This window comes from Heptranchias perlo, chromosome 1 (genome assembly GCF_035084215.1).
Source record: "Heptranchias perlo isolate sHepPer1 chromosome 1, sHepPer1.hap1, whole genome shotgun sequence".
Lineage (NCBI taxonomy): Eukaryota > Metazoa > Chordata > Chondrichthyes > Hexanchiformes > Hexanchidae > Heptranchias > Heptranchias perlo.
In genome coordinates, this window is record NC_090325.1 from 29019609 (window position 1) to 29273430 (window position 253822).

Below are 253822 nucleotides of genomic sequence, written 5' to 3' on the forward strand. Positions count from 1 at the left end.
CACCACCATCTGCACATCCCCCTCCAAGTCACACACCATCCCGATTTTGAAATATATCGCCCGTCCTTCATCGTCGCTGGGTCAAAATCCTGGAACTCCCTTCCTAACAGCTCTGTGGGAGAACCTTCACCACATGCACTGCAGCGGTTCAAGGCGGCAGCTCACCACCACCTTCTCAAGGGCAATTAGGCATGGGCAATAAATACTGGCCTTGCCAGCGATGCCCATATCCCATGAATGAATAAAAAAGTCACAGACTGAGAAAGATTATGGGAAATTTCTTGATGCAGCGGGTTACTAGATCATGGAATGCTTTGCTAGAGGGAATGGCTGAAGCAAAAACAATTGCATCTTTTAAGAGAAAATTGGATAAACACTTGAAGCAGTGCAAGATACAGATTTACAGGGAGAGTGCAGGGCCATGGGATTAGTTTTGGATTGCTCTAGTTAAGAGATGACACAGCACATGAGGCCATTCTACCTATCGAGAATATGAATTTTTATGGTTCTATGCACCAGAGCAAAATGATTCAAGGCTGGTTAAACCATGGCTAATTTAACCAAGATTTCCCGTAACTACTGTCAATTTAATAAAAAATATCTGGACAAACCACTATTCCAGGCTATCTACTTTAACCAACAAAACATGCATTTGATTTGGGAAAAATAATCCAGTTTCCTGACAGCCCTGGCAAACCACATCCAAGTGAAACACAATTCAAAATTAAGCATCACTATGGGTTATGATTTCTTAAAGCAAGACTGCTCTAGAACACTACTGTCAAAGGATACTAAAAATTTAATGATAGCCTAGACCAATTAGACAGCCATAAGGTGATGATATACCCACTGGCACCCCAAAGTGGAGCTTATGCCATAGGTCAATGCAGGCTCAGACCTGTAATTCTCTTGGTCTCTGGCAAGCCAACAGCTGCACCTGACACCAGAACAGAAAGCAAGTCACCCAACATGCTCACACTCAACTAACCTTCAGTTAGTTACATGACCTGAAACCAGGCAAGGGGAATATAAATACAAGGATAAAAGTAACAAAAATCAAAAGGGAATGGTTATTGTTGACACTATGATTGACTTATTTCATCTTCTCCCATAAACACTGGAATGTGAATATCAACAAAAATTAAGTTAGTCATAGTCCTTTTCTAAAGACTGACCAGTCTTTTGAAGCCATGTCCTTGAAGTGTGAAGATTCTTGGTGCCTACAAAGGCTGCAGGAAGGGCACATCTTGCCACCTGCAAAGAATAAGACTAAAAATAAATACATTTTCCCCAGACAAACCCAGTGCATGAATAGTTTAATAGCATTCTACAGGGAATGTAGGAAGTAAGCCTCTAAAACAGGATTAGCTACACAACACTTCCAAAGCATTGGTTTCAAATTCAATAGCAGAATTACTCTTGGTAAATTTAAGTGACATTCAGCTTTGTTTTTTGGCAGGACCAGTGAACTAGGTTCACATTAGCAGATGATCTGCAAGTCTGGTTTCAAAGACAATGTCACCACACATTTCTCAAATTCAAAAGAATTTATGTATTACCCATATGAGTGAGCTTCACAGATTTGTTCTTATGAATATCTTATGCTATTACTTTGTGACAAATGTTACTATAACTGGATGAAGCAGACTTGATAGTTTGAATGTCTGTTTCTCACTCTAGATTGTATTTTGACTTTCTTACTGGATTCTAACATCCCTAAACAGCATCCGAGAAGTTTTTTTAAAAATTTATTCTCTGGATGTGCGAATCAGTGACAAGGTCATGTTTATTACCCATCCCTAGGAAGGCAGTGATGGAGCTTCTCTTTGAAATGATCAATAATAAAAAGGAAATTATTTAACCAACCCAGTCAAATGCTATCTGATTTATACAATGGATAAAAGGTAAGATTAAAAAAACTCAACTAATACAATTCCATATCTAGTACAACTGACAACTAAAGACAATCTATCCTGGCCTTCATTCGTTCTCCCAATTGAACACACACCATTTAGAGGCAATCCTTTACTATTAGACAAAATTTAAGATTTTGTACATCCTACCTAAAAAATACACTATAAATAATTAACCCAGCACTCCTGCAAAAATTGACTTTTAGTCACTTAACTAGGCACTGTAATATCACTGTACACATAATTCAACACAAGGTCAAAACCACAACACCACAGATTAATGTAATTCTATTGCAGATTAATACAGCACCTATATAGAATGTAGTCTGAATAAACCTGTTCAACTGAATATACAAAGCAAAATCACTGATTTAACACAGTGCCATTCTGTATAAACACTAGACACAATATCAAACAGCCAAAGAATTAAAACAGTATAGCATTTTGCTAAACCAATTGTCAAACAAATTAAATTTGGCCCAATTAAATACAAGAAAAACCTCAATGTTCTTTACAATTCTCAAGCTCTAACCACAAAATTCCAACCTTCATTAGGCCTCAACTGTCAATCTGCCAAGATCCATAATCATGTACACATAATATATAAATAAAATTGAATAAAATGAAAAGCAACCACATATCTTGTGCCAAATTAATGCAACGATAATGAATGCAACCAATCAAATCTGGAAAACAAATGCAAAAAAACTCACCATAAACAATTTGTAAAATCTATAAAGATAAATTTGATGATCAAAGATATTGCAAAGCATCTGAAGGTTTGAACGTGAAGTAATGGGAAGCATTAAGGACCTGACCTTCAACAGGACATCGTCAGTGAACCTCCTTCACAGGCACACATGGAAGTGTTAGAATTTTTTTTTAAATGCATGACAAGGTGACACAAATGCAATAATTAATCCCTCCTGCAATAAGTGCAAAACCGTTTTAAAGAATAGCTACTAAACTAACCCCCCTAAAAAAAAACAATATAACAGTTTTTGCTCAAAGTCACTCTAGGCCCCACGAGCTGGCTTTCCAAAATGGCGGCTCCGGTTCGGCTCCGAATTATTGAATTCCGCCGGCGGTTCCGGACCGTCCAACCCGGTATTTAGCTTTCGGGGATGCTTACATGAGCCCGCTGCCTGGGGAGGGATCGCGCAAAGGCGGTTGCGAGGCGGGCCGACAGCATGGTCTTGGCTTTCCTTGTTTCTCTGCGGTTCCTGCTATGAGATCTGCCGCCTCCTCCTCCGAGCGGCTCTGGAAATGGCGCCGTCTGACCGGCTGTTCTTCTCCTGAAGAGCGGAAGGTCACCAGAGCGAGGCTCCGCCCTTCACCCGGAAGGACACTCACACAGTTCATGCAATAGAATCATTGAACTTTTTAAACTGACCTTCGATTTAACGATTATTATTAACCTATTTTTGAGGGGGGGGGGGGTCGCAAACATTTCCCTGAATTAAGGAAACAATTTTTAAAAAATGACAAATATGCTATATTAAAATGCATGTACTTAATGGTGTTATATTTAACCCTTAACCTTAACCCCAACCCCTTGGTCTCTCACCTTTAAGACTCTCCTTAAAACCTACCTCTTTAACCAAAGCTTTTGGTCACCTGTCCTAATATCTCCTTATGTGGCTCGGTGTCAAGTTTTGTTTGATAACACTCCCATGAAGTGCCTTGGAACCTTTTATTATGTTAAAGGCGCTATATAAATGCAAGTTCTTCTTGTAGTCCTAAATCGGCGTTGTCAATAGCCATTATGGCGTCATTCGTGATGTTAGGTCAGTAGGGTTGCCAACCCTCCAGGACCGTCCTGGAGTCTCCAGGAATTAAATATTAATCTCCAGGGTATTGCCACGAGCAAGTATCGGTAACCCCGGAGCAAAATCCTAGGGACGTTAAAAAGAAAATTGTGTGTGATTTTTTTCCCCCATTTTCTTTTGAACACTTTTATTTAATTAGTTATAAAAATGTTGGAGATGGGATAAAAAGGCTGTCTGACTAACAGTCAAGCATCATCCAATCAGGTAATTAAGAGCCTGTTTGCTTTCCAGTTGGTGCACTGCAAGGATGGACATAGCCGTCTCTCGGAAATTCCCTCAGTGCCATTTCACTCTGCACGGAAGGATTTTCTGTACGGGCTGCTCTCCACTTCCTCGCCCATGTCTTTGGTCCGGACACGCCATCTTGCCATCCAGCGGAGGTGGGGGCCCCATTGGAGGGCTCTCTCCGCAGGAGTCCTCCCCTGCAACATTGGAGATCTGGGGTGGAGCGTGTTGCATGGAGCAGTACCGACAAATAGGCTCTTAAGTCACTTCACGGACTCCCAGGCAGCCTGTGACTTCTGCGACCAGGATGAGTCCGTGTTTTATGTATTCATGGAGTGCGAGAGGTTGCAGCCCCTCTTCCACTGTTTGAAGGGGCTGCTCCTCAACTTCTAGCTGCACTTCAGAGCCATGCTCCTGATCTTTGGTCACTCAGCGTGGAGGGGGGCGGGCAAGTCGGAGGACCTCATGGGTCTGCTGCTGGGCCTGGCCAAGGTGGCAATTCACAGGTCCAGGATGAACGTGGCCCGTGAGGTGGTCGCTCTGGCTGCCTGCCTCTCTTCAGCGTCTTGTCCGGGCCCGGGTGGCCCTGGAGAAGGAGCACGCGTTGTCAACCGGAATACTAGAGGCCTTCCGTGACCGGTGGCCACCATAGGGACTAGAGTGTATAGTTGACATCAGCAACAACATTATGATTTAATTTGATAAGTTTTCTTTCTCTTTGGTATGGTTTGGGTGTTTATTGGTTGTGCCCCTCTAAAAAGGGGGCACTTTTGTTAGATTTTTTTTGGGGGCAACTCAGTGTCTCCTAACAGGTTTATTAAAAAGAGGCAAAGACGGACATGTCAGGCAATCAATGGCGGGAGTGTGGGGCGAGGCAGTTAGAGGTAGAAGGTCATGTGATGAAACCTCCAACTATAGGTCCAACCAGAGTCGACAACCCTATAGATCAGTCGCATTGTCAATAGTCACCCCATTAACGAAATTCCTTTCAAACCATTTAAACTAAGATAATGATTCCCTTGTTACACCTGTATATGCCAGGTTGGGTCCCTATTATGCAATAAGATCACAACATAATTACGGATGAGGAAGGGTATTGGCCCCATCTTAGTTTGACCACCCAGATGCCCCGGCTACATTGTAGGTCTTCAGCCTAATTTTCATTGAAACCGGGAGCTGAAGGGATTCGCAAAATTTCACATGTTCCCCCCACCCCGAAGATTTATTGGAGTTATTAAAGAAACCCTGGTGTGACTGTTTTAAAAAATCCAAGGTCTCTCAAAATGGCTGCGGTCAGACACATGGCCGAGGACCGGCAGATTTGAAATTGCATTCTCAACAACTCGGCAGGCTTCGTGTTTCAGACAGGTTTCTTTAAACAATGCAGCTGCATTCTAGCCCTGAGGCAAGCTATCAACATGGCCGGCCAACACATCAAAATTCGAGCAGGAAGTGATTGCAGGACAAAAGGTGAACCATCAAGGTACATTCGGAACAATGGTAAAGCAGTTAGCGAACAGATCGATACAGGAACCGGCCATTATGTAAATGAGCCAGAAATTAGGTCCTTTGTCTTAAAGCAGTTATGGAACTCAGAAATACAGGAATTGGCCATTAATGTAAATGGGCCAGTGATGGGGTCCTTTGTCTTATGTTTCGTGCTTAAATCAAACAATGAAGCAAGCTGATGAGGTATGAAAAAAACCTGTTACCAAGAGGGTATAACTGGGCTGCCCAGTATCTCTTTCTCTTCTCTCTTCGCCTGGTGGCCGGGGTCCTGCTGCTCACTAGCTCAGACTTGAGAAGGAAGGCCATCCAGAAAAACCTCGCAAACGCAGCAGGAGGCCAGGCCTTTTCATCTGTTTTCACCGGTGAGCATTAATTTTCTGGCCGCCACAAGACAGCTTAGCATAGGTGTAAGGTTGGGGGTTAAAGGGGATATTGCTAAACTTGTGATTTTAGAATTTTCCCTCGATGTGTCCGTTTCTTCCACCCCCGATAAGTGTAAGACTGTATTACATCCAAAGCGTTTTCTTTCTTTTTATCTTCTGTATTATACTGTTTACCTTGTAGTTTTAGTTTTCTTATTAATAAACATTGGTTTTCCTTGTACCAATCCACTGGTCTGTTCGTCTGTCTTTGTTACCACTCGATAAGTCCTCAGCTCAGAATCAGGAAGGGGTAAGCGATTCGCAACCGCACTGCGGGCAGGGCAGCTCAGGAAAACATAACTGGCTGACCTATTATAAGCCCGAGAAACTGTAAAAGAAACCCCTTACAGAAATGGCGAGCCAGGTAGGAGCTGAGACGAAAGTGTGTAACAAGACAGACAGTGGTGCGGAGGAGGAATCCGCAATGGAGATAAGGTTGTCTGCCTATGTGTGCGGCAAGGTAAATATCGCGAAAAAGTGGGTGGGCGATATGTTAAAGGCCGAGCGTCCCATTAGATGCAGCCATCCAGTGGACAGCAAGTAGACAGTATAAGAAAGGTATTGAGAAGGCGGTCTGGCTCTTGTGTTTTAAAAAGCAGGTCTTAGTTCTAGACCGTGCTGTAGCAGCGCGAGCAGCCAAGATTAAACAGTTGACCCTAGAGCTGCAGGAAAAGACAGCAGCCGAAGAGTAAGGGGTAGCAGCGCTCCAGGCAATAAGCCAAGAAAGGGCGCAGATGGCAAGGGACCACCAGGCAAAGGTAGAGCGCCTGGAATACCAGATCGCTGAGCTCAAAAGTAGCACTAGAGGTAGAATGGAACACCTGGAATACCAGGTCAGAGAGGCGAGAGGCAGTGAGGTTAGGTTAATGGATAAGATCCACAGCCTCACGCAAGAATTAAAAGAGCAGGAGGAGAAAGTAGGCGAGGTAAAGGCAGCATATAAGCTGGCCTGCGCCCAGAGGTTTGAAGAGGGAGATCATGGCCCCTGCAGGCAAGAAATAGAACGTTTGGGCATGGTCTTAGCGAGGGCGAAGGGCATGGTATGCCTCCTTAGCCCGAAGGCGGGCCAGTCGGATTTTACCGGCAACCCAAACAGGGAAGTCCCACAGGCAGCTCCCAGAACGACACTGGTTAGGGAACCAGAGGCTTCACGGCCATCACCCATAGCCCCGAGTTTTCAGGAGGTCTGGCAGCAAGGGGGGGTGGAGGATGAAGCATTAGGGGAGACCCAGCAATTCCTGGTAGATAGACCAGGACCGGGACCAGTGTACCCCCTCCGACAACGGAGGTACGGCCCGCCCACCGATGGCGAGGACCTAGGGGCCATCCAGAACCAGTTTGTAGTGCCGCATGGCACCCCACAGCTCAGGGCCATGGTTAGCCATATCCCTAAGCTTACAGTGGAGGGAGACCCCTCTCTACACTTCCATGAGATAGAGCAGGCAGCGTGCGTTAATGACTGCGATGAAGCAGAACAAGCAAAAATGCTGCTGTTTTCTCTGGGGGGTGACCTCCTCCAAACCTTATCAGATGAGTGCAAAAGGGGGCAGAAAGATTACGAGGAGTTAAGGGATGAGATATTGGAGGCCATGGGACTAAATGATGGGAGTCCGTTCGCCCGGGTGGGAAAAACGGTACAGCTCCCTGGGGAGTCCCCACAGGCTTTCGCAGACAGGCTGTGGCCAGTCTACCGGAGCGCATGCCCGGGAATGCCAGGGCGGGCATTCCTGAACAGAGATCAATTGGCCCACTGGCTCCGCTGTCTCATGACAAACTGCCTGCCCCAAATTCGAACACGAGCTGCGGCTTGGTTTGACCCCCGTAGCCCCCAGACCACCGAGGAAACGGTGATCCGCCAGCTCACGATAGCATTTAAAAATATCAGGGGTATCGAGACGCTCCAACCCAAGGGGAAAGTTCACGAGGTTAAATCAGGGGCCCAGCATAAAAGGGAATGGCACCAGGAAGGGAATCGTCCCGCCCAGGCTAAGTTAAACTGCTATGGGTGCGGGAAGGACAGCCACTGGCGGAAAGATTGTAAAAACCCCTGGAAGGACACCAAGGGAAAGAATCCCACCGCCCCAGCCCAAAAGGCAGCGACAGGGGAGGCAGAGGCAGGAATTGCCCCCGCTGCCATGGAGTCATTTTTTGAGGCCATGCGATCTTTTATGGCCAGCCAGGGAAGAATAGCAGCCGCTACCGGTGTGGTAGCTCCCTCAGCCCCCCCTGACGATGCCCCGCTATGACCAGAGAAGAAAGCGCAGATCGGCCAGCAGGAGGTGAAATTCCTGGGCCTGACTGTCCGTGCAGGGGAAAGAGCCATAGACAAGGCTCGGAGGGGAGCGGTCCAAGAGCTACCAGTCCCCAGTACTGTGGAGGTGAAAAAGCAGGCAGCTGGGATCCAACCCGAGGTTAGAAATCCCCAGCTCCCAGCAGCTCCCAGCTCACAGGCAGCACCTGCAGGAGCAGTCACATGCGTCAGGGGAGGAGTCACCCAGGCCCCTGTCCAAACCACTCCCCCTCTCTTCTGGGACTCAGGTGGGGAGGAGGAGGAGCCCGAGGCAGGTAGCCCTGCCCCCGACCCAGGTTTTGAACCTGGAGAGGAAGACACTCAGCCACAGGCAGCAGGCAGCGAAGGGTTGCCTGTCCCCAGCTCAGACTTGAGAAGGGAGGAGCCACAGGGGAAAAGCCCCCAGCCAGCGAGGACTGCGACCCACAGCAAAGGTCCGCTCGCCAGGGTAGCCCCACCAACAGCACTTCCTAGGAGGTCCCCTCGGACACCCCAGCCTAGGAAGACATGGTCGCCGGCTCCCCAGTTTAAAAGGGCTACCTCCCGCGTTAAAGTTAATAGAATCATAGAATCATAGAAGTTTACAACATGGAAACAGGCCCTTCGGCCCAACATGTCCATGTCGCCCAGTTTATACCACTAAGCTAGTCCCAATTGCCTGCACTTGGCCCATATCCCTCTATACCCATCTTACCCATGTAACTGTCCAAATGCTTTTTAAAAGACAAAATTGTACCTGCCTCTACTACTGCCTCTGGCAGCTCGTTCCAGACACTCACCACCCTTTGAGTGAAAAAATTGCCCCTCTGGACCCTTTTGTATCTCTCCCCTCTCACCTTAAATCTATGTCCCCTCGTTATAGACTCCCCTACCTTTGGGAAAAGATTTTGACTATCTACCTTATCTATGCCCCTCATTATTTTATAGACTTGTATAAGATCACCCCTCAACCTCCTACTCTCCAGGGAAAAAAGTCCCAGTCTATCTAACCTCTCCCTATAAGTCAAACCATCAAGTCCCGGCAGCATCCTAGTAAATCTTTTCTGCACTCTTTCCAGTTTAATAATATCCTTTCTATAATAGGGTGACCAGAACTGTACACAGTATTCCAAGTGTGGCCTAACTAATGTCTTGTACAACTTCAACAAGACATCCCAACTCCTGTATTCAATGTTCTGACCAATGAAACCAAGCAAGCTGAATGCCTTCTTCACCACCCTATCCACCTGTGACTCCACTTTCAAGGAGCTATGAACCTGTACTCCGAGATCTCTTTGTTCTATAACTCTCCCCAACGCCCTACCATTAACGGAGTAGGTCCTGGCCCGATTCGATCTACCAAAATGCATCACCTCACATTTATCTAAATTAAACTCCATCTGCCATTCATCGGCCCACTGGTCCAATTTATCAAGATCCCGTTGCAATCCTAGATAACCTTCTTCACTGTCCACGATGCCACCAATCTTGGTGTCATCTGCAAACTTACTAACCATGCCTCCTAAATTCTCATCCAAATCATTAATATAAATAACAAATAACAGCGGACCCAGCACCGATCCCTGAGGCACACCGCTGGTCACAGGCCTCCAGTCTGAAAAACAACCCTCTACACCCACCCTCTGTCTTCTGTCGTCAAGCCAATGTTGTATCCAATTGGCTACCTCACCTTGGATCCCGTGAGATTTAACCTTATGTAACAACCTACCATGCGGTACCTTGTCAAAGGCTTTGATAAAGTCCATGTAGACCACGTCTACTACACAGCCCTCATCTATCTTCTTGGTTACCCCTTCAAAAAACTGAATCAAATTCGTGAGACATGATTTTCCTCTCACAAAACCATGCTGACTGTTCCTAATCAGTCCCTGCCTCTCCAAATGCCCGTAGATCCTGTCTCTCAGAATACCCTCTAACAACTTACCCACTACAGATGTCAGGCTCACCGGTCTGTAGTTCCCAGGCTTTTCCCTGCCGCCCTTCTTAAACAAAGGCACAACATTTGCTACCCTCCAATCTTCAGGCACCTCACCTGTAGCGGTGGATGATTCAAATATCTCTGCTAGGGGACCCGCAATTTCCTCCCTAACCTCCCATAACGTCCTGGGATACATTTCATCAGGTCCCGGAGATTTATCTACCTTGATGCGCGTTAAGACTTCCAGCACCTCCCTCTCTGTAATATGTACACTCCTCAAGACATCACTATTTATTTCCCCAAGTTCCCTAACATCCATGCCTTTCTCAACCGTAAATACCGATGCGAAATATTCATTTAGGATCTCACCCATCTCTTGTGGTTCCGCACATAGATGACCTTGTTGATCCTTCAGAGGCCCTACTTTCTCCCTAGTTACTCTTTTGCCTTTTATGTATTTGTAGAAGCTCTTTGGATTCTCCTTTGCCTTATCTGCCAAAGCAATCTCATGTCCCCTTTTTGCCCTCCTGATTTCTCTCTTAACTCTACTCCGGCAATCTCTATACTCTTCAAGGGATCCACTTGATCCCAGCTGCCTATGCATGTCATATGCCTCCTTCTTCTTTTTGACTAGGGCCTCAATCTCCCGAGTCATCCAAGGTTCCCTACTTCTACCAGCCTTGCCCTTTACTTTATAAGGAATGTGCTTACCCTGAACCCTGGTTAACACATTTTTGAAGGACTCCCACTTACCAGACGTCCCTTTGCCTGCCAACAGACTCTCCCAATCAACTTCTGAAAGTTCCTGTCTAATACCATCAAAATTGGCCTTTCCCCAATTTAGAATTTTAACTTTTGGGCCAGACCTATCCTTCTCCATAGCTATCTTAAAACTAATGGAATTATGATCACTGGTCCCAAAGTGATCCCTCACTAACACTTCTGTCACCTGCCCTTCCTTATTTCCCAAGAGGAGGTCAAGTTTTGCCCCCTCTCTAGTCGGGCCATCCACATCCTGAATGAGAAATTCCTCCTGAATACACTCAACAAATTTCTCTCCATCCAAGCCCCTAATGCTATGGCTGTCCCAGTCAATGTTGGGAAAGTTAAAGTCCCCTACTATTACCACCCTATTTTTCTTGCAGCTGTCTGTAATCTCCTTACATATTTGCTCCTCAATTTCCCGTTGACTATTTGGGGGTCTGTAGTACAATCCTATCAACGTGATCTCTCCCTTCTTATTTTTCAGTTCTACCCATATCGACTCCGTGGGCGAACCCTCGGATATATCCTCTCTCACTACTGCCGTGATGTTCTCCCTAATCAAGAACGCAACTCCCCCTCCTCTCTTACCTCCTGCTCTATCTTTCCTATAGCATCTGTACCCTGGAACATTGAGCTGCCAGTCCTGCCCCTCCCTTAGCCATGTTTCAGTAATAGCTATAACATCCCAGTCCCATGTACCCATCCATGCCCTGAGTTCATCTGCCTTGCCCATCAGACTTCTTGCATTGAAATAAATGCAGTTTAATCTAGACTTCCCTTGGTCTTTGCCGTGCTTTCTCAGACCATTTGTCCGGTCATGTTTTGTACACTCTCCCTTACTGCCTTTTGTTTCTGTCACCACTTTACTTCCCACTGACTTCCTGCATCGATTCCCATCCCCCTGCCACTTTAGTTTAAACCCTCCCCAACAGCACTAGCAAACACTCCCCCTAGGACATTGGTTCCAGTCCTGCCCAGATGCAGACCGTCAAATTTGTACTGGTCCCACCTCCCCCAGAACCGGTTCCAATGTCCCAGGAATTTGAATCCCTCCCTCTTGCACCATCTCTCAAGCCACGTATTCATCCTAGCTATCCTGTCATTCCTACTCTGACTAGCCCGTGGCACTGGTAGCAATCCTGAGATTACTACCTTTGAGGTCCTACTTTTTAGTTTAACTCCTAACTCCCTAAATTCAGCTTGTAGGGCCTCATCCCGTTTTTTACCTATATCATTGGTACCTATATGCACCACGACAACTGGCTGTTCACCCTCCCCCTCCAGAATGTTCTGCAGCCGCTCCGAGACATCCCTGACCCTTGCACCAGGGAGGCAACATACCATCCTGGAGTCTCGGTTGCGTCCGCAGAAACGCCTGTCTATTCCCCTTACAATCGAGTCCCCTATCACTATAGCTCTGCCACTCTTTTTCCTGCCCTCCTGTGCAGCAGAGCCAGCCACGGTGCCATGAACCTGGCCGCTGCCACCTTCCCCTGGTGAGCCATCTCCCACAACAGTATCCAAAACGGTATACCTGTTTGAGAGGGGGATGGCCACAGGGGGCCCCTGCACTACCTGCCTGCACCTCTTACTCTTCCTGGTGGTCACCCATTCACTTCCTGCCTGTACTGCCTTTACCTGCGGTGTGACCAACTTGCTAAACGTGCTATCCACGAGTTTCTCTGCATCGCGGATGCTCCACAGTGAGTCAACCCGCAGCTCCAGCTCCGAGATACGATCGGTCAGTAGCTGCAGGTGGATACACTTCCTGCACACATGGTCGGCAGGGACACTGGTAGTGTCCATGACTTCCCACATCTTGCAGGAGGGGCATATCACGGGTGCGAGGTCTGCTGCCATGATTTGCCTTAGCTTAGTTACCCCTTTTAAATTACGTTGAAATTTGAAAATGTTAACTATACCAGGGACCTACGTTCACGAAACAAAAACTACCTGCTATAAAAGCTGTTTAGTTTCCCAGCTCTTAGTTTAAACCAATGCCCTAATTTAGAGAAGTCGAAAGACAAAGGTCCTCAGCCAGCAGTCGCGGGCTGTGAGGGACCGGAAGTAAAGCTCAGTACAGCCTCGCCGCAGGGAGCAGCCTGCAGCAGTCCTGACAGAATTTGAGCTGGCCGCTCGGAGACGGGCGGCGGATGTATATAACTTTAGCAGTTAAGTTTGTAGTTTTAAGTTAAGATGTATAGGTTTATTATAAGGTGTGGAACCGTAATGTAATTTTAAGATGAAACCGTTCCAGTATTGTGTACGTGAGCCGAGGTCGAGGGACCCGCTCACACTTCACCCGAGCCAGGCAGCCTGTATGGGGCCCGGCCAGATGTTAAATTTTATCAGTTTGATTTTTCAGATGGTGACAGAACCAGACTATACACCCACGAGCTTTTGGACGGGATTGGGAGACTAAGAAGGGGTGTTTTTAACGATGTCTTAACTGGTTTTAACACGGGGTCTTCTGTCATCAACAGCTTAGATGACATCGAGCTGCAGACCCAGATTAATGGTTTAAAAACGCAATTAAAGCCGGTGTACAGGGTGGAGAACATTGGTGTCATTCAGGGGGGGTGCACACGTTCGTTTCACAGCGTTCCCGCCCTACGTCATAAAGTGGGAGCATGGTATGACGGGTACTGACCTCTCGGGGTGCCAGAGCCGGGGATCACACATAATCCTGTGTCCCCAGCACTTGAACGCCTATTCAAAACCGCAGTGCGGGTTCAGAGCTGCTGACGCGAAGCCTATAAACTGTACCATGGAAGCCATGGCACAAGGCCATGTTCCCCCACAAGTGGCGTATATAGGAGGTGGGACATATTGCGTCACCACAGCAGCGTCTCACTACCAGCATGGTCAGCACAGCTGGTGCGCGGTGAGTGACAGCAGTTTCTGCTTTAAACCCAAGGCAGAAGTTCAAGTGGCACAGATACGAATTGTCCCCATCCCTGAACCATCCACTGTTCACCTCACTGTGAAAGAGAATTTCACCAACCTCCAAAAGTATGTAGCCCACTTTGGCTACCAGATCCCCCCTCTCCCAGAACACCTCGTTAAATTATTAAAAGCAGTAGGGGTGTCCCAAAAACACTTTTACACGCTGGAACAGAAGACTGTCCAGATAGGGGCCGATATTCTGAGTATTACGACCCCACCCTGGTGGGACATCTTTGAGAATATAGAGGTCCCCTCCTGGATTCGTCTGGCATCACACGTGCTAGTAATCTGTCAGCTCGGGATCGTCCTCGACCTGGTTTGCGTCCAGTGTAGGAATAGGGGTCTCGAGGTAGTAGTTAGAACACAAAGGGTATGGAAGGACCAGTATGCTCGGGTAGACGAAACACCCGTGTGAGTTCGGGGACGCATCCCTTGCGAGTGATGGCAGCCTGTTTCATTATTTTAATAAAGATGGTCCCTTCCGTTAGTTGTTTTCAATAAAGTAAGTTTACGTTTTGATGTTATTTTGAATAAAGATTGTTCATTGTTGTGTTGTATAGTATGCGAAATACTGTTTCATCCCAAGTGGTGCAGGGGTATTTGGACCCCTCCGTGCTGGGATTGTTGTAATTCAACCTTGTTTTCTATCCGAATGCCTGCCATACACTGGGGTTCTCTCCAAGTAAGGGAATGTATGTGTCGAGGGATTAGGGATAGGTAAATAAAGGGGAAGGTTGTTTGCGACGGTCAGAAATCTTTGCTCACCTTGCATGGACACTTCAAGCAAGTTTAAGTATCCACAGGGGGGAGTGAAGGGATTCGCAAAATTTCACATGTTCCCCCCACCCCGAAGATTTATTGGAGTTATTAAAGAAACCCTGGTGTGACTGTTTTAAAAAATCCAAGGTCTCTCAAAATGGCTGCGGTCAGACACATGGCCGAGGACCGGCAGATTTGAAATTGCATTCTCAACAACTCGGCAGGCTTCGTGTTTCAGACAGGTTTCTTTAAACAATGCAGCTGCATTCTAGCCCTGAGGCAAGCTATCAACATGGCCGGCCAACACATCAAAATTCGAGCAGGAAGTGATCGCAGGACAAAAGGTGAACCATCAAGGTACATTCGGAACAATGGTAAAGCAGTTAGCGAACAGATCGATACAGGAACCGGCCATTATGTAAATGAGCCAGAAATTAGGTCCTTTGTCTTAAAGCAGTTATGGAACTCAGAAATACAGGAATTGGCCATTAATGTAAATGGGCCAGAGATGGGGTCCTTTGTCTTACATTTCGTGCTTAAATCAAACAATGAAGCAAGCTGATGAGGTATGAAAAAAACCTGTTACCAAGAGGGTATAACTGGGCTGCCCAGTATCTCTCTCTCTTCTCTCTTCGCCTGGTGGCCGGGGTCCTGCTGCTCACTAGCTCAGACTTGAGAAGGAAGGCCATCCAGAAAAACCTCGCAAACGCAGTAGGAGGCCAGGCCTTTTCATCTGTTTTCACCGGTGAGCATTAATTTTCTGGCCGCCACAAGACAGCTTAGCATAGGTGTAAGGTTGGGGGTTAAAGGGGATATTGCTAAACTTGTGATTTTAGAATTTTCCCTCGATGTGTCCGTTTCTTCCACCCCCGATAAGTGTAAGACTGTATTACATCCAAAGCGTTTTCTTTCTTTTTATCTTCTGTATTATACTGTTTACCTTGTAGTTTTAGTTTTCTTATTAATAAACATTGGTTTTCCTTGTACCAATCCACTGGTCTGTTCGTCTGTCTTTGTTACCACTCGATAAGTCCTCAGCTCAGAATCAGGAAGGGGTAAGCGATTCGCAACCGCACTGCGGGCAGGGCAGCTCAGGAAAACATAACTGGCTGACCTATTATAAGCCCGAGAAACTGTAAAAGAAACCCCTTACAGAAACGAAATACCATTCAAACCATCTAAACTAAGATAATGATTCCCTTGTTACACCTGTATATGCCAGGTTGGGTCCCTATTATGCAATAAGATCACAACATAATTACGGATGAGGAAGGGTATTGGCCCCATCTTAGTTTGACCACCCAGATGCCCCGGCTACATTGTAGGTCTTCAGCCTAATTTTCATTGAAACCGGGAGCCTAATGAGCCTTATGCACATTTACAGTACAGACTTTATGTACATGGTCAGCACACATTATGGACAGCATCAAGCCTCAGGCAAAACAATTTGCACACAGTAAGGTCCCACAAACAGCAAGTTAGGTGAAAGACCAGTCAATCTGTTTTTCATGGTTGAGGGAGCAATGTGGGCCAGAATACCAGGAAGACTTTCTGCAAATAGTAACATAGGTTCATTTCTGTACACCTAAACAGGCAGAAAAGGACTCACTTAATGTCTCATCCATCAAGGCAGTGTGCTCCCTCAGTACTATCTTAGATTATAGCTTTAAATTCCAGAGTTGGACTTGAAGCCACAACCCTTTGACTTAACAGCAAGAGAGCTACCAGCTGAGCTATGCTGGCAGTTAAAAAACAACTGTAATTGGTGGCATTAGTGCATCTGTCTAGTCTTTCCTTGGCCAGGTGGGGGCAGCATACCATCATTGAAGAGTTTAATGTAAGGAGTCTTACAACACCAAATAAAGCTGTTGGACTATAACCTTGATGTGGAGATGCCGGTGATGGACTGGGGTGGACAAATGTAAGGAATCTTACAACACCAGGTTATAGTCCAACAGTTTTATTTGAAAATCACAAGCTTTCGGAAGCTTTCTCCTTCGTCAGGTGAGTGTGGGATTCCTTGAAGGTTACAGCATATATAGTCAGAGAACAATGCCTGGTGATTACAGATAATCTTTCCAACTGCCCGTTGTCAAGGCAATCAGACAGAGAGACATTACATAGGGCCTTACAGGATGGCCTTAGCGAGGTGCTCGTCGTCATCGATGACATGTTGAAGGCTGCGGAGAACATGGCGTAGTTTCTCCGCTCCAGGGAAGTACTGGACGATGAAGGGTACTCTGTTGGTTGCGTCCCGTGTTTGTCTTCTGAGGAGGTCTATGCGATTTTTCGCTGTGGCCCGACGGAACTATCGATCGACGAGTCGAGCGTCATATCCCGTTCTTACGAGGGCGTCTTTCAGTGTCTGTAGGTGTCCATCGCGTTCCTCCTCGTCTGAGCAGATCCTGTGTATTCGTAGGGCCTGTCCATAAGGGATGGCCTCTTTGACGTGGTTAGGGTGGAAGCTGGAAAAGTGGAGCATCGTGAGGTTGTCCATGGGCTTGCGGTAGAGTGAGGTGCTGAGGTGCCCGTCTTTGATGGAGATTCGTGTGTCCAAGAAAGAAACCGATTCTGAGGAGTAGTCCATGGTGAGTTTGATGGTGGGATGGAACTTGTTGATGTTATCGTGTAGTCAGACGAGGAGCCACAGCGAAAAATCGCATAGACCTCCTCAGAAGACAAACACGGGACGCAACCAACAGAGTACCCTTCGTCATTCAGTACTTCCCCGGAGCGAAGAAACTATGCCATGTTCTCCGCAGCCTTCAACATGTCATCGATGACGACGAACACCTCGCTAAGGCCATCCCCACGCCTCCACTACTCGCCTTCAAACAGCCACCCAACCTCAAACAGACCATCGTTCGCAACAAATTACCCAGCTTTCAGGAGAACAGCGTCCACGACACCACACAACCCTGCCACAGCAACCTCTGCAAGACATGCCAGATCATCGACACAGATACCACCATCACCAGGTGCATGGTTCATACTCATGTGACTCGGCCAACGTCGTCTACCTCATACGTTGCAGGAAAGGATGCCCCGGAGCATGGTACATTGGCGAGACCATGAAGACACTGCGACAACGGATGAACAGACACCGCGCAACAATCGCCAAACAGGAGGATTCCCTCCCAGTCGGGGAACACTTCAGCAGTCAAGGACATTCAGCCACCAATCTTTGGATAAGGGTTCTCCAAGGCGGCCTTCGAGACACACGACAATGCAAAATCGTTGAGCAGAAATTGTTAGCCAAGTTCCGCACCCATGAGGATGGCCTCAACCGGGATCTTGGGTTCATGTCACGCTACACGTAACCCCACCAGCGAAAAAAAGTTATCTGTTTTTAATACAACTGGTCATTCTCTCTCTTTCTCTTCCTTTCGGATGTTTCTCTCTCTCTCTCTGTCTTTGAGTTCGGACTGTTTGTATATTCAGTAGTCCTGTATGTAATGTCTCTCTGTCTGATTGCCTTGACAACGGGCAGTTGGAAAGATTATCTGTAATCACCAGGCATTGTTCTCTGACTGTATATGCGGTAACCTTCAAGGAATCCCACACTCACCTGACGAAGGAGAAAGCCTCCGAAAGCTTGTGATTTTCAAATAAAACTGTTGGACTATAACCTGGTGTTGTAAGACTCCTTACATTTGTCCACCCCAGTCCATCACCGGCATCTCCACATCATCATTGAAGAGCTTCATTACTAATTTTTTTTTGCAAGGGTTTAATCCCTTCCCCCCTCATTTCTCCACCAATTCTATTCCCTCCTCCTCTTCTCTCCTAAAGGTATTGTATCCTTGCTGGAGTTCCATCAATGGGTGGTGGATTCCCTCTGGCGAGTCATTCAACTGGCACCAATATTCGCCAATATTCGATTACTGGGGAGAGGCAGCATCACAGCCACCGTCCATGCAAGGGCACTTCCAACTGGGATGGCTGAACAGAAATTAGGAGTGGCTGATTCCTCCCTATTGCAGGGGTACTAAGGTCAATTATAGCAGCCCATTTGCTGACTCTGCAGAGTTCAGATAACTCAGCTGAGACAGAGATTGTACCCTTCTGGTTAGCCAGCTACTTACTGTATAAAATTGCTGATCCATCATCTTGCCCTTTCTATTGTTCGTTTGTTTTCTCCCTTTCTCTGCTGTCTATATGAAATTTGTGGCCAAGAATGCTGGCAGGGCAGGCCTAGACTTTTGCCACTGCCATTTTGACCTGTACAAAGGTGAGTTGAGTAATTCCACCAATTTTCCCCAGGCCCTAAAAATCTGCAGCCCTTACAACATACCCCTGCCATAACTTCGGTAAGAGTCTGGCAAGAGTAACGGAATTTAGCTTGGGACTTTAATACATAGGTTTCCAGTCATGTGTTGGGAATTTCCACTTGGCCTTGTAAGGGATAGAGCCACTGTGCACCCCTTACAATGCCTGTGGCATAAGAAGTGAAGGGGTTGGGACTCCATTTGTTGGGGGTTCCCATCTCCCCATCCCTCAGAGGGACCTGTTGTAGGGTCAGCGGACAAACCTTGCCAAGATCGGCAGAAGTGGAATCTAGCTGGGGTTCAAGCCTGAGATCATGGTCTGGACCTCCGAAGAACAAGGTGAATTGTATTTAAAAATTAGTTCAATGTGGTCCCCTCACCAAGGGGACAGGTATCTTCAGTTTCTGATGGGGGCATTGTTTGACCACAATCTTCAGCAGGGAGGTACCCTAGATGCATCTTTAGTCCAATTCAAATGTTAATCAGTAGATCTCTGCCTGATCCTGAGAACTTTGATGGGGTCAGCAGTCGATTCCAGATGGTTGCATCTCCGCACTTACCCCAGGTATGCCCCTCCCCATGAATTTTTAGGGCCCTCTTCCCTCCTCACAGCAACTTGGAGACTTCTGATTACAAACGTATACCCAGTCCGTCTACTTTCATATTGCATTGGTGTTCCAATGTGCCCGTTTGAATTCTAATCTCCAACAGTTACAGTGAACAGTTCAGTTCCTCAATCTTCCACTAGATAGGTCCAGACGGATTGCATCCACGACTGCTCAAAGAAATTAGGAGGGAGATAGCAGAGGCACTAATAGCCATATATAAAAATTCAATAGACAAAGGAATAGTGCCAGAGGACTGATGGACAGCAAATGTAATTCCTATCTTCAAAAAGGGAGCTAGAACTAATCCAGAGTTCTATAGACCAATTAGCTTAACATCAGTGGTAGGAAAGATCTTTTCTAAAAGATCAGACAACAAAACATCTAGAAACGGAGAATATAATTAAAAATAGTCAACATGGATTTCGAAAAGGAAGATCATGTTTAACATCAAGTTACTTTGAAATTACCGCATAGAAACAGACAATTCCATCAGGGCTTCTGAGGAAATTTGCTGATCAGGACCATGAAACTGTTGTATGCAGAAGTTCAAATGCAGAGTTAACCAACACTTGTTAGTAGAGCTGCAATGGCAATTTTAGACAATAGTGTACAGTACATCCTACGGTCATGCTCCTCCAGAAATGTTGACTTTTGACACATATTTAGTGCATTTTGGAGTAGACTTTTTTTAAAAAGAAATGTTCACCTTCTCTATTTTAGAAAGGTCCCAAAGGGCTTCACATACAATTAATTACTTTCAAGGGTAGTCACTGTTGTTATGTAGATACTTGATTTTTGTTTTCCTAATGTGTACTCTAATATTTCTCCCCCAAAAAGCTGGTGAGGTTGGGGGTCAATTGAAAATTTCAGAACTGAAATTGATAGATTTTTGTTTTCATAGAACAGTTACAGCTCAGAAGGAGGCCATTTGGCCCAACGAGCCCGTGCCGGCTCTTTATAAGAGCAATCCAGTTAGTCCCATTCCCCCACTCTTTCCCAATAGCCCTGAAAATTTTTTCTCTTCAAGTATTTATCCAATTCCTTTTTGAAAGCCACGATTGAATCTGCTTCCACCACTCTTTCAAGCAGTGCATTCCAGATCATAACTACTCGCTGCGTAAAAAAGTATTTCCTCATGTTGCCTTTGGTTCTTTTGACAATCACCTTAAATCTGTGTCTTCTGGTTCTCGACCCTTCCACCAATGGGAACAGTTTCTTTTTATTTACTTTATCTAAACTCTTCATGATTTTGAACACTTTGAACAAATCTCCCCTTAACCTTCTCTGCTTTAAGGAGAACAACCCCAGCTTCTCCAGTCTGTCCACGTAACTGATGTCCATCATCCCTGAAACCATTCTAGTAAATCTTTTCTGCACTCTCTCTAAGGCCTTCACGTCCTTCCTAAAGCATGGATTTGTTAAAGGCAAATATTGTTTAACCAACTTGATAGAGTTTTTTGATGACATAACAGAGAGGGTAGATGAGGGCAATGCAGTTGATGTGGTGTTTATGGATTTTCAAAAAATGTTTGATAAAGTGCCACATGGTAGGCTTGTTATTAAGATTGCAACCCATGGAATAAACATAGGAACATAGGAACAGGAGTAGGCCATTCAGCCCCTTGTGCCTGCTCCGCCATTTGATAAGATCATGGCTGATCTGTGATCTAACTCCATATACCTGCCTTTGGCCCATATCCCTTAATACCTTTGGTTGCCAAAAAGCTATCTCTCTCACATTTAAATTTAGCAATTGAGCTAGTATCAATTGCCGTTTGCGGAAGAGAGTTCCAAACTTCTACCACCCTTTGTGTGTAGAAATGTTTTCTAATCTCGCTCCTGAAAGGTCTGGCTCTAATTTTTAGACTGTGCCCCCTACTCCTAGAAGCCCCAACCAGTGGAAATAGTTTCTCTGTATCCACCCTATCTGTTCCCCTTAATATCTTATAAACTTCGATCAGATCACCCCTTAACCTTCGAAACTCTAGAGAATACAACCCCAATTTGTGTAATCTCTCCTTGTAACTTAACCCTTGAAGTCCGGGTATCATTCTAGTAAACATATGCTGCACTCCCTCCAAGGCCAATATGTCCTTCCGAAGGTACGGTGCCCAGAACTGCTCACAGTACTCCAGGTGCGGTCTAACCAGGGTTTTGTATAGCTGCAGCATAACTTCTGCCCCCTTGTACTCTAGTCCTCTAGATATAAAGGCCAGCATTCCATTAGCCTTCTTGATTATTTTCTGCACTTGTTCGTGACACTTCAATGATCTATGTACCTCAACCCCTAAGTCCCTTTGGACATCCAGTTTTTAACTTTTTACCATTTAGAAAGTACCCTGTTCTATCCTTTTTTGATCCAAAGTGGATGACCTCACATTTGTCTACAGTGAATTCCATTTGCCACAGTTTTGCCCATTCACCTAATCTATCAATATCCCTTTGTAATTTTATGTTTTCATCTACACTGCTTACAATGCCACCAATCTTTGTGTCATCGGCAAACTTAGATATGGGACTTTCTATGTCTTCATCTAAGTCGTTAATAAATATTGTGAATAATTGAGGCCCCAAGACAGATCCCTGCGGGACTCCACTAGTCACATCCTGCCAATGTGAATACTTACCCATTATCCCTACTCTCTGTCGCCTTTCGCTCAGCCAATTTCCTAACCAAGTCCATACTTTTCCCTCGATTCCATGGGCTTCTAACTTAGCTAACAGTCTCTTTTGTGGGACCTTATCAAATGCCTTCTGGAAGTCCATATAAATAACATCCATTGACATTCCCCTGTCCACTACTTTAGTCACCTCTTCATGGATACAGAATTGGCTAAATGACAGGAAACAGAGAGTAGTGGTGAATGGTTGTTTTTCGGGCTGGAGGGAGGTGTACAGTGGTGTCCCCCAGGGGTCAGTGCTGGGACCACTGCTTTTCTTGATATATATTAATGACTTGGACTTGGGAGTACAGGGCACAATTCCAAAATTTGCAGATGACACAAAACTTAGAAGGGGAGTGAACATTGAGGAGAATAGTGATAGACTTCAAGAGGATGGACACGCTGGTGGAATGGGCGGACACGTAGCAGATGAAGCTTAATGCGGAAAAATGCGAGGTGATGCATTTCATAGAATCATAGAATCATAGAAGTTTACAACATGGAAACAGGCCCTTCGGCCCAACATGTCCATGTCGCCCAGTTTATACCACTAAGCTAGTCCCAATTGCCTGCACTTGGCCCATATCCCTCTATACCCATCTTACCCATGTAACTGTCCAAATGCTTTTTAAAAGACAAAATTGTACCCGCCTCTACTACTGCCTCTGGCAGCTCGTTCCAGACACTCACCACCCTTTGAGTGAAAAAATTGCCCCTCTGGACCCTTTTGTATCTCTCCCCTCTCACCTTAAATCTATGTCCCCTCGTTATAGACTCCCCTACCTTTGGGAAAAGATTTTGACTATCTACCTTATCTATGCCCCTCATTATTTTATAGACTTCTATAAGATCACCCATTAACCTCCTACTCTCCAGGGAAAAAAGTCCCAGTCTATCTAACCTCTCCCTATAAGTCAACAGTAGGAAAAATGAGGAGAGGCAATATAAACTAGAGGGTACAATTCTAAAAAGGGTAGAGGAACAGAGGGATCTGGGTGTATATGTGCACAAATCATTGAAGGTGGCAGGACAGGTTGAGAAAGTGGTTAAAAAAGCATACAGGATCCTGGGCTTTATAAATAGAGGCATAGAGTACAAAAGGAAGGAAGTCATGATGAACCTTTATAAAACACTGGTTCGACCACAACTGGAGTATTGTGTCCAGTTCTGGGCACTGCACTTTAGGAAGGATGTAAAGGCCTTAGAGAGGGTGCAGAGGAGATTTACTGGAATGATTCCAGGGATGAGGGACTTAAATTACATGGATAGACTGGAGAAGCTGGGATTATTCTCCTTGGAACAGAGAAGATTGAGAGGAGATTTGATCGAGGTATTCAAAATCATGAAAGGTCTAGACAGAGTAAATAGAGAGAAACTGTTCCCAGTGGTGGAAGGTCAAGAACCAGAGGACATAGATTTAAAGTGATTGGCAAAAGAACCAAAGGTGACATGAGGAAAAACTTTTTTACGCAGCGAGTGGTTGGGATCTGGAATGCACTGCTGGGGGGGTGCTGGAGGCAGATTCAATCATGGCCTTCAAAAGGGAACTGGATAAATACTTGAAACCAAAAAATGTGCAGGGCTACGGGGATAGGGCAGGGGAGTGGGACTAGCTGGATTGCTCGTGCATAGAGCCAGCATGGACTCGATGGGCCGAATGGCCTCCTTCCGTGCTGTAACCTTTCTATGATTCTAAGTGCGATGCCCAGAATTGGACACAATACTCTAGTTGTGGCCGAACCATTGTTTTATTAAGGTTCAAAATAACTTCCTTACTTTTGTACTCTATGCCTCTATTTATAAAGCCCAGGGTCCTGTATGCTTTTTTAACCGCTTTCTCAACCTGTCCTGCCACCTTCAAAGATTTGTGCACATATACCCCAGATCTCTCTGTTCCTGCACCACCTTTAGAATTTTACCATTTAGTTTATATTGTCTCTCCTCATTCTTCCTACCAAAATGTATCACTTTGCACTTCTCTGCGTTAAATTTCATCTGCCATATGTCCGCCCATTCCACCAGCCTGTCTATGTCCTCCTGAAGTCTATCACTATCCTCCTCACTGTTTACTACACTTCCAAATTTTGTGTCATCTGCAAATTTTGAAATTGTGCCCTGTACACCCAAGTCCAAGTCATTAATATATATCAAAAATGCAAGGGTTTTGCAAGGGTATTAAGGGTTATGGAATCAAGGTGGGTAGACTATTGGAGTTAAGATACATATCAGCCATGATCAAATTGAATGGTGGAACAGGCTTAAGGGGCTGAATTGCCTACTCCTGTTCCTTTGTTCCTTCCTATGTTCCTATGTATTCTACTTCATAAGACAGAATATACCCCATTTGGAAGCTGGTCAGAAAACAACTATAATGGTGAATCATGTATGTGTGATAATCCATTATTAACAAACTAATGCACTTGTTTCTTGACCCTTGTTTCAACATGCTCCTTGCTGTACAATCAATCTTTTTTGACTGTGGAAATTATTGTTGATGATATTAGTGGGCATTACCTTATTTATTTTAAACAAGTTAACACTGTTAACAAATTAAAATTCATCTACCCATTTGGTTCCGTAACCCTTAATACCCTCGCCTAACAAAAATCGATCAATCTCAGTTTTGAAATTTTCAATTGACCCCCAGCCTCAACAGCTTTTTGGGGAAGAGAGTTCCAGATTTCCACTACCCTTTGTGTGAAGAAGTGCTTCCTGACATCATCCCTGAACGGTCTAGCTCTAAATTTAAGGTTATGCCCCCTTCTTCTGGACTCTCCCACCAGAGGAAATAGTTTCTCTCTATCTACCCTATCAAATCCTTTAATCATCTTAAACACCTCAATTAGATCACCCCTTCATCTTCTTTACTTAAAGGAATACAAGCGTAGACTATGCAACCTGTCCTCATAATTTAACCCTCTTAGCCCTGGTATCATTCTGATGAATCTGCGCCTCACCCCCTTCCCCCGCCCAAGGCCAATATATCTTCCTTGTGGTGTGGTACCCAGAATTAAACGCAATACTCTAAATGGGGTCTAACCAGAGCTTTATATAACTGTAACATAACTTCCATCCCTTTGTATTCCAGCCCTATTGAGATAAAGGCCAACATTCCATTAGCCTTTTAAATTATTTTTTGTACCTGTCCACTAGCTTTTAGTGATTTCTGTATTGGACCCCTAAATCTCTCTGCTCCTCCACGTTTCCTAGCTTCTTACCATTTAGAAAATACCCTGATCTATCTTTCTTAGTTCCAAAGTGGATGACCTCACACTTTCCCATATTGAACTCCATCTGTCACAGTTTTGCCCACTCACTTAATCTATCAATGTCCTTATGCAATGTTTTGCTCCCATCAACATTATTTACTGTGCCACCTAACTTGGTATCCTGCATGTTCTCTAGAAAGTGGTTTACTAGAATTAGGAGCAATTGCCAAAGCAGGGCATGCTATCCCAGACAAGGAATGAAGATGCAATTTCAGTTCATAATAGATTCGGTCTGTCTATGGAAACTACTGTCTACTCACTAAATATGAGAGCAAGCGTTGGAAAAACCCCAAACTGTAACAGAGTGGTACAGGGAGAGGTGTACAGGTAGCAGTCAAGGTAGGATCCCAATGGCCTAGTGGATAAAGATACCCTTTGTGTCCCTGAGATAGGCAGGTGAAAAATCAGCTGGTGTTTCCATTCTTGATCCCTATCTGATAAGCCCTCCTGGAAAGTGCGTACATGAAATTCAGTGAGTGGCGAGGTTATGATGTTGGTGCATGATTCAATAGTCTACGGCCACTCACTGTCTAGTCTCACACATGGGGCTCGAATTTAGCAGGCCTGCGGGTTCCCAGCGGGTGGTCCTCCGGGAGCGTCGAAAACGCGGACGGCTAATCGTGTGCGTCCCCCACGCGATCGCGGGATAATTGGACCGATTAAGCCCTGCTTCCGGGTTCTGTGCTCCCCAGCTGCGTGCCGGCCGGCTGCGCATGCGCAGTACCGTCGACGCGATGTAGGAGCTCCAGTTAAAGGGGCAGTCTCCCAAAGCCCCTCCTGCTACAAGCAAGCGGTTTGAGACGATGGCTCAGCAAAGGGGAAAGGCTGCGCCCCGTTTTTCAGACCTAGCACTGCAGCTGATGCTGGAGGGCGTGAGGAGGAGGAGGGAAACACTCTTCCCAGAAGATGGACGCAAGTTCCCTGCCGCCGCAACCAGGAAGGCATGGGCAGAGGTGGCGGCGGAGGTGAGCAGCAGGGGCAACACCCCAAGGACTTGGGAGCAGTGCCGCAAGCGCTTCAATGACCTGACTAGGTCTGGCAAGGTGAGTACACCAACGCACCCTCCCACATCCCGTCCCCACCATCACGCCAAGCAGATCACAACCCCCTCCTGCACAGCCACCACTGCGCTCCATCAGCAATCCTCACAGCCACTCATTCACCATCCTCGCCGTGCACGCAAGTACCCACCGTCCCTGACCCCACCCGAACACTACCACACACCCCAATCCCCATGCAATGGGATGGGCACGTGGCCCACGCATCCTCCCATCCATCCGCGCCACGCTCAACCCAACCACACCGATGCTCGATGCGTCTCACGATGCAAGACGCACCCACTCACACATCTGTGTTTTGCCTTCACAGGAGAAGAGAAGCAAGAACAATAGGGAAAGGGCACGCACCGGAGGTGGGCCGCCGCAAGTGGTGGAGCTCACCGACGCAGAGGTGGAGGCGCTCGACCTCGCCCGCACGCGACATTGCCTGTCGGTGGCCGATGGCGAGTGTGTCGCTGCCGAAACGGCCGGTAAGGGAAAGCTGACACTCAACACCCATGATCGCGAGTTACCGTCTCATCACCTGCCATCAGGCGCACTGTCAAGTTGGTCCACATGCCTCAAAGTGCCCTCTGTTCTCTTGCAGGTCCGTCTGTGTGTGAAGCGCTCGAGGAGGGCGATTCCTCAGAGGACATGGCGGTCTCTGAGGGTGCATCGTCACATCAGAGCCAACCATCCACCAGCGCAGAGACACGCACCTCGGTGGGTCCCCCTCGCCAACTAGTTGGGGTAGCACTTGGTGAGTCACCGCGCACGAGTGAGCATGAGCAGACCCTGGTGGCAGGGGCAGCCGCGGAGGGTCCGCGACGGAGGGAGCACTCATCTCCAGGCTCTGCTCAGCCGGACCCAGATGCTGAACCCAGGGGGCCACCAGTGAAAAGGAGAGTCGTCGAGGGCCACCAGCTAATTGCTGAGGTACTGGCAGAGGTGCCGCGCGCATTGTCCACAATAGCGCAGGCGATGGAGGAGTCCACCTCCTGCATGTGGGCATTGGTGGCGCAGGCACAGGAGGGTACCGGCGACACAGTGTCGCAGGTAGGTGCGGGACTGTCTGCGGTGGAGGACAGGCTGGCCTCCCTCGAGCGTCACGCACAGCTCCAGATCGAGTCCATGCAGGCCCTGACAACGTCTGTACGGATTCAGGGTGAGCAACATTCCGACGCCACCAACAGGCTGAGGGATACACTAGGGGTGGCCTTGCAAGGCCTCACACATGCCATCCAAACTGCCGTCCAGCAGGGTGGAAGGGGTGATGTGGGCCGAGGCCAAGAGAGGGATGATGGTGACCGGGGACATGGAAGCGGGGACGCCTCTCAAGGCGTCCCCACGTCCCACCCGTCGCCCACCTCTCAACCAGCACCCGCAATGGTGCCTCCTCTCCAGGTGGCCGAGTCTGCCCCTGCCCCGGTGCAGGAGGAGCAGTCTGTGGAGGTGCCCTCACGGGCACCGAAACCCAGGGGCCGTCCGCCAAAAGCATCTACCCGGTCAAGGCAAGAAGACGAGCAACCTGCCACTACCTCTGCTGGAGCCACAGGGGTAGCACCACGTAGGGGTTCCCGGAAAAGAATTGCAAAGGCCTTATAATCACAAAGGGAATACACCAGGGTGTTTATTATTTTGTACTTTGTTTCTTATATAATGTCACATTCCAGATATTAAATAGTCTATTCTCACCACTCCTGCCACCTCTCGTCCATTCTTCCGCGGCTTATGCAATAGTTGCGTTCCGTGGAGGCCATCATGACGGCGAACACCTGCTGCCACCCATTGGGCACACTGCTGTGGGTGCAGGATTACTGGCAGCACTCTTCAGTGGAGGGGGCTGGTATGGCCGCTTGCATGTGCAGGTGAGGAGATGCGAGCGCCTCGCAGTGTCTGACTCTAGGAGAACCGTTGACGTATGAGTGCCTCCCTGGCCCGGCGACCATCCCGGTGAGTCGCGGCTCGGCGCATGGGTCGTCCAACATCCTCTGGCGCGTCCTCCTCCTCCACCTCCTCCTCCTCCGCCTCCTCCTCCTCCTCCTCCTCCTCCTCCTCGCCCTCGCCTTCCTCAATGTGGGTGGCGGGTGTGGATGGGGCCTCCTCCAGCGGCACCCCTCTCTGTTGGGCCATGTTGTGCAGGGCACAGCAGACAACTATGATTCGTCCCACTCTGAATGGTGTGTATTGCAGCGCTCCCCCAGAACGATCAAGGCACCTGAAGCGCATCTTGAGAAGCCCTATGGTCTGCTCAATTGTAGACCTGGTAGCAGTGTGGCTGTCATTGTACCGACGCTCCGGCTCGGTGATGGGGTTCCTCAGAGGTGTCATGAGCCACGTGTGGAGGGGATACCCCTTGTCGCCGAGGAGCCAGCCGTTGCCGGCGTTGGGTGCCTGCAGGATGGGCGGGACAGCGGACTCCCTGAGGACGAAGGCATCGTGGCAGCTGCCGGGGTATCTGGCGCACACGTGTAGCAATCTCTGGCGGTGGTCACAGATGAGCTGGGCGTTCATGGAGTGATACCCCTTCCTGTTGATGAACAGCCCTGGCTCATGCGGAGGTGCCCGTATTGCGATGTGGGTGCAGTCGATTACACCCTGCACCCGTGGGAAGCCGGCCATGGCATGGAATCCAACCGCCCTCTCCATCTGGCTGCGCTCGTCCATGGCGAAGTTGATGTAGTGGGAGGCCCTGCGGAACAACCCATCGGTGACCTGCCTTATGCACTTGTGTGCAGAGGACTGACAGACCCCGGTGATGTCCCCGGTGGCACCCTGGAAGGAACCGGATGCGAAGAAGTTGAGGGCAGTGGTGACTTTGACGGCGACAGGTAAGAAGATGCTGCTTGGTCCATCAGGGAGCAGCTCGTCGTTAAGGAGGCTGCAGATGTCGGCGACTACCTGGCGATTGACTCTGAGCCTCCGTATGCACTGCTCCTCGGAGAGGTCCATGAAGCTGAGCCTCGCTCTGTACACCCTGTGCGGAGGGTAGTGCCTCCTGCGACGCATCTCTCTCTGCGGTTGCCCTCCCTCCTGCTGTGCAGGTGGGTGTGCCGCAGCACCGTGTTGGGGGGCCCCACCTCTCCGAGGCGGACGGCGTGGACTGCGAGGCTGCTGGGGCTGGTCATCCTGTTCGTCCTCCGACGATGTCAACGCACCACCCATCTGGCAGGTGTTGGTGTGAGGGGTTGTGCAGGGTAGGTGGGTGGGTCCTCGGACTGGGGCTGCGGTTTCGTGTCGGTCTGTCCTCTGGCTTGGCGGGGGGTGGTGGAGGGCAGGGGTTGCCCTATGTGACGCGGTGGCCTCCTGCGTGGGTGAGGGCTCTCCCCCGTGGAGCGCACCTTGGCACCTGCCACAGGCTGCTGGCTGCAACACGCCTGGTTTGAAAGGTACTGTTTCCCCCAGGGTGGGAAACTGACTGCCTTGAACCTAAAATCCCACACTTCCTCTTTTGACAGCTGCTTCAGCTCATTAACTGACCACAACGAGCAAGTTAAGTACTCTCAAGTGGAACCCCGCTGGCTTTAATTGCCTGCGGGATTCCCACCAGCGGGGCTTGCGCGCGCAGCCCCGCACGTCAGCGCGGTACCCGGAAGTGGCCGGGATTTCGTCGCGATCCGGTCACGTGACCGGATATCGGGATTTTCGGGGCCAACCCGCTGGAAACCCGCCGGAAACGCGATCGCAAAATCGAGCCCCATGTGATTGACTCAATGTCCACAGGGAAACTAGGGATGGTCAATAAATACTGCCTTGCTGGTGTTGCCGGCATTCCTAAAAACACATTTTTTAAAAAGGCAAGACATAAAACATCTGATAGAGTTAGCAGAGGAGGAGGTACATGTTGAGAAAGAGGTTACAAGCAGAGATACATGTAGAGGAATATGGATAGGTATAGGCAACTCTTAAAAATATAAAATCAAAAGCAAAGTACTGCGGATGCTGGAAATCTGAAATAAAAACAGAAAATGCTGGAAAAGCTCAGCAAGTGAGGCAGGATCTGTGGAGAAAGAAACACAGTTAACGTTTCAGGTCGAAGACCTTTCGACAGGACTGGAAGATGTTAAAAAGTTAAAGCTTTTAAGCAAGTACAGAGTTAGGGGAAGGTGGGGAGGGAAGGAAAGAACAAAAGGGAAGGTTTGTGATGGGGTAGAGGGCAAGAATGATTAAATAGTAAAAGGGATGATGGTGCAAGGCAAGGACGGTGGTAATGGGACAATTTATGAAACAAAAGATCGGTCTAGAGGAGCTGTGAATGGTAACAGCAAAACCATTACTAGTAGCTGCAGTCCAATAAATAAATTAAAAAATGGGAGCAGTGGTTATGATCTGAAGTTATTGAAATCAATGTTGAGTCCAGAAGGTTGTAAAGTGCCTAAACGAAAGATGAGGTGCTGTACCTTGAGCTTCATTGGAACAGTGTAAGAGGCTGAAGACAGAGAGGTCAGAGTGGGACTGGGATGGGGAATTAAAATGGCAAGCGACCGGCAGGTCAGGGTCACGCTTGCGGACAGAGTGTAGGTGTTCAGCAAAGCGATCACCCAGTCTGCGATTGATCTCTGTAGTTTAGAGGAGACCACATTGTGTGCGACGAATACAATATACTAAATTGAAAGAAGTACAAGTAAACCGCACTTTAACCTGGAAGGAGTGTTTGGGGCCCTGGACGGTGGGAAGGGAGGAGGGGAAGGGGCAGGTGTTGCATCTCCTGCGCTCACACGGGAAGGTGCCGTGGGGAGGAGAGCGGGTGTTGGGGGTGATGGAAGAGTGGACCAGGGTGTCATAGAGGGAGTGATCCCTTCGGAATGCTGGGACCGGAGGCGAGGGGAAGGTGTGTTTGGTGGTGGGATCATGCTGGAGGTGGTGGAAATGGCGGAGGATGATACGTTGAATGTGAAGGCTGGTGGGGTGGAAGGTGAGGACAAGGGGGACATTTTCGTGGTTCTGGGGAGGAAGGGAAGGGGTGAGGGTAGAAGTGCGAGATATAGGACAGACACGGTCGAGGGCCCTGTCAACTACAGTGGAGGGGAATCCTTGGTTGAGGAAAAAGGAAGACATATCGGAAGCACTGGTGTGGAAGGTGGCATTGTCAGAACAGATGCGACAGAGACAGAGAAACTGGGAGAAGGGAATAGAGTCCTGTAGGGTGTTTTGGGGTTGTTCTCACCCTATTGATCGGTGCAAATATCTGTTCCCCGGTCTAGCCAAGGAACACTTATACCTCACGGATCGGGGGTTCAGGAAAACGGGACTTACGCTAATGCACCCGGTGATGGATCACGCAGTCGAATAGCACAGAGAACACACGAACTCGGTATTTGAATTGAATTGGAATGTTGGTTTTATTATACGTCAACACGAAGAAGATAACGACACAAACGGTCCTACACAGTACATTGAGTTACACACAGCCACTGCTTACTTTATCCCGCTAAACTAAGAGGTTGGGGGGGACCCTGGAGACACCTCTCACACACACACACGTATGGTCGAGGCTCACCAATCCTTTGCACTTGCAGGTCTGGCTGACCGGTTCTCTCACGTAGGGTTCGTTGGTTTCGCTGGAAGCTTCTCTCCTCCAAGAGACAGGCAGAACAAGAGGAGCAGAACACAAGAGCAAGCAAGAGCCAGAGAGAGCACAAGAGCAAAAGCAAGAGCAAGAGAGAGAGAGCGAGAGGGGTTTTGAGTTTCCACTTATATACCCTTCCTCTTACAATGATCTTCGTCACTTAAAATGAGGCACTTCATGTCTGTTTAAACAGTTCTTACAAAGTCCTTAAGAATCTTTGATGGCTTTTGATGGTCTCTCATCATGTTGCAATTGCTTTTCTCGATGGGCCATTGTTAATTCCGATTTGTTGATCACCTGGTATACCGGGCTCCTTTTGTATTCATCGTCCTGGATGTTGATCGGTTTTGCTTTAAAACAAAGACATGGCCCCACCATGTCTGGAGCAGTTGCCTCTTTCAATGGCCTACTGCCTTTCTGATCGTTGACCACCTGCTGTAGGTTTTGCATTAAAACAGAGACATGTCTGAAGCAGTAATTCTCCCACATTCCACTGTGTGTGTTGTTGATTCGTCTGGTGACCTCTCACCTATCCTTCCATCTTAGGATTATAGTCAATGGCCAAAGTTTTCCATACTCAGGCAAAAGGTGGAATTCCCAGAATTCTTACAGTCCTTACAGGAAGCGGGGTAGGAGGAAGTGTAATCAAGGTAGCTATGGGAGTCGGTGGGCCTATAATAGATATTGGTTGACAGCCTATCTCCAGAAATGGAGATAGAGAAGTCAAGGAAGGGAAGGGAAGAGTCAGCAATGGACCATGTGAAGGCGAGGGAAGGGTGGAAATTGGAAGCAAAGTTGATTACATTTTCCAGCTCGGGGCGAGAGCAGGGAGTGGCAGAGATATAGCCATCAATGTACCGGGAGGGGACCTGAGTATGACTGGAACAAGGAATGTTCCATGTACCCCACAAAAAGGCAGGCATGGCTGGGACCCATCGCAGGTTCCCTTGGCGACATCTTTTATTTGGAGGAAGTGAGTGGAGTCAAAGGGGAAATTGGTCAACATAAGAACAGGTTCAGCCAGGTGGAGGAGGGTGGTGATGGATGAGGCCTTATTTTTAAACAGCTGGTGTCTTGTGCAAAGATGATTTCTACTTTGTTGTTATCTCAGGCAGTGGCAAAATACATTCATGGGTCACATTGTTGCAAAATAAGAACATAGAAACAGGAATAGGTCATTCAGCCCCTTGAGCCTGTTCCACCATTCAATTAGATCTGTATCTTAACTCCATCTACCTGCCCTGGTTCCGTAACCCTTAATACCCTTGCCTAACAAAAATCTATCAATCTCAGTTTTGGAATTTTGAATTGACCCCCAGCCTCAACAACTTTTTGGGGGCGAGAGTTCCAGATTTCCACTACCCTTTGTGTGAAGAAGTGCTTTCTGACATCACCCCTGAACGGCCAGCTCTAATTTTAAGGTTATGCCCCCTTGTTCTGGACTCTCCCACCAGAGGAAATCGTTTCTCTCTATTTACCCTATAAAATCTTTTAATCATCTTAAACACCTCAATTAGATCACCCCTTAATCTTCTATACTCAAGGGAATACAAGCATAGATTTTTTTTTATGTGTGTGTGTTCAGGCCCCCTTTTATAAGAGGGGGGGGGGGTTAGGGTGTGTTTTTATTTAAAAAAAAAACAAAACCAAACAATAACAGAGTCAAATAATAATTTTATTATAATGATCAAGGAAGCACTCCAGCCCCTGCGGTGCCCACCGGTCACGGAAAGCCTCAAGATTACGGGCAGAGACCGTGTGCTCCTTCTCCAGGGTCACCCAGGCGCAGAGAATGCAGCGGTAGAGAGGCAGACAGTCGGAGCGACGTGCCGCGGGCCGCGTCTAGCCTGGATCTGTAAGAAGCATAGACTATGCAACCTGTCCTCATAATTTAATCCTTTAAGTCCCAGTATCATTCTGGTCAATCCGCGTTGCACCCCCTCCAAGGCCAATATATCCTTCCTGTGGTGCGGTGCCCAGAACTGAATTCATTATTCCAGATGGGGTGTAACCAGAGCTATGTACAGCTGTAACATAACTTCCACCACTTTTAAAGAGTATTGTCAGCTCTTCCAATGGTCTAATGGACACTGTCTAGTGTGGTACTAGGCCATATAAATCCAGAAGGTCCCAGATTTGATCACAGCCCGTTGGGCTACTCCAAATTGGTCTCAGCGCTCTGGGCTCGGGAGAGAAATATCAGCTGGAATTCCCATTCCTGATTGCCGTTCAGTAGCTCATGCTGGAAAGTGACTATTGTGTGGATGTCAAGTGAGCTAAGAATCTGGCTCATCTGTGAAGCAATCTATGGTAGAATAACTTGGTGCCACTCTAGACTCACATGTGAAGAATGGCTATGGGGAGTTGCTGTTGCCTGTGCAACTATATTCTAAAGGGGAGGAAACTGAAAAAAAAAGAGGTCAGCAACAGCCACAAACCATTTTCTTCATTACACGGGAGTGACACTATTACATTGTTGTGATGTAATGATGAGTTTTAATGTGAAGTGTTTGACAAACAATTACCCTACAGACGCTCATTGTATAGAGCGAGGAGCAAAGAATAACCACTTGGGTAGGCTGCCAGTGCGTATGGAGCCCTTCTCAAATCGAGTCAAGTCTGGAAAAAAAGAAAAACACTGAATGGAACATCATTGCCCCTTTAATTCGGAGAGCGCTAGGACCCTGCAGTGGAAATTGTTCTCAGTCAACTCGGGATAATTAGTCATGTACGTGTTCTGTCGTCAAATGTGAAACTAAACTAATCGGCGGGCAGTAAAAGGGAGAGAAAAAAAACTGCGGGGAACAGGAAATAAAAGGGTAGAAAACACTAGCTTGAGTTGTAATTGTACAAAGTTGGTCAACTTGTTACTCAGGTCCCTGCTTCACCAACTTGTGCTCCGACACCATGGACTGTGGCGTGTTAACCTCCAAATCCATCCTCATTTTCCTCAGCCTCATTTTCTGGGTGAGTTTTTTTAAAAAATAAACTTTTAAATTTTATTTATCTAAAAACTTTTCTAACAGTTTGTGCGGTAGACAAAGCTTCCCGTAAAAAAAAACGTTCTGGAAGACTATGGTGGGGCGGATTTCGTCTCCAGTTTAGTTTCTTTCCCAATCATTTACCTCGAGGAGAACCAACGCACCGCGGGTTCCATCCAGCTCTCTGCTCGCTTGCTCTTATTCAAAATCTGGTTGAACTTTGTGCTTTTTAGCATATGGAGTTGCTTACATTAAGTCGGAGATGTCCTGTTTTATTGCTAGTGGTTTGGATGATGATCTAGTTATTTGTATTCTTGGAATGAATGTTTGAATCGGTTAGCAAGTTTTTTTTTTAGTAAGGACTGCACTGTTGCACATTATACAATATGTCTTGGTAAGGTGGAGGGAGCTGTTGCTTCTAAGACTATGGTGACTAGTTGTAAAGTGAACCTTTGCTCATGTTAAGGTAACTGCATATTGGACCACAAATAAAATACTGGACATCCTGATTTTTTTTTAAAACAAGGCTGGAAACATTCAGCAGGTCAGGTAGCAGCTGTGGTGAAACTGGACAAGTCAAATGCTAGAACTGCAAATTGGAATGTCTTGTTAGTCTCTGCCTCCAGCTATGTGCACTTCATTTCAAAACTCTTTTATCTGTAATGTGGTATAAGACCATAAGTGATAGGAGTAGGCCATTTGGCCCCTTGAGCCTGCTCTGTCATTTAATGAGATCATGGCTGATCTGATTTTTACCTCTACTCCACTTTCCTGCCCTTTCCCCATTTCCTTTGACTCCCTTGCTGATCAAAAATTTGTCTGACTCAGCCTCCACAGCTTTTTGGGGTAAAAAATTCTCTTTATTCATCAATAAAGACTGGATTTACATGTAAACTTTTTCTTTAAACTACAAGGACTAGTGAATTTCCTTCTAGGTTAACTGGAAGCTAAAGACAATTTCCACAAACTTGGCTCTACCATCCAGTCCTTGTTTTGAACTGACACAGTTAACACTTTTTTTTTCTTCTGTTCTCCTATCTCCCTGATGCCATGACTCCATCATTGGATCTGTCCCAGCTATGGTCTTTTAACTGGTTTCCATAAATGAGAACTTAGTCAGAATGATGTGGCCTTGTGCAGAATTCAACACTTCACACACAATCATCATGGTCCTTTCAAACTTTACTGGCCTGTATTACATATTCTCCCCTTTCAACTTCCAGCTATCCTCCCCTTGTGCACACCCTCTAATACTAAATTACTCTGTTCTCCATTGTGGCTCTTTCATGCTAATTTGGAACTCCCTTTATGTTGCCACCTCCCCTTGACACAGCTTGTAATTCTAAAAGTACATATAAGACCATAAGAGATAGGGGCAGGAGTAGGCCATTCGGCCCCTCGAGCCTGCTCCACCATTCAATGAGATCGTGGCTGATCTGATTTTTACCTCAACTCCACTTTCCCGCCCTTTCCCCATATCCTTTGACTCCCTTGCTGATCAAAAACATATTGATACCAATATGTTAAATAAACCTGTTGCTGATTTCTTTCTCCCCAGAAAACAACAAAAAGAGAAGTTCTTCCTTTAAGTAGGCTAAATAACATGGAGGTGGAGGGCAATGATGACAGCGGCATGAGAAACTCACTTGCATTTTGGCCTCTGTCCAACCTTGAGTGTTGTAACTGGTCATGTAAAACTCCAGTTTCCTCTTGGAGAGGAGTTGGGAGTTAAAGCATGAATATTTCAACTTTTGAGTGACAATGCTGCTCTGAATTGAGCGGCCAGCAGTTGAACATGAAGCTTACTTCCTTAGAAATGACAAGGTCTAAACTATTTCTCCTGTTACACAGGAGCCTGTTGTTATCTGGTGGACCCCAGTGATGTCCTTCAGATTTTGATAAGGTTTTTAAAAACTGAAGTCGCTATCTGAATTTTTTGCTCTGGCAAAATGCCTATCTACTATCAGATTTCCAAATGTCAGTCAACAATTCAATTTAAAAACCTTGCTCACAAGGTGGTTCTCATAGCAACAGAGCAGGTTCATTACAAAGTGAATGGAGAAGGAAATAAATTTTCCACAAAGCAGGATATAGGCTCAGTGTTTCCATCAGTGCTGGCTCGAGACTATGCACACTTTGCATAAACATGGGTCGAATGAAAGATGGGTAATGATGAAGCATAGGGTGGCAACTCGAGTTGTTTCAGGTAGAGCCCTCCCCCCCCCCCCCCCCCCCCCCCCCCCCCCCCTCAACCATGGCAGGTTTGGGGGCAAAGAGAAAATAAAGCCACTTTGCTTTCACCTGGCCTCGATCCCAGTGACCTTAATAAACACAGGCATTGTAGACATGAATATGGTTTTTGTAATAATTGACAAGTGAAAAAGCCATCTTGCAGTTTAGATTGCAGACAGGGGTTAATGACCACTAACAGTGATATTACCTGCTCAACCCCATTACAAATCATTTCTTTGCTTTCAAAACCATGTGATCACTTGTTACTGAAGCTCCGCATGAGCTTTTAACAAACTGCCATTCCGTATTAGCTTGTGACTAAAAGTTTATAGCACATTTCTCAGAACCAGCGTCTGGTACGGCAGAGCACATGCCAGAACAGCAATACAGGGTCTATTAACCTCGAGGCCATAAACAAATCTCTAGTATGATGAGAATACTTAATCCTGCAGTCAAATACAGTGGCTAAGCTTCTATGGCTCCAATCTTTAATATAGGCACTTGGGAAATGTTTTTTAAAATGGTACAGTACTAAAAGCAATTGAAATTGCTCTGCATTTAGAGTGGACTGCACAGGATCGATAGGTAATGCTAATGTGTGGTCATCTTGTGGAAGTGTATACAAGAAGTCAGTGTTCTAGGTTTAAAGTTTAGCAAATGTTAAAGATAAACCACAAACACTGGATAACATGGATGGGGAGTGGCAGAAGAGGGCAGGGACATTAAAAGACACTTATTCCCATCGTTGAGAGGCCTGTTCCTCTTATTTCCCCTCACCCTTTTATATTTGTAATCTTGCTGGTCTCCATTGAACAAGGTCAACATGCAGATTGCTAGTGTTTGCATTGCTGCAACACAAGTCTGGAATGAATGGAAGATCTACAGTGTTATGTTTCTTAATGTGGTCAGTTTTCATATCCATTTTATACCAAGAGGACTGCATATCACCACCTGATCTCAACTTGTGCAAGGACCCCCTCAACAGGCTTGGGGGTCAGAGTACCAAGACTACCTTTTCATGAAATACTGGGCCTTATTACATCTAAGTATATTCAGACAACCCTCAATATACATTACAAACAGCTTACAATGGTACAGTGTCTCTAACAGTAATGAAAGGTAGTTTAAGAAGTCTTAATGGCTTTCCTCTATAGGACATTAAGCTCCACCCTTAGATTTAAATTAGTATAATCTCTGGGAGCCAAGAAACCCACATCTATTACCTCCCCTGAATCATGCACATTGCAGCTATACCCACAGTTGTTGTCAACAACAACAATTTGCATTTATATAGTGCCGTAACATAGTAAAACATCCCAAGGCGTTTCACAGGAGCATTATCTCAATTTGACACTGAGCCACATAAGGAGATATTAGGATAGATGCCAATGCTTGGTGTAGGTTTTAAAGAGAGAGAGAGAGAGATATCTTTGTTTCAATTTTCTCTTTATGTATCCATGGTTTATCATTACTGGCTAGTTTGTTCTTTTTTATGTGATACAGTTCTCCTGGACAATCTTGATCACTGTTTTAAATGTTTCCCACTGCTATTCTATTTCGTTATCAGTAAATTTTTCCAGTTTATTTTCCTTCGTTCCATTCACATCCCCTGAAAAGCAGCTTTTTTCCTTTTATTACTTTTGGTCTTTTGTCTTGTGTGTGTCCTTCTCATTCTTTATCTTAAACCTTTTATTATGTTGTGATTGCTATTGCCTAGATGTTAGCTTATGCTTGCTTCTCATCTGTTCTGGTTCATTTCCTGTTACTAGATCCAGCAGTGCTTCCTCTTTCATTGGGCCTTTTACATACTGGGTAAGAAAGGAGTCCTGCACTCCATTCCCTGTACTCCTTTATCTACCTCTTGCGAGTTTATTTGGGGGTAGTTAAAATCTCCCATGCTTATTATTCTATGTCCTTTACTCATTTCACATATTTCTTCCTCCACTCCTTTCTATTAGGTGGTCTGTTGTATACCTCTATTAGCATGTTTGATCCCATATCTTTTATTTCAATCCATACAGATTCTGTTTCTATCCTTCTGTTGGTGATGTCACTTTTTTTTCTACTGTTGCTATTTCTAATTAGTACAGCTACTCTGTGCCCCCCCGCCCCGCCTTCATTCCCTATCCTTTGATTGTTATAACCTGCAATATTTAGTTGCCAGTCCTGTTCTTTATGTAGCCAGTTTGTTATTCATACTATATCTGGTTGCTCGCTATGGGTTATTGCCTCCAGTTCCCTATTTTATTTTGGATGCTGTGTACATTACTGTACAGGTAGTTTATTTCATCTTTAATAGTTATTCCTTTTACTTTATTTTTAACAGTCCTTGTTTATACTTGTTATAACTGTATTTGCTCCTTACTGTCCCAGTACTAGTACCAGTGTCCCATGAAATGGAACTCTTCCTTCCCACACCACTCCTTTCAGCCACACATTCACCTTTCTGATCTGCCTATCCCTATGCCAATTAGTACAGGCTCAGGTAGTAATCCTGAGAGTACCACCCATGAGGTCCTGCTTTTTAATTTAGTTTCTAGCTGATATTCCCTTAGCAGGACCTCCTTGTTCTTCCTTGTGTCATTGGTGCTGACATGGACCACGCCAACTGGATTCCCCCCCCCCCCCGGTGGACTGCCTCTTGCTCCATGGTTAGCATTCTGGGCATCCTCCCTGCAGCCTTCATCCTTATCCCCATGGGTATTGACTGCCTCATACCCGTTGGATAGGACTGGTGTCTGCAGGACCTCCTTCTCTTCTAGGTTCCCACTACCCTGCTGACTAATGTCCTCCTCCCTTATGTATCTAGCTCGCACTCCAGCTAGAAGACTCTGAGCCAGAGTGTCTCAAGCGAGTGATATTTACTGCTGATGTGGCAATCTGGAACAATCTCACTGTCCTCAAACTCCCATATATTAGTCCTGAACTGCCGTTTGTTTTGTGTTTTCTGTTTTGTTTGTTTGTCTAATAGAATCACTTGATCTAGATTATATTTAGTAAATGGATTTAGCTTGATTGTAATAATTAGTAACTATTTAGTCTTTTTGTTTTAAAAGTTGATTAATTTATAGACCCTTGGTTTAAATCACTTGGCACCCCCTACCCCCTCTGCACCTAATTTCCACACTCTCTCCAAATTCTCAGTTGAAAGTCCTCACTCTGTTAGCATTTCACTCTTGGATGTTCACTCTGTGCTCAAGCTCACTTGTCAGTTATGGTTAATGCAGACACCATGTTTAAACAAGTTACTGAGAAATCCAGAGATGTGGAAGTACCAGAGGTTGGCTGTGATTTGTTAATTGGCTATTTGGAAATTGTACTTGTTTGAATTGAATCTGATTGTTGACCAAGTAGACTTGCATCTATGGGCAGAGGCCAGCTGAGTGAGTTTGGCCCAAATGAATTCAGCACTAAAGTGCAGTTGGCTTGAGTTTGGATCCATTTGAGTGTGTTGTGTAGCACTCGAATGATGGGCATTTCTAGGACAAGGACAACCACAAGTTTTTACATGTCTTCAGCTTGGGTCCACCTAAATGCCAGTGGCTGACTGTAATATCTGTACCATTTGATGAGTATGGCACTAAGGAGCCCTAGCCAAACTTGGGTCAATGGGAAAACCCCTCCTGGAATCATACTGATGCAGGAAGACACCAGTTGTTGGAGGCTCATCATTGCAGGGCAACCTTCTTGGCCCAGATGATCAGCTGCTTTATTATCTCCCTTTCACGGAAGTTCAGGAGTGGGGCTGTTCACTGATAATTCCAGTGAATCAAGTGGAACACTACTCCTCATACATGCTGTAGCCTATGCCAACCTACACAATATCCAATCTTGGACTGGTAAGTGGCGAGTAACATTTATGCCAGGAATAGCCATCACCTCCTGAGCTTCAACAGCCTCAAGTCTTTCTTTCTAGCACCCCCCCCCCCCCCCAAAAAATCATCAGTAACATTGGCCAGAAACTTATTGGACTAGCCAAATCAATACTGGCTACAAGAGCAGGGCACAAGCTGGGTACTCTAACTCACTCTCCCTGTCCCCTCAATGTCTCTCCACCATCTACAAGGCTCAATTGAGGAGCATAATGAAATACTTGCCACTTACCCGGATGGGCCCAGCCACAATGCTCAAGAAACCAGCACAAAGCAGCTTGCTTGATCAGTGCTAGTCAACTCAATATCCACTCTGACACACTAACCACAGTATATGCTATCTACAGGATGCAATGCAGCAACTCACCAAGCTTACTTTAACAGCACCTCCAAGCCCCACAACTTCACCCACTGAAGGACAGGAGCACCAATTTCATAGGAACACCATTGCCTCCAAGTCACACAACACCCTGATTGAACATATACCATCAATCCTGTAATTCCCCACCTAACTCTATTGCCACAAACTGCGATAGTTCAAAAAGGCCTACACTACCTTCTTGGGACAGCTTGGATAGGCATTAAATATAGGCCTGCCACCATCACCCACATCCCAGAAACAATCAAAAGCAAACTTCTGCAGATGCTGGAAATCTGAAATAACAGAAAATGCTGGAAATGCCCAGCAAGTCAGGCAGCATCTGTGGAGAAAGAAACAGTTAATGTTTCAGGTTGAAGACCTTTTGTCCGAACTGGAAGATGTTAATGTACAAAATCCGGGGGAGGGGGAGAAAAGAACAAAAGGGAAGGTCTATGACAGGGTAGAGGGCAAGAGTGATTAAATAACAAAAGGGATGATGGTGCAAGGCGGATGGTAATGGGACAAGTAAAGAAACACAAGATTGGTCTGGAGTAGCTGTGAATGGCAACAGCAGAACCATAATTAGCAGCTGCTGTCCAATAAATAACCTTTTTTTAAAATGGGAGCTGTGGTTATGATCTAAAGTTATTGAAATCTGTGAGTCCGAAAAGTTGTAAAGAGCTAGACAAAAATGAGGTGCTGTTCCTCGAGCTTACATTGAGCTTTGTTGGAACAATGTAAGAGGCAGAGGACAGAGGTCAGAGTGGGACGGCAAGCCAGGGTCACGCTTGTGAACTGAGCGGAGTTCTTCAGCAAAGTGATCACCCAATCTGCGTTTCCTCTCCCGATGTAGAGGAGACTGCAATGTGAGCAGCAAATACAGTATACTGAATTGAAAGAAGTACAAGTAAACTGCTGTTTCACCTGGAAGGAGTTTTTGGGACCCTGGACGGTGGGCAGGAAGGAGGTGAAAGGGCAGGTGTTGTATCTCCTCCTGTGTTCACATGGGAAGGTGCTGTAGGGAGGAGAGCGGGTGTTGGGGGGTAATGGAGGGAACGGTTCCTTCGGAATGCAGGGAGGGGACGATATGTTTGGAGGTGGGATCGTGCTGGGGGTGATGCAAATGGTGGGGGACAATATGTTGAATGTGGAGGCTGGTGGGGTGGAAGGTGAGGCCAAGGGGGACCCTTGTGGTTCTGGGAGGGAGGGGAAGGGGTGAGGGCAGAAGTGTGGAAAATGGGATGTACGTGGTCAAGGGCCCTGTCAACTACAATGGAGGGGAATCCTTAGTTGAGGAAAAAGGAAGACTTATCGGAAGCACTGGTATAGAAGATGGCATAGTCTGAACAGATGAGACGGAGAAACTGGGAGAAAGGTATAGAGTCCTTACAGGAAACTGGGTTGAAGGTAGTGTAATCAAAGTAGCTATAGGAGTTGGTGGGCTTATAGTAGATATTGGCTGACAGCCTATCTCCAGAAATGGAGATAGAGAAGTCGAGGAAGAGAAGAGTCCGAGATGGACCGTGTGAAGGCGAGGGAAGGGTGGTAATTGGAAGCAAAGTTGATTTAAATTTTCCAGTTCGGGACAAGAGCAGGAAAAGTCACCGATTGGGGGGGGGGGGGGAAACCAGAGTAGGACTGGAACAAGGAATGATCCACGTATCCCACAAAAAGGCAGGCAAAGCTGAGACCCATACGGGTTCCCATAGCGATAACTTTTATTTGGAGGCAGTGAGTGGAGTCAAAGGAGCAGTTGTTCAACCAGGCAGAGGAAGGTGGTGGTGGATGGGGTCTGGTTGGGCCTCTCGAAGGAAGAAGCAGAGGGCCTGCAGGCCATCCTGGTGGGGGGCGGGGGGGGAACGGAAATGGAGGTGTAGAGAGACTGGATGTCCATAGTGAAAAGGAGATGGTTGGGGCTGGGTAACTGCAAACAAAATGAGGATTTACTCCAGCTCAAAGTTACTGAGCTTGAATTGGAAACATTCCACACTGTAAAACGAAGGGTTCATTGACCACACCAAATCAATCCCACTTCTCCCACCAGGTTTTCATGCCTCCCTTGCACAGCAATAACTAAAGTCATTATGGTGCATTATCCCTCCTCTTCCTCTGTACAGCCTTCAGCATCACCTCTTCTTTGGTACCCACTTCTGTGGAACTACACTGGCATGGTTCCACTTTTTCTCTTATCTGAATGTAGCTACAGCACCTCTGCTAATGGTTTCTCATCCCATCACCCACTTCTATCCTTACTTCAGCTCAGTTGCTGCTGAAACCCTCGTACGTGCCTTTGTGCCTCCAGGTGCAATATGGTCAATGCTATCCTGGTCAGCCTCCCATCCTCCATAAACTTCAACTCCTCTAAGACTCTGCAGCCCATATCCTATCCTGCCCAAGTCGCTCTCACCACCCATCCATTTTGGCCTACAGTGCTGACTCAATACCCTGACACATCAAATTTAAAATTATCATCCTTCTGTTTAAATCCCTCAGCCTTGCTCCTCTGACAACCACTCCCTCCCCATCAAGTCTCTCATTCCTGACTCCATCCTCTTGTAGATCTACCTCCTTTTCCTAACCCCCCCACACACACACACCCCCTGCCAATTTTGTTTTGCCCTCCATTGGCAGCTATGCTTCAGCCACATAGGTCCCACTCTATGGACCTCCACTCCAAAATACATGCGTACCTAAATAGAGGTATTAAAAATGATGGGATTTCATACAGCAAATCAGCGGAAACTCTTTCCTCTCTCGAGTGGGTCGGTGACCAGAGGTTATACATTTTAAATAAAATTACTGGCTAAAGAACGGGAGGGTAAATCAGGAGAAATTTTCTCAGCGTTGTTAAGATCAGAACGCACTACCTGACAGGGTCATGGAAGCGCATTCCATAGTAGCTTCCAAAACGCAATTGCACATCTAATTCAAAGGTCTAATTTGCAGCATTATGACAGACAAAAAGCTGAAGTGTGGGACTAAATTGCGCAGCTTTCAAAACAGCAGGCATGAATGGCCTCCTTCTGTGCTGTAAGATTCTATGCCATACACTTTCCAATTTAGGAATACGGAGACTTAATGTAGCAGGGGAAATTGCAGATTTCTGTGGGATTAAGACCAGTCCTGGGTGAGGACTGGGCTGTCCCACAGGATAGTCCACACTGAACAGAGCTGGGATAGGGAAGAAGCAAACAAAGGGGAGTTGTACAGTGGTCTTAAAGCAAGAGATCAGTCACGCTACTGGGTGTATAATTGGTGCCAAGTAAAGTGGGATGGGGGAAATGTGTATTGAGATGGGGGTGTTTTTTCTTTGGTTCAGGGCTGTTTTCAGTCAATAGGTGACTACTCCAAGGAAGCAAGCAGTATTTGTCTCAATTCTGGATAATGACAGAACAAGTAGGCAACCTAATAATAAGTAGATGAGCATTTGTCATAGTATAATTGGGTCCAGTGTGTGTAGATATGGAAGGGGAGGGGGAGAAGCTTTGAAAACAGAAGAAATATGTTCATTTTGCTAATTGCTTTCTCTCCTATCAGCAATATCAATTTAAATGGTGGCTGCTAATGATACAAATCCACATTATGCTAGTAAGGAAAAGAGGAATGTATTCATGGCTGAATCGGGAGATAAGATCAAATTTAAACTAGTACAGCATTTTGTAGGTTAAATGAAAGTCAGGACAAAGATATAGGGAAGCTACAAAAAATTATAGCCTAAGCAAAAAAAAAAGAGGAATTAGTACATTAGCAGCATGAGGACAGTCAGGAGAGGTAGTGCCACTTGAGATGGAGGCAATCTTATAGTAGTGAGGATCTGACAACCGACACAAAGTTCTTTAATATTTTCAGAGGAGGTTAATATGGGGAGAGAACCAAACCAAACAATTAGTGGAGGTTACAAAAACGAGTTGGACAAAGCTGTGATTAAAAAAGATCATCAGGACCTTGCACTGACGGATCCTCAGAAGCTCAGGAAGAATGGGGTTCCAACTATAATTTTGAAAACACTGTGGGAAGGAAAATTGTACTGGGGATTGGAAGCTGGCAGATGTGGTTCCCTCGTCAAAACCATAGACTAATTACCCTAACTTCAGTTTTTTTTGGTACTTGGGAGAAACCAATTAATCCAGGCCTGCAGCATAAATATTTTTAAAAAGACTGGTTATGTTTGACCAATTTTAGAAGGGACAAAAAAAACTGGGAAAGTTTTTAGATTTTAAAAATAAATCCCCAAAACAACCACTTTTTTTGCATTTCAAGAGTGTGTGGTACCTCGATAGATACAGGAAAATAGCACATGGAATTGAAGTGTTTTTCACACGAATAGCAAAGGGCAAGATGTTTTCCCAACTACATAAGTGGTGCTACTCAAGGGTCTGTACTGGGGCTGCTTGTTAGACATTTAGGTGATCTGGACTTAATTGAGGGAATTGAAATGGAGGGCAGAAAGAGAATGAGAAGACGACTGCAGGGGGATCTAGATAGAATCATAAAGTTACGGCACAGAAGGAGGCCATTCGGCCCATCGTGTCCGTGCTGGCTGAAAAAAAGCTATCCAGCTTAGTCCCGCTTTCCAGCACTTGGTCTGTAGCCCTGTAGGTTACAGCACTTCAAGTGCACATCCAAGTACTTTTTAAATGAGTAGAGGGTTTTTTCCTCTACCACCCTTTCAGGCAGTGAGTTCCAGACCCCCACCACCCTCTGGGTGAAATAAATTCTCCTCAGCTCCCCTCCAATCCTTCTACCAATTACTTAAAATCTATGTCCCCTGGTCACTGACCCCCTCTGCCAAAGGAAATAGGTCCTCTCTATCTAGGCCCCTCATAATTTTAATACACCTCAATTATATCACCCTTCAGCCTCCTCCGCTCCAATGAAAACAATCCCAGCCAATCCAATCTTTCCTCATAACGAAAATCCTCTAGGCCTGGCAACATCCTCATCAATCTCCTCTGTACCCTCTCTAGTGCAATCACATATTTCCTGTAATGTGACCGGAACTCCAGCTGTGTCCTCTAGATAGGTGGCTGATGTAGTTCAATGCAACATAAAGTAGTCTACTAACTTCTTGCTCTGCAAACGTTTAGTTACTCAGTTTATTGGCCAATTCAATTTAAAGGCAAAAGTGATTATTAGGAGTACAATGCAATACATTTTTGAGGAAAATGGCGATGACAGTCTACTCAACTCACCAATATTATTAGGCAGTCAGTGACTTGTGTGCAATGTGCAGGTCAATAAGGCCATAGAGGCAAATGACACCCTTGGATATTTGCATCTTTAAAAAGGTATAGAACACAAAAGGAGACAATTAACTTGTACAACATGTTAGTCAAGGCTGCTGTTAGAATGATGCTCAGTTTGAGCATCTTGCAAGTGGAAGGGTGTGTTAAGGGGCTAGTTATAAAGTTGGGGCTTCTCTTTCCTTCCTACCCCCCCCCCCCCCCCCACCACCACCACCGAAACCACATGTCTAGAGAGCAAAGACTAAGTTACTTGAGGCCTTCATATTATGAACGGTATTGATGAAGGTATTTTCATGCTTTAAGATTTGGAATCCTGCAAAGTCATTCTTTAAAGCACAGGACTGGGATATAAGGAGTTGAAAGGAAATATAAGCGCGCACAATTATGAAACAGGTTACCAGGAGTGGTGAACAGAAAGCAAGGGGAGATCTTTTCAATTCCTTTTTTCAAAAAAGAATGGGTGAGTTCTAATTGAGGGAATACAGGGCTATTAGTTCCAGAATCAGTAAAGAAACAGCCTATCTTGCATTCATTTTTTAAAAAAGTTTTTAAAAATTCCATGTGGCCTCTGGCAATCTAGATTGCTGATGCTTGTTTTTTCACTTCTGCTCCCTGTTCATCAACAGGAAGAGACTGCTTAGGGTTTGTAAAGTCCAAACACCAAGCTGCGTTATAAATTTCTTACTGGTCTTCCTCAATGTTGTATTTCGGTCTGCTTTCAGGCCTCTGCCAATGGTGTTCCACGATAGAGCTGGTTTTGAACAGCCTGACCAAGTGCTTCTCAAAGACAATATTTGACCCTTGGCTTTGCACCTTGTAGAAAATGTCTGATCTGGGTATGGAGGATGCTGAACTCATGTCCAACCACCCTTTGGTTAAAGAAAGATGCTATTTTTAAATGAAGAAATGCACTCACTGGAGCTGCCTTTTTAAAGAATAGTCTGTCAAGAAAGTAGCTTTGTCAGAGCTTAGTTTGGGTAGGGGGGCAGTTAGAGTGGAAATGAGAGTTTTGTTGTTTTAACTGAACTTAGTTACTATCTGCTAAACTAAGTAACTGCTGACCAAAGAATTGAGATCAGTTATGGAACAGAGCGGACACACAATATGGTACAAATGTCCAATGGCACACTGATTGGAAAGAGTCTGTGAACAATGAAGTGAATTTGCAGTTTATCCATAAGCCTTGGTTGTTACTAACAGGCAGCTAAGCTCTGGCATTTGGTAAATGGGGTGTATCCCTACTTGGCGAGAGGATCCACAGATGCCGCCTGACCTGCAGCTTTCAAGCATTTTCTGTGTTTATCTCAAACGGGTGGGATTTGCAACTCTCGTTCTCTGGATTATTAGTTCATATAACCACTAATGCTAATTCTCTAGTAACCCTACGTTACTTACAAAATTGCTTTATAGAAACAATGATTGCTCCAGCAATCTTCCTGGACACTTAATGTGTCCCGTCCCCCATTCCTAATGTTTGAATCATATTGTTTTAGGGAGAAGTAGGAACGAATGCACTGAAGTGCCAGTTAAGGAAACCTTGCCTACAGGCAAACTTCCTGCCTGTCTTGGAAGGGGAGTAGAAGTATTTTTCTTGTGGGTGAACTAAATGACCTTGTCTGCTCCTGGTCACATTGTTCAGTTGGGCAATTGTAGACAAAACTACTACCTCCTGCAATGCAATGACTTGTTTGTTTTCTTTGAATTTTGCTTTTAACAAATCGTTTAATTATAATTTTGCAAACTATTTATTTTTCCTTGTTTTTTTGCAGGCTGCAGCAGGTGTGCTCACCTATGTGGGCGCCATCTTGTTATCTACCTACAAAAACTATGAACACTTCTTCGAAGACAAGTACACAGTGCTCCCAGCTGTGGTGATCATCGGTATAGCAGTTGTGATGTTTGTTATTGGACTCATTGGATGCTATGCCACTCTGACTGCATCTCGCTGTGGATTGGGATTGGTGAGTTACATTTTTAGTTTCCTACTTTGCTCATTCTTGAATTTTTGACTTGTGATGAAGGATGATTGACTGACTGGGATTTTTGTTTTAGGTAAACGAGGCTTGTTTTAGATTTCTTGAAGCTCATCTGGAGCTCACTGGCCTATTGTGTGAAGGCACTATTCTGTCTGCCTGATTTATACTAACTAGAAAGTCTGATTTCCCTGGTCAGTGATCTCAGCCAGGGCATCAGTTTGGGTTCTATAATTGGTCCTTGCTTCCAAAGTCTTCGGTTGGAGCAGAAGAGAAAATAAGGTTCCCCATTGATTGCTATCCATTGACCTCTAATATTTGTGTAAATATGTGAAGGAAAGATTAGGCTGCCTTCTACCCTAGAGTCCTACTGATCTTTGCAGAGTTAGACCTGAAGAAGGGTTGTGGCTTCAGTTTTTCATATTCATTCATGGGATCTGGGCGTCACTGGCAAGGCCAGCATTTATTGCCTGTCCCTAATTGCCCTTGAGAAGGTGGTGCTGAGCTGCCACCTTAACCGCTGCAGTCCACGTGGTGAAGGTACTCCCACAGTGCTGTTGGGTAGGGAGTTCTAGGATTTGACCCAGTGACTATACTAGATGGTACACACTGCAGCCACGGTGTGCCGGTGGTGGAGGGAGTGAATGTTTAGGGTGGTGGATGGGGTGCCAATCAAGCGGGCTGCTTTGTCCTGGGTGGTGTCGAGCTTCTTGAGTGTTGTTGGAGCTGCACTCATCCAGGCAAGTGGAGAGTATTCCATCACACTCCTGACTTGTGCCTTGTAGATGGTGGAAAGGCTTTGGGAGTCAGGAAGTGAGTCACTTGCTATAGAATACCCAGCCTCTGACCTGCTCTTGTAGCCACAGTATTTATGTGGCTGGTCCAGTTAAGTTTCTGGTTGATGGTGGGGGATTCGGCAATGGTAATGCCATTGAATGTCAAGAGGAGGTGGTTAGACTCTCTCATAGATGGTCATTGCTTGGCACTTAAGTGGCAAGTAACATTCATGCCACACATCAGCCCAAGCCTGTGTTGTCCAGGTCTTGCAGCATGCAGGCATAGACTGCTTCATTATCTGAGGGATTGCGAATGGAACTGAACACTGCAATCATCAGCAAACATCCCCATTTCTGACCTTATGATGGAGGGAAGGTTATTGATGCAGCTGGAGATGGTTGGGCCTAGGACACTGCCCTGAGGAACTCCTGCAGCAATGTCTTGGGGCTGAGATGATTGGCCTCCAACAACCACTACAGTCTTGCTTTGTGCTAAGTATGACTCCAGCCAGTGGAGAGTTTTTCTCCTGATTCCCATTGACTTCAATTTTACTAGGGCTCCTTCTTACCACACTCTGTCAAATGCTGCCTTGATGTCAAAGGCAGTCACTCTCCTCAACTCGAATTCAGTTCTTCTGTCCATATTTAGACCAAGGCTGTAATCAAAGCTGGAGCTGAGTGGCCCTGGTGGAACCCAAACTGAACATTGGTGAGTAAGTGCCACTTGATGGAAGGTGTCGTTGACAGTGCTATCACTTTGCTGACGATTGCGAGTAGGCTGATGGGGCAGTATTTGGCCAGATTGGTTTTGTCTAGCTTTTTGTGTTCAGGACATACCTGGGCAATTTTCAGTTAGTTTCCAGTGTTGTAGCTGTACTGGAACAGCTTGGCTAGAGGCGCAGCTAATTCTGGAGCACAAGTCTTCAGCACTACAGCTGGGATGTTGTCGGGGCCCATAGCCTTTGCTGTATCCAGTGCACTCAGCCGTTTTTTGATATCACATGGAGTGAATCGAATTGGCTGAAGACTGGCTTCCGTGATGGTGGGGATATCGGGAGGAGGCCGAGATGGATCATCCACTCGGCACTTCTGGTTGAAGATGGTTGCAAACACTTCATTCAGCCTTGCCTTTTGCACTCACGTGCTGGGCTCTGCCATCATTGAGGATGGGGATGTTCATGGAGCCTCCTCCCATTAGTTGTTGAATGGTGGTAGACAATTAACGACTGGATGTGGCAGGACTGCAAAGCTTGCATTTGATCCGTTGATTGTGGGATCGCTTACTTGTGTCTGTAACATGTTGCTTCTGCTGTTTAGCATGCATGTAGTCCTGCATTGTAGTTTCACCAGGCTGGCATCTCATTTTTAGGTGTGCCTGGTGCTGCTCCTGGCATGCACTTCTACACTCCTCATTTAACGAGGGTTGATCCCCTGGCTTGATGGTAATGGTAGAATGAGGGATATGCCAGGCCATGAGGTTACAGATTGTGGTGGAATACAATTCTGCTGCTGATGGCCCACAGCACCTCATGGATACCAGTTTTGAGCTGCTTGATCTGTTCTGAATCTATCCCATTTAGCATGGTGGTAGTGCCACACATGACCAGTGTGAAGACAGGACTTCGTCTCCACAAGGACTGTGTGGTGGTCACTCCTACCAATACTATCATGGACAGATGCATCTGCAACAGGTGAGGACAAGGTCAAGTTGGTTTTTCCCTTGTGTTGGTTCGCTCACCACAGGCCCAGTCTGGCAGCTATGCCCTTCAGGGCTTGTTCTGTAATGGTGCTACCGAGCCACTCTTTTTGATGGACATTGAAGTCCCCCATCCAGAGTACATTCTGTGCCCTAACTACCCTCAGTGCTTTCTCCAAGTGGTGCTCAACATGGAAGTGTACTGATTCATCAGCTAAGGGAGGGCAGCAGGAGGTAATAACTCTAGCAGAAGAATTAAAATTTCAAGGTGAGGGGGAGATGGCATAGAATGTTATTTTAATAGGTGCATTGTGGTAGAGAAAAGGAAATTTCACAACATTTCAGTGGCTCCATTGATTGGTAGATGTAGTCCATGGTGTGGTACTGGGCTTCCTTTTGAGAACTGTGAAATATTGAACTTGAGGATTGTCTATTAAATAATTAGCTAGTAAACAGCAGTGAACATGCAATCAGGAAAGGTAGATCATGTGAAGTGATATCTAGAAAGCCTTCCAATAGCTACACTTTCCAAGTTCTGCACAAAAGCTCAAACCAATGGAGATTCAAGGTAAACCTTGCAATTGAATAAGAAATTGGTGGATACTAGTTGGCTATGTCCAGGCAGAAATGGGGGAGGGAGAGTTGTTGAGTGGGGGCCACTGCTATTTCTAGCTTGTATTAATGACTTGGACCAGAAACTCATGCTGCCAAACTTGGGAGGGCAGTTGATTCTGAGATGGCAGCTCAGAATATTGAGTTTGAGAAAATATGTAAGTGGGCTGAACATTGGCAACAAATTTGAATGCAAAGTACTGCACCCAAGGAGAAAGGCAGCCCACATTTTCCACAAATGCTGTTGGAAAGGCTGAAGATGAAGCTTGTGTGCTAGGCATCTTTGGTTTTCTGCTTTCCCCTGCTGTTTTTTGGTAGACCTGGAGTTGGTGGTATAATCGTTTGCATCCCTGTTGCTTTCCCTTTTTCCTCCCTCTTCTCTCGATCAGCCTTTCCAATGGAAAGAGGAAGAACTGCACTCATCATATGTGGGTGGGTGCAGAGTCAATCAGGTGACATTACCACCGACAAGTGTCCTGCTGTTTGCATGTACATGAGATGAGGAAGAATTTCTTCACTGAGGGTTGTGAATCTTTGGAATTCTCTACCCCAGAGGGCTGTGGATGCTCATATATTCAAGGCTGAGATCGCTAGATTTTTGGACACTTGGGGATTGGGCAGGAAAGTGGAGTGGAGGTCAAAGATCAGCCATGATCTTATTGAATGGTGGAGCAGGCTCGAGGGGCCCTTGGCATACTCCTGCTCCTATTATGTTCTTACGACCTTGGGGTCCGAAAGGGTCAGGGGCATCTCCAGGGTGAGACTCTTAGCTTGCTTCACTTCTGGTACAATGGCAAAATGGAAAGCCTAGATCAACATATCCTACTACTGCAAAGCAACAATCATCAAAACCAGTAAAACAAAGAAATGTTCCTCATACTATATTAAACTTTTGGTCTGGCCACTATGTGCAGTTTTCTTCACTTGAGAGATAAGGACCCTTGAGGCAATTCAACAATAAATTGGAGAAACCTTTGGCTTTTCTGCCTCTTAAGTAGGTGCCCAAGAGATGACTTTGACAGCAAATAGTATGGCATAGGTACAGTCACTTTAAACTTTCATCATAGGCATCTATCACTTTGGCCTGGTTACAAAAGTCAGATTGTGATGCCTCCTTGCCTGAAATTGTTTTTGAGGGGCATTTCCCCATTTCAGAGGGCGAGGGGAGGGGGCGAAGGCAGAGATTTCCCTTTTGTACAAAAAGTAAGCAAACAAATGAGGCTTGCCAAATAGCCGCCTTCAGTGGGTCTGTTGACAGGTTATGCATGTCTAATACGTCACCTGTTAACGATCTGTGCTTCACTTGGAATTTTATGATTCAGTTTCCACTCAGCATTTGGTAGTAAATGCAAGGCAGGTGGTGTTCAATGACTGTTGCTAACTTCCTGGCTTTTTTGTTTTTGTTTTGTATAGTTCCTGTTCATACTCTTGATCATCTTTGCTGCAGAAGTGTCGGCCTTTGTTCTGGGATTCATCTACAGAAGACAGGTACATTTTAAACTGGCTTGGGGCAGAATATGCACATTTTTTTCCCCTCCCTTTCTCTGTCCCTAACCCCTCTTTCCCCCCACACACTTGATTTTATTCATCTTTGGGTGGAAATTTAATTCCAGAAATTGATCTTTGGATGGGGTTGATAGACAAAAACTTCAAAACAATCGAAACTTGTTGGGGTTTTTAATAATCATGACTGTTGATGTGTGTTCACTGGTGTGCCAGCAAGAGCTATAGGTACAGATGAGCAACTGCTGCGCTGCACAGACTGAACCATAGGCAGAACTGAAAAGTGATTTTCCTCCATGCATTGCAGTGAAGTTTTGAAAATTAAAACTTCGAATCATAGAATGGTTTCAGCACAGAAGGAGGCCATTCAGCCCATCGAGCCCATGCCAGCTCTCTGAGCAATCCAGTTAGTCCCATTCCCCTGCTCTTTCCTTGTCGCCCTGCAAATTTTTTTCTCCAAGTATTTATCCAATTCCTTTTTGAAAGCCACGATTGAATCTGCTTCAACCACCCTTTCAGGCAGCGCATTCCAGATCATAACTACTCGGTGTTTTTTAAAAAGTAAATTTTTCCTCGTCACCTTTTTTGGTTCTTTTGCCAATCACCTTAAATTTATGTCCTCTGGCTCTTGACCCTTCCGCCAATGGGAACAGTTTCTCTTGGACTCTTCACTATTTGGAACACTTCTTTCAAATCTTCTCTCAACCTTTTCTGCTGTAAGGAGAACAACCCCAGCTTCTCGGGTCTATCCACATAACTGAAGTCCCTCATCCCTGGAATCATTCAAGTCAATCTTTTCTGCACCCTGTAAGGCCTTCACATCCTTCCTAAAATGCAGTGCCCAGAATTGGACACAATACTCCAGTAGTGGCAGAACCAGTGTTTCATAAAGGTTCAGCATAACTTCCTTGCTTTTGTACTGTGCCTCTATTTATAAAGCCCAGGATCCTGTATGCTTTTTTAACAGCTTTCTCAACCTGTCTTGCCACCTACAAAGATTTGTGCACATATACCCCCAGGTCTCTCTGTTCCTACACCCCCCCTCCTTTAGAATTGTACCCTTTAGTTTATTTTGCCTCTCCTCATTCTTCTTGCCAAAATGATCACTTTGCACTTCTCCGTGTTAATTTTCATCTGCCATGTGTCCACCCATTCCAGCAGCCTGTCTATATCCTTCTGAAGTCTGTCACTATCCTCCTCACTGTTCACTACACTTCCAAATTTTGTCATCTGCAAACTTTGAAATTGTGTCTTGCACACCCAAGTCCAAGTCATTAATATGTATCAAAAAAAGCAGTGGTTCTAGTACTGAACCCTGGGGAATACCATTGTATACCTTCCTCCAGTTTGAAAAACAGCTGTTTGCCACTACTGTTTCCTGTCACTTGGCCAATTTCATATCCATGCTGCAACTGCCCCTTTTTCTATTCCATGGCTTCAGTTTTGCTGACAAGCCTATTATGTGGCACTTTATCAATAGCCTTTTGTTAGTCCACATACACAACATCAACTGCATTGCCCTAATCAACCCTCTGTTACCTCACCAAAAAACTCAATCAAGTTAGTTAAACATGATTTGCCTTTAACAAATCTGTGATGGCTTTCAATTATTAATCCATACTTGTCCAAGTGACTATTAATTTTCTCCCAGATTATCGTTTCGAAAAGCTTCCCCAACACCGAGGTTAAACTGACTGGCCTGTAGTTGGTTTTATCCTTACACCCTTTTTTGAACAAGGGTGTAACATTTGCAATTCTCCAGTCCTCTGGCACCACCCCCATATCTAAGGAAGATTATGGCCAGCACCTCTGCAATTTCCATTTGTACTTCCCTCAGCAACCTAGGATGCATCCCATCCAGACTAGGTGATTTATCTACTTTAAGTACAGCCAGCTTTTCTAGTATCTCTATCAAATTTTAGCCCATCCAGTATCTCAACTACCTCCTCTGTGACTTTGGCAGCATCTTCTTCCTTGGCAAAGACAGATGCAAAGTATTTATTTAGTACCTCCAGCCAGGCCCTTTACCTCCATGTGTAGATTTTTTTTGGTCCCTAATCGGCCCCACCCCTCCTTGTTATCTATTTATATAACTCTAGAAGACTTTTGGATTCCCTTTTATGTTAGCCACCTGTCTGTTCTCAGTCTCTGCCTCTCTTATTTCCTTTTTCCCTTCTCTGTACTTTCTATATTCTGTCTGATTCTCACTTGTATTATTAACCTGACATCTCATACACTCCCTTTTTCTGCATTATCTTTCTCTTTTTCATCTAGGGGGCTCTGGATGCCCTACTTTCCCCCTTGTGGGAATGTACGTAGACTGTACCTGAACCTCTGCTCTTTAAAGGCTGCCCATTGTTCGATTATGGTTTTGCCTGCCAATCTTAGATTCCAATTTACCTGGACCAGATCTGTTCTCAACCCACTGAAATTGGCCTTCCTTCAATTAAGTATATTTACTCTAGAATGCTGCTTGTCCTTATCCATAACTAATCTAAACTTTGATACTATAATCACTGACACTTGCTTCACTTGACCCACTTCATTCCACAGAACTAGATCCAGCAATGCCTCCTTCCTTGTTGGGCCAGAAACATACTGATCAAGAAAGTTCTCCTGAACACACTTCCATCTTTCTGTTTCACCACCAACACCCCCCACCCCCCCACCCCCCGATCTTTCTTTTGAATCCAGTAGGTCCCCTCTTAACATTGTTGCTAGTCACATGGTCTTTGTACCAGAATCCAATAGATACTCGCTAGAAAGATAATTAAGCTCTTCAGCATTTTCTTCCCCTCTCTAACTTCATTCACTTCCCTCATGCAGTTTTACCTTTTTTGGTTAATTTCAGGATGAAACAAATGTTTTTCCTCATCCCTTGTAAGTGGAGTTAAAATGGAAATTTCCATCTAAAATTGCAGTTGACTGTTTCAGCTTTAGCTACATTCTGCAGATGCCATTCCCAACAGGGCTGGGAGTGTAGTGCTCCACACAGCATTTGGTCTCTACATCTGCTTTCAATCTTCATCATCTGTTTTTGTACAACTCCCCAGGAGTTCAAAGTACAAGAGTAAGGAAGTCTTACTATTGTACAGGGCTTTGGTGAGACCTCACCTGGAGTACTGCGTGCAATTTTGATCCCCCTTACCTATGGAAGGATATACTCTCCTTAGAGGCAGTGCAACAAAGGTTTATTAGATTCATTCCTTGGATGAGGGTTGTCCTATGAGGTGAGGTTGAGCAGAATGGGCCTTCTCATTTAGAAGAATGAGAGGTGATCTCAGTGAAACATAAGATTCTGAGGGGGTAGATGCTGAGAAGTGGTTTCCCCTGGCTGGAGAGTCTAGATCTAGTGGGGCATAGTCTCAGGATAAGGGGTCGGCCATTTAGGACTGAGGTGAAGAGGAACTTCTTCACTCGGTTGAATTTTTGGAATTCTCTACCCCAAAGGGCTGTGGGCACTGTCATTAAGTATATTCAAGGCTGAGATAGGTAGATTTTTGGAATAGAGGGATATGGAGATCGGGCAGGAAAGTGGAGTTGAGGTCTAAGATCAGCCATGATCTTATTGAATGGTGGAGCAAGCTCGAGGGGCCGTATGGCCACCTGCTCCTATTTCTTATGTATTGATTCCGCCTGCCGACATCGCTCAAATACTGGAATAAGGAGAGAAAAAGGTGTTTGTTTTGTACTTCATTTTAGTGCTTTTGTTAAATTGAAATAAAGGTTAGAGCCCAGGTTTGTTTACTAAGCCAGTGCACTGCTTGCCTCTCAGATCAAGCAGGACAGGAAATGAAAGTGTAGTTAGTGCAAACTCAGTTTGGGCAGCTCAAAAGGCTAGTGGGTATTAGCACAAATTGAGGTTTTTGTTACCAGCTGCAATTGTGTAGTGGAGACATTAATGCTTTTGAAGTCAAAACACTGCAGTAGAATAGTGTCCATTAGAAATTGCTGACTAGCCACAGGTTTGGCTACGGCAACACTGTTTCTGCCACATGCACTAGTTGTAGTAGAAAACTACTTGCGTGCATATACACACACTATACAAGTAAATGTACTTCACGTGTACATTTACAAACATATGCCATCATTCAGTAACCAAGGAAGTAAAGCACTCTGATCAAACACTCGCACACTGATTTCTGTCTTGGCATTTCACCAACAAACACAAGGGTTAAAGTACACATGCATGTCCCATGTGAGTATTGAGCACATGCCCAAAACTACTGCTCATTCTTTGACTAATTAATGAAATTAGCAACATTTGGATTCCCAATTAGCCACATGGCTAACATTGAACAACACTACAGTAGAAGGATCTATTACTTTGCACTGTTCTTGATTCTGACATGAGGTTGGGGGGGAGGGAGTATGGTGTTGGAAGAGTGGTCCACATCTCACTTATTTACAAGTAGAAGAGAAGAAACAGATAGTGCTGAGTGTGTACTGTTTTGCTGTTTCTACAGGTACATGAAGGTGTGGATAAGTCTATGGCTAATGTCTTTGAGAAATACAATGGGAAAAATAGCGCAAGCAGGGCTGTGGACTACTTGCAGAAGCAGGTAAGACTGAAACATGCTCTTGTGGCGGTTGCTTACTCAGCTGTACAATGAGGGTGCCCCTAAAAATGTTATCTCATCGCCAAGAATGCACCACTCTACCAAGACACTAAACTGTCTAAATACAAGTCAAGCACAAGCTGATGCTGCTCTGCATTGTAACTAAATTTGTCTTCCTGAAGCTGGATTAATGGTTTAAGCTGCAACAAATCCTCAGACTCTACAAACCAGTGTTTCTAATTCCACTGGTGCTTGGGCAGTATCTCTGAGCTAGTAAAGATTTCATAGATTGGGAAGGTAGAGGGCAAGTAAGTTTCTTCCCTGCCTTCCCAACTTAGAGGGGGAGGTGGGTAAACTGTGGAAAGAAATAGCCACCTTCTCCTCCTCTGTGGCCTGCATGGCGTTTCCTCCTATTTTAGATCTGCCTGGATAATTGTCTCCAAGCACGTCCCAGATGGGACTTCATTTCCAGTATGGAGACTGGGTGGTGGGGGGGGGTTCTATTCAGTGCTCGAGTAGCCGAGAGATCATGTAGCTCCAGTCATAGTCTTAATCTAACCATATCTACACAAACCAAGTTCGAAACTGACTTTTCTCTGTGGGCAGACATTTAGCATAGGGTCTTCACCTGGTAAGAACTTGGGTACAAAGTTAAGATGTTGACTGGTATGCAATTGGGTGTTTATGCAGAGATAACTTTCAATTAAGTAGAATGAGTAATGGAAGCAGACCAGTTTATTTCCCCCACTGATTTTTTTTTTCTTCTGCACCAGCAATCCAATATGGCCCTATTTGCATACTATAGATCATCCTGTCTTGCTTCCCCCCCCTCCCCCCCAATATGGTAACCCACAGTGGGAGGGGTAGAAGAGGTTGGATGATCTGGCCTTACAAAAAATGTTACTGCACGTTCAGTAATTTGTTTTATTCATTACATGTTAAACTTTGTGTGCTGAATTGCCATACAGAGAATTCAATGTATTGTAACTTCATGCAAACACTAAACTTGTATTAAAGGGATTTTACTTAACGTCTTCTTGTCCTTGCTCTAGATGGAGTGCTGTGGCATTAAGAACTACACCTACTGGGAAAACACTGATTGGTTCATCAAAGAGAACAAGACTTTCCCCCTCAGCTGCTGCAAGTCTCAATTCTCCAACTGCACAGGAAACTCAAGCCAACCTGAGCTCCTCAACACTGAAGTAGGAGTTTTATCTTTTTTAGCCTCCTTAGATTGGCAGCAACATTAAATCTGCTTCTACAAGCAATGTAGCTGTGCTCACCAATAAATGCTTTGCTTTCTAGATGGAATTCAAGTGAAACAAACGAATGGGGGTGGGTGGAGAAATATGTAATCTGGATCTCTTGAGGAAACTAATTTTGAGGAGTAATCTCCAATCTATGTACTGCAGCATCCTGACTGTAGTCGAGCTGATTACATCTGAGATGGTGATACCAGATTCAGTGGAAGTGGCTCTTGAAACTGAAATGCTGTTCAAGTGAATCCACCCACAAGCAATGTTCAAGGAACCAAATGCATGGTCCAAGCACACCTCTGATCTGTGATCTATATTATGCAATCTCTCTCTCTCTCTCTCTCTCTCGTGCTCTCGCTCAGTGATTTGGCTTAAGTTCCATTGTTCATTTCCGGAATCCTAGCCAATCTCTTTCTGCCTAATCCCATTTCCTGTAAATATTTTCACTAGTCACTCATATTTGCTGCCATATATAACACTCCAGAATTATGGGTTGTATTGGAATCCTATTTCAGCTATGCCTTTGAAGCAAGAGCTTCCATGCAGTGTGGAATAGGCTTGATGCTCTGACTCACTCTTTCCAGTAGCTTTGGGAGAAATCTGGATAGGTTTTTTTTTTTCTCCTGGGGGCCTGTGGCATAGGAAGGAGGATTTTCTTATTAACTATTCTATGAATTTGGAATCATAACAGGGCTAAGGCCACTTAAGTGTCAAGTTATTACTTTTTTTAAGGCGGTTTGGAAGGTAGCAAATGTAACCCCGCTATTGAAGGAAGAAAGGAGGGAGAGAGAAAACAAGGAACTACAGGCCAGTTAGCCTGACTTCAGTTGATGGGGAAAATTCTGGAATCCATTATTAAGGAAGTGGTAATGGGGCATTTAGAATAACATAATACAATTAGGCAGAGTCAACATGGTTTTATGAATGGGAAATCGTGTTAGACAAATTTATTAGTTTTTTGAGGATGAGGGGGAAACCAGTGGATGTAGTATATTTGGATATCCAAAAGGCATTTAACAAGGTGCCACATAAGGTTGTTGTGCAAGATAAGGGTTCATGGGGTTGGGGGTAATAGCATGAATAGAGGATTGTTTAACGGACAGAAAACAGTAGGGATAAATGGGTCATTTTCAGGTTGGCAGGCTGTAACTAGTGGGGTGCCGCAAGGATCAGTGCTTGGGCCTCAGCTATATACAATCTATATTAATAACTTAGATGAAGGGACAGAGTGTAATGTATCCAAGTTTGCTGATGATACAAAGCAAGGTGGGAAAGTAAGCTATGAGGAAGACACAGTCTGCAAAAGGATGTAGATAGGTTAAGTGAGTGGGCAAGAAGGTGGCAGATGGAGTATAATGTGAGGTTATTCACTTTGGTGGGATGAATAGAAAAACAGGATATTTTTTAAATGTTGGTATTCGGAGAAACTTGGGTGTCCTTGTACAAGAAACACCAAGTTAGCATGCAGGTATGGAAAGCAAATGGCATGTTGACCTTTATTGCAAAGGGGTTGGAGTAAAAGAGTAAGGAAGTCTTAATATTGTGCAGGGCTTTGGTGAGACCTCACCTGGAGTACTGTGTACAGCTTTGGTCTCCTTATCTAAGGAAGGATATACTTGCCTTGGGTAGTGCCATGAAGGTTCACTAGATTAATTCCGGGATGAGAGGGTTGTCCTATGAGGAGAGGTTGAGTAGAATGGGCCTATTCTCTCGAGTTTAGAAGAATGAGAGGCGATCTCATTGGAACATATAAGATTATTAGGGGGCTTGACAGGGTAGATGCTGAGAGGTTGTTTCTTCTGGCTGGAGAATCTAGAACTAGGGGACATAGTTGCAGGATAAGGGGTCAGCCATTCAAGACTGACATGAGGAGGAATTTCTTCACTCGGAGGGTTGTGAATCTTTGGAATTCTCTACTCCAGAGGGCTATGGATGCAGAGTCGTTGAGTATATTCAAGGCTGAGAGATTTTTTTTTGACTCTATGGGGATCAGATGGGAAAGTGGAGTTGAGGTTGAAGACCAGCCATAATTTGATTGAATGGCGGAGCAGGCTTGAGGGGCCAGATGGCCTATTTTTTTATGTAGGCACATGAGACTTTCAACTTCAGTAAAATGGGCATAGTTTTTTGGATAGAAATGGATGTGAATAAGTCTGATTTGCAGACTTTTTTTCTTGGCCAGCTGAACTTCCCTTGACTTTAGGGAAATGGAACTGCACTTAAGACACTTAGTTGTACTGTCAGTATCCAAAGGCATGAAGATGCTGTCCAAAAGTTTTGAAGGTGGGGAGAGAAGTAAACTAGACAGTGGGGTTTAGGCAATGTGTTCAAGGATGGACAAAATAACAAGGATCTGAGTTTTGCAAGGTGGGCCTTAGTATGGAGCAACTTGTGTATGGGGGGGGGATTTATAGGCCAGGATAAGGATTTCAATGTCTAGGGGATGGGGAGCTAATGGAGAATGGGTGTTAGGAACCTTGCAAGTTAAAATGCAGGTCTCGCTCAAGACTAGCGAGGTGGAAAGCCACACATGGGATGCTGCTGGGAGGAGGAGAGGTGTCAATTTTGGGGTGACAAAGAAGTAAGGTAGGCTACAGGGACACTAATTTCAGCTACACAATGCATTAATTTCAGGAAACCCTCACTGTAACTTAGTGATTGATTAGCTCTGATTCTGGAAAGTGTAACTTCAATTTAACTTTTTTTTTTCCTCCTTGTAGGGATGTGAACCGAAGTTGGAGTTTGACCTACAGTCAATTTTGAGCTATACTATGCTGGTCGTCCTGGGATTTGCCATCATTCAGGTAGTGATTTTTGTTTAAACCTAGACTGGCACCCGACAGTGCTAGGATGTCCTGGGACTGTTGGGGACAATTAGGATAAAGCTTCCTGAGCAGGAGCCAGTGACTGCCAACGAACATTGGGCCAAGTAAGGGTAATTGGGATTTTGGTTGGTGGGCTCAGTCAATTGGGCTTGGAGGTTGAGGTGGAGGAAAGAGAAAGGGCTCTATTTTCAGACATCCGAGCCAGCGGGTTCGTGGCGGGTGGGGGGGGTTCTGAAAATCGGGGATTCCCGGGGCAGGTCCGGAGCCCGGCTCCAACCCGCCCACTTCCGGGTTCCCCAGTGACTCGCTTAGATGCGCGCGCAGCCCCTGCATGTGGGACTCCTGCTGGCAATTAAAGCCGGCGGGATCCCACTTAAACCAATTAATGCGATAGTTCAGGTCATTTGCAGGCCTGATTTGTAGGCTATTTTAGAAGGGGTGGGATTTTCAACTCAACTGAGTGTTTCCCGTACTGGGGGAAACACTCCTAGTTCAAATGGACATGTTGCAGCCACCAGTCTGTGGCAGCTGCAAAGGTCCCTTTGACAGGTGGGTGGGGGAGACCCTCACTCATTGCAGGAGGCCACTCTGTCACTTTGGACAAAGTTTGGCCTCCACCACCCTCCTCCTGACAATCAAATGCATAAACTTGCACACTTACCCCAGTGTCCAGACACATTTACCAACCTTGCGGACCCCCTCAGATGTACATCTTCCAGATGGGGGCCGCCTTAGCTGCAGTCATTACCTCCTCTGAGGGTGAACAGCTTCATCAGCCACACCATCCACCTCTGACACGTGGAGCTCCACAACGCAGTGCTGTGACACGTCCACCTGCACAGCAGGAGGGAGGGCAACTGCAGAGCGATGTGTCACAGAAGGCACTACTATCGCCACAGGGTGTACAGACAGAGTCTCTGCTTCCTGGACCTCACTGAGCAACAGTGCACACGGAGGCTCAGTCACTCAACGTGTAGTCATGGACATCTGCAGCCTCCTGCATGCCGAGCTGCTCCCGGCTGGCCCAAGCACCATCTTCTTACCTGTTGCTGTCAAAGTCACCACTGCCCTCAACAACTTCTCCTTCGCATCCTTCCAGGGTGCCACGGGAACATTGCTGATATCTCTGTCGTCTGCACAAAAGAGCCCTGCAAATACACCTACACCCACTCTGCAGTCACACAATGGGTGGTATCAGATGTGGGTCTTCATGGTGATCCTCAGGAATGGGCATTATTGCACAAACCAGACCAGATTCGCAAAGACGTGGCAGTAGTGGTGACAATATAATATGTGATGTGAGTTGGCCAGAAATCAAATATAAGGAAAAAAACAATGATAAACCCTTGTGCATCCCCTTCGTGCTCACGACACGTTTGCCTTACACCTCCTACTGCACATATGTGATGCATGCCCTGTGGCTGCAGCACAGGTAGTGGCTGATCGTGAAAGATGTATGAGACAGAGCCATGAGATTGTATGAGGATTGGGTTGAGTGGTAGTGGCGGGATGAGTACTGGTGAGGTGAGTAAGTGCAGGTAAGATGAGGATGAGGTTTGAGTGGGTGTGAGGGGTGATGTGACAGAGTAGTGTTGGCAGTGCAGAAGGAGATGTGGGGTGGCAGACGGAGTGTAGGGGAATGAGTAAGTGTACTCACTTCAGCTGACCTACTTAGGTCATTGAAGCGCCTCCTGCACTGTATGCAGGGGCGTGATATGTTGGTGGTGCTGGTGACCTCCTCTGCCACCTCGAGCCAGGCCTTCGTGGTGGCAGAGGCAGGCTATTCCTCCCATCTGCTGGGGAGAAGATCTCTGTCCTCCTCCTCACCCCATCCAGTGGGACCTGGAGTGAGGCATCATTAAACCTGGGAGCAGCCTTCCACCTGGGCTGCTCCATGCTGTAATTTTGGCTTTCTGCAGCATCAGTCAGTGGAGGACTGCCCCTCTTAAATAGGACTCCTCCAGCTGACGGCCTATGATGCGGCTGCGCAGTCCGCCTGCTGCACAGCTTTCCAGCATGACACCCGGAAGCCAAGGTAAGTGCCTTCAATTAGGCTGCGATTGCGTGCGGAGCAACCCAAATTCACTGGGCGTGTTACCCACGCGCCCAGTCGACCCCCCCCCCCCCCCCCCCAGCTGCCAACCTGCCTCCTTCTAAAATCGAGCCCGAAGTGTTTGCATCCCCTTCTAGCCTTAGTGGCGATAGCTAGAAGTCAGTTTTATGATCCTGGCCCCTGCATGCTAGTAAACCAGACTGTGCTTTTACAGATTGAAGATCTGCTTTCTAAATATTTTTTTCCCCTCCAGTTATTTGGAATGATCAGCGTCTGTGTGATTGGCTGCAGACAAAAACAGACAAACTACGAACCACTCCCCTCTGGATTGTATGCATGAAGGAAATCAAGTCTATGACACAACCTCCAGCTTATTTTGAGTACTGGTGCACTATGCTAACCAGTGGAAGTGTGATCAGACCCACCAAATGAATTTCAGGCTTCTCCTATACAATGGGAGTGGTCAAAACCTTTTTTTAAAGCTACCCTTGGCCTCCCTTTTTGCAAAACATTAATCTGGTTAACTTGTAACACTGGAGACTAAATTCTGTACAGATCACAATACCTGTTGCACACATTTATCTTTTTATAAACTCCCTTCTCTCCTTAATTGCTTTGCTTTTGACATGTGGCTGTCAACTTTTTTTTTGAGCTGCAGTTTTGCAACCAAAAACAGGAAGTCTAGTTACCACAAGGCACACTATTTCTGGATATGTGTGGAGATACTGCATCCAAAGCTACTGAGACTGCAATAGTGGCTTCACATCTTAACAAGTGAACTGTAAGTCCATTTTACTGAAGGCCTCCAGGGAGGAGGGAAACCTGTTCCTTGAAGGGAATTTAACCACATAACCAGGTGACTCATTTCCACTGATTTTTATTTTAACACATTGCTTTTTTTTTCCCATTACCCCTGCAAAATTGATGTGGGTCTGGCCCTTACCACCTTTTTATTAATCAATGAATTTTGTTCTGATATTTGCTGCACAGGGCTCTTGTAGCCACCCTGTTTTTTTCTTGTTTACCTTTTTAACTACTATCAAAAAAAAATGCTTTGAGACCTTTCTTTGCGTCTCCCAAGTTACTGCACATAAAAACCCCATGTGTGCTCTGCTACTAATGGCCAAATGAAAAGATGTACTAACCACTTAATTGATGTGATCCTTTTTGGGCTGTGGATACAATGAACTACTGAGGATGGGTGAGGAGTAGGTTTTTAAATGAAGCACTTAATGAGTTAAACTATAAAGAACCTAGCCAGCTTAATGTTTCTCTGCCAAATCAGTTATTGATGTCCTAGCTTTTCCAATCTGACCTTTTTTAATGTATTTATAGGCTAATTGTGTTTAATTTCAAATCTAATTAAAGTCCATATCTCTTTGTAACTAATGGTTTTAGCCAAGCAGCTACACTATAGGCAAATACTTAATGTTTTTCAGAAAAAATAGTGGAAGTATCCATAGTATTTTGGTAACCTGATTATAGGCTTTTTCTTTCTTTTCCCCCCCCCCCCTTCAAATTATTCTGGTGAAGATGCTGAATGTCAGCTGATAAATGCTGACACAAATTCTTCTGAATGGGCACAGTGGGATCTTGTGTCCTAAATCATTCAGCACTCCCTACTTAATACTGCAGTAAACAGTGTTCAGAGCTCTAATTCCAAACCAAATGTGGATAAGTATGTATTATTGATGTTCTTTTAAAAGCTCGTGACTTTGTAGCAACTGATGCTCGAGTCCAGAATTTTTAGAAAAGCTTCAAAAATCAAGTCAATAGTTTACTTCTAATTCTTAACCAGATTAGTGTGTACTTAGTCTTGGGCCAAGGTCATTGTGGAAAAACCCCATGCCAGCTGAATAGATTCTGGGTGCCATCTACTACCCTGAAACTTAATCTTTGTGCACTCCACTAAGCTAAACTCTTGGCATAATGCAAATGATGGCCTGTCGCAGCTTGGATCCTAGTTACAGCTATAAATCTCAGTCCTTCAAATCGTCTTCTCAATGGCTGATTTTACTGTTTGAAATTGATATTATACTATTGAGAAGCTGTCATCTGTCTGACTTCTGTACTGCAGCTGATGGCTAACTTGCTGTAAATCAAATGTAACAGGGTGAGCTAGGAGACTTCACTTTCTATAAGCTTTTAATACTCATGTGCAACATGTTTGTTTAAAAAAATTTATGCTGATGGTTAATAAAAATATTGTGAAACTTTGTTTTGGATTTGTGTGTTATGGCCGGTGAAACATTGTTCTAAGTGTGATTATTTCGTGCTTCTCTGAATAAATGACTTGCCCAACAGTGAAGATCCTGAATAATGCCCACTATTTCATGTCCAAGCTGAGTGTCTGCATAATGCTTGGCTGTTTTTGGTTGCGTTCCTAGAAGACTGATTAAAATGGCAAGAACTTGTAAAAGAACGGTGTATGAATATTTCTAATTCAGGATGTGGATGTTACTAATGAGGCCACATTTATTGCCTCTTCATAGTTGTGCTGAGAAGATGGTGGGCCTGCAGTTCTTGTGAGGGTGGTGATGAGTAGGAAATTCCAAGGATGCTGACCCAGTGACCATGAAGGAACAGTGATTTTGGAGTTGATGGTCCCATGACATTGCTGCTGTTGTCCTGTTTGTTGGTGGGGGTTGCAAGGGGAGAGAGATGCTGTTGAAGTAAATAAATGATTTGCTGCAGTGCATCCTGTAGATGGAATGTACTGTAGCCACAGTACACTAGTGGCTAGGGCTGGATATTGAGTCCAGGGGCAGAGATGCTGATCAAACAAATTGCTGTGTCTTGGATAATGTTGAGCTTCTTTAGAGTTGTAGTTGCACCCATCTAGGTGCATGTGCCTCTAGGGGTCTAGAGATGAGTCATTCTTAGAGTATCCACTATCTGCCTTGCTCTAATAGCCATGGTGTTTATTTGTCTGGTCCTGTTAAGCTTCTGCTCAGTGACCACCCAAATGTTGAGTGCAATATTGGTTGCATTGAAGGTTGGAGAAGTGACTGATCTGATCTTGTTGGAGATGGTATTACCTGGCACTTAAATGTTGCCTGCCACTTGTCAGCCAAGCCTAGATGTTATTCAGGTCCTGCTGCAGGTTGACATGGGATGCTTCATTACTGAGTTAGGAATGGAGGCGAACACTAGAATTATCAGCAACCAGCACAACTCCTGACCTTTTGACTAGGAAGATCACTGAAGCAGATGATTGGAGTAAGGATGCCTCCCAAAGGCACTCCTGCAGATATGTATTGTGATTGGTCTCTGCCATATGCAATGATCTTGCTGTTTATCCAGTGTGACTCCAGTTTTTGGAATGTTTTCCATGAAATTTAGTGTTTTGCTTAGGCTTCTTGATATTCAGAGCAGCTACTCTCTCCTAGCATTTAGCTCTTGTGTTCATGTCTGGACCAAGACTATGATAGAGGTCTGGAGTTAGTAGCTCTAGTGGAACATGACTTGAGTGTCTGACAAGGTGTCATGTGATGGCAAAGAATAAAGCACTACCGAATCCAATAATGGGGAATGAACCAGAACAGATAAGAGAAGTGTAGGGGAACATCTAGGCAACAGCGTTCACACCATAAGGTTTAAGATTAAGTAGGAAGAGTAAGACCGACCAAAGTAATAAATTGGGGGGGGGAGAAAAAGCTGATTTTCAGGCACTGAGAATGGAATTAGGAAAATAAACTGGTGTAAGACTGCAACTGTTAGACCATTGTGGAGAAAGGGATAGACAGAGTACTTATAGGCCAGTCAGCCTAACCTCGGTGATGGGCAAATTATTGGAAAAAAAATTGTGGGACAATATTAAGTCACTTAGAAAGGCTCAGATTAATCAAGGACAGCCAGCATAGATTTGTTAAAGGAAGGTTGTGTCTGACTAACTTGATTGAATTTTTTGAGACAGTAAAACCGAAGGTCGATGAGCATAGCACGTTTGTTGTAGTCTACATGGATTTAAGCAAGGCTTTTGACAAGGTCCCATGTGGAAGACTGGTCAGAAAAGTAAAAGTCCAAGGGAAAGTGGCAAATGGGCTCAGTGGCAGGAAGCAAAGGGCAATGGTTAACTGGTGACTGGAAGGCTGTTTGTGGTAGGGTTCTGTAGGGCTTAGTACTAGGTCCCTTGCGTCTGTGCTATACATCAATGATTTAGACTTAAATGTAGGGGTGTGGTAACAGTGTATGTTACTGGACCATTAATCCAGAGGCCGGGACTAATAATCCAGTGTCATGAGTTCAAATCCTGCCATGGCAGCTGGGCAATTTAAACTCAATTAAATAAAATCTGAAACAAAAAAAAACTATTATCAGTAATGGTGGCCATGAAACTACTGGATTGTAGTTTTAAAAACCCAACTGGTTCACTAATGTCCTTTACGGAAGGAAACCTGCTGTCCTTACTCGGTCTGGCTTGTACGTGACTCCAGACCCACAGCAATGTGGTTGATTCTTAATCGCCCTCTGAAATAGCCTGGCAAGCCACTCAGTTTTATAATCTCGCTACAAAAAGTCATCAGAATAAAATCGGTCAGACCATGAGGCACCGGACATGACAAAGGCATAATCTTATTGAATGGCGGAACAGGCTCGAGGGGCCTATTTCTTATGTTCTTAAACCAAGCCCAGTGGAGCCTGCAACGTCCTCCTCACTAACATCTGAGGACTTGTACCAAAACTGGGAGAGCTGTCCCACAGACTCGTCAAGCAATAGCCTGACGTGGCCATATTCACAGAATCATACCTTTCAGCCAACGTCCCACACTCTTCCATCACCATCCCTGGGTATGTCTTGTCCAACGGGCAGGCCAGACCCACCAGAGGTGGTGATAGTGACATACAGTCAGAAGGGAGTGGCCCTAGGAGTCCTCATCACTGACCGAGCTGGCCGAATCCTGAAGGACATAGCTACCAGATTGGGCCTGTGGTAAGTGGTGAGCGAACCAACACGAGGGGAAAAACCAACTGGACCTCGTCCTCACCAATCTACCTGTTGCAGATGCATCTTTCCATGACAGTATTGGTAGGAGTGACTACCGCACAGTCCTCATGGAGACGAAGTCCTGTCTTTGCACTGAGGACACCCCCTTCCAACGTGTTGTGTGGCACTACCACCGTGCTAAATGGGATAGATTCAGAACAGATCGAGCAGCTAAAAACTGGGCATCCATGAGGTGCTGTGGGCCATCAGCAGCAACAGAATTGTATCACGGCACAATCTGTATCCTCGTGGCCTGGTATATTCCTCACTCTACCATTACCAACAAGCCAGGAGATCAACCCTGGTTTAACGAGAAGTATAGAAGAGCATGCCAGGAGCAGCATCAGGCGTACCTAAAAATGAGGTGCCAACCTGATGAAGCGACAATACAGGACTACATGCATGCTGAACAGTGGAAGCTCCATGCTATAGGTATAAATAAATGATTCCACAACCAACGGATCAGATTAAAGCTCTGCAGTCCTGCCACATCCGCTCGTGAATGGTGGTGGACAATTAAGCAACTAACGGGAGGAGGAGGCTCCGTGAATATCCCCATCCTTAATGATGGCAGAGTCCAGCACGTGAGTGCAAAAGATAAGGCTGAAGTGCCGAGTGCATGATCCAGCTCGGCCTCCTCCCGATATCCCCACCATCACAGAAGCCAGTCTTCAGCCAATTCGATTCACTCCACGTGATATCAAGAAACGGCTGAGTGCACTGGATACAACAAAGGCTATGGGCCCCGACAACATCCTGGCTGCAGTGCTGAACACTTGTGCTCCAGAACTAGCCGCGCCTCTAGCCAAACTGTTCCAGTACAGCTACAACACTGGCATCTACCCGACAATGTGGATAATTGCCCAGGTATGTCCTGTCCACAAAAAGCAGGACAAATCCAATCCGGCCAATTACCGCCCCATCAGTCTACTCTCAATCATCAGCAAAGTGATGGAATTGTGTCGTCGACAGTGCTATCAAGTGGCACTTACTCACCAATAACCTGCTCACCGATGCTCAGTTTGGGTTCCGCCAGGACCACTCGGCTCCAGACCTCATTACAGCCTTGGTCCAAACATGGACAAAAGAGCTGAATTCCAGAAATGAGGTGAAAGTGACTGCCCTTGACATCAAGGCAGCATTTGACCGAGTGTGACACCAAGGAGCCCTAGTAAAATTGAAGTCAATGGGAATCAGGGGGAAAACTCTCCAGTGGCTGGAGTCATACCTAGTGCAATCCCGGCTAGCTCAGTCGGTAAAGCATGAGACTCTTAATGTCAGGGTCGTGGGTTCGAGCCCTACGTTGGGCGAGTATCATTTTTCTATAGACAGACTGGGACTTTATTCCCTGGAGAGTAGGAGGTTAAGGGGTGATCTTATAGAAGTCTATAAAATAATGAGGGGCATAGATAAGGTCGATAGTCAAAATCTTTTCCCAAAGGTAGGGGAGTCTATAACGAGGGGGCACAGATTTAAGGTGAGAGGGGAGAGATACAAAAGGATCCAGAGGGGCAATTTTTTCACTCAAAGGGTGGTGAGTGTCTGGAACGAGCTGCCAGAGGCAGTAGTAGAGGCGGGTACAATTTTGTCTTTTAAAAAGCATTTGGACAGTTACATGGGGAAGATGGGTATCGAGGGATATGGGCCAAGTGCAGGCAATTGGGACTAGCTTAGTGGTATAAACTGGGCGACATGGACATGTTGGGCCGAAGGGCCTGTTTCCATGTTGTAACTTCTATGATTCTATGATTCTAAAGGAAGATGGTAGTAGTTTTTGGTGCCAATCATCTCAGCCCCAGGACATTGCTGCAGGAGTTCCTCAGGGCAGTGTCCTAGGCCCAACCATCTTCAGCCGCTTCATCAATGACCTTCCCTCCATCATAAGGTCAGAAATGAGGATGTTCACTGATGATTGCACAGTGTTCAGTTCCATTCGCAACCCCTCAGATAATGAAGTAGTCCATGCCCGTATGCAGCAAGACCTGGACAACATCCAGGCTTGAGCTGATAAGTGGCAAGTAACTTTCGCACCAGAGAAGTGTCAGGCAATAACCATCTCCAATAAGAGAGGGTCTAACCACCTCCCCCCTTGACATTCAATGGCATTACCATTGCCGAATCCCCCACCATCAACATCCTGGGGGTCACCATTGACCAGAAACTTAACTGGGCCAGCCATATAAATACTGTGGCTACGAGAGCAGGTCAGAGGCTGGGTATTCTGCGGCGAGTGACTCACCTCCTGATTCCCCAAAGCCTTTTCACCATCTACAAGGCACAAGTCAGGAGTGTGATGGAATACTCTCCACTTGCCTAGATGAGTGCAGCTCCAACAACACTCAAGACCCTCGATACCCTCCAGGACAAAGCAGCCCACTTGATTGGCACCCCATCCATCACCCTAAACATTCACTCCCTTCACCACTGGCACACCGTGGCTGCAGTATGTACCATCCACAGGATGCACTGCAGCAACTCGCCAAGGCTTCTTCTACAGCCCGCGACCTCTACCACCTAGAAGGACAAGAGCAGCAGGCACATGGGAACAACACCACCTGCATGTTCCCCTCCAAGTCACACACCATCCCTACTTGGAAATACATCGCCGTTCCTTCATCGTCGCTGGGTCAAAATCCTGGAACTCCCTTCCTAACAGCACTGTGGGAAAACCTTCACCACAAGGACTGAAGCGGTTCAAGAAGGTGGCTCACCACCACCTTCTCAAGGGCAATTAGGGATGGGCAATAAATGCTGGCCTCGCCAGCGACGCCCACATTCCATGAACGAATAAAAAATTGTAGGGGGCATGATTTAAGAAGTTTGCAGATAATACAAAATTTGGCCGTGTGCTTTATAATGAGGAGGAAAGCTGTCGACTGCAGGATGATATCAATGGACTGGTCAGGTGGGCAGAAAAGTGGCAAATGGAATTCAATCCCGAGAAGTGTGAGGTAATGCATTTGGGGAGGGCGAACAAGGCAAGGGAGTACACAATAAGAGAAGTGTAGAGGAACAGAACTTAACCCTGTTGGACACCACTACCCACTTCCAACCACTCTGAAAAACTGACCTTAACTCCTAGTCTGTTATCTCCCTTGTAACTCATTTTTAATCCTGTTTCGTATCTTCCGACTAATTTCATACCCCTTAATCTTCTCTAGTAATCTTTAGCATGGTACCTTGTCAAAAGCTTTCCTAAAGTCCGGGTACAATACATCAACTATATGTCCTCCATCCGCCATGTGTGTTGCCTCTTTGAAGAACACTTAAGATGTTTTTCAAGCACAATTGTCCCTTTTGGAATCCGTGATGGCTTCTTCTAACTATTTTCTTTCTATTTAGATATGTGGTCATTTTATCCTTAATTGAAGACTAAAATTTTACCTACCACAGATATTATACTAACTGGCATGCAATTACCTGGATTAGATTTGTCTTCTTTTTCAAAAAAATAGGTACATTGTGTAACTGATTCAGACGTGATGCCAAATGGTAATCAATGTCTCATTTATTAATAGTCAAATCAAACATGTAATGGTATCAAATATTAGACAACAAAGATCATAACCATGTTACCCCGTTTGATCTCTGGGCAGAGGTTGTAATTAAGTTGGCGACCTGGTCGTTTTAAGTTTTCCGATAGTGAAGTAGACTTCTGATAGTCAGGTGTTCTTCTGACAGCCGTTTGACTTCACTGATTCCTCTGTCCGACACAAAGAGTCTGCAAAGGGATATCGACAGGTTAAGTGAGTGGGCAAAAAGGTGGCAGATGGAGTATAATGTGGGGAAATGTAAGGTTATTCACTTTGGTAGGAAGAATAGAAAAACGGAATATTTTTTAAATGGTGAGAAACTATTAAGCGTCGGTGTTCAGAGGGATTTGGGTGTCCTTGTACACAAAACACAGGAAGTTAACATGCAGGTACAGCAAGCAACTAGGAAGGCAAATGGTGTGTTGACCTTTATTGCAAGGGGATTGGAGTGCAAGAGTAAGGAAATCTTGCTGCAATTGTACAGGGCTTTGGTGAGACCACACCTGGAGTACTGTGTACAGTTTACTCCTTACCTAAGGAAGGATATACTTGCCTTAGAGGCGGTGAAACGAAGGTTCATTAGATTGATTCCTGGGATGAGAGGTTTGTCCTATGAGGGGAGATTGAGTAGAATGGGCCTATACTCTCTGGAGTTTAGAAGAATGAGAGGTGATCTCATTGAAACATATAAGATTCTGAGAGAGCTTAACAGGGTAGATGCTGAGAGGATGTTTCCCCTGGCGGGAGAGTCTAGAACTAGAGCACATAGGTTCAGGAGAAGGAGTTCGCCATTTAGGACTGGGATGAGGAGGAATTTCTTCACTCAGAGGGTCGTGAATATTTGGAATTCTCTATCCCAGAGGGCTGTGGATGCTCAGTCATTGAGTATATTTAACATTGAGATCGATAGACTTTTGGACTCTAAGGGAATCAAGGAATATGGGAATCGGGCGGGAAAGTGGAGTTGAGGTCGAAGATCAGCCATGATCTTATTGAATGACGGAGCAGGCTCGAGGAGCCGTAAGGCCTACCCCTGCTCCTATTTCTTATGTTCTTAAAAGAAGTTGGGTTTTTATTTCGCGCCTGGCAGGAACCTCAGAGCATAAACGGAACAATATTCATAAGACACTTATAGATTAACAAAATTGTTTATTAATGAATTCAAGATGGTTAGCTTGTTTTAACATTATTCATCTAACCACAAGACCCTTTGCAAGGCGACCAGTTTGTTTGACCACATTCGTCTAACTATCTCATCGTGGCCCTGGTCTTATTGCTATCTTTGAATTATTGTTCTGCTTTTTGGGTCATTGTTCCTCTTTTACCACATAGCTGCCTTACCTCACAATGAAGGTGACAAGGGTCGTTCACTAGTCAAAGGTGTAAGGAAAAATATATATGCCAATATGTCTTTTACTTAAACTGTTATTGTCCTTGAATAAACATAGAAACATAGAAAATAGGAGCAGAAGTAGGCCATTCAGCCCTTCGAGCCTGCTCCACCATTCCATCTGCTCATGGCTGATGCTCTATCTCAATACCATATTCCTGCTCTCTCCCTATACCCCTTGATGCCTTTGTGTCTGGAAATCTATCTAGCTCCTTCTTAAATATATTCAGTGACTTGGCCTCCACAGCCTTCTGTGGTAGAGAATTCCACAGGTTCACCACCCTCTGAGTGAAGAAATTTCTCCTCATCTCAGTCCTAAATGTCCTACCCTGTATCCTGAGACTGTGACCCCTTGTTCTAGACCCCCCAGCCAGAGGAAACATCCTCCCTGCAACCAGTCTGTCTAGCCCTGTCAGAATTTTATACATATTAATGAGATCTCCTCTCATTCTTCTAAATTCGAGTGATTACAGGCTGAGTGACCCAATCTCTCCTCATACGACAGTCCTGCCATCCCAGGAATCAGTCTGGTGAATCTTCGCTGCACTCCCTCTATGGCAAGTATATCCTTTCTTAGGTAAGAAGACCAAAACTGCACACAATACTCCAGGTGTGGTCTCACCAAGGCCCTGTATAACTGCAGTAAGATAATAAAGGCCATGAGGCTGTTGGTGTCAAAGTACAATAACTATATTAAGAAGTTATAACAAGTAGCAAAGATGTTTAAAATACAATAGTACAATTAAGTATGCTGGTTAGATTGATACGACCTGGCTTATTGTTCACGAAACCACAGACCCCAGAGTGCACCACTGAAAGCCTGATCTACGGACAGTCCAGCCGTGTCCCGAGAACGTTCTGGTTAGTTACCGAAAAGCACCTCACTTATATATGTTTTAAACACAATAAGCTCTATAAGCTTTCCATCAGTCATCCTCTCTGTCTAGAAAGGGGCTATCAGTCTTACTCCCTTTACTCTTTGCATTAATTCCCACAGCCTATCCTAACTCCCTTTTGCATTTCTCCAATGGAACCGCCACCTCCCTTTCCACAAGCAAACAAGCAAGGCCATCAGGATGGCCCAGGTGGTTGCTAACCAGAAGGGCTTTCTCCCTCACAAGGTCGTAAGAAGCTTGTTTGGAAACAGACAGCTGACTAATATGTATTTCACTTTAACATAGGATTTATAATAATGTAGCTTAGGTTTATAACAATATAGAAAGCTTGTATCGTGCTTTTCTTACAAAGGTTAACAGTTTACAATTCAGCAAAATAAGCCACACACTCAGCAAAATAAGCAGCACAGCCTACACAGCATGATGGTTAGTAGCATTAAGAAGAAGATGTTACTTTTTCCCTACTTCAAATATTCTTACGTTTGGCAATTCTCTCTTAAGGGGCGTAAGGAAAAATGAGGTATAGTTAATTCTTTAGAAGACCAAAGGTAGCTGCAAAGAGATATTGATAAGATGGAGGAATGGACTAAAATGTGGCAGATGGAATTCAATGTTAGTAAGCATGAGATGATACATTTTGGTAAAAACATAACAGCAGTAACTATACTCTGAATGGAAGGATGCTCTGTACTGTGGAAAAGCAGAGGGATTTGAAGGTACAGGTTCATAGGACATTAAAGGCAGCACCTCAGGTTGATAAGGCCATAAAGAAACCTAATGGAACTCTAGGTCTTGTCACAAGTTATAGAATATAAAAACGAAGAGGTAATAATGTGCCTGTGTAAAACTTTAATAAGATCTCAGAGTACTGTGTGCACTATTTGGGCTTCACACCATAGGAAGGGTAATGAGACTTTAAGAGAGGAAGCTGCTTAGTCTGAGAAAACACAATACAAATAAACACTTGAAAAATTGGGGCTTTTTTCATCAGGACAACACAGATTATGGGGCGAAATGATAGAAGTGTTTAAAAGGATGGAACAGGGCAGATAGGAGCAGATTGCTTCCAGTAGTTGAGGGGTCTCGAGTGAGGGGCCATAGATACAATATTAAATGTGAAATTTAGAACAGAGAACGAGGAACTTCTTTACACAGAGAGTTGTGAAATACACTTCCAGGGTAAGTAGTTCAGGGAGAAACTATGTCAGAGTATAGTTACTGCTGTTATGTTTTTACCAAAATGTATCATCTCATGCTTACTAACATTGAATTCCATCTGCCACATTTTAGTCCATTCCTCCATCTTATCAATATCTCTTTGCAGCTACCTTTGGTCTTCTAAAGAATTAACTAGGAGCAGGAGTACGCCTAATGGCCCCTCGAGCCTGCTCTGACATTCAATAAGATAATAGCTGATCTTTGACCTCAACTCCACTTTCCCACCCCATCCCCATTTCCCGTGATTCCCCTAGAGTCCAAAAATCTATCCATCTCAGCATTGAATATATTCAATGACTCAGCATCCACAGCTCTCTGGGGTAGAGAATTCCAAAGATTCACAACCCTCTGCGTGAAGAAATTCCTCCTCATCTCAGTCTTGAATGGCCGACCCCTTACCCAGCCACTATCCCCCCTAGTTCTAGATTCTCCAGCCAGGGTAAACAATTTCTCAGCATCTACCCTGTCAAGCCCCCTAATAATCTTATATGTTTCAATGAGATCACCTCTCATTCTTTTAAACTTCAGAGAGAATAGGCTCATTCGACTCAACCTCTCCTCACAGGACAACCCTCTCATCCCAGGAATTAATCGAGTGAACCTTCATTTTTTTTTATTCGTTCATGGGATGTGGGCGTCGCTGGCGAGGCCGGCATTTATTGCCCATCCCTAATTGCCCTTGAGAAGGTGATGGTGAGCTGCCTTCTTGAACCGCTGCAGTCCGTGTGGTGACGGTTCTCCCACAGTGCTGTTAGGAAGGAAGTTCCAGATTTTGACCTAACGACGATGAAGGAACGGCGATATATTTGCAAGTCGGGATGGTTTGTGACTTGGAGGGGAACGTGCAGGTGGTGTTGTTCCCATGTGCCTGCTGCCCTTGTCCTTCTAGGTGGTGGAAGTCGCTGGTATGGGAGGTGCTGTCGAAGAAGCCTTGGCGAGTTGCTGCAGTGCATCCTGTAGATGGTACACACTGCAGCCACTGTGCGCCAGTGGTGAAGGGAGTGAATGTTTAGGGTGGTGGATGAGATGCCAATCAAGCGGGCTGCTTTGTCCTGGATGGTATCGAGCTTCTTGAGTGTTGTTGGAGCTGCACTCATCCAGGCGAGTAGAGAGTATTCCATCACACTCCTGACTTGTGCCTTGTAGATGGTGGAAAGGCTTTGGGGAGTTCGGAGGTGAGTCACTCGCCGCAGAACACCCAGCCTCTGATCTGTTCTTGTAGCCACAGTATTTATGTGGTTGGTCCAATTACGTTTCAGGTCAATGGTGACCCCCAGGAAGTTGATGGTGGGGGATTCGGCGATGGTAATGCCATTGAATGTCAAGGGGAGGTGGTTAGACTCTCTCTTATTGGAGATGGTCATTGTCTGGCACTTGTCTGGCGCGAATGTTACTTGCCACTTATCAGCCCAAGCCTGGTTGTTGTCCAGGTCTTGCTGCAGGCGGACTCAGACTGCTTCATTATCTGAGGAGTCGCGAATGGAACTGAACACTGCGCACAGTGTCTGCAGTGTGCACCATACACAGGATGCACTGCAGAAACTCGCCAAGGCTTCTTCGACAGCACCTCCCAAACCCGCAACCTCTACCATCTAGAAGGACAAGAGCAGCAGGTACATGGGAACAACACCACCTGCACGTTCCCCTCCAAGTCACACACCATCCCGACTTGGAAATATATCGCCGTTCCTTCATCGTCGTTGGGTCAAAATCCTGGAACTCCCTTCCTAACAGCACTGTGGGAGAACCTTCACCATACGGACTGCAGCGATTCAAGAAGGCGGCTCACCACCACCTTCTCAAGGGCAATTAGGGATGGGCAATAAATGCCAGCCTCGCCAGAGATGCCCACATCCCATGAACGAATAAAAAAATCATCAGCGAACATCCTCATTTCTGACCTTATGTTGGAGGGAAGGTCATTGATGAAGCAGCTGAAGATGGTTGGGCCTAGGACACTGCCCTGAGGAACTCCTGCAGCAATGTCCTGGGGCTCAGATGATTGGCCTCCAACAACCACTACCATCTTCCTTTGTATAGGTATGACTCCAGCCACTGGTGAGTTTTCCCTCTGATTCCCATTGACTTCAATTTTACTAGGGCTCCTTGGTGCCACACTCGGTCAAATGCTGCCTTGATGTCAAGGGCAGTCACTTTCACCTCATTTCTGGAATTCAGCTCTTTTGTCCATGTTTGGACCAAGGCTGAAATGAGGTCTGGAGCCGAGTGGTGCTGGCGGAACCCAAACTGAGCATCAGTGAGCAGGTTATTGGTGAGTAAGTGCCACTTGATAGCACTGTCGACGACACCTTCCATCACTTTGCTGATGATTGAGAGTAGACTGATGGGGCGGTAATTAGCCAGATTGGATTTATGCTGCTTTTTGTGGACAGGACATACCTGGGCAATTTTCCACATTGTCGGGTAGATGCCAGAGTTTAGCTGTACTGGAAACATAGAAAGTTATGGTGCAGAAGAGGGCCATTTGGCCCATCGTGCCTTGCCGGCCGAAAAAGAGCTATCCAGCTTAATCCCACTTTCCAGCTCTTAGTCCATAGCCCTGTAGGTTACAGCACTTCAAATGCACATCCAAGTACTTTTTCAATGAGTTGAGGCTTTATGCCTCTACCACCCTTTCAGGCAGTGAGTTCTAGACCCCCACCAACCTCTGGGCGTAAATCTCCTCTGTACCCTCTCTAATAGAATCACATCTTTCCTGTAATGTGGTGACCATAGAAAAAAATAGGAATAGTTTGGCTAGAGGCACAGCTAGTTCTGGAGCACAAGTCTTCAGCACTACAGCTGGGATGTTGTCGGGGCGCGTAGCCTTTCATGTATCCAGTGCACTCAGCCGTTTCTTGATATCATGTGGAGCTAATCGAATTGGCTGAAGACTGGCTTCTGTGATGGTGGGGATCTCCGGAGGAGGCCAAGATGGATCATCCACTCAGCACTTCTGGCTGAAGATGGTTGCAAACCCTTTTGGTTGGCACTTCATTTTTAGGTGCACCTGGCACTGCTCTTCTACACTCCTCATTGAACCAGGGTTGATCCCCTGGCTTGTTGGTAATGGTAGAGTGAGGAATACGCCGGGCCATGAGGTTACAGATTGTGCTGGAATACAATTCTGCTGCTGCTGATGGCCTACAGCGCCTCCTGGATGCCCAGTTTTGAGCTGCTAGATCTGTTCTGAATCTATCCCATTTAGCACGGTGGTAGTGCCACACAACACGTTGGATGGTGTCCTCAGTGTGAAGACGGGACTGTTGTATCGCCTCCAAGACAAGTCCTTCCTAAGATAAGATCAAAAGTCTATGCAGTACTCCAGGTGAGGTCTCACTAAAGCCCTGTGCAACTGTAGTAAGACTTCCTTATTCTTGTACTCCAACCCCCTTGCAATAAAGTCCAATATGTCATTTGCTTTCCTAATTGCCTGCTGTACCTGCGTACTAACTTTTTGTGTTTCTTGTACGAGGGCACCAACATTTAATAGTTTCTCACCATTTAAAAAATATTCTGTTTTTCTATTCATCCTACCAAAGTGAATAACCTCACATTTCCCCACATTATATTCCTTCTGCCACCTTCTTGCCCACTCATTTAATCTGTCTATATCCCTTTGCAGACTCTTTGTATCCCCCTCACAGCTTACTTTCCCACCTAGCTTTGTATCGTCAGCAAATTTGGATACATTACACTCGGTCCCTTCATCTAAGTCATTAATATAGATTATAAATAGCTGAGACCCAAGCACCTATCTTTGCGGCTCCCCACTACTTATAGTCTGCCAACCTGAGATTGACCTGTTTATCCCTACTCTCTGTTTTCTGTCGTTTAACCAATCCTCTATCCATGCTAATTGGGATTAGAGTGGATTTGGGATTAGAGTGGATATTTGGATGAAGGCAAATGGGATAAAGGGCTATGGGAATAGGGCAGGAACATGTGATCAAGACTACTTGCTCTGTGGAGTGTAAACACCAATGGGACTGGCTGAGCCAAATGGCCTATTTCCATATGGAATCATACAGCACAGAAGGAGGCCATTTGTCCCATTGTGTCTATGTCTGCTCTTTGAAAGAGTTCTCCAATTAGTCCCACTCCCCCACTCTTTCCCAATAGCGCCGCAAATTTCTCCTTTACAAGTATTTATCCAATTCTCTTTTGAAAAGTTGCTATTGAATCTGCTGCCACCACCTTTTCAGGAAGTGCATCCCAGAATTTTGGGCCATTGGGAAAAGTTCACTAAATTGCTGGTTCATCAAATTACATAGAATGTAAGCACAGAAACAGGCCATTCGGCCCAACTGGTCTATGCTGGTGTTTAAGCTCCACACGAACCTCCTCCCTACTTCATCTAATCTCATCAACACATCCTTCTGTTCCTTTCTCCCTCACGTGTTTATCTAGCTTCCCCTTAAATGCATCTATGCCAGTTGCCTCAACTCACTTCGTAAAAATAATTCTCATTGCCCTCCCCTGATTTTTTTTTACCAATTATCTTAAACCTGTGTCCTCTGGTTACTGACCCTTATGCTGGTGCAGTTTCTCCTAATGTACTCTATCAAAACCCCTCAAATTTTGAACAGCTCTATGAAATCTCCCCCCTAACCTTCTCTGCTCTTGGGAGAACAATCCCAGTTTCTCTAGCCTCTCCAAATAACTGAAGTCCCACATCCCTGGCACCATTCCAGTAAATCTCTTCTGCACCCTCTCCAAGGTCTTGACATCCTTCCGAAAGTGTGGTGCCCAGAATTGGACACAATACTCCAGCTGAGGTCTAACCAGTGATTATTATAAAGGTTTGACCATCACTTCCTTGTTTTTGTACTCTATGCCTCTATTTATAATGTGGAGATGCCGGTGATGGACTGGGGTTGACAATTGTAAACAATTTTACAACACCAAGTTATAGTCCAGCAATTTTATTTTAAATTCACAAGCTTTCGGAGATTTTCTCCTTCCTCAGGCAAATGTTTGCCTGAGGAAGGAGAAAATCTCCGAAAGCTTGTGAATTTAAAATAAAATTGCTGGACTATAACTTGGTGTTGTAAAATTGTTTACAATTCTATTTATAAAGCCCAGGATCCCTTATGCTTTTATGTAACTTCTATGTATGTCAGAGTTTACAGGAAGAGTGTGGTTACAAACGTGAGACACTTTAAGCTGAGTAAAGTGATACTGCACTCAATGTTTAAACCTCAGCCCGATTGTTCTTTCCTGTGTCAAAGGTGGTCACAGTGAGCCTGTGCGTGACGTCACGGAAAAGGGGCGGGACGAGCGCAAAGGCGCCTGGGTAACCGGGCCCAAAAAGATGGCGGGAAAAGCCGGGCGGTTCCTCGGATGTTAAAGTTGATGTTTACGTTTCAAAAAAAAAACTAAAAATGGATTCCAAAAGCGCCAAGGTAAAGTGTTTTATTTTATTACACTTTGAACTTTAAATGTTAAAAAACGCACAAAATTATAAGGTTAGAATTAGATTTTGAAAAGTTTAGAACTTATTTTCGGCGGGTTTTTTTTGCGCAAATACCATGGCAACGGAAGTCCCGCCCACCTGTCTCCGGCTGATTGGTGGCGAGACGGAGCGTTTGAGAGAGACTCGTAACCTGATTGGATGGCGCGATTGTCAGTCACGATTGGTGCTCGCCGAGGTGGTGGAGGGAGTGTCAGCGGGGCGGGCCGGGTCTGGGTCAATGGTCAGCGGGGCGGGCCGGGTCTGGGTCAATGGTCAGCGGGGCGGGCCGGGTCTGGGTCAATGGTCAGCGGGGCGGGCCGGGTCTGGGTCAATGGTCAGCGGGGCAGGCCGGGTCTGGGTCAATGGTCAGCGGGGCAGGCCGGGTCTGGGTCAATGGTCAGCGGGGCAGGCCGGGTCTGGGTCAATGGTCAGCGGGGCAGGCCGGGTCTGGGTCAATGGTCAGCGGGGCAGGCCGGGTCTGGGTCAATGGTCAGCGGGGCAGGCCGGGTCTGGGTCAATGGTCAGTGGGGCAGGCCGGGTCTGGGTCAATGGGGCAGGCCGGGTCTGGGACAATGGGGCAGGCCGGGTCTGGGACAATGGGGCAGGCCGGGTCTGGGTCAATGGTCAGTGGAGCAGGCCGGGTCTGGGTCAATGGTCAGTGGGGCAGGCCGGGTCTGGGTCAATGGTCAGTGGGGCAGGCCGGGTCTGGGTCAATGGTCAGTGGGGCAGGCCGGGTCTGGGTCAATGGTCAGTGGAGCAGGCCGGGTCTGGGTCAATGGTCAATGGAGCAGGCCGGGTCTGGGTCAATGGTCAGTGGAGCGGGCCGGGTCTGGGTCAATGGTCAGTGGGGCGGGCCGGGTCTGGGTCAATGGTCAGTGGGGCAGGCCGGGTCTGGGTCAGTGGTCAGCGGAGCAGGCCGGCTCTGGGTCAGTGGTCAGCGGGGCAGGCCGGCTCTGGGTCAATGGTCAGCGGAGCAGGCCGGCTCTGGGTCAATGGTCAGCGGAGCAGGCCGGCTCTGGGTCAATGGTCAGCGGGGCAGGCCGGGTCTGGGTCAGTGGTCAGCGGAGCAGGCCGGCTCTGGGTCAATGGTCAGTGGAGCAGGCCGGCTCTGGGTCAGTGGTCAGTGGGGCAGGCCGGGTCTGGGTCAATGGTCAGTGGAGCAGGCCGGGTCTGGGTCAATGGTCAGTGGGGCAGGCCGGGTCTGGGTCAATGGTCAGTGGAGCAGGCCGGGTCTGGGTCAATGGTCAGTGGAGCAGGCCAGGTCTGGGTCAATGGTCAGTGGGGCAGGCCGGGTCTGGGTCAATGGTCAGTGGGGCAGGCCGGGTCTGGGTCAATGGTCAGTGGGGCAGGCCGGGTCTGGGTCAATGGTCAGTGGGGCAGGCCGGGTCTGGGTCAATGGTCAGTGGGGCAGGCCGGCTCTGGGTCAGTGGTCAGTGGTCAGTGGTCAGTGGAGCAGGCTGGGTCTGGGTCAATGGTCAGTGGGGCAGGCCGGGTCTGGGTCAATGGTCAGTGGGGCAGGCCGGGTCTGGGTCAATGGTCAGTGGGGCAGGCCGGGTCTGGGTCAATGGTCAGTGGGGCAGGCCGGGTCTGGGTCAGTGGGGCAGGCCGGGTCTGGGTCAATGGTCAGTGGGGCAGGCCGGCTGTGGGTCAGTGGTCAGTGGAGCAGGCCGGCTGTGGGTCAGTGGTCAGTGGAGCAGGCCGGGTCTGGGTCAATGGTCAGTGGGGCAGGCCGGGTCTGGGTCAATGGTCAGTGGAGCAGGCCGGGTCTGGGTCAATGGTCAGTGGGGCAGGCCGGCTCTGGGTCAGTGGTCAGTGGGGCAGGCCGGGTCTGGGTCAGTGGGTCCGGCCGGGTCTGGGTCAGTGGTCAGTGGTCAGTGGGTCAGGCCGGCTCTGGGTCAGTGGTCAGTGGGGTAGGCCGGCTCTGGGTCAGTGGTCAGTGGGGCAGGCCGGCTCTGGGTCAGTGGTCAGTGGTCACTGTAGCAGGCTGGCTCTGGGTCAGTGGTCAGTGGGGCAGGCCGGCTCTGGGTCAGTGGTCACTGTAGCAGGCCGGCTCTGGGTCAGTGGTCAGTGGGGCAGGCCGGCTCTGGGTCAGTGGTCAGTGGGGCAGGCCGGCTCTGGGTCAGTGGTCACTGTAGCAGGCCGGCTCTGGGTCAGTGGTCAGTGGGGCAGGCCGGCTCTGGGTCAGTGGTCAGTGGGGCAGGCCGGCTCTGGGTCAGTGGTCAGTGGGGCAGGCCGGCTCTGGGTCAGTGGAGCAGGCCGGCTCTGGCTCTGGCTCTAGGTCAGTGGTTAGTGGAGCAGGCCGGCTCTGGGTCAGTGGCCAGTGGGGCAGGCTGGCCGGCTCTGGGTCAGTGGCCAGTGGGGCAGGCCGGCCGGCTCTGGGTCAGTGGCCAGTGGGGCAGGCCGGCCGGCTCTGGGTCAGTGGCCAGTGGGGCAGGCCGGCTCTGGGTCAGTGGCCAGTGGGGCAGGCCGGCTCTGGGTCAGTGGCCAGTGGGGCAGGCCGGCTCTGGGTCAGTGGCCAGTGGGGCAGGCCGGCTCTGGGTCAGTGGCCAGTGGGGCAGGCCGGCTCTGGGTCAGTGGCCAGTGGGGCAGGCCGGCTCTGGGTCAGTGGCCAGTGGGGCAGGCCGGCTCTGGGTCAGTGGCCAGTGGGGCAGGCCGGCTCTGGGTCAGTGGCCAGTGGGGCAGGCCGGCTCTGGGTCAGTGGCCAGTGGGGCAGGCTGGCTCTGGGTCAGTGGCCAGTGGGGCAGGCCGGCTCTGGGTCAGTGGCCAGTGGGGCAGGCCGGCTCAGGGTCAGTGGCCAGTGGGGCAGGCCGGCTCTGGGTCAGTGGCCAGTCACAATCTAAAGCATTTATACTGCAACCAAAACTCGTTGCTTAGAATTTTGGGCCATTGGGAAAAATTTACTAAATTGCTGGTGTTTCGTTGAATTACATAGAATGTACAGCACAGAAACCGGCCATTCGGCCCAACTGGTCCATGCTGGTGTTTACCCTCCACACTGACGATCCGGATTCTTTCCCCTCAGTCTGGTTCAGTAAAAACTGAAGTCGAATACATTTTAAAGTTCATCACAACTTTAATAGCAGGGTTCTTAGTCTGCAGCATTGATTTGGACTCCTGATAGAGTCCCTCTATGCTGGCAGAGCAAGAACAAAAACATACAGAAATCCACACGTTTTTATACAAATCAATACGGGTTGGAACATACTTAACGAGGGTCAACACCAATCATAAGCCGGGCATAGGTTGCCATGCGAGGTTACATTATTTCCGGCCAATCATAAATCGTCCATGTGCTGATCATGCTGCTGTTAGACATCAAAGGGGATACTTCCTCACCTTCCAACTTGGAATGTTCTTCCCTGTCCCTTCTGTTCCTTATCTCCCAACCTGGAATGTCTTTCAACTTTGGCTAAGCTCGTTACCTATATTGATCTGCCATAAACATGGAGACATTCAGACCAGTCCTTGAATCACATCAAAGACTCTACATTGCTAAGACCATGCAAACCTGCTGACTACACAAACATATGGCCCAGCAGGAGGCCAGGCCACCTGTACCAATCTCAGTTACTAACTAATTAACCCTTTCTAACCATTTTGCATTCTGCTTCTTTGCCACGTAGGCATTTTAATATTTTACTGAAAACTGACCACGTAGGGATTCTCAACACGAGCCTCCTCCCTCCTTCATCTAACCTCATCAACACATCCTTCTGTTCCTTTCTCCCTCACGTGTTTATCTAGCTTCCCCTTAACTGCGTCTCTGCTAGTTGCCACTATTACCCCTTTGGCACATTCTTACCACTCTTTGTAAAGAAGTTTCTCCTGAATTCCCTATTGGATTTTTTTATGACCTCTAATTTTAGACACCCTTTCCTTTCTTCCACCCTTCCCCCCCCCCCCCCCCCCCCCCCAACATGGAAACATTTTAATCTACATTGACCCTATCAAGCCCTATTATTATCAGGTCACTCCTCAGCCTTCTCTTTTCTAGAGCCCCAGCCTGTTCACCCTGTTTCCTGATGCTGAAGAAGGCCAGTGGCCACATTGTAGCTCTTTTATCTAGAAAGACCATAAAATCAAGGTCTTAAACAACTTTGCTTCTGACCTAACCTGGAAGATCATTCTGTGCGAGAAAAAACTTCTCTAACATCAGTCTTAAATTTGCTTTTTGCTATTTTGAATCTGTGTCCGTTGTCACACTTGAATTTGAATTGCCATTCTACAGATTGGTGCACTTTAATCCCCAGCACAAAAAAAAATAAAGAATTTTGTACTTATATAATATCTTGTATGTCTCAAACATTCCAAAATAGTTCAAATGCAATGAATTACTGGGAAGTGTAGTCACTTTTTATTAGGTGAACGTGGTAGCCATTTTATGTAATGAGATGAATGAGCAATTAAATTTTTGGTGGTGTTGGAAGCTTTTTTGTAGAAGTTCTACAAATTGCTAACATGTCTGTAAAAGACACATGGTTGCCAATCATTTGTTTTTTACGTGGCCATCAGTGTCTGGGGCGTCAAATCAGCAGAAATTCGTAATATGTACATGAAGGACAGCAGTTCTGGACATACGCAGTGAGTTCCCCCGGTGCACGAGGATCCGTAGGCGGAGAGCTTGGTTGCTAGAGCAACTATAACATTTCTGCTTCAGGCATTTTAAAATTTGTTCTGGGGGTTATGGGGTTGGGCGAGGGGGAATAAAGATCATCGTGTGCATAAGTTGTATTACGACAGTATGGGACAGATTTGATGAACCAGCTGGTCATTTCCTGTCCATCATTTTCTTATATTCAAAACTGTTAATCCAGCAAAATTTATTTTGGTCATTGCAGAGAGACAGAACTGTTCTGGAGAATTTGTACTGTGGAAAGGATGGGAATGTTGGGTGCTGAGGAACAGGCCCAGAGCATTCCACAACATTTTCGGCCAGTGATAATTATGTATTTAAACTTCTACGTACGAGTGATAAGAGTTCCAGTCGACAACGCTGTTTGGAAAGAGTTCCACGGACTGGAGAAGTGTGTTGTGAAATCTTTTGCTGGTGTTCAGTATGGAAGCTTGGGACCAATATGAATGGATATTCTGATCCAATTAAATTTTTAAGTTTTTCTTTGTGGTTCAACTGCAGGTTTCCATGTGGCTATCAAAGATTTTCGGGGACCAGCAAATCCCTTTCTACGAAGTGAACCCATGGACCATGGATGTTCTGTGTCGCCTGATGGAGCGGAACGAAACTCGAAACCATGATGTCATCCAACTGATTGAGGATCTGAAACAAAAAACTGTGGAATACAAGTCTGATGGTGAGTTGGCTGCAGAATATTATTCAACTGAACTAAATTGAATGTAGAATCTGGGCGGGGGTAGAGTCAGTTAGCATTATTAGCACACTGATGTGCTGCACCATAGAATTTCAAGCTGCTGATTGCGTGCATCCGGAGATTCCTATCTTTGCTGTCGAGGAGGTTACTGAGTGGGGTTGCAACATTTGACTCTTCCCCACTTGAAACAGCATCACGCCAGGCTGTTCTTCCTTAGCTTTAGATTCTACGTATGGAACATAGTTTTCTGTTGCTAAGTCTTGGAGATGAGTTTGACAGTTTAGTATTCTCCTGCCTCTCTTCCCCCTCCCCAAGCGGAGTGTGTCTGAGTACTGGCTGATATTCAGTGTAGACTTGAAGAAAAATGGCAAAACTCTGCTGAGACTGGGCCTGTGGCTCTAAGTCGCAAGCTAGTTAGAAATTGCGCTTTAACCGTGGCATTGTATATGTGGGGGGGGGAAGCTAAATTAAGAAGTTCTGATGATAGCGGACGATAGTGCTGACTTAATAATTGTCTTTCATTTTGCTTCAGAATTGTGTCTCCTGTTTGTTCCGATGAAAGGCTGATGTTTCCTTTTTTCCTTAGGAAAAAAAATTTTTTTTGCCTTTCTTAGCGTCCCAATGCTAAGCTGTTCTGTTTCTGATGTGATTCAAACCTTGAGTCTTGCACCTGGATGGAGACTTGGATTGCCAGCACCCAGGCCAAGGCTCGTGCTGTTTGTAACTTGACATAAAAATGTGATCATTGTGCTTTGCTGTTTTGCTTTTCTTTCTCTTCAGCTGGCTACAAGCAGGAATTCATTATGGAAAGTGTGGGCTTGTCCCCCACTAGCCTCTCCAGTAATGGATCTAGCTGCTTGAAAAACCTGGTGGATAGCAGCCTCGCTTTGGACCTGAAAGATACCTCTCAAACCAGGTAACCATCCGATAGGGGTCCTAAGCAAACAGTAAGAATGTCTCACAGCCCTTCCTTAAAGTGTAAACAATTTTACAACACCAAGTTATAGTCCAACGATTTTATTTGAAATTTACAAGCTTTCGGAGGCTTCCTCCTTCCTCAGGTAAATGTCACATTTACCTGAGGAAGGAGGAAGCCTCTGAAAGCTTGTAAATTTCAAATAAAATCGTTGGACTATAACTTGGTGTTGTAAAATTGTTTACAATTGTCAACCCCAGTCCATCACCGGCATCTCCACATCATGGCTTCCTTAAAGTGGACCTGGAAGGTACCTAAAGAGGGAACAGAAAAACTTGCACAACAGGGGAAGTGAGATATAGATAAGTGGAATGCATTGATGCTGCTATGAAGTTTGTTAGTAAAGTGCTGTCTGCCTCTGGCCCCTCTCTGCATGCCATATTTATGCCATTGAACTCTTTGATGAATAACAAGTGAGAAGGGGGAAAAAATCAACATGAGCTTTGTGGTTGGGATATACATACCATGAGAGAGTTATAACTAATGTCACAATGGATGTTAATCATATCCTACAACTTGTCCCATGTTCTGTTTGTATGACATGTATGGTTATTAATTTAAATGTAAGACTTGATTTCCCCCCTCCCTCCCTTCTCCTGAAGGCGTTAGCTCTTTGCTGCAGTATGGTTCCATGAGTACTGGTCATCTTTTGGCCCACAGGGCCATTGTTCATGTGAGTATCTGCAGTCTACTCAATGGCAGGTGGCATTACTGTCGAGCCCAATTCTGTCCTTACTAAGCTTCTGCACAGATGCATTTTTGTCAGAAGGCGACACTGGCTAGTAATTGGGAGCATGAATCCTGGCAATTTTTTTCACCTTTCCACATTCGGCCGCTACTTAAATTAATACTTACAGAAAGCTTTTTTGTATATATTCTCACTTTTTTCCCTCCTTTCCTCTGCTCGTGAAGGCATTGACTTCTTGCTGTGGTACAGTTAGATGGATGCCAGGCACCCTACAATACCTCTTCGATGAGGTAATTCTTCAACTGGGGAACAGTAACAGCTGGCTATTCAACTGCAATGGCATCATAGTCTGTCCTGACCTTGCCCTCATTTGTCGACAATTCAAGTAGAATAGAACCATAGAAAAGATACAGCACAGAAGGGGGCCATTCGGCCCATCGTGTCCGCACCGGCTCGAAGAACAACCAGGTGGCCGTTCTAATCCCACCTTCCAGCACCCGGTCCGTAGCCCTGCAGCTTATAGCACTTTAGGTGCAGGTCTTATACTAGGGCTTATAGATAGCAATCGAGAGTGAATTTTCTTCTTTCGTCATCCAGCTGGGTGGGACTGTCCTCGCCTGGTTCCGTTCTTATCTATCCGGTCATAGCCAGAGAATCACCTGCAATGGCTTCTCTTCCCGCACCCCCACTGTTAACTCTGAAGTCCCCCAAGGATCTATTCTTGGCCCCCTCCATATTTCTCATCTACGTACTGCCCCTCGGTGACATCATTCGAAAACACATCAGGTTTCACATGTACGCTGACGATGCCCAGCTCTACCTCACCGCCACCACTCTCCACCCCTCCACTGTCTCTGATTTGTCACACTGCCTGTCCGACTGGATGAGCAAAAATTTCCTCCAAATAAATATTGGGCAGACCGAAACCATTGTCTTCAGTCCCCGCCACAAATTTCATTCCCTAGCCACCGACCCCATCCCTCTCCCTGGCCGCTGTCTGAGGCTGAATCAGACTATTCGCGGCCCTGGCGTCCTATTTGACCCCATGATGAGCTTCCGCCCACGTATCCGCTCCATCACGAAGGCCTCCTACTTCCTGCTCCGTAACATCGCCCGTCTCCGCCCCTACCACAGCTCATCTGCTGCTGAAACCTCATCCGAGCCTTTGTTACCTCTAGACTTGATTATTCCAATGCTCTCCTGGATGACCTCTCTCTTCTATGCTCTATAAGCTTGAGCTCATCCAAAACTCTGCTGCTGCCCATATCCTAACTCGCACCAAGTTCCGTTCACCCATTACCCCCGTGCTCGCTGACCCACATTGGCTCCCGATTTTAAAATTCTCATCCTTGTTTTCAAATCCTCCATGGCCTTGTCCCTCCCTATCACTGTAACCTCCTCCAGCCCTACAACCCTCCAAGATCTCTGAGCTCCTCCAATTCTTGCCTCTTGTGCATCCCCGATTTTAATTGCTCTACCATTGGTGGCTGTGCCTTCAGCTGCCTAGGCCCTAAACTCTAGAATTCCCTCCCTAAACTTCTCAGCCTCTCTACCTCTCTCCTCCTTTTAAGACGCTTCTCAAAACCTACCTCTTCCTGTCCTATTATCTTGTGGCTCGGTGTCAAATTTTGTTTGAAAATTGCTCCTGTGAAGTGCCTTGGGATGCTTTACTACATTTAAACTCGCTATATAAATGCAATAAAAACAGAAAATGCTGGAGAAGCTCAGCAAGTCGGGCAGCATCTGTGGAGAAAGAAACCGAGTTGACGTTTCAGGTCGAAGACCTTTTGTCAGAACATACAGAGCCAGGGAAAGGGGAGGGAGGGGAGGAAAGAACAAAACAAAAGGGAAGGTCTGTGATAGGGTAGAGGGCAAAAATGACTAAATGACTAAAGGGTGAAGGCAAGGAAAGTGATAATGGGACAGGTGAAGAAACAAAAGATTGATCTGGTGTAGTTGTAAATGGCAACAGCAGAACCATTACCAGCACTTGCTGTCTGAAAAAATGGGCATGATGTGGAGATGCCGGTGATGGACTGGGGTGTACAAATGTAAGGAATCGTACAACACCAGGTTATAGTCCAACAGTTTTATTTGAAAATCACAAGCTTTCGGAGGCTTTCTCCTTCGTCAGGTGAGTGTCGGATTCCTTGAAAATTACCGCATATATAGTCAGAGAACAATGCCTGGTGATTACAGATAATCTTTCCAACTGCCCGTTACCAAGGCCATCAAATGAATTGAATAGTGTTCAGACAGAGAAACATTAGATACCAGACTACTGAATATACAAATGGACAGAACCAAAGACAGAGAGAGAGAGAAACATCCGAAAGGAAGAGAAAGAGAGAGAATGACCAGTTGTATTAAAAACAGATAACTTTTTTTTCTCCGCTGGTGGGGTTACGTGTAGCGCGACATGAACCCAAGATCCCGGTTGAGGCCGTCCTCAAAAAAAAAAGTTATCTGTTTTTAATACAACTGGTCATTCTCTCTCTTTCTCTTCCTTTCGGATGTTTCTCTCTCTCCCTCGCTGTCTTTGGTTCTGGCCGTTTGTATATTCAGTAGTCTGGTATCTAATGCTTCTCTGTCTGAACACTATTCAATTCATTTGATGGCCTTGATAACGGGCAGTTGGAAAGATTATCTGTAATCACCAGGCATTGTTCTCTGACTATATGCGGTAATTTTCAAGGAATCCGACACTCACCTGACGAAGGAGAAAGCCTCCGAAAGCTTGTGATTTTCAAATAAAACTGTTGGACTATAACCTGGTGTTGTAAGATTCCTTACATTTGAAAAAAATGGGAGCAGTGGTTATGATCTGAAGTTATTGAAATCTGGAAGGTTGTAAAGTGCCTAAAGGAAAGATGAGGTGCTGTTCCTCGAGCTTCCGTTGAGCTTCATTGGAACAGTGTAAGAGGCCGAGGACAGAGAGCTGGGTAATAGGAGTGGGATGGGTAATTAAAACGGCAAGTGACCGGCAGGTCAGGGTCACGCTTGTGGACAGAGCTTGGGTGTTCAGCAAAGCAATCGCCCAATCTGTGTTTGGTCTCCCCAATGTAGAGGAGACCGCATCGTGAGCAGCAGATACAGTATACTAAATTGAAAGAATTACACGTAAACCACTATTTCACCTGGAAGGAGTGTTTGGGGCCCTGGACGGTGGGAAGTGAGGAGGTAAAGGGCATAAATGCAAGTTGTTGTTCCTAACTAGCACTGGCTCAGATCAATTACCTCAACATAGACTAGGGAACCTGTGCCCTTCCTGGAATGTTCAGCTGAGCCACTCACTCAGTAAGCACACCAAGGAGCCTAAATATTGACTTTAAATGTGAGCATTATTGATGTGTGAATTACATACTGATTACAGTAATGTCTCTGGAATGTTTTTTCCCTTTCAAGCGCTGTCTGTTCTTAATTATATCAACTCAGTGAAATGTGAAAAATGTTTGGAGATTGTAGCATTACATGGTATAAAGAGGCTATGGAACACATCCTGATATACCCACTTGTTCACAGCCTTGATTGTGCTTTTGTGCAGAGTTTACTCTGAATCTAGATTGTTTTAGTGCCATCTAATGGTTGAGATCTGCGTCTTTATTTTCTGTGTGCATTTTTTTTATAACTGAGAAACTAAAGTGCCTGTATTGGGCACCACCAAAGTTACTAAGAATTAAAAGGTAAAATGAATTAGAAAGTAATGATGACCTTGAGTTTCTGTTGGTATCTAAGCTGAGTTGATGAGAGATCTCTTCCACTCTCGTATTACTGAATTCATCTAATGCAGGGGTGTCCAAATTTTTGTTTTCATAGCTACATATGTATGCATCATGGAGCTTGTCGGGTGGGGGGGGGGGGTGGAATGCGGTCACATATCTAAACCTTAGATCTATATTAGCATTATTTACCATATATCTCAAGCTGTGGGTGTTAATAGATCTTGATGTCCTGATTTAGGATTTCTCCACCATTTAGGCAAAAGTGCTAAGAATGATCCTTTCAAAACCCCAGGCTCACAAAATTCAAACCAGTAAAAAGGAATAATCACAAGCAGCACTGAATTGCTTGGGTTTCAAGGATCAGATTGGCAGGAATAAGGGCTGCAGGTTGGATGCCCTGCTCTAATGCCATATGCTGCTTAGTCTGTTTTTACGAACAGTTCATGACGATGCCTGGCACTTGACTAACTTTTCTTGCCTTATTTTTCTGAATTATTAATGAGTGGACATCAATGTCTAGTTTGAAATTTTTCCCCATTTAAGTCCCCTGGTCAGTTGCCTGTTTCAGTGCCATCTCGAGTCTATGGTGCACCCGTCCTCTGGGGGTGGCATGAAGAGGTTAGAAGGGGAGTTCGTATAATCTTAGAGTGAATAAATGCCTGGTTTCAACTGTGGTACCATAGGGGGGGGGGGGGGGGAGGTACTTGAAATCATGCATTCATTCATTTTGAAAAAGACGAGGAAGTTTCCTCCCAACCTTCTAATTATAATTGTAACCGATTCGGACGTGACACCAAATGGTAATCAATGTCTCATTTATTAATAGTTAAATCAAACATATAAAATTATCAAATTTTGGACAACAAAGATCAAAACAATATTAATCCGTTTGATCTCTGGGCAGAGGTTACAATTAAGTTGGCGACCTGGTCGTTTCAAGTTTTCTCACAGTGAGGTAGTCTTCTGATAGTCAGGTGTTCTTCTGACAGCGGTGTCATCTTCAGACAGCTAGGTGTTCTTTCGACAGTCTTCGCTGATTTCTCTGCCCTGAGCTCAAAAGACTTTGGGTTTTTATGTCCCCACTGGCGGGAACCTCACACCATATATGGAACAATATTCATAAGACCCTTATAGATTAACAAAGTTGTTTTTCAAAGAATGCAAGTTGGTCAGCTTGTTTTAATGTTGCTCATCTAACCACAAGACCCTTTGCAAGGTAGTTTTTCAAGGTGGCAGTTTGTTTGACCGCATTTGTCTAGCTATCTCGTCGTGGTCCTGGCCTTATCACAATCTTTGAATTATTATTCCGCTTTTTGGGTCATTGTTCCTGTTTTACCTCATAGCTGCCTTGCCTCACAATGAGGGTAACGGGTCAGTCACTAGCTGGAGGTTAACAGTTTACAATTCAGCAAATAAATTGCGCACCCAGCCTGCAGAGCATGATGGTTAGTAGCATTAAGAAAAAGATGTCAATTTTTCTCTATTTCCAATATTCTTACATAATACTCCTAATTAGTTTCACCCTTTGTCTTAACCTTTAATTTTCCCGTGCTTTGCTTTCATTTTTTAAAAATCTGCACTTCACCCTACTGTCCCAGCCTCCTGGTATAGCTTTGCCAAGATCATCCTGTCCTAACCTCTTAGTGTGGGTTTTTGTGTGTCTTTACCTTTTCAGTAAGAGATTCAGAGAACAGCTTCATGCTCAGAAACCGGTATAATCCTTATAGTGAGAAGAGACTAACTCCTCTTCCTGGGAAAATTACTCAAAGGTCTTGTTGAGCTCCACTAGACTGGCAGCTACATTAGGAAGCACGAAAAAGAAAAGTTAGTTTGTCAGAAAAGTGCATCAGGAATTTCAGGTTGTCTGCACAAAGCATATCCATGCCAACTATTGTTGGAGTAATAAAGTTAACTGTGTGCAAATAGAATTAAAACTAATTCTGTCAAAGATTCCCATACATATAGCAGGGCTATGGGGAAAGAGCAGGGGAGTGGGACTAATTGGTAGCTCTTTCAGAGCACAGGCACGATGGGCCAAATAGCCTTTTTTTTTGTGCTGTATAATTCAATGATCAGACCTTCAAGCCCCTAGTGAGCTGTGGGGTTGGGGAGAAGGCAGGATAAGAGGTCCACATATGGACCGAAGTCTGATTTTTTTTCCCCCAATTTGTTCGTTCTGATAGTGACTGTTGCAGAGGTCTGGTTCCACCAGCACTGTCAGTCCTTCAGTTACTTACCAAAGTGTCCATTCTTCATGTGTGAACTTAACTAGTGAGTGCTGGCAAGCTGTTTGATATTGATTCATTACAGATGAATGTGATCTGTCCTCAGCTAAACCAATTCACACATAAAAATTTCCAGCAAGGATGGTGATTGGGAATCAGAAACCTGACAAACCAGAGTCTGAATCTGAGATTTTCCTGGTTTGTTTAACTGCTTTACAACATTTTCCTCTTGAATTCTTAATTTTCTCTCCCTCTCATTTTTTAGCTTTGTGCTCGCAATAAACGATTTGACCTCTGACCGTACAGCAGCCAAGAACAGAAGTCAGAGAGTTATAATCAGTGACCTGTCGAAGAAACTGACTGAGATGATCATTCTGGAAAAGTCTCTGCAAATGTGAGTGCTGAAGAGCTCGTGCTCAGTTATTTTTGTTGCCTTTTTCTCCACCCTTTCTCCTGAAGGTGCTGACTCCTTGCTAGGAACAGGTCCACGAATGTTGGTCAACCCCTGGTACCTATCTCTCCCTAGTGGCTGTTAATGTGTAAGTCTTGAGAGTGAATGTTGGCAGTCCATTTGACTTCAGGGCATCACAGCCAAGCCCAATCCTGCCCTTTGCCTAATGTTCAATCACATGCATTTCCCCTCACTTTTATTCCCTCTCTTCCTTAACCTGGTGTCAGTTGTATTGGCCCTACCGCCACACCCGTCTGAGATCAGCTAACTCAGCACAGAGAGGGAATCTCGCCTCAGACCTTCCCCAGTCTGTTTGGCTCAGCTACTTGTATATCAACCTGCTTAACCATTGGGGAGCTCCCTATTTTTTAGATTCAGTGTTATGAACTGTTAAAATTGAATTACTCACGTGAAGCTAGTTTGCACTCTGATTTTTTTTTGGCTTCATCAAGATACCGACAAAATTTATATATTAAAATTTGTCTGGATGGGAGTGGTTTAGTTTAGAAATCCATCTGTTTCCAAAATATTTGCTGTGGGTTTTTTTTAAATGTTTTTCATTTGGTCTTTGTTTAACTGAGTTCTAACTTTTTTTTCACTATTCTTGACTCCTTAATGTGAGGTTTCCTGCCTCACATTCATTATATTTCCATCCAAAATTGGCAAAATAAAATAAAAATTCTTTTGTCACTTAATCTGTTTTAAGAACTCTTAACCACAGCCCTGTTTATAGATTTTTTTAAAAAAATGTATTTGCTAACTTATGGAAGTCTGGGCTCCTTTTAAAATGCAGCTGTTGAAAGTTGTCTGTCTATGGCCTAAGTTGAAAATTTACAAAAATCAAGAGGTCTAAATATAAATGCAAGATGTTGTTGGGTGTTAAGACCTGCTTCTTTCCACCTTGCCAGTCCCTGCCCATCAAAAAAACCCACAAGATTGAGTAATCTTTGCCTCCCTGTAAATCCCTGTGTATTTAAAAATAATTAAGTTAATAGACTGCCATTTCACCTCAAGACCCGAGTTTTGAAACCATCCCTGACTGATGAGATGAAAGCTTCCGATCACTGAAGGCTGTAAAGTTCCTAAATTTTAGGTAGATTAAGTACAGAATGGGAAATAAAAAGCCATTCACTCCCATAAATCTGCTCTACCCTGAGTCTGAACGTGATTATTCTAACATTGACTTCTCACAACCTGTTGATATACTTAAAGCTGTTCATCATTCTTTCCTCTTATCTCCTTTGAAAAATATTAAAATTAACCAGTGACATCAAATATTTCTAACCTCCAATCTCTTGAGGCTTGTGAACTTTGTACTTGAATCCTCTCATCCTGCCTGAACTAAATCAGTTTTAACACTTAGGATGGTTAGTGGTTAAAATCGAGAAATTGCACTGGTGCAGTTGGGGATGCTTTTTTCTGAGGTAATTGGGTAAATGCACGGACGTTCGGTCAGGTTGTTAATCATTGTCCCTCAGCTACCTATATGCATTATCTTGACTGTTGATGTCTGGCATGACACCCAGCAATGACTTAAAAATTAAAACCATGCTTCCACATTACAGATCATAAGCAAAGCCACCAGTTTGTAGTTTTTATTGAAGAATGGATGGAATTGTGGAAAATCCCAGTATGATTCCTGGAATCCTGCATAATAAAATTTTAATTTGATTTAATCAGTCACTGTAAGCCAATGCTTCTAATTAATAAGTGGATGGAATTGGAGAATGTGATCCCCAAATCACTGGTAAAGGTTCCTGAATCACATGTAACAAAATGGAATTTGACTTATTCAGTCACTGTAAATTTAATTGGCTAATAAACTAGTTCACAAGATAGTGATTTTGGAGCAGTAATCTTGTATTCGAAAGGGAAAAGAACTTGCAGTTATCTAACACTCTCATGTCCTCACGCTGCCCCAAAGCACTTCACACAGAGAATTACATTTGAAGAACAGGGTGCTTTCTAAATGGTAAAAAGTTAAAAACAGTGGATGTCCAAAGGGACTTAGGGGTTCAGGTACATAGATCATTGAAGTGTCATGAACAGGTGCAGAAAATAATCAAGGTGGCTAATGGAATGCTGACCTTTATATCTAGAGGACTAGAGTACAAGGGGGCAGAAGTTATGCTGCAGCTATACAAAACCCTGGTTAGACTGCACCTGGAGTACTGTGAGCAGTTCTGGGCACCGCACCTTCGGAAGGACATTGGCCTTGGAGGGAGTGCAGCGTAGGTTTACTAGAATGGTACCTGGACTTCAAGGGTTAAGTTATGAGGAGAGATTACACAAATTGGGGTTGTATTCTCTAGAGTTTCGAAGGTTAAGGGGTGATCTGATCGAAGTTTATAAGATATTAAGGGGAACAGATAGGGTGGATAGAGAGAAACTATTTCCGCTGGTTGGGGATTCTAGGAGTAGGGGGCACAGTCTAAAAATTAGAGCCAGACCTTTCAGGAGCGAGATTAGAAAACATTTCTACATACAAAGGGTGGTAGAAGTTTGGAACTCTCTTCCACAAACGGCAATTGATACTAGCTCAATTGCTAAATTTAAATGTGAGATAAGATAGCTTTTTGGCAATCAAAGGTATTAAGGGATATGGGCCAAAGGCAGGTATATGGAGTTAGATCACAGATCAGCCATGATCTTATCAAATGGCGGAGCAGGCACGAGGGGCTGAATGGCCTACTCCTGTTCCTATGTTCCTAAGTACAGTCACTGTTGTTATGTAAACAAACCAGATGATGGTTTTGCTGTGTGATTTATGATGGAATCTGCACCCGATTAAATTACAGTCTTGCAATTACTCCTAGATATCCATTATTCTGTGTAAAGTATGACAGGGTAAATTGAGTGACTAACATTCTGTTTCCTCCTGTGAGATGACAGAATTATCCAGTGCTGTCACACTTAATGTGTTTGTGAGTTTTGGGGAAAAAACATTTTTTTGTTTGTTTTTTAAGCACAGAGCAACTGTGTAACTAAGTCATTGTGATATAGCAGCAGATTTTGAAGCTCACATAATAATTGTGCGTGAATTGTATTGCTACAATGATAGTTCCACTCCACCAGAGGGAGTGGTACTACTTTCTCAAGAGGCTAAGAGCCTCTCGTGGCATTGATGTGAACGATTGAGTCTATTGAGCCTTAGCAGAGCCGCTGTATCTACACTTGATCTGCAAGTGCTTAATCGCGACATAATGCAAATAGTGGAAAAATGTTTCATTTCCTTGTTCTGATATTACATGGGATTCGTACCTGTGTTTTGGGGGATAGCATTGAACAACTTGCATTTATATAGCGCCTTTAACTTAGTAAAACATCCTAAGGCGCTTCACAGGAGCGATTTATCAAAACAAAATTTAATGCCAAGCCACAAAAGGAGATATTAGGATAGGTGACCAAAAGCAAGGCCAAAGAGGTAGGTTTTAAGGAGCATATTCAAGGAGAATAGAGGTAGAGAGGCAGAGAAGTTTAGGGAGGGAATTCTAGAGCTTAGGGTCTAGGCAGCTAAAGGCACAGCTGCCAATGGTGGAGCGATGAAAACCAGCAAGAGGCAAGAATTGGAGGAGTGCAGAGATCTCGGAGGGTTGTAGGACTGGAAGAGGTTACAGTGATGGGAAGGGGCGAGACCGTGGAGGGATTTTAATACAAGGATGATAATTTTAAAACCAAGCCATTGCCAGAGCAGGAGCCAACATAGTTCAGTGAGCACAAGGGTGATGGGTGAATGGGGCTTAGTGTGAGTTAGGATATGGGCAGCGGAGTTTTGGATGAGCTCAAGTTTACGGAAGGTTCTCTGGTTCTGTCCATTTATCATTTGGGTCATTGGTTTATGGGGATAAGTCAATTTCATTTTCATTACATGAGATTTTCCTGGGGTTTTGGGCAACACATTCCACATATGTCCATTTTTCTGTTAAAATTGAAAATCACTGGTCTTGGCCATTGCTTTTTTCATCCTAATTGATTCAGTGGTTTAAGTCACTTATGTTTCTCAATTCTAATTTGAGAATAACAAAAGCAGAAAATAACCAAACATATTATTAATTGATTCTCCCGGTTTTCTCCCCATCACATTATACCAAAAAACTTCTAGTCAATCAAATTCCAGTTAAAAACATTATCGGTAGTAAGCCACTATTGACAGTTCCTCACCCACCCCACTCTACCCACAAAAGTAACATTTATAGCATAATACGCACATTTAAAAAAATTGGAAACAAAAATCTCACGTACTCATCTGATCTGCCAATTGCTTTCCTCGTGACACACCCTGCTAGGCCACAGGGATGTCATTGGGAGCGCCTTTCTCAATATTTCACTATCCAGCTGAGACCTGACTTTCTGAAGCAAAGAACTGTGCTTACAACTCCCATGAACCACTGAGCAGTCCAGCCTCTGTCACGGTGCATGCGGGGAGAGTGCAGTTGTACTGTGAGGATGATGTGACAAAACCAAGCGGCCAGACTACAACTCTCTGAAAGCATTGTTGTGTGGTCCGTGAGCTTGTCTGCAACAACGATTTCCCCTCTGCAATGTAAGTGAGATTTGTAATTTCCATTCAGTTCTCGACACAAAACTGCCCATAATTTAGCTGAAATTGGTTTTAAATTGGCAATATTTTGCAGAGAGAGACCATAAGAGTGACTGGTGTGGGAAATTGATATCTCACATTGGAGGAGTAGAAGGTGCACTGTGTTTGGGGTTAAGGTGCGTTGTTTGGATAGGAGCTGTACCTGCATGCTTCATGGTGACATAATGCAAATAGTGGGAAATGTTCCATTCGCCAGTACTGACATCACTTAGCCCGATGGTACTGAAATTTCAGCAAGTGTAATGGTTTGTCTTTATTTGAAGGGATTTACAGACAACAGACACTGAGCTCACTGCAGCAAAGGCGAAAGCAGAGTGTAAAAAACAGAATGTGGATTTCTTCATAAGAAAGATGAAAGAATGGAGTCAACTAACCCACAGTATAGAGGTCAGTGTTACAGTCACGGTTTCAAGACTGGTTGCTGCCTGACACTCCTGCCTACAGCCAGCCCTGGGATGGGCTTTGCCAGTTCTTTGGCGGGGAAGAGTTAGAGAGTCCTGCGAATGCCAGAAACTCGAGAGATCCAAAATTTTATTTTACATTTAGACCGTTGATCATGCTCTGTATCCCAGCTCAAAGACTGACTCTGATTAAAGTTTAATGCAACCAGAGTGGATTGAATTTGATGCCTTTCCAGAGTGGGGGGGGGATGGAGGCATTTTGGGGAGCATTGAAAGTGTTATAGTTGACTTCAGTTGGGAAGGGGAGAGATCAGCCAGGGCTCTTAATCCTGAGTGCTTTCCAGTGAGTCCTGCTGGAGGTGCATGAATGTGGATGTTGGATCAGGACGGGATCAACCTAGCTCGTATGCCTTCTCTTATGGTCAAATGGCCAGCTGACAGTCATTGTCCTGGATCACCTACAAAAAAAAAGGTACCAAACCCAGCCTTTTGCTACCTATTTCCAGGTCTCTGCCAATGCTGCTCCGTAAACAGCCACCGTGGGGTGCAGGAGAGCAATTTGGACTGCCTTGTATTTTTTTTCTCCTCTTCTCCCTGTGAAAGAAACCTCTGGTATTTCTCCACCATGGAAGGGCTGAGGTTAGAAACACAAGTGGGTACATCAGAATTAGGTACCCTGACCTCCATCTATTGATGCCTACTGCTAATAAATATGTGTGGACTTTGAATGAGGACAGAATTGACTTTGATGAAACATCCCCTGCCCCCCAGAATTGGATAGTAAGCTGTCAAAGCTCACTCATGAATGGGCTCTTGGGTGAGTTAGTGGAGGGTGCCTGGTTGGGTGACTTATTAAAGGATGCCTAATGCCAATGAGGCTGCAGCCCAGCAGGGAGTCTACATTACACTTTCAGAAGAAGAAGAGGGGAGAAAATTAGCTGGGGTGGGGGGAAAATTAGTCATTGATACTAGATACTAGCTGGGAGGATATTGTGAGCCTAACAGTGTGAGGGAGCTGGATTAACATCAGTGGAGGTATAGTTATTAATGTGTTGCTTTTTTTAAAAAAATAGGAAATTTAGGCAATTTTTTTTAATAAGAATTGTGGAACTGAAACCATGGCGGGTTTTAAAAAAGGACTGAATGAGTTCCTATTAGTGAAAGAAATGCAAGGCTATTAGTTACTAAATTGCAACTAAAGGGAAATATCCCTTTGGACAGAAGTACTTTGGATGTCCCACTCTGCGTCCCTGGATTTTTACTCACCCCCCACTTCCTATGATGTGGGAGATTTCTGACTTTGCTTTGTACCTTACTTACCATGTGGGAAATAGCAGGAGTGAAGACCTATCTCACAATAACATAGTCTTGTGTTCTTTTCCTGTTTTGGTAGCTCCTGTCTTAACTGCGAGACTTTGAAATTTTACTTTTAAGTTTAATCTTTGACCATCCATTTTTCTTTTAAAAGAATGATTTAAAGAAGGCTGGATTTGAGCCGTCTCTGGATCATCAGTCGATGGTGGAACTCTCCGAGGTGGGTATGAGAGTGTAAGAACGTAAGAACATAAGAAATAGGAGCAGGAGTAGGCCACACGGCCCCTCGAGGCTGCTCCGCCATTCAATCAGATCATGGCTCGAGGGGCCGTAATTGAAAGGATTAAGTCCTGACCATGCTGGTCATTGTGAGGTTTCTTTTTTTTTTTAAAGAGAGCGATTTCACCTTGGAATAATGTAATTGTGGCAAGCGAGTGCAATGAACCCTTTTGTGCGGCGGCACTGAGGGCTTCTCTCGTTGCCCAGTGTGCTAGGCACTTGGTCATCTGTTTGGGATGTGCCCTGTTAGAAGAGCCAGGACTTGCACTCTCCAGCTGTGAGATTAGACGACAAGTGCTGAGTCAATGAATTCAGCAGTAAATCTGACCAACTATTTATCGTGATTTTTCCTCTTGGACCTGAAACAGGTTGTGTGGGAGAAGGTGGTTAGGGGCCAATTTGGAGCTGAGAATGTGCCGAGTATCAGTCTGTATTATGCAGGCACTGGATCGTTTTCTCTCCCGACTGCTGATTTGGGAGTGATGTTGGGGGGTGGGGATGAGTGAAGTGGAAGAAGCTTATGCCAATCTGGAGGAGAGTGGAAATCATTGAGACTGATCGTTCTGTATTTGCTTTCTAGCGACTGGAAATTGTGAAGAAGGAAGTAGCGTCTTTGAATGCAAAACTGAAATCCTACCTTGACTTGACGCCCGTAAGTGCATTGCATTGTGTCTGTTTCAGGATAGACATGACAACAGGGAAGGCAACTCGAGGAGAAGACATCTTAGATGTTAGTGGTTGACTAGATGATTTTCTCTGGCGTTACATATGGGAGGTCAAGACCAACTACAGTCTTCGGGTCAAACAGTGTTAGAGGGAGGAAGAGTAATTGGACCTAGACTGAGGGATGGATGTGACAATGGAGCCAAGAGGAGGTCAGGCGCAGAAGGTAGAGTGCGGTGAGGGAGGGGAAAGGTAGAGCAGAGTTGGAAAGGGAAATGGGGAGAAAGTTAGAGGAGAGATACAGGCCAGGAGGATGAAGAGGGAAAGTAGAACACCTTAGTATCCAAAATTAATCTATTCAGACATGTTTGGCAAAGTTAGCTCTTTTCAGTTTAGGTGGTAATGTAATGGTTAGCAAGTGTATGCTCATTGTTTAAGTCCATTGAATGGTGTTCGTATAAAGACACAGAAACTCTGATCAGGTATCAGTTTAACCCCTATATTGGAACAATTGGAATTTCCTCTGTTGGGCTGGTTTCACAAGTATTGTTTTGGATTTCTCCTACACCAGTGTTAAACTCGCAGCCCCAGGGTTACAGGTTGTTTAAAAATGAGTGAAAATGTGATTTTTGTGCCTTTTTTCATACTGATGGATATGGACAATCTATAGGAAATTATTTTGGATTCTACAGATATATATATATTAGATCGTAATTTTTTTTTGAGGCACCCTTCCCACCCCTTCTTGTAGCCTGCTCCTAGGGTTTCACGAGTGCTGTTCTTGGCCATTCACACGAGACGTGCACGAATACCGTGATCAAAACTATCTGATATAAACAAAACATGAAATACTATGGACGCTGGAAATCTGAAACAGCAAAGGCTCAGCAGGTCAGGCAGCATCTGTGGAGAAATGGGAGTTGATATTTCATGTCTGGGACCCTTCCTCAGGACTCAAACCTGAAACTTTGAATTCTGTTTCTCCTGAGCTGCTGAGTATTGGCAGCTTTTTCTGTTTTTGTTTACTGTGCCTGATAACCCTCTTTCAAATCTTCCTCCTCTCTTCTAGAGAGACATGTGGCTTTCTTTGTGCTTCCTTGTGTACCATAGGCAAGATTAGGAACTAAATGGAGGAGAGGGTTGAAAACCTGTTTCAAATTCAAATTCTTTCCCTAATGAATCATCATCTCCAGTGCAACTTCTTTACTATTAAGTACGGTGTGACTTACAATGCATGTTTCTGTGTGATAGTAACTTTTTTCTGGGGGGTGGGTGTTAAACTTGTTTTTTGCAGAATCTGTATGCTGCCAAAGTGAAAATTGAGGAAACAAAACTGGAGCTGGTAAGTGTTTATCTGAACTAAGACAGAGATACATTTAAGGGAAAGCTCGGTAAGTACACGAGGGAGAAAGGAATACAACGATATGGTGATAGGGTTAGATGAAGTAGGGTGGGAGGAAGCTCAAGTGGAGCATAAACACTGGTACAGACTAGTTGGGCTGAATGGCCTGTTTCTGTGCGGTAATTTCTATGTAAGACTTTTACTTAATATATTTTTGTTTAGTAATAAATATATATTATCATTTTAATTTTAAATACTGTTCATCAAGTATGAGCAGGTTCCAGACTCCAGAAGCAACACTTTGTTACAGATGCAAAACAATCTTAAAAATGCTGGGTGCTATTCCTCCACACCGTCTCGTCTCCTACTACTGCTCCTTTCCTCTTCCCCATACACACTCCCTCATCCCCCACTAAGTCTCTAACCCTGCTGCAGTCTAAAACCAACAAGGAAATTTCCTGATTAAAAAATAATTAAAATCTGATTGACCTGAGCCTGTGCTCACAAAATATAAAAAAAAGAGAATGTGAGGTTAACTTATTAGTTATTTACAAACCTTTTATTTTTCTTCAAAGATATGATGTGCCTTTCCTTTTTAAACTTGTTTCCTGCCTTGTTCAATTTGGTCCCAACCCTCAACCCCTGGTAAAAAATCATCTCTGGTCAAGAAACTTGGAGACAGGCTGCTCCCAAATTTCTGTCAATGCTACCCTGAAAATGGTCACTGAGATGTGCAGGACCATCTGCAATGCCACCCTCTTCCCAACCCCCCCCCAATATATTTTTATTGGGTGATAAAACTGACATTCCAACAATAAAGGACTTGTTTGTACTCCTTTCTCAGTTCTCCTCCACGAACATTGTATCCAGAACAACTCAAAGTCACAAGAGTTGTACTTTTCCAATTTTATCATTACATATTTCTGCAATGTGCTCATTATTTAGTTTATTCCTCTCTCTGTGGACGTGTCTGGTCTTTTGATCTTTGGCCTCCCCACAGGTAAGATTGGTAAACTCAGCATGTGGGATATTACAGTCACAAGCCGGTGTTGCAGACTTGCGCTCTACACTGTTTTGTGTGTGTGTCTATTACGTATTTTTGTGTGTTGTTTCCTGTTGTTGGCATCACTGTAGCAAAGTGTAGGTGGATTTTGTCTTAAAGAGGATCTTTTTCATCACTTTGTGGTACAGGATCATACAGCCCAAAAGGTCCCAAGTTCCGTACCTTTTTGCCTGTGCTCAGTAAACTGATTTTAGCTGGAATAGCACTTAAAACACTACAATTGGCCTTAGATCCCCTGATCCAGGGACGTAAAAAATCAGTGTCTGATTGCTATCCAGACTGTACGCATGTGTCGATATAAGGTGCGGGATTGGCTGAGATATTCTTCACGATGTAAGAGTCTGTTGACATCCACTGTCTAGGCCAGATGTTTTCAAACTTGTGTGTGAGGGTCTCTGCAAATATTAACACACCTCTGGGGTTCATATCCTAACTTCCAAAAGGTGGTGTCAGCAAACCAAACGAAAACAATTCTGTCATTGCAGAAAATGTTATTTTTTTAGTACGCTGCAGCAGAAATATAATGTGCTAGCAAATCAACATATTCAGAAAAATACAGAAATTTGATCGTGCAAACTTGGGTTTGGGATCCCATTTTGAAAATGAAAGATCTAGATTCACCTATAAACAAGTTGAATGCAGCCAGTAGCCAAGGTACATAACAACATAAGAAATAGAGGCAGGAGAAGACCACATGGCTCCTCGAGCCTGCTCCGCCATTCATTGAAACATAGAAACATAGAAAATAGGAGCGAGTATGGGCCTGCTCCGCCATTCAAAATGATCATGGCTGATCGTCTAACTCAGTACCCTGTTCCCGCTTTTTCCCCATATCCTTTGATCCCTTTACCATTAAGAAATATATCTATCTCCTTCTTGAATACATTTAATGACTTGACCTCCACTGCCTTCTGTGGTAGAGAATTCCACAGGTTCACCACCCTCTGAGTGAAGAAATTTCTCCTCATCTCAGTCCTAAATCTCCTACCCTGTATCCTGAGACTGTGACCCCTGGTTCTGGACTCCCCATCGGGAACATCCTCCCTGCATCTAGTCTGTCTAGTCCTGTTAGAATTTTATATGTTTCGATGAGATCACCTCTCATTCTTCTAAACTCTAGTGAATATAGGCCTAGTCGACCCAATCTCTCCTCATATGTCAGTCCTGCCACCCCAGGTATCAGTCTGGTAAACCTTTGTTGCATTCCCTCCATGGCAAGGACATCCTTCCTCAGATAAGGAGACCAAAACTGCACACAATACTCCAGATGTAGTCTCACCAAGGCCCTGTATAACTGCAGTAAGACATCCCTGCTCCTGTACTCAAATCCTCTTGCAACGAAGGCCAACATACCATTCGCCTTCCTAACTGCTTGCTGCTCCTGAATGCTCGCTTTCAGCGACTGGTGTACAAGGACACCCAGGTCTTGTTGCACTTCCCCTTTTCCCATTCTATCACCATTCAGATAATAATCTGCCTTTCTGTTTTTACAACCAAAGTGGATAACCTCACATTTAACCACGTTATACTGCATTGGCCATGTTCTTGCCCACTCACCCAACTTGTCTGAATCACATTGGAGCCTCTTTGCATCCTCCTCACAGCTCACATTCCACCCCAGCTTTGTGTCGTCTGCAAACTTGGAAATGTTACATTTAGTTCCCTCATCCAAGTCATTGATATATATTGTGAATAGCTGGGGCCCAAGCACTGATCCCTGCGGTACCCTACTAGTCACTGCCTGCCACCCGGAAAAAGACCTGTTTATTCCTACTCTCTGTTTCCTGTCTGTCAACCAATTCTCACTAGTTGGTGGCCTTTAGAATACACCCAGTAGTGTAATGGCACCTCTATTGTTTCTTTACTCTAACCAAATAGATTCTGTCCTCGACCCCTCCAGGACATCCTCTCTCTCCAGCACTGCAATATTCTCCTTAATCAATACTGCCACCACCCCCCTCCCCTCCTTTCTTTCCTTCCCTATCTTACCTGAACATCTTGTATCCAGGAATATTTAGTACCCAATCCTGCCCTTTTTTGAGTCAGGTCTCTGTTATTGCCACAATATCATATTCCCATGTGGCTATTTGCGCCTGCAGCTCACCAACCTTGTTTACCATGCTTCGTCCGTTTACACACATGCACGCTAAACCAATCTTAGACTTTCTTGTACTCTTAGTTTGATCCCACCTAATACCGTACTATTTCTTATTCCAGTGCTGTCTTTCTCTCCCGATCCTTTGTGCAACTTGTTTCTCCTTTCCATTGCTACATCCTGTGTCCATCCCCCTGCCAAATTAGTTTAAACCCCCACAGCACTAGCGAACCTCCCCACGAGGACATTGGTCCCAGCTCCTTTTGAGGTGCAACTCGTCTGGCTTGTACAGGTTCCACCTCCCCCAGAACTGTTAATTAGTCATTGGGAGCTGCGTAAGTGTGACTCAGGAATGACTCTCTGCGTCTGTTTTTATTTAATTGAGCAGTTCCTGGTAGATTTTATTTGTTCCGTGATAAACAACTGCAAAAAACTGCAGAGGGCTCTGCAAAAAGACATGGCAATTTTTAAAATATTAGCTTTTTAAAAAATAAATTTAATTCTCTTCCAGAAAAAAGTTGATCATCTTCTTTCTGAGAAGATGGAGGATCTGGAGTGCATGGTGCCTGAAGTGAATCTGCTCAAATGAACTGCAAACTGACAGTGGATCAAATCCCTCTTCTAACATGGAGCATCTATGAGCTTCACGCTGCTTCTGTGTGTCTAACTTTGACTAGCAGTCTAAAACAATGGAGTATATATTTTTTTAAAGTTTGCAATGTTAACAAAAGATCCTAACAAGCTTGACTTTGGATCAGTGATGTTTATATAAAGTACAGCTGGAATTGTCCTTTTGTGAGTGAATGGTATTTGGATGACATTTAAGTGTGCCAAAGCTTCATTAATAGCTCATCAACTGTTGAATCTCTTGGAAAAAATGTTATCTTGCTGTAGCTATTGTTGTGCCAGCCTCTATGGTGTCAAGGGGTTTCCATAATAGTTTATTTCCTGTTATCGCAGTAGTTCTCCATTCAAACTACTATGGTTAGTGAACCCAGTAAGATTGCAGACAGTGATCATGTGGTCTGAGATTTAAATTTTCTTAACTTTTGGAAGAGCCAACATTTCATGTTTGAGTTCCTAATGGGAGTGCATTTCACTTCTCCATCTCCCCATCTTCTCATTTGCCTTCAAATTTTCTCCTCGTTTTCTACCCAGCCTGAAGGATTGGGTATGGTCCCCACATATCTTACGAAGAAGTGCTGGACGATTGTTTTATGACGGGGAGGGGGCACCACAGCCAAGCTTGATTCTGTCTTCCCACTCAACTCTTCCAGCAGCAGTCACCCTCTACTAAACAGGAAGAGGAAATCAATTTTTTCCCTTAGTCTAGGGACATTGGCTAATTACAGTGCCCCCACTATTACCCTAGCTCAGATCAGCTGACTCAGAATGTTGATCGAACTTGGTACCTTCCTGATTTTTATGCTCAATCCTATGCTGCATTGGGTGGTTACTTATGGAGCTACTGGGGAAAGTATCCTCTCTTTCATGTCTATATGTGTGGAGAACTTGCCATGTTTCTGTCTGCATACTGGTATGAATGACTTGTTTTAGATTTCTTGTATCTATACAATGTCTATTATGGCCCCAAAGCCTGCTCACAATGTTCCTTAACAGAACATAAAGATTGTGTGGTAAAGGAATGCTGTATGCAGCATTGTGCAAAAGTAAATAAATCTGACTGCAATGGATAACTGTTTTATGGCAGAATTTGAATGAGTATTTACTCTCTTGTGTTTTGAAGCTGTGCTTTTACCATAGGATGTATGAATATAAGAATGAGAAATTACCATTCAATTCATTGAAGCTCATCTTGCGTACCTTAACTCTACTGTTCCACTTGACAGATTGTTCCAAACATTTGAGTAAAGTCCTCCTCAATTATTTTTTCTAACCTAACAAAGAAAAAAGATGACTTATAGCTTTGCCTAGTCTGTTCTGGAGATTGGATTGCTTGTTGGGACCAAGCTGTTTATAATGGGATCTGAACTAACATTTAATATTGTCTTGATCAGACGCATGTACAATAGGTGAGGGAGTGGAAGTGAACCTGCTACAACTTTAGGATTTGCAAAGGATGCAGTGATTTAAATGCCTTCCATCCCAATCAGTGTTTCACCCTACTTTCCACAAGAATATGAATCCAAAAGTGTTAGCAGTAATGAGCTTTCTTAGTCCCCTGATAGTCACTGCCTTAACCAGCTGAACTAACTGGGCCATACAGACCTAGCTTCCAGTTTCAAACCCTGGTTTGTGCTAGTTTAGCTGATCTAAGTCAGATCGAGGGTAAGGTTCTACATTTGGCCTTAGTGACTCTTGATTAGGAAGGAGAAAAATCCAATCTGAAAATGCACCTAATAGACTTCTGGTTATGATAGAATTGGGGTTGGCTATATCCCCCTATGGCAATAGGCTGTCGATAATTACTGTTAAGGCTCCATGTGATGAATGGCTACTTGTGTGAGATACTACATGGTGCTCAGTGCCTATAGAACTGTACAGCAACAAGGAGTCAATGTCTACAGGAGAGGAGGAAGGAAGGAAGGGGAGACAATTAGTTGTGCACATTTTAGAAGTGTCAATTTAAAGCTGTACATACACAGTGTGAGCAATAACGGGCTAACCTCTGCATAGCCTGAACGCCTGCATTAAGGTAGTTTGATGGTGTACACGGAGCATTGAATGAGGAATGATGCCTGTTGTTCCCTGCATTTCAGTTCACGATGAAGCAGTCACTGATTGGAGGCAAGATTCTCTCTTAGAGGGGGAGAAGGCCTTTACATCTGCTTGATCATAATTTTTTTTATTTGTTCATGGGATGTGGGCGTCCCTGGTGAGGCCAGCATTTATTGCCCATCCCAAATTGCCCTTGCGAAGGTGGTGTGAGCCGCCTTCTTGAACCGCTGCATTACTTTTGGTGAAGGTTCTCCCACAGTGCTGTTAGGAAGGGAGTTCCAGGATTTTGACCCAGCGACGATGCTTCCAAGTCGGAAATATTCCACAGAAGGAAGATTTGACTTTGTGACTCTAAATCATACTTTAATTTATTTAGAATTGCTGCAACACCACCCATTGTTGTCATAAATTTAGAATACTGCCAATAATCGAGTGACTTTGATCATGAAAGAAGTTCAACACAAAAGATCAGTTTTGGTACTATGTCCCACAGTCTTAAAGCATAGATCAGTGTAATCAAAGGACTAGTATGAAATACCAGTAGGTGTATAATAGTAGGTGTATAATTAGGGTTATGAGTTTGTGTTTCCTCTTTAATTGGTGCTGTTGGTAGAAATACTAATATTGCAGTCTGCCAAATGGAAGGGGGAAAAACCTTCTAATTTCCATGTGGTTAGGCTAATGAGACTGCAACTTAGTCTGACAGCTTCCCAGGAAATGCAGTGACACATAATAGCCTCCCTGTGGCATTTGTCACTACCTGACCTGGAGAGAAAAACAAAGCTGGCTAAGGAATCAATTTACTGAAACTCATAATTTAAAAATATTACCCAGTCTGTTGATGTGAATACACAAAATGTTTGCTTTCAGTTGCCGCTAACTGGTTGCTTTAAAATATAAAATAAAAGGATAGCTGAGAGGTACTTTAAGTACAGTAAGTGTACATGTATCTCCCGTCATGTTTGGGTTAGGTAGAATATATTTTACCTAAGTAGCCACGCCGTTTTGAAAATTTAACTAACTTGGCTTAAATCCCACCCCCCCATCCCCAAGATTAACTATTACCCCATCGGAATCAATACCTCCATCTGAGAGATCTGTGATCTTTCCTTCCCTTGTGAAACAGGAACTGCAGGTGTCAGCAGGCTTAATGTGTAAATTAATAATACAGTACTGTATTTTGTAACGCTACCATGAGTCTGAATGTTGACACTAATATGATTGAAACCTGATAAACGTAGTTCTATTTTACCGTGGAATGTTGTGCTTGGATTGGATTTCTGTAATTTACTAAGGATAAAAATAAACCAATATTGCAAATCTTAGTCCTGCAGCTATTTGAATAATTTGTTCAGCGATTTCAGTCTAAACACAAAAATGTGTTTTGCTTCACTGTTATGGGTGAAGTTTGTTAAGGGGGTGATTGTGGGGTTTTTTTGCGCGGGGTGGGGGGGGGGGGCACAAAAAATGGTTGGGGGTATTTGCAGCAAACTAAGGAGGGAGAGCTGGAGTGTGTGAGAGAGGGGAAATGTTGTGAGGTGGGGTACATTAAAATATGCACTTGAAGCAGGGCCGGGGTGGACTGTGGCTGCACATTCCTTCACAAAAGGAAAAAACAAATCTCAACTTGAACAAAACCACCTTTTACAAGTGAGGAAGTGAATTTTCATTATTTAATTTCTGCCCTTTCCACCTGGTGAAGATAACTTTAAAAAAAATACTTATTAGTAAAATAGGTTATAATTATTAATTGCCAAACAAAAGATTATGGAATTTGTTTAAATTAAAGGGAGAGGCTTTCTGTCTATTGATGAAATCACTTTATAACAAAAATCAGTCCTGGATTTAATTGGAAATACTTTTTTTTTTGCGGGAGGATTTTTAATTAAAATGTTTCAGTCTTAAAATGGTGGAAGTGGGTCTGGGGTTCGAAGGGCCGGAGCTGGGATGTCGCCATGGTAACGGTCAGGAAGAAGAATTGGTTCCGGGTCAGAAACGGGTGACCTTTTGCTTCTGGAGCGGAGAAGCCGGTGAAGCGTCCGCCATTTTGTGAGAAGCTGCACACGGAGGAGGCAGAGCCCGAGCCGTGACCATGCTGTCGGTCCGCCTACCCACGGCCTTCACGCGAACTCTGCTCAGACATTGCGCTCGTGTAAGCGATCCCGAGAATTAAATTACTTCTTCGAGGGACCCGGAAGCTCGAGTGCAGTAAAATCATATTCCATTCCGAGCCGGAGCCGGAGCCTCCGCCATTTTGGAGACGCAGCTGTCGGTGACTTTGAAGACAGGCCGCAGCCGCTGTTATTTGGGGATTAGTTTTATTGATTTTTTTTGTTCCGCGGAATGACCGCCCTTCCCCCGCGATGAGGGAGCGCGCGCAACGCCGGTGAATCCGCAGTGCGCAGGACCGGAAGTGAGCGGGCTTGTTTTGGGAGACGCAAGATACAGAGCTCGAGACGGTAAGAAACCGGAGAAAGAAAGAAATGGAGAGGGACACACAGGGAGTGAGGGAGAGGAGAGGGACACACAGGGAGTGAGGGAGAGGAGAGGGACACACGGGGAGTGAGGGAGAGGAGAGGGACACACAGGGAGTGAGGGAGAGGGAGGAGAGGGACACACAGGGAGTGAGGGAGAGGAGAGGGACGCACAGGGAGTGAGGGAGAGGAGAGGGACACACAGGGAGTGAGGGAGAGGAGAGGGACACACAGGGAGTGAGGGAGAGGAGAGGGACACACGGGGAGTGAGGGAGAGGAGAGGGACACACGGGGAGTGAGGGAGAGGAGAGGGACACACGGGGAGTGAGGGAGAGGAGAGGGACGCACAGGGAGTGAGGGAGAGGAGAGGGACGCACAGGGAGTGAGGGAGAGGAGAGGGACACACAGGGAGTGAGGGAGAGGAGAGGGACACACAGGGAGTGAGGGAGAGGAGAGGGACACACAGGGAGTGAGGGAGAGGAGAGGGACACACAGGGAGTGAGGGAGAGGAGAGGGACACACAGGGAGTGAGGGAGAGGAGAGGGACACACAGGGAGTGAGGGAGAGGAGAGGGACACACTGGGAGTGAGGGAGAGGAGAGGGACACACTGGGAGTGAGGGAGAGGAGAGGGACACACAGGGAGTGAGGGAGAGGAGAGGGACACACAGGGAGTGAGGGAGAGGGAGGAGAGGGACACACAGGGAGTGAGGGAGAGGAGAGGGACACACAGGGAGTGAGGGAGAGGAGAGGGACACACAGGGAGTGAGGGAGAGGAGAGGGACACACAGGGAGTGAGGGAGAGGAGAGGGACACACAGGGAGTGAGGGAGAGGAGAGGGACACACGGAGTGAGGGAGAGGAGAGGGACACACGGAGTGAGGGAGAGGAGAGGGACACACAGGGAGTGAGGGAGAGGAGAGGGACACACAGGGAGTGAGGGAGAGGAGAGGGACACACGGAGTGAGGGAGAGGAGAGGGACACACAGGGAGTGAGGGAGAGGAGAGGGACACACTGGGAGTGAGGGAGAGGAGAGGGACACACTGGGAGTGAGGGAGAGGAGAGGGACACACAGGGAGTGAGGGAGAGGGAGGAGAGGGACACACGGGGGGGGGAGGGGGAGAGGGACACACAGGGAGTGAGGGAGAGGAGAGGGACACACACGGAGTGAGGGAGAGGAGAGGGACACACAGGGAGTGAGGGAGAGGAGAGGGACACACAGGGAGTGAGGGAGAGGAGAGGGACACACAGGGAGTGAGGGAGAGGAGAGGGACACACGGAGTGAGGGAGAGGAGAGGGACACACAGGGAGTGAGGGAGAGGAGAGGGACACACAGGGAGTGAGGGAGAGGAGAGGGACACACTGGGAGTGAGGGAGAGGAGAGGGACACACTGGGAGTGAGGGAGAGGAGAGGGACACACAGGGAGTGAGGGAGAGGGAGGAGAGGGACACACAGGGAGTGAGGGAGAGGAGAGGGACACACAGGGAGTGAGGGAGAGGAGAGGGACACACAGGGAGTGAGGGAGAGGAGAGGGACACACAGGGAGTGAGGGAGAGGAGAGGGACACACAGGGAGTGAGGGAGAGGAGAGGGACACACAGGGAGTGAGGGAGAGGAGAGGGACACACGGAGTGAGGGAGAGGAGAGGGACACACAGGGAGTGAGGGAGAGGAGAGGGACACACAGGGAGTGAGGGAGAGGAGAGGGACACACAGGGAGTGAGGGAGAGGAGAGGGACACACTGGGAGTGAGGGAGAGGAGAGGGACACACAGGGAGTGAGGGAGAGGGAGGAGAGGGACACACGGGGGGGGGAGGGGGAGAGGGACACACAGGGAGTGAGGGAGAGCAGAGGGACACACACGGAGTGAGGGAGAGGAGAGGGACACACAGGGAGTGAGGGAGAGGAGAGGGACACACAGGGAGTGAGGGAGAGGAGAGGGACACACAGGGAGTGAGGGAGAGGGAGGAGAGGGACACACGGGGGGGGGAGGGGGAGAGGGACACACAGGGAGTGAGGGAGAGCAGAGGGACACACACGGAGTGAGGGAGAGGAGAGGGACACACAGGGAGTGAGGGAGAGGAGAGGGACACACAGGGAGTGAGGGAGAGGAGAGGGACACACAGGGAGTGAGGGAGAGGAGAGGGACACACAGGGAGTGAGGGAGAGGAGAGGGACACAGGGAGTGAGGGAGAGGAGAGGGACACACAGGGAGTGAGGGAGAGGAGAGGGACACACTGGGAGTGAGGGAGAGGAGAGGGACACACAGGGAGTGAGGGAGAGGAGAGGGACACACTGGGAGTGAGGGAGAGGAGAGGGACACACTGGGAGTGAGGGAGAGGAGAGGGACACACAGGGAGTGAGGGAGAGGGAGGAGAGGGACACACAGGGAGTGAGGGAGAGGAGAGGGACACACAGGGAGTGAGGGAGAGGAGAGGGACACACAGGGAGTGAGGGAGAGGAGAGGGACACACAGGGAGTGAGGGAGAGGAGAGGGACACACAGGGAGTGAGGGAGAGGAGAGGGACACACAGGGAGTGAGGGAGAGGAGAGGGACACACAGGGAGTGAGGGAGAGGAGAGGGACACACAGGGAGTGAGGGAGAGGAGAGGGACACACAGGGAGTGAGGGAGAGGAGAGGGACACACAGGGAGTGAGGGAGAGGAGAGGGACACACTGGGAGTGAGGGAGAGGAGAGGGACACACAGGGAGTGAGGGAGAGGGAGGAGAGGGACACACGGGGGGGGGAGGGGGAGAGGGACACACACGGAGTGAGGGAGAGGAGAGGGACACACACGGAGTGAGGGAGAGGAGAGGGACACACAGGGAGTGAGGGAGAGGAGAGGGACACACAGGGAGTGAGGGAGAGGAGAGGGACACACGGAGTGAGGGAGAGGGGAGAGGGACACACAGGGAGGGAGGAGAGGGACACGGGGGGAGGAGAGGGGAGAGGGACACGGGGGGAGGAGAGGGGAGAGGGACACACAGAGTGAGGGAGAGGAGAGGGACACACAGGGAGTGAGGGAGGGGCGAGGGACACACAGGGAGTGAGGGAGAGGAGAGGGACACGGAGGGAGGAGAGGGACACGGGGGGGGGAGAGGGACACACAGGGAGTGAGGGAGAGGAGAGGGACACACAGGGAGTGAGGGAGAGGAGAGGGACACACAGGGAGGAGAGGGACACACAGGGAGGAGAGGGACACGGGGGGAGGAGAGGGGAGAGGGACACGGGGGGAGGAGAGGGGAGAGGGACACACAGGGAGTGAGGGAGAGGGACACGGGGGGAGGAGAGGGGAGAGGGACACACAGGGAGTGAGGGAGAGGGAGGAGAGGGGAGAGGGACACACAGGGAGTGAGGGAGAGGGAGGAGAGGGACACACGGGGGGGAGGGGAGAGGGACACACAGGGAGTGAGGGAGAGGGACACACTGGGAGGGAGAGGGAGGAGAGGGACACACAGGGAGTGAGGGAGAGGGAGGAGAGGGGAGAGGGACACACGGAGTGAGGGAGAGAGAGGAGAGGGACACACTGGGAGGGAGAGGGAGGAGAGGGACACACAGGGAGTGAGGGAGAGGGACACAGGGAGAGAGGGACACACAGGGAGAGGGAGGAGAGGGACACACGGAGGGAGGAGAGGGACACACAGGGAGTGAGGGAGAGGGACACAGGGAGTGAGAGAGGAGAGGGACACGGGGGGGAGGAGAGGGGAGAGGGACACACAGGGAGTGAGGGAGAGGGAGGAGAGGGGAGAGGGACACACAGGGAGTGAGGGAGAGGGAGGAGAGGGACACGGGGAGGAGAGGGGACAGGGACACACGGAGTGAGGGAGGGGGGGGAGAGGGACACACAGGGAGTGAGGGAGGGGGAGGAGAGGGACACGGGGGGAGAGAGAGAGGAGAGGGACACACGGAGTGAGGGAGAGGGACACGGGGGGGGAGGAGAGGGGAGAGGGACACACAGGGAGTGAGGGAGAGGGACACGGGGGGAGGAGAGGGGAGAGGGACACAGGGAGAGAGAGGAGAGGGACACGGGGGGGGTGGGAGGAGAGGGGAGAGGGACACACAGGGAGTGAGGGAGAGGGAGGAGAGGGACACGGGGGGGAAGGAGAGGGGAGAGGGGCACACAGGGAGTGAGGGAGGGGGAGGAGAGGGACACGGGGGGAGAGAGAGAGGAGAGGGACACACAGGGAGTGAGGGAGAGGGACACGGGGGGAGGAGAGGGACACACGGAGAGAGAGAGGAGAGGGACACACGGAGAGAGAGAGGAGAGGGACACACAGGGAGAGGGAGGAGAGGGAGAGGGACACACAGGGAGTGAGGGAGAGGGAGGAGAGGGACACGGGGGGAGGAGAGGGGAGAGGGACACGGGGGGAGGAGAGGGGAGAGGGACACGGGGGGAGGAGAGGGGAGAGGGACACGGGGAGGGAGGAGAGGGACACATGGAGTGAGGGAGAGGGACACACAGGGAGTGAGGGAGGAGAGGGACACACAGGGGGAGAGAGAGAGAGGAGAGGGACACACGGAGTGAGGGAGTGGGAGGAGAGGGACACGGGGGGAGAGAGAGAGGAGAGGGACACACGGAGTGAGGGAGAGGGAGGAGAGGGACACGGGGGGGGGAGGAGAGGGGAGAGGGACACACGGAGTGAGGGAGAGGGACACGGGGGGAGGAGAGGGGAGAGGGACACGGAGAGAGAGGAGAGGGACACGGGGGGGGGAGGAGAGGGGAGAGGGACACACAGGGAGTGAGGGTGAGGGAGGAGAGGGACACGGGGGGGGAGGAGAGGGGAGAGGGACACACAGGGAGTGAGGGAGGGGGAGGAGAGGGACACGGGGGGAGAGAGAGAGGAGAGGGACACACAGGGAGTGAGGGAGAGGGACACGGGGGGAGGAGAGGGACACACGGAGAGAGAGAGGAGAGGGACACACAGGGAGAGGGAGGAGAGGGAGAGGGACACACGGTGTGAGGGAGAGGGAGGAGAGGGACACGGGGGGAGGAGAGGGGAGAGGGACACGGGGGGAGGAGAGGGGAGAGGGACACAGGGAGGGAGGAGAGGGACACACGGAGTGAGGGAGAGGGGAGAGGGACACACAGGGAGTGAGGGAGAGGGAGGAGAGGGACACACAGAGAGAGAGAGAGAGGAGAGGGACACACAGGGAGGAGGGAGGAGAGGGGAGAGGGACACACAGGGAGTGAGGGAGAGGGAGGAGAGGGACACACAGGGAGAGAGGAGAGGGACACACAGGGAGTGAGGGAGAGGGAGGAGAGGGACACGGGGGGAGGAGAGGGACACACAGGGAGTGAGGGAGAGGGTGGAGAGGGACACTGAGAGAGAGAGGAGAGGGACACACAGGGAGTGAGGGAGAGGGACACGGGGGGGGGGGAGAGAGAGAGGGGAGGACACACAGGGAGTGAGGGAGAGAGAGGAGGGAGAGGGACACGGAGAGGAGGGAGAGGGACACGGAGAGGAGGGAGAGGGACACGGAGAGGAGGGACAGGGACACAGGGAGAGGGAGGAGAGGGACACACAGGGAGTGAGGGAGAGAGAGAGGAGGACACACGGGGAGAGGGACACACAGGGAGAGAGAGAGGAGGACACACGGGGGAGGGGAGAGAGAGAGGGGAGGACACACAGGGAGTGAGGGGGAGAGAGAGAGGGGAGGACACACAGGGAGTGAGGGAGAGAGAGGAGAGGGACACACAGTGAGTGAGGGAGAGGGAGGAGAGGGACACACAGGGAGTGAGGGAGAGAGGAGGGACACACGGGGGAGGGAGAGGGACACACAGGGAGTGAGGGAGAGAGGAGAGGGACACACAGGGAGTGAGGGAGAGGGGAGGACACACAGGGAGTGAGAGGAGAGGGACACACAGGGAGTGAGGGAGAGAGGAGTGGGACACAGGGAGTGAGGGAGAGAGAGGAGAGGGACACACGGGGTGGGGGAGAGAGGGGAGGACACACGGAGTGAGAGGAGAGGGACACACACGGAGTGAGAGGAGAGGGACACACAGGGAGTGAGAGGAGAGGGACACACAGGGAGAGAGAGGAGAGGGACACAGGGTGTGAGGGAGAGAGAGGAGAGGGACACACAGGGAGAGAGAGGAGAGGGACACACGGAGTGAAGGAGGGAGAGAGAGGAGAGGGACACACGGAGTGAGGGAGAGAGGAGGGGCACACGGGGGGGGGGGAGAGAGGGGAGGACACACAGGGAGTGAGAGGAGAGGGACACACAGGGAGTGAGGGAGAGAGGAGAGGGACACACAGGGAGTGAGGGAGAGAGGAGAGGGACACACAGGGAGTGAGGGAGAGAGGAGAGGGACACACAGGGAGTGAGGGAGAGAGGAGAGGGACACACAGGGAGTGAGGGAGAGAGAGGAGAGGGACACACGGGGGGAGAGAGAGGAGAGGGACACACAGGGAGAGAGAGGAGAGGGACACACAGGGAGAGAGAGGAGAGGGACACACAGGGAGAGAGAGGAGAGGGACACACGGAGAGAGAGGAGAGGGACACACAGGGAGTGAGGGAGAGGGAGGAGAGGGACACGGGGGGAGGAGAGGGGAGAGGGACACGGGGGGAGGAGAGGGGAGAGGGACACGGGGGGAGGAGAGGGGAGAGGGACACGGGGGGAGGAGAGGGGAGAGGGACACGGGGAGGGAGGAGAGGGACACATGGAGTGAGGGAGAGGGACACACAGGGAGTGAGGGAGGAGAGGGACACACAGGGAGAGAGAGAGAGAGGAGAGGGACACACGGAGTGAGGGAGTGGGAGGAGAGGGACACGGGGGGAGAGAGAGAGGAGAGGGACACGGGGGGGGGAGGAGAGGGGAGAGGGACACACGGAGTGAGGGAGAGGGACACGGGGGGAGGAGAGGGGAGAGGGACACGGAGAGAGAGGAGAGGGACACGGGGGGGGGAGGAGAGGGGAGAGGGACACACAGGGAGTGAGGGAGAGGGAGGAGAGGGACACGGGGGGGGAGGAGAGGGGAGAGGGACACACAGGGAGTGAGGGAGGGGGAGGAGAGGGACACGGGGGGAGAGAGAGAGGAGAGGGACACACAGGGAGTGAGGGAGAGGGACACGGGGGGAGGAGAGGGACACACGGAGAGAGAGAGGAGAGGGACACACAGGGAGAGGGAGGAGAGGGAGAGGGACACACGGAGTGAGGGAGAGGGAGGAGAGGGACACGGGGGGAGGAGAGGGGAGAGGGACACGGGGGGAGGAGAGGGGAGAGGGACACGGGGGGAGGAGAGGGGAGAGGGACACAGGGAGGGAGGAGAGGGACACACGGAGTGAGGGAGAGGGGAGAGGGACACACAGGGAGTGAGGGAGAGGGGAGAGGGACACACAGGGAGTGAGGGAGAGGGAGGAGAGGGACACACGGAGTGAGGGAGAGGGGAGAGGGACACACAGGGAGTGAGGGAGAGGGAGGAGAGGGACACACAGAGAGAGAGAGAGAGGAGAGGGACACACAGGGAGGAGGGAGGAGAGGGGAGAGGGACACACAGGGAGTGAGGGAGAGGGAGGAGAGGGACACACAGGGAGAGAGGAGAGGGACACACAGGGAGTGAGGGAGAGGGAGGAGAGGGACACGGGGGGAGGAGAGGGACACACAGGGAGTGAGGGAGAGGGTGGAGAGGGACACTGAGAGAGAGAGGAGAGGGACACACAGGGAGTGAGGGAGAGGGACACGGGGGGGGGGGAGAGAGAGAGGGGAGGACACACAGGGAGTGAGGGAGAGAGAGGAGGGAGAGGGACACGGAGAGGAGGGAGAGGGACACGGAGAGGAGGGACAGGGACACAGGGAGAGGGAGGAGAGGGACACACAGGGAGTGAGGGAGAGAGAGAGGAGGACACACGGGGAGAGGGACACACAGGGAGAGAGAGAGGAGGACACACGGGGGAGGGGAGAGAGAGAGGGGAGGACACACAGGGAGTGAGGGGGAGAGAGAGAGGGGAGGACACACAGGGAGTGAGGGAGAGAGAGGAGAGGGACACACAGTGAGTGAGGGAGAGGGAGGAGAGGGACACACAGGGAGTGAGGGAGAGAGGAGGGACACACGGGGGAGGGAGAGGGACACACAGGGATTGAGGGAGAGAGGAGAGGGACACACAGGGAGTGAGGGAGAGGGGAGGACACACAGGGAGTGAGAGGAGAGGGACACACAGGGAGTGAGGGAGAGAGGAGTGGGACACAGGGAGTGAGGGAGAGAGAGGAGAGGGACACACGGGGTGGGGGAGAGAGGGGAGGACACACGGAGTGAGAGGAGAGGGACACACAGGGAGTGAGAGGAGAGGGACACACAGGGAGAGAGAGGAGAGGGACACAGGGTGTGAGGGAGAGAGAGGAGAGGGACACACAGGGAGAGAGAGGAGAGGGACACACGGAGTGAAGGAGGGAGAGAGAGGAGAGGGACACACGGAGTGAGGGAGAGAGGAGGGGCACACGGGGGGGGGGGGAGAGAGGGGAGGACACACAGGGAGTGAGAGGAGAGGGACACACAGGGAGTGAGGGAGAGAGGAGAGGGACACACAGGGAGTGAGGGAGAGAGGAGAGGGACACACAGGGAGTGAGGGAGAGAGGAGAGGGACACACAGGGAGTGAGGGAGAGAGAGGAGAGGGACACACGGGGGGAGAGAGAGGAGAGGGACACACAGGGAGAGAGAGGAGAGGGACACACAGGGAGAGAGAGGAGAGGGACACACAGGGAGAGAGAGGAGAGGGACACACAGGGAGAGAGAGGAGAGGGACACACAGGGAGAGAGAGGAGAGGGACACACGGAGAGAGAGGAGAGGGACACACAGGGAGTGAGGGAGAGAGAGGAGAGGGACACACAGGGAGAGAGAGGAGAGAGACACACAGGGAGAGAGGAGAGGGACACACAGGGAGTGAGGGAGAGAGAGGAGAGGGACACAGGGAGAGAGAGAGGAGAGGGACACACAGGGAGTGAGGGAGAGAGAGGAGAGGGACACACAGGGAGTGAGGGAGAGAGAGGAGAGGGACACACAGGGAGTGAGGGAGAGAGAGGAGAGGGACACACAGGGAGTGAGGGAGAGAGAGGAGAGGGACACACGGAGTGAGGGAGAGAGAGGAGAGGGACACGGAGTGAGGGAGAGAGAGGAGAGGGACACACGGAGTGAGGGAGAGAGAGGAGAGGGACACACAGGGAGTGAGAGAGAGGAGAGGGACACACGGAGTGAGGGAGAGAGAGGAGAGGGACACACAGGGAGTGAGAGAGAGGAGAGGGACACACAGGGAGTGAGAGAGAGGAGAGGGACACACAGGGAGTGAGGGAGAGAGAGGAGAGGGACACAGGGAGTGAGGGAGAGAGAGGAGAGGGACACAGGGAGTGAGGGAGAGAGAGAGGGACACACGGAGTGAGGGAGAGAGAGGAGAGGGACACACGGAGTGAGGGAGAGAGAGGAGAGGGACACACGGAGTGAGGGAGAGAGAGGAGAGGGACACACGGAGTGAGGGAGAGAGAGGAGAGGGACACACGGAGTGAGGGAGAGAGAGGAGAGGGACACACAGGGAGTGAGGGAGAGAGAGGAGAGGGACACACGGAGTGAGGGAGAGAGAGTAGAGGGACACACGGAGTGAGGGAGAGAGAGGAGAGGGACACACGGAGTGAGAGAGAGGAGAGGGACACACGGAGTGAGGGAGCGAGAGGAGAGGGACACACAGGGAGTGAGGGAGAGAGAGGAGAGGGACACACAGGGAGTGAGGGAGAGAGAGGAGAGGGACACACAGGGAGTGAGGGAGAGAGAGGAGAGGGACACAGGGAGTGAGGGAGAGAGAGGAGAGGGACACACGGAGTGAGGGAGAGAGGGACACACGGAGTGAGGGAGAGAGGGACACACGGAGTGAGGGAGAGAGGGACACACGGAGTGAGGGAGAGAGGGACACACGGAGTGAGGGAGAGAGGGACACACGGAGTGAGGGAGAGAGGGACACACGGAGCGAGGGACACACGGAGAGAGGGACACACGGAGAGAGGGACACACGGAGTGAGGGAGAGAGGGACACACGGAGTGAGGGAGAGAGGGACACACGGAGTGAGGGAGAGAGGGACACACGGAGTGAGGGAGAGAGGGACACACGGAGTGAGGGAGAGAGGGACACACGGAGTGAGGGAGAGAGGGACACACGGAGTGAGGGAGGAGAGGGACACACGGAGTGAGGGAGGAGAGGGACACAGGGAGTGAGAGGGAGGAGAGGGACACAGGGAGTGAGAGGGAGGAGAGGGACACAGGGAGTGAGAGGGAGGAGAGGGACACAGGGAGTGAGAGGGAGGAGAGGGACACACGGAGTGAGGGAGAGAGAGGAGAGGGACACACGGAGTGAGGGAGAGAGAGGAGAGGGACACACGGAGTGAGGAGAGGAGAGGGACACACAGGGAGTGAGGGAGCGAGAGGAGAGGGACACACAGGGAGTGAGGGAGAGAGAGGAGAGGGACACACAGGGAGTGAGGGAGAGAGAGGAGAGGGACACACAGGGAGTGAGGGAGAGAGGGACACACGGAGTGAGGGAGAGAGGGACACACGGAGTGAGGGAGAGAGGGACACACGGAGTGAGGGAGAGAGGGACACACGGAGTGAGGGAGAGAGGGACACACGGAGTGAGGGAGAGAGGGACACACGGAGTGAGGGAGAGAGGGACACACGGAGTGAGGGAGAGAGGGACACACGGAGTGAGGGAGAGAGGGACACACGGAGTGAGGGAGAGAGGGACACACGGAGTGAGGGAGAGAGGGACACACGGAGTGAGAGGGAGAGAGGGACACAGGGAGTGAGAGGGAGGAGAGGGACACACAGGGAGTGAGGGAGAGAGAGGAGAGGGACACACGGAGTGAGGGAGAGAGAGGAGAGGGACACACGGAGTGAGGGAGAGAGAGTAGAGGGACACACGGAGTGAGGGAGAGAGAGGAGAGGGACACACAGGGAGTGAGGGAGAGAGAGGAGAGGGACACACAGGGAGTGAGGGAGAGAGAGGAGAGGGACACACAGGGAGTGAGGGAGAGAGAGGAGAGGGACACACAGGGAGTGAGGGAGAGAGAGGAGAGGGACACACAGGGAGTGAGGGAGAGAGAGGAGAGGGACACACGGAGTGAGGGAGAGAGGGACACACGGAGTGAGGGAGAGAGGGACACACGGAGTGAGGGAGAGAGGGACACACGGAGTGAGGGAGAGAGGGACACACGGAGTGAGGGACACACGGAGTGAGGGACACACGGAGTGAGGGACACACGGAGTGAGGGAGAGAGGGACACACGGAGTGAGGGACACACGGAGTGAGGGAGAGAGGGACACATGGAGTGAGGGAGAGAGGGACACACGGAGAGAGGAGAGAGGGACACACGGAGTGAGGGAGAGAGAGGAGAGGGACACACGGAGTGAGGGAGAGGGAGGAGAGGGACACACAGGGAGTGAGAGGGAGGAGAGGGACACACGGAGTGAGAGGGAGGAGAGGGACACACAGGGAGTGAGAGGGAGGAGAGGGACACACGGAGTGAGGGAGAGAGAGGAGAGGGACACACGGAGTGAGGGAGAGAGGAGAGAGGGACACACGGAGAGAGGAGAGAGGAGAGAGGGACACACGGAGTGAGGGAGAGCGAGGAGAGGGACACACATGGAGTGAGGGAGGAGAGGGACACACAGGGAGTGAGAGGGAGGAGAGGGACACACGGAGTGAGAGGGAGGAGAGGGACACACGGAGTGAGAGGGAGGAGAGGGACACGGAGTGAGAGGGAGGAGAGGGACACACAGGGAGTGAGAGGGAGGAGAGGGACACACAGGGAGTGAGAGGGAGGAGAGGGACACACAGGGAGTGAGAGGGACACACAGGGAGTGAGAGGGAGGAGAGGGACACACAGGGAGTGAGAGGGAGGAGAGGGACACACAGGGAGTGAGAGGGAGGAGAGGGACACACAGGGAGTGAGGGAGAGGGAGGAGAGGGACACACAGGGAGTGAGGGAGAGGGACACACAGGGAGTGAGGGAGAGGGAGGAGATTGACACACAGGGAGTGAGGGAGAGGGAGGAGAGGGACACACAGGGAGTGAGGGAGAGGGAGGAGAGGGACACACAGGGGGGGGGAGAGAGAGAGGGGAGGACACACGGAGTGAGGGGGAGAGGAGGGACACACGGGGGGAGAGAGAGGAGGGAGAGGGACACAGGGAGAGGGAGGAGAGGGGCACACAGTGAGTGAGGGAGAGAGAGAGGAGGACACATGGGGAGAGGGAGGAGAGGGACACACAGGGAGAGAGAGAGAGAGAGGAGGACACACGGGGGTGGGGGAAGAGAGAGAGGAGAGGGACACACAGTGAGTGAGGGAGAGAGAGAGGGGAGGACACAGGGAGAGAGAGGAGAGGGACACACAGGGAGAGAGAGGAGAGGGACACACAGGGAGAGAGAGGAGAGGGACACACAGGGAGAGAGAGGAGAGGGACACACAGGGAGAGAGAGGAGAGGGACACACAGGGAGAGAGAGGAGAGGGACACACAGGGAGAGAGAGGAGAGGGACACACAGGGAGAGAGAGGAGAGGGACACACAGGGAGAGAGAGGAAAGGGACACACAGGGAGAGAGAGGAGAGGGACACACAGGGAGAGGGAGGAGAGGGACACACAGGGAGTGAGAGGGAGGAGAGGGACACACAGGGAGTGAGGGAGAGGGAGGAGAGGGACACGGAGTGAGGGTGAGGGACACACAGGGAGTGAGGGTGAGGGACACACAGGGAGTGAGGGTGAGGGACACACAGGGAGTGAGGGAGAGGGACACACAGGGAGTGAGGGAGAGGGAGGAGAGGGACACACAGGGAGTGAGGGAGAGGGAGGAGAGGGACACACGGAGTGAGGGAGAGGGAGGAGAGGGACACACAGGGAGTGAGGGAGAGGGAGGAGAGGGACACACAGGAAGTGAGGGAGAGGGAGGAGAGGGACACACAGGGAGAGAGGGAGGAGAGGGACACACAGGGAGTGAGGGAGAGGGAGGAGAGGGACACGGAGTGAGGGTGAGGGACACACAGGGAGTGAGGGTGAGGGACACACAGGGAGTGAGGGAGAGGGACACACAGGGAGTGAGGGAGAGGGAGGAGAGGGACACACAGGGAGAGAGGGAGGAGAGGGACACACAGGGAGTGAGGGAGAGGGAGGAGAGGGACACACGGAGTGAGGGAGAGGGAGGAGAGGGACACACAGGGAGTGAGGGAGAGGGAGGAGAGGGACACACAGGAAGTGAGGGAGAGGGAGGAGAGGGACACACAGGGAGAGAGGGAGGAGAGGGACACACAGGGAGTGAGAGAGAGAGGAGAGGGACACACAGGGAGTGAGAGGGGAGAGGGACACACAGGGAGGGAGGAGAGGGACACAGGGGGAAGAGAGAGAGGAGAGGGTCACACGGAGTGAGGGAGAGGGACACACGGGGGGAGAGAGAGGAGGGTACACAGGCAGAGGGGGAGTGAGGGAGAGGAGGACACAGGGAGAGAGAGGAGAGGGACACACGGGGAGAGAGAGAGGGAGGAGAGGGACACACGGGGAAGAGAGAGAGGAGAGGGACACACGGGGAGAGAGAGAGGAGAGGGACACACGGAGTGAGGGAGAGAGAGGAGAGGGACACGGAAGGAGGAGAGGGACACACAGAGGGAGGGAGAGGGAGGAGAGGGACACAGGGAGGGAGGAGAGGGACACGGAGTGAGTGACACACAGGGAGAGGGAGAGAGAGGAGGACACACAGGGAGAGAGGGAGAGGAGGACACAGGGGATAGAGAGGAGGACACACGGGGGAGAAAGAGAGAGCGGACACACGGGGGAGAAAGAGAGAGAGGAGGACACACGGGGGAGAAAGAGAGAGAGGAGGACACACGGGGGAGAAAGAGAGAGAGGAGGACACACGGGGGAGAAAGAGAGAGAGGAGGACACACGGGGGAGAAAGAGAGAGAGGAGGACACACGGGGGAGAAAGAGAGAGAGGAGGACACACGGGGGAGAAAGAGAGAGAGGAGGACACACGGGGGAGAAAGAGAGAGAGGAGGACACACGGGGGAGAAAGAGAGAGAGGAGGACACACGGGGGAGAAAGAGAGAGAGGAGGACACACGGGGGAGAAAGAGAGAGAGGAGGACACACGGGGGGGAGAGAGAGAGAGAGAATGACACACGGTGGGGGGGGGGGAAGAGAGAGAGAGAGAGAGAGAGGGGGGGGGAACACGCGGGGAGGGGGAGAGAGAGAGGGGGGAACACGCGGGGAGGGGTAGAGAGAGGGGGGAACAAGCGGGGAGAGGTAGAGAGAGGGGGGAGCACGCGGGGAGAGGTAGAGAGAGGGGGGAGCACGCGGGGAGAGGTAGAGAGAGGGGGGAGCACGCGGGGAGAGGTAGAGAGGGGGGAGCACGCGGGGAGAGGTAGAGAGAGAGGGGGGAACACGCGGGGAGAGGTAGAGAGAGAGGGGACACACGGGGAGAGGTAGAGAGAGAGGGGACACACGGGGAGAGGTAGAGAGAGAGGGGACACACGGGGAGAGGTAGAGAGAGAGGGGACACACGGGGAGAGGTAGAGAGAGAGGGGACACACGGGGAGAGGTAGAGAGAGAGGGGACACACGGGGAGAGGTAGAGAGTGGGTGAGGTAGAGGAGGGGGACACAAGGAGAGAGGAGTGGGACACGGGGAAAGGGGGACACAGAGAGAGAGAGAGGGAGGACACACGGGGGGGGGGGTAGAGAGAGGGAGGACACACGGGGAGGGGGAGAGAGAGGGAGGACACACGGGGAGGGGGAGAGAGAGGGAGGAGACACGGGGAGGAGGGAGAGAGAGAGGGGGAGGAGACACGGGGAGAGAGAGAGGTGGAGGAGACACGGGGAGGGGGGGGGAGAAAGAGGGGGAGGACACGCGGGGAGGGGGAGGACACACGGGGAGGGGGAGAGAGAGAGGGGGGGAGAGAGAGGGGGAGGACACACGGGGAGGGGGGGAGAGAGAGGGGGAGGACACACGGGGAGGGGGGGAGAGAGAGGGGGAGGACACACGGGGTGGAGGGGAGAGAGAGGGGGAGGACACACGGGGAGGGGGGGAGAGAGAGGGGGAGGACACACGGGGAGGGGGGGAGGACACACGGGGAGGGGGAGAGAGAGGGGGGGAGGACACACGGGGAGGGGGAGAGAGAGGGGGGAGGACACACGGGGAGGGGGAGAGAGAGGGGGGGGAGGACACACGGGGAGGGGGAGAGAGAGGGGGGGGAGGACACACGGGGAGGGGGAGAGAGAGGGGGGGAGGACACACGGGGAGGGGGAGAGAGAGGGGGGGAGGACACACGGGGAGGGGGAGAGAGAGGGGGAGGACACACGGGGAGGGGGGAGGACACACAGGGAGGGGGAGAGAGAGGGGGGGAGGACACACAGGGAGGGGGAGAGAGAGAGGGGGAGGACACACGGGGAGGGGGAGAGAGGGGGGGGAGGACACACGGGGAGGGGGGAGGACACACAGGGAGGGGGAGAGAGAGAGGGGGAGGACACACGGGGAGGGAGAGGGGGAGGACACACGGGGAGGGAGAGGGGGAGGACACACGGGCAGGGGTGGAGAGGGAGAGGGGGAGGACACACGGGCAGGGGTGGAGAGAGAGAGGGGAGGACACACGGGGGAGAGAGAGAGGGGAGGACACACGGGGAGGGGGAGGACACACGGGGAGGGGGAGAGAGAGAGAGAGGGGAGGACACACGGGGGAGAGAGAGAGGGGAGGACACACGGGGAGGGGGAGGACACACGGGGAGGGGGAGAGAGAGAGGGGGAGTACACACGGGGAGGGGGAGAGTGGGGGAGGACACACGGGGAGGGGGAGAGAGAGAGGGGGAGGACACACGGGGAGGGGGAGAGAGAGAGCGGGGGAGGACACACGGGGAGGGGGAGAGAGAGAGGGGGAGGACACACGGGGAGGGGGAGAGAGAGAGGGGGGACACGGGGAGGGGGAGAGAGAGAGGGGCGACACGGGGAGAGAGAGAGGGGGGACACGGGGAGAGAGAGGGGGGAGGACACATGGATAGGGGGGACACGGGGGGAGAGAGAGAGGGGGGACACGGGGAGAGAGAGAGGGGGAGGACACATGGAGAGGGGGGACACGGGGGGAGAGAGAGAGGGGGGACACGGGGAGAGAGAGAGGGGGAGGACACATGGAGAGGGGGAGAGAGGGAGAGGGGGGACACATGGGGGGGGGGGAGAGGGAGGGGGGACACACGGGGAGAGGGGGAGGGGGGACACGGGGAGAGGGGGAGGGGGGACACGGGGAGAGAGAGAGAGGGGGGACACGGGGAGAGAGAGAGGGGGGACAAGGGGAGAGAGAGGGGGAGGACACACGGAGAGGGGGGACACACGGGGAGGGGGGACACACGGGGAGGGGGAGAGAGAGGGAGGGAGGACACACGGGGAGGGGGAGAGAGAGGGAGGGGGCACACACGGGGAGGGGGAGAGAGAGAGGGAGGGGGCTCACACGGGGAGGGGGAGAGAGAGAGGGAGGGGGCTCACACGGGGAGGGGGAGAGAGAGAGAGGGGGCACACACGGGGAGAGAGAGAGAGAGGGGGGGCACACACGGGGAGGGGGAGAGAGAGAGAGGGGGGACACACAGAGAGAGAGGGGACACACGGGGAGAGGTAGAGAGAGAGAGAGGGGACACACGGGGAGAGGTAGAGAGAGAGAGAGGGGACACACGGGGAGAGGTAGAGAGAGAGAGAGGGGACACACGGGGAGAGGTAGAGAGAGAGAGGGGACACGGGGAGAGGTAGAGAGAGAGAGGGGACACGGGGAGAGGTAGAGAGAGAGAGGGGACACACGGGGAGAGGTAGAGAGAGAGAGGGGACACACGGGGAGAGGTAGAGAGAGAGAGGGGACACACGGGGAGAGGTAGAGAGAGAGAGGGGGACACACGGGGAGAGGTAGAGAGAGAGAGGGGACACACGGGGAGAGGTAGAGAGAGGGGGGTGAGACACGGGGAGAGGTAGAGAGAGGGGGGGAGACACGGGGAGAGGTAGAGAGAGGGGGGGAGACACGGGGAGAGGTAGAGAGAGAGGGGGGAGACACGGGGAGAGGTAGAGAGAGAGAGAGAGAGGGGGAGAGGAGGGGGACATACGGGGAGGAGGGGGACATACGGGGAGGAGGGGGACACACGGGGAGAGGTAGGTAGAGAGAGAGGAGGACACACGGGGAGAGGTCGGTAGAGAGAGAGGAGGACACACGGGGAGAGGTAGGTAGAGAGAGAGGAGGACACACGGGGAGAGGTAGGTAGAGAGAGAGGAGGACACACGGGGAGAGGTAGGTAGAGAGAGAGGAGGACACACGGGGAGAGGTAGGTAGAGAGAGAGGAGGACACACGGGGAGAGGTAGGTAGGTAGAGAGAGAGGAGGACACACGGGGAGAAGTAGGTAGAGAGAGAGGAGGACACACTGGGAGAGGTAGGTAGGTAGAGAGAGAGGAGGACACACGGGGAGAGGTAGGTAGAGAGAGAGGAGGACACACCGGGAGAGGTAGGTAGAGAGAGAGGAGGACACACGGGGAGAGGGAAAGAGAAAGAGAGAGGAGGGGACACGGGGGGGGAAGAGAGAGAGAGGAGGGGACACGGGAGGAGAGAGAGAGAGGAGGGGACACGGGAGGAGAGAGGAGGGGACACGGGAGGAGAGAGAGAGAGGAGGGGACACGGGGGGAGAGAGCGAGAAAGAGGAGATCCGGGGGAGAGAGAGAGAGGCGACACGGGGAGAGAGAGAGGGGACACGGGGAGAGAGAGAGAGAGAGAGGGGACAAAGGGGGAGAGAGAGAGAGGAGGGGACAAAGGGGGAGAGAGAGGAGGGGACAAAGGGGGGAGAGGGAGGGAGAGAGAGAGAGAGAGGAGGACACACGGGGTGAGGGAGAGAGAGGAGGACACACGGGGAGGGGGAGAGGGAGGGAGAGAGAGGAGGACACACGGGGAGAGGGAGGGAGAGGAGGGCACACGGGGAGAGGGAGGGAGAGGAGGGCACACGGGGAGGGGGAGAGAGGAGGGGGACACACGGGGAGAGGGAGAGAGGAGGGGGACGCACGGGGAGAGGGAGAGAGGAGGGGGACGCACGGGGAGAGAGGAGGGGGACGCACGGGGAGAGAGGAGGGGGACGCACGGGGAGCGGGAGAGGGGGGCACTCGGGGAGCGGGAGAGGGGGGCACTCGGGGAGCGGGAGAGGGGGGCACTCGGGGAGCGGGAGAGGGGGGCACTCGGCGAGCGGGAGAGGGGGGCACTCGGCGAGCGGGAGAGGGGCACTCGGGGAGCGGGAGAGGGGGGCACTCGGGGAGCGGGGCACTCGGGGAGCGGGGGAGGGGTACACGGAGGGGGGAGAGGGGCAGGAGGGGATAGAGATACAGAGAGACATGGAGAGAGGGACAGGACGAGGGGGGAAGGAGAGAGGGACAGGACGAGGGGGGAAGGAGAGAGGGACAGGACGAGGGGGGAAGGAGAGAGTGACAGGACGAGGGGGGAAGGAGAGAGTGACAGGACGGGGGGACGGAGAGAGAGGGACAGGAGGCGGGGGACGGAGAGAGAGGGACAGGAGGCGGGGGACGGAGAGAGAGGGACAGGAGGCGGGTGGCGGAGAGAGAGGGACAGGAGGCGGGGGTCGGAGAGAGTGGGACAGGAGGCGGAGGAGGGGGGGTGAGAGAGGGGCAGGAGAGGGGGAGAGAGACACACGGAGAGAGGGGCAGGAGAGGGAGAGAGACACACGGAGAGAGGGGGCAGGAGAGGGGGAGAGAGACACACGGAGAGAGGGGCAGGAGGAGGGAGAGATACGAGAGAGAGAGAGAGGGTCAGGAGGAGGGGGGAAGAGAGAGTCACGTAGAGAGGGAGACAGGAAGTGGGGGAGAGAGGGACAGGAAGTGGGGGAGAGAGGGACAGGAAGGGGGGGAGAGAGGGGGACAGGAGGAGGAGGGGGGGAGAGAGAGGGACAGGAGGAGGAGGGGGGAGAGAGAGGGACAGGAGGAGGAGGGGGGGAGAGAGAGGGACAGGAGGAGGAGGGAGGGAGAGAGGGACAGGAGGAGGAGGGAGGGAGAGAGGGACAGGAGGAGGAGGGAGGGAGAGAGGGGCAGGAGGAGGGAGAGATACGAGAGAGAGAGAGAGGGTCAGGAGGAGGGGGGAAGAGAGAGTCACGTAGAGAGGGAGACAGGAAGTGGGGGAGAGAGGGACAGGAAGTGGGGGAGAGAGGGACAGGACGGGGGGACGGAGAGAGAGGGACAGGAGGCGGGGGACGGAGAGAGAGGGACAGGAGGCGGGGGACGGAGAGAGAGGGACAGGAGGCGGGTGGCGGAGAGAGAGGGACAGGAGGCGGGGGTCGGAGAGAGTGGGACAGGAGGTGGAGGAGGGGGCGTGAGAGAGGGGCAGGAGAGGGGGAGAGAGACACACGGAGAGAGGGGCAGGAGAGGGAGAGAGACACACGGAGAGAGGGGGCAGGAGAGGGGGAGAGAGACACACGGAGAGAGGGGGCAGGAGAGGGGGAGAGAGACACACGGAGAGAGGGGCAGGAGGGAGAGATAAGAGAGAGAGAGGGTCAGGAGGAGAGGGGAAGAGAGTCACGTAGAGAGGGAGACAGGAAGTGGGGGAGAGAGGGACAGGAAGTGGGGGAGAGAGGGACAGGAAGTGGGGGAGAGAGGGACAGGAAGGGGGGGGAGAGAGGGACAGGAAGGGGGGGGGAGAGGGGGACAGGAAGAGGGTGGGGGGAGAGGGACAGGAGGAGGAGGGGGGGAGAGAGAGGGACAGGAGGAGGAGGGGGGGGAGAGAGAGGGACAGGAGGAGGAGGGAGGGAGAGAGGGACAGGAGGAGGAGGGAGGGAGAGAGGGACAGGAGGAGGAGGGAGGGAGTGAGGGACAGGAGGAGGAGGGAGGGGGAGAGAGGGACAGGAGGAGGAGGGAGGGGGAGAGAGGGACAGGAGGAGGAGGGAGGGAGAGAGAGGGACAGGAGGAGGAGGGAGGGAGAGAGAGGGACAGGAGGAGGAGGGAGGGAGAGAGAGGGACAGGAGGAGGAGGGAGGGAGAGAGAGGGACAGGAGGAGGGGGGGGGGGAGAGAGAGGGACAGGAGGAGGGGGGGGGGAGAGAGAGGGACAGGAGGAGGGAGGGAGCGAGAGGGGGACAGGTGGAGAGGTGGAGAGAGATGGACAGGAGGAGGAGGAGGGGGGAGAGAGGGGGACAGGAGGAGGAGGGGGGGAGAGGGGGACACGGGGAGAGAGATAGGCAGGAGGAGGAGAGAGAGATTCACACTGAGAAATAGGGGCAGGCAAAGGCGGTGAGAGAGAGAGGGAGAGAGAGACACACACACGGAGAGTGGAGGAGGAGGAAAAATTAAAAAGCAGCACCTCAAAAGTAAGGATTATTACCTGAGCCATGAGCAAATTGGCATAGGGTAAATAAGAGTGGAGAGTTAAATTCGTGGCTCAAAGATTGGTGTTGGAGAAATGGATTTCAATTCAAGGGGCACTTGCATCAGTACTGGGCAAAGTGGGAGCCTTCATCTGAACCGTGCTGGGGCCAGTGTTCTGGCGAATCGTATAACTAGGGCGGTAGAGAGGGCTTTAAACTAAATAGTGTGGGCGAGGGATCAAGTTTGGGAAAATGTGATAAATTAAAGAAAGAAAACAAGGCAAGAGAGCAAGGTAGCAATAAGGGAAATGATAATCAGAGAGTGGCAGGAAGGGGCAGAGCATGCAAACTTAAGAGTGCACCAGCAGATAAGGCATAGAGGTTGCAAAAATAGTAAAAAGACAGCACTAAAGGCTTTGTACCTGAATGCGCGTAGCATTCGTAACAAAATGGATGAATTGACAGCTCAAATGGAAATAATTATGTACGATCTGATAGCCATTACAGTGACATGGCTGCAAGATGACAAAGGCTGGAACCTGAATATTCAAGGATACTTGACATTTCAGAAGGACAGGAAGCCAGGAAAAGGTGGAGGAGTAGCTCTGTTAATTAAGGATGATATGAGTATAATAGAGAGAAATGCCCCTAGTTCTGAAGACCAAAATGTAGAATCAGTTTGGGTAGAGATAAGAAATATAAAGGCAAGAAGTCACTTGTGGGAGTAGTTTATAGGCCCCCTAACAGTAACCACACTGTAGGACAGGGTATACAGGAAGAAATAATGGGGGCTTGCGAGAAAGGAACAGCGATAATCACGGGTGATTTTAATCTACATATAGATTGGAAGAATCTGATTGGCAAAGGTAGCCTGGAAGATGAGTTCATAGAGTGCTTTCGGGACAGTTTCTTAGCACGCTCTAGAGCCAACCAGAGAGCAGGCTATTCTAGATCTGGTAATGTGCAATGAGACAGGATTAATTAATAACCTCATTGTAAAGAAGCCCCTAGGGAGCAGTGATCACAATATGATTGAATTTTGCATTCAGTTTGAGGGAGCGAAGAGTAGGTTTAAGACTAATGTTTTAAACTTAAGTAAGGGCAATTATGAGGGGATGAAGACAGAGCTGGCTAAAGTGAACTGGGAACTTAGGTTAAGGGATAGGTCAGTAGAGATGCAGTGGCAGACATTTAATGACATATTTCATAACACTCAGCAGAGATACATTCCAGTGAGAAAGAGGGATTCTAGGGGAAGGACGTACCATCCGTGGCTGACTATGGAAGTTAAAGATAGTATCAAATTGAAAGAAAAAGCATACAATTCCGTGAAGATTAGTGGCATGTCAGAAGATCGGACAGAATATAAAAAACAGCAAAGAATGACTAAAAGAATAATGAGGGAGAAATTAGAGCACGAGAGAAAGCTAGCTAGAAATATAAAAACAGATAGTAAGAGTTTCTACAGGTATTTAAAAAGGAAAAGAGTAAGTAAAGTTGGTTCTCTAGAGAGTGTGGGGAATTAATAATGGAGAACAAGGAAATGGCAGATGAATTGAACAGATATTTTGCATCCGTCTTCACTATAGAGGATACAAATAACATGTCAGAAATAATTGTGAATCAAGAGGTGAAAGGGAGTGAGGAACTTAAAACATTTACAATCACCAGGGAAAGGGTTCTGAAAAAATTATTGGAACTAAAAGCTGACAAGTCCCCAGGTCTTGACAGACTTCATCCTAGGGTCTTAAAAGAAGTGGCTGCAGAGATAGTAGATGCATTGGTATTAATTTTCCAAAATTCCCTAGATTCTGGAAGGGTCTCATCAGATTGGAAAGTATCGAATGTAACTCCTCTATTCAAGAAAAGAGGGAGACAGAAAGCAGGAAACTACAGGCCAGTTAGCTTAACATCTGTCATAAGGAAAATGCTAGAATCTATTATTAAGGTTATAGCAGGCCACTTATAAAATCTCAATGCAACCAGACAGAATCAGCACGGCTTTGTGAAAGGGAAATCGTGTTTGTCTAATTTATTAAGGGAAAGTGGCAAGTTGGATCCAAAATTGGCTCAGTGGCAGGACAGAAAGGGTAAAGGTCAATGGGTATTTTTGTGACTGGAAGTCTGTTTCCAGTGGGTTTCTGCAGGGCTCAGTACTAGGTCCCTTGCTTTTTGTGGTATATATTAATGATTTGGACTTAAATATAGGGAGCATGATTAGGAAGTTTGAAGATGATACAAAAATTGGCCTTGTGGTTGATAGTGAGGAGGAAAGCTGTAGACTGCAGGAAGAAATCAGTGGACTGGCCAGGTGGGCAGAAAAGTGGCAAATGGAATGCAGTCTGGAGAAGTGTGAGGTAATGCATTTGGGGAGGTCAAACAAGGCAAGAGAATACACAATAAATGGGAGGATACTGAGGCGTGGAGGAACAGAGACACCTTGGAGTGCATGTCCACAGATCCCTGTAGTTAGCAGGACAGGTAGATACGGTGGTTAAGAAGGCATACGGGATACTTTCTTTTATTAGCCAAGGCATAGAATATAAGAGCATGGAGGTTATGCTGGAACTGTATAAAATACTAGTTAGGGCACAGCTTGAGTACTGCGTACAGTTCTGGTCTCCACATTACAGGAAGGATGTAATTGCACGAGAGAGGGTAGAGAGGAGATTTACGAGGATGTTGCCATGACTGGAGAATTTTAGCTATGAGGAAAGGTTGGGTGGGCGGGATCGTTTTCTTTGGAACAGAGGAGGTGGAGGGGTGATTTAATTGGGGTGTACAAAATTATGAGGGGCCTAGATAGAGTGGATAGGTAGGATCTATTTCCCTTAGCAGAGAGGTCAATAACCAGGGGGCATAAATTTACAGATTGATAGAAGGATTAAAGGGGGTTGCTGAGGAAAATTTTTTTCACCCAGAGGGTGGTGGTGGTGGTCTGGAACTCACTGCCTGAAAGGGTGGTAGAGGCAGAAACCCTCATCACAATTAAAAAGTACTTGGATGTGCACCTGAAGTGCTGTGATCTACAAGGCTACGGACCAATTGCTGGAAAGTGGGATTAGGCTGGGTGGCTCATTTTCGTCCGGTGTGGACATGATGGGCCGAAAGTCTGCCTCATGTGCCGTACATTTTCTATGATTCCATATAAAATAGCCACTAATAAATCCAATAGGGAATTCAGGAGAACCTTTCTTTACCCAGAGAGTGGTAAGAATGTGGAATGTGGTACCACAAGGAGCAATTGAGGCAAATAGCATCGATGCATTTAAGGGGAAGCAAAATAAACACACGAGGGTGAAAGCAATGGAAGAATATGCCCATAAGGATGGATGGAGGAGGCTCATGTAGAGCATATACGCCGGCATAGACTAGTTGGGCCGTAGGCCTGTTTCTGCGCTGTAGACTGGATGTAACTCAACGTAAGCCAGAGGGCAACAAGAAAGAATAAATTTGCATTTCTGTAGCACCTTATCGCACCTATCCTATCAAACAACTTCATGCATAATGAATTACTTTGAAGTGCAGCCACAAAGTATAGGCAAACACAGCAAGATCTGACTAACAGCAATGGGATGCATGCTGAGTTAATCTGTTTTTGAGAATATTGACTAGGATACTAGAAGTCTGTTTTTCTTCGAGTAGTGCCTTTGGACCTTTAATATCCAACTAAGAGAGACTTCAGGACTGAGATGTACACACTTCAGGAGCAGAGGGGCCAGTAGATAGTACAAGAGACACTGGCAGGTCTGAAAATAAAGAGGGAGACACACTGAGCCGACAGATAAGAGAGAAATCGAGGCAGACATACAGAAAAGCAGGAAGGGGCAAGAGGCTTTGGGACAATGTGAGTCAGAGATACATGTTTGGAAAAAGGCAGAGAAGGGCTTGGGAGAGAAAAATATAGGCAGGGAAGAGAGAGAGAGAGAGGGAGGGTTTGTGTGCAGGCAGATGGGCTCAGAAGGATTGATAGACAGACAGGAATAGGCGACATGGGGGCTATTAAGCACAGAGATGCCATCCTGAGGACATAGTGAAACACATGAGAGAGAGAGAGCAGAGCCAGGCAAACAGAAATGGACAGACACAGACAGCAGGAGAGTGAGAGACACAACCCCCCCACACCCCAAGCGACACCGAGACAAACACACACAGGCTTGGAAATGGAGATATGGAGAGAGAGAAACAGTTTTGGAAATAGTGATGGAGATGGGCAAAGAGAGATTCAGAGAGACGTGCATAAGTGCAAGGGCAGGCCTTGGACAAACAGAGAGAAGGAAGGAAAGGTAGAACAAAGAAGTTGCATTTATATAGCTTCTTTCGTGACATCAGGACATCCCAAAGTGCTTTACAGCCAATGAAGTACTTCTGAAGTGTAGTCACTGTTGTGATGTAGGAAACGCAGCAGCCAATTTGTGCACAGCAAGGTCCCATAAACTGCAATGAGGTAATGACCAGGTAATCTGTTTTTAATGTTGGTTGAGGGATAAATATTGGCCTGGACACCTGGAGAATACCCCTGCTCTTCAGATAGGGCCTTGGTTTAATGTCTCATTCGAAAGGTGGCACCTCTGACAGTGCAGTACTCCCTCAGTACTGCTCTGAAGTGTCAGACTGAATTATGTGCTCAAATTTCTGGAATGGGACTTGAACCCACAACCTTCTTACTCGGAGGCAAGAGTGTTACGGCGACCTGGCGACCATGTGTGCAGGACGTGTGTCCAGCTGCAGCTACTGGCTAACCGCATTTCGGTGCTGGAGCTGCGGGTGGATTCACTGTGGAGCATCAATTAGCTCAATTGCTAAATTTAAATCTGAGATAGATAGCTTTTTGGCAACCAAAGGTATTAAGGGATATGGGCCAAAGGCAGGTATATGGAGATAGATCATAGATCAGCCATGATCTTATCAAATGGCGGAGCAGGCACAAGGGGCTGAATGGCCTACTCCTGTTCCTATGTTTCTACCCGCGATGCTGAGATTATCGTGGATTGCACGTTCAGTGAAGTGGTCATACCGCAGGTAAAGATTACGCAGGCAGAAAGGAAATGGGTGACCACCAGGCAGAGTAAAAGGACTAGGCAGGTAGAGCAGAAGTCCCCTGGGGTCATCTCCCTCTCAAACAGATATTCCGCTTTGGATATTGTTGGGGGAGATGGCTTATCCAGGGGAATGCAGCAATAGCCAAGAGTGACTCAGCTGCACAGGAGGGGAGGAAAAAGAATAGGAGAGCAATAGAGATAGGGGATTCCATCGTAAAGGGAACAGATAGGCATTTTTGTGGCCGCAGACGTGACCCAGGATGGTATGTTGCCTCACTGGTGCTAGGGTCAAGGATGTCACTGAGCGGCTGCAGGACATTCTGAAGGGGGAGGGTGAACAGCCAGAGGTCATGGTCCATATCGGTACCAATGACATCGGTTTAAAAAAAAGGGATGAGGTCCTGCAAGCAGAATATAGGGAGTTTGGAAATAAATTAAAAAGCAGGACCTCTAAGGGAGTAATCTCAGGATTACTCCCAGTGCCACATGCTAGAGAGAGCAGAAATAGGAGAATAGACCAGATGAATGCGTGGCTTGAGAGATGATGTAGGAGGGACGGGTTTAAATTCCTGATGTGGAGATGCCGGTGATGGACTGGGGTGGACAAATGTAAGGAATCTTACAACACCAGGTTATAGTCCAACAGTTTTATTTGAAAATCACAAGTTTTCGGAGCTTAACTCCTTCGTCTGCCGAAGGAGGTAAGCTCCGAAAGCTTGTGATTTTCAAATAAAACTGTTGGACTATAACCTGGTGTTGTAAGATTCCTTAAATTCCTGAAGCATTGGAACAGATTCTGGGAAAGGCGGGACTTGTACGAGCTGGACAGGCTGCACCCAAGCAGAACCGGGACCAATATCCTCGTGGGGTATTTGTTCTGTTGGGGAGGGTTTAAACTAGTACGGTAGGGGGATGGGAATCAAAGGGCAGGTACAGATAGGACAAATTCAGACCAGGAAACGGGAAGTAGGAAAGCAGTTAGTGACGTAGTTAGCGACTCAGAATGGCAAAAGAAGCAACGGTTAAATAGTATTCAGCACAGGAATTTGACCGGTTAAAGGGTATATACTTCAATGCAAGGAGTATTACAAACAAAGCAGATGAGCTAAGGGCACAGATGGACACAATGCAGCATGATATCATTGCTATAACGGAAACCTGGCTTAAAGAGGGGGATAATTGGCAGCTCAGTATCCATGGAAATAGAGTTTTCAGGCAGGATAGAGTGGGTAATAAAAAAGGAGGGGGTAGCATTATTGGTTAAAGAATCAATTACAGTTGTGAGAAGGGATGATATGCTAAATGGATCATCAATCGAGGCCATATGGGTTGAGCTAAGAAATAAAAAAGGGTCAGTCACACTACTAGGAGTGTACTATAGACCCCTGAATAGCGAAAGGGAGATAGAAGAACAAATATGTAGGCAAATTTCCAAGTGCAAAAATAAGAGGGCAATAATAGGGGACCTCAACTACCCTAACATCAACTGGGATTCAAACAGTGTGAGGGGCACAGGGGGCGCAAAATTCTTGATTGATGTCCAGGAGAACTTTTTTAGCCATTAAGTGACAGACCCAACAAGAGGGGATGCAATTCTAGATTTAGTCCTGGGAAATGAAGATGGGCACGTGGGTGAAGTGACAGTGGGTGACCATATTGGGGATAGTGAGCACAATTCAGTTAGTTTTAGCATTATTATGGAAAAGGACAGAACTAAATCAGGAGTAAACATTTTAAATTGGGGGAAGGCAAATTTTACAAAACCAAGAGGTGATTTGGCAGAAGTGAACTGGACACAACTACTTGAGGAGAAATCAGTGGCAAGCCAATGGGAGGCACCAAAAAGTGAAATATTACAGGCACAATGCAGACACGTCCCCTCAAAGAAAAAAGGTGGCACTGCCAAATTTAGAGCCCCCTGGTAGTCTAGACGTATACAGGGCAAGATAAAGCAGAAAAAGAAAGCTTATGACTGTCACAGAAAACTAAATACTGCAGAAAGCCTAGAGGAGTATAGAAAGTACAGAGATGACGTAAAAAAGGAAATAAGGAAAGAAAAGAGAGGGCGTGCAAAAATATTAGCTAGTAAGATTAAAGAAAACCCAAAGATGTTTTATCAGTACATTAAGAATAGCTAAGGAAAAGTTGGGACCTATCAGGGATGATAAGGGTAACTTGAGTTTAGAAGCAGAGGATGTGGGTAGGGTTTTAAATGAATATTTTGTCTCCGTATTCACAAAGGAAAGGGATGATCCGGACGTAGTAGTTAAAGAGGAGAGGTGTGAAATATTGGATAAGGTAAACATAACGAGAGAGGAAGTACTAGAGGGACTGGAATCCTTGAAAGTTGATAAGTCACCAGGGCCGGATGGATTGTTTCTTAGGCTATTGAAGGAAGTGAGGGAGGAAATAGCGGATGCTCTGATGATCATTTTCGAATCTTCACTAGATACAGGGGAGGTACTGGAAGACTGCAAACGTAGTACCATTGTTTAAAAAGGGTACGAGGGAAAGGCCGAACAATTATAGGCCGGTCAGTCTTACCTCGGTGGTGGGCAAACTATTAGAATCAATACTGAGAGATAGGATAAACTGTCACTTGGAAAGGCATGGTTTAATCAGGGATAGTCAGCATGGATTTGTTCAGGGAAGGTCATGCCTTACAATTCTGATTAAATTCTTTGAGGAAGTGACAAGGAGGATTGATGAGGGTAGTGCAATGGATGTTGTCTACATGGATTTTAGTAAAGCATTTGACAAGGTCCCATATGGCAGACTGATCAGCAAGATAAAAGCCCATGGGATACAGGGAAATGTGGCGAATTGGATCCAAAATTGGCTCAGTAACAGGAAACAAAGGGTAAAAGTCGATGGATGTCTTTGCGAATGGAAATCCGTTTCCAGTGGTGTGCCACAGGGCTCAGTGTTGGGTCCCTTGCTGTTTGTGGTATATATTAATGATTTGGACTTGAATGTAGGGGGCAAGATTGGCAAATTTGCAGGGGCCTGTGGCAGATGGTGAGGGAACCATCAGGAAGGAAAAACCTACTTGACCTCACCCTCACCAATTTACCTGTCGCAAAAATTGGCCGTGTAGTTGATAGTGAAGAGGATAGTTGTAGACTCCAAGAAGATATCAATGGGTTGGTGGAGTGGGCGGAAAAGTGTCAAATGGAGTTCTACCTGGAGACGTGTGAGGTAATGCACTTAGGGAGGGCAAACAGTAAAAGGGAATACGCAGTAAACAGGAATATATTGAGAGGGGTGGAGGAAATGAGAGACCTTGGAGTTCATGTGCACAGGTCCCTGAGTGTGGCAGTACAGGTAGATAAGGTTGTGAAGAAGGCATATGGAATGCTCTCCATTATTAGCCGAGGTATAGAATACAAAAGCAGAGATGTAATGATGGAACTGTATAAAATGCTGGTAAGGCCACAGCTGGAGTATTGTGCGCAGTTCTGATCACCACATTACAGGAAGGACGTAATTGCTCTGGAGAGAGTGCAGAGAAGATTTACAAGAATGTTGCCAGGGCTTGAAAATTGCAGTTACGAGGAGAGATTGGATAGGCTGGGGTTGCTTTCCTTGGAGCAGAGGAGGCTGAGGGGTGACTTGATTGAGGTGTACAAAATTATGAGGGGCCCATATAGAGTAGACGGGAAGTACCTGTTTCCCCTAGCAGAGTGTTCAAGAACTAGAGGACATAGATTTAAGCTGATTGGCGGAAGGATTAGAGGGGACATGAGGAAAAAGTTTTTTAGCCAGAGGGTGGTGGGTGTATGGAATTCGCTGCATGAATTGGTGGTCAAGGCAGGTACCCTCAACTCTTTTAAAAAGTACCTAGACCTGCACCTAAAGTACTGTAAGCTGCAGGGCTACAGACCGGGTGCTGGAAGGTGGGATTAGAATGGGCACCTGGTTGTTCTTTGAGCTGGTGCGGACACGACGGGCCGAATGGTCCCCACTTCTGTGCTGCATCTTTTCTATGGTTCAGTGGTTACCACTGAGCCAAGGCCAAGAGAGAGAAAGAAATGCGAGCAGGCCTGGGGACAGGACAAAATGATGCAGTGAGGCAGAGAATGAGTCACAGGACAAGCTTGGAGAAAGTTAGCCACAGGCAGGTTGACTCAGGAAGAAACAGTTATGCCTGGTACGGAACAATAGAGAAAGAGAGGGCACCCTGGGTGGAGAAGAGTTGGGGAGGGAGAGATATGCCTGAGGGTTGGGAGAGACACTCAGACATATAAACAAGCGTGGAGACGGAGAAAGACAGGTAATGACGGGCCTAACAGATAGGCAGACGGGATAAATGGAATTAAATTGGGTAAAGAGATATATAGAGATTGGCCAGAGAGAGAGTCAGGCCCAGAGATGGAGAAGGCAAGAGGCAGGAACAGACCTGGCTACACAGACACAAATGGCCAAAATTCCTTGGGTTTATACACATGGACATTTGGAGACCTGGGAGTAAAGGAAGGGCAGTGGTAGGGGGGGCACAGAGAAAAATAAGCCTAGGGATAGATGAAGAGAAGGACTTGGGGGTAAAAAGAGTGAGAGACCCAGGGACATTCAGAAAGAGAGAGAGAGAGAGACACACACACACACACACACACGTGAGAGAGAAAATACCGACGGTTTGATAGAATAGAGTTAGACACACCCAAGGGGAGAACGGAGAGGGGATTTCTCTGGTATGGGCAAACCATTGGAGGAGTGGGGATTATAAGCAGATGGGAAAAGTGTATGGCAGAGTCCTTGTATTTTTTTGGGCGGGGGCGGTTGGGGGAAGGGAGACGAGGAAAGAGAAGTCCTTGCCTTACTAATGTAATTAATTTCCAGGATCTGCTCAACTATATGTGCTGTGGATTCATTTTCAAACGGATAAAGGAGTGAACAAGTCGAACAAATCAGGGTACAGAATTGCTTTTAAATCAGTTGGAAGGCTCAGTCGGAGGGTGTGGCTGAGTTACGGAGAAATGCTATATTATCTGATCTCATAAATGCAAGTTCTTTTATAGCTTGACTTGCTCTTTAGGTTTAGATTCAGTAACCCAGTTTGTGTTTTGAAACTAGAGACCAGTGACTGGAAAGGGAGTCAAAGGGAAACCAAATTAGGAGCTATAGTTTCAGGGTATGGATTTAAAAGTAAACAGTGTGTGTTCACTGCTAAATCCAGCAAAAGCAAAGGTGTAGAAGTTTCTTATGTCACTTTGGCAGCTAATATTTCACTGGTTCTGTATTCTTATCTGATGATTAAAGGGCAGGTATTTCTAACCTCCCATGGAGGTAATATATCACTAAACTTATTGCTCCAGAGAAATCAGTATTTATGTGTTTATACACAAAACGGTGGTTATGACCAAATAACCTAATTTCTGTAGGGTTTCATGATATCAGTAGTGAGAAAATTGTCTGCAAATGGCGCCCAGTTGATACGAGGGAGGATATTCAGGATTGATGGAAAGTAGAAGTTTAGATGGAGAGATTGGAATCAATTAAGAGCTGGTGATCTGCAGCAATAGATGTACAGTCTGACTGTGTAAGATATTGCATTATTATTACTAAAGCTGCTAATGTATTTAAAAATAACCAGGTTGAAGCTGGTTATTTAGTAGTTCATCTGGGAACTTTTAAAGCCCTGTTTATAAAATAACTGGAAATTAATGTATTTACAATACAATTGGTAATGTAAAACATACAACTTTTTAAAAACAATGTTAAAAAAATTACTAGGCAAGTTACACTGGGAATTAAAAAAGAACTCTACAAAAGCAGTTAACTAAATTTTAAGTGGAGTAAATTAATCCTAAAAAGAAAAAAAGTGCAACTTTTTGGTGTAGGTAACCTGATCACGGTCAGCAAGAGGTACAGTAGATGGATGTTGCAGCAAGAGAGGGGAAACATTATCAAGCAATTATAAATGCGCTGCTGTTCCTTGACTTTTCAGCTCACCACAGCTGGACAGTAATGATTACGTGAATGTTTCCTAGACCTGTACCAAGGGCTAGTTTGGAGTTTTATCATTGAAGTTATTACCAATACAGTAGCTTCCCAGTGTGTAAAAGGGATTTGTGATAAAGGTCAGTGCAGATGTCTGGAGATGTCTGATTTTTCTCATCCACAGCTCATTCCAAACACTGCCCCAAGGCTTCTTTCAATCCGACACTTCCATTGTCCCTGTTCTTGCCTAACTCCACTGACTTCCTATGCCTTATCAAATGATTTCAAGATCTTTGTTCTCAGAGAGGGCATCATTTAAGAAAATTTACTTTGCAGCAAGCAGGTGAAGTGGCACATCGTTTTCTTCAGAACTGGTTGGACTCAGAGTTTGATGGTGGGCTTGGAATTCCAAGGTTACAAAATTGTTTTCTGTCACAGTAGATTGCCATTGATTTTCGATCTGCATCACTGCTGTTATTTTATTGACAGGCATGCAACGACCATTTGTTATAGCCTTATTTGAGTAGAATTTCAGGGTGATGGGATGAGTTCTTGTGGATCTTCATAATTGATGTCACTGTTCATGACCTATGGCATATTTTGTTCAAAGGCTCTTCCATTCTGACTAAGCCCATTTTGAAGTAATTCTGGATGTTTGGAAGCAAGAAAAACCAAAGGAAATGCTTGAGTTTTCTTGATTGTAACTTTACTTGGGTAACACTTTTTGAAATTTCAATGAGTTTGCTAGATTTTCATGTAATTTTAATTACATTTTGAAAAATATTGTTCTTCCTAAAATTTCTGGGGTGAAATTCACCCAACTACCTCATCTCCAAACACTGGTTAGATTATTTGTGTGGTGGATTTCTGACCTCTGCAGACATGTCACTAATCTATCTCCGCCTTTGAAAACCTTATCAAAACACATCTCTTCAAACAAGTTTTCGGTCATCTCTCCTGAGCACAGACTCCTTGGCTTGGTGTCCCACTTTCTTATGCCCATCTGTGAAGCACATTGTGAACATTTCTTAATGCGAAAAGTGCTATGTAAATGCTCGTTGGTTGCTTCGGGGAAAGGCTGGCACCTCACATAGGGGGCAGCATTTTATTTAAATGGGGTGGGGGTAAAGAGAGTAAGCTGGGTAGAATTTGGTTAGTGATGTGCTGTTGGCTTGCAATGTGGATGCTTTAAAATTCTGCCAGAATTTTTTTGAAGCTCGAGTGACATGATTAATGGAATTATTAGCCACAAACAAAAACTCTCTGGCTGATACTTTATAATTAGCAGTTTCCACATTTGTAAATTACGGGCAGATGGAGCAGACAACAACATGTCCATGAATCCAAACTGCAAAATAATTTATAGCGTAACTGAATTTCATAGTAAATTTCTACAGATTATTCTTGTGTCTTGTGTTGCCCTACAAAAAAAGGGTAAAAATTGTACCTGAATGTGGCATCCATTTTCTGTACTGATTGTCGTCTTTAGAGGCTTGAAATGAAGTATGTTGTATCCCATTGTAAACAATTTTACAACATCAAGTTATAGTCCAGCAATTTTATTTTAAATTCACAAGCTTTCGGAGGCTTCCTCCTTCCTCAGGTGAACGTTGTTGGAAATGAAATCCTCGAAATGAAATCGCATTTATAATTCACAGAACAATGCATGGTGATTACAGACAGTTTTTTCAACTGCCCGTTGCCAAGGCAATCAGTGTGCAGACAGACAGGTGTTACCTGCAAGGTCTCCGAATATACAAATCACCAAAAAAAAACAAAAAAAAACAGAGATAGAGAGGTAGAAACATAGAAAAGACAGCAACTGACCCGTTATATTAAAAACAGATAACATTTGTTCGCTGGTGGGGTAACGTGTAGCGTGACATGAACCCAAGATCCCGGTTGAGGCCGTCCTCATGGGTGCGGAACTTGGCTATCAATTTCTGCCCGACTGGGAGGGAACCCTCCTGTTTGGTGATTGTTTTGCGGTGTCCGTTCATCCAGTGTCCGTGTCCGTCCAGTACTTCCCCGGAGCAGAGAAACTACGCCATGTTCTCCGCAGCCTTCAACATGTCATCAATGACGACGAACACCTCGCTATGGCCATCCCCAAACCTCCACTACTCGCCTTTAAACAGCCACCCAACCTCAAACAGACCATTGTTCGCAGCAAATTACCTAGCTTTCAAGAGAACAGCGTCCACGCCACCACACAACCCTGCCACGGTAACCTCTGCAAGACATGCCAGATCATCGACACAGATACCACCAACACACGAGAGGACACCACCCACCAGGTGCATGGTTCATACTCCTGTGACTCGGCCAACGTTGTCTACCTCATACGTTGCAGGAAAGGATGCCCCAGAGCATGGTACATTGGCGAGACCATGCAGACGCTGCGACAACGGATGAACGGACACCGCGCAACAATCACCAAACAGGAGGGTTCCCTCCCAGTCGGGAAACACTTCAGCAGTCAAGGACATTCAGCCACCGACCTTCGGGTAAGCGTACTCCAAGGCGACCTTCGAGACACACGACAACGCAAAATCGTCGAGCAGAAATTGATAGCCAAGTTCCGCACCCATGAGGACGGCCTCAACCGGGATCTTGGGTTCATGTCACGCTACACGTTACCCCACCAGCGAACAAATGTTATCTGTTTTTAATATAACGGGTCAGTTGCTGTCTTTTCTACGTTTCTACCTCTCTATCTCTTTTTTTGGTTTTTTTTGGTGATTTGTATATTCGGAGACCTTGCAGGTAACACCTGTCTGTCTGCACACTGATTGCCTTGGCAACGGGCATTTGAAAAAACTGTCTGTAATCACCATGCATTGTTCTGTGAATTATAAATGCGATTTCATTTCGAGGATTTCATTTCCAACAACGTTCACCTGAGGAAGGAGGAAGCCTCCGAAAGCTTGTGAATTTAAAATAAAATTGCTGGACTATAACTTGGTGTTGTAAAATTGTTTACAATTGTCAACCCCAGTCCATCACCGGCATCTCCACATCATGTATCCCATTGTGGCATTTTTCAAAAGTAGTTGATATTTATGTAGGGGGGATTGTTGCAATATATTGATTTTATAATGCTGTCACCATTTTTACTGGAATTTAGACGTAGGTGATTACACTCTGTTCTGGCCACTCCTGTCTGCTAAGAAAACTTTAAATTCCTTAGAATTTATGAACCATCTGTAATGTAAAGAAATGACACATATTGAGTTACGTACTCTCAAAATTTCTTCAAATATGGGGTAGTTTGCGTAGGATAAATGAGGGAAGAGTAGTACGTTTAAACTAAAATTAGTCTTTTCAGCTGGCAGATGTGGAACAGGGTGCTCCAGAGTGAACCTGAGTGCATTGTTCTATGCTCATATAAGGTAAAATTTGCCTTTTATTCACAACAGAAGAACTTTGGATGCCAAGGTTTATCTTTTGTCACACCTTTGCAGGCGCAAGACCTGGTTTCTATTAATTTTTAATTACAGAAATATCTTCCCATTTGACTTAACTGGACTTGAATAGAATTTGAAATAATTACTTATGTGCTCTTTGAAGAGCTAAGTAGTGTTTCATTTCTTGTTGGAAACCATTACTTCTGTCTAAATTTTGAAGGACAATAAGCTTGTTTTTCTGTGCAGTACATATTGAGCACTGAGGTTGTAAATTTTGCCTGATGGAAATATAAGTTGCAGATGGTGTGTATAGGATTGCCATGGAGTGGATGGATACAGTTTTGAGATCACAATTCCCCTACAGTGCTGACTCTGTCTCTTACCAGTATTTTACTGAAGGGAGGACGGAAGGGATAGTTGTGCATTCCTTGCATTGACTGATTAAAAAACCTGTTCAGGAAATGTCATTCTTCTGTTTCTCCATGCTTTTCTTAGTATATCTGCTGCTTGAGAGCATGGTGCAGTGGACATTTCCATGATAATTGCATGGGTATGAACGGAGATGCTATCATCAGTTTAATTATGTAATTTACTCAAAGATGTAATAGAAAACATGTAGAAACCGAAAATACAATAAAGAATAGTCAACACGGATTTCAAAAGGGAAGATCACATTCGACCAACCTTATTGAATTCTTTGAAGAAGTAACAGAAAGGGTGGGCAAAGGTAACGCAGTAGATGTAATATATTTGGATTTTCAAAAGACCTTCGATAAAGTATCGCATAGAAGACTCATGACTAAGGTCAGAGCACATGGGGTCAAGGGCCCATTAGCAGAATGGATAGCAAGCCGGCTACAAAATAGAGACGGGGTTAAATATAGTTACTCAAACTGGCAAAAGGTGGGAAGTGGTGTTCCACAAGGATCGGTGCTGGGACCACCATTGTTTACCATTTACATAAACGATTTGGACTTGGGAATTGGAAGTACAATTTCAAAATTTACGCACAATACCAAATTGGGTGGTGTAATTAATCCCAAGGAGGACTGCAACAAAATACAGGAAGACATTAATAAACTTACAGAATGGGCATGTAATTGGCAAATGAATTTCAGTATAGACAAGTGTGAGGTATTACATTTTGGTAGAAAGAATAAGGGGGCCACATATTGCTTGGATAATAAGAGTCTAAATAGGGCAGAGGGATCTGGGAATACAGATATACAAATCACTTAAAGTAGCGACCCAGGTTAATAAGGCTATTTAAAATAAAGCAAACCATGCACTGGGATTCACTTCTAGAGGGATATAATTGAAAAGCAGAGAAGTTATGTTAAACTTGTATAGACCCTTGGTTAGAGCATACTTGGACTATTGTAAACAGTTCTGGTCTCCATATTATAAAAAGAATATAGAGGCATTGGAGAAGGTGCAAAAAAGATTCACTCGGATGATACCAGAACTGAGAGGTTATACCCATCTGGAAAGATTGAGCAGGCTGGGGCTCTTTTCTCTAGAAAAGAGAAGACTGAGGGGTGACCTGATAGAGGTCTTTAAGATTATGAAATGGTTTGATAGCGTAGACATAGAGAAGATATTTCCACTTTCGGGGGAGACCAGAACTAAGGGCTATAAATATAAGATAGTCACTAATAAATCCAGTAGGGAATTCAGGAGAAACTTCTTTAACCAGAGTGGTTAGAATCTGGAACTTATTATACTACAAGGAGTAGTTGAGGTGATGAGCATAGATGTATTTAAGGGGAAGCTAGATAATCACATGAGGGTGAAAGGGATAGAAGGATATGCTGATAGGGTTAGATGAAGTAGGGAAGGAGGAGGCTCACGTGGAGCATGGACCTGTTGGGCCGAATAGCCTGTTTCTGCTGTATGTTCTATGTAATTCACTTTGAACTGTCAACATTTTTGGGGAGAACAGACAAGTTAATGTTTCAGATGTAAGCCATGCCCTATGGTTCTGGAAGAGATGCTTATGCAAATATTTTTTAAACTCTCCATAATTTATCCTTTAAAAAAAATGTTATTGTAATGAGGGCACCACCAGCAAGCCAGTCTTCATTTCCCCTCTCTAGCTGCCATGAGGGCATTAAGGTTCAGCCACATAGTGTGGAATGGGAGTCAGATATAAGCCAGAGCAGTTTTATTTCCCAAAGTGAGATAGTTGGGTTTTTACAGCAATCCGGCAGCTTATATGGTCATTTTCTAGTCCACAATTTACTAGATTTTTTTTTGAATTCGGTTTCGCAATTTGCATATTTAAATTAATGAACTCTGGGTTGCTAGTCTAGTATCCTAACAACTGGGCTACCATTATTCAGATCAGAAAAGATCCCAATTCTGATCCCATGTCTCTGCTCAGTTAGCTAGTCTCATTTTCTAGGAATAGTATGGGTCGTACCGTATTGCTATGCTACTCGGGGTGGCAAACCCATAGTTTCTTCCCTTGATTGCTATCAAGTGATCCGTGCTACAAAGTTTATGAATGGATCAGGTGAACATACTTTGGTTTTGGTTTTGTTGCCACGTGATAGACTAGCCAACCAATGCTTACATGTGAAGAATAGTAGCTTGGATAAGGTATCCAGGAAAAATAGCTGCCTTTAGCAAAGATGAGAGATTTGGTAGAGAAGAACATTCCACTGAGCTTTCCATACATTATGATTATAGCTACAATGGAAATATGAAAATAAACATTTTATGAAACTGATTTTAGTTACGTAGAAATATTCAACTTTTTGCAAATCATGTTGGACTAACCTGTTGCTATGACCTCACATCACAGTCTGCTCATAATGGTTGATAGTGATTTACTGTCTTGCTGTGAATTGTTTGATGAAAGTGAGGACATTGAACTGAGGCTATTACCTTTAGTTTTATTTTGAAGGATCCCTGAGTATTTTGATCATGTCTGTGATTGTCACCATGAAAAAAAATTGGAAGCTTGGCCCAAAGATGCAAATTATTTAGGGAATACAAATGGTAGGTTTCTAATGCTATAAGAATTAAATGAATCCATAGTTAAAATACACAATATTATGCTCCTATGGTGTGTGCTGACCACAAAATGATATTAGCAAAAATGAAAGCGCCTAGAATTGGTAATAACCTTGTGACATGGGTTGGTAATTGGGAGGCAGAAGATAGAGATTGGGGGAAAAGGGAACATTCTCTGATTGGTGGGATATGAAAAGTGGTGGTCCCCAGGGATCTGTACTGGGGCCTCAGCCTTTCACTCTAAATAGTTAGATATAGATATATATATATATATCTCCCGGTTCCGAGAGGAGAAGCAGCCAGGGAAGCAGCGGTCACACTCCAGGTCCAATGAAGCTGCTCATTCGGACCCAGCATCGCATTCTGACTCGGATGTGAACAGTTCCACCTCTTCTGGGAAACAATCTCCAGCTTTTCCCACATCCTAACAGAGACCCAAATCTTGCTCGAAGTCAAGAAAAGGGCAACTCAAAGGCATCTGAATAACACTTTTTTAAAAAAGGAAGGGTCGAGAACCAGAGGACACAGATTTAAGGTGATTGGCAAAAGAACCAAAGGCGACATGAGGAAAAACTTTTTTACACAGCGAGTGGTTATGATCTGGAATGCACTGCCTGAAAGGGTGGTGGAGGCAGATTCAATCGTGGCTTTCAAAAGGGAATTGGATAAGTACTTGAAGGGAAAAAATTTGCAAGGCTATGGGAAAAGGGCGGAGGAGTGGGACTAACTGGATTGCTCTTGCAAAGAACCGGCACGGGCTCAACGGGCCAAATGGTGGCCTCCTGTGCTGTAACCATTCTATGATTCTAGAGTTGTGTCCACATTTGCAGATGACACTAAGCTATGAGGCACAGTAAGGTCTATAGATGGGAGAAGAAAGTTACAAAGGGACATAAACAGACTAAGTGAGTGGGCAAAATTATGGCAGATGGAGTTCAGTGTGGGGAAGTGTGAGGTCATACACTTTGGATCTGACAAAGACAAATCGGAATATTTTCTTAATGGTGAGAGACTAGGAGCTGTGGAGGAGCAAAGGGATTTAGGAGTCCATGTACAAAGATCACTAAAAGCTAGTGCATAGGTTCAGAAAGTAATCGAAAAGGCTAATATTGGCCTTTATCCCAAGGGGGCTGGAATATGTGTTAGAATATAAAAGTGAGGAAGTAATGCTTCAATTGTACAGAGCCTTGGTCAGACCCCATCTGGAGTACTGCGTTCACTGTTGGGCACCAAACTTCAGGAAGGATATATTGGCCTTGGAAGGGGTACAGCGCAATCACCAAAATGATATCAGGCCTTAAAGTGAGTAAAGCAAATCAGATATTGGGGGGTATTAAAATTAGATCAATATTGAGCCAAAATAGTGAGGTAATCCTGCCACTTTATGAATTATTAGTGTGGCCACATTTGGAATGCTGTGTACAGTTCTGGTTGTCACAATACAAAAAGGATATCGCAGCTATTGAAAGGATCTAGAAGAGAGCAACCAGAATGATTATGGGGATGGGGGGATTGGTTTATTAAGAGCGATTACGTAAGTTCTCACTGGAAAAGAGAAGGTTAAGAGGTGATCGATTGCTGGCTTTAGGATTCTAAAGGGACTAGATACAAAGAAAATATTTCTTCTGGTCGGTAATCCAGAACAAGGGGGCATAATAAATTTAGAGCTAGGCCATTTAGGATTGAAAAGTAGAAAGCACTTATTCACACAAAGGGTAGTGGAAATCTGGAAAGCCCCCCCCCCCTACCCCTTCCCGGCTGAGGATGCCGGATCAATTGAAATTTTCAAACCTGAGATTGATAGATTTCTGTTGGGTAAGGATATCAAGGGATGTGGAGCAAAGGCGGGTAGATGGAATCAAGGTACAGATCAGTCAGGATCTAAATGAAAGGCGGAACAGGCTTGAGGGGCTGAATGGTCTACTCCTGTTACTACATTCTTGTAACCAAGACAGTTGTAACAAAGCAGAAGAGCAGCAGAGAGCTGAGACACCAATAAACACCCCGTTACAACACTTTAAGATTATGTAGCAATTCAGATGATAGTTCCTCTGGGTAATCTTGACTGTTGTTAATCTTGTGTTTTTGCAAAAAAAAAGTTGCAGCACTATTGAAATTACTGGTCTTCCATTTTTTAGTTGTATTCATATTGAAAGAACTAGATTTTAAATATAATTTGCATGCTTGATAAGTCTCCATCTTTTGTAATAGCCTCTAGATATGTGTAATTTTATAGAGATTAGGATTATTAACTATAACTAACTACACCTGACAATAATGCGACTTCGTATCAGCTTTCCAGCACCAGTTACATTGAACGTTCTTTTTTTTTCCTTATACGCATGTGTATATGTGAACGACAGAATCCAAATACAGTCAAAGCCTGCTGTTTGACATATTTCCAAGAAAATAAAATAATCTAAAAATTGCTGGTTGCTGCCCATTCCCTTTCTCCAGAGCTGAATGCTTGCCAAATATGAACCACTAACTTCACAATTTTGCGAGTAGTGATTTAAAAATAATGTAAATGAAATGGGAGAAATTACAATCTTCAGATGACTTTAATTGTGCATTTTAAGTTATTTTAAGAGCATTTTGATGGCATCTGAGCTCTATAATATACTGAGTTGAGAGAATGCTTGCTCCGTTGCTTGTGGCCAAGTTACTGGCTCTCAGTTGCCTTGAGGAGACCCCATTTCTGTATGAATTTCTACTGTAGTTAATGCTATTTGTAATCTGTGTTGAAGGCGTTTCTAGCTTGTCACAATTAATGTATAAAAGGTAGCATTGCGATTTGGAGTCCTGATTCCAAAATGAAGGTTGTAACAATGTTGAGGGGAAGGAGTGAGTTCTCGTAAATAAAAATGTTTATAAAGCACAGTATTGAAACAGTATCTGCACATCAAATTACTGAAATTTGTTCATTTTTATTATGGATGTCATTCTTTTTAATGCTGTATTAGCAAGGGTCTGCAGCTTTCTATTTAATGTAAGTTTGACCACTGCTATCTAGATGCTGACATGAATGGCACAGCTTTTATTTTATACTAGTATTTGAGAAGTTTTGTAAGAAAATTATATCTCAAATGTAGTTACTAAAATAATTTGAAATGCTTGAAATTAATTATTTTCACCTTAATTTATTTCACACTCCTAGAACCTAAAATATTGTTTGTATTTTTTTTAGTAACATTTCTTTAGTGGCAGCGTGGTAGGGGCATTCTTCTTTGGGGCATCCTTTACACATTGCAGGAACGTAGTCAAGCCCGATCGCTTCTGGGAAACTATGTGCTAAGCATGACTTTTTTTTATTCTGATGTCATTTAAGCAGAATCGCACATGACCTCCTAAATTCCCAAGACCTATGAAATGGCATCACTTGGTTTTGACCATAGCCATTTTAAGTATCCCACCGTCAGGTTTTAATTTTGATGTTTGTAAAGTTACTGTGTGAAATACTCCTACCACCTTAAACATTGCTGTTTACATTTAGCAAATGTGTTTGGTTGCTCTACCTTGATAGCAAAAGTTGGAGTTCATCAGCAGAGACACACTTCTACATTCTGTAATAATTTGGTGTGAAAGGTGCCTGAATGAAGAAGAAAGATTGCTTTCCCTGTAGGGCTGTCTTCATTCTTTTAATGATAAAGGCATCTTTTACACCCTACAATCACTCCCGACCGTTTTCTTAGACCCTGCAATATAATTTTGGTTCGGTTAGGAATTTTATTGTGAAGTTGGTTTAGATTGGCTTCAGGTCAAAATGAAACTGGTACTATTCCTGTAATGTGTAAATGAGTCTAGCATTTGAAGAAGGAACAATGTGACTAATCTTTTTTTTTGTTAAACTCTTTCCTTTTCAACATACTGAGCAGGATGCACATTGTCATGATGTTGCAGCAGGGGAAACATTGTACAAAGTCTCTGTTCCTAGGCTCTCATAGTCAATCAATTTACACCATAAGGAAATCCAAGGATGAGAAAAGGCCATGTGGCCCATCAAGGTTTTGAGCATCTCTAAAGCATAAAATATAATTAGGTAACTGAGATATTGCAAATTACTTAGTGTCATAAAGGGAGCTCTCTGAACATTTCACACCAACATGTGAATTCAGAACCAGAGCAAGTTCAGGTAGCTCCCTTTAGAACCTAATTTTCATTTCAAGGCTGATCCCTAGTGTCACAGCTGATCCCTATTGTCTTCACAGCACTGAGTTATCAAGAAAGTCTAGGAAAACCTCTGACACCTCAACCTGGAAAGGAAATGAATGAGTGGGGAATGTGTTGCAGACTAAGTGGAATAGTAAAGGTAAATTGGGAGTATTATTTCAAGTTAAACCATGACTGCAGGGCAAGGGGAAATAGTTATGAGCTGGTAAAGATGATCAAGGTTGATGTTAGGAAGCAGCTCTTCACATACTAATATCTATCTGGAATGATTTTCCAGGTAGGATAGTGGAGGCAGACACCTTGGAACAATTCCTGAAATGGTGGTGGAAGCAGATTCAATAGAAACTTTCAAAGGAGAATTGGATATATACTTAAAAAGGAAAAATTTGCAGGGCTATGAGGAAAGAGCACAAGAGTAGGACTAATTGTTAGCTCTTGCAGAGAGCCGTCACAGGCACATTGGGCCTTCTGTGCTGTATGATTCTATGAATTCCAGATGCAGTGATGGGTGAGGGGAAAGAGGAATCTGTACGTTTCCGTGGAAGAGATAGCTGGGCAGAATGACTGTCCTCCGTGCCCCTCCCCAGCTCAGATATCTTTGTGATTATCATAGGTTCAGCACAGGAGGATGCCATTCAGCCCGAGCTATCCAATTAGTCTCATTCCCCATAGCCCTGCAAAATTTTTCCCTTCAGGTATTTATCCAATTCCCTCTTGAAAGTTACTACTGAATCTGCTTCCACCACCATTTCAGGCAGTGCATTCCAGACCATTACAACTTGCTACTTAAAAAGAATGGTTCCTCATGTCGCCTCTGGCTCATTTGCCGATCACCTTAAATCTGTGTCCTCTGGTTCTCGACCTGGCTGCCACTGGAGACAGTTTCTCATTGTTTACTCTGTTAAAACCGTTCATGATTTTGAACACCTCTATCAAATCTCCGCTTAACCTTCTCTGTTCTAAGGAGAACGACCTCAGCTTCTCCAATCTCTCCACATAACTGAAGTCCTTCATCCCTGGCACCATTCTGGTAAATCTCTTCTGCACCCTCTCGAAGGCCATGATATCCTACCTAAAATGTGGTGCCCAAAATTGAACATAATACTCCAGCTGAGGCCTAACCAGTGTTTTATTAAGGTTTAGCATAACTTCCTTGCTTTTGTACTCTATGCTTCTATTAACAAAGCCTATGATCCCATATGCTTTTTTAACAGCCTTCTCAACTTGTCCTGCCACCTTCAAAGATTTGTGTACGTGCACCCCCTTCAAAATTGTACCATTTGTCTGTCTGTTCCTGCACTCCCTTTAAAATTATACCATTAGTTTATATTGCCTCTCCTCATTTTTCCTACCAAAATGCATCACTTCACATTTGTCCGCGATAAATTTCATCTGCCAAGTGTCTGCCCATTTCACCAATCTGTCTATGTCCTCCTGAAGTCTGTTACTATCCTCCACATTGTTTACTACATTTCCGAGTTTCGTGACATCTGCAAACTTTGAAATTATATCCTCTCTACCCAAGTCCAGGTCGTTAATATATATCAAAAAGAGCAGTGTTCCTAATACTGACCCCTGGGGAACACCACTGTATACTTTCCTCCAGTCTGAGAAACAACCGTTCGCCACTGCTCTCTGCTTCTGACCCCTAGCCAATTTTGTATTCACACCGCCACTGTCCTTTTAATCCCATGGGCTTTAATTTTGCTAACAAGTCTATTATGTGGTATTATGTAGCATATCAATAAAACATCATTTCCCTCCAATAAAGATATATTGCTGATAAAACAATAAAAATACATTAATTAGTGTAACTCTGTGGCATCTATCAGAACTGGTTATGGGCATTACTGCATTGAAGTTGAGAGCTTTCACTTATAAATGCAATACATTTTTTAGCTTGTGAATGTGTTGTAAATAGCTCCTGAGTGGGATTTTCCTGCAGTGCGGTATTGGTTGCTGTAGATGAGATCTGTTTGAGCGAACTGGTGATTCATAAACATTTTTTTCCTTGATGCTTCTGGGACAAACTTTAAATGAATGCCTTATGGTATGCAGCGCTTTAGCTGTAAGAGTGCTTACCTTTCAAACTGAGAGGTTGTAAGCTTGAGAAAATTGTCTTGCTGCCTTTGTGTGTGAGGATGCTAGTCTATCTGATAATCATTGACTATCTTAATGTAATCATTTTTATCAGTGCTTCCCATAGATAATTTGCCTATAACTCATGATCCAATGCAGTTTAGTAATTTAGGGTACCCTGGAACTAACTGAGTACTGGAATTATTTATCTGGAGTTGGTTTACAGTTTGAGAAGTCTACCAAGTGCATACTCATCTGTTGCATATTGCAATGATCTTCCAAAAGCAGTGTGTCCAGGAGACCCACCACCCCCTTTTACCCCATGTTGATCCAGCCCCCGACCACTCAACTACCTCTCCTTGGCCTAATGTTTACTGACATCATCAATCTGTCCTTTTCCTCAATTGTAAACAATTTTACAGCACCAAGTTATAGTCCAACAATTTTATTTGAAATTCACAAGCTTTCGGAGGCTTCCTCCTTCCTCAGGTGAATGTTGTGGAAATGAAATCCTCGAACCCTTCGCATTTATAAATCACAGAACAATGCCTGGTGATTACAGGAAGTCTGTCCAACTGCCCGTTGCCACGGCAATCACAGTGTGCAGACAGAGAGGTGTTACCTAAAAGGCCACCGAATATACAAACCACCCAAAAAAAAGAGAAAGGCAGAAACATAGAAAAGACAGCAAATGACCCATTATATTAAAAACAGATAACATTTGTTCGCTGGTGGGGTTACGTGTAGCGTGACATGAACCCAAGATCCCGGTTGAGGCTGTCCTCATGGGTGCGGAACTTGGCTATCAATTTCTGCTCGACGATTTTGCGTTGTCGTGTGTCTCGAAGGCCGCCTTGGAGTACGCTTACCCGAAGGTCAGTGGCTGAATGTCCTTGACTGCTGAAGTGTTCCCCGACTGGGAGGGAACCCTCCTGTCTGGTGATTGTTGCATGGTATCCGTTCATCCGTTGTCACAGCGTCTGCATGGTCTCGCCAATGTACCATGCTCTGGGGCATCCTTTCCTGCAACGTATGAGGTAGACAACGTTGGCCGAGTCACAGGAGTATGAACCATGCACCTGGTGGGTGGTGTCCTCTTGTGTGATGGTGGTATCTGTGTCGATGATCTGGCATGTCTTGCAGAGGTTACCGTGGCAGGGTTGTGTGGTGTCGTGGACGCTGTTCTCCTGAAAGCTGGGTAATTTGCTGCGAATGATGGTTCGCAGCAAATTACCCAGCTTTCAGGAGAACAGCGTCCACGACACCACACAACCCTGCCACGGTAACCTCTGCAAGACATGCCAGATCATCGACACAGATACCACCATCACACAAGAGGACACCACCCACCAGGTGCATGGTTCATACTCCTGTGACTCGGCCAACGTTGTCTACCTCATACGTTGCAGGAAAGGATGCCCCGGAGCATGGTACATTGGCGAGACCATGCAGACGCTGCGACAACGGATGAACGGACACCACGCAACAATCGCCAGACAGGAGGGTTCCCTCCCAGTCGGGGAATACTTCAGCAGTCAAAGACATTCAGCCACCGACCTTCGGGTAAGCGTACTCCAAGGTGGCCTTCGAGACACACGACAACGCAAAATCGTCGAGCAGAAATTGATAGCCAAGTTCCGCACCCATGAGGACGGCCTCAACCAGGATCTTGGGTTCATGTCACGCTACACGTAACCCCACCAGCGAACAAATGTTATCTGTTTTTAATATAACGGGTCATTTGCTGTCTTTTCTATGTTTCTGCCTTTCTCTTTTTTTTGGTGGTTTGTATATTCGGTGGCCTTTTAGGTAACACCTTTCTGTCTGCACACTGTGATTGCCGTGGCAACGGGCAGTTGGAAAGACTATCTGTAATCACCAGGCATTGTTCTGTGATTTATAAATGCGAAGGGTTCGAGGATTTCATTTCCACAACATTCATCTGAGGAAGGAGGAAGCCTCCGAAAGCTTGTGAATTTCAAATAAAATTGTTGGACTGTAACTTGGTGTTGTAAAATTGTTTATAATTGTCAACCCCAGTCCATCACCGGCATCTCCACATCCTTTTCCTCAGGCATCCCTTCAAAACTGCTGCCATAGCTGCCTCCTTTAAAGGCATACAAAACGTACGAGCATATGAAAAAGGCGGACTGAAAAAGATCGGATGATCCATTGAGCTTGTCCCATACAGTCGTGCTGCTACTAAGCACCATGATCCTCAATGCTCCCCACTCACCAGCAGCCATGTAGTCTCCTGGGAGAGGCAAAAAAACAGATTTAAAAAAAACCCCACATCTAATTCAGGAAGAAAAGAATTGTCCAAAATTTCTCTCCGACTCTTGAATGCAATCAAAAAGGAGTTCCAAGAACTAACACTGACCACGAGGTATATCATCTAACATCCCATCTGCCCTTTGTACACAGTGATAACAGCCTCCTGCAGGAACTTGTCCAGCTCCCCTTTGAATGTTTGCACTCGCTGCGCGAGCTGGCAATTTATTCCAAAGATCTGTGACCCTCTGCGATAAGAAAAACCTCCTGACATCTAACCTAGTTCTATGCTTACATAACTTGTATGCATGTCACCTAATTCAAATAATCTATCCAGATGACACTGTTTCCACTGGCAAGAGGGTCGGAAATCAGAAGACACAGATTTAACATAATTGACAAAAATCCATTGGGGGGAACGAGGAGAAATTTTTTTACGCGGTGAGTTGTTATGATCTGGAATGCAGTACCTGAAAACGTTGTGGAAGCAGATTCGATAGTAACTTTCAAAAGGGAATTAGATATTTACTTGAAAAAGAGAAATTTACAGGGCTATGGGGAAAGAGCAGGGGAGTGTGACTAATTGGATAGCTCTTTCAAAGAGTCGGCACAGACACGATGGACCAAATGGCCTCCTTCTGTGCTGTATGATTCTGTGATGCAGTCTAGTCCCTTCTTTAATTAAATTTGTTTGATCAAATCATCCTGAAGTCTACGTTTTTCTAGTGTTAAAAAGACCCAACTCTGAGCACATAATAACTAAGGATTTTAAAACTAGGTATTAATCTAGTGGCCCACTTTTTTCATTCATTCTCGGGATGTGGGTGTCGCTGGAAAAGTCAGCATTTATTGCCCATCCCTAGTTGCCCTTGAGAAGGTGAACCTCTACCAGGGTGTCTCTACCATCATTTGAGGGGACCAGAACTGAATACAGTATTCTAGATAAGGTCTTGTACAAAGACACTGGTGCTCTTGGTTTTATATTGGATTATCCTGGCTATACATCCTAATACTCTATTTGGTTTTGCTATAGCCTCTAAGCACTGGTTGTGAACCGTTAGAGACTCATGCACTATATCACCTAGATCTCTTTCTCTTGATCTCTCCGTCCTCTTTACTACTATGCTATCTCTAACTTCCCCTTCTCTAAGATTTTCAAATGTACCATTGCCGCTGAACACTCCCTGCTTGAATCACTTTCATTTGGTGCAGCTCAAAATCACCAGTGATATCCTGCGACATAATGCCTTATCCTTCTTCGTCCATCCTTTTCTGAAAGACTTGCATTTATATAGCGCCTTTCACGACCTCATGACGTCCCAAAGTGCTTTACAATCAATGAAGTACTTTTGAAGTGTAGTCACTGTTCTAATGTAGGAATGTTCTTCTGCTCTGCCTCTGTGGCACAGCCATTTTAATGATTCTATTCTATTTCTTGTCCTGATATAATCGGCACATCTTTTCCAATAGCTTCTCCTCCTGTGCCCACACCATCACTTCCAGCAAGGCTGTGAAGGGCTCCATCCTTGACCACCTACCATTTATTAAAGTGGTCTCTAATGATCCAGGGTAGCATTCTGGCCCTTAAACAATTTTGTCTGATTTGAGTCCCTCCTCTTAATGTAAGTTTTGTGTTATTGGCCATTTGTGTTCACGTAAATGACTCGAATGTGCAGTTAGAGTATTGTCAATACTGTTAACCCGTCTTGCAGTCCAGCACTTGCATGCCAAACTAAGTGCCAAGTCTGTTTCTACTGCTGACCTCATTCAGCTTGAATATCATCAGGTAATTTTTTAAAATGGACGCGATGAGGCTTGGTTCCACTTGACTTGCTGTCTGTATAGGGGACAAAGATCTGTTCCCACTCGCCCTATCTTGAAGCCTGGTCTCTTTCCATAGTGTTTACTCAATTGGTAAATACCGTTTAAAAAATCAGACCCATTTGTGTTCATTTGTTGCAGAAACATTTTATATTCTTAGAGAAAACTGTCTGACACAACTTGTAAATTAATCTTTGAACTGGATCCTTATGACAGTTCCCTCTGATTTATTTGTGAGAAGATTTTTTATTTATTTGATTTTAATTTGGGCTTTCATTACACATTTTAAGTATATATAATTTTAACACTCACCTGGATAGAATCTTTTTAAACTAAAGTTCATGCATCGGCAGCTGGGATCAAGTGGATCCCTTGAAGAGTATAGAGATTGCCGGAGTAGAGTTAAGAGAGAAATCAGGAGGGCAAAAAGGGGACATGAGATTGCTTTGGCAGATAAGGCAAAGGAGAATCCAAAGAGCTTCTACAAATACATAAAAGGCAAAAGAGTAACTAGGGAGAGAGTATGGCCTCTTAAGGATCAACAAGGTCATCTATGTGCGGAACCACAAGAGATGGGTGAGATCCTGAATGAATATTTCACGTCGGTATTTACGGTTGAGAAAGGCATGGATGTTAGGGAACTTGGGGAAATAAATAGTGATGTCTTGAGGAGTGTACATATTACAGAGAGGGAGGTGCTGGAAGTCTTAACGCGCATCAAGGTAGATAAATCTCCGGGACCTGATGAAATGTATCCCAGGACGTTATGAGAGGTTCGGGAGGAAATTGCGGGTCCCCTAGCAGAGATATTTGAATCATCCACCGCTACAGGTGAGGTGCCTGAAGATTGGAGGGTAGCAAATGTTGTGCCTTTGTTTAAGAAGGGCGGCAGGGAAAAGCCTGGGAACTACAGACCGGTGAGCCTGACATCTGTAGTGGGTAAGTTGTTAGAGGGTATTCTGAGAGACAGGATCTACAGGCATTTGGAGAGGCAGGGACTAATTAGGAACAGTCAGCATGGTTTTGTGAGTGGAAAATCATGTCTCACGAATTTGATTGAGTTTTTTGAAGGGGTAACCAAGAAGATAGATGAGGGCTGTGCAGTAGACGTGGTCTACATGGACTTTAGCAAAGCCTTTGACAAGGTACCGCATGGTAGGTTGTTACATAAGGTTAAATCTCACGGGATCCAAGGTGAGAAAGCCAATTGGATACAAAATTGGTTTGACGACAGAAGACAGAGGGTGGTTGTAGAGGGTTGTTTTTCAGACTGGAGGCCTGTGACCAGCGGTGTGCCTCAGGGATCGGTGCTGGGTCCGCTGTTATTTGTTATTTATATTAATGATTTGGATGAGAATTTAGGAGGTATGGTTAGTAAGTTTGCAGATGACACCAAGATTGGTGGCATTGTGGACAGTGAAGAAGGTTATCTAGAATTGCAACGGGATCTTGATAAATTGGACCAGTGGGCCGATGAATGGCAGATGGAGTTTAATTTAGATAAATGTGAGGTGATGCATTTTGGTAGATCGAATCGAGCCAGGACCTACCCCGTTAATGGTCGGACATTGGGGAGAGTTATAGAACAAAGAGATCTCGGAGTACAGGTTCATAGCTCCTTGAAAGTGGAGTCACAGGTGGATAGGGTGGTGAAGAAGGCATTCGGCATGCTTGGTTTCATTGGTCAGAACATTGAATACAGGAGTTGGGATGTCTTGTTGAAGTTGTACAAGACATTAGTTAGGCCACACTTGGAATACTGTGTACAGTTCTGGTCACCCTATTATAGAAAGGATATTATTAAACTAGAAAGAGTGCAGAAAAGATTTACTAGGATGCTACCGGGACTTGATGGTTTGACTTATAGGGAGAGGTTAGATAGACTGGGACTTTTTTCCCTGGAGAGTAGGAGGTTAAGGGGTGATCTTATAGAAGTCTATAAAATAATGAGGGGCATAGATAAGGTAGATAGTCAAAATCTTTTCCCAAAGGTAGGGGAGTCTATAACGAGGGGGCACAGATTTAAGGTGAGAGGGGAGAGATACAAAAGGGTCCAGAGGGGCAATTTTTTCACTCAAAGGGTGGTGAGTGTCTGGAACGAGCTGCCAGAGGCAGTAGTAGAGGCGGGTACAATTTTGTCTTTTAAAAAGCATTTGGACAGTTACATGGGTAAGATGGGTATAGAGGGATATGGGCCAAGTGCAGGCAATTGGGACTAGCTTAGTGGTATAAACTGGGCGACATGGACATGTTGGGCCGAAGGGCCTGTTTCCATGTTGTAACTTCTATGATTCTATGATTCATGAGATCACGGTGATTTTTTTTTAACATGTATTTGTTCTCTGGATGTGGGGGATGCTGGCAAGACCAAATATATCACCCTAACAAGGTGATGGTGGGTCGTCTTCTTGAACAGCTGCATACACTTTCCACCACCGTCCAGTCGTCGTGGTGGCAGTGTGGCCCTTGTCACCACCTTGGTCTCTCCTCCTACTCCTCTAGCACCTTCTCCTTTGAACACCTCACCTTATTTCACTTCCCTCGCCTCTCCTTTAAAGTCTTCATTCTCTACTGCCATCCAAGCCCTTTCCTTAGTTTAACAAGGACATATCCTCCCTCAGCCTCCATACTGATTGACATCATTGAGGATGAGGAGTTAATCTCAATCTCCTCACCTTGTCCTTTCTCCTCTAATTTCGCTACCCTCTTGTTCTCCCTTATCCTCTCCCTTCATACAAGCTCTATTATTTTTTCACATTCACCCCCTTGACTGTGTCATCTAACATGGCCTCTCTACTCGCATTGTCTCAAATACAGATAAGGCCATCTTTGACCACTTCATTGTATCCCTCACCATCTACATCACCTACCCACATCCAACCCCAATTCCTTCTGTCCATTCCTAGATAAAACTCTTCCCCCGTCACTTACTCTTGCTCTTTCAAACTTCCAACACTCTAGCCTTTGGCCCTCCATATGCCATGATATTTCTGCAGCTGTTGAACTGCTCAACCACTCTCTGACCTCCACCTTTTATACCCATGTCTCCAGTAAATCCTTACTCTCTCTTCATCCTGGTCATTCCCCCTATTATGACCCTCATCTTTGCTCCCTCAAGTTCAGGGGCGTATCTGGTGTACGACTTTAATCATCCATCGCCAGATCTGGCTGGATCACATCAAGCACTATCAAGCCTTGTTCTCCGCCAAAACCGTTTACTACTCCAGGATCATCCTGGAGAGCAAAGATAACCCGTGACTCTATTTCACCACTGCAAACCATCTCCTTAAACCTGCCTGCCCTGCCCTCCATCCTCACCTCAAAGATTGATGCATTATCTCTCCTTGTTCTTCTCTAGCTTCCTGCAGCCTTTGACTTGGTCGACCACACCAATCCCTGGCCTCTGTTGTCCATCTCCGTGGGACTGCCCTCCCTTGGTTCCATACATACCTATCCAATTGTAGCCAGAGCATCACCCACAATGGCTTCTCTTCCCACCTCCATACCATTACCTCTAGAGTCAAGGGTCTATCCTTCACCCATCCTCTTCCTCTTTTACATGTTGCCCCGTGGCAACGTTATCCAAAGACACATGGTCAGTTTCCATATGTATACTGACAACACCCACCTCTCACTGAAGAGGTGATTAAAGTAGTGGACAGGGGAATATAAATGGCTGTTATTTATATGGACTTCCAGAAGGCATTTGATAAAGTCCCACAAAAGAGACTGTTAGCTAAGATAGAAGCCCATGGAATCGAGGGGAAAGTACGGACTTGGTTAGGAAGTTGGCTGAGCAAAAGGCGACAGAGAGTAGGGATAATGGGTAGGTACTCACATTGGCAGGATGTGACTAGTGGAATCCCACAGGGATCTGTCATGGGGCCTCAATTATTCACAATATTTATTAACGACTTAGATGAAGGCATAGAAAGTCTCATATCTAAGTTTGCCGATGACACAAAGATTGGTGGCATTGTAAGCAGTGTAGATGAAAACATAAAAATACAAAGCGATATTGATAGATTAGGTGAATGGGCAAAACTGTGGCAAATGGAATTCACTGTATACAAATGTGAGGTCATCCACTTTGGATCAAAAAAGGATAGAACAGGGTACTTTCTAAATGGTAAAAAGTTAAAAACAGTGGATGTCCAAAGGGACTTAGGGGTTGAGGTACATAGATCATTGAAGTGTCATGAACAGGTGCAGAAAATAATCAAGAAGGCTAATGGGATGCTGGCCTTTATATCTAGAAGACTAGAGTACAAGGGGGCAGAAGTTATGCTGCAGCTATACAAAACCCTGGTTAGACTGCACCTGGAGTACTGTGAGCAGTTCTGGGCACCGCACCTTCGGAAGGACATATTGGCCTTGAAGGGAGTGCAGCGTAGGTTTACTAGAATGATACCCGGACTTCAAGGGTTAAGTTACGAGGAGCGATTACACAAATTGGGGTTGTATTCTCTAGAGTTTCAAAGGTTAAGGGGTGATCTGATCGAAGTTTATAAGATATTAAGGAGAAAAGATAGGGTGAATAAAGAGAAACTATTTCCGCTGGTTGGGGATTTTAGGAGTAGGGGGCACAGTCTAAAAATTAGAGCCAGACCTTTCAGGAGTGAGATTAGAAAACATTTCTACACACAAAGGGTGGTAGAAGTTTGGAACTCTCTTCTGCAAACGGCAATTGATACTAGCTCAATTGCTAATTTTAAATCTGAGATAGATTGCTTTTTGGCAACCAAAGGTATTGAGGGATACGGGCCAAAGGCAGGTATATGGAGTTCGATCACAGATCAGCCATGATCTTATCAAATGGCGGAGCAGGCACGAGGGGCTGAATGGCCTACTCCTGTTCCTATGTTCCCTTGACCCCTCCACTGCCTCTGTAATGTCAAACTGCTTGTCCAACATCAGTCCTGAATGAGCTACAATTTCCTCTAGTTAAACATTGGGAATCGTCTTTGGCCTCAGACACAACTCTGTACCCTTGCCACTGATTCCATCCCCCTCCCTAGCCACTGTCTTGGGAAGTCTGCCCCTGCCTTAGCCCAACTGCTGCCAAAACCCTTCCCCATGCCTTTGTGACCTCCAGACTCTACTATTCCAATGCTCTCCTAACCGGCCTCCCGTGCTCCACCCTCTATAAACTTCAGTTTACCAAATCTCTGCTGCCTGTACCCTATCACGCACAAATCCCCCATCACCCCTGACCTATATTGTCTCCTGGTCCCCACAATGCTTCAAGTTTAAAATTCTTATCCTCATGTTCGAATCCGTTCATGGCTTTGTCCCTCCCTGTCTCTGTAACCTCCTTCAGCCCGACAACCTTTGAGAACTCTGTTTCTCTAACTCTGACCTCTTGTGCATCCCCAACTTCCTTTGCCCCATCATTGTTGGCCATGTCTTCAGCTGTCTAGGCTCCAAGCTCTGAAATTGCCTCCCTAAAACCTTTCCGCCCTCATTCCCTCTCCAAGCTCAACTTGTCCATGAGACCCACCTCTTGCTGCATTGACCCAATTCTGACTAAATTGCTGACCAACCAACTTCCCTTCCTGGCCCCTATGCTAACTGACATTGTAAATGGTTCCTTCTCCTTTGGCACAGTTCTCTTCCCCCTCAAAAGTGTTTTTCCATATGAACGTACGAGCTAAGAGCAGGAGTAGGCCATTCGGCCCCTCGAGCCTGCTCTGCTATTTGATAAGATCATGGCTGATCTGATTGTGTCCTCAACCCTACTTTCCCTGTCTACCTACTATAATCTTTGACTCTCTCTTGTTAATCAGGAATCTATCTAACTCAGCCTTAAAAATATTCAATGACCCTGCCTCTACCGCTCTCTGGCGAAGGGAGTTCCACAGACTCACAACCCTCTGAGAGAAAAAAAATTCTCCTCATCTCCGTTTTAAATGGGAGACCCCTTGTTTTTAAACTGTGGCCCATAGTTCTAGTCTCTCCCACAAGGGGAAACATCCCCATAGCATCTACCCCTTCTAGTCCCCTCAGGATCTTGTATGTTTAAATAAGATCGCCTCTCATTCTTCTAAACTCCAGTGTATACAGGCCCAACTTGTCCAATCTTTCCTCATAAGATATCCCCCTCATCCCAAGAATCAGTTGAGTGAACCTTCTCTGAACCGCCTCCAAACCAATTATGTCCTTTCTTAAATAAGGAGACCAAAACTGCACAGTATTCTAGATGTGGTCTCACCAATGCCCTGTACAATTGTAGCAAAACATCTCTACTTTTATGTTCCCGATGGCTGGTGAGTCCAAAACCATGGGTCACAGTCTCAGGATACGGGGTATGCCATTTAGAACCGAGATGAGGAGAAATTTCTTCACTGAGGGTGGTGAACCTGTGGAATTCTCTACCACAGAAGGCAGTGGAGGCCAAGTTATTAGATGTATTCAAGAAGGAGATAGATATATTTCTTAATGCTAAAGGGATCAAGGGATATGGGGAAAAAGCAGGAACAAGGTACTGAGTTAGACGATCAGCCATGATCATTTTGAATGGTGGAGCAGGCCCGAAGGGCCGAATGGCCTACTCTTGCTCCTATTTTCGATATTTCCATATTCCATTCCCCTTGCAATAAATGACAGAAGTGTCGAGGATGGATTTTTATCACCCCTCTCCCCCCCCCCCCCCCCCAAAAACCCATCCTCGACCCTTCTGTCCTTGAAAACCTCCAATCTCCCTTTCCTCTTAAGTCCTTGATCCTATTTGTTGCTTCCCAAATCTGTGCCCATCTTTCTTGTAACTCCATGTTTGAATCTCCAGTCAGGTGTCTGTCCCTGCCATAGGACTGAAACAGCCCTAATCAAAGACACAAATGATTACCTCTGTGCCTCTCTGACCTCATCCTCCTCGACCTCTCTGCTGCTTTGGACACGCTCAACTACATCATCCTCTTCCAATGCCTCTCCTCTGTTGTCCATCTCACTGGGACTGCCCTTGCATGGTTCCACTCTTGGAAATGTAGAAAAACTTACGGCATAGAAGGAGGCCATTCAGCCCATCGTGTCGGTGCCGATCGATAAAGAGCTACCCAGCCAAATCCCACTTTCCAGCACTTGGCCTGTAGCCTTGTAAGTTATGGCACTTCAGGTGCATATCCAAGTACTTTTTAAATGTGATGAGGGTTTCTGCCTCTACCACCCTTTCAGGCAGCGAGTTTTAGATCCCTACCACCCTGTGGGTGAAAACATTTTTCCTCAGCTCCCCTCTAATCCTTCTACCAATTACTTCAAATTTATGCCCCCTGGTTATTGACCTCTTTGCTAAGGGAAATAGGTCCTTCCTGTCCACTCTATCTAGGCCCTTCATAATTTTATACACCTCAATTAAATCACCCCTCAGCCTCCTCTGTTCCAAAGAGAACGACCCCAGCCTATCCAATCTTTCCTCATAGCTAAAGTTGTCCAATCCTGACAACATCCTCATAAATCTCCTCTGTACCCTCTCTAGTGCAATCACACATTTCCTGTAATGTACGCAGTACTCAAGCTGTGGCCTAACTCGTGTTTTATACAGTTCTAGCATAACCTCCCTGCTCTTATATTCTATACCTTGGCTAATAAAGGAAAGTATCCCGTATGCCTTCTTACCTACCTGTCGTGCTACCTTCAGGATCTGTGGATATGCACTCCAAGGTCCCTCTGTTCCTCTACACCTCTCAGTATTCTCCCATTTATTGTGTATTCTCTTGCCTTGTTTGACCTTCCCAAATGCATTACCTCACACTTCTCTGGATTAAATTCCATTTGCCACTTTTCTGCCCACCCCATCCAGTCCATTGATATCTTCCTGCAGTCTACAGCTTTCCTCCTCACTATCAACCACACGGCCAATTTTTGTATCATCTGCAAACTTCTTAATCACGCCCCCTACATTTAAGTCTAAATCATCGATATATACCACAAAAAGCAAGGGATCTAATACTGAGCCCTGTGGAACCCCACTGGAAACAGCCTTCCAGTCACAAAAACACCCGTCGACCATTACCCTTTGCTTCCTGCCTCTGAGCCAATTTTGAACCCAATTTGTCACTTTCCCTTGGATCCCATGAGCTTTTACTTTTTTGACCAGTGTGCCATATGGACCTTGTCAAAAGCCTTGCTAAAATCCACATACATCAAACACACTACTCTCATCGACCCTCTTTGTTACCTCAAAAAATTCAGTCAAGTTAGTCAGACACGACCTTCCCTTAACAAATCCACATTGACTGTCCTTGATTAATCCGTGCCTTTCTAAATGATTTAATACTGTCCCTCAAAATTGATTCCAATAATTTGTCCAGCACAGAGATGAATACCTATTCATTCGTGCAATGGCTTTTCATCTCTTCCCATACTTATTTCTGGAGTCCTCCAAGGATCTGCCTTTGGTCCCCTCCTCTTCCTCATCTACACAATCCCTTTTGATGGCATCATCCAAAGAAATGAGTTCAGATTCCACATGAATGCTAAAACCCTCATCTGTGCGTTTGCCTCCTCCCAGCTCTACCTCTCCACCACCTGTCTTGACCCCTCAACTGCCTTGTGCTGTCAGACTGCTTGTCTGTCATCCAGTCTGGGATGAGCCTCGATTTTCTTCAGTTAAACATTGGGACAGCCGAAGTATCGTCTTTGATTCCCGCCATAAATTCTGTACCCATGTTACTGATTCCATCCTTCTCCCTGGTCACTTTTTTTAGATTGAACTAGTCTGTTTGCAATCTTGATGTACTATTCATTCCTGAGATAAGCTTTCAATCCGATATCCTCTCTATTAAAAAGACTACTTGCACCTCCCTAATATTGCCCGCCTCTGTCATTGCCTTGGCCTATTTGGTGCTGAAACCCTCATCTGTGCCTTTGCCTACTCCAGGCTGAACTATTCAAATGCTCTCCTGGCTGGCCATCCATCCTCCATAAACTTAAGCTCCTCCAAAACTCTGCTGCCTGTATCCTATCTCACAAAGTCCCCCATTGATCCACTCTCTGATTACTGACCTACATTGGCTCCTGGTCCCCCTACGCCTCAAATTTAAAATTCTCATCCCTTCATGACTTCACCCCTCCCCATCTCTGTAACCTCCTCCAGCCCTACAAACACCACCCCCCTCCCCCGCCCCCCCCCCCCCGGTTCACTGCGTTCTTCTAATGCAGGCTTCTTGTGCAACCCCCTCCCTTCGCCCACTGATGTCAGCCATGCCTTCAGCCATTAAGTGCTATGCTTTGGAATTCCCTCCCTAAACCTCTCCACCTCCCTCCTCTTTTAAGACCCTCCTTAAAACCATCTTTTTGACCAAACTTTTGGTCATCTCCGAATATCTCCGTTGACTCGGATTCCATTTTTGTTTGATTACGCTCCTGTGAAGTGCCTTGGGATGCTTTTCTATGTTGAAGGTGATGTTTAAATATTGTTTTTTGAATACGGGTATCATGTTTGCTTGTTACCAATCTAGAAGGAATCTCCCTAGTACTTATTAGCTCCCGTGACACTACAGAATACATCCAATCTACAGAATACATCCAGTCAAACAAATTGAGCTTTCCTTTCGTTAGGATTCTCCAAACTTTGATTTTGCACATTTTAGGACCTCACAATTGGTGATGTAGTCTTGCCAGTTGATGTGCATAATATATCTGAGGTGGTTCAGGTGAAACTTAATTTGAGTTCTTTAATGTGACAGGTAGTACAATCATAGGAGAGAGATATGTGATAGACTTTGAATTTAGTGTGCGACTTGATAGTGTATTGGTTATGTTATTGGACTCATAATCCAGAGGCCTGGACTAATAACCCAAAGAACATGAGTTCAAATCCCACGATGACAGTTTGTGAATTTGAATTCAGTTTTTAAATCTGGAAATGTAAAGCTGGCACCAGTAAAAATGACCGTGAAGCAGTCGGATTGTCTTAAAAACCAAACTGGTTTACTAATGTCGCGGGGGAAGGAAATCTGCCATTGTTCACCAGTCTGATCTATATGTGACTCCAGTCAACTTGGTCGACTCTTAACTGCTCTCTGAACTGACCTAGCAAACCACTCAGTTGTATCAAACTGCTCTGCAGTGGTTTGATACAACTGATCATGGCCCACTGGTACCTTCTCAAGGCAAGTAGGGATAGGCAAGAAATGCCAGCTTGCCAGTGATGCCCACATCCCAAGAGTAAATAAAAATATGACACAAAAGTTCAGACTAAAGGAATAAGAAATAGCTGATAAACTTTCCTATTTATGTAAGTAGTGAATTCAGTGTTGGAACTGCTCCTTTCTGTTTTGCATAAAGTGTCCTTTAGTCATTTGCTGTGCTGAAAATTTCTTGTTTTGAAACAGTTAAGAATGAAACCCTTGTGTTCAATGTCAAACTATCAACATTCTGACCTGCAGTTTTATAAGAAACTGTTATTTAGAATCACAATTAACTGGAAAGTAGGATTTTTTAAGTTCTTGAATGTGCAATCTTTTACAGCGAGAGCAGTGACTTAAGGCTATGGTTAAACTGGTGAGAAGAACAGAAAACTGTGGGGTAAAGGGACGGGTTGGAAATGGCAAAGTGAAGGGTAGAATTACTGGTCTATGCCAGCGTTTAAGCTCCACACGAGTCTCCTCCCACCCCTCTACATCTGACCCTATCAACTTAACTGTCTTCCCTCCTCCTCCTCCTCCTCCTCCTCCTCCAGATTTTCTTTTAACTCCACTCAATGAAATTGTAGTCTGTCAAACAAAAGTTTGAATTGCGATCTCTGTACTTAAAACTAGCAGTGTTTCTTCAATTTGTTTTTCTCTTGAAAAACCACAAACCATTATGTCGCAATTTTTTTTTCAAAAAGTGTTTTAAATAGCATCAGTGAGAGCAAAATTGCAAGTCTGGGCAAATATGATAGGTTGACATATTTAAACACTTAGGGGGTCCCTAAGCCTTGGGTCTTACCAACCTGCACCTATAGCTGCTCTTGGTCCCAGGTAAAACTGAGTCTAGAAATCTTTTTCTGGGCTTAGAAAAATTGATTTAACAGCATCAAAGCTAGGAGCTGGCTCCTGGAATCCAGTATAAAAATAGCTAAAGTCTGGGCCTTAATGGGGTATGAGCCTATGGAGAGAAGCTCTATATCGGGCAAATATCAGGAAACTATTTCTGTGCATTTCTTAAACCACGGTGATGGGTTTCTGCATTTGTCAGATTAAAATAATGTTCTGCCAAGACTAAAAGTTCTGTATTATGGGCAGATGGAAACATATTGGTCTACTGAAGAATTCTCTATTTGCTATTTATCCTAACTTGACCAATGAATTCTCTGTTCTCTTTAGGTTTCCCCAGTTTCTTTAAATCTTTAATTGAGCACGCACCTTCTCAGTCCTGGTACTCTACGTGTCTATGGTCTTTGACAGAGAGTGCTCAAGAACTAAGTGACATGAAGATGGAAGCAGCAGAGAAGGCAGACTTCTCTTCCCAGGACGGTCTGGAGGAAGCTGAGGCTTCAAGAAAAGGTATTGAGACAAAAGTTGGTGACACCAGCAAGGAAGATGATGGGTCATTTCAGAAAGAGACCTTAGCAGCTAAATTGAGAAAAGATGACGTTGACTGTCCACCGAAACCAAGTGGGCTGTCTGCTGAGCCTTGTTTGTTGATGGAACTTGGGCAAGACTCTTCTGAATCCCAGCTTCCGTCTGCAGACAGCGATAAGCAAACACCTGGCCGCACCTATGATAGCGACTCTTCTAATCGTATGGCTTCCCCTTCTTCCAGTGGTCATTTGGCAGACTCTGACACACTTTCGTCCGTAGAGGAGAATGAGGCACCCCAGGTAAATGTGGCTATAGACCAGGATCCTTCGGGAGGATCCGGTCCTGCAGTCGGCAGAAAATCACGACGATCCAGGTCTGAGAGTGAAACATCAACCATGGCTCCTAAAAAGAATCGCTCATCGAATGACAAGCAAAATGGGCGTGTGTCAAAGGTTAGAACCCAGAAGCAAAAGGAACGGATACGATTGCTTCGGCAGAAACGTGAAGCAGCAGCTAGGAAGAAGTACACGTTGCTGCAGGACAGCAGTACGAGTGATAGCGACTTGACGTGTGACTCCAGCACAAGTTCATCAGAGGATGAGGTTTCTGGAAATGGCAAGAGGACGATTAATGCAGAGATTCCAGGTATTTACAAGCATTCTTTACAACCGTGATTTTAAAAACCCATGAAAGGAAAAAGCAATATCTTGGTGGCCTGTGTATTTTCTCGTTTAACTTCCTTCTGGTTTTAAATGACTGCTTTAGAAAGGAAACATAATTTCTTAACTGGCATAAAGCAGTATATAGGTTTATACAAAATATATTCTTGATGACAAAACCTAGCCATCCAGTTTTGTTTTCCTGTCCCATACAATTGATGGAACGTAAGAAAATCTGGAATGGGAAAACGCTGATCAAGCTCACTCCTTCGAGAGTCTATGTTCTGTCATGGCTTCCCTACCACCATTATTATTTGTTGGTCCCCTGCTTCAATAAGCACTAAGTTCCTTTCCCTATCTCACTTGGGGAAAAATGTCTAGTAGTACTGTTGTTACAGGCCTCAGTTTCCCTTAACATGTTTGATAAAGCATTAACTTTGTGGCGTTTGATGAATGAAGTGCATATGAAATGGAACCATTGTAAAAATAAGAATAAAACTTCAGCTTTGTAAGCAAGCATCTAAATTATGTTGGATCAGATGTAGTACCATACTATTCTTTTCTGTGCAGTTGGAAGGAAGACCTTTTTGCGCCACGTTGTAAAATGGTAAAAGAAATAACCTCAGTTGGAAGCAAGATGTGTAAAAATATTGTTGGGGAATAATGGTTTTAATTGTTTCTCTTAGCAATTGCAGTACAGTAGAGGTTTACTAAAAATCTCGCTCGCACTGTGATCGACTCGAGCATTTTCTTGGAGAGCTTCTACTTGCTATATCCCTCTAGAATGCTGGTTAGATTTGTAAAAATAACCTTCTGCACCATTTTAAACAATACACCACTCCTGGGATATGATCTTGGGACACAATCAGTAATTTGGTGTATTAGTATAAATTCATAACTAGAACTGACTTTAGGATGTGGGGAAGAAGAAAACTAATTATGATATTAGGAATATCTGGGTCACAACATTTTAAGGGTGCTAATTAAACTGCTGGTGTTAATTAACATTATTTGTAAAGCTAGTACCTTAAAGTTGACGTTTTGTTATTGAGAATGGATTACACTGCGAACCTGATGACGTCAGGTTGCTGGTGTTGAATGAAATTGTGGCGCAAAGTCAGTGTTTGATCTGCTTTGATTTTGGGTCCACCAATGATAAGTGGCAATACTGAGTAGAAAATGGGTTTTGTTTCCACGAATGACAAGTGAAATCTGGATGAGCATCCTAAATGAGATACGTTTATTGATCGAATATGTACCATTGCTTACAGTGTGGCATTAGTTTAGATTCTTGGTCTGTCCCGTGTTCCTGGAAAAAAAATCTCTTTTTATTCAAGTAGTTTTAATTTTAGAGCACTTGACCACACTTACCACAGCAGGATTTTGATTATTCATGTGTGCTTTATTGCACCTTATTAGTTTGATCATCAGAATAGATAGAGGATGAATTTGAATATAATTAAAGTTTTTTCTTTTTTAAAAAAAGTATAGCTCAGTAAGTTTATCCAATTGGTCGCTAGGTCATGTAGACCACAAATGTTCCATGTTTGATCTCTAATCTATGCTTAGTTAGCTATTCTCAGAAAGGGCAGGAGGAGGGTGCTATAATAGGCCTCAGCATCCCTGGGTTAGAGAAGGGAAAATTGTTCCTGATCCACTTGCTAACCGGTGATCCCTGTTGGAAATGTGCAGGTTTGCGTATCAAGCACACACAGGATGAAGCTCAGGTATTGTGCCCCATAATCTGACAACCATTCACATGAATAACGGTAACATTTTGAGGTACCAGAGAGTGATTAAAGCCTTCAGAACCGTGCCCCAACAAGGATTTGATGCCTTTAAAAGAGTTGAGGGAAGAAAATTGGCATGGTGGAAGAACTATTCATTCAGTGTTCATGAAAAAGCGCTGTTGAAAGCTCTAGCTGAGACATTCTTGTTATTGTGAGCAGCATGGAATGATGGGAGCATTGAGTTGGGTCCAGAGATGTTTTGCCTCAGTCCTCCAAGCTTACTTCAATCTAGGTATGGCACAGAAACGTGTCTGATAAGACTGCACAAATTGAAAGAAACAATAATGATTCAGTGGAGAAAACAAATCAAGATAACTGGATGCTACTACTGTATTTTGAAACTTTGGATGTAATTAGAAACCAAAAACAATAATCCTGTATATGAGAACCAATATGGCTTCAAAGTACTCCTTTAAAAAAATCTCCACCCTTTATTCTATATTTTCCATAAGAATGTAAGAAATAGGAGCAGGAGTGGGCCATATGGCCCCTCGAGCCTGCTCTGCCATTCAATAAGATCATGGCTGATCTTTGACCTCAACTCCACTTTCCTGCCGGAACCCCGTATTACTTAGATTTTAGGACTCTAACGGAATCAATCGATCTCAGTCTTGAATATACTCAACGACTGAGCATTCACAGCCCTTTGGGGTAGAGAATTCCAAAGATTCATGGCCCTTTGAGTGAAGAAATTCCCCCTCATCTTGGTTCTGAATGTCTGGCCCTTTATTCTGAGAGACCATGACCCCTACTTTTAGACTCTCCAGCCAGAGGAAACATTCTGTCAGCATCTACCCTGTCAAGCCCTCTTAGAATCTTATACGTTTCAATGAGATCACCCCTCATCCAGAGAATACAGGCCTATTCTACTCAATCTTTCCTCATAGGACAACCCTCTCATCCCAGGAATCAATCGAGCGAGTGAGAGTAATTTTTTCAATTTTTTAATATGGAAAATATAGAATAAAAGGTTTGGAGATTTTTTTTTAAAAGGAGTGCTCTGAAGCCATATTGGTTCTCATTTACAGGATTATTGCTTTTAGTTTCAAAATACAGTAATAGCATCCAGTTATCTTGATTTATTTTCTCCACTGAATCATTACTATTTCTTTCAATTTATGCAGTCTTATTTTCTTAAACTGTCTTTAACCATCTTTGACGTGCTTGATAAGCCTCTTGGTTGCAAGTAATAATGACAAGTATGGATTGGTTTTGCTTTTGCACATTTCTTGTAACTGAAGCTCTCTGGTAACTTGAATGCAAAATTGTGAAGTGGGGAAATCCCATTATGTATCATAGTATCGTAGTAGGTACAGCCCAGAAAGTGGCCATTCGGCCCGTCCTGCCTGTGCCCGCTCTTTGAAAGAGCTAACCAATTAGTCCCATTCTCCCCGCTCTTTCCCCTTAGCCCTGTAAATTTTTCCCCTTCAAGTATTTATCCAATTTCCTTTTGAATGTTATTATTGAATCTGCTTCCACCACCCTTTCAGGCAGTGCATTCCAGATCATTACAACTTGCTGCGTAAAAAAAAAAGTTTCCTCATGTCACCTGGCTCTTTTACCGATCACCTTAAATCTTTCAGTGCTGTTTTTACAGTAAAATTGCATTAGCATTAATAGACTGGATAACTGTCCTACCACAAATAATACTCTGGAAAATGAGTACAGCGTTGGACTGCTTTTTGTGATGCATACATTAAATATAAACAGTCCAAACTGAAACACATGCCCCAAAACCTTCAGATATTTACAGCTGTTGATTCACCAGTCTTGGAGCATGTTTCATTTCCACTTAGAATCATAGAATCATAGAAGTTTACAACATTGAAACAGGCCCTTCGGCCCAACATGTCCATGTCGCCCAGTTTATACCACTAAGCTAGTCCCAGTTGCCTGCACTTGGCCCATATCCCTCTATATCCATCTTACCCATGTAACTGTCCAAATGCTTTTTAAAAGACAAAATTGTACCTGCCTCTACTACTGCCTCTGGCAGCTCGTTCCAGACACTCACCACCCTTTGAGTGAAAAAATTGCCCCTCTGGACCCTTTTGTATCTCTCCCCTCTCACCTTAAATCTATGTCCCCTCGTTATAGACTCCCCTACCTTTGGGAAAAGATTTTGACTATCTACCTTATCTATGCCCCTCATTATTTTATAGACTTCTATAAGATCACCCCTAAACCTCCTACTCTCCAGGAAAAAAAGTCTCAGTCTATCCAACCTCTCCCTATAAGTCAAACCATCAAGTCCCGGTAGCATCCTAGTAAATCTTTTCTGCACTCTTTCTAGTTTAATAATATCCTTTCTATAATAGGGTGACCAGAACTGTACACAGTATTCCAAGTGTGGCCTTACTAATGTCTTGTACAACTTCAACAAGACATCCCAACTCCTGTATTCAATGTTCTGACCAATGAAACCAAGCATGCTGAATGCCTTCTTCACCACCCTATCCACCTGTGACTCCACTTTCAAGGAGCTATGAACCTGTACTCCTGGATCTCTTTGTTCTATAACTCTCCCCAATGCCCTACCATTAACAGAGTAGGTCCTGGCCCGATTCGATCTACCAAAATGCATCACCTCACATTTATCTAAATTAAACTCCATCTGCCATTCATCGGCCCACTGGCCCAATTTATCAAGATCCCGTTGCAATCCTAGATAACCTTCTTCACTGTCCACAATGCCACCAATCTTGGTGTCATCTGCAAACTTACTAACCATGCCTCCTAAATTCTCATCCAAATCATTAATATAAATAACAAATAACAGCGGACCCGTCAAACGTTTTAAAAAGCCGAACTAGGATCTCCAGTACAACTTGGCTGTGACATTTGTGTGCTGTAGAGACGATGCCTTGGTTGGTGTGAACTTTCCATCTGGAGGTAACCTCCAATTTAGCAGTTTGCCTTCCCACCACCGCATTGTTGTTTTATCCATCATAGTTAGGTTCTACTAATCTATTGCCACAAGTGCACTATTTTTCTTCTTGTAGCTCCATTCTTCTCTTGTCTCCTGGTCACACTGTTTGTCTCCACGCTACTCAATGCCATGCCAATTCTGTGTACTCCTAAAAACCAATGCAGCTACACAACTAAGAGGAATTGGAGCAGACTATGTCACAAAATGAGGAATTAACAAACCAACAGTTCATGATCAATTTGCCCTGCTCTCAAATGTTTTTATGTCTGCTGGGTCAATAGGAACATAGCAGTATAAGAACATGAGTATGCCATTTAGCCCCTCGAGCCTGTTCTGCCATTCAGTTAGATCATGGCTAATCTGTACCTCAACTCTGTTTACCTGCTTTGCTCCATTATCCCTTAATACCCTTACCTAACAAAAATCTATCTATCTCAGTTTTGATATTTTCAATTGACCTAGCCTCAACAGCTTTTTGAGGGAAAGCGTTCCAGTGTTGGTGAGAAGGTAGCAGATGGAGTATAATGTGGGGAAATGTGAAATTATGCACTTCATTAGGAAGAATAGAAAAGCAGGATTTTTTTTTAAAAAGGTGAGACACTAAGAAATGATGGTAGAGGGATTTGGGGGTCCTTGTACACGAATCACAAAAAGTTAACACGCAGGTACAGCAAGCAATTAGGAAGGCAAATGGTATGTTAGCCTTTATTGCAAGGGGTATTGGAGTATAAGAGTAAGGCGGTCTTGCTGCAATTATATAAGGCTCTGGTGAGACCACATCTTGAGTACTGTGTACAGTTTTGGTCTCCTTACCTAAGGAAGGATATACTTGCCTTAGAGGGGGTGCAACGAAGGTTCACTAGATGGATTCCTGGAATGAGAAGGTTGTCCTATGAGGAGAGATTAAGTAGAATGGGCCTATATTCTCTGGAGTTTAGAAGAATGAGAGGTGATCTCATTGAAATGTATAAAATTCTTAGAGAGCCTGACAAGGTAGATGCTGAGAAGCTTTATAAAATTGTAGCATAACTTCCACCCCTTTGTATTCCAGCCCCCTTGAGATAAAGGCTAACATTCCATTAGCCTTTTAATTTTTTTATACCTGTGCACTAGCTTTTAGTGATTTCCGTACATGGGCACCTATATCTCTCTGCTCCTCCACGTTTCCTAGCTTATTACCATTTAGAAAATACTCTGATCTATCTTAGGTCCAAAGTGGATGACTTCACACTCCCCCACATTGAACCCCATCTGCCACAGTTTTGCCCACTCACTTAATCTATCGATGTCCCTTTGCAACTTTCAGCTCCCATCTACACTACTGTGTCACCTAACTTAGTGTTGTCAGCAAACTTAGATATACGGCTTTCTATTCCACCATCTAAGTCATTGATAAATATAGTGAAAAGTTGAGTCCCCAGTACACATCCCTGGGGGACACCACTAGTCACATCCTGCCAATTGGAGTACAAGCCCATTAACCTTACTCTCTGTCTCCTACCTCCTAACCAATTCCCTACCCATGTCAATAGGTTGCCTCCAATTTCATGTGCTTTCAAATAGGAAATCAAAAATTATTTGCCGTACATTGCTGACTGTTGACTCTTCGCTGTGATATTTCCTGAGTGTGCAAGTGTTGATAATACAGATGGTAATGTTGTTGAAGTTGTAAAGGAAAATAGTACCTTGTGTATAAAGGAGAATTTAGCATACTTTATTTGCTGTCTTCAGCTATATTGTTAGCAATGCAGTTTCACTGCATTAGGTGAATTTTCATTAATTCGTCTGGGTGGTGGGCACCAAAATTAAATTATGATAATGCCCAAACAGTTTAATTGCTAACTTATTTTACAGCTCTGTATAGGTTTGAATTTTTCAATCCATCTGGTTTAAGATAACAGCAGCTATTTTATTCTCACTGTGTTGAATAAACATCGATGCTGTGCAGCATAGTAAATGTCCATACTCTTGAGAGCTTTAATTACAGATCCATGATTGACTCAAGTGGACAGAGTTAATTAATCCTGCTAAAGAGAAACAGTTTTTTGGGGGGCAGGTGGGTCATGTTATTATACTGAAAATTAATTTCTTCCACCAAAATTTTCTTTGGATAGTTTTCTGTCTTTTTTTGCACTTTCGATTTTTCTTTCCATACCCCTCGTTCCTTGAAACTAGTACTGGTTCTGGGATTTGGTTTGAGGAAAACAATCTTCCAGTATTTCTCCTAAGTGCTCCTTATACTGGGGCTTGTTTAATTCTGATCGCAGGAGACTGGGGCTCATGTACCTGCTCCCTGTGTTTACACCATGAGATGTCTTATCCTGGCAGTAGAATCAGACACCCATAAAAGTTGGGGAGTTGGCACATGAGCAGTGGTCTTCCACAATCTAAATGCCAGCGTAAAAGTGTCTTTAAGATGTGAGTCTAGGCACTGACTATCAGTGGGCTTTTTGGTTGTGGAACTTACCACAACAGAACCTGATCCTCTGCTCATCTGATGCATAATTCCAGCATGGATCACTAGGTAGTAATCAGGTGTGGAAATCTTGGGTAAGCACTTTTCTCCCCCATCATCAACCCAGCTGTAATCTTCTGCTCTGTATGCTTTAATGGTACACAGCATGGTGCATATCCCATCTGCAGAAGGAAGTGTTGTGAACTAAACTCTGTCCATGTGGTCCTCCCAGCTCAGTGTAACCCTTCAATGTGCTTTTAGATTTTACTTGACTCCAGGTCACTTCCCATAATCATATATTGCATTCCTGTCACAAAAGGTGTAGGCTGAAGACCTGTGTGATTATTCAAACATTGGATAGAGATTTATTTTTTTTTGTTAGTACTAAATTTTGGAAATGTTTGAAGAGAACTTGTTTCTGTGGATTGGGCAAGAGAAAGGGCTAAAAATCTAAAACTTTCTGGACACCTTGGGTGCTGGACTGAACATAGGAGTAGGCCATTCAGTCCCTCGAGCCAATCAGATTGCGCGGCTGATCTGTACGTCAGCTCTGTTTATCCACCTTTGTTGGACATATTCCTTAATACCCTTACCTAACAAAAATCTATCGATCTCAGTCTTGAAGATTTCAATTGACCCAGCATCCACAGCCTTTTCGGGGAGGGAATTCCAGATTTCTACTACCTTTGTCTGAAACAGCCCTTTCTGATTTCACTTCTAAAAGGCCTAGCTCAAATTTTAAGATTTGTAGGGATACAGATGTTCCAGCGATTCGTGAACCTGGACCATAGTCAGTCAAAGAAAGTCACACTTATGCGGTAGGTTCATTATTCAAAGTGATTATTTAATGATTTAAACAATTCACACAAGCATCAAGCATACATACAACCTTACGAACCAAGGGTTTCAGCATTGAGGCAGTTAGACTGATCAGCTCTCTTGAGGTTCTTCTTCTTGGACGTCCTTCCTGTAGGCAAAGCTTCTTCAAGCTTCTCCAGCTACAGTAAAGAAGCTGCCACGATGTCACGTCTTTATATGATTTTTGGCAGTTGGGGTGTGATCAAAAGTTATGAGAAGACCCATTCTGGCCACTCACCTGCCGTTGCATTAATGATGGATGGTTGGCTGGACCACTCAAAACAGTGTGAACCCAGGTGCAGCCTTTTCACCGTGTGAAACCTGCTGTATCTTCTTGTCTGTGTGAACCCAGGTGCAGTAATATTACTTATCTTTCCCAAGGATTTCTAACTGTCTCAGCGCTGTTTTTCCAAGTCAGTTGTTTTGAGAATGAAAATTGTTTTGACAACCAAAGGCCTGTTCAAACCTTCTTGAAACTTCTGCATATTGTTGCTTTCATTCTTATCCATTATTATTGAAAACCGAAGCTTCTTGAAGTCTTTGCATATTGCTGCCTTCACAGTTTTAAACTTATAATGTTTAAAATAACATGTTACAATGTAAAGTCCAAAGGGGAAAAATTAACCCTTTCCTTTAAATGTAATGTCCAAAGGTTTTGAATTCACAATGTTCAAGGGGTTTTAACCACTGCCCTTCAGTCCCTCAAGTGAGTCTGTCAGATCTTATGACTAATTCACTTTATATACCTTGAGCATTGTCCTTGGTTGTTAGGTTTTTTTAAATCATTGTTTCACGTTCCCGTTTAAGACGGGTTTGCCCTGACATACGCAAAAAGAATATTTTCTTGCCATGTTTTTGAATTAAACATCTCATTACACATAAGCAAATTATCATAACAAACACCAGAATACATTGGGTACAGATTAAAGCCATACTAATTATTCTTGCTTGTCAAAACCTTTGGGGGTGGGGGAGGAGTTGATCACAGTAGCAGGTCTCAAATGTAACCAAATTAAGAAAACAGTGCTTTGTAAACGTTCGAATTGATTTAAAACAAGACCATGTGTCTTTAATTTATAAACTGTATAAGGCAGTAGCAGTTTTTAGCTGTAATCCAATTAAAACAACACACTTTGAAGTTCAAATTGATTTTTTTTCTCTGAAAAAATCTTTCTGCTGCTAGAACAGTGATAACTTGCAGATTAATTCTAACCAAATGCTTGTCAGGGAGACAGCATTTCAGTTCGTTCATCTTAGTTTTTTTTTAAAAGTATCTTTTTATCTATAAATGTCTCAGGTAAAACTCCAATTGTTCTTAAAGCCGTTGGCATTTATTTATTGAATTATAGAAAGGTTACAGCACAGAAGGAGGCCATTCGGCCCATCGAGTCTGAGCCAGCTAGTCCCACTACCCCGCCCTTTCCCCATAGCCCCGCAAATTTTTGCTTTTCAAGTACTTATCCAGTTCCCTTTTGAAGGCCATGATTGAATCTGCCTCCACCACCCCCTCAGGCAGTGCATTCCAGATCCTAACCACTCGCTGTGTAAAAAGGTTTTTCCTCATGTCACCTTTAGTTCTTTTGCCAATCACCTTAAATCTATGTCCTCTGGTTCTTGACCCTTCTGCAAGAGGGAACAGTTTCTCTCTATTTACTCTGTCTAGACCCTTCATGATTTTGAATACCTCTATCAAATCTCCTCGCAACCGTCTCTGTTCCAAGGAGAGCAATCCCAGCTTCTCCAGCCTATCCACGTAACTTAAGTCCCTCATCCCTGGAATCATTCTAGTAAATCTGTTCTGCACCCTCTGTAAGGCCTTCACATCTTTCCTAAAGTGCGATGCCCAGAACTGGACACAATACTCCAGTTGTGGCCGAACCAGTGTTTTATAAAGGTTCATTATGACTTCCTTGCTTTTGTACTCTATGCCACTATTTATAAAGCCCAGGATCCCGTATGCTTTTTTAACCGCTTTCTCTACCTGCCCTGCCGCCTTCAACGATTTGTGCACATATGCCCCCAGATCTCTCTATTCCTGTACCCCTTTTAGAATTGTGCCCTCTAGTTTATATTGCCTCCCCTCGTTCTTCCTACCGAAATGTATCACTTTGCATTTTTCTGCGTTAAGTTTCATCTGCCATGTATCCGCCCATGCCACCAGCTTGTCTATATCCTCTTGAAGTCTGTCACTATCCTCCTCGCTGTTTACTACCCTTCCAAGTTTCGTGTCATCATTTAGGTGTCCAAAATTTATTGACTCTTAGTCTAACTACAAGATATCTCGAGATTGTTGTCATAGAGGTCTGTTAATCATTTTTTTCCTGGTCACTTTTATTTTCTGACCACAGTCAATCACAAGATCAAAGGGTGCTGGCAGTTTGCTAACAACTATCATATTCCAGTGCAACCAAGATGATTAAACAAATAGAATCACCTAAAATGCCCCAAAATTTTCACACATCAATTCATGTTCTCCAATTCTCAACACAACTCCAAACACATCAATTCACCTGACATTCACTCCTTTTCCTCTTCAAAGCATTGAGCATTTAAGAAATTCAAAATGCCAATTTTCATGTGTGACAATCTCAAGTCCAGAATTAGAGACGTTCACATAATTTACAATAAAAAGAATTTTATCTTGGCCATAGTAAAAGTATGGTTTTCACAATTTAATAGGTTACTTAACTTCAATAAATCCAATTTAATTCAGCAATATCAAAATTAAATACAAGACAGAACAGAAAATTATCAAAATAGCATGTGCTTACAGAAACCCAATAAATTACATTACACAAAAGGGGAAAACATAAAACAAGCATTGAAAGGGGGCGTCGCCCACAACAGTGAAAGGAAAGCACACTCACAGGCTTTTAAAGAGACAGTACACGGAAAACAAAATAACACATTCTGTAGCTTGTAACTCTCTCCCTTTCTCCTCCTACGTTCCATCATAGATTAATTTATCCTTTTTCATTTAAACCAATTTTCAATTTCCAATGTTTCCGACTTATTCAGTTTTGTACCAATTTAAAATCTTATGGCTGCCATCAAATCCTCCCTTTGTTTCTCTACTTTCCCCAATTTTTTTCTAACGTCTCTTGTTGGTCTGCTTGATTTAGGGTCAAATTACTTTCTTTAATCAGGGTTTGACTCTAAAAGTACTCTACGTGGCCTTCCAGGGTCTAGATAGATCTTTAATTATTCTGACCATCTTTCTTTTCAATTATCAAGTGTCTTTCCCAATTGTTCCTTTACCTCTTCCGGTTTCCTCTTTAGATTAGATTCCTATGCTGAGAAGGGGTCTGACTGATAGTCCTCTAGTGGGAACCATTCCTCTCTCCATTTGGTAACTTTTTTTTACGTATTCTTGAATCGCCGCTTCCGTTTTTATATTCCATCCACCTCTGCTCGGACATTGGAAACAGTATTTTTAAGCTTCCTCTTATACTTGCCACTCGCCTCTACCAGAAAACCCTGTATCTGCCAGGACGTTGGACGCAGTATTTTTACTCTTTATCTCACTGCATCAGATCCCTGTTCGGGCGCTACTTTCTGTAGGGACACATAAGTTCCAGTGATTCGTGAACCTTGACAGTAGTCAGTCAAAGAAAGTCACGTGTACGCGGTAGGTACGCTAATCAAAATGATTATTTAATGATTTAAGCAATTCACACAAGCATCAAGCAATACATACAACCTTAAATGCCAAGGATTTCAGCATCAAGCCAGTTAGTGTGATCAGCTCTCTTGTAGCTCTTGAGGTTCTTCTTCTTGGACGTCCTTCCTGTAGGCAAAGCTTCTTCACGCTTCTCCGACTGCAGTAAAGAAGCTGCCATGATGTCTCATCTTTACATGACTTTTGCCAATTGGAGTGTGAGTGAAAGTTAAGAGGAGTCCCATTTTGGCCACTCACCCACCGTTACATTAATGATGGATGGTTGGCTGGACCACTCAAAACCATGTGAACCCAGGTGCAGCCTTTTCATCGTGTGAAACCTGCTGTATCATCATGTCCGTGTGAAGCCAGGTGCAGTAATTTATAGTTATTTTTTCCCAAGGATTTCTAACTGTCTCAGCACTGTTTTCCATGTCAGTTGTTTTGAGAACCAAAGGCCTGTTTGAAGCTTTAGTTCAGACAAGATGATACAGCAGGTTTCACACGGTGAAGCTTCTGCACATTGTTGCTTTTGTTTTTATCAGTAGTTATTGAATACCAGAGCTTCTCGAAGTTTCTGCACATTGCTGCCGTTACAGTTTTAAACCTATAATGTTCAAATGTAATGTCCAGGGGGCAAAGTTAACCCTTTCCTTCAAATGTAATGGCCAATGGTCCAAAAGGTTTTGAATTCACAATGTTCAAGGAGTTTTAACCTCTGCCCTTCAGATTATGCCCCTTTTTTCTGGATTCCGCCATCAGACACAATGGTTTCTTTGTATCTACCCTATCAAATCCTTTTATCATTTTAAAGACCTCGAATGTTATCACCCCCAAAACTCAAGGGAATACAAAGCAAGTTTATGCAACTTTCCCTCAAAATTAACCCGGTATCAGTAGCCAGTGGTGTTCCGCAGGGGTCGGTGCTGGGTCCCCAACTCTTCACAATCTATATTAACGATTTGGAGGAGGGGACCGAGTGTAACATATCAAAGTTTGCAGATGATACAAAGATGGGAGGGAAAGTCGAAAGTAAGGAGGACATAAAAAACCTACAAGGGGATATAGACAGGCTGGGTGAGTGGGCGGAGATTTGGCAGATGCAATACAATATTGGAAAATGTGAGGTTATGCACTTTGGCAGGAAAAATCAGAGAGCAAGTTATTATCTTGATGGCAAGAAACTGGAAAGTACTGCAGTACAAAGGGATCTGGGGGTCCTAGTGCAAGAAAATCAAAAAGTTAGTATGCAGGTGCAGCAGGTGATCAAGAAGGCCAACGGAATGTTGGCGTTTATTGCTAGGGGGATAGAATATAAAAACAGGGAGGTATTGCTACAGTTATATAAGGTATTGGTGAGACCGCACCTGGAATACTGCATACAGTTTTGGTGTCCATACTTAAGAAAAGACATACTTGCTCTCGAGGCAGTACAAAGAAGGTTCACTCGGTTAATCCCGGGGATGAGGGGGTGGACATATGAGGAGCGGTTGAGTAGATTGGGACTCTACTCATTGGAGTTCAGAAGAATGAGAGGCGATCTTATTGAAACATATGAGATTGTGAAGGGGCTTGATCGGGTGGATGCGGTGAGGATGTTCCCAAGGATGGTTGAAACTAGAACTAGGGGGCATAATCTTAGAATAAGGGGCTGCTCCTTCAAAACTGAGATGAGGGGAAACTTCTTCACTCAGAGGGTGGTAGGTCTATGGAATTTGCTGCCCCAGGAAGCTGTGGAAGCTACATCATTGAATAAATTTAAAACAGAAATAGACAGTTTCCTAGAAGTAAAGGGAATTAGGGGTTACAGGGAGCGGGCAGGAAATTGGAAATGAATTTAGATTTGAGGTTAGGATCAGATCAGCCATGATCTTATTAAATGGCGGAGCAGGCTCGAAGGGCCGATTGGCCTACTCCTGCTCCTATTTCTTATGTTTATCATTCTGGTGAATCTGTGCTTCACCCCCTTATCTTTCTTGAGGTTTGGTGCCCAAACCTGAATGCAGTACTCCCGATGGGGTCTAATCAAAACTGTACAACTGAAGCATCACTTCCTCACTTTTGTATTCCAACCGCCTTGAGAGAAAGGCCAACCTTCCATTAATGTTTTTGATTGCTTTTTGTACCAGTGCATTAGCTTTTAGTGATTTGTGTACATGGACACCTAAATCCCATTGCTCCTCCACAGCTCCTAGTCCCACCATTAAAATAATCTGATTTATCTTTCACGGATCCAAAATGGATGATATATTTCCCCATGTTGAACTCCATCTGCCGTAGTTTTGCCCACTCACTTGGTCTGTCTGCCTCTTTGTAACTTCCTGCATCTATACAACTTACTGCATGCAGTCAATTTTAGCTCTGATCTCTGTATACAAGTGCTAATATTCATACCACCTGTTCCTATGTTTATCGAGTTTCAGCTTTCACTTGAAAGGGTTCCAGATGTTGCAAAACCGTGGATCACTGGGGCTATGAGTGTCTTTACAGCTTTTCTAGTCTGCAATTAGTCTTTACTGCTACCTTTGTTTGGAAGCAGTGGAAAAAAAAATTGAGAGGTATGCTGGTGGATGAATTATCCAAACATGGAGATACAGGTCAGAAGTTGAACCTGTATAATTTCAAAATAATGTGCATGTTTAATATGAAATTCTTCTTGTCACTATCAATTACCTGATAGTTGTATTGCGTATTACTATTACTTTCATTTTTTCACTCCAGGCTCTCATCTCTAGAAATATACTCGATCCAAAAAGAACAGCAGGATCTTTCATTCTCAGTTAGGGCTCTTATTTGAAACAGCACAGTGTGGAGTTTTCTTGTGATTAGGGTAGGGAATGGGATTAATTAGCGGGTTGACTGACGTTGAGTTCTCAGTCTTTTATTTTTCAGTGTATCCCATCAGATGGTGCACATGGCAAGGAAGATGTTAATTCATCACATTTCTGTCAGCATGGATGGAAAAGAAATGAAAATAGAGAAACTGAAAATGTTGGCAATATGAAATAAAAACAGAATATTGGAAACATACTGTAGGTCTGCTCGCATCTGAAAAGAGAAATGGCAGGTTAATGTTTGGGTTATGGGAAGGGATTAGTTTTGGATGGTTTTAGCAAAGACTTGATAGACTGGTCTCCTTTTAATGTAAACTGTTGTGGTTCTATGGAGTGTACATCCTTTTTCAAAAGTGAAGTATTTCCTGCATTTTCTGTAATAAAATTACATCTTTTAGATTATCATGTTCATTTTCTGAAACAGCAGCAGCTTTTGAAACAGCCCCAAAGGTATCATACTCCATAGAAACATAGAAAATAGGCGCAAGAGTAGGCCATTCGGCCCTTCGGGCATGCTCCGCCATTCAAAATGATCATGGCTGATCGTCTAACTCAGTACCCTGTTCCCGCTTTTTCCCCATATCCCTTGACCCCTTTAGCATTAAGAAATATATCTATCTCCTTCTTGAATACATTTAATGACTTGGCCTCCAATGCCTTCTGTGGTAGAGAATTCCACGGGTTCACCACCCTCGGAGTGAAGAGATTTCTCCTCATCTCAGTTCTAAATGGCATACCCTGTATCCTGAGACTGTGACCCTTGGTTCTGGACTCCCCAGCCATCGGGAACATCCTCCCTGCATCTAGTCTGTCTAGTCCTGTTAGAATTTTATATGTTTCGATGAGATCATCTCTCATTCTTCTAAACTCTAGTGAATATAGATCTAGTCGACCCAATCTCTCCTCATACGTCAGTCCTGCCATCCCAGGAATCAGTCTGGTAAACCTTTGTTGCACTCCCTCTGTGGCAAGGACATCCTTCCTCAGATAAGGAGACCAAAACTGCACACGATACTCCAGATGTGGCCTCACCAAGGCCCTGTTTAACTGCAGTAAGACATCCCTGTTCCTGTACTCAAATCCTCTTGCAACGAAGGCCAACATACCATTCGCCTTCCTAACTGCTTGCTGCGCCTGAATGCTCGCTTTCAGGCGCAGCAAGCAGTTGCACCCCCTTTTCCCAATCTATCACCATTCAGATAATCTGCCTTTCTGTTTTTATAACCCAAGTGGATAACCTCACATGTATCCATGTTATACTGCATCTGCCATGTTCTTGCCCATTCACCCAACTTGTCTAAATCACATTGGAGCCTCTTTGCATCCTCCTCACAGCTCACATTCCACCCCAGCTTTGTGTCGTCTGCAAACTTGGAAATGTTGCATTTGGTTCCCTCATCCAAATCATTGTGGGGCCCAAGCACTGATCCCTGCGGTACCCCACTAGTCACTGCCTGCCACCTGGAAAAAGACCTGTTTATTCCTACTCTCTGTTTCCTGTCTGTCAACCAATTCTCAATCCATGCCAGTTATATTCCCCCCAATCTCATGTGCTTTAATTTTGCACACTAACCTCTTGTGTGGGACCTTATCAAAAGCCTTCTGAAAATCCAAATACATCACATCCACTGGTTCTTTGCCATCTATTCTTCTAGTTACATCCTCAAAAAAAACTCTAGTAGATTTGTTAAGCATGATTTCCCTTTCATAAACCCATGCTGACTTTATCCAATCCTGTTAATGCCTTCCAAGTGTTCTGTTATCACATCTTTTATAATAGACTCGAGCATTTTCCCCACTACTGATGTTAGGCTAACTGGTCGGTAATTCCCTGTTATTTTCTCTCCCTCCTTTTTTAAATAGTGGGGTTACATTTGCCACCCTCCCTCCAATCTGTAGGAACTGTTCCAGAGTCTTTAGAATTTTGGAAGATGATGATCAATGCATCCACTATTTCCAGGGCCACTTCCTTTAGTACTCTGGGATGTAGATTATCAGGCCCTGGGGATTTGTCAGCCTTTAGCCCCATTAATTTCCCTAGCACTATTTTACTAATACTGGTTTCCTTCAGTTCCTCCCTCTCACTAGACCCTTGGTTCCCTAACATTTCTGGAAGGTTATTTGTGTCCTCCATTGTGAAGACAGAACCAAAGTATGTTTTATATCTTCTGCCATTTCTTTGTTCCCCATTGTAATTTCCCCCATTTCTGACTGTAAGGGACCTACATTTGTCTTCACTAATCTCTTTCTCTTGACATATTTATAGAAGCTTTTACAGTCAGTTTTTATGTTCTCTGCTAGTTTACTCTCATACTCTATTTTTCCCCTCTTAATCAATCTCTTTGACCTCCTTTGCTGAATTCTGAACTGCTCCCAATCCTCAGGCTTGCCGCTTTTTCTTGCAATTTTATATATCTCCTCTTTGGATCTAATACTATCCCTAATTTCGTTTGTAAGCCATGGTTGAGCCACCTTTCCTGTTTTATTTTTGCGCCAGACAGGAATGAATAATTGTTGTAATTCCTGCACACGTTCTTTAAATATTAGCCATTGCCTATCCACCGTCATCCCTTTTAGTAAAGTTCCCCAATCTATCATAGCCAACTCGCGCCTCATACTTTCGTAATTTCCTTTATTTAGATTCAGGACCCTAGTTTAGGATTACATAAGAACATAAGAAATAGGAGCAGGAGTTGGCCAATCGGCCCCTCGAGCCTTCTCCGCCATTCAATAAGATCATGGCTGATCTGATCCTAACCTCAAATCTAAATTCATGTCCAATTTCCTGCCCGCTCCCCGTAACCCCTAATTCCCTTTACTTCTAGGAAACTGTCTATTTCTGTTTTAAATTTATTTAATGATGTAGCTTCCACCGCTTCCTGGGCAGCAAATTCCACAGACCTACTACCCTCTGAGTGAAGAAGTTTCTCCTCATCTCAGTTTTGAAAGAGCATCCCCTTATTCTAAGATTATGCTCCCTAGTTCTAGTTTCACCCATCCTTGGGAACATCCTTACCGCATCCACCCGATCAAGCCCCTTCACAATCTTATATGTTTCAATAAGATCGCCTCTCATTCTTCTGAACTCCAATGAGTAGAGTCCCAATCTACTCAACCTCTCCTCATATGTCCACCCCCTCATCCCCGGGATTAACCGAGTGAACCTTCTTTGTATTGCCTCGAGAGCAAGTATGTCTTTTCTTAAGTATGGACACCAAAACTGTATGCAGTATTCCAGGTGCGGTCTCACCAATACCTTATATAACTGTAGCAATACCTCCCTGTTTTTATATTCTATCCCCCTAGCAATAAACGCCAACATTCCGTTGGCCTTCTTGATCACCTGCTGCACCTGCATACTAACTTTTTGATTTTCTTGCACAAGGACCCCCAGATCCCTTTGTACTGCAGTACTTTCCAGTTTCTTGCCATCAAGATAATAACTTGCTCTCTGATTTTTCCTGCCAAAGTGCATAACCTCACATTTTCCAATATTGTATTGCATCTGCCAAATCTCCGCCCACTCACCCAGCCTGTCTATATCCCCTTGTAGGTTTTTTATGTTCTCCTCACTCTCTACTTTCCCTCCCATCTTTGTATCATCTGCAAACTTTGATATGTTACACTCGGTTCCCTCCTCCAAATCCTTAATATAGATTGTAAAGCGTTGGGGACCCAGCACCGACCCCTGCAGAACACCACTGGCTACTGGTTGCCAGTCCGAGAATGAACCATTTATCCCAACTCTCTGCTTCCTGTTAGATAACCAATCCTCCACCCATGCCAGAATATTACCCCCAATCCAGTGATTCTTTATATTGAGCAATAATCTTTTATGTGGCACCTTGTCGAATGCCTTCTGGAAGTCTAAATACACTACGTCCACTGGTTCCCCTTTATCCACCCTGTACGTTATGTCCTCAAAGAACTCGAGCAAATTTGTCAGACATGACTTCCCCTTCGTAAAGCCATGCTGACTTTGTCCTATTAAATTATGTTTATCCAAATGTTCATCCTGGCTTCCATCGAGAACAGAAGTCCAGACTGTTGGGCTCTCATCTTGCATCTAGTGTGGCGCTATTGTGATCTAGGTATTTTTAATTACTAAAATTCATGTGGCTCAAAGTTGGACAATTCTAAGGAAAAGGCCATTGGAGGGAAAGCAAATTGAGGAGAGGTGTTAAATTCTGAAGAGGCATATATTAGATAGATATAAGCATTATAATAACTAGCACAGAGCTAGACACAGGTTTAACATTAACAAGCTTCAAGTAAGACTAGAGATTTAAGGAAACCTCCTCCCCTCTCCCCCCCCCCCCCCCCCCAATAGAATAATGGATATATGGGACAGACTTCCAGCTAAAGTAGTTAGGGCTGAGTTGATTAACTCAAACAAAAAAGAGCTGGATAAGTAATGTGGTTGGGAATGGGATTGGAGTTTTTAGGGATAAATGTAGACTATGGTAATGAAATGCTAAACGGGGGAAGGACTGCTTTCTTGGCTGGAAGAGGAGAAATGTGTTGAGGGCAGCTGGCTATAGAAATGAGTAGTGGAGGTGATAAAACGGATGAATATTCTGGGCTTCTGCATGATAACTTTTGGAAATCACTGTGTTTCCTTGAGACCATGTGGCTGGGATAGAGTCCATAATAGGGTAAGTAAAGAACAGATGTACTCATTTAGTACTCAATTGCATTCTCAGCATGATCCAAAGTATTTTACTACCAATGGATTACTTACACAGTGCAGTCGTTGTTACGTCGGTAAATGTGGCAGTCAGTTTGTGCACAGCAAACTGTCACAAGCATCCAAATAATCTGCCTTTCATGGCATTGGTTAGGTCACTGGGAAAACTCCCTGTTCCTCTTCAAACAGTGCCATGGGATCTTTTTCATCCATCTGAGTAGGCAGGTGGGTTCTCGGTTTAAAACTTCATCCAAAAAATGGTACCTTAATGATGCAGCCCTACGTCAGTACTGCACCGAAGAATCTGCCCACATTATGTGCTGAAGTCCGTAGTGTGGCTTGAACCCACAACCTGACTCAGGTGCTACCAACTGGGCCAAACTGGTAATATTTGCATGGTCTGCAGAAGAGTTTGGACTTGCTGGTCTAAATTGCCCTTCTTTGGTAAAATTTAATGACTTGATGCCCAAGTAATCTGTTCAAATATGTTGGGTTGCTGATAAGCTATTGTGCATTTGTTATAGTTTATATTTTGTTATAATCCTGATTTGTATTGAAAAATGGAGTATATATTTCTGAAAAATATGAGAATGCATGCCACTTTATTTTAGAATTTTACAATAGATTTGTTTATTTTTTAATATGTAAAATTGAACTTTCAGAAGTATGTGTATCTATTGCACATTTTCATTTTATGATGCTTGGAGAAGTGGCACGTGGTTATGTCTGCAGAGGAGGCAGTGTGAGTTAAGGGTTGAAGCATTTGTTCTGGGCTTCATTTGGGTCAGGAAGTTGGGATTGCCTGTCTTGTGAGTTGTCATATTGGCTCATTGTCTTGCCTGTCTGTGTGTGGGTTGTTGCAGGGTCTGCTGAAAGGCTGTGATGAGTGTACCTTCAGACAGTATTTAACTGACTACTTTAGACAGGCTGAAGTTAAATCATTAAGTCGTCTTTAAAAGAAAAACTGATACACCCACTTTTTGTAGTATTTATGTTTGTAAAATTGTTTTATTAAATGGTTTTCCGATTCCTTTGTTTTATTTCTGCTGCTGCTAGCCTATTTTTGTCATTTAGATCTATTCCCACTACTGAGGTGTAGGCACTCGGAAAGGACACAATTGTATATCCATAAGTGTGAGTGAGAAACTGATTTTCCTCTTTTTAATACTTACAAAAGACACTAATATCCTTAAACGAACATCAGCGCATGTTAATGCATGACAGTTTGTGGCTTCTAATCTTTAAATATATAAAATGTAAAACACAACATTTTAAAATATAGACAATACTGATAAGTGAGCTCAATCGTAATCTAAATCAAGCAAAATACTGCGGATGCTGGAAATCTGAAATAAAAACAGAAAATGCTGGAGAAGCTCAGCAAGTCAAGCAGCATCTGTGGAGAAAGAAAGTGTTAACTTTTCGGGTCGAAGACCTTTTGTCAGAACTGGAAGATGTTAAGAGTTAAAGTTTTTAAGGAAGTACAGAGCCGGGAAAGGGGAGGGGAGGTCTGAACAAAAGGGAAGGTCTGTGATAGGGTAGAGGGTGCAAGTGATCAAATGACAAAAAGGATGATGGTGCGAGGCAAGGAGGGTGGTAATGGGGCAAGTTAAGGAACAAAGGATTGATCAAGAGTAGCTGTAAATGGCAGCAGCAGAACCATTACCAACTTAACAACCTTCGGGACTCAACATTGATTGCAATAACTTCAGATCATAGCCACTGTTCCCATTTTATCGGTCAGCTAGTGCTGGTAATAGTTCTGCTGCTGCCATTTACAGCTACTCCAGATCAATCTTTTGTTTCTTAACCAGTCCCATTACCATCCTCCTTGCCATGCACTATCATCCCTTTTGTCATTTGATCACTTGTGTCCTCGACCCTATCACAGACCTTCCCTTTTGTTCTTTCCTCCCCCCCCCCCCCCCCTTTCCCTGACCCTGTACTTGCTCCAAAACTTTAACTCTTTTAACATCTTCCAGTTCTGACGAAAGGTCTTCAACCTGAAACGTTAACTCTGTTTCATTCTCCACAGATGCTGCCTTACTTGCTGAGCTTTTCCAGCATTTTCTATTTTTATTTCAGTCGTAATCTAATCTCTGTCTCGGGTGACAGTTATAAACTGATGCTGTAGTTTGACGTTCTTGGATTCCCTAGGTCATAATCTGGTTTTGTAACATATTTCTAGGTGTTTTGTTTTTCTCCAATAGGTTTTCTTCTCAAACGTGTTCAGACTTAAGATTTATCTTCAATAATATTCAGACAAAATCTGTCGCATAATAGACAAGCTTGCAACCCCATGTCCTCTCCATCACGAAGACTGCCAAGCTCCCTAACGTAGCCTGCCTCTGCTGCTGCTTCAGTCCATCTGCTACTGAAACCCTCTTCCATGCTTTTGTCTCTTCCTTGCTGGCCACCCATTCTCCGCCCTCCACAAATGTCAGCTCATCCAAAATCCTGCTGCTCATATACTATCCTGCACTAAATCCTGTTTTGCGCATCATCCCGCTTTTACCGACATACGTTGACTCCCGGTCCTTCAAAGCCTCAAATTTAAAATTCACATCCTTGTGTTTAAATCCCTCCATGGCCTTGTCCTTTTTCTCTGACTCTCTTTGCCCCACAATTGGTGGCTGTACTTTCTGCCACTAGGTCCTGCTCTGCAATTCCCTTCATAAACACCTCTGCTTCTCCATCTCTCTCTGCCTCTTTAATACCTTCCTTAAAATTCAACTTCTGACAAAGATTTTTGGCCACCATACTAATTTCTCTTCCTTTGGTGTTTTTCTCTCAACCATTGGGACATTTTTCTATGTTAAAGGCTCTATATAAATACAAATCATTGAAATACTCTATACTTCTTTAAATGTATTCTTGTTTAGTTTGCTTCGGTGTTTATTATGAACAAATAGAGAATGGGGAGGTTTGTTTGCTGGTTTCAATATCTTCTGCATCCTTCCAATGTTGATGTTGGTCTATCAGTGAGATGGATGGATGGAAATAAATTCTGTACTTGCCAGTGTTCATAATATCAACTGAAGTAAAACCTTCAATTAATTAGTTTGTAAAAAAAACGTTTTGTCTTGTTGGCTCTCTGTGAAGGGGACAGGTGTTGGGGGCACGACTTGACTCTCCAAGACCCAGTTTATACTTGCAGTTTTATACTGTAGTGTGTTTCTCTCTCTGTCCCCCTGGCTTCCTCGCACCCTCCCTCAGTTTTTTCCATCTCTGATATTTTATTCCATAATTTCTCCTCTGCACTTCACAACCTCTATACGATTTGATGTACGTACTTGCTTGGTTGCTTTCTTTGTGGGGTGCTTTCTTTCTTTCTTTCTTTCTCTCTCTCTCTCTTTCTCTTTTATTGGGATCTTGCTTTTAAAAAAGAAAAATAGTGGCAATCAGAGGCACTTTTTGTAACTAATATATAAATAGATTGGACATGATCGCAAACATAGCAAATCAATTACTCTGGTGAATTACTTCTGTTTCCTGATGCGCCTCACATGAGACAACTTGAGTTGTTCCCCTGTGAGCTCATTTGAAATCTGAACATTGGAATGATATGTGCCTACCTGAATTAATGTACTATCTAGGACAAGAAAAGAAAAAGCCTTGATAAGGATCTACATGTTAAGCTGTTGTTTAACCTTAATAAGTGCCAGGAATTTACCTGTGAATGGATAAGAAATTAGTTCGCAAAGGGAGGAAGGTTTGGGTACTGGTTGAGGTACTTTTTTTGTGCTTGGGGAGAGGGAGAATACAGGAATTGGGACCTGTACTGTTACTAATTTATATGAACAACCTGGGATCAGAATAATTTCTCCAGACTTTTGATACCTCTAGGTTCACTATATGCCTACATAGCTTATTATCCAAGTACATGAAAAGCTCTCTGAAAGCTTACTTGCATCTTTTGAAAGAAAGACTTGCAATTATATAGCCCCTTATCATTTCTATTGAATGTTTGGAAGTCTTCACATACAATGAATTATGTATGCAAACATAGCAGCCATTTTGCGTCAGAAACATCCCACAAACATCAATGATGCATTCATTTGTTTTTAGTGGTGTTGGTTGAGGGAGGAATATTAGTATTCAGGGAGAATTGGAGGAATGTTAGTACTCGGAGAATTCCTTCTTTGAATAATGTTGTGGGATCTCAGTCATCAATAGACGGACCTTGATTTAATGTCTCTTCTGAAGGGCATTAGCTCCAGCACTGCATTGCTCACTCAGCACTTCACAGGAGTGTAAACCAAGTCCTGGAGTAGGGCTTGAATCCAAAATCTAATTCTTGATGTGAGTGCAAACAACTGAGCCAAGATAACATTTATTAGTCTGATAAGTCTCTAAGTCTGAGTACACATACTGTAACAAAAGCTGTTTTGCCCAGGAATTGTTTTTTATTAAATATATTTAGAGACAGCAGTAGTTTAGTTTGGTCATTTGATTGTAATTTCTGATACATTTCTGATACATTTTGATTAGTATTCAGAGTTCTCTTCTCTTTCCCCCTCCCTGGCATACTATTGTGATCAGAGGCTCTTTCAATGAAATACTTCTATTTCGCGGTAACACTTTTGAGAGTTGGACCAGTATCTTTTAAAGCTCAACTATTTATTTCTATGGAATTGTTCATGGCACTAATTTAGTGCAGTTACTGATTGAAGTATAGGCATCATCATAGTATCAACAACTTGCATTTATGTAGTGCCTTTTAATCAAGAAATATCCCATGGTGCTTCAGAACTAGGGGTAAGGAAAACTGATGCTGAGCCAGGAGGGTAGCCTTATATGCCAACCTACAAATCTTGGAATAGCTGACACAACCCCAAAAATTGGTAACTTTAAAAATATCATACAACTGAGAAACAGTCTTGTCTAACGGCCTAGGACCAATGCCACTGCCTCAAAGCGACTGAATAAGTTAAATTCCTTTGGGATCACATTCCCCAATTCAGTTTAACTGCACGCCCTACCAAAAGAAGTAGTTACAATGGGAGTGCAAAGGGCATATGAACTTATGACTTAAGCTGCAGCTAATCTTAAAATTCCATCAGTTTTATTATATGGAGGGAGGGGGTGGGGGGTACAGAAACAGACTGAAGTACACAAAAGTGGGAATATATGGACTAGCCACAGGAGAAATTTTTTGAGAAGCTTTTCAAACTGGGTACCAGGTGGGTTTGTGCACCTTTCCCCACAATCATGGAACCAGGACATGAGCAGCAGCAAAAAGGTGAGTGCCTTTAAAAGTGCTGTGCTACTGTATGCCATTAGGTACATGTACGTTTGGTCACCTAAGCTATAGGTAGTTTGGAAGGTATATATCTACCCTATACGTAGGGAGGGTAGGAAGACTTTGATTAGCAAGGCCGAGCTTTTTGAAAATTTTGAGGTTCCCAAAGCTAAAGACAAAACTGCCAGTATTGATCGACCTGTCTACATATTTGCTGTGTTTCATTAACTATGAACAAAAGATGATGTACTTGAGGTGGGAAGAGGGGAGGGGTTCTTGTCTATTGTGAATCTCTTTAACATAGATAAAGGTACCCAGCTGTAGCAGAGTAACTTTCTAGGAAATATGTGGGGGAGGATCATCAAAACCATAATCTGTTGTGTTTGGAAACCTAAAAATAGAATTGTGTTGACTTGTAAAAATTGACTAAAACTTGCTCGAGTTGATTTAGGTACTATGCTATACACCTAGCAAACTTCCTTGCATTGTGCACCTTCAAATCATGTTTCTAGCTCCAACTGTGTCAAGTTTCTGTGCATGAACGACATCCACCTGCGCATAAGCGGCAAATTATAAACTCTGCAAAGTTAGTTATTTGGAGCCAAAAACGCAATTTGACAAGGCACTATGTGAATAGAATGGACAGAGGTTAAAAAAGCATGTTGTCTACTCCAAACGCGAGCGGTTGGCATCTATGGAGTAGAAAGGTCGACTGAAACTTTGGCCAGGAGATGGGTTTTGAGTTTTTGACAGGGGAAAAGGCAAATAGGTTTAGCGAGGGATTTCTAAAAAGCAGCGCCTGAAAGCTCTGCCACCATTGGTGGGGTGAAGGAAGAGATGCATAGAAGGCTGGAATCAGAGGAATGCAGTATTTGGCAAGGGTTATAGAGCTTGAAGAGATTGCAGGGATAGGGTGAGTTAAGGCCATGGAGGGATTTATAGGATGACACAAATGTTGTATTTAATGCTTTGGGGGACCAGGACTCAGTGCAGGATAGGGGTGTTAGGTGATCAGGACTTAGTGTGGGTCAGGCATATGTGCCAGAGTTTAGGTCAAGTTGGAGTTTGCTTATGGTCTAGGATGGGAGACCAGCAAGGAGACAGTGAAGAGTAGTCAAGCCGGGAAGTGACAAAGGCACGTACAAGGGTGTCAGCGGTGGTAGAGTTGAAAGTATGTGGTCTTGTGGTGTTGGTAATGCATAGGATGTGAGGTTTAAAGCAAAGTTGAGCAGGAAGCCATGATCACGAACAGTCTGGTTCAGCTGGGAGAGGAATGGAACCAGTTGCAAGGGAGAGAGATTTCTGGTGAGACCAAAGACTATGGCTTTGGTCTTCCCGGTGTTGAGCCAGGAGAAATTGTGATGCGCCCAAGACATTTGAGTGCTGTAGAATTAAAATAATTTTTTTCTCCAATTTTCCTCAGTCTTTCTGTCCATGGATATTTTTTGTTAGAGATGGCATGCGAGATGCTCCCAAGTTTTCATCAATGTTGCTTTGAAATAGGCTGCTAGTTGGTGGGAGCACTCTCAGTAAGTGCATGATTTTGGTATGGGACTCCCCCACGGCAGCACGGCAGAGATCGGTATGTCAGTACCCGGGAGATTCTGCAAAAGAAAAGTAAGCGTTGCAAGTATTTTACTTATGTCTCTCACAGACCTCGTAAGAACATAAGAAATCTCAAAGCACTTTCCATGAAATTAATTATTTTGAAGTGCAATAACTGCTATATAGGCAAATGTGGCAGCCATTTTATGTAGAGCAAGGCTCCACAAAACAGCAAATGAGATAAATGATCTGTTTTTGGTAGAGTTGGTAGAGGGAGGAATGTAGAACAGGGCACTAGGAGAATTCTCTACTTTTCTTTGAATGATGCCATGGGATCTTTGTCCACCAGAACAGCCAGATGAAGCCTCAGTTTTATGCCTCATCCAAAGGTCAGCACCTCTGATATTGCAGTTCAGCGTCCGTACTGCTTGAAAAAATTCTTGAAGTGGGACTTGAACCCACAATCATCTGACTTGGATGAGAATACTGCCAACTGAGCCAAGCTGACAAACTGAGGTTACAGTGCTCTTGAAGCTAGTTGGTGCTGTAACATCCGACACAACCTAGAAGCTATGGAATCAAGGTCAGTAGCTGGCACCATCAAGATCCATTAAGGTTAGGTTATGATATCTCAGATAACGCACAACAAACTGATGAATATCGGCTTAATGCCTTGCCCATTTGCTATCAGATATTTTGTGTAATGGCCAAAATGCCTCTGAATCAAGAAACCCACCCTAAGCCACCATATTTTTAAATTTAGAGTTGATGCCTGAGTTTGGTATTAGTGAAGTGGCTGAGGGTTGTGGGACTGTTGTCACAATTTTCCAAAACCTATTATTTCAGAAGATTTTTTTTGGCTTGTTCACATATGTACATAAGGGGCCCGATTTTAGCACCTGCTATCGGGTGCGTTCTCGGCGGGGGGGCCTCGAAAATCGGGAAATCCAGGATCCCGACCGGATCCCGCCTCGATCCCGCCCACTTCCGGGTTCCCCGCTGACGCGCCGGCGTGCGCGCGCAGCCCCCGCTGGTGGGAATCCCGCAGGCAATTAAAGCCAGCGGGATGCCACTTGAGAGTATTTACTTAGCTATTTCAGGTCATTGACTGACCTGATTAAGGGACTGTGTGTGATTTTGGATCAACATGGGAGTGTTTCCCACACTGGGGGAAACACTCCCAGATCGAATGGACGTGTTGCAGCTGTCAGCCTGTGGCAGCTGCAAAGGTCCATTTGACAGGTAGGTGGGGGGAGACCCTTAGCCATTGCAGGAGGCCACTCTGTCACTTGGGACAAAGTTTGGCCTCCACCACCCTCCTCCTGACGGTCAAAGTCACCAACCTGCACACTTACCCCGGGGTCCGGAGACATGTAATTACCTTGTGGACCCCCTCAGATGTACATCTTGCGGATGTGGGCCGCCGTAGCTGCAGTCATGACCTCCTCGGAGGGTGAACAGCATCACCAGCCTCGCCGTCCACCTCTGACACGTGGAGCTCCACAACAGAGTGCTGTGACACATCCACCTGTACAGCAGGAGGGAGGGCTACCGCAGAGAGAGATGCGTCGCAGAGGGCACTACCCTCGCCACAGGTTCCAAGACCGAGGCTCAGCCTCCTGGACCTCTCTGAGCAGCAGTGCATACGGAGGCTCAGAGTCACTCGACATGTAGCCGTGGACATCTGCAGCCTCTTTCATGCCGAGCTGCTCCTGGCTGGCCCGTGCACCATCTTCCTACCTGTCGCTGTCAAAGTCACCACTGCCCTCCCGAACTTCTCCACAGCCTTCCAGGGTGCAACCGGGGACATCGCCGATGTCTCTCAGTCGTCTGCGCAGAAGAGCCCTGCAAATACACCTACACCCACTCTGCAGTGACACAATGGGTGGCATCAGTGGTGGGTCCTCATAGTGATGCCCAGGAGCGGGCATTATTGCACAAACCGGACAGGATTCGCGAAGACATGGCAGTAGTGGTGCCAATATAATGTGTGATGTGAGTTGTTCTGAAATTCAATAGAAGTAACAACCATGACAAACCCTCAAATACCCTTGTGCATCCCCTTCATGCTCACGACACGTTTGCCTTACGCTGCCTACTGCACATATGTGATGCATGCCCTGTGGCTGCAGCACAGGTGGTGGCAGGTTGAGTGAGGCTGGCCGTGAGAGAGATGCACGAGAGAGTGAGTATGAGATAGAGCCATGAGATTGTATGAGGATTGTGTTGTGTGGTAGTGGGGGGGTGAGTACTGGCGAGGTGATGTGGCAGACGGAGTGTAGGGGAAAGACTACGTGTACTCACTGTGGCTGACCTACTGAGGTCATTGGACCGCCTCCTGCACTGTGTGCAGGTGGGCGATATGTTGGTGGCGCAGGTGACCCCCCTCTGCCACCTCGAGCCAGGCCTTCCTGGTGGCGGAGGCGGGCCACTTCCTCCCGCCCGCCGGGTGGAAGATCTCTGTCCTCCCCCTCCTCCTCACCCCATGTATTGATACCTGGGGTGAGGCATCATTAAACTGGGAGCAGCGTTCCCCCTGGGCTGCTCCATGCAGTCATCTTTGCTATTTGTTGCAGCATCTGTCAGTGGAGGACTGCCCCTTTAAATAGAGCGCCTCCAGCTGACAGTTCTTACTGCGCATGCGCAGCCCGCCTGACGCGCAGATCAGCAGCGGGGAACCCGGAGGAGTAGGTAAGTGGCTCCAATTAGTGGTTTGCCTGCTACGATCGCGCGGGAAACCCACTAATAACGCGCCCGCTTGCCCACCCGCCGAGAACCCGCACCCCTGCTAAAATCGGGCCCAAGGTGTTTGTTATTTATATAAATTGAGTATGCTATTCTATATCTCAATTCTGTAGGTTTAGCTTGGATCTGTTGTGCTACAGTTCTAAGTCACCCAGTGGTTGGCTGCTATACCTTTTCAAAGGTGCAGTTGAGATCTCAGATAGAATTATAGAATCGTTACAGCACAGAACGAGGCCATTCGGCTCGTCGAGCCTGTGGCGGCTCTTTGTAAGAGCCTTCCAGCTAGCCCTCTTTCCCCGTAGCCCTGCAAATTTTTTCCCTTCATATATTTATCCAATTACTTTTTGAAAGCCACGATTGAATCTGCATCCACCACCCTTTCAGACAATGCATTCCAGATCGTAACTACTCACTGCGAAAAAAGTTTTTCCTCACGGCGCCTTTGGTTCTTTTGGCAATCACCTTAAATCTGTGTCCTCTGGTTCTCAAACCTTCCGCCAATGGGAACAGTTTCTCTATTTTTATCTAAACCTGTCGTGATTTTAAACACTTCTATCAAACCCCCTCTCAACCTTCTCTGCTCTAAGGAACACAACCCCAGTTTCTCTAGTCTATCCATGTAACTGAAGTCCCTCATCCCTGAAACCATTTTAGTAAATCCTTTCTGCGCCCTCTCAAAGGCCTTCACATCCTTCCTAAAGTGCGTGCCCAGATTTGGACACAGTATTCCAGTTGTGGCAGAACTAGTGTTTTATAAAGGTTCAACATAACTTCCTTGCTTTTGCACTCTATGCCTCTATTTATAAAGCCCAGGGTCCCGTATGCTTTTTTAACGGCTTTCTCAACCTGTCCTGCCACCTTCAAAGATTTGTGCACATATACCCCCAGGTCTCTCTGTTCCTGCACCCCCTTAAGAATTGTACTATTTAGTTTTTATTGCCTGTCCTCATTCTTCCTGCCACAATGTATCACTTCGCATTTCGCACTTTTCGGCATTAAATTTCATCTGCCATGTGTCCGCCCATTCCACCAGCCTGTCTATATCCTCCTGAAGTCTATTACTATCCGCCTCGCTGTTTACTACACTTCCAAGTTTTGTGTCATCTGCAAATTTTGAAATTGTGCCCTGTGCACCCAAGTCCAAGTCATTAATATATATCAAAAAAAGCAGTGGCCCTAGTACCGACCCCTGGGGAACAGCACTGTATACCTTCCCCGAGTCCAAAAAACAACCGTTCACCACTACTCTTTGTTTCCTGTCACTTAGCCAGTTTTGTATCCATGTGTACTTTTTTTTTGCTCTGGCTTTCCTTATCAGGGTTTGGGCATAGCTGCATTTTCGAAGATCTCTTTTATACATCCATTTCAAAAAATATATTCTAGCAGTCCAGTAATCAAATATTTATTGGCACATCTTCAAGGCCTGACTTTTTCCACATAGTCCAGGAAAGCAGACAACATTTAGGTGTTTCCGACCGTTTTCCAGGCTAACCATGTGTGACCAAACAGACTAGCCAAGCCACCTTTCTCTCCACAGTTAGCCTTCAGATTGGGTGGAGGGCATCATCACCGGTTGGACTAAGGAACGATTCCATGATGGTTTAACAGTAAAGTTGATGCATCAAATTTTGAAGACCTTAACTTATATGTCACAACTGATTTATGTAAACTGATGGCCCATTGGTTCCTGAGTTTTTTTTCACACCCCAGCACAGACTGGGAATAAAACCTGGGATCTTAACTATATTTAGCAAGTGAGGGCATGTTTTTGGAAAATTACTGAGAAAGTTCATTAAATGGAGATTAAACTGGTCTTTTGTTGATTGAATCTCATTTTGAATTTTTTTGCAAAACAATAAATCCATTTAATTGAATTTTAAGCCTCTGATTTTCCTATAAAAGGCCAAAACCAATGGCCAGTCAAGGAATAGAAAGCTTTAAATTTTTTGAAATTGCCATATTTTTGATGGCTTGGCCATAATAAAAAGGCCGAAGTTTGAGATTTTTTCTTTTTTTTTGTATATTAGGTGGCATAACAGGGTGCAGCTGGAGGCAACTGTAAAGAGGGCAGATGTCTCAGAAATTTGACTCTGGTGATTGCTGGGAACACAGAAGGACTTGGAGGAATTGTACCAGTGGGCAAGTCACAGAATATCTGTAGCCTAATGCATGCTCTGACAAGCCTGAATCAGCAACTGATGGATAACTTTGCATTTGAACTTCTACATATGAAAGATACAGTCCCAGGTGACAACACTGCCTGGAGAGAGTTCCATAGGCAGAAGTTGTGTGTGATTTGCTTCGCTGCTGAGACTTCCTGAGAATTTTTGGATTGATGCAGAATGCTAAGGTGCAGCTGTGGCATGCCTTCTGTTCCTAGCATACATGTGAATGTTTGGCTCAAGTGCCAGCAGCTTTTCCGCTGCTGCTTCAGTCATAATATAGGAACAGGAGTAGGCCATTTAGCCCCTCGAGCCTGTTCCACCGTTCAGTGAGATCATGGCTGATCTGTGACCTAACTCCATATACCCACCTGAGCCCCATATCCCTTAGTACCTTTGGTTAACAAAAATCTATCAATCTCAGACTTAAAATTAACAATTGAGCTAGCATCAACTGCCGTTTACGAAGAGAGTTCCAAGCTTCTATCACCCTTTGCGTGTAGAAGTATTTCCTAACTTCACTCCTGAAAGTCCTGGCTCTAATTTTTAAGCTGTATCCCCTAGTCCTAGACTCCCCAACCAGCGGAAATAGCTTCTCTCTATCTACCCTATCAGTTCCACTTAATATCTTGAAAACTTCGATCAAATCACCCCTTAATCTTCTAACTTCCAGGGAATATAACCCTAGTTTGTGTAATCTCTCCTCGTAATTTAACCCTTGGAGTCCAGGTAACATTTTAGTAAATATACACTACACTCCCTCTAAGGCCAGTATATCCTTCCTAAGGTGTGGTGCCCATAACTGAACTCAGTACTCCAGGTGTGGTCTAACCAGGGTTTTGTATAGCTGTAGCATAACTTCTATATTGTAGAGGACTTGCAACCTTGTTGGAGCTCTCTAATGTTGGAGAGAATGGACTTTGGCATGGATTTGGACCATCCTCTTTGAGTCCAATTGATCTGCATGGATTTGGACTGTACTGGGTCCATTAGCAAAAGATGACTTTTCTCTCAAAAGGCTACAATATTCTAACATGGTGCAGATGTAAGATTTGTATAATGTGAGGTTTCTGATGGTTACTAGCAGTGCTGAGCTTTCTTGACGATGCCTGCTCTTCTACTAGAATTTCTAGTCATCTACACTTGTTTTTCTTAAGAGCAGATGAGATTACCAAATCAAGGGGTTGAGAGTAACTGAAGAGGTGGGTGGGTGGGCAACATCTTGGGTCGTTGTTTATAAGCATCAGAACTTGCTTATCTGCACTAAGTCATTTATTTCTTTGGATAGTTCCAGCACCTGTACTAGTAGGACTGTATTACTTAAGTGCAAGTAGGTGATGTTGTGGGAATTGGAGGAGGAATCTGCTGATGTCCAAATGGGTGCTATTCTCTGCGTACCTAAAAATGGTAGTTCATTGCATTATATCCGAGTCTAGTTAAATGCAACTTTTCCCTCCTTTCCTTCTGACTTTATTGTTTTGACATATTGTCGTGTAGAATGCATTTTATTCCCAAATTCTCTTCCTCTTTGAGGTTATCATTCCTAGTACATTTGTCATTCTTATTTGGTTTATTTATCTTATTCTTTACATAAAAATACTCTGCTTATTTACTTATGTCTCCTGGGTTACCTTGCCTTATCTCTTAATAAGATTGGTGAATAAATGGACACATGTTGATTGTTTTTGCATAAGGAGCAATATTATTCTGTGTAGGAAGTGAGCTGTAACCCCAGAGCCACTCTTTAAATATGGAAAAAGTGCTCTGACTAGAGGACTAAGGCTCCATTACGGCAAGTTCATGACAGTAAATAAAATTAGAAACAAAATAAATCATTCTTTACATCCAGCATGCTGTGGTAGTAAAGGGAGCTGAAAGTTGGAGGCTAAACTCCGTATTGATCTTTTAGTAATGACCGAGAGAAAAAAAATTATGCAGATTTTAATAGCACAAAACACAATAATAAAATAATGAATATATATCTATAGAATTGTGAAAAAAGGCTTGTGTTTTCCAACTGCTGATCTGTAACTGTGGATGGGAAACAGTATTTGCTGCAGACAGAGTTGGTGGTTTGATCTCTTCTAGTGCTGGAGATATGGAATGTAAGTATTCTAGCCAGGCACTTGCAACTTCCTGTTACATAGTTTAGAATGCTGACAAGGAATGAAGTCATTGTGGAAGCACCCCATCTTCACCAGCAATGACAGAAGGTGTTATTTTTTTGTAGTAAATTCCCACTGGTGCTAAGATAACTTAAATCTCTTAGTTATGTTGCAACTATTTTTGAGGTGGAGTCTCGATCCTATTTTTCAAAACATCCGCATTTGTAACATCCACATCTTAAAAATCACAGCCGATATCCCTTTGCCTGACCCAGTAGACAGGACAATGTATAGCCCCTTGAACTTGTATGTTTATGCAGTTAATGTGGAAGTTTGCCATTTGCTATTGGGATTTACAGGAAACCTGAAGCTGAACTTAAACCACCAAGCTATGGCTGCAGCACATTTCTTGTAGTTAATCGATATGGTGCAAATCTAATAAAACCTTTAGGAAGTCCCTTGTTTTTTTATCCTTGAATTAGTTTCTACAGTCAGTGCTACAAATTGGACTCCATGTTATCTGCGAGAGTAGTTAAACTTTCTTTCCCTTTCTGTACTTCATTTATAAATTCCACTTTGTAAATGTACATTTTAACAAAATTAATTCTCAGTACTGATGAAAATAGCTACTAACATTGATGAGTGGCAAAATTTCAAAACTATGGTTGCTTTTCCTCTACAATCTATATAATTAAATTTAAACTTTTTTTAAAAAAGGCAGTATTCCTTTTGGTAATTTAAAAGAGGTTAAAATTATTAAATCTGTATTTTCCTTTCTTAACCTGGTAGTATTAATGTCATACTTAAAAATTGTAGTATTTTTTGAGGGCTAAAGAGAGTGCAGTCTAGTAGTTGATGGTTTTCCCTCTTGGGAGCAACCCTCAAATGAAAAAAAAGGTTTTACTTTTCAATGATTATTTCCAAAATCATTTGATCAATGCTATTTTGCTTGTCAGATATTGCATCTAGTATATCTGTAATCTCACTTTTACTATTGAAATTCTGACAATAGATTGGGTCTTATCAACTAAATGTCCACAGAAGAAAAGTGAATGTAGATTTCTTTAAAAGCAGCTGTAATACAAGTCTGTTATGTAGAATTGCTTTTTGATAAGGCTGACTGAAAGGGATCCTGTCTCTTTAAAAGGTAAAATGGGTGTGTTGTAATCACTCTTATCAAATGGCCTCAATGTCTTTCAAGCTGCCAACAATCGTGCAGAGGGGACTGCAGGCACTGCCGCCCAAATGGCCGGACTACTGGACAGTGGGATCTCATGGGAGCGGAACTGTATCGGCAATGTCCTGGAGGAAGCAATGAACTGTTTTGCTGAGATGCAGCGGCAGACAGAGGAGAGATTCCGGATGTGGATGGAAAAGCTGACCCGCTTGGACACTGATGAGGATACAAAACAGCAACAGAATCGACAGGAGCCCAAAATGCCAACAAGGGGCACACCAATGCCCCCTTCTACTCAACCCAGCACATTTATGCATCTGTCCAGCAACCATTCAAATCCACAACAGTCATATAACCCTTATGTGAACAACCATCCAAATGCCGACAGTACTCCAGCATATCAAATGGTTTTCAACAACAATCCGTTAACTGGTTTTCAGGAGAATGGAAACTCCTCTGGTCATGATCTCAATCACTCAAACCTTTAAACGGTCAGAAATTGAAATCTTATAATTAAACTCTGAACCAAACTAGTGTTTTTGAGGGGAGATCTTTTAACTAAAGATTTCTAAACATCATACATTGGCAGCAATGCAGTTTTTGTATACAATGCAGGAACTTCAGTGGCTAGGTTGTTGTTGATCTCAGAATGACTGCTTGAAATACAGAATTTTAAAGCCAGAAGTCACCATGATAACTATAACAACCTACCTCTGATTTTACCTTTGGTCACATTGCAGGGCATGAAAACTTTTCTAAATATAACTGTTCAATTGGCATATTGACTTCATTAATCAAAATTATATTTTTTTTAATTGTTAAAGTTACAATACAGTTAAATGAAAACTACTTTTACAATTTCAAGTTACTTAATATGTTAATAAAAACACAGTTATATTTCAGGTTGGTGCACCCACAGTTCTGATTTTGTGCATCTGAGACCATCCTAATTTGCAGACAGTGACCAATAAAAGCCCAGTGATTACTGTATCATACGTTGTCTGGGTAATGTGTGAGATGGGGGAATGCTTGTCAAAAGAGTTGCAGTTACTGATGCCTCATCTTTACAAGTGTCCTTTCCTCTTGCCCATCTCCTCTTTCCCCTTCCAATTTCCACCTTTTTTCTGGCTGTCCCCCTCTTCAGTCTCTGCACTCCACTAAAGCTCTCTAGAATCTTTGTTTTTGAAAATTGATAATATAGAACCTGCTTTACGTCTGCTACTATTAGGATAAGAACTGAAAGTACTGATATAAGTTTGAATCACATTTGTAATGACACCCCAGTTTCCCCTCCTTTTACTCCTTTCAGTACAGATAATGGATAGGCAAAGCCTCTGAAGCCCCCATCACTTGGCACCAGTGCTACCGTGTACTTGTTTATTTTTCATCTGGCCTGCATTTTGCATCAAAACTATTGCACATTAGTGAACAAATGTAGAAAGTAATTCCTCTTTTGGGAGTGGGGCAATAGAGAGAGGCAATATCTATTCTGACTGCATGACCTTTCAGTAATCAACAGGAATTGAAAATTGCTCAGTTCAGGATCTGGGATGAACTTCTTTGGATCGTACCAGCAGAAATGATCAATTTCAAGTCCACTAAGCCAGTGGTAAAAGTTACACTATAATAACGCTATATTGTGTTTCTTCTAATGCCACATCGCTAGCTTGCAGTGTAGTGGCAGAAACTGAGCATTGTACATGGTTGTCTCAGGTTTAGAACACATTGACCCAGTCAGCTGCACAAATATGTTCACAATAGGTTGGGGTGTTGAACTGGCCACTGGGGCAATTATATAATTTGCCTGCAAATGCCAAGTAACATCTCTTCCTCCTGTCTTGGATTTGGGATATTTCCCCTGGACCAACTGACCTAAGGGAATCAAGCTTTGAACTGTGTCTCCAGACTGCAGATGCAGACTGTATTTTGTTGTCCATCCCCCCATCCCCACATCCCCCTGTGCCCTGGACATGTTGGTTAAAATGGTGAATATCCTTCAAATAGAAAATAGTTGGAGTATGGCCTGGACCTGGATACCTATGTGCATACAGTGAATAAACCAACCAGGAGATTTCTGAAATGCTTTCAGTTACAATTGAAATGTATTTTAAATTGACCAAATATTTACATCAATCTTCAATTTTAGGTCACCTAACAGCAGCAATAGAAATGGACCTGGTAGAGTAGGTGATTCGTGTAAAACTTGAATAAATAAGACTGGATGTCATTAAAGAGAGGTATTTTTAAAAATTAAACCTTTTGATGACTGAGACCCTTTGCAAACTGAGCCATGGGTTTCCACCTCCTAGTTGGTATGAAGCTATAAAAGATCATTGGAAGATATAGATTATAAATTTGAGATTTTATGGATAATGTGCTTGTACTTTATTTACATAATCTCAAAATAACCGATTGCTTGACAAAAATATACATGTTATGATGCAGAATACCCAGGAAAGCTTACTTTGCATAGGGATCAAATTTCATGTCAAGGTGCTCCCGAATACCTCAGAGAGTTAATTGCATGGGATGGTACTGACCAGAAAAATCTTAGACTTGATCCTTGGTCTGTGCTGAGATAACTTCTACTTTGAATGGACTTAAAGGTAAGATATTGGCGGCATAAACATTGAAATCATTTAAGTGACAATTGGAAACCGTGATTGGGAGATTTTTCTATGTGGATGGGTTAAGATCGGCCAAATGGCCTTTATTGTCTGTATTTATCTTGCGATCTCAGCTCGGACAGTAACAGGGGTGTTGTAATTGGCAACACAATACCCCTAGGCTAAGGAGGGTAAATGATCAGCCAGGGCTCTTGCTCATGATTGCTGTCCATTGACTCCTTTTGGAAGTGCACATATGAATGGCAGGTAAGGGCAGGAATTAGGCTCTTTTGTGATGTTTTCCAAGGTTGCCTAGCCCACTGACGTTCACAATCTAGTATCGCACGTAAAGAATGCCTAATTGGGTGAAGTCCAAAAGGGCTGCCTGTGAAAACCTATCCCAGCATGAATTGGTACTTTCAGGAGCAGGAGAAGAAATTTGGAAAGAGAAAATCCTCATTCAAAGATTGTAAGGGTGAGGGAGAAAAACTTTCAAACGGTGTATGTATCTTTCAGGGTATATAAATTAAAAATAATTTAAGCCACCACTCCCCCAGTGAAATGGCCATTTTGATATAGTAGATTCACATTATTAGACTATCCTAATGCCAAGGTCATGGGCATAACGAAATATGCGTATGTAAATTTTACCCTTTTATATGTCAGTAGGCCTTTGGTGAATGTGCCATTCTGTTAAACGGTTACAATTTAAATAACTGAAGATTAGGCTTAGTTACATTTAGAATCTCAATAAGAGCATGGAGCTTCCATAAATGTGAGTTTTTTAAAAGAAAGAAACACAAGGCATGTTCTTTAATCTTCAAATATACTCACTGAAGTAACTTGAAGTTCAGTATTTCTGTGGTTTATACAAAATGACCATGTCCAACTGCTTTAGTTTATCCATTCATTGCATGTGCTGATAAACCAAAGTTCAAACTGTGCAAAAAAAAACTCTTCCTTTTGGGAATTCTTAGATTTAAACTTTTTTTTAAAAAAAGTAATGCAGCTGACACTTGCTGGCTATACATAACGATGTTTAATGTTCATTAATAATACAGTGACATCAATCTAGATGGATTTCGGTGATGTAATATGACCCTGAATCACAGCCTTGACCACTGTGTTATCTGTCTGTGCCAGTCTTGGGAGAAGAAGAGAAAAAGGGAAGGAGACTGCCTGGTATTGGGATCTGGAATAAATGTTGCATGGCTGTCCATTAGACATGAGAATTGTTCCATTCGTGAACTTAGGTGGGTTATTTGAATAGGGTTCCTAGTGGAAGAGTTTGTAAATCCCACTGACAAAAATTCAGGAGAGAAGAGGGTCTCCTTAAAAACTGAGTTGTGCCATTCCTAATTTTCTGAACTTAAATTTTATGCTGTTACTCAGCCTCCTAGGTTGCCCTGCCTGTATTTCATTGTATTGGATTTCTATTACTAAAGTTCACAGGGACAACTTCATGGCGTAGAGCTTTCTTACGGACTTTCGGTCTTTGCTGTCAAATTACTGAGAGTTTGCTGATGACACTTTGAATTACTGTTTAACTAAAATGCTTTGGATGCCAACTGGTGTGTTGCTGCAGGCATTTACACGACTACTACCAATGGTAAGCTGTGTTTTGACTTGTCTTTTCCATCACCAGAAATCTATCTGTAATTTTGTCGTCTTACAGTATTTACGAAAGTTAAACTTAACAGGGTATTGTGGTAAACAGTTCAAATGAAACCTCTCCAAAAGCTATTTTTCCCCCCCAAATAAAATGTGGAAATGGCCCAAATGACACGAAGTATTTCAACCATCTTTTTTGCAGACCTATTCATTAATATGGAATCTGAGCTTTTTATGGAATCAGTGACTTCCATCTAAACAGCCAAGTAAAATTATTTCATGGGCAGGCAGTTTTGTCTGATGCCCACCCTCGAATTGGTTGAATATGTACATTTTAGGAGGACAAAACTGTCACTAGTTTTTGTGTATGTGTTGTGTACTAATTTTTAAACCATTCAGTTACCAGTGATGGAGGACAGGTACCCCTTAACCGTTGTTCTCTATCCCTGATTTGAATGCTGTTAAAAGTGACTGGGAACGTATCCCTTGATGGTCAACCTGGATTGAATTTTAACCCTCAACTAAATTTGATTCCATGGCCTTTTGATTGCCGCGGGCTCTTACTGTCGATAGGCAACCAGAGTTCTTAATTGTTTTCCTTTGTCCCCAGAATGGTGATGCCTTGGTAGTAGCTAACTAGCTATTGAACTTGCCAAAAGCAGTGTCATGACGACTGCGATCATTCTTTGTAGTTTGGACATAGTTGTCCACTATAGATTTATTTTGCTCCTTGCTGTTTGCTGTCCAAGCAGAGAGGTTAAAGGCAAAGGTTCAGAAGGCTGCTGGATTTTGTCTTCATGTGAGAACTTTTCTGCTGGGAACGGGGGGAAGAAAGAGGTAAATCTATAATGGTTTTTGTAGTTTAGGGTTTATTGTTTTTTTTAACAATTTTAACAATATCACGAGTGGTCATAGTTGGTTGATTGTTTACAGCCCTGTCCCCATTAGTTTGAGTCCAGGGGAATCCCTGATGCTAAACTTAAGATCAAGAATTTATTAGCTGCTGTTCTAGATAGGGATGTCTCACCCCAGAGTGGGGTGAGAAGGTGCTGGCAGCTTTAGATATCCTCCCCTTTCTCCTACTCGCCAAAGTATAATTGGAAAGTCGCAGAACAATGTCTGCTTAGTTGTTCTGCATGATTCTGTGTTATGGTGTGATATGCTGTAACATTATGCAACGTGATAAGTGCCACCTCATATGAAGGTTTGCGATGCAAGAAAAATCCAACACCCACCACCAGTCTGTAGAGAGAAATGCATTCTCCTTGCCTCGCTCTCCCAAAAATTGTTTTAAATTTCATACTTCCTCTTACTTGGTTTTGTCGATTTACCAGTACATTAGCGATAAAGCAGTCTCTGAAATGTCTGGCTCACTATAAGGATGAATGTAAAGTATCTCCAAAGATACTCTTCTTGAGCAGTTTTTGAAAAAGCAGCTCAAGCAAATCAATGGAGACAGGGTTTCATCTCTTTAATCTGTTATTGAAGCTGCTATTTGAACTGGAACAGTGAGTTATTAGTATTAGCACAACTTCTATAGACACTAATTGTGGACAGTATTTACAGTGCAATTTGCTTTAAAACAATAAACTCTGTGCTAAAGGTGGACACAAGTACCAGAACCTGTGATTTATATTTTTTTTAGAGATGGTTTTAAACTCGTACCTTTTTTGCTTTTTGACATTTTTCATATTAACTTTCAAAGCCATTAATTCCTTTTGTAATACAGATTTTTTTGCTTGTCTTTTCATAGTGCTGCATTTTTATGGCTATGACTAGGAACTGATGGCAGCCCATGATCCTAACTACATTCTCATTATTGATTGACTACTCTTAAGCTTAAAGTTTCAGCATCCCATCAGTTCAAGGAACCTGAGCTGATTGTGTTGGGATTCTCTTGGGGAGGAAGGTTGCTTCAGAACTAAAAACGAAGTTGAGTGCATATTAAGGCGAGCATCAATATTTTATCTAAGCATCATTTTACAATAAGCCTTGCTCCTGAATAAATGGATGAAGTGTATAAAAGATTACAAAACTGATTTTTTACAAACTTGATCCACAATGAGACATGACAATGCACCAGTTGTATTTCACCCCAAGCACCATTGTCAGTATTACAGCCATCAGCTTTTAAAAAAAAATCACAAATTGCAGACATCCTTTGTAACGCTGATGACTCTATGACCAGCAGGAAGTGTCCTCATTATCTTGCTCAATATGTCTACTCTTGTGCAAGACTTAACGCGAGTGTTGGTAGGCTATTCAATCTGTTCTTGTCCTCATGCACACTTCCAGTAGGGGTTTCTGGATAATCAGCAGAGGGACCCAGTCCAATTTTCCTCCATATCAGAGGCCACTGAAGCCAGTTTCACCACAGCAGAACTACTCTCTTTGGCTCAACTACTCACTGGTTAAATTCACTGAATCTTCTGTTGGAGGAGTGGGGGGAGTATTCTTGAAACAAGTAGTGTTTCCTCCCGCCCATGTGAATTGCTAGCTGTCGAATGGGATTGTGCGGCACAAGCTAGAGGAATGGGAGATCTGTCTTAGAAACCTGTGCAAATAAAATCTTTAAAGAAGCACTTTTTATATATAAAAAAAATTTTGACTATCCTTTTTTCACGTAGTCATAGAATGTAATTTCAGTCCATTAAGTACATGCTGGGTTTTCTTTGCTTCTACATGAGCCACCTAGTCTGATCCAACCTTCCTGCTTACTTCTCATACTCTTCAATATTTTTTTTGAAGCAACTATCCATTGCCTCTATAGTAGAATGTATAAACTCTGCATCAACAACTGGCAGAGAATTCCACATTCTTGTGTAATTTTTTGTCTGACCTCTTTTAATTCTTTTTATTACCTTAAATTAGTGCCTTTTTGTTAACCTCTTTCCAACCAGTGGAAAACAATCCATCACTATCATAACCATGAACTCTTGTTGATCTCACGAAAAATGCTCTAACTTCTCAAATCTCTCTTCATAACTGTAATTCCCTCCTCCATGGTAACATCCAAGTGAATCCACTCTGCACCCATTCCATTGTCTTAAATGTCCCTATAATGGGTGCCTAAAACTGTACACAATACTCCAATTGTAGCCTAATTTCTTGGTATATTCAACATTACCTCATTTCTTTTATATTCTATTCCTCTACATATAAAACTGAGGATTCAGTTTGATTTATGTACGTGAACCACCACTTTTAATGACCTATGTATCTGCACTTCTTTACTGAAAATTCTGTTGTGTTTTTGAAAATCATTGTAATGACATAATATGTAATTGCATCATTGTGCAATTACATATTATGTCATTACAAAGAAAATTATGTCATAATATTCGCCTACCCTAAACACAAGTTTGAAGTGAAGGCACTGCCTCTGTCGAGAATGATTAAATTTTTCTTCTCCCACCCCTCCAGTTTTAATTTGTACCAAGACAATTCACTAAATGAAAGAAGTGCTCCCCTAATTGTAAGTTAGTATTTTTAATCATCCAGGCTCAGCTGTGGCTAGATTTTGCATCTTGAAGCTTAAGCTTAATGGAATATTCCTGTGTAAGATCCTACAGTAGTCATCCTTAAGCATTCCTTATCTAAATACAATCTTTTTTTAAATTAGGTTTTAGTTGATTTTAATTTAAAGATGGCTGCCTTCTCAGCCCTAACATGTGGTATTTCAGTGCTTAGTCTCAGGTTGCAGATCACTAAGATTAAGAAGGATGTCCCTTACTGAATGACAATTCAGTTCACTTGAGCGGCGCCAGTTTACTTCAGATTTTTGGAATGGATACTTGCTGTAGGTCTATAATTATAAGAAAAATTGCAAAGCCAAATTTTGATCCACATCATTTTAATGAGTCAGTAATGGTTTAGATTAACTCCCTTACCTCACCATCACTTGCATTTGTGGAAAATGTAGTTGATAGAATACCTAACAGCACTCTTCTCCTTGTTAACGGTTTGCAAAGTGTCAAATAGAGTAAACAAATCATAATCCATCACAATTTTGGTATAAACTGTGTTTTCAGATCACAAGATCTTTGCAAGATCACAGTGGCTCCCAGTAACTGACATCCAGAATTGTTGCTTGTGTCCATCTTTACTTTCTAGGGAATTGCTATTGCAACACCTTACCTACGTTATGTAACGGTATTGTTTGCCAAGTACTGTATTGCCAAAAACCCTGTAAAATCCAGAAGTGTATAATACTGCAACTTCAATGAAAATAAATTGTTCAAAGAGTAAAAACTCCTTTTGGCTTCTTCACCTTCTGTTTGTACTGATGTTTCCAGAGTGCAGCACTGTAAATGTGCCTGGTGCAATAGCATTTGGTGTGTTACAGACTAGGAAATGGGATGCACTTGAAGACTTGAGTATCCATGTACCTCACGTGCCACCCTAAGTTTTGTTTGCTTTAACCTTGAGTATTGCAGTGGAAATTGCCTGCAAGATTAGTAACTTCTATTAATTTTGTTTCATTTTGCGAGGGGTGCAGCTTAAGCCGCATGTAAAATAGCTAATTCCTGTGTAAATATTATCATCAAAGAAACCTAGCAGAATCTATAGGAAATAAAATAACTGCTTTGCAAAGCCTGGGGAATGTTTCTGCCAATGGTTAAGAATAAGAGTTAGAGCAAAATCCTACAGATAGTGTTTAAGAGCATGAGTTTTCAAAAATCGATGGGTAAATGACTTCCAGTTTCCAGCAAATGGGAACTTTTAGATTTGAAGACTAAAAACACCAGTGGTTAGTGAAGTGTGTTGTGGAACTGGAATTGTTCATGTACCTTTAGTGCTCTGTAAAGCTGTGCATTTTCCAGTTACCCCTAATCACATCCGAATCCTGAAGAGAAAGCAGTGGCTATGTATGGGTAGATGCAGTAATCCATATACTTGCTTGCCCTGGGTAGGTGATCCAATAAGGATTTGGATATAATTGCTCAATGTTTACTGATTAACCCAAGTCTTATTTTTATTATCCATTTTAAGTTTATTTTCATTATCCTGGGCAAGTATTCTGACCATAAGCCTTTAGCAGTGCTGCTCATGAACTGGCTGCTCGGACCTGCATGAGTTCTTTTTCCCCACTCTCCACCATTTCTTACCCCCTCTCCATCCAACCAACAGTTCCGTGGAAACTGAAGATTTTCCATGGGGATACAGTCACCCGAACCTGTGTTGCTATTTACCTCATTTTTATTTCTCTTCGCTCCTTCCTTTGAGGGCAGTGACCTCGATGAACCCTCACTAGGAAGTTGGCTGTTACCTCTGGCTTTGTGTCGAGTGTTATAACCAGTGTCTGATGTTGAGTTGAGATGCATTCCCTCTGCTCCCCTCATTTGTAGTCTTATTGCTTTTGATCAGTAACCTTTGGGATTTATCCTTGTTTTTTTTTGCTTCCTGAAATTGATGGAACATTGTTTTGTATGGAAGTGAACTAATTCTGGTTAACCAGATTTAATTTATCCCACTCTGAAGACTGATCTTTTCGCATTCAGGATTTATGACTGAGCTCAGCCATAGAGAGGGCCAAAGGGTCTTTTTGCAGTGTAGATACTAAAAGAACTTTCATTTATAGATTATACTGCCTCTGAGTGCGATAAATCTATGTGTCATGTGTAAGAGGGGGTAGAAGTTGAAGCATCTTTCAGAAGATGCAGCATTTGAGCCATTGACATTTTATAAATGTGAATTCTGGCTTTCTATTGCTGTGACTGAACCAGTTATAGTAAAAATGCAATTGAAGAACCAAAAGCAAAAGTACATTTATTCATTGTAAAATGATCAGCACCAAAACATGTGCAAGAAGCAATGTTTTGTTTAAACAGCATCTGCTTTTGCATCTGGCACAAATCATTCATAAAAATGATAAAGGTTCCATGAAATTAAACATTTTATTGACTTTTGGTCCCACCCCTGTATGTGGACAATAGTCCAGTGAGTTCTGTAGAAAGCGAGGCTTCATTTCAATATTGGCTCAGTCCATCACTTGGCTTATTACTGTAAAATCAGTTGTCTAAGTTGCACCTGTATACAGGTCACTAATTGCCATTTTGGATAAAAACCATGAAAATTGTATCAGCATATAAATTTCACTACTATGTTTATAGAACATATACACCATGATTAAATTATATTCTTGCACTTTATTTTGAAACATAATTTCACATTGAAATATCACAAACCAATACATGCTCACCCCCTTTGAGCAAACAGAATGGTGATCATTTTAGGCGCCATATTTTCATGTGAAAGGAATCTGGATCCTAAGAAGTGACAGAGAGCTGGAAATATTTATTAAAAGCACAGTGCATTTTACTTTCGCTAAAGCTGTTGTATCTGAATGGCTGACTTAATTTTTGACTATGCTTAATGTAAAAGCCTCTTTGAGCTGCACCACAAAACCCTGAAACGAATAGGCTTTTTTCCCAACCCCGCCAACCCTGGATAAGAGCATTTTAATGCCTCATACGCTGTCTCAGAATACCATGGTCCTTTCCCTTGTAGTGATCTGCACTAAAGCAGTACGTTTCTTAAGCTCAGCGACGTGTTGTTTGGTAACACTGAAGATGCAGGACCACAGCTACAGAAATAACCAGATGTGCCTATACTTTCTGAATCTGAAGACTGGAAATATTTGCCAAACATTTTTTAAAGGGTAGGTGCTAAAGTATTTATATTTGCATGTATGTACTACTGATGAATGTTGCATGTCATTAAGTGTCTGCTCTATGTATTATTTGCGCTTATATAGATATTGACTGCAACAAAAAAAATGTGGAATTCAGTTGGTCAGTGTTAATTTGCTTAGTTCTGCACCAATACTGAATGCGATATTTGTTGGACTACATAATCTTACAGTTTGCAGTATAGCAATGTATGTATATTTGCTTTATTTTTCTAAAGTTTAAAACTTAAATGGCTTAAACCAGCAGTTTGGTCTTGATAAGTGCATAACTAGTTCCCCCAGAAAGTTTTGTGCATGATCAGGACTTGGGTTGCATTAAAAATGAAAGGGAATGCTACATGGGAGTTATACTTGGATCAGATGTGTTTTGTTTTTCTAGCTTGACCATGATAACCAATTTTTTTCTTCCTATTTATGCAAAGTTCATGTATTTTGTGATGCACTGTGCATCAGCACACTTTTGGCCAATTTTATTTATAATCAAGTATTTTCTGTTGATTAAAGGATCTCCTCATGGAAAATACTTAATTATATTTTTATAGTGAAATAAATTGGACCATTTAAAAAAAAACACTGGGTTGACTCCTGTTGCAAAGTGCATATGTGCCAACATCAGATGAGGATAGGTTCAAAACCTGCTGTGCTACCCACCCATGATCGTATAGCCTGCTAATACCAACTGCCTGGGCTCCCAAATGGCCACCGAGGCGAGGTACCAAAGAGCTGCTAGTACTTTTGAAACTGTATACCCAGGAGTCGCTTCTTTTAGAAGAGGGGGACGATAAGCTAATTCTAAGCATGCATTCACTACCTTATGCATTGTCGTTTGGTACATTACACAAAATATTTTCTTTTCATTCTGATCATGTCTTTCAGCCCATAGTAATTATGTTGAACAAAATTGCATGTTTGTGTTTGCAGTCTTTGGAGACCACCTGTGATTACCAAATTTAATCTGTTGCTACGCTGTACCATTCCCCATACTCCTTTGTAAATTTGAGATTCAGTTCTGTTAACTCTGTGCCAATCAGTATAGTCCTGCTGTATGTAAACCCATCTTCGCTCCAAACAGTCCCATCTTCTAAAAAGTATCTTCTGACCTACATTGTGGGCACAAGTGAGGCAGATTAGATTATATTGAGGAAAGTGATATCCATATCATTTGAAATAAGCCCCTCTGGTTATTACATCTAAACTGTATGTTCATGAAAAGCTGCTGGCACTTTATAGATTTTAGATAACTTCCCCTTTCTTGTGAATTATGCCAAACAGCAAAAAGGTACAGAATTAACCAAGAAAATGTACACTCAGATAAATGTGGACAGTACTGTATGTGTTGTAAGATTATGTAATCTGGTGTGACTAGGATCTGATAGTTTCATCATCCATCAGATCCATTCTTCTGATTCATTGGTTACTGTCCTGTTCTTCTCTCCTCTTTAACCTTCCTGAAAAAATGTGTTTACTGTGTTTTTTTTCAATTGAGTCAGACGAATAAATTAGTTGGTCATTTGTGAAAGAACTGATGTAATGGACCATCAACATGTTTATCTCTTGTTCTGCTAACTCGAAATACCCTCTAAAGCTATGTTGTAGTGAATATTGTTAGTTTGCTTTAAGTTAATACTTATATACTTCTGTTAATGGAGGCAAAAATGCACAGATTGCTTAGGCGAGAATTAATTGCTGTTCACTCAATTGTGTCAGCCTTATGCAAAAACCATTGTACTTAAGTTGGGGTTTTCCTGTACCAACTTATTAATGCATTGAACATTACTCCAGTTGGTTAACCCTGCCACTAATTTATATATGTGGTTAATTAATGTCTCCTACTTCATAGCAAGCGTTAATGGCTGTATTAAGCTTTGTTGACAGCATTTGGCCAATAAGTAATGTTGAGTGGTGCACTCTTGTCTTTTAAAGCCTTTATGTTTGTGTGTCTGCCCACGTGCATGCAAATGTTTTTTTTATTAGTACATAGATGAAAGGAGACATGCTGCACAGATATAGTAACAATTCAGGTGTAGATGAGTATATAATGCAGTAAAAAAGATGGGTATAAAGTTAGCCAACTTAAAGGAAGGGAAGTGAGAAGTTTGATGCTCTGTTTTTGAAACTCTGTCTTTGTGTTTTCGCTCCCTCTTAGCCTCCAAACCTAATCTCCCTGAAGCGCACACTACCTGTGTTCAGGTGGGAGATCTGCTCTCAAGCCGTCTCCCATTGCTGCTCTTTACTGATTACTGGGTAGAGTATGACAGTAGTCCTTGCATGACTCCATCTGTTTCTTTTACTCTCGCTCCCCTTTCCCCACTTACAACTGCAATTGGCAACTCCACCAGGTAGCAGAGTGGGAGGGCAAATGTGCTCATGGTGCAATGTATTACTGCTCCAACACACTCTGCTGTCTGACTTTCAAATAAGATTTCTCATAGTAAAAGATGCCCGACAAGATTATTTTTATGGGAGAAAGAAAACCTCTCATGTTTCTAGATTTTCTGTCAAAGTTCAGCGTCACAATCAACAGTTTTATTTACACATATTCTAAGGAATACTGCATGTACAGTTGTACTACTGATATATTTCTAGAACCATGAAATTCTATCACAATGCATTTAGCAGTGAACGAGTTAAATGGAGAGTAATAAACACCTGAGAGTCACTTACAAAACAGAAATCCCATCTCGGTTCAGTTTATCACCTAAACTGCAGGAATGAAATTTAAGCATTTGATGTATCATCTAATTGGCAAGATGATATTACTGCTTTGAAAGCCCTCTTGTGTACCTATTTGTAATATTTACCATGGAGCTTGTGGAGCATTTGTCAGCGATGGGTAGACATGTAGACATCAACCAGTGCTCTCTCTATAGTTTCATACATAATGACGTCCACTCTGAAGAATTACTTTTGTAATGCTTAGTTTTTAATTTGATCCACAAATTTTTAGCAGGAAATAACAAATAGATTAGGTATTAGCTAGTATTGTGTTTAGTTAATGCCACCCAAGTCTTTTTAATATTTTTCCTTAGGGGAGTCTCATTTTCTGTTTTTAGTGGTCAATAAACGTCCCTCCCCATACAAGTACTTTTTATGTGCTTATCTTTTTTAAAAACAGATTTCTAATTCAAGAAAGATTGTCTTCCTCACACTCGACAGTCCATTATCTTCACTCCTAAAACGATCATAACATTTATTTACACAGTCCCTTATGTCCTCTTTGTTTTCCACACGTATCATTTTTGGATGTATCATCACATTTCTGTTGCTGCTGTGATTAATTTCCATATATCTGCAGGGATCAAAATATTTCAAAATCGTTGTTCCAGAAGCTGTCATGCCAAGAAAAGTATAGTTTCTTTTTCTTGTGGCTGTTTGAGATTATTAATGCATTTTCTACTTTCTTCAAACTTTTTTCTTCCTCAAAATATATATTTTTTAAAATCTTTCTGTTTGGGAGAAGGTTGAGAATTTTTATTTTTCTCTGAACCACTGTGCAAAGTTTACAATTTCTCATGTTTCAAAATCCACCAGATTAATAGGAATTTACCAGGTGATTAATTGTTCATGGTGTACAGCCCAATTTAGTCAGGGCTGAAGAAGTGAGAATCTCTTTAAAGTCCTTCTCTGTAGAGCTTCTTGTCTTGTTTGATGAAGGGTCATCTTCATCCAAAGTTATCATGTAATTAGCTTACAACAGATTCTTCACTGGACAACCATGAGTTCTGTAATTCTCTGCATCTCGAGTCTCTGGGGCGCAAATTGGAGAATTACAGGCCAAGTAAGGCTGATTATTTAGCGAGAAAACAGAAGCATCAACATATATGCACTTTTCTCATTCATCCTAGTGAAAATGAAAACCGATTGGAAACGTTATTTGGCTCATGTATATGATTTAAGCTTGTTTCAGGCTTAAAATAATGCACATTTCACACCAGCCGCCAAAGACTGATGCAAGGCTCGAGGGACTAAATGGCCTACTCCTGTTCCTATGTTCCTAATGTTGTAAAGGATAGGAATTAGGAACTAGGCATGAGGAACTAACCATTAGCTATTCCCTATGTGATTGCTGCATTGTGGATTTGAAGGGTTTAGATACTTTATTAGCAAGTTCTAAAAGTGGAGATGTAGGTTATAAAATGCCTTTTAATGTTAACTTGTGAGAAACATAAAGTTGAAAAAAATTAGATTGCACCCAGTATCTCAGGGCAGATTGTAGATGTTCCAGATGTGAGATAATTTACAACAGGCACTTGTAGACCAATCTAGGATTATGTTATGCCTGATGGAATCCAATTATTGAAGGCAGTCAAGAGAAGGCCTGCCCTTTGAGAATAGTAATGTCAGCGCTTGAAGAGGATGAGTCTTACTTAAAATAACAATGGCAGAGTAAATGAAGCAAGATATCACTTTAATTTTCAGCGAGTTGTACTTTATTAAAGTAGCACAAAAAAGATATGTGAACTAAAATATGGTGAAACTTATTTTATATACGCACTTTACTGAATCCTTGAATACAAATCTGAATTGGAGGAAGTTGGAGGAGTTCCCTCTGTTGCAGAGACTCTGGATCCTAAACTCCTTTCCTGGAGTTTTCACAAAACATGCCAAAATAACTAGTCTCCTCATTTTGAAGAGTCCCTTTCAAAACGGAGCACTCTAGAATCCACCAAACCATCTTTATTAACTTGGACCTAAATATGGACTTTGTCACCTCAGTAACATTTATTGAAAGTGGATCAGACTCTCTTAGGGGCTTTGTTTCATCCAACTGCAGGTTCCTTGCAATATCTAGGAAAGTGGAAACTTTCTACAATTACACTCGATAAGTGACTTCCTCCTTTGAGTGTTGGTGACAGTTAGATGTTTTTCAGCCCAGCTTTTCTGACCCTTGCCACCTGTACAGCCTAAGTGTTCTTCCCATATTTTATTAGATTGTCTGCCCTTTGGCTGATTTCAGATTCCTCTTCCTTGGTATGTTGGCCAAGGTATCCTGAATTCAGATGGGTGCTCCTTTTTTTCCCACTAGTTCCTTCCTCCCGTTCCATTCAGAATTTTGTTTTAAAACTGTTTCAGTTTGTGCTGTGCAATAGATGTGTAAGATGCCGATTTATGCCCTTGCCATACAGTGAGTTTTCTAATCTCAGCTGTGCTATTGTGATTGGAGAGGTGCTGAGTAGAAGGTAGAGGGATTGTAGCCCTGATCTGCTTGGTCACCTGATAACATCTTGACGTGGAGTGATAGGTCGAGGCACATCTTTTAGATCGTCCTCTTCTCTGGAGAAGGTGAGGTCATGGGTGTGTCCAAATGGAAAAAGGAAAAGATAAAGGACTAACTTCAAAATAAAACTGCCCTGTATTATTATGTGCACATAAACACAGATTTATGGGCTCAGGAAATGCAGACTTCTGCTTTAACTGAACTTTTGCGCACAATTTTCCCCAGTCAGCACTGATCAGATTTTAGTTTTTAAAATGTTTTTGTGGGTGTAAAGTTTACTTTGTGCCATGAATAGCCAAGCATTCAGCCCTGGTACAAAGTACCTATCTAAAAATAACATATACACCTTCAGTGTTCCACTATCTACCTGCCATCAGGTTGACCTTTTGGCTCAACAAAGACAGGTAGTCTGGGATGTGGTCTCCAAAATAGAGTGTTTTTGATATTGCATGTTATCTTATTAGAGACATGCTTAGAGATGCAGGATAGTTCTCTCCTTCTGTCCTAATTTCTTCCTCTTTCCCTCCCCACAAATGGTATTGTGAGGAGCACTTTGACTTGGACCTGGTTAAACTTGCCCGTTAGTGTTTGACTTCAAGGCTATAATTCAATCTGGGCTCCTCACACGGGAGTACCAGCTGATAGCCACCCTCATTGCTATTTCATATCTTTGAAGCAAATATGGGGACAAGGTGTGTGGCAACACATGAGTATGTTAAGCAGTCACAACCAAATGAGCCTTGAAGTTTTTGCTTTGCATCTTTGTACATAACTGCATATTAGATGAATAGAGTAACTGAAGCTAAGTGTTGTTTTGAAATTGAGGGAAGATAATGGGTGTAAGGACTAGGTGGAGCACGTGCCTTATACAATTGGCTGAAAAGTCCCAAAATGAGGCCTGTGCTGATTTTACAGGGGGTTGGGGGGGGGGGGGTGGTGAAGAATGAGAAGATTCCAAAACAGTATTGCAAAAAGATTCTGCCTATTCTAATTGACTTAAACAAAAATTGTAAGGATACTGAATGGTAAGGACTGCTTATGGTAGCTAGTTTGTTCTCAGAAATTGTGCGTTTGTGTGTTGTCCTGCCCATAGTAAATACATCTTATCCTGCCCTTTCATCCTGCCCTTTCATGCTGCCATTCTTGGTTGGTGGTAGCATATATGTATTGAAACTGCAGTTCCTAGTTAGACCGTGCCTACAGTGCTGTCCACATTTAATGCTTTGTTTTCAGAAAATCAGCAACTTCTTTGGGAGTTCTGGTGAATTAGCAAAGCACATTGAGCCTGAAAAGTTTGAGAGTTGGTGTTTCTTTTTGCCTTTTCCCCTATTAATGCATTTTCATTCAAAAAATTATAGTAATTCTATTTCACTGTTCTAGAAACTTCTTCTTCCTCGCTTGTGTGCATGCTGGAGGCTGTACTGCATTTAACAAGGCAATAGATACAGGAGACCAATGAACGGAGGGATAGTAGAGGCTTTTCACTCGAGAAAGCATTGTAAAACATTTTCTGAATTATTTTAGTTAACCACTTATCACAATTGTTTTTGTTTTTCCCTTTTTGCCCTCTTCCACCCTCCTTCCCTTCTGTACATGTGAATAAACTCATTTCCATTGTGTTGTGTGTTCTCAGATGGACCTCCAGTGATAGCACACTATGATATTTCTGACACTAACTCCGACCCAGACGTACTGAACGTGGACAATCTTCTTGCAGCTGCTGCCGTTCAGGAGCAATTCTCTTTCGGTCATCACGAGTTTAAGGTGAACACAGTTAGGAACCGAGGATTGCTGGAACAATGCGTGGCAGGTCAGTCTAACGAGATAAGTACCTGTCTTTTTTTCCTTTGTCTCTGCATTATATAAAGTAGGTTAGGTATACTAAGACATTATAGAATCATAGAAGTTACAACATGGAAACAGGCCCTTCGGCCCAATATGTCCATGTCGCCCAGTTTATACCACTAAGCTAGTCCCAATTTCCTGCACTTGGCCCATATCCCTCTACACCCATCTTACCCATGTAACTGTCCAAATGCTTTTTAAAAGACAAAATTGTACCCGCCTCTACTACTGCCTCTGGCAGCTCATTCCAGACACTCACCACCCTTTGAGTGAAAAAATTGCCCCTCTGGACCCTTTTGTATCTCTCCCCTCTCACCTTAAATCTATGCCCCCTCGTTATAGACTCCCCTACCTTTGGGAAAAGATTTTGACTATCTACCTTATCTATGCCCCTCATTATTTTATAGACTTCTATAAGATCACCCCTTAACCTCCTACTCTCCAGGGAAAAAAGTCCCAGTCTGTCTAACCTCTCCCTATAAGTCAAATCATCAAGTCCCGGTAGCATCCTAGTAAATCTTTTCTGCACTCTTTCTAGTTTAATAATTTCCTTTCTATAATAGGGTGACCAGAACTGTACACAGTATTCCAAGTGTGGCCTCACCAATGCCCTGTACAACTTCAACAAGACATCCCAACTCCTGGATTTAATGTTCTGACCAATGAAACCAAGCATGCCGAATGCCTTCTTCACCACCCTATCCACCTGTGACTCCACTTTCAAGGAGCTATGAACCTGTACTCCTAGATCTCTTTGTTCTATAACTCTCCCCAACGCCCTACCATTAACGGAGTAGGTCCTGGCCCGATTCGATCTACCAAAATGCATCACCTCACATTTATCTAAATTAAACTCCATCTGCCATTCATCGGCCCACTGGCCCAATTTATCAAGATCCCGTTGCAATCCTAGATAACCTTCTTCACTGTCCACAATGCCACCAATCTTGGTGTCATCTGCAAACTTACTAACCATGCCTCCTAAATTCTCATCCAAATCATTAATATAAATAACAAATAACAGCGGACCCAGCACCAATCCCTGAGGCACACCGCTGGACACAGGCATCCAGTTTGAAAAACAACCCTCTACAACCACCCTCTGTCTTTTGTCGTCAAGCCAATTTTGTATCCAATTGGCTACCTCACCTTGGATCCCATGAGATTTAACCTTATGTAACAACCTACCATGCGGTACCTTGTCAAAGGCTTTGCTGAAGTCCATGTAGACCACGTCCACTGCACAGCCCTCATCTATCTTCTTGGTTACCCCTTCAAAAAACTCAATCAAATTCGTGAGACATGATTTTCCTCTCACAAAACCATGCTGACTGTTCCTAATTAGTCCCTGCCTCTCCAAATGCCTGTAGATCCTGTCCCTCAGAATACCCTCCAACAACTTACCCACTACAGATGTCAGGCTCACCGGTCTGTAGTTCCCAGGCTTTTCCCTGCCGCCCTTCTTAAACAAAGGCACAACATTTGCTACCCTCCAATCTTCAGGCACCTCACCTGTAGCGGTGGATGATTCAAATATCTCTGCTAGGGGACCCGCAATTTCCTCCCTAACCTCCCATAACGTCCTGGGATACATTTCATCAGGTCCCGGAGATTTATCTACCTTGATGCGCGTTAAGACTTCCAGCACCTCCCTCTCTGTAATATGTGCACTCCTCAAGACATCACTATTTATTTCCCCAAGTTCCCTAACATCCATGCCTTTCTCAACCGTAAATACCGATGTGAAATATTCATTTAGGATCTCACCCATCTCTTGTGGTTCCGCACATAGATGACCTTGTTGATCCTTAAGAGGCCCTACTCTCTCCCTAGTTACTCTTTTGCCCTTTATGTATTTGTAGAAGCTCTTTGGATTCTCCTTTGCCTTATCTGCCAAAGCAATCTCATGTCCCCTTTTTGCCCTCCTGATTTCTCTCTTAACTCTACTCCGGCAATCTCTATACTCTTCAAGGGATCCACTTGATCCCAGCTGCCTATGCATGTCATATGCCTCCTTCTTCTTTTTGACGAGGGCCTCAATCTCCCGAGTCATCCAAGGTTCCCTACTTCTACCAGCCTTGCCCTTCACTTTATAAGGAATGTGCTTACCCTGAACCCTGGTTAACACACTTTTGAAAGCCTCCCACTTACCAGACGTCCCTTTGCCTGCCAACAGACTCTCCCAATCAACTTCTGAAAGTTCCTGTCTAATACCATCAAAATTGGCCTTTCCCCAATTTAGAATTTTAACTTTTGGGCCAGACCTATCCTTCTCCATAGCTATCTTAAAACTAATGGAATTATGATCACTGGTCCCAAAGTGATCCCTCACTAACACTTCTGTCACCTGCCCTTCCTTATTTCCCAAGAGGAGGTCAAGTTTTGCCCCCTCTCTCGTCGGGCCATCCACATACTGAATGAGAAATTCCTCCTGAATACACTCAACAAATTTCTCTCCATCCAAGCCCCTAATGCTATGGCTGTCCCAGTCAATGTTGGGAAAGTTAAAGTCCCCTACTATTACCACCCTATTTTTCTTGCAGCTGTCTGTAATCTCCTTACATATTTGCTCCTCAATTTCCCGTTGACTATTTGGGGGTCTGTAGTACAATCCTATCAAAGTGATCTCTCCCTTCTTATTCTTCAGTTCTACCCATATCGACTCCGTGGGCGAACCCTCGGATATATCCCCTCTCACTACTGCCGTGATGTTCTCCCTAATCAAGAACGCAACTCCTCCTCCTCTCTTACCTCCTGCTCTATCTTTCCTATAGCATCTGTACCCTGGAACATTGAGCTGCCAGTCCTGCCCCTCCCTTAGCCATGTTTCAGTAATAGCTATAACATCCCAGTCCCATGTACCCATCCATGCCCTGAGTTCATCTGCCTTGCCCATCAGACTTCTTGCATTGAAATAAATGCAGTTTAATCTAGACTTCCTTTGGTCTTTGCCCTGCTTTCTCAGACCATCTGTCCGGTCATGTTCTATACACTCTCCCTTACTGCCTTTTGTTTCTGTCACCACTTTATTTCCCACTGACTTCCTGCATCGGTTCCCATCCCCCTGCCGTATTAGTTTAAACCCTCCCCAACAGCACTAGCAAACACTCCCCCTAGGACATTGGTTCCAGTCCTGCCCAGATGCAGACCGTCTAATTTGTACTGGTCCCACCTCCCCCAGAACCGGTTCCAATGTCCCAGGAATTTGAATCCCTCCCTCTTGCACCATCTCTCAAGCCACGTATTCATCCTAGCTATCCTGTCATTCCTACTCTGACTAGCCCGTGGCACTGGTAGCAATCCTGAGATTACTACCCTTGAGGTCCTACTCTTTAGTTTAACTCCTAACTCCCTAAATTCAGCTTGTAGGACCTCATCCTGTTTTTTACCTATATCGTTGGTGCCTATATGCACCACGACAACTGGCTGTTCACCCTCCCCCTCCAGAATGTCCTGCAGCCGCTCCGAGACATCCTTGACCCTTGCACCAGGGAGGCAACATACCATCCTGGAGTCTCGGTTGCGTCCGCAGAAACACCTGTCTATTCCCCTTACAATCGAGTCCCCTATCACTATAGCTCTGCCACTCTTTTTCCTGCCCTCTGTGCAGCAGAGCCAGCCACGGTGCCATGAACCTGGCCACTGCCACCTTCCCCTGGTGAGCCATCTCCCCCAACAGTATCCAAAACGGTATACCTGTTTTGGAGGGAGATGACCGCAGGGGACCCCTGCACTGCCTTCCTACTCTTCCTCTGTCTGTTGGTCACCCATTCACTATCTCCCTCAGTAACTTTTATCTGCGGTGTGACCAACTCACTGAACGTGCTATCCACGACTTTCTCAGCATCGCGGATGCTCCAAAGTGAGTCCATCCGCAGCTCCAGAGCCGTCAAGCGGTCAAACAATAGCTGCAGCTGGACACACTTCCCGCAGGTGAAGGAATCAGGGATACAGGAAGGATCCCTGAATTCCCACATCCCACAAGAGGAACATGACACGGCTGTGGGATCTCCTGCCATGACTTAACCCTTAAGTTAGCTTAACAACAACTACAATGTCAAGAGAAAAAAAAGGAAAGAAAAACTACTTCCCACTCCCTTTAAGGTGTTTACTCCTTTAAATTGTTCTTAATTTAGAGAATCTTAACTACACTAGGGACCTTGATTCACTAAAAAATAAACGCTACTTCCTACAAGACCTTCAGACCTTCCCTTTCTTTTTACTTTCGTTACTGTAGATAAGTAGAAATACTCACCTGAACCTACTCACCAATCAGGTGCCTCCCCTGTGTCGCATCCCGATCTGATTCCTGATGTCACTTCGAACTCGGTCGCAGCTGCGCTTGGCTCGGCTCGGCTCCTCTCAGCTGTTCTCAGCGCTCTGAAATCCCGCCTTTTATCGGACGCTCCCTCCGCTCGGCTCGGCTCCTCTCAGCTGTTCTCAGCGCTCTGAAATCCCGCCTTTTATCGGACGCTCCCTCCGCTCGGCTCGGCTCCTCTCAGCTGTTCTCAGCGCTCTGAAATCCCGCCTTTTATCGGACGCTCCCTCCGCTCGGCTCGGCTCCTCTCAGCTGTTCTCAGCGCTCTGAAATCCCGCCTTTTATCGGACGCTCCCTCCGCTCGGCTCGGCTCCTCTCAGCCATTGTACTACTCTGTTTGTCTCCTGAGGTGGATTTGCTTGCCAGCAGTTTTGGTGACGGCCATGTGACACAGTACAACTTACTAACATAAAAAAAGGGTAAAAAAAGGACTTCAGGCCAATCATGTCTGCCCATCCAGTCATTGCTGCAACCTTGTATGTTCATCCCCTAACTTTCCTGGGAGATGCAAAACTACCTGTGGCAAATTTAGGAAAACTTCTAGGAAATTCCTCTCTGACTTCATCATAATCACAACTAATAAGCAACTCCCCTACCCCCATAATTAGAAGTCAAGTTCCCTTTTAAAGGACTGTAGCTGCCCCATTCTCATGGTGTTGCAGTTTCGTCCAGAGGATAATGCTTTCTAAAAAAATAAATATTTCCTGCCACCTAACCTGACTCTTTACCTAAGGATTTCATTGACATGACTTTCCTAACCATTTGAAATAATTGACTATCCAATCCGTTTATCACTTAAAAAAATTTCAGTCGTATCCTTTCTGCCTATGTGCTTATCTAGAAGTAAATAACCATAAGCCTTGGAACCTAGCCTTATAACTACGATTAAGGGTCATTCTGGTCACTCTCCCCAGCACCCTCTCCAGAGCCTTTATATCCTTCACCATAGTGGGAACCAAAACTGGAGCACAGTATCCCAAGTAGGAATATACTGTAGGAATCCCTAATAACTGTTTCACTTTCCAAATGATTATGTAACATAACCCTTCCTACCAAAGTGAAACTCATGGACCTATAATTTTCAGGGTCCAATTTCTTCCCCTTCTTAGATAATAGAGTTAGAGAGAGTCTACAGTACAGAAACAGGCCATTCAGCCCAACTTGTCTATGCCGGCATTTATGCTCCACACGAGCACATGAATAATCCTACAATCCATGGCAAACAATCCAGAACTATTGAATACAGGAGACAACGGTCACATAAATGCCAACCATTTCCCTGGGGTAAATGGCTTTGGGACCTGCAACACTACTGAACTTAAGTGAATTAATCTTAACCATTTCAGATGAAACAATTTTAGCTATACACGTTGTAATACGGAGACAATGTTACTGCCTTGAGAAGCAAAAACTGATAGTGTGTCTTTTTAGTTCATCAGCATATCTTTAATCTACAAACCTAACCTGCCTTGACAAGTCCTTCAAAGGACGAATGTATTCCTTGATTGTTCTTACTTGTCCCATAACTGGAAAACACTTTGCTGTCACTAGTGCAATTGTCTTTTTTTCTAATGACATCTGAGCATTCCTAATATTGGCTTTAGTTATTCTCAGCTCAGCCCTACTTTCTTGATGATCAGACCTTTTATACATATGGTAGCTTAGTGGTTATGTTATTGGACTAGTAATCCAGAGGCCTGGACTAATAATCCAGAGTCATGAGTTCAAATCCCACCACGGCAGCTGGGGAATTTAAATTCAATTAATTAAATAAAATCTGGAATAAAAAAAACTAGTATTAGTAATAGTGGCCATGAAACTACCGGATTGGCGTAAAAACCCATCTGGTTCACTAATGTCCTTTAGGGAAGGAAACTTGCTGTCCTTCCCTGGTCTGGCCTATATGTGACTCCAGTCCCACAATAATGTGGTTGATTCTTAATCGTCCTCTGAAATGGCTAATAAGCCACTCAGTTGTCAAGAAGGTGGCTCATCACCACCTTCTCAAGGGCAATTAAGGAATGGGCAATAAATGCCGGCCTTGCCAGCGACGCCCACATCCCATGAACGATTAAAGAAAAACATGGAGATATTAAGTTTAAAAAGGTGCTCCATCATGAATTTCACTATTTATCTATTTAGGCTTCAATTTACCCTTAAAACCCCCCTTTCCATTATTGCATTTCAGGGCTGATTGAGTGACACCTGCTAATATAGTACCCAATCGAAGACTAATAGGCCACCGTATTTTCTGTTTGTACCCATGGTACAACTAGCTTATGCAGTGAGCCAACCTGAGCCAGGTTCAACCTCTGGTCTGTGCTGATTTACTAATCTCAGCCAGGGAGAAAACAGTAATACTGCAATTAATCTCAGTAATCCTGGGTTAGGGAGTTGAAAATTGGTCATGATCCTTGGTGTTGATCACTATCCAGTGACCTCCCCCCAACTTGCTGGAAATGTGGGTGTGTGGCCTTTGGGTAAAACTATCCCAACACGAGGCAGTAACTTTTAGGAGAGGAGGCAGACAAAAATTGGGGGGTGGAGGGGAAGGTGAAGCTTACCACAGATTAAGGTGATTGACAAATGATGACATCATGATTAACATGGCAGCGTCTCAAAGCAACAAAAAAAAATTCTGTCATCGTTGGCCTGGCTTTCATTGCAAAGGGGCAGAACTTTCAACTTCGGTGGGGGTATAAAATGGATGGTAGTGGATCAGGCAACCGTTAAAAACCCCACTCGATTTTCCTTTTCATTGATCACAGTGGAAAGGAAAATAGGGCGGCCAATTGCTATCAGCTGTTTTATACCCCACAGAAGTTGAAAGTTCCATCCATGCTTGCTGGAGATAGGTTTGTTTAAAGTGTGATTTTCATTTACGTATATGTGAAGAGAAGAAGCTGTTATAGAGTTTATATCCATGATCACATTTTGTTATGATATGAAATGATCCAGAAATAGTTCTGTGAAAATCATATCTTAACTTAGTGATGCAGCTTATGGTATAAAATTTGTTCCAAGTTAGCCCAATGCATTGCTTGCATTGTTACAGTTTATTATCAGTTTTCTTATCTGCACCTTCCTTGGCTGAGAGGACAGGTTGGAGACCTGCTTGCAGGCTTCGATCATTGTCAGCTTATGGACAACAGTTGAGAGGTCTCCAAGACTGGGCCATGGTGATTGTCCTTTGCTTAATAATTCACCATGTGGGGAATCGTAAATGTGAACACAAGTTGCCTCATTTTTGGATTGGACCCCAGTGAACTATGTCGTTATGCTGCCCTCACCCACATCGCACAAATTATTATACAGATGGGTACCAACCTCGATTCAGGGCTCTGGTATAGTGATGACTCACTCTCATTTTCCTTTTCCAATAGAGTCATAGCTGAGATTAGTAGGTCGAGCAATTAAATTGAACCTAAGTGACACCACCCAGGCTCTAGATTATATGGTCAGTTATGTGCAGTATAGTGAATTCAAGTGTGATTTTTGTATATCTCAATCGATTACTTATTTCAGTATTAAGCTAACATACATGCAGAGTGTTTGGAAAGTCACCATATGATCATCTTGTGCTAAGGACTGCATGCTGTTCTAATGTGCTGTGCTATGGAGAAGTGATTGCCCATGGTTCACCATGCAGTGAATTGCCGATCACATTCATGGAGAAGCCAAGCACTTTTCCTCATGGAGGAAGGAAGAGTCACTCTTGACTGCTTTGCATAACTTCTGTTAATTGGTAATGGAGTGTTAGGCAGAGTTCTGGAAAAAAGAAAACTTGCATTTATATAGTGCCTTATATCTCTCAAGACATCCTATAGTGATTCACAAACAATGAGTTCATTTGAAGCGCAGTTATTGTTATGTAGGTAAAAACAGCAGTCAGGCATCAAGGTCCCAAAAACAGCAATGAGATGAACAACCAGTTAATCTATTTTTGGTGTTTATAGAGAGAGGAATGCTGGCTTGGTGGCCAGGATGCCGGGAGAAGGATTGTACCTCTCCAAATCGTGCCATGGGATCGTTAACGTCCACCTACCTAGGCAGATGGAGTCTTGGTTTAATGGCTCCTCTGAAAGATGGCGCCTTTGACAATGCAGCATTGAAATGTCAGCCTAGGTTCGGGAGTGGTGCTTGAACCCTCAACCTTCTGACTCAGGCAAGAGTGCTTTCAATTGACCCAAAGGTCTCCTACCTGTTCTTTTGGCCGAGAGTGGTTTATAGCATGGGGAGACTACAGAAAAGGAATGAGGAGTGAGATACCTGAAAAGGAAGGAGAGTATTTGGGGATGGGTTGGGAAGTTTGGTAAGGAAGATTTTCTCTACATTTGAAGTGCTAATGATTACCCATTTTCATGGGGCAATGAATTTTGCCCAAGTAAAACATGTCTGAAAACTCATGCGTTTGCTTCTGGTTCCTTGCAGGCCGAGGAGAAGAGAATTTCATAGCAGCTGATGGCTCTACAGGGTTCTCTGTACCAGTAAAGGAAGAAATCCAGATTGCCTCCTCAGATAGTGAGGTCGAAATTGTAGGAGTCCAAGAGGATACAAGGTACAAGCAATTCATCCTGAATATCAATGATGAGAAAATCACTGGCTCCAAATGCCCTGCAGGCATGGTCTAGAAATAATAATTTCCTATCAAATGACTAACATATTCATAAAATAATCATATATCATGATTCACTGTAAAAGATTAAAGCAGAAGGAGCTAGGGCAGAATTGCAAAAATGGTAGACCTGTGTCCAGATCTGAGCCTGTAGAACTTAATTGAGAGAGGGGAACCTTCAAAAGCCAGAATAGGGTCTGTACCTAAAGAACATAATCAGAATTAAATGGATCTATTTAATATTTAGTGCCCATTGAATTGCTAATAATACAAATTCTACCAACAATTGCTTAGCATATCATTTTAAAAAAGGTTTTGTAAAAATTCATTTCAAGTACAATATCTTTCCCGAGGAAACTCCATCTGCCTTTTCTTGTCCACCTGTAGCTTGGTCCTGTTTCTCAAGTTGCACATGGGACATTGATGGATGCAGAGTGTTCACTTTTGTGTCCATTACACCGGCTGACTGTTGTCTTGTGCGTCCAGATGGAGAGCTGCATTCGCAAGGGAAGCTGACCACTAGGAAGGCCTAGGTTCATTTTACTTGGCCTGTGCTGAGTTAGCTAATGTCAGCCATGTGATGTAGGCTCTGCAATTGGTTTCAATGCCTCTTGGTTAGGGAGAGGAAAAATTGGCCAGATTTCTCATTTATAATCACTGTCTTGACCCCTGCTAGAAAGTGCACATTTATGGGCATCATATAAGGACAAGAATGGATTCCACTGTGACGCCCTCATGGGATAATAGCCTGCTGATACACTGTCCAGATTTGCATATGAAGAATGACCACGGGAGAGATACTAAAAGGCCACTTGTGTTTATGGAACCATTATCCATGCATGTGTTGCTGCCTTAGGAGAGGAAGGAAATTAGCAGTGGGGCATTTACAAGCTCTGCTATGCTTTAATGTTGAAGTGCTAATTGGAGGCACAGGGAGACTCGGCAGAATCTCTCGTACCTCCTAGTGGCCATTGTTGGAGCAACATTGATGACCTGGTTGACTGATGATGAATGAATTAAAAAGATAAAGGGACTTCAAAAATTAGTTGTCATCATTTTGTTTTTAATTGCTTGTAAACAGGTGCACTCAGACTAGACCGGGTGTCATTCAGAGCTGTTCAGCATGGAAGCAGAGTTCTCATTCATACTGCCTCAGCAGCAGGGAGCAGCAACAGCAAATGCATTCGTGGGCTGCCGTTTCCCAGCCAACCTGGAGTGGGCCACCGGAAGTTGTTGACCTTACCCTTGATGAAGATGCTAGACGCAGATACTTGCTGTGAGGAATCATGTTTTGCTGTCTTTGTTCTGTGGTGCAGAAAGAGGAGAAAAGAAAAAAACTTGCTTGGCATCTCCTTTCTATTGTTCACAAAGATTTGAAAAGTTATTATTTTGCATTTTTCATTGAGTGGAGTTTCTGTAGTTTCCACCATTTAGTACTGTCCAAAAAGGTATGTTTCACAGTTGTTCTAAAATGTCAATACATCAGCATTGTGGGGTCCAAATTGGGAGAGAGTGTGTTTATAAATGGCTCTTTTTTAAATATAATTTGTACTTTACATTGTGCCAGGTGTTTTAGTAGGTTACAGGATTCACATTATACATGCCTGAATTGGAGTTAAGACATTTTTTGATCAGAGCTAAACTTGGCACTTAGATGCTGTTACCAGGCTGGAGCTGGGTGTCCTTAATAATGCACAGAAACATGGAGAAATTTGAAGTCAATCATCAGCATAATGGCACTGCCTATTTAATCTGGCAGTGAATCCAAGTTTATTAGTGGCTTCAGCCCACATTGCATTGTGCTAAATGTGATCTGATCGTTAGTTTGGCTAATTCAATCATATTGAGATTGACCAGTTGCTGAGTATAAGTAGTTGGATCTGTCTGACAGGTGCTTCTTTCATTCACATTAACTTTCAACAGCTCTCCACTTAGTAACCTGAATGTTTCCAGTCAGTTTCTCTGCTGCTATCTGGGAACCCTGCAGTTTGCACTTGCAATATATTAAAATGAAACATAAGATTATAACTGAAGGAATGGTTTCCATTTTTATCCCAATAGACTTGATATTAGTTACTATTTTAGTATAACAAATGGCTGAACTCTAGCCAGTTAAACGTTAAGTCCCTTTTCCCCTCAATAGTTTTTGCAATAATTCCCTAATGTCCAGTGGAGATTAGCATCTCTTATAACTATTAGCCTCAAGTTGTTGATGTGACAGGCAGTAATTTAAAATAAAATCTTAGCTACAGGGGAATTGTGCATTTGCATCCAGTTCGAGTGGAAGATGATTATGAATTTTGTTAGAATTGGAGAAGTGTTGTCCTCTTGTTTGTCCTCCTGTTCCTGCCCCCCCTCCTCTCCTTCAACCAACCAACCCCAGACAGGGTAATATCACTTGCAAGACATTTAAATAGTGACTTAAAAAAAATCAAATTCTAATAGAGCAATGAGTTTCTTGGGCAAACCACCAAACTGTACAGGAATATGTTAATGACACAACTTGGTTGGAGAGGTTGTATGTATAAAGTTACAGATAGGGCCAAAGGGGAACTCTGACTTTGAGAGCTGTTAAAAGCTGATGTTGATGGCTTATTCTGGCATCTGCATTGGAGCTACTGCTGCTGTGAAGGGTGATGAGCAACAGCTGAAAATGCATTTTTTTCTCTCTGAAAACTAGTAATTTGCATGCTTCCCCCCACCACCTTTTCAGGGGTACTTCTTGGAATAGCTAGGAAAGCACTGTTCTGAAAACTCTGCGTTCCCGTCATGTTTGCCACCCAAGGGAATTTTACGCAGCAGCAGTATATTTAATGCACCACAAACTTTTGCAACTTGCTTTTTCCACCAAGTATCTTTGGTAGTTTATAGTTCCAAGCATGATTGTCACTTGGTTGGCATTCATGACATGCCGTCCGCCGACTGTGGTGGCTTAAAATCAAATGTGTTAAATCTCGCAGGAAACTTAGTGCATGGCATTGTAATAGTTGTGCAGCAAGGTATGTTTTACTGGGCACTTGCTTTCCTTTTCATGCTCAGATTAGTTTTATTTGGTGAAATGCACCAAAAGTGAAAGGGGAACTCACTGGGTAATTGCATCAAATGTTGTGGTACTGGTTCACACAGACCAGGAGATTCTCAGGTTTATACTGTTAGCTGATCTCAGCTTGGACAGTGTGGGTGCTACAATTTTTTTCAGTGCCCCTGCTCGTGACCTGTGCTGGAAAGTTACACGTGTGTACTTCAGGTGAGGACAGGATCGGGATCCTCATGGTTGAGGAGCTTGCCGACCCTGTGTGAATCATAGAATCTTACAGCACGTGAGGTAATTCGGCCCATCATGCCTGTACTGGCACTTTGAAAGCTATCCAATTAGTCCCACTCCCTTGCTCTTTCCCACGGCCCTGCAAATTGCTTGCATATAAAGAATGGCCAATTAAGAGAAGTGCTGGAAGGATGCCAGTATTTAGGAGCCATACTCTTTCTCCCCTCCACACCCCACACCTTCAGGACAAAATGGGAAGAAGAAATTTTGCTTTTTCCATTGTGATCTTTTTTCTTTGTAAATCTGGTTTGATAACCTTTTTTTTGGAATCAAGACTCCAAAGAAAGCTAGGCTATCCAGTTATAGCAATGTGGTAAATGGCAATTTTAATTTATTTATAAAGTTGCTGAAAATGGGCCCTCCTGATGGAAGCAGTGCTACGGCAAAGTATTTCAGCAGCCTTCAATCACAGACCTGAGTCATGATCCTTTCTGAGACTGTTTCTCAACTCACCAATGAAGTTTTTGGATGAGCTGGCGTTCCATTTTAGTGAAGATTACCGAGCAAGTACGAACAGGGACTTACTGGAGCCTTTAAACAGAAACGTACCTTTTTGGTCACAAGTGTAAATGATCATCCTTAAAAGTCACTCAAAACTGGTGTGTGTGGTAACAGTGTCTGAATTTTGTTTTAATTTGTGTTTGTAAAGGTCTTTGTTTTTTTTCAAAATTTTTAGTAATCAAAATTTTGTGCATTTTTGATTTAGGAAGGAGTCTGAGCAACAATAGATTTTTTTTTTCTGAGTTCCACTATCCTTCAGTTAGTATCTAATGTTAACCATCATAGGTTGTTTTAATCAGGGGTGAATTAGAAAATGTTCAAATTTCAATGCAGGATCTCTAATGGTATCAAAATGATTAGATCCCAAGACAAAGTCATGCTCTGCTCTTGACTGTTGCACTATGTGATTTCTGTTGCCGGAGGTTCCTACTGAGCTGTGTAGAGGCTGTAGTAGACTCTTGTCTGCAGGTTCCCAGACTATGAGTGATACTCAGCTTCCTGTGATGCATGTGGTCAAATAAAACCAATTTAAACAACCCTCCCCTTTCAAAAAAAAGGCAAAGACTCCAGTTGTCACTTCGAAAATGTAATTTTTTGGTTGTGGATTTAAGTACTTAAGGGTCTATATACATATAGGACAAAAGGAGACATTTTATATACAAGATAACACATATCCATCAAGATACAAAGTAGCATGCTTAAAACGCAATACTGCCTGTGTTCTTAACAGCTTAGCTGGTGTTCATGGGAACGGTTTTAATCTTTGGCAAGTTTTTCTTTGGCAGTCAGGTTTATGTAACTGTCACATGACCAGAACTGAAATAGTATTTGTTCTTCCCACATTGAACTGAGAACTTACCATCTGATTTGAACCGAACTCATTGTGTCACCTTGTTTGAACTACAGTGATAGCCTTCCTGCATGTCACAGGGCAATAATGGACTCCTCCACCTTATAGGATTAGAAACCAGTAGGTGCTATCATTACTAGTACCCAATGATGATGCTATTTCTACAGAGAAATGCTGTCACCCCCTTTTTTAAACATTGAATTTTAGTATGGATACTTTGAGGTGCAGTAGTACCTGGTGTGATTTGGCATTGCACTTCACTGCATGATGTATCTGCCAAGTCACCGGTGGCCCCGTGAGTTGTGATCTTGTGACTGTGATAGGTATTTTCATTCAACAAAACAAAAAGTTTTATAGTGACCAGCAGGGGCTCTTTGACCCCACCCACCCCAAATTCTGAATACAGTTGCTTCTGACTGTGGAGAGCTCGTCACTTGAGCATGCAGGCTTCAATTCCAATGAATTTCATTAGCTTTTCGACTGATGTGCAATGTTCTTGCAATAGCATTCCACCTCAGGGAAGTGAGAAATAGCCATAGTTTGTGTCTTTGGGAGGGGCAGATAAAACTAGGGTCTGGAATAAATAAGTTTCTCATTAGGCAGCCTAGCCTTTACCAACTACTGAAGTTTAGGTTAACATTAGTGTGCTTTCACACTGGATAGTAACTTTCAATTAAGTAGAGGGGGAGACCGCGGCTCTTAAGGAATAGGGGAAAGAATGTGCTCTGATGGAGCAGAGGCTGTTGAAAGAATTGTTTTTACATGAAGGCTTGTTTGAAATGCTCTTGAAACTTTACCTATGTAGGCCAACAAAAGAGAATGCTGGCTTCACTGTCTGGAGAGATAAGCAAATCAGATTAGGGCAATAAATAACCACGGATCCTTCCCTGTTTGTCAGTTTGCATTCTGCCTTGACCCAAGTCCTGGCTGGGCCACAGTGGCAAAGTACAAATCTGTGTCTGGTTGAAGTTGAATGAGGCCAGGTTACTAAGCAGAATGAAGTGTTATTTAAACAAGTATTACATCTGGAACACTTCTGATTTTAATCAGACTAAACTGTAGTATTTTCTGCATCCCTGCATTATCCTGTCTACCTGTCCTGTACAGTGCCCTCCACCCCCCCGCCCCCCACACACTCATATTGCATTTTTTTCTTCATGCATCATGGAGCTGCCCCTACCTAAAGCTGGAGATCTGTATCCAAATTCTGATTTTTAAAAAAATCTTGTTCCTATAAAATATTTGCTATTTTTTTTACAAAATATAGACCAATATCACTAACATTTTTTGTAGTTCTCAGTACATATTCTTGTGTGAAATTACTGTCACTATATCAGATCAGTGGATATTGGAAATTCCCATCTAATGATCTTCATTCTCCCTTGCTCTATATGTGCACCAGCATTTGAGGATAGTAATTTTGTTTAATTAATATCCTACAAGTGACGAGCTCACAGCACCAGTATCCAACAGGTGAAGATTCCCAATGACTGTTTGCTTCGATGTGATAGCACTTAATGTTTTGTAGCAGTTTTAGAAACCTGAAAAGTAGTGGTGGGCATTGAGCATAAAGTGTGTGCGTGATGCTTTCCTCATTAGCGAAACCTGTGAGGAAACTGCAATACAGTGCTGCTGTCCAATTCCAAGTAACTTTTAAGATATCTAGTCCCCTATTGCAATGCGTTTGCTAATAAAAAAGGGGATGGTTTATGTACTTGATATTCCTTGCCAAATGCTCTGTTCCTGAATCTGTTTAAACCAGCTATGAGCAGTGACAGCAGCGGCATTAGGGAAGGACAGTTGAGGATAGCCTCACTTGGCAACCTTGACTTGTGATGCAGTGTGCAGTATGAATCACTTTACTCATTTCAATGTGTTGGCTCCTTGGGAATTCGTCACTGATTTGGGAAGCTGCAGAGAGAATAAGAAAACAAGGCGGTGGATTAAATGGAGGCAGAGACTGGTGGAGCAGTTACAGTGGCCTCTGCCCACACAGTATTGGGGTCTCAGTCTAGTAGAGTGATTAAAGTATTCATCCTTTAGATTGATCATCCTCACCTTTACCATTAAGGTACAAAGGGGCAGCTTCCTCAACCACTCAATAGGTAAGTGCACCATATAATGTGACACTGAACCACACACATCAGGCATTGTCCAGGATTGATCCTGGTCTCTCAAGTAAATTGACCTAAGCTCGGTTGGAGGTGGGAGCTTTACAATTAATCTTAGTGTGCCAAAGCTAGGGAGGAGAAAAAAGCTAGTGTTCTCACCTCTGGATCACCATCCAACGATGCCTGCGGAAAAGTGCACACGTGTAGATGCCGGGTGAAAACAGGATTAGGCTCGGCTGTGATGTCCCCATGATAAAATAGTCTGACTAGAATCACTGTCTAAGCTTGCATTTGATGAATAGCCATTTATATGATGGATTGGAGGGCTACCAGTGTCCATGGGACCCTATCCCAGCATGAATCAGAATCCTGGAGGGAAAGCTTGGGAAGGATGTATAAGGAGCTACTGAGTAGGTCACAGTTGTGCTTGAAGGAGGATTCTCTTGGGCTAATAACCATTGTAAGAAACCCAGATGGTGGACAGCTTCCCTCGGTACATGAAATTTAGCATTATTCGGACTGGAGCTTCTGCTCTGGATGCTGTGAAAATCATAAAGAGCCATAAATTACAAGGTTAAGTGCGGATACAATCTAATGACAGCAACTGTAACAAGAAAGAAGGTATTTGGTTATCTGCCATTTAGGGGGTATTTAGTGCAGAATTTCACTCTGTACCAAAACAGGGCCCTACTGTGTAACAGACCGAACCGTACATATTCACCACCACAAACATTACTGCTCAAATTTAAATCTGGATACCTAGGCAGGGCGAGGGTTATTTTGTGTTTTCAGAACCACCTTCTGTTTGACATTTTATTTTGTTTTTTTTTGTCAAATTCTTTTGCTTGGGAATGGAATAAAGTTTGCTGTTATTTTCTACTGAAAACAGGCACACACGATGGTAACAGTAAGAACAAAAAGAATTGAGGTATTATTGCTTGTAAGTAAGTTTTTATTAAAGCATAAAAATTGTATAGAATTATTACAAGAGTTTTATGCGCAGTATAAGGGAGCAATTCTAAATAATCCTCAGCATGTAAATTTAAGATCTGGTGAGATTGCACTAATTATGGATTTTTTTTTGCCCCCTCTCAGTATTGATTGTTTTTCTTGAAAAATGTAAATACTGTTTGTGCTGCCTTGTCTGGAGCTGTGGTGGCAGTGTATAGATTTTTAACTGTTATGCAGTGATTATATGAAATAGAAAAATTGAGAAAGGAGAATAAAAATTTAACTTTTAAACATCATTGTTGAAGGTTGACTTTTTTTGTAAAGATCTGTTGATCCTCTTAGTTGCTCTGAATAGTTGTCAAAATCAGTCACACATAATCTTTATTCTTCTTTTGAATTATGTGCTTTTCGTGACTTGAGTTATCAAATTCATATTGGAGCTCCCCAAAATAGCATTGCAGTATTTCCTATGTGGTTTCTGATATCATAAAACTGTCATAGAATCAACACATGCAAAAGTATAGAAATTCTTAAAGATAAATTAGTGATTCACAGTTATCCACAGGGAGCTATAAACAGTAAGGTTTAGCTGCCATGTCTGAGTGAGTGGCCTCATCAGGGCCCCACACCCTTCAATGTTGACACTGAGGGCTGCATCTCCACAGGACTGTGGAAAATCCACATGCATTGAATGTAGTGGCCATCTTTGCTTTTGCTTCTTAAATCTGATAATCTGTAAAGAAAACTCTTAAGTGTTAAAATTTTTAAATTGCGCACGTCCACACTGATGGCAGGACTGCATCCGATAGAATAGCAGAGTGGCGCATTGGAAGCGTGCTGGGCCCATAACCCAGATGTCGATGGATCGAAACCACCTTCTGCTATTAACATTCTTTCTATAATTTTGTCTTTTAAAAAGCATTTGGACAGTTACATGGGTAAGATGGGTATAGAGGGATATGGGCCAAGTGCAGGCAACTGGGACTAGCTTAGTGGTATAAACTGGGCGACATGGAGATGTTGGGCCGAAGGGCCTGTTTCCATGTTGTAAACTTCTATGATTCTATAATACCACTCATCGAGATAAGAGGATGCAAGCAAGGCAGAGCTGAGCTGAAAGAGACAAGGGAAGGGGAAATTAGAGTTGAAAATGAGGATTTGCAAATAAACACAGATGCATCCAGCCAACCCAGCATTCTAAAGAACAGTTGAACCAAAGATGACTTGGTACTGCAGTGGTTTTGACACTGGCCTTCCACCAGTGGGAGTTGGCATCAAATCCACCCTAGACTGATATGAAAAGACTTTGTCTGCTGACTGTAAGGGTCCTATGTAAAATGGTTTCGAGGCAGTCTCAACCCATTTCCTACTGACCACGGGCCTGCAGAATAATGGTCTTGAATTAGCAGTATCATTCACAGGATGGCAGGTGTGGGATATGGAAAAAATGTCACACTGGCAGTACACGATTGCTATTTGAGGTTGTGGTGGAGGCATGTTGTTGGGGTGGATGAGAGGGAACTTTATCCTAACTATGCTATAGCTCACACGGGAGTGCTTGATGCTGACTTTTTTAAATGGTAAGTTTTTCCATTCCTATATCAAGAACCATGATGTGGAGATGCCGGTGATGGACTGGGGTTGACAATTGTAAACAATTTTACAACACCAAGTTATAGTCCAACAATTTTATTTTTAATCCCACAAGCTTTCGGAGGCAAAATAAAATTGTTGGACTATAACTTGGTGTTGTAAAATTGTTTACAATATATCAAGAACACTTGCCTTTGCTATTGCTAGATGGGGTTTCATTGCCTCGGCTTTAATAAAGCAATCATCCTAAGAACTGGAAATGACTTTATACTCTGAATCCCATTTCTTGACAAGAACCTGTGTAGTTCCTTCTTGAAACCCATTAAGGTTCCTTCTTCCACCACCCATGCCAGTAATTGATTCCACCCTTTTACCAAAAAAAGTTCTTCCTGTATTTCCTATTTTCTTCTGTTGTCCTCTTAGTTTGTAAATATTACCCCGCCTTAAATTCTGTACATGGCAGAAAAGTTTACTTGGATCCCATTTGTACAAACCTTTCATAATTTTGAACACTTTTATCATACCTTTTCTGTTTTTTCAAGAGAGAAAAGACCCAAGGTAGTCAATCTTTCCTTAAATTCTGGGATCAGCCATGTACCCCCTCCAATAGTTGATTATTGTTTTTGAAATAGGGAGACCAAAACTGCACACAGTACTGCTGATGTGGTCACACCAGAGCCAAATACAGTTTTAAAATGACTTCTCTGGATTTATACATTATACCCCTTGCTATGCATCCCAACACTGTTTGCTTTTTTAACAGCCTGGGAACGTTACGCTGATGGTTTGAGTGATCTGTTCAGTAAAACCCGAAGATCTCTCCTGCTCTTATACCTCAAGTACATTCCCATTTAGCACATAATCCACATCAACCTTCCCTCTGCCAAATCTCATAATCTTACATTTTCCCTATACTAAACTGCACCTATCATTTCACCATCTACTGATCGAGCTTGTCAAAATTCTTGTTAAATTTGTGCCCATTGATATTCGCCATTTGTCACTGTTGCCAGTTTGGTATCGTCTGCAAATTTGCAAACTTTGGGCACAATTCCTTTCTTTAAGTCATTTATAAAAATTAAACCTTGTGGCACTTCACTGGTAACTAGCTGCCAACATGATACCTGCCCATGCACTTGTCTACCAACCAACCATTTGCCAATCCATTTTAGTACATTCCCATCTATCTCATGGGCTTGGAGCTTATGTAGAAGCTTATTATATGGGCCAGTGTCAAATGCTTTCCTAAAATCCAGATAGATAACTCACTCTCCTCCATCGACTAGGTCTGTTATCTTCTTAAAGAAATCCAATAAATTAGTAAAGCTTGACCATCCACTCCTAAAACCATGTTCAGTGTTTTGGATTAGCTTGTGTGCCTCAAGATGCTCCCTTATTATCCCTCATAATTCTTTTAAACACTTTACCAACAGTGGAAATAAGGCCTACAGGTCTATAATTTGATAGTTCCTCTCCCCTTTTATTGACAATGGGAGTTAAATTTACTATTTTTCAATCTGCTGGGGTTTGCCCAGAGCCCAGTGAACTCTGAAAAATATCCACAAGAGGAACACAATCATTTGAGCTAATTCCTTCAGAACTCTGGGATGAAAGTTGTGAGCTCCTGGCTCTGACAACTGTCGTCTCAGGGTTCTGAAGGAATTAGCTCAAACGATTGCGTGTCTTCCTGGAGAGTTTTCTTTTTAGGACGATGTCAGTTGGCGCCTGCAATTCCCCATGTAGCAGAGGCTAAGCCTCCCACCCACAGGGAGGAAGGAAAAGGGAAAAAAAAGGGCTCTTTTTCTGAGTAGTACTTGTTTTCCAGCAGCTGGTTATGGAGTGCAAGCTTAGAGCAGCTTACTTGGCCAATGGCTCAGTGTTAAATATACTGGGGCAGAAACTGCCCGGAGCGGTGAACCAACAGTGCTCATTGCTCCATAGATTTATACTAACCCACTAACATACCGCGGTCTTTTCTCTGGGCGCTTCTTTGAATTGGAAGCGGAGAAGAGCCCAGCGTCAGTTCAGGTGAAACTAGGACCCCTGGAGAAGAGGAGCGATCTCTCCCTTCCGCCAATCAGATCGCAGCATTTTTGACAAGCTGCGTAACTCTGCCAGCTTCAAACATGAAAACCAGGAAGTGAAAGGTACAACATTTTAAATCAGTGTAAAAACAATTATTGACAGCAAAAAATGAGAAAGTAAGAAATAATTAAATAAAAGAGGCAAATGGGAAAAGTAAAAAAAAAAGTAATGACCAAAAACGATTAAAATAAGGAGTAATGAGGCTCCACATTTTTAAAAGTTAGTTTTTAGTTTTTTGGCAGTCATTAAGACTTACCGTGCTGTTGAAACTTAGTTTAGACCTGGTATTTTTAAGCGTACCTGTTTTGTGGCGTAATTAGTTACTTTCCAGCTGGGCAGATTAGCAAGTTTGCACTTTTTCAATGATTTCTCTCATTGCAATGGACGATATACATTTAATTCGAAACTGTCATATCGCTGGCGAACCACTAGGAGCAAGTTTTGGATTTCTGCATTTCACTGCGCATTCGCGAGTGCCGGAACTTGTTCCTCCGTTTCACCATTAAGAATGGTGAGCACTATTGAGCTCACCATTATTTTGCAAGCAATTTCTGCCCCTTTATGTAGTATGGAGCAGTGTAACTCCCAGGTTTGATCCCTTGTCTGTGTTGATTGGCTCAAGCGCTCCTGGCCTAGGAAGTTAAAAACACATCCAGGTTTCCAACTCCTGATTGCTATCCAGTGACCTCTGCAGGAACATGCACATTTGTGGGTAAGTATGAGGCCCACATTTGATGATCGCAGTTGGTGGAATGCTGCAATTAGCCTTAGTCCCCCTGGATTACAGAAGAAAAAATCAGCCAAGGCTCCTGCTCATTATGGTTATCTAGCAACCCCTGCTCGAAGTGTACATTTTTAAAAGTAAGGACCAGGTCAAATGGCCAGCTGGCACTCCTTCCCAAGGGTCACACCTGAATAATGCTCATTTGGTGACTGGCACCACTGCCTTGAGAAAAGGAGTGGGGAAAATTGTCCAAGCAAGAAAAAAGAATAGGCTGCCCACATGCAGAACCTAGTCTCTTGGGTGAGGTTTACTGATCCCCTCGGAACTTTACGTAAGAATAAACCACCTGCAAGAGAGGAGTGGAGAAAAAGAAAGGTGGAAACAATTGTATTACACTGCACTTTGAAGTACGTTCAAATTAGTTATGTTGCCTTCGTCACCGTGTACGGGTACTTCTGCAAGTAGAGTGCGGACGTAACATCACTTTATATTGACGCATTACTTCCACTTCAAGTGGTACATAAAGGCTGTGGCAGCCGAGCACCAAATCGGGCCCCAGCATCAGCACATTCAGACGAGGGCCAGACAAGGTCATAGAATGTGTAATTGTATAACGTAGGAAGGAACATAGGAACATAACATTTTCTGCATGGCTACACACAGCTCCTCGGAGTTCACACAGGGAGCAAGCCAGCCCAGCTGCTCTACAAGCTCTTCTTGCTTTTCATTGTCTGAAACATCTACACATATATCTCTGTTTCCTTAAGTAGGCTGCCGCCTTCTACACAGACTGATTTTAAAGGCTCACGGGCGAGAACCCGGGCGGAAATTTTTTTTAAGTTTCTCTGAAAGATCTTTTTTAAAAAAAAATTGAATTTGCAGAAAAATAAATTTTAAAGTGTTGCTTGAACATAGATCTGAGATGATAAATATTTTTATTTTAAAAGAATACATTTCAGATGCCATGCATCTTGTTTGGGATCAGTCAGATTTTCTGAGTGGATCATTTGGAAATTTGTAAAACGTAAACTGGACACTAAAACTCTGATTTGTAAACTAAATGCCTGCCTTTCCACTACTGTGATTTATGATGTAGAGGTACTAGTTTTGATATTTTTGATGAATCTTTGTCAGCACTGAAGAAATCCTCAGAACTCAAAGCCATTATCGTCCCTTGTTTGGTTTTCGACTTTGCATTACAAAGGATCAGCTACAGAGAAAAGGAAGCAAGTTCTGGTGACTGAGAGATCAAACGCACCAATGCTGTAAACAAGATGCTGAGTTGATTTGTTTTTTCAGCTCATCAAAAGCTGGCGATTAACTCTGAAACAGCTGTTTAGTAGATGCATTAAAAAAATGCAAGTACTGGAAATCTGAAATAAAAACTGAAAATGTTGGAAATATACAGCATGTCCATCAGCATCGGAAAAGATAGGTTAATGTTTTGGGTGTAGATCAGGGTTGTCAGAAAATACAATTGACTTGAGGCTTGCTCTGTGGTATCTCTGAAATTTCACTGGGTTTTCTCTCTTAGCAGCCTCCAGGGTCAAACTTGGGAGACATTCCTGAATCTAGCTTTGGAAAATTATAACTAACACATCTTCAATTTCCTCACCAATTTATTTTAATACTCTGGAGTGGAAATCGATCAGGTCCTGTAGATTTGTCTATCTTAACGCCCATAATTATCTCCATTATCATTTTAAAAAACTTCTATTAAACTCTCTAAGTTCCTCCCCTTGACTTTTTAGGTTCCCTTGTACTGTTGGAATTTTGTTCTCTTCATTGTGAAAACGGATACAAAGTACTCATTTAACAAGGCTTTAATGGGCCCACATTCCCCTTTACCACCTCCTTTCGTTTAATATATTTATAAAAACTTTTGCTGTTAGCTTTGATATCTCTTGCAAGATTTTTTCATATTCTCTTTGCACCTCTTATTTTCTTTGTTTCTCTTTGTTTTTTAAAGCTCTCCACTGGATTTCCACTTTTCCTTGCATTTGTGTAAACCTTTTCTTTTAGCTTGATCCTGTGTCTTAGCTCATGGTTACGTAACTTACAGAAGTGGAGCTTTGTCTTTTAGGCCTATGTACTGCTTTTACCAAATTCTTCCCACTGTTTGACTATAGGTTTACCCATTGACATTTCAGCCCAGTTTACTATAGTGAATTTGTTTCTCATACTGTTGAAGTTTGACTTATTTAAAATTAAAACCTTGGTTTTAGACACTCCCTCTCAAACCTAATATCAGACTCAATCATATTATAGTCATTATTTGCAAGATGTTCCCTTATCGTCAGATTATTAATTAATTCTGGTTCATTACTCATCATTAAATCCAGTATGACCTGTTCCGTTATCAGTTCTAAAACACATTGTTCTAGAAAACTGTCCTGAATACATTCTAGAAATTTATTGTCTTTACTCCTTGAGCTGTTCTGCTTCTCCCAGTTTTTGAAAATTAAAATCTCCCGGTATAAACACATGGTTTTTGCCACATGCTTCCCTGATCTCGGTACTTATACATTCCCTTCATTACATCACTACTATCAGAAGATCTGTAGACAACTCCTACCAGAGTCTTGCATCCTTTGCTGTTCCTTAGCTCTACCCATAATGTTTCCACTGCATGATGAGGGCATGTGATATCCTGGATGTGTGTGCCAATTACCTTGTCAGAGCTGGAACTCTTTTGTGCTCAACAGATGCCAACAAGGCAGAATGTTTATGGAAGGAGAATGAGCTGGCACATGGCACAATATTAACCCACAGCTCTCTGCATCTGTGATTTTTCCTGCTAAAGATGTGGACTCATACTGGTGCATTGTTCCACAGGTGCTGACTGCTCCAGTACCTCACGCGAGTGGTCATTATTCCTGTGTGGAAGCAAACAATGACTATTCAACTGTGGGAGACAATCACAGCCAAGTTTGTTCTCACCCAACGCCCATAGACATCTGACTATTCAACAGGAGTTACTGTACAGTGATCAGGAGAAGCAGGAACTCTGATTTATTTTTCCCTCCCTTGCCAATGAGGCCAACTGTAGTGCACAACAGTGTCACCCTGTTGCAATCAACTAAGTCGGACGTTGTCTGTCTTAGTTCCACTGCGCAGTCATTTGCTACAGAGCTATTGTGGGAGCATGTATGTTCTTTAAATCTAATGCCACTCTGAAGCCACAGCTCGACTCTGATGCTAATGTTCCCTCAAACCTGACCTTGATGTAGGGATAATAAAAGATGTACTGGTGCAGGGATAGATTATACACTTGGTGTTTTGAGACTGTAATATAAATGCTGAAACTTGACAAGGGGAAAGATTGCTATTGAGTCCTGGGAAGCTCAGGGTACTCTAATGTCATTTAAAGCTTGTAAACTAATCCAGAAGCTGACTATGTCGGGCTCAGTAACTGCTCCAACCCATTTTCCTTGAGGATGTCACCAGCAGTCACTCAAATATTTAAAAAAGCACAGAATGATTCCACAGTGGCAGACAGCCCTTCAGTACCTCACCCAAGTGACCATTCCTCATGTGTGGGCTTGGTTACTGTGGCCTAGGCTTTCTGGCTTGGCCCTGCCAGTTTTCCAGTGGATCTAGGACAGGTCTGCAAATGTAATTGGGGACGTGCTCTGCTGCATCACAGATCCCCCACTACCCCAAAAAGCTGTTGAGGCTGGGGGTCAATTGAAAATTTCAAAACTGGGATTGATAGATTTTTGTATTAAGGGTTACGGAACCAAAGCGGGAAGATGCAGTTAAGATACTGATCAGCCATGATCTAATTGAATAGCGGAACAGTCTCAAAGGGCTGAATGGCCTATTATTTCTAAGTTCCTATGTTCCCAGTTTTCTGGGAAGGAGTGGGGAGGGGGCAATCCCTCTGGCATCAAATGTAACCTTTCGTACCTGCGCAGGCGAATGCAAATTGCATTTTCAGTGTTCCCACACTGGACACTGGGGGCCGCCTATTAGGCCCTGGCATCCAACGTTCTCATTTCATCAGAGGATACAGAAGAGGAGCCCACCAAGAAAAAGAAAAATTCTGAAATAACAAAAAAAGAAATTTTGCACAGGCAGCCTGTCTTTTGTTTCCCCACTGAGTACCTGGGACTTGCCGTGGCACATCTCCTGTCTCTAAGACTGGCACGACCCTCAGTGGATGCCAGGGAGCTCGCCCCCTGCCTGGTAATGACGTGGGTCGAAATTCAGCCAGGATCAGGAGTCATCTCTGGGGTGGGCAAAAATGCCCTCCTGCCTCATTTGCGCCAGCACAATGGCCAAGCAAGAAGCACGGGTTATTTGACTGTGGAGGGAATCACAGCCGAGCCTGATTTTGTTTTGATCCACACTTTCCAGCTGAAGTCACCGTATAGCGATCGTGAGTGGGAAACCCTGGCTGATTTTCCTCACCCTAACCTACTGGTGCTGAGGCCTAATGTAACAATAAGTTGCGTTTATATAGCGCCTTTAATGTAGAAAAAGGCACTTCACAAGAGCAGTTATCAAACAAAATTTGACACCAAGCCACATAAGGAGATATTAGGACAGGTAGATTTTAAGGACCGTCTTAAAGGAAGGGAGAGGGGCGGAGAGGTTTAGGGAGGGAATTCCAGAACTTAGGGCCGAGACAGCTGAAGGCACGGCCGCCAGTGATGGAGCGAAGAAAATCAGGGATGCGCAAGAGGCCAGAAATATAACATCCAAATTGCTCTCTGGCTGACATCAGCTAACTCAGTGCAAATGGGGGATTGGACCTAGAACCTCCCAGTCTATAGTTTAGTACAGTGCAGGTGGATCGTGGGAAAATGTTTGATCTAATTTTTTTATTCATGATTTTATCGTAATGGATGAAGGCTGCAGATTGTGAAACACAGAAAGAGAAAACTATTTTGAGCTGCACCTTCAGCTGGCAGTGGAAGGCAATTCATTGTGTACAATGGTCAGTCCCTTTAAATTTCTAAACATTTTGTATCATTCAGTGAGGCAGAGGGCCATGAGCAGCAGTGCGCTCCCCTCCCCTCCCCTCCCCTCCCCTCCTCTCACCTCTCCTCCCCTCTTCTCAGCCCCCCCGCTACATGCTGTAACTGAAACCTCACACGGCAGCTGGCAGACAGCTTACAGCTGAAGGTCATTGTTACATTTATCCTCCCTACCCCTCCCCCAACTGGCAGAGCTTACTGGATATAAATAGCTCCTCAACTCTCCTCACTGATGCCTGTCTCTCTTCTAACTTCAGCTTTTCATTTCTTCTGAGCAATTTTCTCCCCTCTCCTGAAAGTCTGGACTGTTCACTGGGGTGAGGATCCACTGGAGCCAGTCACCCTTGTACAAATAACGATTCTTCATGTTTGAGCCTAGATATTGACAGGCTGCGAGGAGGCATCAAAACCAAACTTGATCCTGGCCTCCCCTGACGCCCACACACACGTGTGTATTTCCAACAGCAATCAGAAACAGGAATTCTGCTAATTTTTCCCTCCCTAACTTGTAGGATACTAGGGTTTGAACCTGCAACCTTCTTGGTCTGCATGGCTCAGCTCGAACCATAGAATCATACAGCACAGAAAGAAGCCATTCGGCCCATCATGTCTGTAAAAGAGCTATCCAATTAGTCCCACTCCCCTGCTCTTTCCTCATAGCCCTTCTAATCTTTTTTCTTTTCAAGTATTATCCAATTCCCTTTTGAAAGTTATTATTGAATCTGCTTCCATCACCTTTCAGACAGTGCATTCCAGATCATTACAACTCGCTGCATAAAAAAAATTCTCCTCATCTCTCCCCTGGTTATTTTACCAATTATCTTAAATCTGTGTCCTCTGGTTACCGACCCTCCTGTCAGTGGAAACAATTTTTCCTCATTTACTCTATCAAAACCCCTCATGATTTTGAACACCTCTATCAAATCTCCCCTTAACCTTCTCGGCTCTAAGGAGAACAACTCCAGTTCTCCAGTCTCTCCACATAACTGAAGTCCTTCATCCCTGGTACCATTCTAATAAATCTCCTTTGTACCCTCTCCAAGGCCTTGACATCCCTCCTTAAGTGCGGAGCCCAGAATTGAACACAATACTCCAGCTGAGGCCTAACCTGTGTTTTATAAATGTTTACCATAACTTCGATGTGGAGATGCCGGTGATGGACTGGGGTTGACAATTGTAAACAATTTTACAACACCAAGTTATAGTCCAACGATTTTTATTTGAAATCTACAAGCTTTCGGAGGCTTCCTCCTTCCTCAGGCATAAATGCGTAGGCTTCAAGGAGCTCCTGACATTTACCTGAGGAAGGAGGAAGCCTCCGAAAGCTTGTAGATTTCAAATAAAAATCGTTGGACTATAACTTGGTGTTGTAAAATTGTTTACAATTACCATAACTTCCTTGCTTTTATACTCTTATGCATCCATTAATAACGTCCAGGATCCCATATGCTTTTTTAACAGCCTTATCAACTTATCCTGCCACCTTCAAAGATTTGGTTTCTGTGTTCCTGCACCCCCTTTTAAAATTGTACCATTTAGTTTATATTGCTTCTCGTCATTTTTCATTCCAAAATGCATCACTTCACACTTTATGCATTCAATTTAATCTGTCATGTGTCTGCCCATTTCACCAGCCTGTCTATGTCCTTCTGAAGACTGTTACTATCCTTTTCACTGTTTACTACATTTCCAAGTTTTATGTTATCTGCAAACTTTGAAATTATGCCCCCTATACCCAGGTCCAGGTCATTAATATATATCAAAATGAGCAGTGGTCCTAATACTGACCTTTGGGGGACACCACTGTATACTTCCCTCCAGTCTGAAAAACAACCGTTCACGACTACTCCCCGCTTTCTGTCTCTTAGCCAATTTCATATCCATGCTGCCACTGCCCCTTTAATCCCATGGGCTTTAATTTTGCTAACAAGTCTATTATGCCGCACTTTATCAAACACTTTTTGAAAGTCCATATACACATCAACTGCACTACCTTCATCAACCCTCTCCGTTATTTCATCGAAGAACTCAATTAAGTTTGTTAGACATGATTTGCCTTTAACTAATCCACTAAATAAATAGCTACTCACTAAATAAATTCACTGAGACATCAAAGAGGTCCCTCCAACTTTTATATTAAGGTATTTCTCCCCTTTTCCTTTCTTGGTTCTCCCTGTGCCGTGTGCTGTATTCCTAGTGGAGATTCTATAGACCGGATAACTGATCAGGTCTGAAGCCTCTACAATACCGATCTGACGGTTCACCTTCTCTCGTCTAGGCTTGAATCCATGTCCCCTTGTGCTAGAACTTGTGCTAATATTAAAATATCATTCAGAGATCCTGTTTCTTTCTTCTCTTTTAGATCTTAAATAGTTCAATTAGATATCCTATAAACTAATTTGGCAGGGAGGTGGCCAACAGGATGAAACATTAGAGAGGAGCAACAAGGTGCACAGAGGACTGGGAGAGACAAATAGCACTAGAGTAAGGAATAGTTCAGAAATAGGAGGGATCCGACAGCGGACAAATATGAAGCAGTCTAAGATGAGTTTGGAGTGCATGTGTGTAAATGCACATAGCGTGGTAAATAAGGTTGGTGAGCTGCAGGCTCATAAGGGACTCTGATTCAGTGACCTAGCTCAAAGAAAGGGAGGATTATATTCCTGGCTACAAGGTATTTAGGAAAGATAGGGAAGGAAAGAAAGCAGGGGGGAGGCCGTATTGATCAAAGAAACTACTATAGCACTAGAAAGGGATGATGTAGTTGAGGGGCCAAAGACAGAATCTATTTGATTAGAATTAAGAAACAATAGAGGCGCTATTACGCCACTGGGTGCATACTATAGACCACCAAAGTGGGAAGGAGATAGAGGAGCAAATCTGCAGGCAAATTACAGAAAGATGCAATGGGGGACTTCAATTATCTCAATATTGACTGGGACAATAACAGTGTAAAGGGCAAAGGGGGAGGAAGGAAGCACTGCTGGGGAACAGTGATCATAATATCATTAGGTTTAGAATAGTTATGGAAAAGGACAAGGAATAATCAAATGTGAACATACTTAGTTGGAGGAAGGCTAATTTCAGTGAGTTAAAAAGGGATCTTGCCCAGGTGGATTGGAACCAAAAATTGGTAGGCAAAACAGTAATTGAATGATGGGAGGCCTTCAAGGAGGAGATGGTTCAGGTACAGAGAAGACACATTCCGGAGAGGGGGAAAGGAAGGGCAACTGAATCTAGAGCTCCCTGGATGACTAAAGATATAAAGTTTAAAATGAAACAATAAAAGGAGGCTTATGACAAATGTAAGGTTCACAATATAATAAAGAACCAGGCTGAAAACAGAAAGCACAGAGGAGATCTAAAAGAAAAGGAATAAGAGGGGCAAAGAGAGAGTATGAGAATAGGTTAGCGGCTAACATAAAAGGGAACCCAAAAGTCTTTTATAAACATATAAATAGTAAAATGGTAGTCAAAGGAAGGCTGGTACCAATTAGGGACAAAAAAGGAGATCTGCATGTGGAGGCAGAGGGCATGGCTGAGGTACTAAATGAATACTTCACATCTGTCTTCACTAGAGAAGAGGATGCTGCCATTGTAGCAGTAAAGGAGGAGGTGGTAGCGATATTGGATAGGATAAAAATAGATAAAGAG

At 45.0% G+C, this 253822-nt stretch overlaps 4 protein-coding genes and 1 non-coding gene across 7 annotated transcripts in view; 4 read left to right on the plus strand and 1 right to left on the minus strand.

The window, feature by feature from the left end:
* The window catches only part of atp5fa1 (ATP synthase F1 subunit alpha), a 21994-nt gene extending 18775 nt beyond the window's left edge, over positions 1 to 3219 (minus strand). The window contains exons 1-2 of the mRNA XM_067982987.1: positions 3046 to 3219; positions 1176 to 1254 (exon numbers count right to left, since the gene is read on the minus strand). Of these exons, the coding sequence (XP_067839088.1) occupies positions 1176 to 1254; positions 3046 to 3105 (139 nt within the window). The 5' untranslated portion in view covers positions 3106 to 3219. The remainder of the gene's footprint in view (positions 1 to 1175; positions 1255 to 3045) is intronic.
* A 31472-nt stretch (positions 3220 to 34691) lies between these two features.
* On the plus strand, positions 34692 to 66152 carry tspan36 (tetraspanin 36). Its single transcript, XM_067982999.1, has 7 exons — positions 34692 to 34957; positions 48452 to 48643; positions 53153 to 53227; positions 57709 to 57804; positions 58854 to 59003; positions 61778 to 61861; positions 64189 to 66152. Exons 1-7 carry the CDS (start codon positions 34898 to 34900, stop codon positions 64273 to 64275), a joined length of 744 nt encoding a protein of 247 aa, XP_067839100.1. The 5' UTR covers positions 34692 to 34897; the 3' UTR covers positions 64276 to 66152.
* Positions 66153 to 70159: 4007 nt separating this feature from the next.
* trnak-cuu (transfer RNA lysine (anticodon CUU)) lies at positions 70160 to 70232 on the plus strand. Its single transcript has one exon. It is a non-coding gene; the product is annotated as a tRNA-Lys (tRNA).
* Positions 70233 to 81258: 11026 nt separating this feature from the next.
* Positions 81259 to 110564, plus strand: haus1 (HAUS augmin-like complex, subunit 1). Its single transcript, XM_067983013.1, has 9 exons — positions 81259 to 81364; positions 86549 to 86723; positions 87522 to 87657; positions 94618 to 94746; positions 99667 to 99790; positions 101273 to 101338; positions 101978 to 102049; positions 103355 to 103402; positions 107072 to 110564. Exons 1-9 carry the CDS (start codon positions 81344 to 81346, stop codon positions 107147 to 107149), a joined length of 849 nt encoding a protein of 282 aa, XP_067839114.1. The 5' UTR covers positions 81259 to 81343; the 3' UTR covers positions 107150 to 110564.
* A 696-nt stretch (positions 110565 to 111260) lies between these two features.
* On the plus strand, positions 111261 to 241080 carry ark2n (arkadia (rnf111) N-terminal like PKA signaling regulator 2n). 3 transcript variants are annotated; one of them, XM_067983036.1, is made up of 6 exons: positions 111261 to 111698; positions 141926 to 141998; positions 171099 to 171941; positions 223902 to 224078; positions 232863 to 232989; positions 234128 to 241080. In XM_067983036.1, exons 3-6 carry the CDS (start codon positions 171203 to 171205, stop codon positions 234324 to 234326), a joined length of 1242 nt encoding a protein of 413 aa, XP_067839137.1. In that variant the 5' UTR covers positions 111261 to 111698; positions 141926 to 141998; positions 171099 to 171202; the 3' UTR covers positions 234327 to 241080. The 3 variants fall into 3 exon arrangements, with proteins under 3 accessions (XP_067839137.1, XP_067839127.1, XP_067839146.1); XM_067983026.1 differs by lacking the exon at positions 141926 to 141998; XM_067983045.1 differs by lacking the exons at positions 141926 to 141998; positions 223902 to 224078; positions 232863 to 232989; positions 234128 to 241080 and adding an exon at positions 206167 to 214614.
* The last annotated feature ends 12742 nt before the right edge of the window (positions 241081 to 253822 follow it).

What these genes read in the sequence shown, in the direction of transcription:
- ark2n (XM_067983036.1), top strand. Translation starts at nt 171,203, where the DNA reads ATGAAGATGGAAGCAGCAGAGAAGGCAGACTTCTCTTCCCAGGACGGT. An exon ending in GCTGGAACAATGCGTGGCAG is followed by an intron (nt 224,079 to 232,862) that starts GTCAGTCTAACG and finishes GGTTCCTTGCAG; the next exon opens with GCCGAGGAGAAGAGAATTTC. An exon ending in GGAGTCCAAGAGGATACAAG is followed by an intron (nt 232,990 to 234,127) that starts GTACAAGCAATT and finishes GCTTGTAAACAG; the next exon opens with GTGCACTCAGACTAGACCGG.
- tspan36 (XM_067982999.1), top strand. Translation starts at nt 34,898, where the DNA reads ATGGACTGTGGCGTGTTAACCTCCAAATCCATCCTCATTTTCCTCAGC. An exon ending in TGGACTACTTGCAGAAGCAG is followed by an intron (nt 57,805 to 58,853) that starts GTAAGACTGAAA and finishes TCCTTGCTCTAG; the next exon opens with ATGGAGTGCTGTGGCATTAA. An exon ending in CTGAGCTCCTCAACACTGAA is followed by an intron (nt 59,004 to 61,777) that starts GTAGGAGTTTTA and finishes TCCTCCTTGTAG; the next exon opens with GGATGTGAACCGAAGTTGGA.
- haus1 (XM_067983013.1), top strand. Translation starts at nt 81,344, where the DNA reads ATGGATTCCAAAAGCGCCAAG. An exon ending in AACTAACCCACAGTATAGAG is followed by an intron (nt 99,791 to 101,272) that starts GTCAGTGTTACA and finishes TTCTTTTAAAAG; the next exon opens with AATGATTTAAAGAAGGCTGG. An exon ending in AGGAAACAAAACTGGAGCTG is followed by an intron (nt 103,403 to 107,071) that starts GTAAGTGTTTAT and finishes ATTCTCTTCCAG; the next exon opens with AAAAAAGTTGATCATCTTCT.